The 284392-nt window shown below is 50.7% G+C and overlaps 7 protein-coding genes across 22 annotated transcripts; 2 read left to right on the forward strand and 5 right to left on the reverse strand.

The window, feature by feature from the left end:
- Window positions 1-24356: 24356 nt before the first annotated feature.
- Window positions 24357-38618, reverse strand: LOC146351807 (uncharacterized). 5 transcript variants are annotated; one of them, XM_084847855.1, is made up of 3 exons: window positions 38443-38618; window positions 36940-36981; window positions 24357-27228 (listed from the first exon to the last, which is right to left on the reverse strand). In XM_084847855.1, the coding sequence occupies exon 3, from the start codon at window positions 27225-27227 to the stop codon at window positions 24786-24788; it is 2442 nt and encodes an 813-aa protein (XP_084703981.1). In that variant the 5' UTR covers window position 27228; window positions 36940-36981; window positions 38443-38618; the 3' UTR covers window positions 24357-24785. The 5 variants fall into 5 exon arrangements, with proteins under 5 accessions (XP_084703981.1, XP_084703980.1, XP_084703982.1 ...); XM_084847854.1 differs by having other exon boundaries at window positions 38358-38618; XM_084847856.1 differs by lacking the exon at window positions 38443-38618 and adding an exon at window positions 37479-37698.
- Window positions 38619-40496: 1878 nt separating this feature from the next.
- CPN2 (carboxypeptidase N subunit 2) lies at window positions 40497-45666 on the reverse strand. 2 transcript variants are annotated; one of them, XR_014789682.1, is made up of 2 exons: window positions 41182-44729; window positions 40497-40887 (listed from the first exon to the last, which is right to left on the reverse strand). XR_014789682.1 is itself a non-coding variant. In XM_084847857.1 (2 exons), exons 1-2 carry the CDS (start codon window positions 45305-45307, stop codon window positions 42492-42494), a joined length of 1713 nt encoding a protein of 570 aa, XP_084703983.1. In that variant the 5' UTR covers window positions 45308-45666; the 3' UTR covers window positions 40497-42491. The 2 variants fall into 2 exon arrangements, 1 of the variants encoding a protein (XP_084703983.1); XM_084847857.1 differs by adding an exon at window positions 45275-45666 and having other exon boundaries at window positions 40497-44171.
- Window positions 45306-48047, forward strand: LOC146351809 (uncharacterized). Its single transcript, XM_084845742.1, has 3 exons — window positions 45306-45310; window positions 45365-46637; window positions 47895-48047. Exons 1-2 carry the CDS (start codon window positions 45306-45308, stop codon window positions 46590-46592), a joined length of 1233 nt encoding a protein of 410 aa, XP_084701868.1. The 3' UTR covers window positions 46593-46637; window positions 47895-48047.
- ATP13A3 (ATPase 13A3) lies at window positions 46989-179840 on the reverse strand. 9 transcript variants are annotated; one of them, XM_084847833.1, is made up of 33 exons: window positions 179760-179840; window positions 141960-142051; window positions 135464-135637; window positions 134291-134476; window positions 130924-130994; window positions 130762-130842; window positions 129983-130052; window positions 129023-129157; window positions 126749-126821; window positions 122076-122207; window positions 121779-121958; window positions 113717-113874; window positions 112406-112594; window positions 111137-111198; window positions 109640-109790; window positions 107725-107841; window positions 107319-107336; window positions 107051-107204; window positions 106844-106964; window positions 105625-105749; window positions 103624-103802; window positions 101933-102055; window positions 100603-100682; window positions 98135-98177; window positions 97931-98040; window positions 95868-95964; window positions 95324-95396; window positions 94571-94748; window positions 93443-93630; window positions 92737-92825; window positions 91890-91970; window positions 60180-60305; window positions 46989-47288 (listed from the first exon to the last, which is right to left on the reverse strand). In XM_084847833.1, the coding sequence occupies exons 2-33, from the start codon at window positions 142005-142007 to the stop codon at window positions 47001-47003; spliced, it is 3900 nt and encodes a 1299-aa protein (XP_084703959.1). In that variant the 5' UTR covers window positions 142008-142051; window positions 179760-179840; the 3' UTR covers window positions 46989-47000. The 9 variants fall into 9 exon arrangements, 7 of the variants coding, with proteins under 7 accessions (XP_084703959.1, XP_084703954.1, XP_084703957.1 ...); XR_014789680.1 differs by lacking the exons at window positions 46989-47288; window positions 60180-60305 and adding exons at window positions 85577-89369; window positions 90463-90564 and having other exon boundaries at window positions 94571-94656; XM_084847828.1 differs by lacking the exons at window positions 46989-47288; window positions 60180-60305 and adding exons at window positions 85577-89369; window positions 90463-90564.
- On the reverse strand, window positions 47902-50954 carry LOC146351811 (uncharacterized). Its single transcript, XM_084847858.1, has one exon. The coding sequence runs from the start codon at window positions 50952-50954 to the stop codon at window positions 49191-49193; it is 1764 nt and encodes a 587-aa protein (XP_084703984.1). The 3' UTR covers window positions 47902-49190.
- A 42586-nt stretch (window positions 179841-222426) lies between the features above and the next one.
- On the reverse strand, window positions 222427-243143 carry LSG1 (large 60S subunit nuclear export GTPase 1). 3 transcript variants are annotated; one of them, XM_084847878.1, is made up of 14 exons: window positions 242591-243143; window positions 241601-241756; window positions 241393-241513; window positions 238043-238129; window positions 237477-237563; window positions 237034-237094; window positions 235579-235755; window positions 234559-234969; window positions 233420-233521; window positions 232829-232972; window positions 227313-227436; window positions 226894-226973; window positions 226028-226201; window positions 222427-223215 (listed from the first exon to the last, which is right to left on the reverse strand). In XM_084847878.1, the coding sequence occupies exons 1-14, from the start codon at window positions 243126-243128 to the stop codon at window positions 223030-223032; spliced, it is 2448 nt and encodes an 815-aa protein (XP_084704004.1). In that variant the 5' UTR covers window positions 243129-243143; the 3' UTR covers window positions 222427-223029. The 3 variants fall into 3 exon arrangements, with proteins under 3 accessions (XP_084704004.1, XP_084704006.1, XP_084704005.1); XM_084847880.1 differs by having other exon boundaries at window positions 241601-241727; window positions 242591-242701; XM_084847879.1 differs by lacking the exon at window positions 234559-234969.
- Window positions 243144-250200: 7057 nt separating this feature from the next.
- FAM43A (family with sequence similarity 43 member A) lies at window positions 250201-255492 on the forward strand. The gene has a single exon (XM_084847891.1). The coding sequence runs from the start codon at window positions 250252-250254 to the stop codon at window positions 251497-251499; it is 1248 nt and encodes a 415-aa protein (XP_084704017.1). The 5' UTR covers window positions 250201-250251; the 3' UTR covers window positions 251500-255492.
- The last annotated feature ends 28900 nt before the right edge of the window (window positions 255493-284392 follow it).

The raw sequence follows: 284392 nt of genomic DNA on the forward strand, positions 1-284392 counted from the left end.
TCGGTGATAATGACATCCAACTCTGTCTCTCCTTTCCATCCAAATCCAAGGACATTTTTGTAGTTCTAAATTGGTGTCTGATGCTGGAAATGGGCTGGATGAGGGTGAACAAATTGAAGGTGAATCCAGACAAGGCAGAGGTGCTCCTGGCCCGTCAAAAGGCAGATTGGGGAACAAGGATTCAACCTGTGCTGGAGGGGGCTGCCCTCCCCCTCGAGACTCAGGCTTGCAGTCTGGGTGTACTTCTGGACTCGGCCCTGAGTCTGGATGCCCAGGTCTTGGCGGTGGCCAGGAGCGCACTTGCGCACCCGTCCCTAGAGACGTCTGATCTGGCCATCGTCACCCATGCCTTAGTTGCATCCCATTTGGGCTACTGTAATGTGCTCTACATGGGCTGCCTTTGAAAACTATTTGGAATGCCTGTCGACTGGGGCCAGTTATTTGGAATGCCTGTCGACTATTTGGAATGCCTGTCGACTGGGGCCAGTTACACAGAACGTGTGACTCCTTTGTTACAGCAGCTTCACTGGCTACCGGTCTGTTTCCAGGCAGAATTCAAAGTGCTGGTTATCACCTGTAGAGCTCTATATGGCTTGGGACGTGGCTACCTGAAAGACCGCCTTCTCCCTTAAGATCTCCGGGAGAGGCCCGTCTTTCGAGACTGCCACCTTCAGAGGCATTTTTGGGGGGAACACAAAAGAGGGCCTTCTCAGTGGCCACTCCCTGGCTGTGGAACTCCCTCCCAAGCAGGGCTGGCCCTACCGTGACGCAGGGTCATGCACCCACATCAGGCGGCGGAGCGGGAAGACTGGCGAGTTGCGCTGCTCTCCCCACCCAAAGGGTTCCCCTTTGCTGCCGCTGCACCTCCCTCCTATTTGCCAGCCAGCTGGCCAGGCAGCGGCCACGCCCACAGCGGAGGCCCCTGTTTATTGACACTCTCAAAGAACTTGGAAGGCGCAATCCTATCGGGATAGGCCCTCCCCTGAACTCCGGGGCAACCACCTATCCAACGAAGGGCAGGAGAAGCATGGAGGGGATCGTCTCCTCTGCGCTTCAGCCACCCTGCCTTTACAGCTAGACAGCCGATTTCAGCCCTGGGACCTCAGAGCACAGGAAGCGGCAATCGGAGGACATGTAGGATGTGTCATGCTGGCATTCCCGACTTCCCTGCCCCAACATGCCCCCAGGAACACGCCATTTTTGCCACCCCGCACTCCTCTTCCAAGCGTGGGGCTGTTCTGCACTGCCTACAAGGCAGCGTGGCAGGGGGTGGAAGTCAGTTCTCAGGGAACCGACCTATCCTATGGCTGTCTAGCTGCTGACTAGAGGCCATAGGATTGCACCTTAAAAGGTTAGTGAGACAGGCGTCACCTTTGTGGAAGCCGTGTTGATTCTTTTTCAGCAAGGCTTGTCCTATATGCTTACTAATGTTATCTTGAATAACGCCTTCAGCCAATTTACCCGGAACAGACATTAAGCTAACCAGACTGTAATTTCCCGGATCCCCCTGGATCCCCTTTTGAAAATTGGTGTTAGACTGGCCATCTTCTAGTCCTCTGGTATAGAGGCTGATCATAGAATCATAGAATCATAGAATAGTAGGGTTGGAAGGGGCCTACAAGGCCATCGAGTCCAACCCCCTGCTCAATGCAGGAATCCAAGTCAGAGCATCCCTGACAAATGGCTGTCCAGCCTCGTCTTGAAGGCCTCCAGTGTGGGAGAGCCCACCACCTCCCCAGGTAATTGGTTCCATTGCCGTATTGCTCTGACACTCAGGAAGTTTTTCCTGATGTTCAGTCGGAATCTGGCTTCCTGTAACTTGAGCCCATTATTCCGTGTCCTGCACTCTGGGATGATCAAGAAGAGATCCTGGCCTTCTTCTCTGTGACAACCTTTCAAGTACTTGAAGAGCGCTATCATATCTCCCCTCAGTCTTCTCTTCTCAAGGCTAAACATGCCCAGTTCTTTCAGTCTCTCTTCATAGGGCTTTGTTTCCAGTCCCCTGATCATCTTTGTTGCCCTCCTTGGAACCCTCTCCAGCTTGTCTGCATCCTTCTTAAAGTGTGGTGCCCAGAACTGGACACAGTACTCCAGATGAGGCCGAACCAGTGCTGAGTAGAGGGGAACTAGTACTTCCCGGGATTTGGAAGCGATGCTTCTATGAATGCAGCCCAAAAGAGCATTTGCCTTTTTTGCAGCCACATCACATTGTTGGCTCATATTCAGCTTGTGATCGACGACAATTCCAAGATCCTTCTCGCTCGTAGTGTGGTTGAGCCATGTATCCCCCATCTTGTAACTGTGCATTTGGTTTCTTTTTCCTAGGTGCAGAACTTGGCATTTGTCCCTATTAAATGCCATTCTGTTGTTTTCTGCCCAGCACTCCAGTCTATCCAGATCACTTTGAATTTTGTTTCTGTCTTCCAAAGTATTAGCTATCCCGCCCAATTTTGTGTCATCTGCAAATTTGATCAGCATTCCCTGCACCTCCTCCTCCAAGTCATTCATAACAATGTTGAAGAGCCCTGGGCCCAGGACTGAGCCCTGCGGTACCCCACTCGTTACCTCTCCCCAGCTTGAGAAGGTCCCATTGATAAGCACTCTTTGAGTCCGATTCTGTAGCCAACTGTGGATCCACCGGATCGTTGTTTCATCTAGCCCACTTTGAGCTAGTTTGCTCATCAGGAGATCATGGGGCACTTTGTTGAAAGCTTTGCTGAAGTTGAGGTATATGATGTCCACAGCATTCCCACGGTCTACAAGGGAGGTTACTTGATCAAAAAATGAGATCAGATTTGTCTGGCAGGACTTGTTCTTGACAAATCCATGTTGGCTTCGAGTAATCACGGCATTGTTGTCAAGGTGCTTCCAGATGGATTGCTTTATCATCTGCTCCAGAATTTTCCCAGGGATTGATGTCAGACTGACTGGTCTGTAGCTCCCAGGTTCCTCCTTTTTACCCTTTTTGAAGAGAGGGACAACGTTAGCCCTCCTCCAGTCATCTGGCACTTCCCCCGTCCTCCATGATTTCTCAAAGACAATAGACAGCGGTTCTGAGAGTTCTTCTGCCAGTTCCTTTATGACTCTAGGATGCAGTTCATCTGGCCCTGGAGATCTGAACTCATTCCAAGTAATGAGGTGTTCCTTGACCATATGCCTGTCGATCTCAAGCTGCATTCCTGCCCCTTCAGCCTGTACTTCGCCTTTGCCAGGGGGGTCATAGACCCTCTTTTGGGAGAAGACTGAGCCAAAGTAGGAATTGAGCACCTCTGCCTTTTCTTTGTCATCTGTCATCGTTTTGCCATCCTTATTTAATAGCTGAACCACCATTTCTTTCCTCTGCCTTTTACGATGCACGTAGCTGAAGAAAGCCTTTTTGTTGTTTTTAACATCCCTTGCTAACCTCAGCTCATTCTCAGCTTTAGCCTTCCTGACGCCATCCCTGCAATTCTGTGCTATCTGCCTGTACTCTTCCTTTGTTACTTGGCCTTCTTTCCACTTCCTAGATGTGTCCTTTTCTGTTTTCAGGTCATCCCTAAGCTTTTTGTGAAGCCACATTGGCTTCTTCTGTTGTCTTCCACCTTTTCTTCTTGTTGGAATTGCTTGTGATTGTGTATTGAGAATTTCCTTTTTTAAAAGCTCCCACCCATCGTGGACTCCTTTTCTCGCTAGCATCGCTTGCCATGGGACCTTACTGGTCATTGTTCTGAGTTTATTAAAATCAGCTTTCCTAAAATCCAGGGTATGCGTTTGACTACACTCAGCTTTTGCTTCCCTTAGAACCAAGAACTCAAGTGCAACATGGTCGCTTTCCCCCAGAGTTCCTGTAACTGCTACTTTATCCACTAAGTCATCTCTGTTGGTTAGGATCAAGTCAAGGATAGCCGATCCTCTAGTTCCTTCCTCTACTTTCTGTAGGAGGAAGTTATCTGCCACACAAGTCAGGAATTTCCTGGAGGGGCCATGTTTTGCAGAATTTGTCTCCCAACAAATATCGGGGAAATTGAAGTCCCCCATTACTACTACATCATGCTTCCTTGAAACATTGGCTATTTGCTTTTCAAAAGTTTCATCCTTGTCTTCTCCTTGATTGGGTGGCCGGTAGTAGACTCCAACCACCAGGTTCCTTTTATTCTTTGCTCCATTTATTTCAACCCAGATGCTCTCGATGGGGCTACCAAGCTCCTCCTCCTGTATTTCTGTGCAGAGATATGTATTTTTCACATACAGTGCAACCCCACCTCCCTTTCTGTTCCTCCTGTTCTTTTGGAACAAGTTATATCCTTCCATTGCTGTATTCCAGTCATGAGAGTCATCCCACCAAGTCTCAGTTATACCTATCAGGTCATAATTTCCCTCTTGTATTAAGAGTTCAAGTTCGTTCTGTTTGTTTCCCACACTCTGGGCATTAGTATATAGACATCGAAGACCATGTGCTTCATAGTCTGGCTTTCTTCCTACATGTGTCTGAAGACTATTATTGGGCGCTATCAGCGCTGTTCTCTCCATTGCAGTGCATGCGCCTACGTCCATTGTTACCCCCAACATTACATCTCCCTTCCCCGTAGGATTCAGTTTAAAGCCCTCCTGATGAAGTTCTTCATGCTGTGGCCAAACACATTCTTCCCAGCCTTTGTGAGGTGCAACCCATCCCTAGCCAACAGCCCATCTTCCAGGAAGTATAGCCCGTGGTCCCAGAATCCAAATCTCTCTCGTCGGCACCACCTTCGTAGCCAGTCATTCACCCGGAGTATTTTTCGTTCCCTTTGTATCCCTCTTCTAACTACTGGAAGGATGGATGAGAAAACTATCTGGGCCCCAAAGTTCTTGAGTTTCCTTCCCAAAGCTTCAAAGTCTGACGTGATCTCTTCGTAGCTCCGCTTGGCGGTATCATTTGTTCCCACATGGATGAGAAGAAAGGGATACCTGTCAGTGGGCTTGATGAGTGCAGGCAACCTTTCAGTCACGTCTCTAATCTGTCTTCTGGGAGAAGTGCCTTGAATGCTTGCTCCGAGGGTGGTGGCTTTGTTCTGGGGAATGCTCACTGATTTGTTTTGGGGGGTTATTGAGTTGCAGATTGGTGGTTGATGAATAGCAACTGCAATGAAGAAACAGCTGGAAGAAATATAACCTTGTGCTTTGTCCACGTGTTTTGGATCATGTGTGTTTTAATGCTTGTATTAGTTGGTACCATTCCATCTCTTATAGGAGAAGCTGTTATTTTGGTTGTCTTATTCATTTGTTTTTAGCAGTCTGGAGTCCAGACCTTGTCAGAAGGTGAAATAGTGTTGGGGTCAGTCTGAATGACCCCTCAGGGATCCCTTATAGCCCAGAGCCTCTGATTATGAAGTGAGGTAGGATCCCTTCCAAGCCTTTCCTTCCATCTCAAGACTGTGATCATGCAGACACCATGACATTACAGGAACTCTGGGGGAAAGCAACCATGTTGCACTTGAGTTCTTGGTTCTAAGGGAAGCAAAAGCCGAGGGTAGTCAAACGCGTAGCCTGGATTTTAGGAAAGCTGATTTTCATAAACTCAGGACAATGATCAGTAAGGTCCCATGGCAAGCGATGCTAGCGAGAAAAGGAGTCCAAGATGGGTGGGAGCTTTTAAAAAAGGAAATTCTCAAGGCTTTTCCAAGCTTTGCTGAAGTCGAGGTATATTATGTCCACAGCATTCCCACAGTCCACAAGGGAGGTGACCTAATCCAAAAATGAGATCAGATTCGTCTGGCAGGACTTGTTTTTGACAAATCCATGTTGGCTTCGAGTAATCACGGCATTGTTGTCAAGGTGCTTCCAGATGGATTGCTTTGTCATCTGCTCCAGAATTTTCCCAGGGATTGATGTCAGACTGACTGGTCTGTAGTTCCCAGGTTCCTCCTTTTTACCCTTTTTGAAGAGAGGGACAACATTAGCCCCCCTTCAGTCATCTGGCACTTCCCCCGTCCTCCATGATTTCTCAAAGAGAATAGACAGCGGTTCTGAGAGTTCTTCTGCGAGTTCCTTTATTACTCTAGGATGCAGTTCATCTCGCCCTGGAGATTTGAACCCATTCCAAGTAATGAAGTGTTCCTTGACCATATGCCTGTCGATCTCAAGCTGCAATCCTGCCCCTTCAGCCTGCACTTCACCTTTGCCAGGGGCCTCATAGACCCTCTTTTGGGAGAAGACTGAGCCAAAGTAGGAATTGAGCACCTCTGCCTTTTCTTTGTCATCTGTTATCGTTTTGCCATCCTGATTTAATAGCTGAACCACCATTTCTTTCCTCTGCCTTCTACTATGCACGTAGCTGAAGAAAGCCTTTTTGTTGTTTTTCGCATCCCTCGCTAACCTCAGCTCGTTCTCAGCTTTAGCCTTCCTGACGCCATCCCTGCAATTCTGTGCTACCTGCCTGTGCTCTTCCTTTGTTACTTGGCCTTCTTTCCACTTCCTATATGTGTCCTTTTTTGTTTCCAGGTCATCTCGTAGCTTTTTGTGAAGCCACATTGGCTTCTTCTGTTGTCTTCGACCTTTTCTTCTTGTTGGAATTGTTTGTAAATGTGCCTTTAGCATTTCCTTTTTTAAAAGCTCCCACCCATCTTGAACTCCTTTTCTCATTAGAGTCACTTGCCATGGGACCTTACTGATCATTGTTCTGAGTTTATTAAAATCAGCTTTCCTAAAATCCAGGGTACATGTTTGACTACACTCAGCTTTTGCTTCCTTTAGAACCAAGAACTCTAGTATAACATGGTCGCTTTCCCCCAGAATTTCCGTGACTGCTACTTTATCCACTAAGTCATCTCAGTGTCAGGAGCGCCCTGGCGGCCTCTTTCAGTAGACTCCAATAGCCAACTCAAGACACAGACGAAAGGATTCTTTTCAAAGCTTTAATCTTTTTACAACTTAATGACTCTTTTAGATGCTAATCACCAGCGACTAAAGCAAGGAACAGCAGAGTGGCCTAAGCTTCGAATAGGCAGTTGATCCTCATTTGAAGGAGAATCACTTGAAGACTCGGAACTTATGGGCTAGGGAGAGCTCCTCCCTCTTTCCCTTGGGTCCATGGGAGGCGGCTGTTGCTTGCGCGCCAAATGGGCACTACGCCTCCTTTCCGCGCCCTCCATCGCTCGTCGCTCTCTGTGTCTGCGTCGAGCATCTAGCAAGCCTCGTTCCTGCACTTTCTCACTGCTAGGATCATTATCTAACTCAGGAATGCTGGCAGGAGGAATCTCTTCCAGCTGCTGTGCCTGTGTGCTGTCTCCTCTCCCACGGATTGCTGTTCCTCCTCAGAATCAGAACTGCTCTGGGGCTCTATGGGCTCAGTTTCCACCCTGACACTTGGTTAGGATCAAGTCAAGGATAGCCGATCCCCTAGTTCCTTCCTCTACTTTCTGTAGGAGGAATTATCAGCAACACAAGTCAGGAATCTCTTGGAGGGGCCATGTTTTGCAGAATTTGTCTCCCAACAAATATTGGGGAAGTTGACATCCCCCATTACTACTACATCTTGCTTCCTTGAAACACTGGCTATTTGCTTTTCAAAAGTTTTGCCCTCGTCTTCTCCTTGATTGGGTGGCCGGTAGTAGACTCCGATCACCATGTTCCTTTTATTCTTTGCTCCATTTATTTTAACCCAGATGCTCTCGATGGGGCTACCAAGCTCATCCTCCTGTCTCCCCTCTGAGCAGGGAGCTGCTGATCCGCACTGGTTCTAGAAGGGGCCTTTGACAGGGCCGTATTTTGTGTCTTTAAATTCACAGCAGTGCAGGAGATGTTTTACCCAGCGGGGACATAAAAGCAGTGGGAAACGTCTGCGTTTTTAGGCTGCTGCTAAAGGCACAGGAGCAGAACCAGTGAAAAGGTTAGTGACTCTAATGTGGAGCAAAAGGACAATACTCTTGTTATGTGGCCTATAAACAAGAGGTTTGGCTTTGGAATAAGTTGCTCTTAATTATATTTTTAAAAACTTGCCATTTGAAAATGTATTTCTGAAGAAGGATACTGAAATTTCTGTTGAAGGGGGACAAGTAATTTCCTCTATTAAATCCCTCATCTTTCCACTGGGAGGCGCTGCTGCCTAATTAAAGCCCCCTGGCAGAGCAGGACGCAGAACTAATCTGAGAGAACAAAAAGTTATGGCTTCTTTGCAGGGGTGCTTTTTCCGGGGGGGGGGGGCGGGGGGGAGCCCCAATCTTCCTTTTCTGTGTATTGTGTATTTCTGTGTATTGTGTATTGTGTATTTCTGTGTATTGTGGGTTGCACCCCATCTCAAAAAAATCAGAACCACAGCAAATGCCATTAGAATGCATGGCTCTCCCCCTTCCAGTTTAACCTGGAATCGAATCAAGCCCAGCAGGCCTTTCCACCTAATTAATTAATTAATTAATTAAATTTATTACTCTCCCATCTGGCTGGTCACCCAGCCACTCTGGGCGATGTACAAAGCATATAATAAAACAGTTTAAAACAATAAAACTCTACAATAAAAACATTTTCTAAAATACCCTAACCCACCCCAAATGCCTGCCTGAACAACCACGTTTTTAATGCACGGTGGAAGCTTATTAAAGTGCGAATCTTGGTGCGAATCAAGTTCCACCTGCTGAAACCTCCTGGCCGCTTCTGCTTTGCTGGGCAGCACTGCATTCCAGGGCTGCCTACCAACTGTCCCTGGCCCCAGGGAGGCCAAGCTTTCAAAGGGAGAGGCCACAGCAGCGGCAAGAACGCGGAGTAAAACTGCTCACCTTCCAGGTCAAGACCACCCTGGCCTTGTGCTCTCCAGATGTGTTGGACTGCAAGTGCCATCATGCACAGCCAGCATGGCCCACTGCCCTATTCAGGTGGCTGGGGGCACATCACACAGCATCCGAAAGCTCACATCAAGTATTCTGTTAGCAGCCATGGCGGAATCCATCTCCCATGAATCCCAGTCTAAATGAGGCCCGTTGGCTGCGCAGCTTTTCCCACTGCACAGGCCCAGCTGCTAGCCCAGCTACAAAAGGCCCAGGAACCCCCCCAGCCACAGCTGGTCAAGGACAAGGTGTGGCATCGTTCACATCAGCCTCAGCTGGGTGTTCCCCAGCAAGAAAGGCTCTTGCAGGGTTTGCCCCGGGAGAAGCAAGCAGGCTGCCAGACGCAGGGCCTCCGAATGGGTCAGGCGCACCAGTTGCCCTGTGGAGCGCGCTCCGGAACTGGGGGGCCACTGGTGAATCGCCAAGGAGGCCAAAGGGGGCCAAGCGTTTGCATGAAACTTGCATGTGCTGATTTGTATGTATAGATGCATATGTAGAAATTCTTATAGTAATTGAAATGGAAATAAAGTGCATCTCCCCATAGTGTGGCAGACTGTGATCAGGACCTCGTCTCCACAACAATGGAAGAGAAGCAAATGGAGGAGTACCGGATTTGTTTAAAGGAATCAGCTTTACTGCCATTTGGTCCATGCAGGGCTCCATGAGGGAGCGCTCCTTACCAGTAAAAACTGCTTCACAGAACATACTTCCTGGTGGGGCTGGGGGCTGGAGTGAACGGCCTCTGGCTGGCAGGGGCTGCTCAACCGATAAGAGAGGCTTCCCCCTCCTCTCCCCCTTTCTCCTTTCTCCTGAAGGTCCAGATGCACCTGCATTTCAGGAGCAGGCATCACTGAGCACAATAGGTGTTACTTCTGAGTAGACACACATATGCTTGTGCTGGGAAAGGGAGGGGGGGGACAGGGATGGGAAACCAGCCCCCTTTCTAACCAAACCGATACTGTGCAGGATCTCTATAACCAAGCTGTGAATTAGTTACTCCCTAAGGCAATAAGCCAAACAACGGAGAATCGGAGCAATGGAGAATCGGAGCCTCGAGATCACACTTTAGAGCATTTAATAGAATCATAGGATTGGAAGGGGCCTACAAGACCATCGAGTCCAACCCCCTGCTCAATGCAGGAAGCCATTTAGGGAATGTGCTTCAACCTGTGCCATTTCAATTAAGGGGGATCTCTGTACATTCTGATGTGGGCATTCAGGGGACAAGCCTCATTGAGCACAATGGGAGTTACTTCTGAGTAGACATTACTTGGTTTGTGCTGGGAAACACAGGGGCAGGAAACACCCTTTCACCGGGGTCACGGTGAAAGGCACACTCCTGGGCAGGGCTCGCATACACCCGAGGTCCATGCGAGGGCTGGGGCACACGGCAACAATACCGCGGAGAACCTGACTTAAGGAAAAGAATCGGACTTATCCGTTTTTCCCCTGATTAGCTCCAGGTGGCTGCTGGACGGCCATGATGTCGTGTATCCCTAATGACCTCAACACGCAGCCGGCTCGGAGTACATCGCTGGTGGAGACACCTCCTGAGTGACCAGGGCGTCTTGCTCAGTCTGTTGTCCAGGTGCTGCTGATGAGCAACGTCTCCCCCCCCCCCGCTGCTCTCTCTTCGAAGGGTTCTTGACCTTGGACTGGACTTGGACCGGACAAAGGGAGGCTGGCTTCAAAACACAGGATGGTTCTCTGGCAGCCCTCAAAGAGAGGACTGTCCTCTGTGAAAGGACACCCTGTCCAGTAACACCATTGAGGCCCCAGTAATCCCAGGCACATTTCCTTGGGGGCAAATCCCATTGAGCTCAGCAGGACCAACGTCTGAGTAAGCAGGTGTGGGGTGGGCCTTCAGAGCAGCAACTCTCTGCACAGTGAGTTTATTTATTTATTACATTTCTATCCCACCTTTTTTCCTCCTTAAGGAACTCAAGGTGGCGTACATAATCCTCCTCCTCCTCCATTTTATCCTCACAACAACAACCCTGTGAGGTGGGCTGGGCTGAGCGTCTGTGACTGGCCCAAAGTCACCCAGTGAGCTTCCATGGCCGAGTGGGGACTAGAACCTGGATCTTCCGGCTCCCAGTCCAGCACTCTCGCCACCACACCACACTGGCTCTTTGGGCTGGGGACATGGCCCACTTAATCGGGGAATTTAGCGCCAGCATAACTGGTGGGGGGGACTCTTTTGCCAGCCCCTGCAGTTGAGCCTCCAACACAGGAAATCCAGCTCACCTGGGGACCTCGTCCGGCCCCCCAGGACTCCCCCTTCCCCCATCCACCAATCGTTGGGTGGCTTCCCGGCTTTCGTGCAGTTGCTGAGCCACCCTCAGAGGCCAAACTGCCTCTCCTCCCAGGCACAGCTGCAGGCGGGAAGAGCGGGAAGCCGGGTAGCCTGGCACTTGGGGTATTTTGCCCGCCCCTCTTGCCTTTAGCTCCGCCCACCGCTGGAAAGCACCCCCCCCCCCGCTTCTCCACAATGGGGTTCTGCCCTGGGGCTGAGAGGGCCTGGTGTCCCTGCTCGCACGCCAGCTGCCTGCGTGGACTTGAGCAAGCCATGCGCACGTTTATCTCCAGGCCCTGAAGGGTTTTCCTGCCTGGTGTGTGCAAACCACGCCACCGCTGCTCAAGGCTCAGTTGCTGCCGATGCTGCCTCCTTTCTAGTTCACTGGCATCCCCAGCAGCACATCGGACTGGGGCAGTTCATGTGGACACTGGAAAGGGTCCAGAGGAGGGCAACAAAGATGATCAGGGGACTGGAAACAAAGCCCGATGAGGAGAGACTGAAAGAACTGGGCATGTTTAGCCTTGAGAAGAGAAGACTGAGGGGAGATAGGATAGCGCTCTTCCAGTACTTGAAAGGCTGTCACAGAGAGGAAGGCCAGGATCTCTTCTTGATCATCCCAGAGTGCAGGACACGGAATCACGGGCTCAAGTTACAGGAAGCCAGATTTCGGCTGAACATCAGGAGAAACTTCCTGACTGTTAGAGCAATACGACAATGGAACCCATGACCTAGGGAGGCGGTGGGCTCTGCCACACTGGAGGCCTTCAAGACGAGGCTGGACAGCCATCTGTCAGGGATGCTCTGACTTGGATTCCTGCATTGAGCAGGGGGTTGGACTCGATGGCCTTGCAGGCCCCTTCCAACCCTACTATTCTATGATTCTATGTCCTCCGGATGACAGCTGGGCTAGCCAGACTCATCTCAGAGAGGCTTCTGATGTGCGTATGCTGTTACCATCCCTGAACCCACAGAAAGGGGTGGGCTAGAGGTTGGGAATAGAAACAACCATCAAAAATGAATTCATTCTCATTAGTTATTTTTCCTCATGCCCTCACCAGGCAAGGGGGGTGTCATCTTTGACCAGCCCCCCCCCCCGGCTTTTAAAACTAGGGTGGCCAGTTCCACATCATGTAGAAAGAGGACAAAAGCTGCATAAAAACTGCACACGCTCAGTTATGTGCATTGTGACAAATCTGCCCTTGCCCAGGGACTCTTGGAGACGGAATTCCAGTATTTAGCTGGCCCTAGACCACCAGAAAACCGCTCCCACTCAAGTTTCCCCACCACAAAGTGTCATCCTGGATTTGTGCGGGTGCAATTTAATCCTGATCATAGACACAGAGATATCATTTTGCAGGAACAACTCTCTGAAACCAAGCTTTTGTGCTTTTTGTCTTTTATTTATTTCAAATATCTCTCTATTGCAGAATAAAAGCTAACAATACAAGGCTGATACATGCATAGATCAAAACATCAAATACATTTCTAAGAACAAGGCCCATGAAGAGCAAACTTCAATGCTAACCAAGGGCACAATCCTATCCAAATGCCCGTCAGCCTCCAAGCGCGGAGGCTGACGGGAATCCTGTGCAGAGCGGGAGCAGCACAGAGGCGATCACCGCCTCCACACTCCTCCCACTCTGCTTTTTCGCTAGATGGGCAATTTTGCCCATTTAGCTGGGCCTCTGCGGAGCAGGAGGGAAGGAGGCTGGGGTGGCCAGAGGATGCATCGTAAGCCAGCTGCCCTGGTCTCTTCCATGCCCCACCCTCAGAACTGCCCCGTTTCCCTGGCAGCTTCGGAGAGGCATCCGGTGCAGTTCTTTCAATGCAGGCTGCATGCGGGAAGGGGAGCCCGGACTCCTGGGTCTGAGGTCGGAATGGTGTCATAGAATCACAGAATCATAGAATAGTAGGGTTGGAAGGGGCCTACAAGGCCATCGAGTCCAACCCCCTGCTCAATGCAGGAATCCAGGTCAGAGCATCCCTGACAAATGGCTGTCCAGCCTCGTCTTGAAGGCCTCCAGTGTGGGAGAGCCCTCCACCTCCCCAGGTAATTGGTTCCATTGTCGTATTGCTCTTACAGTCAGGAAGGTTTTCCTGATGTTCAGCCGGAATCTGGCTTCCTGGAGCTTGAGCCCATTATTCCATGTCCTGCACTCTGAGATGATCAAGAAGAGATCCTGTCCTTCCTCTCTGTGACAACCTTTCAAGTACTTGAAGAGCGCTATCATATCTCCCCTCAGTCTTCTCTTCTCAAGGCTAAACAGGCCCAGTTCTTTCAGTCTCTCTTCATAGTGCTTTGTTTCCAGTCCCCCGATCATCTTTGTTACCCTCCTCTGAACCCTCTCCAGTTTGTCTGCATCCTTCTTAAAGTGTGGTGCCCAGAACTCGGATCCAGAAATCTGAAGTGTCCTATGCCCCCCAGACTCTGTATAGGGGGCCATAGGATTGCTCTCCCTGGCTTCTTACCAGTATTCCCAAGTCAAGCAAAGAAAATAAGTTCTTTTATGGAGAATTGAAATCTATGACTACCGGACTGCCTTTTATACACGTGAAACGTCTTTACAAGGTGACAAATTTGTCCTTGTTTAGGAATTTTATGAGATGAGAGTTTAATAGTTAGGTGGTTGTGAACCAGCAGGTAATCCCCCTCATTCAATTTCCCAAGAACTAAGTGTCACCAGGAATACAGGTATACTGACTTCTGGTCTTAACACAGTGAGATTTTTTAGACAGGGTTCTGAGAACAGGTGTGCCTTTTCATTTTTTACCTCAACATTTTAAGCTGCTTTTACATTTTTCAAAATATAATATAAGGGCATTTGAACATTTATTTAAAAAATACAAAGTTGTTAGACAAAAACACAATTTTAAAAGCATTCTAAGCTTAGTTTTAGGAGCATGCCTTCTTTAAGAAGAGTAAAGTATCTTACCCAAATGACATTTCTGTGCGGAACCAAAAAGGAGTAGAGAAGCTTGAAATGAGGACAGGTGTTATTGTCCTAACTTTCCTCAGCTCTAGCTCTCATATTTATATGATCTCTTATGAACTGCTTATGTATGTTTTACAAAGTACAGAACTCAGTTCATAACAATGAGGCATTATTTTTCCTGAATTCCCAGCCAAGATCTAGAAGTAATATATGTACTTCATATCCTTGTCACCACTACTGAGCCACATTTCCTTAAATTCCCCAGACAGGATACCATCTGCTTTCCCAGGTCTATTGTTTTGCAATTTTAAATATGAAGTGTTTGTTAGTTCTCTTTACTTCTCACAATATCTTATGTCATCTTTACTCTTTTGCATCATAAGCACAACCTATGAACAATACTACAGGTAAGCAATTATACGTCCTTCCTTCTTATCTAATGCACACATTGCTTCTTCCTGAGTTCAGATGGGGAAATGGTTCCACCTTATCTTTCCCATCTTACTTTAACAATAGCAGGCTCCTAGGTCAGTGAAAAGTTCAGTGACAAGTCACAGCATGTCAGCATAAATGCTTCTGATGCAATCATAGAATCATAGAATCATAGAATAGTAGGGTTGGAAGGGGCCTACAAGGCCATCGAGTCCAACCCCCTCCTCAATGCAGGAATCCAAGTCAGAGCATCCCTGACAAATGGCTGTCCAGCCTCGTCTTGAAGGCCTCCAGTGTGGGAGAGCCCACCACCTCCCCAGGTAATTGGTTCCATGGTCGTATTGCTCTAACAGTCAGGAAGGTTTTCCTGATGTTCAGCCGGAATCTGGCTTCCTGTCACTTGAGCCCATGATTCCGTGTCCTGCACTCTGGGATGATCAAGAAGAGATCCTGGCCTTCTTCTCTGTGACAACCTTTCAAGTACTTGAAGAGTGCTATCCTATCTCCCCTCAGTCTTCTCCTCTCAAGGCTAAACATGCCCAGTTCTTTCAGTCTCTTTTCATAGTGCTTTGTTTCCAGTCCCCTGATCATCTTTGTTGCCCTCCTCTGAACCCTCTCCAGTTTGTCTGCATCCTTCTTAAAGTGTGGTGCCCAGAACTGGACACAGTACTCCAGATGAGGCCTAACCAGTGCAGAGTAGAGGGGAACTAGTCCTTCCCGGGATTTGGAAGCGATGCTTCTATGAATGCAGCCCAAAAGAGCATTGGCCTTTTTTGCAGCCACATCACATTGTTGGCTCATATTCAGCTTGTGATCGACAACAATCCCAAGATCCTTCTCGCTTGTAGTGTGGTTGAGCCACGTTTCCCCCATCTTGTAACTGTGCATTTGGTTTCTTTGTCCTAGGTGCAGAACTTGGCATTTATCCCTATTAAATGTCATTCTGTTGTTTTCTGCCCAGCGCTCCAGTCTATCCAGATCACTTTGAATTTTGTTTCTGTCTTCCAAAGTATTAGCTATCCCGCCCAATTTTGTGTCATCTGCAAATTTGATCAGCATTCCCTGCACCTCCTCCTCCAAGTCATTCATAAAAATGTTGAAGAGCCCTGGGCCCAGGACTGAGCCCTGCGGTACCCCACTCCTTACCTCTCCCCAGTTTGAGAAGGTCCCATTGAGAAGCACTCTTTGAGTCCGATTCTGTAGCCAACTGTGGATCCACCGGATCGTTGTTTCATCTAGCCCACTTTGAGCTAGTTTGCTCATCAGGAGATCATGGGGCACTTTGTCGAAAGCTTTGCTGAAGTTGAGGTATATGATGTCTACAGCATTCCCACGGTCTACAAGGGAGGTTACTTGATCAAAAAATGAGATCAGATTCGTCTGGCAGGACTTGTTTTTGACAAATCCATGTTGGCTTTGAGTAATCACGGCATTGTTGTCAAGGTGCTTCCAGATGGATTGCTTTATGATCTGCTCCAGAATTTTCCCAGGGATTGATGTCAGACTGACTGGTGTGTAGTTCCCAGGTTCCTCCTTTTTACCTTTTTTGAACATAGGGACAACGTTAGCCCTCCTCCAGTCATCCGGCACTTCACCTGTCCTCCATGATTGCTCAAAGAGAATAGACAGTGGTTCTGAGAGTTCTTCTGCCAGTTCCTTTATTACTCTAGGATGCAGTTCATCTGGCCCTGGAGATTTGAACTCATTCAAAGTCATTAGGTGTTCCTTGACCATATGCCTATCGATCTCAAGCTGCAATCCTGCCCCTTCAGCCTGTACTTTGCCAGGGGGGTCATAGACCCTCTTTTGGGAGAAGACTGAGCCAAAGTAGGAATTGAGCATCTCTGCCTTTTCTTTGCCATCTGTTTTCGTTTTGCCATCCTTATTTTGTAGTAGCAATGTAGAGGGTCAGACTAAGTAGCCTCATGCCTCATGTTTTTGCTGAGCTCTTTCTCCTTCAAATACATTTTGCAAGCTGAAAAGATGCAAGAATTTCTTATCTTGTCAACAAGGCTAAGGTCAGAGTTATCAAGTTCTCTGCTTATCATGTCCTATAACCCATTTCCTGTGCGATAAACAATGGTGCTAGAAGAGGAAATGCTGAATACTGAAAAACCACATGGAGGGGGGCGGAGGAGCTTTTTCATATGTGCCATAATGTCTATAAAAACAATTTGCTGATGTACTTCGTGGCTTTTGGCACTTTGGAAGTTATTCCGGCCATAAAGCCCACGCATTAAATAAAGAAAAACTCTTTTTCCTTCACTCCGTGGTCTCTCTGACTCTGATTTCTGCAACATAAATGGTGCCATGACTCGGATTGTGGCAGGCACTGAGACAGAGAGGTGACAGTTGCCTGCTCTTAATTGCCGCACCGGGAGGGAGTGCTCGGCGCACACCTCCCTTTCTTGGCGCCACTGACCTTTTTGTCGGGTGAACGGGTGAAAGCCTGCACCGAGCCTGCCCGAACGGCTGTGCGTGTCAAGAGAACCTCGAGAAGCGGAGAAAGGAACTTGAGCCCTGTCCATATTGCAGCTGCAATTGAGTTGAAGCCAACATTAAAGCCTTCAGGAGAAAGGCAAGTATATGATGTTGAAAGTGGGCCCCACCTTTAGGAGAAAGGCAAGTGTATGTATACAAGGGGAACCCACCCAGTTGGGGTGGAAGGGGGACTTGATCACTCCCCGAGCAAGCCCTAGTACTCAGCAAGGGGCTGAGGAAACTGCTTCGCTCTAGTGGAAAAAGTGGGATAGTGGGAGGCAGGAACGTATAAATGAAGTGATAAAAGATTGTGTGAGTGGCTACTGCGGTTTCTGTCGCATACCGTTGATCGTCCGGGTGCCCAGGCCAGTAGCGAAGTGCGTGGTGTAAAAATTCCTCTTGTGTCGGTCAGTGAGACCCCTTACTCGCTGACCAATTCCCTTTCCTCTTTGTGTCTGTCTTCCTTTTAAAGGGGAGGTCATGGGAGGTGGGGGAAGCAAGACTTGCACCCCCTTGGGATGTATGTTAAAAAAAAATTTCAAAAGGATTCAGTGGAGATTATGGTGACCCTCCCATGGACCCCCAGCAGCTGCGAACATTGTGTGAGGTAGAATGGCCTTCCTTTGGTGTAGGATGGCCTAGTGAGGGTTCTTTAAAGCTCGGTAAAATTAGCCGTGTATATTCTGTAGTAATTGGAGAGCCTAGACACCCTGATCAGTTTCCCTATATAGACTCGTAGGATTCTGTAGTCCGAACCTCTCCCCCATGGCTAAAGAAAGACCTAGAACTCTTTGCGTGTGTGGGTATGCCCGTCCCTTGATTTTGATGGGCCCTGAGCATGCAGCCAAAAGAGCAGTATGATTGCTGGATCTGCTCCATCATGCCCTACCATGCAAGAAGTGTTTTCCAGTCACTGTATTAAATTGCAAAGAAAGTTTGTTGTGTATATTTTATGATTTCTTAGATATCATAAAATATATGTGATATTTGCAGATGTTTTTACTGTTAGTTGCAACTCCAAATGATACTGAGTGTGATTCCCAATGGTTGACAGGGGCAAAGACAGAGACAAGTAGAGAAAGACAGAGAGATAGAGAAAGTGGCAGACAGATAGAGAAGGGGAAAAAGAGGCTATCCCAAATGTGTGTCATTGGGACTAGTGTAGGGCAGAAAAGTTTAAGTAAGTGAGTTTAACTTGCAGAGAAGACAAGTGAAAAGACAAGGCTGGTGCATAGAGCAGAGAGTCTTATGTAGAAGGTTTGAAACATAATCTGCAATACAAGCAGATCAGCAAGAAAGAGAAGCAGCATGCAAGACCTCTAGCATAGTTATTGCTGACAGCTTTAGGAGCTGTCAGGCAGAAGGATTCAGAACGGAGAGAGGAAACAGCAAAAAGCTCGAGGCCGAGCTGAGAAAAGAACAAGATCTGAGGCTGTTAATTAGAAAAATGTTGCAGGACAGCCTGGCTTTTAACGAAGCATGGGAGTGTGAAGCCAAAGAAGTAGCCGCTAGCCTAGTGCGCCAAGAGAGGGGGCAGGAAAATTGCCCACAACGTTCTGAGTTGTGCAACAGCATCACCTCGCCTAATTGAGATGAAATCCCTAAGAAATAGAAACTGAAAATGAAGACCCAGATGATGAAGGTGCAAAATGGAGTAAAGGTGAAGAATCAGCCCCCAGGGCACAGGCTAGACCCCTCTTCGAGAAAGTGCGCCATAGGACGGTCCCAAGGCAGAATGGAGCGGAAAGACCATGTTGAAGATCTCTGTCAAGGTAACCATGTTTAGCTTTGAACTGTCCTAGAATTTCATAGAGCCTGTAGATACTGACCATCAGCTATATGATTTCTGAAGAGCGTAACCGTTAAGCTTTTGCCGTGGGATTCCCTGCAATGAAGAAATCTCACTGATTTGAGTGTCCAGTGTTAGACTGCCTGAGTGTGTGTGCTGAAGAGACCGAGAAACCAGACAGCATGTTCCTGGCCAAGCCAAAATCACGCTACTACCATGCTCCTGGAAGCTGCAATAAACTGTGTAAGCTGGGAGACCCAACCTGATTGAGAAGAAGATATTGGAGTAACTGTCTTAAAAAACAGTGAGATCTGTGTAGCTGGCTGGCTGACACTGTCAGTGATGTTACAACTTTAAATTAAGACTGTTTTCCTGTTTGAGACCCCAGCGAAAAAAGCTGTCCTGAGTTAGCTGAGTTAGCAGCCAAAGCAAAGATTTGGCTGCCCTGTACCTCACCGTGTCCTGTTTTGAGCTTGGGATTTACAAATACAAACAGAGAAGCTTGCCTCTGAAGTCCTGCAAATCACCCCACCGCCTCACCGAAGATTAATGGCTGCCTAAAAAATGCAAGTATAAGGCGATGCCCATCACCCCCAGCGTCCTGAGTTTCGGCACTTTGCTTTCGTGCACCAGGCTGAGGGAAAAGAGAAGAAAAGAGGTGTGTGTGTGTGTGTGTGATATTATAAATCCCTGGCTAGCTTGTCTAGTGATAGATAGCCCCAAGAGCTTTTCCCCTGACTTAGCCATGCAGTTTAAAACTGCCTTGTAGCTTTAAGTTTATCTTTGCAAAAGAGAGGGGATAGTCAATTAGCTCCTTCTCTCCTTGCAAAAGAGAAAGTTTTGTTGTTTTTAATGTTTTTAAAATAGCTTAAATTAAAATTTCTATGTCGACCCATTGAAAACTCAGAAGCACTGGCAATGTGTTTACAAGCTCCCTAGTTCAGACAGTCACTTCCCCTCTGCAATCTCTGAGCAACTGAGCCAAGACAGATGGAGAAGGGAGAAAAAGAAGGAGGAGGAGGCAGGAGGCAAAGAGAAAGAACATTTGTAGGGAGTCTGGCAAGAATGCCGGCCCTGACAAAAATACACCCTCCTCGAAAAGACGAGGATCCAGACCCGCCTGTTGCCCACCAGTTGAGAAGTACTGACAGTGGAGCCCAAACCTTGCTCCCCTTGAGACAGATAACCCAGTTAGTGGCCAATCCAGATCTAAGTGTGGAAGAACGCTATGTACCTGTTCAGGCTTACACATACGCACCTTTTACTACTTCTGATTTACTGAATTAGAAAACCCATTATGCCTCATATACGGAGAAGCCCCATGAGCTAGTAGAGCTATGCTCCAGTATCATGGCATTGCATATGCCAAATTGGCAAGATTGCCAACAGTTGCTATTAACTTTGTTTACCACTGAAGAGAGGCACCAGATCCTTCAGCAGGCAAAGCGGATTGCCTTAGAAAGAGCTCCCAAGACTTATGTAAATGCACAAGAATAGATGAGAGTGCCCCTAGAAAATCCTCGCTGGGATCCCAAAACACAAACGGGGCTGGAGCGCCTCACCCAGTATCAAACCCTGCTGTTAGAAGCCATGAGGGCAGGCATGAAAAAGTCAGTTAATATGACTAAAGTGTCTGAAGTGCTGCAAGATGCCACTGAGGCCCCCGGAGCGTACTTAGAACGCCTTTTAGATGCTTATCGCCAGTATACCCCCCTCGACCCAGAGGCCCCAGATAGAAGCTCGATGGCTTTGCAGGAAAGAATCTGACGGAATTATTGAAAGTAGCTCAGAAGGTATACATGAATGGGGATCAAAAAAGAAAGAAGAGAAAAAGAAAGATAGAAGAATGGCCAAAAAGGCAGAATTGCTCGCTGCAGCGTTAGTGGAGCAGCGTGGTAGAAGACGAAAAATAAGTAGAGGACCAAAAGGATGTAGACGAGGGAATGAGAGAGGACCTGGCAGAGGCAGGGGATTCCTAAAAAGGAACCAGTGTGCCCAGTGCGGACAAGATGGACATTGGTGGTGTGAATGCCCAAATGGAATGAATCAAATACACAAAGGAGAGAACCAAAGAGGCCAGAACGGGCGAGGGAGGGGATGGCTTGGTTGGCCACTAAACTGGCAATAGCGGGGGTCTGTAGGAATGTATAAAGAAGCCCCTTCATTAAAATGGCAAAAGCCGAAAGTCTTAAATAAGACAGACCGGGCCCACCTAATCTCAGCCTCGGGGAGCCCCTAGTCACCGCCACTGTGAGGGGCCGTGACATTAACTTCATGACTGACACTAGAGCGGCATCAAGAGCAAGCAAACGTTAGACTTAGACAAGAAGTCCAAGCACTAGGCAAAGTTCTTCAAGCCCAGCGTCACTTTGTCTTAGAAAATAGGCCCCCAATTCCCATCACAGAAGTTCATCCTTTCCAATCAGGAGATGAAGCATAAATTAAAGAGTAGAAAAATAACCCTTTAACTCCCAGGTAGAGAAGACCAAAAACTGTCATGCTTTCCACCCCCACAGCCGTGAAAGTAGCTAGAATTAAACCCTGGATACATTAAACACGAGTCAAGAAAGAAAAGGGGGGGGGGGACTGTAGCTGAAAATCCTTTAAAAGTCATTCTGAAGAAACAGTAAGAAAACTCAGGTTAGACCCTACTGTGGGCGCACCTGGAGACCACCCACCTGGCGTACGGTCAGACCTGCAACTAGAGAGAATTGAAGAAGGGGACTAGACCCTACTGCAGCTAGCCAGGCAATAGCTGCCCGGCGTACGGTCAGATCCCAAAGACAACCAAACACTTTGATCAGCACTGGCTGATGGTATAAAAAGTTTTGTATTGTGCTTCGCAGACTATTATGAGCATTCGCTTATCAGAAATGCTATAACTGTAATGAAATTATGCATTTAAGGGGGGAAATGTAATAGCAATGTAGAGGGTCAGACTAAGTAGCCTCATGCCTCATGTTTTTGCTGAGCTCTTTCTCCTTCAAATACATTTTGCAAGCTGAAACGATGCAAGAATTTCTTATCTTGTCAACAAGGCTAAGGTCAGAGTTATCAAGTTCTCTGCTTATCATGTCCTATAACCCATTTCCTGTGCGATAAACAATGGTGCTAGAAGAGGAAATGCTGAATACTGAAAAACCACACGGAGGGGGGCGGAGGAGCTTTTTCATATGTGTCATAATGTCTATAAAAACAATTTGCTGATGTACTTCGTGGCTTTTGGCACTTTGGAAGTTATTCCGGCCATAAAGCCCGCGCGTTAAATAAAGAAAAACTCTTTTTCCTTCACTCCGTGGTCTCTCTAATTCTGATTTCTGCAACAATTTAATAGCTGAACCACCATTTCTTTCCTCTGCCTTTTACTATGCACGTAGCTGAAGAAAGCCTTTTTGTTGTTTTTAGCACCCCTCGCTAACCTCAGCTCGTTCTCAGCTTTAGCCTTCCTGACGCCATCCCTGCAATTCTGTGCTACCTGCCTGTACTCTTCCTTTGTTATTTGGCCTTCTTTCCACTTCCTAGATGTGTCCTTTTTTGTTTTCAGGTCATCCCTAAGCTTTTTGTGAAGCCACATTGGCTTCTTCTGTTGTCTTCCACCTTTTCTTCTTGTTGGAACTGCTTGTGATTGTGCCTTGAGAATTTCCTTTTTTAAAAGCTCCCACCCATCTTGGACTCCTTTTCTCGCTAGCATCGCTTGCCATGGGACCTTCCTGATCATTGTTCTGAGTTTATGAAAATCAGCTTTCCTAAAATCCAGGGTATGCGTTTGACTACACTCGGCTTTTGCTTCCCTTAGAACCAAGAACTCAAGTACAACATGGTCGCTTTCCCCCAGAGTTCCTGTGACTGCTACTTTATCCACTAAGTCATCTCTGTTGGTTAGGATCAAGTCAAGGATAGCCGATCCTCTAGTTCCTTCCTCTACTTTCTGTAGGAGGAAGTTATCCGCCACACAAGTCAGGAATTTCCTGGAGGGGCCATGTTTTGCAGAATTTGTCTCCCAACAAATATCAGGGAAATTGAAGTCCCCCATTACTACTACATCAGGCTTCCTTAAAACACTGGCTATTTGCTTTTCAAAAGTTTCATCCTTGTCTTCTCCTTGGTTGGGTGGCCGGTAGTAGACTCCGACCACCAGGTTCCTTTTATTCTTTGCTCCATTTATTTCAACCCAGATGCTCTCGATGGGGCTACCAAGCTCCTCCTCCTGTATTTCTGTGCAGAGATATGTATTTTTCACATACAGTGCAACCCCACCTCCCTTTCTGTTCCTCCTGTTCTTTTGGAACAAGTTATATCCTTCCATTGCTGTATTCCAGTCAAGAGAGTCATCCCACCAAGTCTCAGTTATACCTATCAGGTCATAATTTCCCTCTTGTATTAAGAGTTCAAGTTTGTTCTGTTTGTTTCCCACACTCTGGGCATTAGTATATAGACATCGAAGACCATGTGCTTCATAGTCTGGCTTTCTTCCTACATGTGTCTGAAGACACATTGGGCACTATCAGAGCTGTTCTCTCCACTGCAGTGCATGCGCCTATGTCCATTGTTACCCCCAACTTTACATCTCCCTTCTCCGAAGGATTCAGTTTAAAGCCCTCCTGATGAAGTTCTGCATGCTGTGGCCAAACACATTCTTCCCAGCCTTTGTGAGGTGCAACCCATCCCTAGCCAACAGCCCATCTTCCAGGAAGTAGAGCCCGTGGTCCCAGAATCCAAATCTCTCTCGTCGGCACCACCTTCGTAGCCAGTCATTCACCCGGAGTATTTTTCGTTCCCTTTCTATCCCTCTTCTAACTACTGGAAGGATGGATGAGAAAACTATCTGGGCCCCAAAGTTCTTGAGTTTCCTTCCCAAAGCTTCAAAGTCTGACGTGATCTCTTCGTAGCTCCGCTTGGCGGTATCATTTGTTCCCACATGGATGAGAAGAAAGGGATACCTGTCAGTGGGCTTGATGAGTGCAGGCAACCTTTCAGTCACGTCTCTAATCTGTTCTCCCGGGAGACAACATACCTGGCGAGTCCATGGGTCTTTGCGACATACTGATTGAAATTAAATATAGGAATACATTCTAATATTTTATATGCTTTTTAATTACAATTGTAGCTTAGGAGTGTAGAGACTACTATCTCCATTTAAGATTAATATTTGCAAGGTAACCTATTATGCAGGTTGGATATTTGCAAGGTAACCTATTATGTTTCCTCTTAATACCATGAAAATACAAAAACATTATCTAAATCAAAATCTCTTTGTAGATAAATCTATGCCTCCAAGTCTCAAAACAGGATTTCTACCTACAAAAACATGCCTATTAAAAATCTGTGAGTATTGTAACATGCGTTAGTTATGTCAGTGACTAATGAATTCATTACCTTAAAATAATTCTATTTGTGTCTAAGCCTGGTAGACCCATGTGTCCAATTTCAAGCATCCCTTCCTAGTTGATAATATCCCCAGTGCGTGGCTGTTATCATGTATGACTTAATGCCCTTGTGACCCTCTGGATTTACACTGCCCTGTTTTGACCTAAGAACCTGTACCGTCAGCTATTTGCCACTATACATCCGGGCACAGATGTTTCCCAGAATGTTAAGGATCAGAACTAGGTTTGGATGTTCAGAGATATTTGCCACAGTATAGATGCAATGTTGGAAATAATGACTTTAATTTGAAATAGAAATCCAGCACATCTCAGCCTAGTGGGGAAGACATCTGCTGCCCAGGGGCTGCTAACTGTGGGTGGGCTGCTTCGAGGCCTCCTCTGCCCTCTGTTCTTCTTATGGTTCTTTATCTTTGAACCGAACATGGACCCCCTGCAGATAGAGGTGTGTAGACAATCCCAAGGCCCTAGGCAGACCAAGCATCTGACTTGGTCCAAGGCAGCTTCCTAGTTCCTTCTTCTCCTGGATGCTCTTGGCTCTGGCTCAGTTCAGCAATGGTGAGGAGAGCAGCAGCCCAGAGAACTCCATTTGATGCAGAGTCCTGGCAGATGCCTGCAGATGCCACCCACGGATGCCAGACAGTCCTGCTGGGGAGACTGAGGACTGGCTTTCCTGCTGCCCAAGCACCCTCAGAGCTTCTCTTTCCTGCGCTTCACATCCACCAGCTTCACGGGCCCAGACGGCATGTCTAGAGAGTGCGTGGCTTTGTAAAGCGCGTACGCAAACCTTGCCAAGGCAGTTGTACAGCAGATTTCAACACAAAGCATGGACAGATACATCAGGAGAGACAGCTTGCAGTACCGGTAGTTGGAACTTAGTGAGAAACCCCAGGCCAGGGGCTGGGATAGGAGTGAAGGAACGCTAATTGGGTGGCTGGTCCCAGAACTTTCGGGTGATGTCCTCGCCGCACTGATGGCTGATGAGCAGAATGTGCTGGTGGCTGCAGCTTGAGGGGTTGCACCTGTACCAGCAACAGACATCAGTGTCTGTGTCATGGTAGAAGTGGAAGCTGTGGGTGACCTAGAGGGTGTCGTGACTTCTTGCTTGGTTGTTGGTTCTGCAGTAGAGGAGCCAGGGTTACATTCGCCCAGAGCGCTGGTGATGTAGAGGCCCTTCACAGTGCTTGCTGGGGGGGCAGATGCCCCCAAGGAAGACAGCTTCTCTGCAGGGACGATCTCAAGCGTTGGGGATGGTGTTGCGAGGCATGTTTTGCTGGCTGTGGTGCTGATTGCGTGTGCTGGGCCGGACGTTCCCAGGCTGCTTGTGGGTGTATCAGAAGCTGCTGTGGATGTCTCAATAGTGGTGAAGATTTGAGTGGTTGTGGCTGAGCTGACACCAGACATAGAGGTGAGAGATATCTCAGTGGTGATGTCGGGGGTAGTAGCGGCAGTCCTGGTACTGGTGAATTCAGAGGCTGTTGTTTGAAAACTCATGGCTGTAGTGATTTGGGAGGTCGTGGATGGAATCTCAGTGGAGGTCAGGTCTATTTGGGGGGTTGCGGTTGTGATAGATTTAGAGGACGTGCTTGAAATCGTGGTGGTGGTTTCAGCACTTGGCCTTGTGGTCTGGGGGCTTGTAATTGGAGTCTTAGTGGTGGTGGGAGCTCGCAAGGATGTCTTGCTGCTGCTCATGATCTTCAAGGCTTTGGTGGGACCCTCAGTGCTGCTGGTGATTTTGAAGGCTGGGGCTGTAATCCTAGTAGCGATGGGCTCATGGGTGGTGGTGGTTGTAACATCAGCAGTGGTGAACATTTCACTGGCTGAGGGAAGTGTTGTGGTTATTCTTCCTGTGACAGCAGATGGAAAAGTGGACATGGGCAGCTGTGTGCTTTCAAAGGTGGCTGAAATGGGTGTGGTTGTTAAGCAGATCAATTGGTCTTCTGTCAGCGATCTGACCACTTTCCCAGCCAGACCAACAGGGCTTCTACATTTTACCTTAGTGTCATCCTTCACTCTTTTGGAATTAACTTTCATCCACTGGTGAAGATAGAGAAGACGACAGTCACACCGCCATGGATTATCACCAAGATATACCAAGGAGAGATTTCCATAGGTGTCGAACAGACCCACAGGGATGCTCTCTAGTTGGTTCCCCTGGAGTTTCAGGGTTGTCAGTTTTGGAAAAGAATGCAGCACCAGGCTCTTCAGCGAAGACAGCTTGTTCTTGCTCAGGTCCAGCTCTTGGAGCTGAGGCATCTCTGCCAACAGCTGGCCAGGGAGCACTTTCAGCTGGTTGGAAGCCAGCTCTAGATGCTTCATTTTCCTCAGGCCATGGAATATCTTATCTGGGAGAGCCTCAATCAGGTTATTGCCTAGAAAAAGCTTCTCCAGGCTGGTCAGATTCCGTAGCAAATTGAGTGGCAGGGTTCGGATCCTGTTCTTCCTGAGGTTGAGCTCTGTCAGGTCTTGCTGGCTGTCTAGACTCCCCTCTGCGAGGCTGCTGATCTCGTTCTGATACAACCGAAGAGTTTTCAGCTGAGTCACTTGCTTGAAGACCTCCTTCGAGATGCCTGAAATCTTGTTTTCGGCCAGGTGTAACAAGGTCAGTTTGGGAAGTCCATCAAAGACACCTTCAGGAAGAGCAGGGATTCTATTCAAATGTAGATAAAGCTCCTTCAAGTTCCCAAGACTGTTGAAGAGTCCTTTCTCGATGCCTTTGATACCAGAACCCCGCAAGTTCAGTTTGCACAAATGAGACAGACTCCGGAAGCTGCCCACAGGGAGGCTGCTTAACTCTGCGCTCGATATTTCCAGCTCCTCCAGATTCCCTAAGCTATCAAATGCTCCCGCCTCAATGGTTCTGATCTTGTTGTTAATGAAATCAATTTTCACCAGTTGGGGCATGTTTTGGAAGGCCCTCTCTTTGATTTCAACAAGGCTGGTTTCCACAAAGAACATTTCAGTAATGATGGGATCTACTGACTTTGGAATCTCTGTGACATCTCTGGTTTTTGTGTAGACATCCTGGTAGGGCTTGGGGCAGTCGGGACCCCCTGTGCTGCTGCAGGACTTCTCCCCTTTGCCACTTTCAAAGAGAAGGACGAGGAGGAGGACAGCACTGCTGGGCAACATGCTGGAAGAAACCAACCACAGTCACTTAGCCTTCGCCCAAACAGTGCCTGCACAGAATAAACCACTCTGCAGCTGGGGCAGCAGCAGCACTGCTATGCTCAGTGTCTATCCTGTTGGTTAATTTATTTCCTTGCTGGTCTTTTACTTTTACTTTTAAAGCATCCAGTACCCAAAATTCTCTGGGCAGCGTACAGCACATCAAAAACATAAAATACAAACAGTAAAATGAAAAATAAAAACAGCACAGAATAAAACCAGCAGCAAAGAACAAAACCTTCCAGCACATAGGCCAAATGAAAACCAGCAGCAGAATAAAGTACTAAAGGCACTAAAAACAGTTCTTAAAATGCCTGGGAGAATAAAAAGAACTTCACCTAGCACCGGAAAGACCATATTGCAGGCGCTAGGCGAGCCTCTTGGGGGTGAGTATTCCACAGGTGGGGTACCACCATGGCAAAGAGCCTCTCCTTAGTAGCCATCTGGCTCACCTCATTTGTGGGGGGTACCTGGAGGAAGGTCTCTTAATGTCTGGGTGCGTAAATATCAGACGCGTCGTTCATTTGTGCTTCCTCTCAATCGACTGTTTTTGTCCATTCTGGACAAATGTGGCATGACAGCACATCATCCACATATCTCAGGCTGCAGCCCTTTGCACCCTGACCTTGGAGATGGCTACACTGAACACAGTAGGGCTTACTTCAGAGTAAACACGCATAGGGTTGCAGCTATCAGTCTGTAAATGCCACATGATTTCCTCTGGATCTTTGTTGTTGTTTATTCGGTCAGTCGCTTCCGACTCTTTGTGACTTCATGGACCAGCCCACGCCAGAGCTTCCACTCGGCCGTCGCCACCCCCAGCTCCCCCAAGGTCGAGTCCGTCACCTCCGGAATATCATCCATCCACCTTGCCCTTGGTCAGCCTCTCGTCCTTTGGCCTTCCACTTTCCCCAGCATCAGCATCTTCTCCAGGGTCTCCTGTCTTCTCATGATGTGGCCAAAGTACTTCAGTTTTGCCTTTCATATCCTTCCCTCCAGTGAGCAGTCTGGCTTGATTTCCTGGAGTATGGACTGGTTTGATCTTCTTGCAGTCCAAGGCACTCTCAGAATTTTCCTCCAGCACCACAGTTCAAAAGCATCAATCTTCTCTCGCTCAGCCTTCCTTATGGTCCAGCTCTCGCAGCCATAGGTTACTACGGGGAATACCATTGCCTTAACTATGCGGACCTTTGTTGTCAGTGTGATGTCTCTGCTCTTAACTATTTTATCAAGATTGGTCATTGCTCTCCTCCCAAGAAGTAAATGTCTTCTGATTTCCTGGCTGCAGTCAGCGTCTGCAGTCATCTTTGCGCCTAGAAAGACAAAGTCTGTCACTGCCTCCACGTTTTCTCCCTCTGGTTTGCCAGTTATCAATCAACCTGGTTGCCATAATCTTGGTTTTTTTGAGGTTTAACTGCAACCCAGATTTTGCACTTTCTTCTTTCACCTTCGTCATGAGGTTCCTCAGCTCCTCCTCGCTTTGAGCCATCAAAGTGAAAGCAATCTGCATAGCGGAGATTGTTAATGTTTCTTCCAGCAATTTTAACTCCAGCCTTGGCTTCATCAAGCCCAGCACGTGGCATGATGTGTTCTGCGTACAGGTTGAATAGTAGGGTGAGAGTATACAACCCTGCCGTACTCCTTTCCCCATCTTAAACCAGTCCGTTGTTCCGTGGTCTGTTCTCACCGTTGCTACTTGGTCGTTATACAGATTCCTCAGGAGGCAGACAAGATGACTTGGTATCCCCATACCACCAAGAACTTGCCACAATTTGTGATGATCCACACAGTCAAAGGCTTTAGAATAGTCAATAAAACAGAAATAGATGTTTTTCTGAAACTCCCTGGCTTTCTCCATTATCCAGCAGATATTGGCAATTTGGTCTCTAGTTCCTCCGCCTTTTCGAAACCCAGCTTGTACATCTGGCAATTCTCGTTCCATGAATTGCTGGAGTCTACCTTGCAAGATCTTGAGCATTACCTTACTGGCATGTGAAATAAGTGCCACTGTTCGATAGTTTGAACATTCTTTGGTGCTTCCCTTTTTTGGTATGGGGATATAAATTGATTTTTCCCAATCTGTTGGCCATTCTTATGTTTTCCAAATTTGCTGGCATATGGCATGTATCACCTTGACAGCATCATCTTGCAGGATTTTAAACAGTTCAGCTGGGATACCGTCGTCTCCTGCTGCCTTGTTATTAGCAATGCTTCTTAAGGCCCATTCAACCTCCTTCTTCAGGATGTCTGGCTCTATCTGACTGACCACACTGTCAAATCTATCCCCAATATTATTATCCTTCCTATACAGATCTTCCGTATATTCTTGCCACCTTTTCTTGATTTCTTCTGCTTCTGTTAGGTCCTTGCCATCTTTGTTTTTGATCATACCCATTTTTGCCTGGAATTTACCGATGTTTCTAATTTTCTGGAAGAGGTCTCTTGTCCTTCCTATTCTATTATCTTCTTCCGCTTCCGCGCATTGCTTGTTTAAAAATAATTCCTTATCTCTTCTGGCTCACCTCTGGAATTTTGCATTTAGTTGGGCATATCTCCCCCTATCACTGTTGCCTTTTGCTTTCCTTCTTTCTTGAGCTACTTCCAGCGTCTCAGCAGACAGCCATCTTGCCTTCTTGGTTTTCTTTTTCTTTGGGACGTTTTTTGTTGCCGCCTCCTGAACAATGTTGCGAACTTCTGTCCACAGTTCTTCCGGGACCCTAGCTACTAAATCTAGTCCCATAAATCTATTCTTCACCTCCACTGCATATTCATGAGGAATATTAGTGAGCTCATATCTAACTGATCTGTGGGTCTTCCCTATTCTCTTTAGTCTGATTCTAAATTGTGCAATAAGAAGTTTGTGATCTGAGCTACAATCAGCTCCAGGTCTTATTTTTACTGACTGCACAGATGTCCGCCACCTTTGGCTACAAAGGATGTAGTCAATCTGATTTCCGTGTCGACCATCTGGTGAAGTCCATGTATAAAGTCGTCTCTTAGGTTGTTGGAATAGAGTGTTTGTTATGCACAGTGAGTTGTCTTGGCAAAATTCTATCAGCCTATGTCCTGCTTCATTTTGTTCTCCCAGACCATGCTGCCTGTAATTCCAGGTGTCGTTTGACTACCCACCTTAGCATTCCAGTCTCCTGTAATGAAAGTAACATTTTTTGGGGGCTATGATCAGCGTGTTCTCTTGGAAAACTCGATTAGCCTTTGTCCTGCTTCATTTTGTACACCATTTTGTACACCATTTTGTACATTTTGTACACCATTTTGTACATTTTTGTACACCAAGGCCATGCTTGCCTGTTATCCCGGTGATTTCTTGACTTCCTACTTTAGCATTCCAATCCCCTATGATGAAAAGGACATCTTCTTTTGGTGTTAGTTCTAGAAGGTGTTGTAGGTCTTCATAAAACTGATCAACCTCAGGTTCTTGGGCCTCAGTAGTTGGGGCATAGACTTATAGAATCATAGAATCATAGAATAGTAGGGTTGGAAGGGGCCTACAAGGCCTTCAAGTCCAACCCCCTGCTCAATGCAGGAATCCAAGTCAGAGCATCCCTGACAGATGGCTGTCCAGCCTCGTCTTGAAGGCCTCCAGTGTGGGAGAGCCCACCACCTCCCCAGGTAATTGGTTCCATTGTCGTATTGCTCTGACACTCAGGAAGTTTTTCCTGATGTTCAGCTGGAATCTGGCTTCCTGTCACTTGAGCCCATTATTTCGTGTCCTGCACTCTGGGATGATCAAGAAGAGATCCTGGCCTTCCTCTCTGGGACAACCTTTCAAGGACTTGAAGAGTGCTATCATATCTCCCCTCAGTCTTCTCTTCTCAAGGCTAAACATGCCCAGTTCTTTCAGTCTCTCTTCATAGGGCTTTGTTTCCAGTCCCCTGATCATCTTTCTTGCCCTCCTCTGAACCCTCTCCAGTTTGTCTGCATCCTTCTTAAAGTGTGGTGCCTAGAACTGGACACAGTACTCCAGATGAGGCCTAACCAGTGCTGAGTAGAGGGGAACTAGTCCTTCCCGGGATTTGGAAGCTATGCTTCTATTAATGCAACCCAAAATAGCATTTGCCTTTTTTGCAGCCACATCACATTGTTGGCTCATATTCAGCTTGTGATCGACAACAATTCCAAGATCCTTCTTTTTTTGGCGTGCTATCCAGTAGGTGCTGCAGATCCTCATAGAACTGATCTACTTCTGCTTCTTCAGCATCTGTAGTTGGGGCATATATTTGGATCACTGTGATGTAAAATGGCTTACCCTGAATTCGAATTGAGATCATTCTGTCATTTTTTGGATTGTATCCAAGCACTGCTTTAGCCACTTTATTATTAATTATGAAGGCTACTCCATTTCTTCTGTGGTCCTCTTGTCCACAGTAGTAGATCTGGTGGTCATTTGATGTGAAGTGGCCCATTCCAGTCCATTTCAGTTCACTGACACCCAAAATGTCTATATTTAATCTTGACATCTCCCCAATAACCACATCCAGTTTGCCCTGGCTCATAGATCTTGCATTCCTGGTTTCTATGGTGTATTGATCTTTAGAACATCGGATTCATCATTTACCACCAGCACCATCAGCTGCTAGCCATCTTTTCGGCTTTGAGCTAGCTGCATCATCACATCTGGGGCTAGTTGAACTTATCCTCTGTTCCTCCCCAGTAGACTTTTGACCATCTTCCGACCTGGGAGTCCCATCTTCTGATGGTATACCGACATATCTCTGGTTGTACTGATCCATTTAGTTTTCATGGCAAGAATACTGGGGTGGGTTGCCGTTTCCTTCCCCAGGGATCGTATTTAGTCTGACCTCTCTGCCATGACCTTCCTGTCTTGGGTGTCCCTTCATGGTTTAGCTCATGACGTCATTGAGGTGCTCAAGCTCCAGCACCACAACAAGGTAACGATCTCCTTTGCTGAGGTAACAATCTCCTTTGGATCTTTAACTCATATTTTATTACTGATTTATTAATTTTTATGTTCTTTAAAAGGTTAGCATTTGTAGAGGAGTGCAGTGCTATGCGACCACAAAGACTACATAGTTAAGACTCTGTGACAACCTTGAAAGGTTGTCACAGAGAGGAAGGCCAGGATCTCTTCTTGATCATCCCAGAGTGCAGGACACGGAATAATGGGCTCAAGTTGCAGGAGGCCAGATTCCGGCTGAACATCAGGAAAAATATCCTGACTGTCAGAGCAATACGACAATGGAACCAATGACCTGGGGAGGTGGTGGGCTCTCCCACACTGGAGGCATTCAAGACGAGGCTGGACAGCCACCTGTCGGGGATGCTCTGACTTGGATTCCTGAATTGAGCAGGGGGCTGGACTTGATGGCCTTGTAGGTCCCTTCCACGCTACTATTCTATGATTCTATGACCCATAAATGTAAAAACATACTTTGGGAAGGTATATATATACACACACACACACACGCACACTTGTTCCTTGTAACCATCCTATAATCCCTTTTTCTAATGTAACTCTTGTTCCCATGTTGTTCTCTCAAGAACATTGGAGGGCATACGCCTGAGGTGAACTGTGGGGAAGGATTCAATACCTTGCTGGGAACCCGTTCATGTGAGGGAAATAACCATTAGCCAGTGTTTAGTTACTTACATGAGATCTATGCTAGATGAAAGAGACACTCATTGCCTAGTACCAGGCAGGGAGCACTCTGCACATGTTCAGGGGTATTCTTTGCACCTTTACAGACTTGGCTTTGAAAGCAAGGCCTACCTTTGGCTCACCTTTCCTTAGATCTCACCAAAGCCTTTAATTTTACTGTACTGACAGAGAAGTTCTAGGATTTAAGGACTCTCCTTTTTCAGTCCTTTAAACTTAATCTTAGATCAGGGGTCTCCGACTTTTGGGGGTCATTGGGCATATTTGACAATGGTTAAAAATGTCATGGGTATGACCACAAAATGCCTGCTCTGTGTGCATGAGGACTTGGCTACTCACAAAATGGCTGCCATGGGGTGTGGCCAGTCACCAAATATTGGGAGTGCCAACACACTTTCCCCCTATCCCTGTGCATGTTTTCAGATACCCAGGGAGAGAAAAGGCACTTCCATAAAACAGAAAAGGAGAGAAACATGCAGAAAGAGGGAGCACAGGGAGAGGGAGAGTGCCCCCCGCCCGCAAATCGATGAATTGCTCCATTCACTTGCATGGGGGACAGCAAGAGGTTGGGGGGCGCCCTGGCATGTCGCCCCGGGGCAAAGTGGCGCGTGTGGGGGCTGTGTGGGGAAACCAGTCTTAGATGCTGGGGGATACGGTAAGGACAGAGGCTGGAGAGTGATTATTCCTTGGCATGTGCTGAGGGGCTCCTGGGCCTTCATGGAACTGCGCTGAAGCACTCTCGCTCGCAGCGGCTGGTGGGAAACAGAGTCCTCCTCCTGGCCTTGACGACAGTTGGACTAGGGTCAGGCATTTCCCCAGTCAGCCACAAAGCTCGCAGGGCGACCCTGGTCCAGCCACTCTCTCTCAGCCTAACCTACCTCATAGGGGTGTCGTGAGATTTACGGGGGGGGGGGGCTTCCTTATGTGGAGGACAGGTGGGATAAAAATGGAGCTGGAGTTTCATGTTTCAAAATGAAGCCACCAACCTTCAAATTCCCCAGTGCAAACAGAATCATAGAATCATAGAATAGTAGGTTTGGAAGGGGCCTACAAGGCCATCGAGTCCAACCCCCTGCTCAATGCAGGAATCCAAGTCAGAGCATCCCTGGCAGGTGGCTGTCCAGCCTCGTCTTGAACGCCTCCAGTGTGGGACAGCCCACTACTTATGTAGAGTTTTTATTGGAATACTTGTAAAAATTTAAAGATAATAGCATGTAGTTCTCTTACATTGTTTAAATTTAACGGGGGGGGGGGACAAGGTACTGAAAACTGTTGATACACTAATTTATTTTAGCAACCCTAAGAACTGTGCTTGGATACAATCCAAAAAACCATAGAATGATCTCAATTCAAATTCAGGCTAAGACATTTAACATCACAGTGATCCAAATATACGCCCCAACCACAGATGCTGAAGAAGCAGAAGTAGATCAGTTCTATGAGAATCTGCAGCACCTACTGGATAGTACGCCCCCCAAAAATGTTACTTTCATTACAGGAGACTGGAATGCTAAGGTGGGTAGTCAAACGACACCTGGAATTACAGGCAAGCATGGTCTGGGAGAACAAAATGAAGCAGGACACAGGCTGATAGAATTTTGCCAAGACAACTCACTGTGCATAACAAACACTCTCTCCCAACAACCTAAGAGACGACTTTATACCTGGACTTCACCAGATGGTCGACACCGAAATCAGATTGACTACATCCTTTGTAGCCAAAGGTGGCGGACATCTGTGCAGTTGGTAAAAACAAGACCTGGAGCTGATTGTAGTTCAGATCACAAACTTCTTATTGCACAATTTAGAATCAGACTAAAGAGAATAGGGAAGACCCACAGATCAGTTAGATATGAGCTCACTAATATTCCTCATGAATATGCAGTGGAGGTGAAGAATAGATTTATGGGACTAGATTTAGTAGATAGGGTCCTGGAAGAACTATGGACAGAAGTTCGCAACATTGTTCAGGAGGCGGCAACAAAAAACGTCCCAAAGAAAAAGAAAACCAAGAAGGCAAGATGGCTGTCTGCTGAGACGCTGGAAGTAGCTCAAGAAAGAAGGAAAGCAAAAGGCAACAGCGATAGGGGGAGAAATGCCCAACTAAATGCAAAATTCCAGAGGTTAGCCAGAAGAGATAAGGAATTAATTTTAAACAAGCAATGCGTGGAAGCGGAAGAAGATAATAGAATAGGAAGGACAAGAGACCTCTTCCAGAAAATTAGAAACATCGGTAAATTCCAGGCAAAAATGGGTATGATCAAAAACAAAGATGGCAAGGACCTAACAGAAGCAGAAGAGATCAAGAAAAGGTGGCAAGAATATACGGAAGATCTGTATAGGAAGGATAATAATATTGGGGATAGATTTGACAGTGTGGTCAGTCAGATAGAGCCAGACATCCTGAAGAAGGAGGTTGAATGGGCCTTAAGAAGCATTGCTAATAACAAGGCAGCAGGAGACGACGGTATCCCAGCTGAACTGTTTAAAATCTTGCAAGATGATGCTGTCAAGGTGATGCATGTCATATGCCAGCAAATTTGGAGAACACAAGAATGGCCACCAGATTGGCAAAAATCAACTTATATCCCCATACCAAAAAAGGGAAACACTAAAGAATGTTCAAAGTATCGAACAGTGGCACTTATTTCACATGCCAGTAAGGTAATGCTCAAGATCTTGCAAGGTAGACTCCAGCAATTCATGGAACGGGAATTGCCAGATGTACAAGCTGGGTTTCGAAAAGGCAGAGGAACTAGAGACCAAATTGCCAATACCTGCTGGATAATGGAGAAAGCCAGGGAGTTTCAGAAAAACATCTATTTCTTTTTTATTGACTACTCTAAAGCCTTTGACTGTGTGGATCATAACAAATTGTGGCAAGTTCTTGGTGGTATGGGGATACCAAATCATCTTGTCTGCCTCCTGAGGAATCTGTATAACGACCAAGTAGCAACGGTGGGAACAGACCACGGAACAACGGACTGGTTTAAGATGGGGAAAGGAGTACGGCAGGGTTGTATACTCTCACCCTACTATTCAACCTGTACGCAAAACACATTATGCCACATGCTGGGCTTGATGAAGCCAAGGCTGGAGTTAAAATTGCTGGAAGAAACATTAACAATCTCCGCTATGCAGATCGCTTTCACTTTGATGGCTGAAAGCGAGGAGGAGCTGAGGAACCTTAAGACGAAGGTGAAAGAAGAAAGTGCAAAATCTGGGTTGCAGTTAAACCTCAAAAAAACCAAGATTATGGCAACCAGGTTGATTGATAACTGGCAAACCAGAGGGAGAAAACGTGGAGGCAGTGACAGACTTTGTCTTTCTAGGCGCAAAGATGACTGCAGACGCTGACTGCAGCCAGGAAATCAGAAGACGTTTACTTCTTGGGAGGAGAGCAATGACAAATCTTGATAAAATAGTTAAGAGCAGAGACATCACACTGACAACAAAGGTCCGCATAGTTAAGGCAATGGTATTCCCCGTAGTAACCTATGGCTGCGAGAGCTGGACCATAAGGAAGGCTGAGCGAAGGAAGATTGATGCGTTTGAACTGTGGTGCTGGAGGAAAATTCTGAGAGTGCCTTGGACTGCAAGAAGATCAAACCAGTCCATACTCCAGGAAATCAAGCCAGACTGCTCACTGGAGGGAAGGATATGAAAGGCAAAACTGAAGTACTTTGGCCACATCATGAGAAGACAGGATACCCTGGGGAAGATGCTGATGCCAGGGAAAGTGGAAGGCAAAAGGAAGAGAGGCCGACCAAGGGCAAGATGGATGGATGATATTCTGGAGGTGACAGACTCGACCTTGGGGAGCTGGGGGTGGCAACAGCCGAGTGGAAGCTCTGGCGTGGGCTGGTCCATAAAGTCACGAAGAGTCGGAAGCGACTGAGTGAATAAACAACAACAAGAACTGTGCATGATATGCTGACAACCAGGCTTCTCTTTCCACAGAGTTCAGCACCCTTCCGCTAAGGTTGCTGGGGCACCTTCAGTTTTGCTCTACTAATTAGTTCCATTCACTCTGAGACATACCTGTATTTCAGTGGCAGATAAGTATTCTCTCACGCAGGTTGGCTAGGGGCAATCACCAGAAAAAACATTAATTACAACTTTGAAATGGCCCAGCTGCCTAATGTTGCATTTGCAACCTGCATCCATTCATCGTTACTAACGAACTTGTGAAATGGAAAATAAAGCACTGGACAGTATTCCGGCGCATAGCACTGGAAGCGACGACGCCCCCCCGCCGCCGCTTCAGCTGGCTCCACGTTACCAAATGGGTCGCCCTGAGCGCACAGGCTCCAGCCAAGCTCCTTCCAGCTGGAGCGCCCTCTCCTGACATGCCCCCGACCGGCACAGGGGGCTACGAAGCTCTCAGGTGCCCAGCAAGGAAGCCGACCGGCCGGGGCCTGGCCCTGTTGGTCCTGTGGCCCAGAGAAGGAGCGGGCGTGCCTCTGGGCCACAGACCTGGCCTGGCGACAGCAACGGGCCGATGCGGAGAGGTGTGCTGGAGAAGGAGAGGGCCTGTTTCTGGAAATCCCAGGAAGCCTTTCAGGGTGAGCTTCCCTCACCTGCTCCGTCCCGGCGAGTTTGCTGCACCGGAGGAGCCCAGAGCAGGCTGCCGCAGACCGAGGCGCCTCTCCGGCCTTATCTTCGGGAGGCACCCATGCCTGGGCGGGGGCTGGGAGCCGGCCAGGGAGCTGCCGCGTGCGTGTGCGTCGCCCGGCCCGGCAGGTCTGCCGGGCGAGATAACCGGCGGGTGCGGGGCGCCGCTCCGGCCCAGGCAGGCGCGAGCGCTGAGAAAGGCGGAGCGCTGCAGTCGCCCTGCCCCGCGCGGGCGCCGCGCTTCAAAAGCGGGCTTGGCCCCGTTCTGCCGCGCCGACATGCCCGCCCCGAGCCGTCTGCACGCAGGCCGTGTCCTGCGCTCTCTGCCGGGGCGCCAGTTCTTCACCCGGGAGCTCTCCCACGAGCAGAGCCGAGCCCGGCGCCAAGGACGGCCGCCTGGGCCGGAGAGAGGAGCCCGCTGCACCGGCGGAAGGGCTGCTCAGTGCTCAGCCCGGCGGGGGCACAGCACAGAAGCTCCCCGGATGACGCGGAGCCGGCAGACGGGCCGCGCCTGCCCCTGGAAAGACGGCCAGGGCCCCCAGCCGGGGACTGGGCCTCCCATGCGCCCACGCAGCGGGGGCCACATTCTTCATTTCTTGCGTGGGTTTTAAGCCACCGCTTGGGGCAGATGATCCTCCCACGGGGGGCGGCAGTAGTCAGCAAGGCCACATCCGAAGGTCCCACAAAAGCAACAGCATTAAAATATGAGAAAATAATAAGGTCACACAGAGAAACAAAACAGCCCATCCACCCACAAATCAGATAAGACGACAAGGCGATGAAACCAGCGGCAGCAAATAAGAACTGCGCAATAGCAGCAGCAGATAAAATAAAGCACCACAGACCATTCAGAATCACCATCCCTGAGCATTGGATATGCTGGCTAGGGCTGAGGAGTCCAACCACATCTGGAGGCCACCTGTCACCCACCTCGACATCGTTCCTGGCGCTGGATGTGCCGCCGGTGTTTGTGAGGGGGGAGAGAGAAGAGGGGCGGCACCACCTCAGTGCACAGCCTCAGCCTGCCCCTGTGCGCAGACGCCCCGCCCTTCCGCTTGGGGCTGGTGGCGGAGCCCCGTGCGTGCAGGGGCTCCTCGCTCTGCTTCCTGCAAGGCAAAAGCTCTCACTATTGTGGAGACATTTCCTGGAGGTGGAAAAGAGAGCAACCCCTGTGTGCGGAGGACACCGCTGCCTGCTCTGTGTGTGAATGTGGGGGGGGGGGGAGAAGAAAGTTAGCGCAGCACAGCTTAGACCGGACGCAGCATCCCCAGGCGGCAGAGGGGAGGCGGGGGGTGGCGCAGCGCGGACACTTTGCGCCAAGCGTCCCGCTCCCTCCTCGGCTGTCCTGGGTGGGATGACCTGTCCTGGCAGCCAGCCGCTGGAGTGGGGCTCGGCGACGGGGTCTGCATCTGGAGCTGCCTCGTCGGGTTCTGGGGCGGGCCGCGGGGCCACGCGCTCCAGTGTGTCCCTAGCTGTGTTCTGGGGCCAGGCAGTTCTGCGCAAAGGGCCCTCCCCCCTGCCTCGCCGCACCGGCAGCCCCTTCCGCGGGGCAGACAGGCGGCCAGGCAGGGAGAGCCGCAGGCCACGCCGGAGGCCCAGTGGCGTCCCGCGGCGCAGCGCTTATATCCTGCGCCGCGCCGCTGAGCTGCCTGTGCTCTGTCATGGCCATGCGGGTAAGGCAGCTGTCGACATGGGGGGCTCTTTCTTCATCGCTACCTCTTCCATTGAAGTCAGTGGGAGGGAAATGCTTCGCGCCAAGTCCGGGGCCGACGTAAGGTTGCCCCAACCACGGGGGGGGGGGCTATGGATTGAGCGGGTGCAGCGGGGGGGCGGCATGGCCTGCAGGCCGGATTAGCCCATGCGGCCTCCCCGCCCCTGCCCCCGCCCTGGAGGGAACGGTGAGGGCCAGCTCAGTCGGCTTCCTCGGGGGCGCCGCCGTCCTCACGGCATTTCAGGCGCCTGGGAGCAGAGGTCCCTGGAGGCTCTGCCCTGACGGGGAAGGGAGGGGCACGCCCGAGGCAGCCCCCGCTTCGCGGCTCCTGGGGAGCCTGCCTGGAAGTAGCGCTTCCCAGAGACCCCGCGCGCCCCGGGGGTCTGTGTGGCTCCGCCCACGTTGGTCTCTGGCCGCGCCCACGGCTGGCCCAGGGGGCTTCCCAGGCAGCGATCCTTCCGGCTGAAATGGCCCCTCTTTGGGGCATAGGATAACCAGGGGTTAGTGGGCGCCTCCCCCTTTCGGCCGTCCCACCGGCAGGGGAGCCACGGCCGGCCGGCACTCGGCCCGCGCCTCCCTCGCGGCAGCGGCGTGTCTCCACTTCCACGCGCGGAGCAGGGCTTTCGCCATGCCCTAAAGCAGCTCCGCCAGGGGGATCTCGAGTGCCCCCCGAGAGGCCCCCTCCAGCAGCCTGGGCTTCGTGGCCGTCGAGGCACGCCAAAGAACGGCGCCCTTCCCTCTCAGAGCCGGCACTCTGGAACCGGCTCAGCGTTAGGTCCTTGCCCGGCACGGGGGGGGTCTGTTTCAAAGCCCCCCTCCCCGAAGCTCCTGCTCAGCTCCAGCCTTTCATCAGCCATATTTATTCATTCATTCCATGTTTCAGTTTTCTATCTGGCCCTTCCTCGAAGGAGCAGCGTAGAAAGGAGCGGCAGGGCCGGTTCCTTTGCAACGTTGTCCAACTCCAGGTAAATAAATAGATGCTGTGCATTGTCTAGAGCAGCCCTCCCCTGCCTGGTGCCTCCCAGACATTCCGGACTTCAGCACCCCTCACCTTCTGCCAGCATGGCCAATGGTGAGGAATGCTGGGCATTGTAGTCCAAAACAGCTGGAGGGCACCAGGCTGGGGGAAGGCTGCTCAGTGCACATCTGTTGGCTGAAGGAAATGCAGAGTGCAGCAGGCTGGTGACAGGAGCAATGACAGAGGGAGTGTCACGGTGTATTCCCTAAAATGTTTCGAATGAGATTTAAACTGTGAATGAGGCAAATTCTAATATATTTTTGCAGTATACTTTATTGTCAGTGGACTTTGCCATTGTCTTGGTTGTAGATCTCACATTTTACATTCATTTCTTTAATGTCCTCTGCTTTAAGCCAGGTGCTTTTCATCGTTTTGGGACAGCCCGATGGTGGTGGCGGCTCCACCCCTCAATCTCCTCCAGGAGGTGGCACTCTTGCAACACATCCCCCCCACCCCCAAGCACAGGGATGGGCGGATTCCCTACCTGCCGGTCCATGGGGAATCCGCCCGCAGGAAGGAGGCGATCCATTCCTCCCCCCAGAATCCCCTTCGACTGGCTCCGCTCTGCAGCGATTCTGTGGCGCCGCCGGCTGGGTCTGAAGTGCCAGTGATATGGCTGCCATGCCGTATCGCTGGCTGAAGGGGACTGACTGCGGACGCAAATGGCATCCAGGACGCCATTTGCGTCCCTGTTTTACGTGACAGGCTGTGCAAATATTTGCATAGCCTATCACGTGAATAAAAAGCAGGGCCACAAATGGTGTCCAGGACACCATTTGCGGCCATAACGGTCTTAGTTTACGCTAAATGCAGCCATTTACGGCTGCATTTATCTCAAACTAAGACCTTTACGGCCGCAAATGGCATCCTGGACACCATTTGCGTCTGCAGTCAGTCCCCTTCAGCCAGCATGGCAGCCGTATCACTGGCAATCCGGAGCTGGAGGATCCAGCTGAAGAGGATCCTGCGGGGAGGTGGAGGTAAGTGTCCCATTCCGCCACAGACTCTGGGGGGCTGAATTCTTTAGAATCCGGCCTCATTGGAGTCCATGGAGGAATTCTCCGCCATCCCTACGCAAGCAGCAGCCACATCTGATGCTCTGCAGCACCGCTCAAGTTCCAGGACCTCACTTGGGCCATAAGATGTACGCACTTCTGTATGAGAATGACTATGCTGAGTATGCAGCCTGCTGTATTTATACTATTATTGAGCACCAGCCGATGCCTGAGCGGGCCCTAGAGCGGGGGTTGGCAATCCTTTTTAGTCCAGGGCAGGTCTGGCAATTTGAGAAACTGTCCTGGGCACCACCACCAAATGGCTGCCTTGGGAGGCGTGGCAAAGGACAAACAAGCTGCCTGAAAGAGTGAGTCCAAGGCAGAGGCAAGGTCAGAGCCCCAACACACAAAACAACTTACTTGAACCCCCAGTTTCCAGAAAGCGATTTCACAGCAATCCCAATGGCCGGTAAGAAAATGTATTGCTTTTTTAAAAAAGTGGGCTGAGTAGGGCACCTTGGCGACTGGCAAGAAAGGTGTTGGGGGCCCACCTGCCCCGGCCCTGCAGGAGAGGGTCCAGCAGTGGACAAGACAGGAGCTTCCACACGGACGTGCAGCTTTGCGGTCCCCCTCACCAAGCCATGGGAAACGCAAGGTCTTAGGGTGCCTTTACAATAATCCCCGTATCTGCAGATGCTAAGATTAAGGGGTGCAGAACCAGCACACAGACAGCACCAGTCCACCAGCAATTCCAGGCCAGTCCTCCAAGTTCAGAAACAGCTCTTGGCACAGCCAGAAGCTCTTACTAGCCAGCTTTTTCAGATCCACCCACCCAGCTGGGTCCCACGCATACCGGGGTGGGGAATTAGGCAGCATACTTCGGGGGCTCAGAGCAAAGGGTTTTCTAGCTGCTGCAGCTCACTGTCCACCAAAGACGATTGATTGTTCCACAGGAATGACCAGGCCACAGGAAAGTCTAGATTGGTGAGGGGGGGGGGACAGGGCTTCTCTCCACTTTGCACAAGAGAACAGCGTGCCGACACACAAACTTACAATGCCTTTTGACATGCAACATGCTTTGCAAATCTTTGGTATGTTTGTCCTTACAGCAGCCCTGCGAGGTAGGCCTCCATCATGCTAAGGCTGAGAGAGCATGCCATGCCACCAGGCGCAGCGGAGGTGGGCTGGGGTCAACCTTCTCTCCCTCCGGCATGGGCGCTGCTTGGCCGCTGAAAGCACAGCTTGCTCAGGGGCTTTACTTGGGTGCTGGGGCTGTGGTCACAGGCGGGCCGGCCTCTCCTCCTTGCAGTGGCTCATCATCGGTCTCGATGTCCACAGTTATCCGGACTCGTGCTGCCCCACAGGCGGAGCCCAGGGTCCAGTTCCGGCTGAAGCGTTGCCCTGGCCTGGGCAAGGCCCACCCTCGAGGGAGGCACAGGCTGAGCTGGTGGCAGTCCTCCGAGTCGCACATGAGCTGGATGGCCCCTGCCGGGTCCTCGTAAGTGCACTGGGGCTGGGCGCCCAGCTGTCCCGAGGGATCCTGGGCCTCCGCCCGGCATCGACTGGCTCCGGGCTCCGGGCGGCAGAGGAGCTGCTCTGCCTGGAGGCTGGGCAGGCTCCACCCCTTCAAGTGGGCCGGGCTCCAGCAGAAGGCCTGGGCATTGCCGGGCACCTCCGAGTAGCGGAGCCACTCAGTCAGGTGCGCCAGGTGGCAGTCGCAGGCCCAGGGGTTACCCTGCAGCGCCACGTTGAAGAGGACCTCACAGGAGTCAAAGACCCCCTCCGGCAGGCTCTGCAGCTGGTTGTGCGCAAGGTCCAGGGCTTCCAAGCTGGACAGGTGGGCAAAGGCCTCCCCGGGGAGGGCGCTGAGGTTGTTGTGGCTCAGCTGCAGCCTGCTGAGGGCCGGCAAGCCCCGCAAGAGCCCGGCGGGCAAGCAGTGGAGGCGGTTGTGCGACAGCACCAGGCGGGTCAAGTTGCAGAGGTGGCCAAAGAGCCCCTCCGGGATCGTCTGGAGCTGGTTGTGGGCCGCAGAGAGCTCCAGGAGCTGGGGGGTGCCCCGGAAGAGGCCATCGGGCAGCTCCGCCAGCTGGTTGCCGTCCAGGTTCAGGAAGGCCAAGCTGCGCAGGGCGGCGAAGGCGGAGGGCTGCAGGTGCGCCAAGGCGTTGTGCTGAAGGTGGAGCCGCCTCAAGCGGGGGAGCGGGGAGAAGAGGTCAGCAGGCAGCTCCGCCAAGGCGTTGCCCTCAAGGAAGAGCTCCTCGAGCCTGCCCAGCGACAGGAAGAGGCGGGCCGGGAGGCCGGGCAGGCGGTTGTCGCTCAGCCTCAGCACCCGCAGGAGCTGCAGCGGCTCGAAGACCGTCCCGGGCAGCTCGGAAAGGCGGTTCTGGGCCAAGGAGAGTGCCTCCAAGCGGGCCAGCGGGCGGAACAGGTCGAGGGGCAGTGACTCCAGCCGGTCCCCTTGGAGGTGCAGCGCCGCGAGGCCCGGGGTGTGGGCGAAGAGCCCGGCCTCCAGGCCGCCCAGGGGGCTGAAGTTGACAGAGAGCTTGGCGAGGCTGGCCAAGCCGAGGAGGCTGCCGGCTGTCAGGGCGCTCAGCTGGCTGCCGGAGATCTCCAGCTCCTGCAGGTTTGGCAGCCCCTCGAAGGTGCCCTCGCCCAGGGACAGGAGGGGGCTGCCGAGGAAGAGCAGCCTGCGGAGGGTGCTGCTCTGGGCGAAGGCCCGGCGGGGGATGGCGCCCAGAGACGTCTCCACGAAGAGCAGCTGGGTGGCACTGGGAGGGATCCCCTCGGGGACGTCCTGCAGAGACTCATCGGCGCAGAAGACAGTCGTGTTCCCGAAGCACTGGCACGGCGGCGGGCAGGCCTGGGCCGGGCCGCCCTGCTGGGCCGCGGCAAAGAGGCACAGCAGCAGCAGGCGGTGCCCCCCGGCCGCCCAGCTGCCCTGGGGGAAAGGCATGCGAGTGTCAGCACCGGAGCCCTTTGGCGGCAAGGCGGCGTGGGGCACGCCCCGGGCGGCGCTTCGGGAAACGCACTGGGGCGAGTTTGGCGCAGCCCAAGCTGGCGGTGTGTTGGGGCGGGACCATCTACGGCGGCGCCCTGCTTCCTGCAGCAGCCAGCCAGGTGTCTCTGCGAAGCCCCCCCCCCGCCCCCGCCCGCAGGGCTGGCGGGCAAGAGCTTGCGCTTCTGAGCCTGGAGGTTCCTTTGATCTACCCGGGCTAAAAGCCACTGCTGGGCCGCCCCCCCCCCCCGAATTTGTCAAATCTTTGGCCGTCTCCACATCTTGTGGCAGAGAGTTCCGCAACTTAAGGATGTGCTGCCTTGCGTGAGGAAGTAATTTCTTTTGCCTCCCTACACCTAACTGCGAATCAATTTCATTGGGTGACCCATTCGTATCTTTATAAACCATCGACACCATTCTTCAGCCACAAAGGGGCCACTTGGCTGCCAGGGGGATGAATCCCGCGTGTGCGCGCGTGGACATGAACACGCATGGGGATGCGCCACTGCACTGCTGGCAAAGGCACGGGTGCGGGGGAGAATCCGTTTTTTACAGATTGTCTGGAAAAGCCCTCAGCTGCCATTAGAGATGGGGGACATTTCCACACCACAGAAAAGGCCCCGGAGCTTCCGTTGCGGAAATGTGCCTCAATACTGGGCAGAGAACAATCAAGTGAATGCCCCCCTCCACCCTCGCCTCCCACTGAGCAATGCCCAGGATGACCCCCTTCCAGGAGAGGTGGCAGCCCTCTCCCACTCCCGGCGCCTGGCGCAGCCAGCGCTGACGCACGGAGGGCTTCTCCCTGCGGAGCCCTTGTCTGGATCCCCGCCCCCTGTTCAGAGGGTGCAAGTGCGTAGTCAGCGCGGACGGCCCCGGGGCCCCGTCGCCCTCGCGCAGCCTCCTCGGCCCACCCTCCTTTGTGCCCCAGTGACACGCGTTTCGCGCAGCATGCTACGGGGGGAGCCCGCCTTAAGGATGGCCCGCCCCAGCCCCCGGGGCAGGCGCGGCTCGGCCTCCACGCCCGCTGGGCCCGCCGGGGCGCTTACCCGCTGTGCGGCTGGGCCCCCGAGAGGAGCCATGCTGCGCTCCCCCCGCACGCCGAGAGGCCCCTCGTCCGGAGGTGTTTACTGACCAAGGGCCGGAGTCACTGACCGGCCGAGCTCGACTGACTGGCGGGCCGCGCTTCTGGGAGGCCACGTCCCCGAGGTTCCGGGCGAGGGCGGGGCGGGGCGGGCGCCGGCCCCTCAGCAAGCGAGCTCTGCGCCCCGGCGGGAGGCACGTGCCCTTGCCTCGGGAGGGGAGGCCTGTTGCTGGGGCACCGGCGGGGAGCACGGAAGCCCCAGCGCCGCCCCCCCGGCCGGGCGGGCGGGCAGCAGCGTCTCGCCTCCCGCCGAGGGCGACTCGGCTTCAGCGCGCCTCCCGCTGGCCCTTCGCGGGCGGGGTCTGCGCGCCGGGGGCTGGACTTGGCGCAGCCAGAGCCCTCTGGAGCGCGCTCGCGGCGGCGAGTCCGGCACAGCGGAAGCCGCCTCGGCCGGGGGGGCCTCCCCAGACCCCCGGCGATGCCGCCGGGGACCGAGCCTGGGGCCCTCCGCGTGCCGAGCAGGGGCTCCGCCACGGGCCGCCCCCGTGGCGGCGGGGAGGAGCCCCTTCTCCGGCCTGCTCGGCGCTGCTGCGCCTCCCCCGCTTTCAGGGCGCGACCCCGAGCTCAGCGGCGAAAGAGGCGGGGGAGTCCGGCCCCGCCTTCGCCGCGCCGCTCGCGGCCGCGCGAGCCTCCGCCGGTGTCTTGCTGCGCGCGAGAGCCCCGAGCGCGCCCGGCTGTTCTCCTGGGGGGGCGCTCCGGCCCCGGCCGCGCCGCGCCTCCGCCACTTCGAGAGCCGGCGACGGGGCGGGCACCCAGCACCCGAGGGCGCGCTCGCCCCCGTTTCGCGGGAAGGCGTTAGGGGCGCGGCCGCGTGGTCGTCCGTCCCTTCCCTGACGGCCCGGCGCAGGGAACGGGCGTCTTCGCCGCTGCCGCCCACGGGGCTGGCGTTGCCCTTGAACTCCCCAGCACGAGCCCGAGGGCGCGGGCGGGGCGGGGCGGGGCGGTGTTGCCCCGGGGCGGGCGGCCTGCACCGCCGCCCCGCCCCGCCCTGCCAGCGCCTCACGCCAGCGAGGCCTTGCGCGGCCCCAGCGCCCCCTTGCTGCAGGGGGCGACGCCGCGGACGTCGCCGTGCGCCCCTGCCCCCTCAGCGCGACTGCCCGCGACCCCCGCGGCCTGCCTCTGGCCGAGCAGAGCCGCGGGGCGCGCGCAGCCAAGAGGAAGGGCGGCCGCTGACGGCTCCCGCAGATTTACGGGTCTCGGGACTAAAGCAGCCGCTACTTTAAAAACGGAACGCGCAGCAGGCCCCCGCCGTTTCTTCTGACCTTGAAGTAAGCATGTGGGGCCCTGGTCCGGATTGGGTCCACCCCGCGTGGGCGGTGGAGGCTTAACCCTTTGCAGCCAGCTGCACCCCCCCTAGATTCCTCCTCCTCGCGGGGCTAAAACGGGGGGATCCTCTGTTGGCGCCACTTCCTCGCTCACTTCAAGGTGGAAAGGAGGCGAGGGTCAGCCGCACGCCACATTTTGGCGCCCTGCGTCTGGTTTTAGCCCTTAGAAAACAGAGCCATTTTTCGCCCACGCCTGAGGGCAGGATGGGAAGGGCTGCGTGCCGGGGCGGCCAAGGCTCGCGCTTGGGCTGTTCTTGGGTGGAAGCGGGGGGGGGGGGGCACCGCTACTGGCCTTTCGCGGCTGCACTAACACCCTGAATTTCCTGGCCATGGGCTCAATGGGGGTCCAGAAAGGGCCCCCGGGGGGGAGATCGTGAGGTTAAGAGATAACTGCACCTCCCCCACCCAATTCTCCATAATCATCCCCCACACACACACACACACAAAACACGTGGCTAGAGCTAAGACGGCAGCAACAGGTTTTAATAGGCCCTGGCATTCAAACAACAGAGCAACTTTTGAAGAGACTCCTCCATTTGCAGCCCATTTCCGAGGAAAGTGATCCTCCCGAATGGATCCAAGCGCGTGTTTTTTCTGCAGAGGAAAGCAAAATGTCGAGTGAAGAGCTCGTGTGGCGATGCGAGGCAGGCTGGGAGAAGCCAGGCTCACCCACGGAGGGGGGGGCGGAGGGCCGCCGCCCGCCTGGCAGGTGGAGAGGGCCGGGCACTCCCGCGGGCGACAGCGGGGAACTGCCCAGAAGCCCTTGCCAGCTTTGTGCTACTGGTGTGGCGAGCGGATTGCAAGGCTGCCACGCGCCTTGCACATGAGGGAAGGTCCCGGGGGGGGGGGGGGCACAAGCAAAACCTACATGCCAAGGTTTGTCACCAAAGAAGTAGGGGAAAAACTCAACTTCCAAATTTAGAAACCTACAAATTAGGGCATAATGTGACGGTGAGCCCCCTCCTCCCGCTTTCCACCTCAAGCCTGTAACCCAGGCAAACCCTCCGTGGCTTGAACATCGGCCACTGCCCCCACCCCCGCCGCCTGGCTATTTGCACTGTTCCCCTGATGAAGAGTTCTGGAGAGCGCCAAAGGTTGTCCAGCATTCTGTGGGCTTTGAGTTGACTTAATAGAAGGATTATGGTGATACAGATTTTGGGAATTTTCTTTTGGCCAACATGGCTGCCTTCGCTTTTTCAGATATATCGTATTGCAAAGTTTACTTCTCGGCATGGGGAACTTTTGAAACTGTGTTAACAGCACTGACAGGGCTTGTGTCCAGGAAGGCCGCGTTCACATGTACAATTCCTCCTGTGTAGCAAGCCCCCCCCCCCCGTGACTCTGGCCAGATGCGTAAGTATGCTGAGTGATGCGCTGGCCTGTGCAGAGCCGCCAGTGGGATGAAGCCCAAGCGGCTGGGAGGATTTCAAGCCCCCGCCTGCAAACCCCTAGACCGGGGCTGGAGGGCGGGGCGTGGGGCTCCTCTCAACTTTCCCGCCCCCCTGGACGCCCCCTTGTTCAGGCGCGGGCAGGCCAGCGGGGAAAGGCCCCTCCCAGCACGCCTCTCCAGGCCGCCCGCCCGCAGCAGGGCAGCCGCCTTGCCAGAATGCCAGGCGAGGGGGCAGAAGAGGCTGCTGGGCAGTCATCTCCTCACGCTCCACCGAAGGGCCTTGTGAATAACGCCAAGGGGAGGCTGAGTAGCCCCCCCCCCCGCCAGATGCTCTTGGCCTTGGGCACGCAGGCAAGGCAACGCCCACTGTGCCCGCGATCGGGAGATCCGTGGGCAAAGCCCCCTCCCCAAGGGCCAGCCCCGGGAAGCGCCTCTCACCCAGGCCAGAGGCCGCTACGTAGCCTGGGCGGAGGGGCTCTGGGCCTGCTCTCTAGGGCCCCGTTTGCCTTCCCAGCAGGAGCCTTTGGCTACAAGGAGAATACCCCCCACCCCCCTGCTTCCATCCTGGGCTCCCTCCGGTCTTCTCTGCCTGTGGCCACGCGCCATCTGTGGCACGCAAAGCCCAGGAGCCTCGCCCAGTCTCTGTGACCCCGCCTGTGGCTCGCCTCAGCCGCAGTGGAGTGCCCCACAAAGGGCAGCCACAGGGCCTTCATGTCACAGGAGGGGCACGAGGGCTCCTCAGGCAAGCTGCCTCTCCGCCCCCTTGCCCTTATGCCCCACAAGCAGGCACAGCTCCTGCACAGGCACGCTTCTGGAGGCAACTAGCCTCTGGAAAAGGATGAAGGAGCCCCTGCCCCCCCCCCCCCAGCCTGGGGGACTCCGCTGGAGGCACAGAGAGAGGCACAGCTCCCTGGCAGAGTGTGACCCACATGTGCCTCATGCCAGGAGGAGAGGTGCGGGTGGGAGGCCCGGCAGGTGCCCATAGAATCCTGGAGGCTGCCTTGTGAGGAGGGTGTGGCTGAGAAAGGGGCGCAAAACAGATTTGTCTCCCCGCCCCCCCGCCCTGCCCATGTCTCAGACTGGTGTGCAGCTCTCCTGAGCTCCGTTTATGCTTTGCGGTGAGCTGGGCTCCTCCTCCGGTGGCCGTAGAGGGCCAGCGCAACCAGGGCCAGGAGCAGCAAGGCACAGCCCACCACAATGCAGGTGACCACCACCCCGGTCTGGGTGCGTGTCAGGCCCCAGATCCCCCCCTCTGCGTGGCCAGTTCCAGGGTCCAGAAGGTCGGTGGCTGCCCCCGGGAATTCCTGCGTGGGCTCTGCACTGCCGGGCTCGTTGTCCAGAGGGGGGCGCTGGCCGCGCGTGGGCAGCAGCGTCCCTGGGCGCTGGTCCTGGGCAGGGAGCTCCGTCTGGCCGGAGGTGGCCATCGGCCCATCAGTGGCCTCCGGAGCCTCCAAGCCCAGCTGCCCATCGTCCAGCTCCATGATGGGCTGCCCCTGCACTGCCAGAGGCAGGGTGCACAGGGGCCGGCTGCTGCCCAGGCGGGCCCGGTTCTCCTGCAGCCACCTCTTCAGCGCCAGAAGCCTGGCGTCGCAGCGCCAGGGGTTGTCGTGCAGGCTGACCTCGTGCAGGTGGGGCAGGTGGTTGAGGAGGCCTGCAGGGAGGCTCTCCAGGGAGTTGTTCTGCAGCTGGACAGTCACCAGGCTGGGCGTCTTCTGGAAGAGGCCCACCGGCAAGGCACTGAGCCGGTTGTTCTGCAAGGAGACGTTCTGCAGCTTGGCAAGGCCGTGGAAGGTCTCGCTGTCCAGGGTGTGGAGCTCGTTGGTGTGCAGGGAGATCTCCAGGAGCTCCGCCAGCCCAGCCAAGGCCGAGGGAGAGACGGAGCGCAGCTGGTTCCTGCTCAGGACGAGGAGCTGCAGCTCCGTCAGATTGCCAAAGACCCGGTCGGGCACGGTGGCCAGCTGGTTGTCATAGAGCCACAGTTCCCTCAGCATGGGCATGGGCCCAAAGGTGCCAGGGCGCAGCTCCTGCAGGGCGTTCCCAAAGAGGGACAGCCGAGAGAGCTCAGGCAGGTCGAGCAGGAGGCCTTCCGGCAGAGCCTCCATGCCGTTGTTGGAGAGGTACAGCTTCTGCAGCCTGCGGTTGGCTGAGAAGAGCCCAGCCGGGAGCCGGCGGATCTGGTTCTGGTGCAGGCCCAGTTCCTGCAGCTCGGAGAGGGTGTTGAAGGCTCCGGGCGGCACCTCGGTGAGCCGGTTCTCGTACAGCCGCAGCACCTGGAGGTGACACAGCTGTGCGAAGAGCCGGGGCGGGAGGCGGGAGAGGTGGTTCTTGGCCAGGTTGAGCTTGGCAAGGGCCGCCAGCTGGTCGAAGGCCCCCGGCGGGATGGCCTGCAGGCTGTTGCCGTGGAGCTGGAGCTCCCGGAGGCTGCTCAGCGGGGTGAAGTGGGCTGGATGGATGCGGACGAGCTGGTTGCCCGACAGCAGGAGCGACTCCAGCTTGCCCAGGCCCTGGAAGGCCTCCAGAGGCAGCTCCTGGATCCTGTTGCTGGACATGCTGAGGTAGCGCAGGGAGCCCAGGTGGCGGAAGGCGCCGGGGCTGATGTGGGCCAGGCTGTTCTTCTCCATCCGCAGGGCGATGAGCGTGGAGGCGTTCCCGAAGGCGGCGGCGCCCAGCTCCGTGATGCGCGTGCTGAGGACCTGCAGGCTCATCATGGCGTGGCTGGGCAAGGGGGCCGGCATCTCTGTGATCCTGGGGCCGGAGCACTCCACCTGGGCGGACCTGGGGCAGGAGCACCCCTCTGGGCACTGGCCGCCAGCCAGACCGAGGAGCCAGCCGCACAGGAGTAGGAGGGGAGCACAGCCGCGCAGCGCCATGGGGCCTGCAGGCAAGCAAACAGTGAGCATGAAGCGCAGCAGCAGAAGCCACCGCCGGGCTTCCCCAGGCAGCATCCCAAGGGTGGACACCCCTCCCTCCCGCAGTCATATTGGAGGAGCCTCCCAGGGGGACGTGGAGCCTCAGGCATGCCGGGTTCTCCTGCAGAGGCATGATGCAGAGCGAGAAGGAGAGGGCAGGGATGGCGGGGGGCTGGGCACCAGCAAAGCAGGGCTGTTTCTCCAAACCAGGAGGCCTTAACCCATGCTTGATCCCTGGCCGGGAGAGCAACGCAGCCCCAGGCCCTTCTCTTTGGGGGAGCGGGGGGGCTTCATCCTGCACCAGAAGGGGAAAGCAAAGCAAGAACCCCAGAAAGAAAGCATTGGCACTCAGCCCCTTTCCCTGCTTGAATCTCTACTTTTTGCACTCCCTGCAGCCTTGTATCTAGCATGCGCGCGCACACACACACACAGCCCACCAGGGTGTGGCTGGGGCGCAGCTAGCAGCCCACAAATGCATTGAGGGGGCAGGCCAGCGGCCATGGTCTTCCCTTTTCCGACAGAGGCTCTGTGCCTTCCATTTTTGTGAACCGCCCAGAGAGCTCCAGCTATTGGGCGGTACAGAAATTAAACACACAAACTGGTGCATGGCAGGCAGAAATCAAGTGGAGCAGATTTCATTGACATGAGGCAGTGTCACAGAACAGTTGTGTCTGTTGAGATTCTGCCTGCCACGCCATGCCCCTACCAGAGGAAAAAGCAGCGGCCACCCCCTGCCTTGCTCTCTGAGTTTAGCCCCTCTCCAAAGGCAGACCCCAAAGAAGCTGAGGAGGGGTTTAAGGCCACCCCCACTCCTAAACTTCCCTGAGCTAGCCTTCATTGCCATCCTTCGTGCCTTCTCTCCATGCCTTTGTTCCGTGCGCACGAACACACACACTGTGGCCATATCCACAAGCAGGGCATGAAGGCAGCACCCCCCACTCTTATTTTGCCTGCCTGCCAGCCGCTGCTCTTCAGTGGCCTGCAGCTGCTACTGACCACGGGGCTCCACATCACGCCCTCTCCTCCTCCGTCACAGCCACAAAGGCCTCTAATCCTGTTTGAAACCATCCAAGCTGGTGGCTGTCTCCATATCTTCCTTCAGAGACCCCCGGCCCCTTTCCAGCCCTGGCACAGCCCCCTCGTCCCGGCCTCTTGGCGTGGCATCTGAACCGTGCCCCTGCCACCCCAACCGTCCCGCGAGCTTGGCTGTCTTGGCCACCCCCGAGCAGGCTTTCCAGCTTCCAGGCTGCAGGCTGCCCACACGGGGTGGGGGGTGGGGGGGGCTAATGCCTCTGTCTGAACGCTGCTGCTGCTGACTCCAGCTCGCCGAGCTTTGTGAAATGGGACGCTCAGACCAGCCGCTTTGGGCTGGCAGGCAAGAATTGGGCCCAGCCGGGATGATTAACTCACGAAAACAGCACTGGGCAGGATAGGAAGAAATGGAGGTCCTCAAGCCCAGCCCCGCCCAGCCAGGAAAGAGCCTAAACCTCTGGGGAGCAGGGGGTAAGTCCCGGCTATGGGTCAGGGCCAGAATGCCCCTCTCTAGTGCACTTGCTGTGTAGTGGTGGCCCTCAAGAGGTCTTGTGATGGAAGGAACACAAGCGAGGAGGCAGAAATCCAGGGGAAGTTTCCCTGGGCGGCTTTGAATGGTTCTGGACTCGCACTGGGTCTCCAGGAGGTGATATCACCATGCCCCTGGGTCACTAGAGCACTGGGGCAATGAAGCAAGCTGGATGACGGCTAGCCTAGCATGCAGGTGGCTCCCCGCGGCTACGACCAGGCACATGAAGCAGGGGCCCCTTGTCGCGCCTGCTCTGGGGAGGGGAGGGGAGGGGAGGGAGTCGCTCTTCCTTGGCCTGCCTTGCCTCCTCAGACAGCCTTCCGGCAGAGCGCTGTCAGGTGCTGGAGGGCTATTGCATCTGGACCCCACTTGAACCCTTAAAGACCTGCCGTGACATGTTTGTAGGGCACACTGAAGGTAAAGCTGCTGATATCTGCTCTGACCCAGATGCCAGCATCGATACAGTTCCTGAGGAGGTGTCCAGAGCACCATCTGGGCCAGTTTGGTGGGATCCATATCAGCTGTTGCAGCCTGAAGATGTGGACAAGGTGTTTAGAGAAGTTTGCCCAACCACCTGTACCCTCCTCAGCCCATCTTCTTAATGGAGCCAAAGGGGGCTGGCTGGGCAGGCCCAGGCGGTCCTGAGTGCCTCCTTGACGGAGGAGTCCCAGCCATGTCAAGGGAGACGGGAGGTGCAGGCACTGAGGAGAACCTTCACTGGACCAAGAAGATGGCAACACCTGGCACTGTGCCATAAACATCCCCTTCAGGGGAAACGTGCTCTAGGAGTGTTGATGGCCCAACTCCAGGCGCTTCTCCTGGATGAAATGGATGATCATGCAGACCAGGGTGAGGAACCTGGACTCCTCCAGATGTTGTGGGACTCCAACTCCCATCAGCACCAGCCAGCATGGCCAGTGCTCAGGGACAATGGGGGCTGAGCTGCAGAGAGAATCACCCAGGTTGCAGGCCTTTGGCTCCCAAAGCACACAGAGAGGGAGGCCCATGAGCCATGTGTCCCATTAGTCCCCTGGGGACCATTTCACGCATTACACGGGCGAATCCAGGTTTGCCACGGCATGCACAGCAGCCAATTGCAGCTCTCTGATGCGCGGACATGTGTGATACGCACACTTGTCTCGTGCACACACCCCTTTTTTAGATGAGCACTTAAAACCTCTTAGGTGTATCCCTAAAAAAAATTAATGTGTAAAGTGGCTCTTTGAACTCATAAGTTTAGTGAATGCTTTTGACAGAATCTCGAGCAGATACGCACCCCCACACACACAAATTGCCCCCTCTCATAACTGTGGCTGAGCGCTCTTTTTCATGGGGGCTTCCCCCCTCCCTCTCCCTTCCACAGACAACTTTCCTGTCCATTTCTACTTGATGGCACTTGCAGTGTGCAAAGGGCCATTGTGTTGGCCCTCTTCACGGTCTCAAGCAGCAAGACCTGGTCGCATGGTGCAAACGGGGGCTGGGAGGCCGTAGGGGAGAAATGAACGCATGTGGCGGGAGGCACAGCATGGCAGTTCTCTGCACGTGGTCTTTGAGCCCTTGTAGCTCAGGGTGAGCCTGCCTGCCTGGCTGCCATGGTCATGGCCCCATCACACACTCTCTCTCTCCCCCCCCCTCTCTCTCCCTCTCTCACACTTTTATGACTCCAGCACATTCCTTGTGTAGGCTGAGGTGGGAACCAGCTTCCTCCCTGGGGGCCACATTGGCTAGCAGCTGTGCAGGAAGACGAAGCGCCTGGGCGGAAAGGGTCTGTGCCCCGCTAAGGAAATTCAGGGAGGCAGCAAGAGGAGCTGCTCCCCCCCCCCACCGCTCCAGAGTCCCGAGGGATGCGAGAGGCAAACTGAGCAGGGCCCTTTCCGGATCGGTCCTCCTAATATGTGAGCTGCTGCACAAATCGTTCACTGCCTTAATTTGGTGGGGCCCATTGAAATGTGCTCCTCATTACAGCCTGAGGCCGACGTGTTTCCGCCTCGGAGGAGCTGTGTTGGCTGAGGCCCTGGCATGCTTGAGGGCAGAGCGGATGGAATAATCACTGGTTAGGGTCCTGGTTGGAAACTCTGAGTGAGGCTGGTGGTCAGAGGGCTTTGTGGCCACAGGAATCGCACGTGGCCAGGCCATGCTCTGGATGAGGCCCCCAAGCCCAGGATGCTGGCAAGGACCACCACTGCTGCTGCTGCTGCCATCAGCGGGGCATGCCTGGCCTCTGAGGTAATGGACAGTCCGGGCCAACTGCAGCACCCAGGCAGGGCTCTAAGCATCGTGCCCCACACCTCTGGCTCCCCTTGGATGGAAGAGGGAAGGTCCTTACCGGACACAGTGAGGCCAGGTGTGGTGCAGTCGAGACCACCTGGATGGGGATGTTTTCCCCCATATTCTTTCTTGCATCTGATGAAGTGGACCCCAGTGCATGAAAGCCGATATCATCATTAATAAAACCATAGAATAGTAGGGCTGCAAGGGGCCTACAAGACCATCAATGCAGGAGTCCAAATCAGAGCATCCCTGGCAGGTGGCTGTCCAGCCTCATCTTGAACACCTCCAGTGTGGGAGAGCCCACCGCCTCCCTAGGTCATTGGTTCCATTGTCGCATTCCTCTCACAGTAAGGAAGTTTTTCCTGGTGTTCAGCTGGAATCTGGCTTCCTGTAACTTGAGCCCATTATTCGGTGTCCTGCACTCTGGGATGATGGAGAAGAGATCCTGGCCTTCCTCTCTGTGACAGCCTTTCAAGTCCTTGAAGAGTGCTATCATATCTCCCCTCAGTCTTCTTGTCTCAAGGCTAAACATGCCCAGTTCTTTCCGTCTCTCCTCATAGGGCTTTGTTTCCAGTCCATTGATCATCTTCATTGCCCTCCTCTGAACTTTTTCCAGTTTGTCTGCATCCTTCTGAAAGTGTGGTGCCCAGAACTGGACACAGTACTCCAGATGAGGCCTAACCAGTGCTGAGTAGAGGGGAACTAGTACTTCATGGGATTTGGAAGCTATACTTCTATTAATACAGCACAGAATAGCATTTGCCTTTTTTGCAGCCACATCAGATTGTTAGCTCATATTCAGTTTGTGATAGACAACAATTCCAAGATCCTTCTTGCTTTGGTGCATTTGGTTTCATTTTCCTAGGTGCAGAACTCGGCATTTGTATGTTCACACTTAATGTGCTTCCTCCCTGAACGTGCCACACTGCTCAGCAGCCACCCAAAGAGGCCATGAGTAGACCAGTAGGAAGAACGGACTATGGTGGGAACATTTCCACCCCTCCCCCACCATGGGGTGACCTTGAGTTTCATCTAAAGACAGAGGGCACCAGAACACCCTCTGAGGTGGGCCTCTCCCTTGCCTGGCTCTGGGGGACGCTTCCAGACGGAGCGTGCCCAGCATTGGAAAGCCTTGTGCAGCCATTCCATCTTTTCCCCATTAACAGAATTTCTGCAGTAAGAAAAAAGATGGAAGAAGTGATAGGAAGACACTGGAAGGTTACATGACGAAGACAAGCACGCCTGGATCCCTTTAAAGTTCTGTGTTGTAGGCAGGCTGATGGCATGATAAAAGCCATGTCTGGAAGCAACCCTCGAATGCTCCCAGGCAAGACTTTTATTGTGCAGTTGCCCTGCCTCAAACAGAATTTTACGGGGAGTCCAAAAGTCCTTGTCTTCCATTTGTAACCCTCCTGTGTTTTCGAGGAAAGAAAGGCAGGACAGCTGCAAAGGCCTTTCAAGGGGTGGCATTAGGCCAGTCTGGAAGGGGGCGCTTCCAGGCAGAAGGGCCCTGCATGGAGTCCCTTCTGGGTGATGGCTCCTTGGCCAGAGAGGGCCTTCCTGGAAGGGCATCCTCGGTGCTGGACTTTGCACAGGGGGCTCTCACTCCACAGCTCCTGCGCCTTCAAAGGCCCATCAGTACTACAGCCTGGGTTGGCCCACCAAGTCAGGTGAAGCCCTGCTCTTCTGCGGGAGGTGGGGGGCTGCAACTGGAAAGGCGTTGCTGAGGTGGAGATACAACGTGACTTCCCGCACAGACAACTGGGACTGGGCGGGAGGGGCCATTTTTCCCCACCTCAATAGCTGGGGAATGTCTCCCACAGCCAAGACAATTGGCTTCTATGGGAGAAGGAGAAGCAGGGTTGGAAGGCACGGGGGAAGCTCACCCTTTCCAGGGCCAGCTTAGCCACACACACCCAACACTGTAGTAGGGGAGGTAATGGGTCTCTCCTGTACAGAAGCGGAGGGTGCTCTGCCCCAAAGCCCAGCACGGTCAGTGTTCAGGATAAAATGTGTTGAGGAGGGGGTGGATCCTGCACGGTCTTTTTGCGAGGAGCAGAGGAACCCCCAGGGCCCTCTCAGCTTCACCATGAGATAGGATCCACCCCTTGCATGCTGCTCACCTGCCTTTGCCCCAGAAGACCTGTTCCCCATGATGCATCTCATCAGATGGGCACCAAGAACGGTTGCCAGCTGAACCGGAGCCCCCGAATCTCTGTGTCCTGCAGGATGTGGCAGGACTGCCTCTGGACGCTCCCAGAAGGCCTTCTTGCTGCTGCACTGAGCCTCCCCAGACCTGCCTTTCGGGGCCAGGCTCCTGCATAGAGGGCTTGAGCTCCAGCCCGCTCATTTGGGGATGATGCACAGCCAGCATGCAGCCACAGCTTTGGGCTTCTCCCTGTGGTGGCAGCATCTCCACACACAGACCATTTAAATGCAGCAGGTGGTTGTGTGGGTCTTGCACACTTGGCTGCTCTGGGGCAAACTCTTCTTTTATGCACAGGTGGTGGCTCGGAGAAAACTGTGGGGCTCCACATGGAGCACAAAAGGCTTGGTGCATGGAGTGGCTGCTGCCATGGATGGCATGCAGATGGCCTCCACATGGCTGCCTGATCTGGGACGTTGCCCTCTATGTCTGGGGGAGACAGGCAGACTTCGGCCCCCAAACACCCAGCAGGCAGTCCTCCAGTGCGCCAGTCGCTCCTCTCTGCCCTGAGGCAGCTCAGCCCTCATTGAGGACCAGTAGGCCAGATGAGTGGGGGGGAAATGCAGCTCCAGCGAGGAGCCTCTCCTCCTCTTCTGGACCTAGAGTGTGAAGTTTCCTGACCTGGACATGCCTTCCCCAGGTCTCCACAACCACTGTCATGGACGGGCTTTTGAATGGGTCAGGAGTGGGACATCAGAGAAATCTGCATGGATTCAAATGAGTTTGGATTTCTATGAATCCAACCTGTGGATCCACAGCAGACCAGTTTTTCTGGAGGGGGTGGGGGGTCTCACAAATTCACAGTTGCACCAATTTGCACTTGCGCTAATGTATAGTAGAGGAAAAGTGATTTAGTGCTAGTGCACATTAGCACAAGTAGAACAAAATTCTCATACATCCCTAAAAAAAATCTGTTTCCATGGAGGATGGGTGAAGTGTCAGATGACTGGAGGAGGGCTAATGTCCCTATCTTCAAAAAGGGTAAAAAGGAGGAACCTGAGAACTACAGACCAATCTGACATAAATCCCTGGGAAAATTCTGGAACAGATGATAAAGCAATCCATCTGTAAGCACCTTGAAAACAATGCAGTGATGACTTGACGCCAACATGGATTTGTCAAGAACAAGTCCTGCCAGACGAATCTGATCTCATTTTTTGATCAAGTAACCTCCCTTGTAGACTGTGGGAATGCTGTGGACATAATATACCTTGACTTCAGCAAAGCTTTCGACAAAGTCCCCCATGATCTCCTGATGAGCAAACTAGCTCAAAGTGGGCTAGATGAAACAACGATCCGGTGGATCCATAGTTGGCTACAGAATCGGACTCCAAGAGTGCTTATCAATGGGATCTTCTCAAACTGGGGAGAGGTAACGAGTGGGGTACTGCAGGGGTCAGTCCTGGGCCCGTGGCTCTTCAAGATTGTTATTAATGACTTGGAGGAGGAGGTGCAGGGAATGCTGATCCAATTTGCAGATGACACAAAATTGAGCGGGATAGCTAATACTTTGGAAGACAGAAACAAAATTCAAAGTGATCTGGATAGACTGGCGTGCTGGGCAGAAAACAACAGAATGACACTTAATAGGGATAAAGGCCAAGTTCTGCACCGAGGAAAAACAAACCAAATGCACAGTTACAAGATGGGGGATACATGGCTCAACCACACTACAAGCGAGAAGGATCTTGGGACTGTTGTCGATCACAAGCTGAATCTGAGCCAACAATGTGATGTGGCTGCAAAAAAGGCCAATGCTCTTTTGGGCTGCATTCATAGAAGCATAGCTTCCAAATCCTGGGAAGTACTAGTTCCCCTCTACTCTGCACTGGTTAGGCCTCATCTGGAGTACTGTGTCCAGTTCTGGGCACCACATTTTAAGAAGGATGCAGACAAACTGGAGAGGGTTCAGAGGAGTGCAACAAAGATGATCATGGGACTGGAAACAAAGCCCTATGAAGAGAGACTGAAAGAACTGGGCATGTTTAGCCTTGAGAAGAGAAGACTGAGGGGAGATAGGATAGGGCTCTTCAAGTCCTTGAAAGGTTGCCCCAGAGAGGAAGGCCAGGATCTCTTCTTGATCATCCCAGAGTGCAGGACACAGAATAATGGGCTCAAGTTACAGGAGGCCAGATTTCGGCTGAACACCAGGAAAAACTTCCTGACTGTTAAAGCAACACGACAATGGAACCAACTACTTAGGGAGGCAGTGGGCTCTCCCACGCTGGCAGCGTTCAAGATGAGGCTGGACAGCCATCTGTCAGGGATGCTCTGACTTGGACTCCTGCATTGAGCAGGGGGTTGGACTCGATGGCCTTGTAGGCCCCTTCCAACCCTACTATTCTATGACAAAATGAAAGACGCCTGGTAATCCATGAAACACACATGGAACGGATTTAACAAAATCTGTACATCCCCAGCCAAGAGTCATCTGTCCTGGTGGAATTCCGCAGGTCCCAGGAGTCTGGACTTTTGTTGCAGGCGAAGCTGCCTCTCTGCCAAACCAAACACTCTGCTTCAAGAGGAAAGAATCTGTCCACCACAGCTTTGCCTCGGACATATGGAAGCAGTTTTCTCCTTGCAGAACAGTCTTGTTTACAGCAAAGGGCTTGTAAAGTTGAAAGCTCGGCACTTCAAAAGGCGTCTGATGCTGCCTCTGCCTTTGCGAGAGGATTTTGGAGAGCCCCCTGAGTTGGGTCACAGCTTGTTAGGGACATCTGAAAAAAAATAGCCTCCCCCATTGCCTTGTTTGCAGACAAGAATTTAAGGAGACAGACTATGAATGTGCCAGAATCTCCATGTCACGCTCGCACACGCGCCACCGCCAGCAAAGACAACCGCTGCAACTACACGCGCCCCGTGGCGCCTTCAGCTGCCTTGCTCGCTCTACCCGCCCTTGCCATGGATGTGCGTCCCCGATACTTTGTCGTGTTGCTTGTTTGCATCCCATACGCTTGCCGGACATTGTCTTGCAAATCTAACATGTTCAATCTCCAAACCATTTTTTAAAGGGGGTGGGCTAGGGGGTGGGGGGAATAACATCTGAAGTTGGGATTGAGCCCCCCGCCCCGCCCCGCCCCCGGAGCTGGTTGAGGTGGAAAACCTGAATAGTAGCAGCAGCAATATTATGGATGAAGAGGAGACTTACCAGCCGTGGGAGAGACGGCAGCGGGGAGGCTGCTAGTTCCGCAGGCAGATGCGGAGAAGGAGCCTCTGCGTGGCTTGTTGGGAGTCCAGCGCCGGGGCCGCGCGTTTTGTTCTCACGTTCTCCTCCCTGTATTTAAACCACCCAAACCAATGAATCAGCAAAGGGGAAGAGTCACAGGTTAGTGAAATCACATTCCTGGAACAGAGAAAGAGAGAGGGTGGGGTGGGGAGAATATGTCTTGGGGGTGGTGTCATGGAGGGGAATGCTGCCGGGGGCTGCCCTAAATCCCACCCCTTGCTGGCACTCCATCTTTGGGCTTGACTTCTCAAAGGCCATATGGATGGGAACACAGCAGTGAGGCATGAAACCGTCTCCCACCCGACCAGCTCAAGACCTCTATATGTATGAGAAAAGGGGGGGGGGGAGAGAGACAGAGAAAGAAAGACAGAGAGAGATTGAGCAACCAACTGAGGTCATTACCACATGCCAGCCTAGGGTTCACAGAACATGTTAAGGAAATCTTGAGGGCCAACTCACCCACCCAGACTACTGAGCTGAAAACAAAAAAGGACACATATAGGAAGTGGAAGGAAGGACAAGCGACAAAGCAAGAGTACAGGCAGGTAGCACAGAATTGCAGGGATGGCATCAGGAAGGCTAAAGCTGAGAACGAGCTGAGGTTAGCGAGGGATGCTAAAAACAACAAAAAGGCTTTCTTCAGCTACGTGCATAGTAAAAGGCAGAGGAAAGAAATGGTGGTTCAGCTATTAAATCAGGATGGCAAAACAATAACAGATGACAAAGAAAAGGCAGAGGTGCTCAATTCCTACTTTGGCTCAGTCTTCTCCCAAAAGAGGGTCTATGACCCCCCTGGCAAAGGCGAAGTACAGGCTGAAGGGGCAGGATTGCAGCTTGAGATTGATAGGCATATGGTCAAGGAACACCTCATTACTTTGAATGAGTTCAAATCTCCAGGGCCAGATGAACTGTATCCTAGAGTAATAAAGGAACTGGCAGAAGAAATCTCAGAACCACTGTCCATTATCTTTGAGCAATCATGGAGGAATGGTGAAGTGCCAGCTGACTGGAGGAGGTCTGATGTCCCTATCTTCAAAAAGGGCAAAAAGGAAGAACCTGGGAACTACAGACCAGTCAGTCTGACATCAATCCCAGGGAAAATTCTGGAGCAGATGATAAAGCAATCCATCTGGAAGCACCTTGACAACAATGCCGTGATTACTCAAAGCCAACATGGATTTGTCAAGAACAAATCCTGCCAGACAAATCTGATCTCATTTTTGGATCAAGTAACCTCCCTTGTGGACCGTGGGAATGCTATAGACATCATATACCTCGACTTCAGCAAAGCTTTCGACAAAGTGCCCTATGATATCCTGATAAACAAACTAGCTCAAAGTGGGCTAGATGAAACAACGATCCGGTTTATCCACAGTTGGCTACAGAATTGGACTCCAAGAGTGCTTATCAATGGGATCTTCTCAAACTGGGGAGAGGTAATGAGTTTGGTACCGCAGGGCTCAGTCCTGGGCCCAGTGCTCATCAATATTTTTATTGATAACTTGGAGGAGGAGGTGCAGGGAATGCTGATCAAATCTGCAGATGACACAAAATTGGGCGGGATAGCTAATACTTTGGAAGACAGAAACAAAGTTCTTGGTAGACTGGAGCACTGGGCTGAAAGCAACAGAATGACATTTAATAGGGATAAATGCCATGTTCTGCCCCTAGGACAAAGAAACCAAATGCACAGTTACAAGATGAGGGATACGTGGCTCAACCACACTACAAGCGAGAAGGATCTTGGAATTGTTGTCGATCACAAGCTGAATATGAGCCAACAATGTGATGTGGCTGCAAAAAAGGCCAATGCTCTTTTGGGCTGCATTCATAGAAGCATCGCTTCCAAATCCCAGGAAGTACTAGTTCCCCTCTACTCTGCACTGGTTAGGCCTCATCTGGAGTACCGTGTCCAGTTCTGGGCACCACACTTTAAGAAGGATGCAGACAAGCTGGAGAGGGTTCAGAGGAGGGTAACAAAGATGATCATGGGACTGGAAACAAAGCCCTATGAAGAGAGACTGAAAGAACTGGGCATGTTTAGCCTGGAAAAGAGAAGACCTTGTAGGCCCCTTCCAACCCTACTGTTCTATGATTCTATGAGTCGGAGCACAGTTCAGAGACTTCCTTTCCCGTGAGCTTTTGCTGGTGCCTCCATTATCGTCCAAGGAACGGTGGGCGGGGAAGGCCCGGGGTCGGTGTCTGTATGCAGGAGTGGAAAAGGAGGTTAACAGGTGAGAACTGTAGATAAAATGTGCCTGAAAAAGGGAGTCTAAATCCTATCAGGATGAACCTGTTCTGGTTGCCTCATCTCACAAAGAATATTGCGGAGCAAGAAAAAGGCAGCCAAAATTATCAGTGGGCTGGAGCAATTCCCATAGCAGGAAAGGTCACGATGGTTTTGGGCTTTTTGCTTAGGGAAACATGGGAGTAAGGGGAGAGCTGAGAGAGGTGTGGGGAAAGAAGGAGGGAGCAGTTTTTCTCCCCCTCCGATAAGAGGGGCCACATCTAATGAAGCTGATCGGTGGGAGGTTTAGGGCAGATTTGCCATGAAGCTTGAGCCTATTTCTTAAGGTGATACTCCCCAGCCTATGATCATAAGAACATAAGAAGCGCCTACTGGATCAGACCAAGGGTCCATCCAGTCCAGCATTCATTCTGTTCACACAGTGGCTGACCAGCTGTCGATAGGAAATCCACAAGCAGGACATGAGCACAACAGCACTCTCCCAACCATGTTCCCCAGCATTGGAGCTTCAGCTTCAGTATCTATCCTCCCAATGAGCACTCAGGGTTGATTTCCTTTAGGATGGACTGATTCGACCTCCTTGCAGTCCAGGGGACTCGTAAGAGTCTTCTCCAGCACCACAGTTTGAAAGCATCAATTTTTCAGCGCTCAGCCTTCCTTCTAGTCCAGCTCTCACAGCCATACGTTGCTACTGGGAAAACCATAGCTTTGATTAGACGGACCTTTGTCGGCAAGGTGATGTCTCTGCTTCTTACTATGCTGTCTAGGTTTGCCATAGCTTTCCTCCCAAGGAGCAAGTGTCTTTTAATTGCATGGCTACAGTCACCGTCTGCGGTGATCTTGGAGCCCAAGAAAGTAAAATCTGTCACTGCTTCCATTTCTTCCCCTTCAATATGCCAGGAAGTGATGGGGTCAGATGCCATGATCTTCGTTTTTTTAATGTTGAGTTTCAAACCAGCTTTTGCACTCTCCACTTTCATCCTCAACAAGAGGCTGTTTAGATCCTCTTCGCTTTCTGCCATTAGGGTGGTATCGTCTGCGTATCTGAAGTTGTTGATAATTCTCCCGAATTCTTAATTCCGACCTGTGATTCGTCCAACCTGGCATTTCTCATGATGTACGCTGCATATAAATTAAATAAGCAGGGTGACAATATACAACCTTGTCGTACTCCTTTCCCAATTTTGAACCAATCGGTTGTTCCATGTCCGGTTCTAACTGTTGCTTCTTGACCTTCATACAGGTTTCTCAGGAGACAGGTAAGGTGGTCTGGTACTCCCATCTCTTTCAGAATTTCACAGTTTGTTGTGATCCACACAGTCAAAGGCGTTGGCGTAGTCAATGAAGCAGAAATAGACGTTTTTCTGGAATTCTCTGGCTTTCTCCATGATCCAGCGAATGTTGGCGATTTGATCTCTAGTTCCTCTGCCTCTTCGAAACCCAGCTTGTACTTCTGGTAGTTCTCGGTTCACATGCTGCTGAAGCCTAGCTTGTAGGATTTTGAGCATAACCTTGTTGGCACATGAAATGAGCGCAATTGTATGGTAGTTTGAACACTCTTTGGCATTGTCCTTCTTTGGAATTGGAATGTAAACTGACCTTTTCCAGTCTTGTGGCCACTGTTGAGTGTTCCAAATTTGTTGGCATATTGAGTGCAGCACTTTAACAGCATCATCTTTTAGGATTTTAAATAGCTCAGCTGGAATACTGTCATCTCCGCTAGCTTTGTTGTTAGTAATGCCTCGTAAGGCCCACTTGACTTCACTCTCTAGGATGTCCGGCTTAAGTTCAGTGACCGCACTCTCATGGCTATCAGGGACATTCAGATCTTTCCTGTATAGTTCTTCTGTGTATTCTTTCCATCTCTTCTTAATCTCATCTGCTTTTGCTAGGTCCCTGCCTTCTTTGTCCTTTATCATGCCCGTCTTTGCACAAAACGTTCCCTTGAGATCTCCAATTTTCTTGAAAAGATCTCTAGTGTTTCCCATTCTATTGTTTTCCTCGATTTCTTTGCATTGTTCATTTAAGAAAGCCTTTTTGTCTCTCCTTGCTATCCTCTGGAACTCTGCATTCGGTTGGGTATATCTTCCCCTTTCTCCCTTGCTTTTCGCTTCCCTTCTTTCCTCAGCTACTTGTAAAGCCTCCTCAGACAGCCACTTGGCTTTCTTGCCTTTCTTTTTCTTTGGGATAGATTGAGTTGCTGCCTCCTGAACAATGCTACGGACCTCCGTCCATAGTTCCTCAGGCACTCTATCAGGTCTAATCCCTTAAATCTATTCCTAACCGCCACTGTATATTCATAAGGGATCCGATTTAGGTCATACCCGAATGGTTTAGTGGTTTTCCCTACGTTCTTCAATTGAAGCCGAAATTTTGCAAGAAGCAGCTCATGATCTGAGCCACAGTCAGCTCCAGGTCTTGTTTTTACTGACTGTATAAAGCTTCTCTTTCTTTGGCTACAAAGTACATAATCAATCTGATTTCGATACTGACCATCTGGTGATGTCCATGTGTAGAGTCGCCTCTTGTGCTGTTGGAAAAGAGTGTTTGCTATGATCAGTGTGTTTTCTTGGCAAAACTCTATTAGCCTTTGTTCTGCTTCATTTTGTACACCAAGGCCATGCTTGCCTGTTATCCCGGTGATTTCTTGACTTCCTACTTTAGCATTCCAATCCCCTATGATGAAGAGGACATCTTCTTTTGGTGTTAGTTCTAGAAGGTGTTGTAGGTCTTCATAGAGCCGATCAACCTCAGCTTCTTCAGCATCAGTGGTTGGGGCATAGACTTGAATTACTGTGATGTTGAATGGTTTGCCTTGGATTCGTACTGAGATCATTCTATCATTTTTGAGATTGTACCCCAGTACTGCTTTCCCCACCCTTTTATTGACTATGAATGCTACTCCATTTCTTCTAAGGGATTCTTGCCCACAGTAGTAGATATAATGGTCACCTGAATTAAATTCGCCCATGCCTGTCCATTTTAGTTTGCTGATTCCCAAGATGTCATCTCATGTTTGACCACCTCCAGTTTACCTTGAATCATTGATCTTACATTCCAGGTTCCTAAACAATATTGTTCTTTACAGCATCGGATTTTCTTTTCACCACCAGACACATCCACAGCTGAGTGTCCTTTCGGCTTTGGCCCAGCCACTTTACTCTTTCTGGCGCTACTTGGAAATTCCCTTTGCTCTTCCCCAGTAGTATATTGGAAACCTTCCGACCTGAGGGGCTCATCTTCCGGCGTCATCTCTTTTAGCCTTGTGATACGTTCCATGGGGTTTTCTTGGCAAGAATACTGGAGTGGGTTGCCATTTCCTTCTCCAGTGGGCCACATTTTGTCAGAACTCTCCACCATGACCTGTCCGTCTTGGGTGGCCCTGCACGGCATAGCTTATGGCTTCACTGAGTTACGCAAGCCCCTTTGCCACAACAAGGTGGTGATCCATGAAGGGGGGCCTCTTCACTGCTCACTCCTAATTCCAGATCACTTATGAATAAATTGAAAAGCATTGGTCCCAATACAGATCCCTGTAGGACTCCCCTATTTACTTCCCTCCACTGGGAGAATGTACCATTTATTCCTCCTCTCTGCTTTCTGTTCTTTAACCCGTTACTGATCCATAAGAGGACCTGTGCTCTTATTCCATGACTGCTAAGTTTGCTCAGGAGTGTTTGGTGAAGGACTTTGCCAAAAGCCTTTTCGAAGTCCAAGTAAACAATGTCTACTGGATCGCCCCGTCTACATGTTTATTGACACTCTCAAAGAACTCTAAAAGGTTAGTGAGACAGGACTTACCTTTGCGAAAGCCATGTTGATTCTTTTTCAGCAGGTCTTGTCCTTCTATATACTTACTAATTTTATCTTTAATAATGCCTTCAACCAATTTACCCAGAACAGACATTAAGGTAACTGGCCTGTAATTTTCTGGATCCCCCCTGGATCCCTTTTTGACAATTGTTGTTACATTGGCCATCTTCCAGTCCTCTGGGATAGATGCTGATCTTATGGACATGCTATATATTTTTGTTAGAAGATCAGCATTTTCACATTCGAGTTCTTTAAGGCCTCTAGGGTGTATACCATCTGGGCCCAGTGATTTATTAACTTTCAGTTTGTCAGTAAGGTTGAGAACTTCATCTTTTGTCACCACTATTTGCCTCAGTTCCTCAGACTCCCTTCCTGAAAACATCAGTTCAGGCACAAGTATCTGTCCTATATCTTCTGCAGTGAAGACGGATGAAAAAATTCATTCTGCTTCTCTGCAATTTCCTTGTTGTCCTTCAGTACTCCTTTAACTCCATTGTCATCCAATGGTCCAACTGCCTCCCTAGCTAGTTTCTTGTTTCTGATATATTTAAATAATTCTTCATTGTTGACCTTGATGCTATTAGCGGTATGCGCCTCAAAATCCTTTTCTTGCACCCCTTGTCTGCTTGCATTTCCTTTGTGCAAGTTTGTGTTCCTTTTTGTTCTCCTTTTGGGGGCAAGACTTCCATTTTCTTCAGGAAGCCTTCTTTCCTCTAATTATTAGAGTCTAAAATAGATGGAAAAAATATGGAGGCAGTGACAGACTTTGTATTTCTAGGTGCAAAGATTACTGCAGACACTGACTGCAGCCAGGAAATTAGAAGACATTTACTTCTTGGGAGGACAGCAATGACAAATCTTGATAAAATAGTTAAGAGCAGAGACATCACACTGACAACAAAGGTCTGCATAGGGGGCCGCGGTGGCTTAGTGGTTAAGATGCTGAACTGCAGACCGGAAGGTCGACAGGTCAGCAGTTCGAGACCCGAGTGCCGCGTGATGGAGTGAGCTCCCGTCTTCAGTCCCAGCTCTGCCAACCTAGCAGTTTGAAAGCAAGAAATTGCAAGTAGATAAATAGGTACCGCTTCGGCGGGAAAGGTAACAGCGTTCCATGCACCTCGGTGTTCAGTCATGCCGGCCACATGACCACGGAAGCGTCTTCGGACAGCGCTGGCTCTTCGGCTTAGAAACGGGGATGAGCACCGCACCCTAGAGTCGGACACGACTGGTTGGGGACACCTTTACCTTTACCTTTATTCCCCGTAGTAACCTATGGCTGTGAGAGCTGGACCATAAGGAAGGCTGAGTGAAGGAAGATAGATGCTTTTGAACTGTGGTGCTGGAGGAAAATTCTGAGAGCGCCTTGGACTGCAAGAAGATCAAACCAGTCCATACTCCAGGAAATAAAGCCAGACTGCTCACTGGAGGGAATGATATTAAAGGCAAAACTGAAGTACTTTGGCCACATCATGAGAAGACAGGATACCCTGGAGAAGATGCTGATGCTAGGGAAAGTGGAAGGCAAAAGGAAGAGGTGCCGACCAAGGGCAAGATGGAGGATGATATTCTGGAGGTGATGGACTCGACCTTGGGGGAGCTGGGGGTGGCGACAGCCAACAGGAAGCTCTGGCGTGGGCTGGTCCATGAAGTCATGAGGAGTCGGGAGCAACTGAATGAATAAACAACACCAAAACTTTCCTTGACATTGCTCGTTAACCATGCTGGTGACCTCTTAGAATTGATGGTACCTTTTTTGACCCACGGTTTACATTCTAGCTGAGTTTCTATTACTCTGATTCTGAGTAGCTCACAAGCATTTGGGAGAGATTTAGCCGTATTGACTCCCCTTTCAACTTCCTTTTCATCAGTTCCCTCATTTTAGAGAAGTTTCCTCTTTTGAAGTAAAAAAGAAGTCACAAGCAAGTTTCATTTCATCTTCCCGTGGAGATGGTTAACATGATAGGGTTCAAATAGCATGATGATTTGATAAGAGAAGACCCAAATATCAAAAGACATCAGAGATTGGACAGGCAGATGTATTTACACACATTCATGTCAATACAACTCATCAGCTTGGCTGCTGGAATTTTCAGATCTGGACAATGACAGAACTGCAGCAATCAACCCAAATTCCCTGTTTTCACCCCGAATACTGGCAGCCAGCTCATCCTGCCCCCCGTGAGTGATCTGGAGGAAAGACCCACTTGCTCCTGCTTGGGGTGTCTGTGCCAGATGAGGGTCTCCCGCAACACTGTTCTGCATGGCAAGAGACTGTGAGAACAAGCATGATTCTTCTGGCTGCCAGGTTTTGGTCCTCGAGAGCAGGGAGTTCTGGCTGACTCTTGTGGTGGGTGTGTTCCTATCTACTCTTGGCAGCTGGGAAGAAAGGAGACAGACTCTTAAAGCTGCCATATTCAGATTCACAACAAATCCATTGTGCAGGGTCAAATTTCTTAACTGTCTCAACACACAAACACACTCACACACGCACACGCACACGCACACATCTCTTTTCCTTCCAAAGCACCACCCAGTGACTTATCCATCACAAGAACGGGAACCAAAAATAGAAGCATGTCACGAGCTTCAGTGTGGCTATTCTGGCCTCCTCATTAGCCTGGCGCTTCAGTAAAGGAGGCTGGTGCAGCACTAACTGACATGGCAGCCCACGCAAAAGAGATGAGCAGATGTGGGGCAGCCAAAACTATTAAACGGAGAGGGTGCGTCGAAGAAATGCCTCCTTTCATTCTTTCTTAAGCAGCAGAGGCTTCTTGCAGAAAGGCCAATGACAACTTTGTGGCCTGCGCATGGCTTGCTCCACGCTCATCTTTCAGCACCAATGCAGGGACTTGCAGTCATGTCCTGACAGGAACCCAATCCAGCTTCCTGCTTGTGCCACATTCTGGAATATGGAATTTACTGCTATGAGATATGGTGGTGATGCCACTGGGTGAAATGGCTTCAGAAAGCAGTTAGAGAAATTAGTTAAGGAGGGAAGGTCCGTCAGTCAGCACCGCTCAAGGGAGCTGTCCTCTTCAGGGGTCATGTACTTTGCAGTAGCACCATCAGCATGCAGTGGAGGAGGTATGATGCTTGTGGACTTCCCAGAGGGACCTGGTCAGCCCCTGTGAGAAACAGGATGCTAGCTAGACTGGATGGACCCACCTTTGACCCAGCCAGTCTCCGCTTGTGGGCTGGAAAGCAGAAGCTTCAAGCAGCAGAAAATCCCAGGAATTTGAGCGTCATAGGAATGGTCACTTGGCATGAAGAGCCACAGCATCTCCTTTCTGGTGGCAGAAAACCCCAGGAGGCTGTGGGGGTGGGGAGACGGTGTAGCCCAAAATGACAGTGCTCCTTTGCATGCTTGGGAAGCATCACATGCATGGCCCTCCCCTTTGCCACACCCCTTGCTGTCTCTTTCCGGGAGGAGGGATCCCATGCAACTAAGAGCATCTTTGCCCCACATGGAAGGTCACTCCACTTTAGTCTTGGCAGCCTTCCTCAATCTGGTACCCTCCAGAACATTTGGACTCCAACTCCCATCAGCCCCAGCCAGCATGGCCAATGGTCAGGAATGCTGGGATTTGTACTCAAAAACCTGGAAGGCACCAGGCTGGGGGAGGCTGTTCTAAAGATATTTCCACTCTCCTGCTGATGTCTGCTGTGCGGGCTGCTCACATCCCCCTTGCTCAAGGATCTCCCCCAGGTTCATGGGCAGATGGGCCAGTAAGTCCGTGTTTCTCAAGCGTTCTGATCTCAGGAGGGACTTTCTCCTCTTACTACACACATGCGCGCGTGCACAGACGCGCGCACGCTCTCATACCCCGCCCTCCCCAAACCCAGCACCAGTCATCCAGTCCACCCGTGAAGGTGCTAGAAACCTGAAGGTGCTGGAATCCTCTAAGGACAAAGCAGCAGCTCTTTCTAAAATCCCCAGATCACACCGGGATGACATTGCAGCCAGAGCGACAAAAGGGATGGGCAAGAGAGACGTTGCCCGTTTACTGTAGTTGAGCTCTCTGCTTAGCTCAGCGCTTCAGGAGCCCTTGGCTGCCCGCTGTGGCCCTACAGCAGATAAGAGAACAAAATGTGGTGCGCCCCCAGGAGCGTGGGGGGGGGGGTTTGCAATCCAGGCCTTGCACAGACAGTACAGGATACTTGAATCCACTTTCTTCTTCTAGTGTTACAAATACAACTTTTCAAATAAAACACAGGTACCAAGGGAGTGATCCTGTGGTCCCTAGACAGCATCTGAGGGGCCAAAGGATGCTTCAGATTCCCAGATCCAAGGCTGGAGGCAGCGCTGTGACCTCGGAGGGGGGAGTCTGCGATCCGCCCCCCTCCCCCTCAGAGTCACTGCAGAAAGCACCATGCCAGCTGCCTCCCCGAGGTTGGGAACGCAACCTCAGAGAGGGGAAAGGGGGCATTTCGGTGGGCAGGGAGGGGAGGACACTGGAGAGGCCAGGATATGAGCGATCATGAGGCCTCCCCACCTCCTTCCCTCCCCCTCCAATATGCTTTCACTGGATGGACAGAAAAGCCCATCTAGCAAAGATGCAGTGCGGGGGGGGAGGCAAAGGTCACCTCTGCTGCTCCTCCTGCCCTGCACAGGAAGACTGCAAGCCTCTGAGTTGGGGGGCTTACAGCCATCGGCAGTGTAACCCATAGGATTGTGCCCTAAAGTATCTAAAAGCAACTACAGTTATATTTCCCTAAGCATTTCTTGCTACAAAAGAGAGCATTACTGAGCCCATTTGCTTACCAAGACTTCTCTGTAAGAGTTGTCTGGCAGTACCACAGGCAAGGAACTTCGATATCAAAGAAGCTATCTGACCCCCAAATCAGACCATATTAATACAGTTTCTAAAATATCACCTCCTTGTCAGTTGTTGTTCAGTCGTTCAGTCGTGTCCGACTCTTCGTGACCCCATGGACAACAGCACGCCAGGCTTTCCTGTCCTGCGCTCTCTCCCGGAGCGTGCTCAAGTCCATATTCATTGCGTCGGTGATGCTATCTAGCCATCTCATCCTCTGCCGTCCCCTTCTCCTTTTGCCTCCAGTCTTTCCCAGCATCAGGGTCTTTTCCAGGGAGTTTTCTCTTCGCATTAGGTGGCCAAAATATTGGAGCTTCAGCTTCAGTATCTGTCCTTCCAATGAGCACTCAGGGTTGATTTCCTTCAGGACTGACTGATTTGACCTCCTTGCAGTCCAGGGGACTCGTAAGAGTCTTCTCCAGCACCGCAGTTCGAAAGCATCCATTCTTCGGCGCTCAGCCTTCCTTATAGTCCAGCTCTCACAGCCATACATTACTACTGGGAAAACCATAGCTTTGATTAGACGGATTTTTGTCGGCAAGGTGATGTCTCTGCTTCTTACTATGCTGTCTAGGTTGGCCATAGCTTTCCTCCCAAGGAGCAAGCGTCTTTTAATTGCATGGCTACAGTCACCGTCTGCGGTGATCTTGGAGCCCAAGAAAGTAAAATCTGTCACTGCTTCCATTTCTTCCCCTTCAATATGCCAGGAAGTGATGGGGCCAGATGACATGATCTTAGTTTTTTTAATGTGGAGTTTCAAACCAGCTTTTGCACTCTCCACTTTCATCCTCAGCAAGAGGCTGTTTAGATCCTCTTCGCTTTCTGCCGTTAGGGTGGTATCGTCTGCGTGTCTGAGGTTGTTGATAATTCTCCCGGCAATCTTGATTCCGACCTGTGATTCATCCAACCTGGCATGGGTTTCTTATGATGTACTCTGCATATAAATTAAATAAGCAGGGCGACAATATGCAGCCTTGTCGTACTCCTTTCCCAATTTTGAACCAAGCGGTTGTTCCATGTCTGGTTCTTATTGTTGCTTCTTGACCCTCGTACAGGTTTCTCAGGAGACAGGTAAGGTGGTCTGGTACTCCCATCTCTTTCAGAATTTGCCACAGTTTGTTGTGATCCACACAATCAAAGGCTTTAGCGTAGTCAATGAAGCAGAAATAGATGTTTTTCTGGAATTCTCTTGCTTTCTCCATGATCCAGCGAATGTTGGCGATTTGATCTCTAGTTCCTCTGCCTCTTCGAAACCCAGCTTGTACTTCTGGTAGTTCTCGGTTCACATGCTGCTGAAGCCTAGCTTGTAGGATTTTGAGCATAACCTTGCTGGCATGTGAAATGAGCGCAATTGTGCGGTAGTTTGAACACTCTTTGGCGTTGCCCTTCTTTGGAATTGGAATGTAAACTGACCTTTTCCAGTCTTGTGGCCACTGTTGAGTGTTCCAAATTTGTTGGCATATTGAGTGCAGCACTTTAACAGCATCATCTTTTAGGATTTTAAAAAGCTCAGCTGGAAGACTGTCATCTCCGCTAGCTTTGTTGATACTAATGCTTCCTAAGGCCCTCTTGACTTCACTCTCGAGGATGTCCGGCTCAAGTTCAGTGACCGCACTCTCATGGCTATCAGGGACATTCAGATCTTTCCCGTATAGTTCTTCTGTGTATTCTTTCCACCTCTTCTTAATCTCATCTGCATCTGTTAGGTCCCTGCCTTCTTTGTCCTTTATCATGCCCGTCTTTGCACAAAACGTTCCCTTGAGATCTCCAATTTTCTTGAAAAGATCTCTAGTGTTTCCCATTCTATTGTTTTCCTCGATTTCTTTGCATTGTTCATTTAAGAAGGCCTTCTTGTCTCTCCTTGCTATTCTCTGGAATTCTGCATTCAGTTGGATATATCTTCCCCTTTCTCCCTTGCTTTTTGCTTCGCTTCTTTCCTCAGCTACTTGTAAAGCCTCCTCAGACAGCCACTTGGCTTTCTTGCCTTTCTTTTTCTTTGGGATGGATTGAGTTGCTGCCTCCTGAACAATGTTACGGACCCCCGTCCATAGTTCCTCAGGCACTCTGTCTATCAGGTCTAATCCCTGAAATCTATTTGTCACCTCCACTGTATATTCATAAGGGATATGATTTAGGTCATACCTGCATGTCATTGTCAGTACAAATGGTTATTTCATAAATTGGGCTCACAATATGCCTACATGATTAAAACACACACACACACACACACACACACACACACAACTTAAACACACATCACTCAGTTTAGATACAATAAGGATGCAATCCTATGCAAGTTTAGACAGAAAAAAAGTCCTACGACTCCCAGCCATGCTGGCTGGGGAATGCTGGGAATTGTAGGACCTTTTTCTGTCTAAACCTGCATAGGATTGTACCTTTAATCTTGATATATGCCTTTGACAAAGCAATTTCTTACTCAAACTTTACTAATTAAACCTAAGTGCCCAAATGTTTCTGGACATCAATTTACCAACCTTTTGAATGTTTAAACCTTACATGATTTTTTTTTGCTCATTAATTGATAAGATAAGGGGAAACTTTAAGTACACTTTGATCTTAAATAATATAGTTTGATATCTCTTCATCTCTCCCATAAACCTTTTCCTCTTTAGTGATGAGCTATAATTCAGCATTTTCTCATTGGATATTATCCAAACTGCTTTGGCAGTTACATTTTGACAATAGTTCATTGTGGTGCTCTACAACTGAGGGGCCACCACGGAGAAGGCCCATTCACAAGTAGCCATCCAGCACCCCTCAGAATGTGGGCGTACTCAGAGCAGGGCCTTGGAGGGCTATCTCAGGGCATGGGCAGGAGCATATGGGAAGAAGCGCTCCTTCAGAGACTGTGACCCCAAGCCATGAAGGCACAAGACTGGTGCAGCATGCTCATAACACCTGGCTCCCGTCAGTAATCTTGCTGCCATGTTTTGTATCAACTAAGGCAGTCCCACCGACCATGCACTGCAGTAACCTGCGTGGGAGATTACTAGGACATGGCTCAGTGGAGCCAGGCTGTCTCTGTCCTACGCTGCTCGGAGGTGCCCTGTGCCGTGGGAGAGGCTGTGCCTCCAGGGACGGAGAGGGATCCACATGTGCCCCAAACGACATGCTTCAAACTTCCCCAACGTTGTGCTTTCCAGATGCGTGGGACTACAGTTCCCATCGCCCCCAGCAAAATGGCCACTGACATGCTAGGTGGGGTGGTGGGAGTTGTATTCCAACACATCTAGAGGTAACGAAGTTGGGGAAGGCTGCTCTCGGGGGAGTGCAGCCCCCCGGAACAGGCCAAGTGCCACTGTCCCGGATGGACACTCCACCCACCCAAAGCTCCTCCATCCCATTTTGGGCCTCACTCATTCCACTGCTGCAGGAGGACACTGATTCAGAACACCTCACCAGGTCTGATGAAAAGGGGAGACGGAGCTGCGTGTCACCTGCACAGGGTTGGTGCTGTGCTCTCACCTCTCCAGATGGCCTCACTCAGTGGTTTCATGTAGACACTAAACAGCACGGGGGACAAGATGGGACCTCGTGGGACCCCCAAAGCATAAATGCCAAGGGATCCAGCGGAAATCACTGAGCACCACCTTCTAAAAATGGTGGACCAAGTACAAGCAGAACCACGGCAAAGCCACCCCATCCACGCCCAACTCAGGCAACCTTTCCAGAAGGTGGTGCATGGTGTGGAAAGCTACCAAGAGGCCCAGGAGAATCAACAGAGTTGTGCTCCCCCTGCCTTCCTCCCAGCATAGGTCATCCCGCAGGGTGACAGAGGCAGTTTCAGTGCCAGCACCAGGCCTGTGCCCTGGCTGAAAAGGACCCTCCTTCCAGCACAAGGGAAGCATTTTAAACAAGCACTGCTTGCAAGCCAGACTTGGACTTTCCCCAGGCTTCCTCCTGGCCAGGAGAGGGATCATGTTTATCTCAGCTGCTTCCTTTCCAGGAGGTTCTCTGTGGGAGAATCCACATCTCAGGACATGTGTTATTTGGCAAGAGAATTTCCTGCAGTTCAGTCATTCCGTTGACTTGCTGGCTTCCTCCTCACGTTCCTCGTAAATGAGGAGAGAGGGGGGCCCTGCCCCGGCACTCCCTGCGATGATCTGTCTCTGACTATGTGGAGGGCAGCGAGTTCAGAGGAGAGCTGGGGAACGTCTCTGCTGGCCCACGTGCCTCCTCGCACTCTGCGGGGGCAGTGGGGGGCTGCTATCCAGGCAGGGAGGTTTCTTCCTGGAGGCTCCAGGAAGCTGATAGAAGGAGCCACAGAGCAGCAGCAGCCCCCACCTGCTTGGAGGATTTTGTAGTCCCATCGTGAGGAGGGGGAGAGGAGGAGGAGGGCCATTTCCCACAAGAAGGGAGAACCTGCATATGTGAGAGCGGGGACATCTGCCCCCCGCCCCGAGTGGTAGCAGCACTGGCACGCAAAGGGGTTCCAGTGATGGTTTTGGAGAGGGAAAACATGGAGGAAACCGCAGGGCTGAAGCAACTTGCAGGTGTCAGCCCAGCAGACATCACGGCCAGGCCAGCCTTGGTGGAATACGGCCTCCCCCAGGACATGCCCAGGCACCCCGAGGGAAGAGGGAAGGGGCTGAGCACCTCCTCTCCCCATACCCCTGGCACTGGCTGAGCAGGCCGCTCTCTTCAGGGAACCAGTGGCTACCCATGCTGAATTCCACCCCAGGCCCTGGAGGAATACAGGCACAAATGAGGATGGAGGTCATCGCTCTGCTCCTGGGACTCAACAGAGCAGAACAGAAGCAACAGGGTGAATAAAGGACTTCAGAGGCTGCTCAGTTCCTGCAAGATGGAAGTGGTTTTGGAAATCTCACCTTTTCCACTGTAATTATGTGCCAGAGAGACCGCAACGGCATCTGGAACAGCACTGGCGCCGCCACTACCACCCACCCCATGGGCAGGAAGGGTCTGTCCCTGGGGAATGAGCAAGGCCCGCCTGGTTCCCCGTGGACGGCTTTTGGGCACCATGACATTTTCCCACAGGTATTAGTGCTGCTTCCAGGCAGAGGATTTCTAGTGCAAACAGCCCAAAGACATACTGTGCAGCTATTCTGTCATTTTTTCCTTACGAGATTTTTTTGCAGAAAGACAAAAGATGGGAGAAGCAGTGGGAACACATGGGAGGCGTACACATAGAAGATGACATGGTCTGGACCCTGATCACCTTCTCGGGAGGAGGCAGGGTGATGGCACAAGAAACGCCTCGTCTGGAGGGAGGGGCAGCCCTCCATGGGTGCATGTGATCTGCCAGCCCTTCCAGGCTGGGATCCATGGAGCCGGGGGGGGGGGGATTGGCCAGAAGCACAAGGAACAGCCCCTTCCTCTGCTGCACCCCCCCTTCTCAGTGGGAGTTCATCCACCCCATGCAAAACTGTGGTGCAAGTTGGTGACAAACCATTCAAGGTGGCCCCTGCGTCACAAGCACCATAGAGTGAGGGCCACCTGCTTGGACAGCTTTAAAGGGGGTTGGACTCATGGAGGAGGAGAAGGCTAACCTTGGCTACTAGTCCTCATGCCTCTCTGCTACCTCCAGTATCAGAGGCAGCATGCCTGTGAACACCAGCTGCTGGGGAACATGGGTGGGAGGGTGCTCGTGCACTCGTGTCCTGCTTGTGGGGTTCTGGTTGGCAGCTAGTTGGCAGCTGGTTCCGTAGGCAGTTGGTTCTGTGTGAACAGCATGCTGGACTAGAAAGACCCTTGGTCTGATCCAGCAGGGCTCTTCTGGTATTCATAAGCTGGGCAGAGAGGGCAGGTGCTCCGGTGTCAGCGGAATGGCCAGCTCTGAAGAGATGCCCAGCAGCTGTTTCCAGATTTCAGAATGCCTGCCCTCTCTTGACCCTTGGAGGAATCAGGCGTGAAAGTGGTCCTTTCCCAGAGGACCTTCACGATGCAGGACTGGTGTGTTGTGTATTGTGCTCTGAGCAGGGCTCTGAGGTGGTTTGTTGCTGTGGGTTTGGTCCCTGTGATGTTATGGACTGTTTCATGGTAAGCACTGCTCAGATCAGGTGCCATGCGCAGCTGTAGTTAGCAGTCCTCCATAAGAGCACATGTCCTCCCACCTCCTGTTAGGAGCTGTATCAGCAGAGGAATGGCTTTTACATGCAGCCTGTCCACCCTCTCTGTGCGCGTGCACGCACGCATGCGCACGTGCGCACACGTACACACACACACACATGCAGAGTTACACTTCAGTAGGGAACCCTGCCAAGAGTGCTTGGCATAGCTGGAACACCAGCAGCAACATCTGGAGATACTTAGGGTGGGATAAACATTTTCCGGTGCAAATCTGTTCTTTGTCATGTTGCAAAGCTAATGTCTGACGAAGGAGAAAGCTAGCTTCTCTTTCCAACAACAGACCCTCTTTCAAAGAACTTATTACGAAGGGGTGTCCTTTAACTGTGCAATTTACAGTCAGAAAAGAGAGCAGGTGAGCGAGTGAGAGCGCTTCCTCAGCCTTGGGATCTGCCTCCTTCTGGGGATCAGGAAGCAGCAGGTTCCAAAAGCAGAGCACTCTTGGTAACAGAGCTTTGGATAATATTTTCACCTTCCAAATTACTGGTGGTATTAGTATTTAGAAGGTGAAGCAGCAACCAGGATCCTTCAGGCTAAGTCCATCCCCCAGAACAACTACACCAGCTGATCACTCAGGGCATTTCTACATGAGACTTTTAAGTCACACCTTTACTTAGGCTTCTGCTTCCGTATCCTTTGCAGGATTAAAATCGGCTCTGTTACACCTGTTTTTTCCAGGTTTTTTTTTCCTTTTCATTCTCTGCCTCTGTATATGTTCCATTACACAACTACTAGGTGGCAATGTGGTATAGCAGAATTGCGCAAATACACAAGGCTTCTGGAATCATAGAATCATAGAATAGTAGGGTTGGAAAGGGCCTATATCATATATCATATATCATAACTCCCCTCAGTCTTCTCTTCTCCAGGCTAAACATGCCCAGTTCTTTCAGTCTCTCTTCATACGGCTTTGTTTCCAGTCCCCTGATCATCTTTGTTGCCCTCCTCTGAACCCTCTCCAGTTTGTCTGCATCCTTCTTCAAGTGTGGTACCCAGAACTGGACACAGTACTCCAGATGAGACCTAACCAGTGCTGAGTAGAGGGGAGCTAGTACTTCCCAGGATTTGGAAGCAATGCTTTCTATTAATGCAGCCCCAAATAACATTTGCTTTGTTTGCATTTATGCGAGGCACGGATTCTGATGGATGATCCGGATTTTATATGTAGTGCATCCAAAATCACAGCTGAATCACAAAGCGAGTCCATGTCAGTGGCATGGATCCTATATTTCTCAGATCCAGGATGGCAAGAAAAAAAATGTATTCAAGATATAGTTCCTTATGGGTCCTCTGGATTTGATATAGTGTCCCTACAAATGCACCATTACATCACAGATCACATCTGTGGCCACCGAGCAAAGTTTTAAAATTATTGATCTTGTACTTCATGGAGCAAGCATGATGTAAAAACAAGAATCCATACCAATCACACTCCCATGCTTCACAGAACAACCATGGCATAAAAACATGGATTTGGCATGGGTTCTATGGATTTTTCTTTACAGAAGATTCCACCAAAATAACCAGCTAATCACAGATCATTTCTGTGTCCATGGATTGCATTATGAAAATCATGGATCCACTGATTTGTCATGCTGCCATGCCATAAAACATGGATCTGAGGCATGGATGCTCCTGATTCCCCTGGATTTTTATGGGGATGCCTCCAAAATCACCATCAAATCACAGATCATGTCTGTGTCCAGGGACTGAATCACAGAAATCACTGATCCAGAACTTCATGGTGCAACTATGGTGAAAAGTTTGGGTCTGGGTTCTGGATCCTCATGGATGTTCCAGATTTCTACATGGGATCCCCCACCATCAAATCACAGATCACATCTATGTCTGTGAAGCGCACCATAAAAATCACAGATCTTTCATTTCATGGCTCCTCTATAGCACGAAAGCATGGACACACGTGATTCTCACAGGCTCACATGAATCTCATAGGCTCACAAATTAACCACATCACTGTCGCAAGATCATATTGAAAAAAATTGTGGATAAAATACTTCAGTTAGATGTACAGACTCTTACGATTTTTATACAGAGACCACAAAAATCTTTTCTAAACCATGTCATTTAACTTGTTTATTTGGTCAGTCGCTTCCAACTCTTCGTGACCTCATGGACCAGCCCACGCCAGAGCTTCCTGTCGGCCGTCGCCACCCCCAGCTCCCCCAAGGTCGTGTCTGTCACCTCCAAAATATCATCTCTCCGCCTTGCCCTTGGTCGGCCCCTCTTCCTTTTGCCTTCCACTTTCCCAACATCAGCATCTTCTGCAGGGTATCCTGTCTTCTCATTACGTGGCCAAAGTACTTCAGTTTTGCCTTCAATATCCTTCCCTCAAGTGAGCAGTCTGGCTTGATTTCCTGGAGTATGGACTGGTTTGATCTTCTTGCGGTCCAAGGCACTCTCAGAATTTTCCTCCAACACCACAGTTCAAATGCAACTATCTTCCCTTGCTCAGCCTTCCTTATGGTCCAGTTCTCGCAGCCATAGGTTACTATGGGGAATACCACACAATTTCCAACTCCCACCATTCTCTTCCTTCACTGTCTTCCCATTCCTAAAACCTCTACTCAATTACCACTGCCTTTTTTTTCTATTGCCTAAAGGCCCCTCACGCTTCACAACCATTCCTCTTGCCTGCAGCACGGTGCAGGTTCTATACTATATGCTATGTGATATGCACATCGATGTCTGCCAATGCTAGTGGTTGGGAAACAAGAGTGTGATGCCTTGACTTCAGGACAGGGGATGGGGTGGAATGCCGTGGAAGGCATGCAAAGGCCTATGCCACAGGGATCAGGATACTGACTCCCTTTACATTTCGAGGGTTTATTTTGGTGGCAGCAGTTAAAATATTTTATAGCTGAGGCAGCAGGTGAAGTCTCATTGTAAAAGTTATTACAAATTGTGGCAGAGAGTTCCACAGACCCAAGCTTCACTGTGTAGTAGTAGTAGTAGTAATACATGTTCATTACGGTCATAACTGCATGGTTGAATTGACAAACTGCCTCCGCCTGAGATCCAGAACCAACTTGTCCTAAGTGATACTTTAAAAACGGTCTGTGTAGAACCATAGAACCATAGAATATGTACACAGAAGTCCCGCTGTGTACATACATACTTCTGTGTACATACACAAGAGGGGCTTCTGTGTATGTACACAGAAGCCCCTCTTCTCCATTTTATCCTCACAACAACCCTGTGAGGTAGGTTAGGCTGAGAGTCAGTGACTGGCCCAGAGTCACCAAGTGGGCTTCATGGCTGAGTGGGGACTAGAACCTGGATCTCCTAGGTCCCAACCCAACACTCTAACCACTACACCACACTGTTATCTCTCTATCTCCCCCTCTCTCCAAAATAAGTTAAGGTAGAGAAGGAAAGCTGACTCCATCCTGCTTGGGGATCAGGATAAAGTCTCCAGAAGACACCAGTGTGTGTGTGTGTGTGTGTGTGTGTGAATTTTTCTCTCCTCCATCACCCCCATACAAGGGGGATGCAATCCTATAAGCGTATATAGTATAGTTACCCAGGTCTAAGTCCCATTGAAGTTGATAGGCTTACTTCTGGGTTACATAGGATTGCAATGTAAATAAAAGGGTGCAGGGCTACGATAGTCCAGCCTTCCATGCACTGCCAAAAGAGGGTGTGCAGTGTGGGTGGGATTCATTTTTCTGTCAACCCTCCACCCCCCCAGACACACACAGGTGCTGGTGATTTTTCTGGCTGGAGTGGCTTCGCTTACCTAGCCCCAGCCCCTTCTGACATCCAGTGACACTTGGGGAGAGGGAGATATGGAAAAATATGATGGCATTTTCATTTTTGAAAGACAAATTTGGCTTGATACAAATAGGCTCTTCTGCACACAGCACTTACACCTAGGAAAACATGTCTCATTGATATCAAAGAGACATGCCTATGAGAACTAATTTGGATCAGGATTGTTGCTGGGGAGGAATGGGTTAATCCCCTCCCCATGAACCGTGGAGGGGAGTAGTAAAATAACCACTGTCATTTGCATCCCAAGTACAACAAAATTATTTCCATTTTAACCATTGGTGGTACATTTGCAAAACAAAAGAGAGCTGGTGCATGAGTGTTTGAGCAGTGCACGGTTACCCTCTCTTTCAAAAAGCAATGGAGTACTGATTGAATAAGCACAAGAGGCGACTACACATGGACATCACCAGATGGTCAGTATCAAAATCAGATTGATTATGTCCTTTGCAGCCAAAGATGGAGAAGCTCCATACAGTCAGTAAAAACAAGACCTGGAGCTGACTGTGGCTCAGATCATGAGCTGCTTCTTGCAAAATTTCGGCTTAAATTGAAGAACGTCGGGAAAACCACTAAACCGTTCAGGTATGACCTAAATCATTTCCCTTATGAATATACAGTCCCTGTCAGAGTGGGCCCTGGGCAGGCCAGCGCTATGCTTTGCGATGTTCCGAGTCTGGCATTTTAGAATGGGCGGACTTGATGCAGGAAGGAAGGACTGCATTGCAAAAGGAGCGCCTGGCTGCCATGTTTTCCTCTTTAAAAAAAACAATGGAAACAAATACATGTATATTTACTTCATTTGGAACTCAAGCGAGCATCGCTGGGGTCCCTGGACGGTCTGCCTTCCAGGCACTGACTTGCTTAACTTCAGCAAGGCACTTGTGTACCTTCGGACCGTGTGTGAACCCCAGCACAGGGGGCTGGGTAGCGGGAGGAAGAGCGCACAGCCGGAGAACAAACTAACAAACTGGGGAGGGGATGATGGGAGAAATGTCGCTGAGAGGTTGAGAAAGACTGCTGGGGGACATTGGCGCTGGGGGACGAATTCTCTGTTTTTCATTCTCTGTTTAGATAAGCGCTGTTCCTGGGTGGTACATGGAGAGCCTCAGAGGAAAAGATGCTAAAAAAGTAATGGCTTTGAAATGGCACAAAAATGGAGGCAGAAGGCTGTACCCAATAGGGGCCCATCACATCCATGCCGCAGTCACGTTTGCTATGGAAGCACTTGGGGGGGAGGGGTGCAAGAGAGATCAATTTACTCAGAGCCAATAACCTTCTGCTTCCATGTGGGGAACCTCCATCCACACTTTGAAGTCAACTCTGGAGAAGTCTAACCAGTTCCCAGGCCTGACCAAATGTGGCAGGAACTGTTCGCAAAACGCCTCCCCGCCCCATTTAAGCCATGCACCAATTTCACGGGAGACGATTTTTCAGCAGCTGAGATACCACAGGCATTGTCTGTTCAGCGACTACACCACTGGACCGTCCGGCGCTGCATGTGGCCTTCAGGGCAAAAAGGGTCACCCATCCCTGGTTTTATCACTCTGCTAAGCTGCTTCCAGCAAACCTTATGGTGACTTCGTATTTTCAGTAATTTCCATCACAAGCCAAGTTCTTTCCTGGGGAGTTGCTGCCAAATCAGTCCCCATCAGTGGTGTTGCGAATCAGAGAGCAGGGTGTACACACACACCCATCGTTGGTGGCTCATAAGTAATGGAACAACCCAACATCATTTCAAACTTTATCGCCTTTAATACCTAGATGAAAATCCTTTGCAGTCAATGACTGCCTGAAGTCTGGAGCCCATGGACAAGACCAAATGCTGAGTTTCCTCCCTCGAGATGCTTTGCCGGGCCTTTCCTGCAGCTGCCTTCAGCTGCTGCTTGTTTGTGGGTCTTTCTGCCTTCAGTCTTGTCTTCAGTAAGTGAGAAGCATGCTCTATGGGGTTGAGATCAGGTGACTGACTTGGCCATTGAAGAACATCCCACTTCTTTGCCTTGAGAAACTCTTGGGTAGCTTTTGCTGTACGTTTTGGGTCTTTATCCATCTGCAATATGAAGCGGCGTCCTAACAGTTTGGCAGCATTCGGCTGAATCTGAGCAGAAATTATAGCCCTATACACTTCAGAATTCATCCTGCTGCTTTTATCAGCAGTCAGGTCATCAATAAACACCAGTGACCCGGTTCCATTGGCAGTCATACGTGCCCAGGCCATAACACTGCCTCCACCATGTTTGACAGATGATGTGGCATGCTTTGGATCATGAGCTGTTCCTTTCCTTCTCCACACTTTTCTCTTCCCATCATTCTGGTACAAGTTAATCTGGGTTTCATCAGTCCAAAGAATCTTATTTCAGAACTGGGCCGGCTTTTTTAGGTGTTTGCTGGCAAAGGCTAATGGCCTGTCCTTGCGCGTTACCAGTGGTTTGCACCTTGTTGTGAAGCCTCTGTATTTACATTCATAAAGCCATCTCTTGACTGTAGATGTTGACAATGACATGCCCACCTCCACAAGAGCGTTCTTGACCTGGCGAGATGTTGTGAAAGGGTTCCTCTTCACCACGAGCAGAATTCTGCAGTCATCCCCTTTAGTTGTCTTCCATGGTCTTCAAGGCCTTTTGCTGTTGCTGAGCTTGCCAGTTGATTCCTTCTTTTTCACTATGTCCCAAAATGTTGTTTTGGCCACTCCCAGTGTTTTTGTGATCTCTCTGATGGGCTTATTTTGTTTCCTCAGCCTAATGATGGCCTCCTTCACTCGCAGGGACACCTCTTTGGACCTCATGCTGGGGGTTCCAGTGAACAGCTACCAAATGCAAATGTAACACTCAGAACCACCTCCAGGCCTTTTACCTGCTTGATTGGTCATGGGGCACCCAGGAAACAGGCCACACCTGGCCATGCAGCTGCTTGTCAGCCATTCGTTCCATTACTTATGAGCCACCAACGATGGGGGGGGGGGTGTATGCCACTGGCTGTACTTCCTGAATGGTTGCCCCACTTTTGTCGAACCCCTTGAATTACAGCTGGAAGTCCTGACTTCACTCCCATCTGGGTGTGTTTTCTTTCAACTTCAATGTGGTGGTGTACAGAGGCCAACTGCCCAAACAGTTATCCTTGCTCCAGTACTTCTGGCCCTTACTGTATTTGTCCCCGTGTGTGCCTCATTTGACCCTTTCTGGCAGTGGATTTCATCTGCTCTTCTTCCATTCCCTTTCAATCAAGTCTAGGGAGATCCTTGGGGAGCCCTGCACTTATTGTTTCAGATTCTGTTGTCCTGAATGATTTGGTGATACAAATAAACCTGGATACATGAATGTGCTTTTCTTACCCTCATTTTTATTATCAGAGTGCCTCAAGTGTTAGTCTGCAAAAAGGCAGGATGCAAGTTTTCCAAACAAACAGCGAGTATGGAAGTCATGTGTGGACCAGGACAATTGGCACCAGCCCTTCTACTGATCAGACTTGCACACGATCGCAAGTCTGCCTGCCCGCTATGTAGCCCCACAGAGGCATATTCCCCTCTTGTAAATGTCTGTCAGTTTCATCCTCTCTCCACAGTCCTTCCTTCAGCCCAGCAGAGCCCTATTCTGTACCTGTCAATTTCATCCCGGGCTTTGGCACTTCCGGAGCAAAAGGTGGGGGGGAACTGATAAATTCTTTGACAAATAGAAATATTTTTTTAAAATTATGACACTATTTTTGCAAATTTCAAGACCCCCCCCATTTCACAAATTACCACCATTAAAAAAAAAGCAATCCACATATGGGCTCGGCATGCTACAGATTGAGTTGACACCAGTTGGAGCGGGGGGGAACAGAACAAAATCCGCAGGGTTGAACCAGAAAAAATCTGTTGAGTTTTCACCCCCCAAACAGAATTCTCATACATCCCTACATGTGGCTGCATATTTGGAAACTTCAGCTGGTCCAGAGTGCTGCAGCCAGACTGTTGACCAGAGCTGGTTACAGTGAGCACGATTCCCATGATACAATAGCTTCACTGGTTACCAGTCTGTTTCTGGGCACAGGTCAGAGGGCTGGTCATGACCTGTAAAGCCCTGCACGGCTGGGGACCGGGCTCCCGGAAAGCCCACCTTCTCCTGTACAAACCCGCCTGGGTTTAACATCTGCTGGGGAGGCCCTTCTCTGGGTCCCGCCACCACCGGAGGCATGCTTGGCGGGGACGTGCTTGTCGGCGGCGCTCCCAGGCTCTGGAGCACACTGCCGAGGGAAGCTCGATCGGGCCCCTCTCTGCTGGCAGGCAAAGACGCTCTCATTCAGGCAGGTCTTGGGCTATGAGCTGGTTGGTTGCTGAAGGGGGTTTTAACTGGTCGGCGCGGTCTCTTCCTTTATTTGGAGCATCTGCTGTATTGACTTTAAAACAACCTCAAGGCTTTTTGAAGGGAGAAAACCAAACCTTTAACACATTTTCTCCTGAGAAACTGCTGTTGAAACTATTCCAAATGAGGTAAGCCGCTGGGCCCAGGTTCAGCCTTCCTTGAGCGGAAGGAGGAAATTATAGGGAAACAGAAGAAGTAGAAAGGGCAAGGTAATCACATTTTTATTTCAAATAGCTTGAACAAAAAATAGTTGTACAAGGGTCTTTACTATGTACAATTATACAAAAATGCCTTTATTACAACTGGGTACCATCATAAAAGCAGCAAAACACATTTTGTGTCAGAAGATGAGTCGCTTCTTGGGGTATGATCGAACCATGGCGGGTTTAAACTGAGGAGTCATTGGTGGAGATGCAGAAATTATCCAACAATTTGGACAATCATTGGAAATGGGTTCTCTTAAAGCCTGATATTATATGGCACAAAAGTACTATTTTTGAGCCATTAAGGGAACCTTTTCATCATATATACAAATTTTTAGAATTTGGAATTTTGAGGGATAAAGCCATGAAGCCCTTCTAGAGTCTCAAGACCTGTGATGATCACGGCAGCCATTTAAGAAGAAAAAGAGAGACCTTGCAGCATTACAGAAAAGGAGTCTTCATCTCTTTAATATGAATACTGTATATGCAGACATCTACAGTAGATTAACTCATCCAGTTAGGGTGAACTGACTAGCACAATCTTTATAAACACTTTCCACTAAAAAAATTAAATTAAAAAATGAGTGCAATTTGTTAAAAAGTCCAATTTAAAGATTACAACAAGAAATGAACGTATTTGTTTGGTGGCTACCTTTGCCACTTCCTAATCAAGTGTTATTTGCAGCATATTTTACAGTAGAATTGTAACGCTCCAATGGTCGAAGGGTCCCGTCCACAGGTTCTACCCTGATGGCCGGAGGAGGAATGTGGGCTGACCCACAGTTGGCTGGCGGGGGTGGGGAGGTAGTGGGTGGAAGAACCCACCATGTGCACTTTCCCATAAACAACCGTGAGCAGCCACCCATGCGCAGCCAGCTAGCTCTCCAAAGACTGTGGACTGCGTCTGTTGGCATGGATGGATGGGGAGGGATGTGTCTGTATCCCCATCTTTGCTGCTACAGGCAGACATGGGACAATACCTGAAGATCCTACAGTTATCACTATTTGGGAAGGAAAGAAGAGAAAGGGTTTAATAAAAACAACCCTGAGGGATACATCATTTTAAAATCTGGTTATATATTTTAAAAGATATAATTTAACAAGTGCTCTTTTCTTGAGCAAATGAGTCCTTTAGGTATGTGCATAAATAATAATAAAAAACAAAAATAGAATTTAATTGGCCATATTTACAATCCTAACACACCAAAAGGTAGATTTAGATTTCAGATCTGGCTAACACAAATAATTTAATAAGAAACTCTGAATCCAAGTTATCAATGTGGCACTGGACTGCAGAAACACAGAACAAAAACCTCTCCAGAGCATTGAAGGGGACCCATTAAACAGTTTGTTCACCTGAATTTGCAAGCTTTGCAGCATCGTTCTGAAGAATCAACACAACGCAAAACACACACCAAGTCCCAAGGGCAGGGTTGCCACCCAACATTTGCAAAGACCCTAAAATAAGGCCTAAGCTATCCACAGTACTCCCTCATTTTGCTTTCCAGCAGGGTTTTTTTTAAAAAAAAAAATTGGGGAGTGGGGAGAAAAAAAACAAGCAATGGTGCTTGAAAGACACACCAGACTGTACACCCCCCCTTGCACCTTTCCATAAATTGTACACACACGCGCACGCGCGTGCACACACACAGCCTCTCTCTCTCACACACACATGCACAGGAGTTACTGTACAATTAGATGAGGTGCTTGCAAGTCACAGTTCCCAGGTCAAAGGATGCATAGCTTCATGGATTTCTTTTCTTTTCCCCCCTACTGAAATACACTAATTTTATATTTTACATATTGAGGGGGGATGGTTGCCACAGGCTTCTTCTCTCCTTCCCACACTGAACTGATGTGGAAGCCTGGCAGCTGTCTGCCTGCAGGAGAGGAGACCCACCACACCTGTCCAGAGATGCTGCTTGCGCTCCACGTCTCAACCGTCCTCCAAGCTGTTCAGTGCCACTGTGGAATTGCGACCCTGGCACAGCCAGCCCTGAGCCCAAATGAGCCTACAGCATGCAGGGCAGAGATGCCAGCGGGGCGGATGGGGCTGCCGCTCTGGTGGAGAAGACCCAACCAGACACGGAAGGAGGACTCTACAGCCAGGGGAGCAGCAGTGGCTTGCTCGGCCCAAGGCGTGGCCAATTCGATCTCCTATAAAATGCTCCCAGACGCTCTCCCCCTCTCGCCAACACTCCCGGTCCATGCTCTTGAGGTACAAAGCACGCAAATGTGCAGCACTGCCTTTCTGTAATCATCCAGGGGATGCTGTCACAGCGGGGGTCAGGTGGCAGATAGGCAAACAGCTCTGACCAAGCCAGAGAGCACCACCCCACTGCTTCCTTGGCAGGTCCTGGTAAGGCAACCGCTACCCCAGCGGCAAATCTGGCCGCCTGGGCTCAAGCATTTTTGGCTTGTGTGTGTGCGTGGGGCCTTGTGCCTGCCCGCTGCCATTCAGAGTGTTGCGGTGGTGGGTGCGCAAGTGTGAGGGTGCCTCAAGGAAGGCGGGATGAGCAGGGAACAAGCGTGTGCCACCAAACCGTTTGGCTCCTCCTTGCCGTTAACGGCTCCACTTCCCGGCACTGCCACGCTGCTGCAGCACCCGGATCCTCCCCACGGTGGTCTTACGAAGGTCCTTCCAGCACCGCCCCGCAGCCAAGATGGCCCCCGCACCAGCAGCCAGCGCCTCTTGTCCAGCACCTGCCACTGGGGACGTCTAACGTGGGAGAGGCCTTTTGCCTGCTGGTTCGCATCCGAGTGATGCATGGATAAGACACTGGGAGGCCAGTCCTTGGCGGCTGTCCAGCCCTGGATCCCTGTGAGCTTGGAGCTCTCCATGGGAGGCGCAAGATGGATGCTTCGCCTCTCTTCGCCTCAGCAGCAGCCCTGTGTGCGCCACAGACAGGTCCAAGAGTTGCCCGATGGCGTGGGATTGAGCACCGATCGCAAGCGTGGGCCCTCCGCCCCCTTTGGCCACAGAGTCGGTGACTAGGACCCTTGGTCCCCGCCAGCAGGGAGGGGGATGGCCAGGTCATGGCACTGCAGGAAAGGCAGGTGAAGGGCAGCGACGGCTGCATCCATCCTTCCAGCTGGGAAGACCCTGCAGGGCACTGGAGAGCAGCTGTGGTGCCCAGCCAGAAAGATCTCTGATCAGGTGGGCTGGGGCTGGGCATTTCGCACTTCCTGGTTCACTGCCCCCCGATGTGGGGAAACACCCTTTCTGAACAGAGTGGTGGCAGCGGTGGCTCCCAACCTCGCGGGGACACTTGGAGAGGCCTGCAGCCCACCTCCGGGCAGGAATCTCCTCTGCATCAACCTGGCCGAAGACTTGACTGCCCCGGGCCCAGAGATCCCGGGGGAACCTGGGCACGCCCCAAAGTGTTGCCTGCGCACAGGACTGGCCAACGGGAGGATGGTCTGCGAAACCAGCTGGGAAAACACGGACATGCTGTGTCAGCTGCAAAAGGGCCTCTCCCCGCAAGGCGCTGAAAGAGAGGGAGACACGCGGGGCCAGCCCAGTGGTCCAGCATTCACACGCTCAGCAGGCCGAGGTGTCTCTGGAGATGGTGGCGGAGGCCCACGGCCGCTGGCTGCTACGTGACAGTGATGATTTGGCAGGAGCCACTCCCACGGGCCGAGGCGCTGGCCTCTGTTGTTGTGTGGGGCCGGGGCGGCCATTCGGGGTCCACACGCAGCTCCTGGGCCAAGTGCACATATTTCGCTTTTGGAGGCTTCTTCCGAAAGCTGAGCAGAGCAGGAAGGGCGCATCCTCCCCAGCGATCCAGTGCTTCCTAGAGACAGGGCAGAGGTGTGGTTGAAGCGACATGGCCAAAATCACAGCGAGGGCAATTCTCGTGTCTGCTTCGACTGCTGCTGCTCGGTGCTGCCCTCAGACACAGGAGCAGCTCATGCAGCAATCTCAGGCTGCTCCAGAAATGTGTGCAAGAAGGAACCAGGTGGTGGCGGTCATGGGGAGGCAACGGCATGGAGGATGCTGGCTGCACAGGAAGGAACTGCACCACCTGCCACACCCACATGGTGCTGTCATACCCTCATCGCCACTGTGTCATGGAAACGAGCCATGTGCAGGGCAGGGGGGCTCTGTCATATGGATCAGGTGGCTATCTGTCATTTCTGAGGCTGACAGCTGACCTCTTGCTGATGTGGCTTTAGGAACACATCACCTGCACTTGACTTCATGTCAGTGAAATTTGGCTCTGTAGGAATGTAGCAATAGAAAATATTCTTAGGTTTGGGTTTGGTGGAACTTTCTCGCTTCTGAACCCAGGAGATCTGTCACATGAAGGATACCTGAGGCTACGGTCACCTGCCTGCAATACGCCCCTCTCATTCTCCAGTGGTGGGTCCAGTAAGTTCATTTAATCACAGGATCAACCCCAGGTCCATGTCGGAGTCCTCTGGTGAGGGGGCGCCCCCTGGGAGGCAATCCCTCGTGAGACTGTGGCCACAAGCCAGGGGCTGGGAGAGGGGAGCGTGCCAGTCGACATGGCACAGCAGCCACGGTGTCAACCAGGGCTCAAATGTCTCCCGGGGTGGCCCTGGGCAAGGCCTAGGCGCTCTGTCTACCCTACCTCACAAGGCTGTGAAGACTCACGTATGTACCACCTCACGCTTTCTGGAGGGAGGGCAGGTGCGAGGGAAGCAATCACCAGTGCTCCGACCCTCCTGCCAATGCTGAGGTCTTCAGTGGCCATTACAATTAAACCACTTGAAGCCCATTAAGAAAGGACACCAGGAACACATGGAGGAGAAAAGGATGAGCTCAGTAAAAACCTCCCACCCCACACACAGAACCTTTGGAGTACGGAACAACACAGATTGTTGCATGCTTGAATGATGGACAGTAAAGCACAGAGTTCCAACCTGTGATGGGTGGGAGGAGGAGGAGGAGGAGGCTAGGCGGAACTCCCCTTGCTTGTCTCGATTGAAGACAACTTTCCAAAGGACCATGTCAAGGAGGACATTCTGTGGTATGTTCCAGGGAGCGGGGAGAATCAAGAAGACTGGTGATCATACATGATTAGTGAGCACTTCACAAGCAATAGCAAAGTTGGGGCAAATAACTCAGCGCAGAAAAGAATCACTTAAGCCGGAAGGTTTCATGCAGCAGTATTAATCCATCATGGAGAATGCATTTGCTCAACTTTCTGCTTTTAAAAGGGGCTGGGTAGATTTTGTTTCACACACACCATGGAAACAGCTGCTGCTTCCTTAACAGAAAGCAGATCTCCTGTTTTTTGGCAAACCACAGGACTATCTTAAGGATGCATGGCCAGCGAACTTAAAGACACTTGGATTTAGGACTGTATTATCTTTTGACTTCTATTAAGTTTGATCATCCTGAGGTTTTCCACTAACTGTGCTGAGGGAAATACAACGTAAACAGTCCCCCATGTCATGCTTTAAGCCTCTCATGTTGTGTTATTCCGTGCCACTCTGCATTAGACACTTAAAACGCTCTGAACGGACTGAGGGTGGATCAGCTGACAGATCACAGGGGGAGACTTGGCTACAAGCTCGGGCACAGCCAGAACTGCGCATATACCAAATATTCTGGAAGCACAGAAAAACAACAAGACAGAGCTCCTGCAAACAAAGCACAGGATCCTAAGACTATCAGTCAATTCCCGCAAAATGTGCATTTTCACGCTTTAGCCTATGGGGAAAATGTGCATTTTGGGCCGGTTTTTTTATTGTGCGTTATGTTCCATCTATGAAATTTCTGCAAAATTTGAGCAAGTTAGAAAATTGGTCTGCAAGTCCACGGAATCTGCCTGACAGGGAGCAAGCCAGCCTGCTGCAGAATCCACAGGTCGGATTCATGAAAATCCGAACTCAGTTGTGTTGCGGGTTTCTGCAACAGCCCTGATCTTGGCTGCAAACAGTGTGCGCTGTGGCACTGAAGGAAGCCAGAGAGATGGCCGCTGAGCAGGGTCTGTGGGGGCTTCAAGGGCACTGCTTCCTTGCCCTTCTTCTACAAGTAACAAAAGCTATAGAATCAGGATGAAAACGCGCTCAAGTTGCAGGATCTGCTTTCTCCCCGCCTGTCCCCATGCCAGCCCTGGCCAGAACACTCTCATTTATAAAAGGGGGACAGAACAGACACCACCAGTGCCCAGCTCCCCAGGGCTTTGGCGAGTATGAATAAGGCCTGGAGTACGAAGTACTAAACATACAATTACATTCTGCGAATTAGAACATGGGCCGCTTGACTGACATTTTTAGCAGAAAGCAAGCTGATGCGGCCTCCAAGCTAACCAAAGAACATGTTTTAGGCCCTAATGACTCACCTCCACCAGAACGGAAACAAAGGCATTGACGACAATGATGATGAGAACTGAGATGCGCCATGGGCCGGGCACGCAAACCAGCTGCAAAACACAGCACATGCACACGCGCGTGAGGGGGGTGCGCGGGGGCAGCAGCTGCTACAGCAGGCGCCCATTCACACATCCCGGAAGGCTGTCCCTGTGTTCCAGGGCATGCCTAGAAACTCGGGCAATGGGTTCCTACAACGCTCCCAGTTACCACCTCGAGCCTCAGGTGACTGCGTGGGCCTCAAGTTCAGGCTAACAAGAATCTCCACCCTCACCCTGCACAGACGCCACGTTAAGTCTCTTACCAGGCTCGGCACACCCTTGACTACCGTGTTTAAAGTGTCAGAGAAGTGAGAGACAGAATTGGCACCCATCTTCAATAAATACCCCACCTCACCCCACCTTAGCCCCAGCTGCTTCAAGAACTAGTTTGCTTGCATCACGCTGATTGGGCGAGATGGGAGTTGTAGTCGAACACATCTGGAGGGCACCAGTTTGGGGAAGGCAGCTATACAGCTTCCCGGGTCTTGTCCCCCTTCCTCTGAGTCTGCCACTAGGCTTCTCCCCCTGTTTATAAAATGATGGCAGCAAAAGGCCCTTGAACTGGGACTCCCCTATTCCTTTCTGTTCTGGCCAGATCTGAGACTGAGGGGGAGAAACACGGCCCCTCTGTGCTGGGGTCTGAGTTCCCGCACACAGGTCCCATGCCCTCCAGAGGCCCAGTGTCTTTGGAGGAGGAGCGCGAGTGGAAGCTCTCTTGCATTGGGCCTGGGGGACCCTGAGGGCTGGCAAGGAAGTCCGCAGCGCCTTTCAGTCATACCTCAAGGAACCAATCAATGGGCTTCACTGGATGCAGCATGATGAAAAGTGTGATGGCATAAAGGACCAGTACGGAGATCACAAACAGATCTGCAGAGGGGAGATGGCGCGGGGGGGAGGGGGGACAGGCAGCTTCAAGCAGACCGCTGGCTGCAGCTCCTCCCCACCTAGCTGCCCACCAGGACGGCACAAAGAGGCTCTCCCCCCACGTGCAGCTGCACAAGCCAGCGCTGCCCCTGCGGCAGCCCATGGAGGCACTGAGGGACCGCCGGCAGGGCCGCCCCTCTCCTTCTGGGCTGAGTGCCCTCCCCCGCCCCGCAGCGCCTGCCCAGCTGGAGGCTTCCACAATGGCCGGCTTCCCAGAGAAGAGTCTTCTTGCAGCCCCTTCGGGGGCAACGTGCCAGGGTTTGTGGCGCTCCTTCCCAGACATTCTGCTCCTCAACCCTGTGTGATTTTCTTCAAGCAATTCAGCCAGCAGAGGAGGAGGCCAAACTATGTCTCCAGGCAGCCCGCAGCACCTTGTCTGCAGAGCATTGGGACGCCAGCACACAGGCCGCCTGCCGCCCGCTCCCCACAGGGCCCTCAGGCGGCCAAGCTGCCTTGTCCCACACCACCACCCGCTGCGTTCCTCCCACCCAGCTTCCCCAGAAACATGGCCACGGTTGTGTGGACAAAGCCCAAGGCAACTCTAACAGGGTGATACCTACAGTTTTTGTAGCAAGGCTGCCTGAAGGGCTTTCCTTTGGAAAAGGCAATGGCGACTGTGAGGTACTGGAAGCTGGAGATGAAGAACACAGTTGTATTCTCATAGGTTCTGATATTGTGCTCATCATGACTGGACTCGTTCTTGTGCTGAGAAGTGTTGGCAAAGGTAGTTGTCGATATGTTACATGCACTGAAAAACCCAAGTGGTATCAAAAAGCCCATTGGTATCAAATTAGAAAGGAGAACAGAAGAGTTTGCACTCCACTCGCACGCAGAGGGACGGATCGATGGACCTCTCTCAACTGACCGCCCCCCTCCCGCCCTCCAGAAGTGTCAGCCACGACGTGCTCTCTGTACCCAGCCAGAGGAGAGCCCGTGAGGCCCAGGCTGAAGGGATGGCAGCTCAACCCAGCACTCGCTGGGTATCTTTAGATAACTGGAGCCTGTTCATCTATTATTTTGAGGGCTACAACGTTTAGTAGATCAAGTGGTTAGCTTAACTGATTTAAAAAACTCTTTGAACAATTAAAAAAGATGCCCCAACTAATTGGACAGGTTAATTGATGCCTCTTAAGGAAGTGCCTCTTGCCAGCCGCAGCTTTTGATAAGCAGTAGTAGTAACAAAACAGCGAATGGCGAGACGGTCCCCTCTGGAGTGGAACCTCCACGCCCACAGACAGCGGCCACGCCTCAGCTGAGACCACGCCTCCAAAGACACACCCAAGGAAGGAAGCCCTTTGCTCCAGAAGTATTCTTTTTACACATATGTAAACTTGATTGATCCATAGGCCAACACTCCTACAAGAAAGACACTCAGACGTCCCTTCATCAGTTCCAGCCCAAGTTATATTTTCTCTCATCCTTCCTCCAAGATGTTCATGTCAGCGTACATGGGCTATTTCACTTTATCCTCACAGGAGCCCAGCAAGGACAGCTTGGCCTCAGCAACACACCTGGCAACTGGTGGAAAGAGAAGCAGCAGCCCACGACAGGGTCCTCACTTCTGCACAGTGAAGGATGGACAGCCCTTGGGTTGCAGATCCACCAGCTCCAAATGGCGACCAGTGCCTTTGTACAGGGAAATCCCCCCTGCACGGGCACCATAAGCTTGCCTTCTTTGGGCAACTTACTCTGAGAGTGGGGTCCAGGTCTCGTACCAGGGCTGCTGCCTGACCCACAGAAATCCCAGGGTCTGGAAGCCAAGGCAGATGAGGATCTGAGAAAGGACAGAGCAGAGGAGGGGCCCTGAGATGAGGCCGGAGGATGGCCTTTGTGCTACAAGCTCTTTCCATGCTGGATTCAGACTCACTGCAGAGAAAGGAGAGGGGGGCAAGCAGTGAGTACGGCGGAGATGAAGACATGTCAACAAGGCAAAGTTCTGCACCTTGGAACCGATATAAAATTGGTTAGGCCAATGAAGACATATCTGCTTATAAGGTAACACTGAAAAGCAGTGATGGTAACACTGCACAAGGCACTGCGCTCGACTCTGCCTTCACAGCTGTTTTTCTACTGGAATTGAGTACTCAAATTGGGTATGAGTTGAAATTCTGTGCTTGTCTGGAACCCACAGCAGTCAAACCACCCTCTAGATCCATCTATCTAATGGTGTTCTGGGGACTTAATTGAAGCCACAGGACCAGGGGAGCAAGGAAAAGAGCGAGAGCAAGTGCCTATTCCCAAGATTTTGCCTCTAGCAGCTTCCCACTTGTGCTCCAGAAGCCAACAGGAAACAAGGCAAAGCAAAGCGCAGTGATTTCGGCAGGACTATTCTTCAAGCTTCTAGTGCTGATGAAGGAAGGATGACTGCCAGCCAAAGATGGCCCTTTTAGAACAGGCACCCACAGGAAGGGAGACTGCAAGGAAGCTGGTGCAAGACTCACTGGTGAAGACCACAACCAAAATGATTGCCAGATCAATGAAGAGGAACTGGAAGTCTCCCAAGTTGCTCTGGATCTATAAAGAAACCAGAAATGAGATTTCACATGGTGTCGACATCAGGTTTTATTTGTGCTCTGTCAAACTGCGTTGCTTTGAACCTGGGAGACTCGCATCCCACCTCTGCTGGGGACTTGCCTTCAACAAGTTGCTTTTCCACCCCCCAGTCTCCCAGTTGATTAATATAATTCCATTGCACCGCCTGCTGGGTGGCATTTCTGACTGCAGTGAGGACGGGAAACACAAAGGCTGCACCTACTTCCCACAGAATAAGAGTAATTTTTTTTAAAAAGAGATCGAACTGGATTTCCCCCTTTATTCCTCACTAGCTTAGTGCCTATTGATCTGACAGGCAAGAAGTTGGGGGTCAGAAGCCCCTGTGTCAGAGGCAAAAGCAGGGAGAGAAAAGGGGGCTCTCTGTTGTCCTTACAAATATGCTCAGAATAAACATTTAACACAAATGCAAGGGGCTTTTTGTCAAATACTCACAGAGTAAAGCAGTGTGACACTGACATACTGGATAATACTGTACAAAGCCATGAATTTAAACACGCAGAAAGAAGTTATTAAAGCAGCACGGCCTTCCCTGTGAAAACAAAGACATCCGCTTGACAAAATCCAAGCAAGCCTCTGTTTGATCCCTGGGGGGCAGAGAGCAGCTCACCCAGCACCAGGAAGGGGGAGAGGGAAGGCCTGGGGGGAGGCTCAGCGGGTCTCCTGGCAGAGCTTCCCAAGCACAGAGAGACCGCCACAGGCCATGACAATTCTCCTCCGACTCACAGGAACATAAAGAAAGGTCCCCCCACCCCGCCCGCACGTGCAAGCCACCCGTTAGCAACACACTTTATCATGTTTTCCTCTTCAACAAGGAACTCCACCTGCTGTGATAAGTGAGCATCACTGAGTTTGGGGGGAGTGTTGCAAACGGCAACACATCCTGTACACAGGCAGAGGTGAGACCCTGGCTCTCTTCTGCCCCAGCAGTGTCTTCTCTTGCCCAACACTAATGCGGGAAATCATCCAGAGATTCACACAGCCAGAACGGGAGGTCACTCTCTGGGGCTGCTCTTCACAAGATGCCCTGCACTCCATGCATAGTCATGCCCGGTAGACATCTTTTACGTGCGCACATAAGCTCCATCCTTCCCTTTCAAAATGCTGGCAAGCAGGGGGTAGGGGAAAAGATCAGGCCTCCCCTTGTACAAAACATAGCATTCCCCTTCAGTAATCCATCAGCATCAAACCGAGCACAAAACACCTCAAGGAAACAGCCCTCAGATGTCTGGGACATCTATGTATCTCCCAACTGAATACTAAAAGCTTTGCAAACTGGCCAATTTCCTATGGTACATTAGCCGACAAACTGGTTCTACAATGACCCTGGCGTTATTGCCAGTGAAGTGTGCTGTGTAACTCAAAGGCCTGCATGTACTTGTACATCAACAGAGATTAATTCCAGAGAGGAGACGGTGCAACCCATTTCATATGATCCTAAAATAACCCTCAATGACAGCCAATCACAGGGCATTTATCATGACATATAAATATCTCTCTGATTACTATGCAGGATTTAAAATTACCTCTGTGTTGTAATAAAGAGCTAAATCAGGAGTCCCAAACCTTTGGGGGCCAAAGGGCACATTTGGAATTTTTAGAGAGCACGTGCAGGGGTGGGGGGAGGGCTTGCCCCTTCCCAAAATGGCTGCCATGGTGGGCATGGCCAGTCACAACACACGCATTACCCAGAAGACAACTGGTGAGGCTGAAAGCTAAGAGAAAAGTAACTTGCCCAAGAACAAGTGAAGGAGGGGTCTGAGTTCCAAAACCCAAAGCCAATCTTTTGATCCCACAGTTTTCTGCTCCACCCATTTCACAGAAGGCAAACTGATCAGGTTGAGAGACAAGTAACTTGGTCAAGAAGCTGAATACAAGGCAGATGTGGGGGCTAAATGCCAAATCACCCATTTGCCCTTGCAAAGCATAACAAATCAAAGTAGCGATGCTCAGAGAAAAACACACACATGCATAACTTCCACCCACTCCAAGAAAACCCAACAGCCTGGGCAAAACACATGCGTACCTGCAAAGCCCCAGGCAAGCCTTCCCTGAGCACTGCACAGGGAAAAGGCTGCCCCTTTCTCGGTGCAATCGCTCCATGCCTCTCTGCACAGAGAATGGAGTCAGGGCCCGGGGTTTCTGGCAGGATGAGGTGCCCTGGCCCCAGGGCTGGAATGGTCCCGCCCCCCCTGCTGTAGAATATGGCCCTTCTGTATGTAGAATCTGGGTAGCCCTGATGCCGAATTCACACAGCCCTGCCCTTGGGTTTGTTCGGAGGAAAAATGGTGTATTAATCTCCCATCCATTCTAATGGTGAATGGTTTTCCCATTTCTGCCCAGCTCGCTGGCTCTTCACTGGGCCTCCTTGCCCTTACCCTGGCACTGGCACCTCCGAGGGCGGTTGGTGAAAGGCTATGCCACCTTGTGCCACCTGCTGCGTCAGGTACCTCAGCTGAGCTTAACAGCAATGCGTGCAACATTCTGAGCACCTTTACCTGATCAGGTTTGGCACGCAGGAGATACTGGGTGTCCTGGAGGTGAATGGTGACGCCACGGATGCCTCCAGCTCGGACAGCGAAATGCCACTGTGTGCCCTCTTCAGCGCCTGGGGCAGGGGGAGGGGGGAAAGGGTGACTTCTTCTGCCAGTGTCAATGCAGAATTGAGCAGAATGTTGTGATAACAGAACAAGGGTACTCACGCCACAGTCATTGGCCCCATCGCCACACATGCCCACGTAGTAACTGCAAAAGCACAAAATGAGAGACTGCATCAGGGTCCCGCTGCACTTCAGCCGAAATCCCACCCAACCCAAGCTAGCTTCCTCAGCCTGACACATCGAGAGAGAGGCAACAGCCCTGGTGCTCACAGAAGAAATGGTGCTCAGAGCAGCAACAAGTCAGAGCCAAAATGGTTGAAGGCTCAGGGTGGGCTCTGGCCAAGCTAAGCAGCGCTGTGCTGCAGGGGCACTTTCAGGGTATGATTCCCAGCTGGAAAAGAAATCGAGACCTAGACTCGGGACACACCCAAATTGTTTATCTTTAAATCTACATGCAATGAGCAGGCACGAGGCTTCTGCCCTAATCACCACAGCTGCCTATTGCAATGTGAACACAAAAAGTGTGCTGTTTAACATCTTGTGTGCACGGACATGAACAAGCATAGGGCAAAGGTGGTCCCGAGGATGGGCACAGCGCTGTTTCTGTGTTCTAGAGTGAGAGAGGCCTCTGAACTGGCCGGGCAGCCTGGAAATAAAGAAGCCAAATTGAACAGCAGTAGCTCTGCTGAGGCTCCCACAAAGCAGGGCAGGAACAACTTGGGAGCTCTGGGTGGTTCCACCTCTTTGGCCAACCAAAGGGAGGTGTTTCAGGGTGCGTGCGTGTGTGCGCGAGCACTGCATTCCACATGAAGAGTATCTGCAGAGTGAGAACCCAATGCTGCTATAGCAGTTGGGGGAAAAGAACCAACAACACTGAGTTTATTTGCATACTGCCTTTTGTGTAAGGAGTTGAGCTCAAGGTGGTTTACAAGAAATGGTACAGCAACAACATCACAAGTACAGCAGTATGTCAACAACTTCAATTCATAAAGATGTTGCCTAATGTATTAATAATGCATCCAGTAGGAAACTCAAACGGCCAAACAGCAAGCAGAAGAGCCCTGAAGAGGGGCTGGATCAGCCAGAAGCAAGAACAACTTTGCTGGGCATCAGGCTCCACCCATTGCAGAAAGCTGTCTGGCTTCATTTCAGCCAGCTCCTTCTGATCCACAAAAAGAAACTGGAAGCACTCCCTGCAGCCAAAGCTGGTTAAGTTAATTATGGATGTCCGTGAAAAGGCTGCTCCAGCATAGCTGTGGTTCATCTTCTCCCTCCAGAAGCAGGCAGACTGACTGGCGAACAATGAATTGTGCAGAAGGCAGGTCCCACAGAATCACAGAATCATAGAATAGTGGGGCCTATAAGACCATCGAGTCCAACCCCCTGCTCAATGCAGGAATCCAAGTCAGAGCATCTCTGACAACTGAAAGGTCCCAAGTGACAGACAGGCCATTAGTGCAGGCTGAAGCTTGACCAACTGCTAGGAAAAAATGGAACCACTGGAGAGCTCTCTTACAGAGAGTGGGGGGCACCTGGGGGAGAGATGGTGGGTGTGGTGAGGTAGGATGACGCAGCAGAGGAAAACAGTGACTGTGGGAAGCAGCAGCAGCAATAAGCAGCAGCCCCAAGGGAATCGTCTGTCCACGGATCCACCAGAGGGGAAAAGAACACCCAGGCCGTCTCTCTCACTGCTCAGCTGCAGGGGATGCCTGGCCTGGACTCCCTTCTTCATTCAAACCCCCGTGCCCCCTGACCTGCTACCATGAGGACCCCCAGGACTCCCCCCCCATGAAGCTTGGCAAAGGTGTTCGAGTAGGCCTCCTCAGACATGCTTCCCATCACTGCTGCTGAAATGACTCGTTCTGAAGAGTAGGGGACATATTCCCTCCCTGGCTTGTAAAACCACGGCACTTCAGGTTCTGAGCATGGCGGCACCACGACCTTCCCTTTCCCTGGAAGGAACGCTTACTGCACCCCGGTTGTCAGCCCTGCCATCAAGCCTCGACCTTGCAGGGGTTGTTGCCCTAGTGACCCTCTTCCCACCATGAGGGGACCTAAGAGGGACATACGTTGCCATCTTGAAAGAGCTGTAGCCATCAGCCAAGAGCTCTCTTTCCTCACGTTTTTTTCTTTCACGCAGGAAATGCTATTGTTTCCTGTCCCTGTTCCTATAAGAGAGGATCAAAGTGGGGCCTCCATTCACGGCCCTTCCCTTCCAGAACAGAGGCTGCCTCCAGCTAGACATCAGATCCTGTCTCCTCTGCCCAGAGCACAGACAATGTCCATCTGCTATGTCCCCCCACCTCATCAACGAGAATGTTGTGTGCCTGCCGTTCAAGTCAGCCAGTTACAGCCTGTTGAAAAATGTGTCTATCGAGCAGCATCTCTCAATAGGTGGCACCAGTAGCCAGACTTTCTCTTAAACCTTAGAACTAAAGCTTTAGGCTTGCTAACCGTTTTTCAGGATGCCTAAAAATAACTGGGTTAAAGCAGGGGTCTGCCATTTGCATGCCATAAAGAGAGCAAGCCGACAGGCACACCGGAAGCAGCAGCATCAGACAGATACTTACTCAACGTTTTGCAAAGCCTCCACCAGCTGGGTTTTCTGATCCGGCGCCATGCGAGCAAATACTGTGCCATGCAACACAAGCTGGAAAATATTGATTCTCTTAGCAGTATAATTAAAATGAAGATCAGAGATGGTCATTTCCAGAAATTTTCTATTGTTGCTTTAATTGTTTTAACTTTTTATTTATGTTGTTCTTGTAATTATTTACTGAGTATTTTAATAATGACTTTTAATATTTTAGCATGCAAACCACTTAGACATTTGGTTATATCAAGCAATGTACAAGGACTATTAAGGAATAAATACATTTTGACAGCATGGAGAGAAGTTCAATGGGTCTCCCTTCTCACTCTGGAGAATTTATTATTTAATTCTGGGGGGAAATTCTGCAGGACTTCTTGGAACATCATGCTGCACCACCACAAAAAGGAAATAATTACTCTGGGAAAGGTGCAGAAAAGAGCAACCAAAATGGTCAGGGGGCTGGAGCACCTTCCTTACAAAGAACGGCTGAAGTGCTGAAGAGACATGATAGTATACAAGGTGTGCCGAAAGTGAAGAGAGAGATGTGTCCCCCCGCCCGCCCATCACACTAGAAACTCCAGATAGGAGAGTCAGGAGAGACAAAAGAACCGCCTCACACAGTCCAACATGAACTTATAAATGTGGCTGCCACAGAATAGCCTTGGCTTTTTAAAACAGTAAGCCAAATGCATGAGGGAGGAGGAGGAGAGCTATGAGCCAGGATGGCTACTGGGAACCTCCGGGTGCGTTGTAGGGTTATGCGAGGGGTTGGTTAGCCTCAAATAGCCCCCGCTGGCAAGGTTCGCACAACATGACAACCCCAGTTGGGGGCTGCATGTTCATGATGGTGGCTGGCGCACACCGCAGCGCCTCAAGGGTTAATTAACCCACGATGGGCTGCCATGTTGTGCAAACTGGCCCATTAACTTGGCTAGCATTAACTTTGGTTACCAGGAGTGCTGTTGCAAGAGTACTGAGCTGCAAACTGAGCTGAAATCAGCACTAGCAATCCTAGCAAACAGAATGACGATGCTTTAAAGAAGCACCCAGCGCATGCTCATCCCTGCTCATTCCCTGAGAGGAAACACAACATTTCAATTTTTCCAAAAATATGTCTGTTTTTCCATTTGAGACCAGGAAGGGGGGCAGGAAGCATGGGAAATGCCCCCTCTAGATGCTTTTCCACAGTGACACTGTAGAAGGATATTATAACACACACAAAAATCATTTCTACCCTATTCTTCCGCTTATGTGCTCAGCACAGGTAATGATAAAATCTCCCCAGGAAACCCATTCCAGATACAGACCTTTGGAACAAGATCCTGGAAGTGCTCCTGGATCACCGCAAAGGACTTCCCGTTCATAGCAAAATGGAATTTGGTCACGTGGAGGCCCTCGAGGCTTTCGTGGGCCAATTTAATTGGAATATCCTGTAGCAAAACAGAAGCGGCGTTGCTGAGACCTGGCCATCAATTCCCTTTGGCAAACCCGCAGAATTTCTCGTAACTATTGAAGCACTGCACCTAAGAGAAATGCCTTTCACAAGGATACTGGAAATATAAAGCCAACATTAACAAGACCTAACAAAGAAGGGGGGAAAGCGCTTTACTTACATATGTAAATTCAACACTGAACTTGCAATAAAATGCATCAGACTTTAGAATCATTTCTAATTCTGATCAGAGGAGTCTTGAGGCTTACCAATCTACTTAGTCCAATCTAACATTCTGCTTAGTAGGGAGGCAATCTTTGGTTAACAAATCAGTTTGATTAATGGATTTTAAAGGTGCACTGTTGTTTTTAAGAAACATTAACACCCATTAAAAACTGCAAGTGACAGGCACCCCCTGCCCCCGAGGCCTTCTGCCTTTCTCCTATGCCCAGGGGGGAACGCCCCTTCTAAGGGTGCCTGCTGCTGTGATATGCTTGTGCATAATCTAAGAAACCAGAGACAGCTTTCTCCTCAAAGGTTGTTTTACTCATGTGCAAATGTATGCTGTTACAGTCAATTAATGAAAGATTGCTGGGGGAATGCTAGGAGTTGTAGGACAGCTTCCTGCCTAAACATGCATAGGGTTGCGCCCTACTTTGCCGTTAATTAAGTGACATCCCTACAGAATAGCTGCACTGGTTATTTTATAGCTTTTGTGACATTTACAGATAGGGGCAGAAACGCATGCCATCTTGCGGCAAACCCATGTTCCCAAACCTGCGCTCGCAGAGGGGACCTGTTTGGGGGAGCGACACTGGGCAGAAGGAGTACTCCAGTTTGCCCTCACCCACCACCATTTCTTTCTAAGAGCCCTCTCCCCGAATTACTTCCCGTTTTGGAGCCCTGCTGAGGGGAGCGAGGAGGGTAAAAAGGCAGGCTTGGCTGGCGGGGGTGGAGGAGAGAGAAACATTTCCCTCCAAACGGATACTTCTGCCATAAGCCCCAGGTGAAGAATCAAGGCCTCTTGTTACTCTGCTTGCCGTGCTGGAGAGCAGCTGGCTCTGGCCCTTCGTGCGGCCCTCAGAGTTAGAGGTGAGCAGCAAGGTGGCCACGTTTGCTGGAGACACCAAATTATTCAGGGTGGTTAAAACAAAAGGGGCCGTGAGGAGCTCCCAGAGCACCTCTTCAAACAAGGGGAATGGGCACCCAAACGGCAAATGTGGTTCAGTGGAAGGACATATAAAGCGATGCATGTTGAGGCAAAACCCCCAGCTTCACACATACGCTGACAGGGTGTTGTGTCAGCCACCACCGTGGAAGGCTTCAAAGGGTGACAAGGGCTACTAACCCTGATGGCTCTATGCCACCTCCAGGATCAGAGGCAGTGAGCCTATGTGCACCATTGCTGGGGAACATGGTGGGAGGGGACTGTTGCGCTCATGCCCTGCTTGTGGATTTCCCGTGGGCAGCTGGTGACCGCTGAGAACGCTGGGCTGGAGAGGGCTTTGGTCTGATCAGCTTCGGAGCTCTCCTTATGTATTCTGACTTGGCCAGCTCTGCAGTTACCTCTGGGCTAATGGCTGGTGAGCAATCGGCGCCATTGGCGAGAGCATCTGCATAATGCCAGTTGATCCTGGCTGTTTGCCCGTCCTTTGGAGGTAGCGCTTCAGCAACGATCACCTTGTCCTGAGGCAGGATCATTCCACAGTCCCTGGCCACAGAGATGGCAGTCAGCATGTTGTCGCCTGGGAGGCAAGCACAGCACAGGGCGTTTGGCCAGGCCCCTGCTCCCTTCCAGATCCCTGGCTCCGCTCCGAGGCCAGCAGATGCCTCCTTCCACCACTGCCCACCCTTCTCCTGCTCCCCCTCATTCCCCTTTGCAGCCTGGTCTCTCCACGGAGCCCTCCTCCACCTGGCACCCTCCAGATGAACTGAACTGCAACTCCCAGTCTCCCCAGCCAGTAGGGGTGGCTGCCACAGACTTCCTCACCCCTCAAATAAGTGTTGTTCCAATTACACCACTCCTGAGCTTCTCTGTTTTTCCTTTACTGTTTTTTATTTTGTGCTTGCTAATATTTGGGCTTAAACATCATTATAAGAATGGGTGCAAAAAAGGATTTAAGTTTCAAGGTTGACTGTTTAATTTGGAACCGGACACAAACTTCAAGTTTGTGACTCAGAGACCAGAATATTTTACAAAACCTTCATGAGTTCGTCAAAATCAAGCAGACCTGCAGGCAGTCCTGAAAAGTGAGGCTGCGAAAAACATTGGCAACAGGCTAAGGATGTTTGGGGGGCAAAGTCGCATTTGGACATTAGCTGAAGCCTGAGAGTCTGAACACATCCAGGCGCACGTCCTGCTTACTGAAATATGCTTGAACATTTATACTGCAAGCAAATTAATGGCCCATTTATCTTGTGCTTCCAGTCATGTCCCATCATCCAAAATTCCAAAAGACAGATAGATGAAGCTGCCTTGTATGTTTTGGTCTATCTATCCCAGCACCTTCCACTCTCATGGACATCAGCATTGCAGTTTTCCTATAGTGGAAGGTATTTCCCAGCTCTGCTATCAGATATCCTTTCACCAAATCAACTGTGGTACGTTCTGCAGGCAAATACATCCTCAGCAAGCTACTGGGCCAAGTTCAAGGTGTTGCTGTTGACCTATGAAGCCCTAAACAACTTGGGACCAACTTACCTCAGGGAGCGCCTCACCCCTTCTGCCCCTGCCCGGTCTCTGTGCTCATCAGAGAGGGCCCTTCTGAGGGTGCCCCGTGCCCCGGAGGCCACCTCAGGCACACGTGCAGCAGAGCACCAAGGGCTGCAACGCCCCCCCTCCGGAGGGCTTTGCCAGCTGACCTCAGAGAGGCCCCCACAGGCTTGGCATCCAGATGCCGTCTTAAAACCCGCCCCTACGCAGGCTTTCCCTGAAGTGTGACAGCTGTGGCATGTAGCACACCGTCGGGTGTGCGGTTTTATTGCTCCTTAGTTTGCATTGTCATGTTTTTATTATTACATTTATTGTTGTTGTGATGCCATTGTATTTTGTGTTCACCACTGTGATGCCTCTGTGCTGTATGAGCTTGAATGAATGAAGGAACGAAGGAAGGAATGAACATTCTCCGCCATGGAGCTCTGCATCCTCCCGCTTCACCCTCAGCACGAGCAGGAGCTGCTCTGTTCGTTTCAACTGTGGGCAGCGCACCAGCTCTGGATCAAGGCGACTGTCCTGCCCGGTGGCTGCACAGTCACCCACCTTCTTCACACACACAGTCCCTCCCCCACAGACAGGGACTTGAGGGGAAGGTCCTGAACTGGGCTCCAATTCTGGGAGGGGGGATTTGCAAGGGGGGGCTGGGAAGGAGGTAGCGGGTCATCCCCTTAGTGCGTTCCCAATTTCTTAACCCTGGTAAACACCTGGGAGTGTTTGGCAGCAGAAGACTGCACTGGAATAGCAGATCGTTTGTTTCAAATGCAGATTCCAGCTGCAAAAACACAGCCCCCAGCCTGGGGCAGGATACAGTTACTGGCAGCCAGAAGGTGCCATAAGAATTGCTTACGAACCTGTAACCATAACAGTGCGGATGTTGGCTTTGTGCAAATCTTCAAGTACAGACGGGGTTTCTTGCTTGAGCTTATTCTGCATTATAATGAACCCCATGAAATCCACGTTGCCCTCAATGGCATCTCTACAGATGGACAGAAGAGGAGGGGGAACACGTGCACGCATGCACACGCACACGAACGCGCGTGCGCGCACACACACACACACACACACACACACACACACCATCAGGAAAATGGTAGTAGCTGTTTCACCCAAAAACAAAATTAATCAAGATTTAGCAGCCAGGGGACGGATATGTGGCTGGATTTGTAGGGGCCACATTAGGGTGGCAAAATTCTTCGCAGACTCCGAAGAATTCTAAAGCACTCTGTGCAAACTAGTTGAACAGCAGATGAGAGTTACTGTAAAGCCAGTGCTAAGTGATGCATGTTGGGGCAAAAAGTCTTAACCACACACATGCTGCCTATGGCTGAGGCCCTGGGGCTGTGGAGGATGGCTCCTTGGAAAGATGAACTCAATGTGCTGTGGTAGCCTAAAGAGCAAATTCTGTGTTAGGAATTTCTAGAAAAAGGATTGAAGACAGAATGGGCCATATGTTCAGGCCAGATCCAAGGTGGAACCTCTTTGCACTTGGCTGCATTTTAAAATTAAAATAAATGTCAAAGGTTAGACCAGTGTGGGGAGAACAGCTCCGTCAGTGGCCAGTATAACCAAATACAGGACCTCTGTGGCTGGAGGCAGCCTACGAGTGCCACTAGGGATGAGCAGGAGGGGGAGGGCACTGGCTTGACCCCGCGAGGGCATTCCAATGTGCTCTGTTTCAGCTGCCTTTGCCCAAACCAGCATTTGAACCAGAGTAGCTAAACCAGAGTACCCAATCAATCAGGCTGCCCAAAGTGCATCGTTGTCAGGGATGCTCTGACTTGGATTCCTGCACTGAGCAGGGGGTTGGACTCGATGGCCTTGTAGGCCCCTTCCAACCCTACTCTTCTATCATTCTGTGATTCTATGTTGTCTTGCAGGACTCTGAGCAGACTTCTGGAACCCTCAGGGATCCACGACAAGGTGAGGTGGCAGCATTTCGAATTATGCGCAGTATCCACAGCCCACACTCTGGGGAGCGACATGGGGAAAGGGCCTTATTTGGAGCCTGTGCAAGGCTGCACTATCAAGCTACGTGCTCTGGGATCTCAACAAGACCTCATATCAACTTACCGGCCAACATTCTGGACTTTGTGCCAGGTTAATTTGGATTCCAACCTTCTGTGAGCCAGGGCAATGACCCGGAAGCCCTGCTGGGTGTACTCTTCCAACACCCTTTCAAAATCAATGGGCACTAGTAAAAAATAACACAAACAAATAGAAGGATTAAAACGGTCACATCTGGGCCGCAGTGGAAAAAACAAAGTGCCCTCCCTTTACCAGTCTCTGGCTTGCACAATCCTGCGACCACCTCCGGCGCTCCTTTCACGTAAGCATCCATCCTCTTTTGCCCGAGGGCTCTTGCCACCACACACATCCGTTGCAAATCAGAAGAAAATGGAAACTGCCGCACGATGCCTATTTCGTAACTGACCTAACACCGAGTGACAGGCAGGTGGGAAAAGAGAAGGAGAAGCGGGGTTAGGCCTTCCCATCGCTGCGAGAATGGAGAGAGCATGACCAAGAGAACAAAAGGAAATGCACTCACCGAAAGCTCGAAGAGCTCCTACAAAAAAAAAAAAGGGGGGGGGAGAAAAAATATTACTCTCTCTACATAGTACTCTACAGCCGAAACTCTTTCAGAAATCTGGCAGGCAGCTTAAATTCATCAGCATGTGATAAGCAAGACTGAAACAGCGCAATCAGCATTTCTACACACACTGCAATATTCTCGTTTGGATCAACTTGGGTGATGCATTGGTCACACCCAACGGCATTTCCCACAGACAGACTGGGCCCAGTGCCGCAACTGGTCCAGAGCTGCCCGCAAGGGAGAAAGCAGGCTCCCATGGTTCCCCAGCAGCGGAATGCCTCCTCCTCCAGAAGGAAGCCGACTGTGATGGGAACCAGAGTGCCTGAGACAAGGGGGAAAGAAGAGCTCTGCGTTGATCTACCATTTCTCTGTTGGCTGCCGGTTTGGAGTCTGGAAGAAGTTGTTTGGGTGGGTGGACAACAGTAGGCATAATTCGGTTATGAAGGGCTGTCTCCTCTTCAGTCGCTTCTTCAAGAATCTGAATGAAGCACAGACACACGTGCGTGAACCGGTTATGCCATCGCAGTCCTGGATCAACAGCTGTAGCGGCAGACAAACCTTGCAAGGCTTCTGGCATCTCTTGCAAATGGACAGAGAGCAGAAGCAGCCGCACATGCCGATGCACAGGCCCCACCTGGAACCCACCACACAAAGCCCAAGGCTGCCGGGTTGCTGCCTGCCTGGGTCCGCAAGCCATGGCCTGTCCAGCACCCAGCTGCTCGCGACTGTGGGGGCTGCGGGGTGAAGCACATGCTGGGGGGCTGCCCTGAGCCAAGCCCAGAGCAGAGCAAATGCCCTGGCCACGCTGCCTGAACTGGCTCTCTAGCCCATGGGTCTAGATCTCGGAAGCCAGGAGGCGGCACGGAGCATTTCACTGCGCCACCTTTATCCTACCTTGTGGCCTGATGGGTCTATCACAGCCTTTCCCAACCTGGTGCCCTCCAGATGTTTCGGACTTCAACTCTCATAAGCCCCAGCCACCATGGCCAATGGTCAGGAATGCTGGGAGCTGTAGTCCAAAACTTGCAGAGGGCACCAGATTGGGGAAGGCTGGTCTATAAGGTGGCCTATAACTGTTAACGTCAAAAACTGGAAATCAATACAGTCATAAAATAGAACACAGGGCAACCGTGAAAAGCAAGAGCCAAAATCCAAGGAAGGAGTCCTTGAAATCAAGCGAGCTCCAAAGGCTCTCTCAGAAGGAGGACAACCTTAGCCAACCATCTACAAACCAAGGATGCAGAAGTGCCTCCCCACCCCACTGTGGGGATGGTGTCATTTGAAGGGTGAATATGTACGCACACACTGATTTTTAAAATGCTTAACAACGTAAATGGGAATGCTACTTTTTTTAAAAAAAATTGTTACTTGCCCTGAGCCTAAGGACAGGGTGTGGCAGAAATAAAGATAAAATAATTGTATGCCCTAAATCAGAAATCAAAGTACTCGGCCCCATATCAACTTAGCTAAGAAGCAACATTGCATATGCAAAAATATGTCTGGCAAGCAGTTAAATTAGCTTCATCAATAGTAAGAATAACACTGGCCCTGTCGATTGTACCTAAAAGATCAAAAACTTTTAAAAAGAGCAAAGTAAATGGAACAGGTTCCTGTCTGAAGCCAGTAGCGGCCTCAAAGTCAGAATAACGAAGCCACAGGTACCACAACTGAATAGAAAAAGCCTTGAAGCACAGGCCGTGTATTGTCCATCTGATGTTCATGCCAGCAAGTGCAAAGAACACTGTGACCAGATCTGCACCACCACCACAGCCCGGTGATCAGGTGATCCTGGCGGGTTGCGGTACGCGCCAGCCACCCTTTCGAATATTCCAGTTGCAGTGGGCAGGCGTCATGACTTATTCTGTTATGTGGACCCTGTGTGGATGACTTGAGCAACCCTTGCATAAGCCACCCTTGCCAGGTTTGCAAGATGCAGTAAGCCGCGGTGACCACCCACCACAGCATGACTATTAAAAAAGGGGGTTGACACACACTGCAACCCATCATGGGTTACAGAAGCCACTGCGGACTGCAGCAATCACGTGAACTGGCCCAAAGTACTACACAGTCAGGAATTTCTCTTGTAAACTGCACAGAGCGCTTTGGCAAGCAGGCAGTATAGAAATGTGATTAATTAATTCATTAATTACACCGTTCTTTGAATCCTGCTTTTAAGGATCAGTCAATTCATTCCTTGGCATTCTGAACACCTGCCTGCCCGCCTGCCCCCCTCCTTCCTTCCCTCCCTCCTTCGCAGGACAGGCACTGCTTCTTACCCATCCAGTGGCTTCAAACATCTTCAAATCCAGGGGGTCGCCTGAAAGTACGCCTTCAATTTTTGTAAGGGAATGACAGGTTGCCATGCAAGCAACGAAGGGAGATTTAACCAACCCCTCACTGCGAACCTTGCCTTCTGGCAAAAGGAAACTGAAAAGAGAAGCGGAAGTTTGCTATGGCAAAACTGAGCAGGCTCCGGAACGTGACTCTCCTTCTACAGCCAAACGCCCCATAGATCCCAAGTCCACATTTCACAGGAAATCCAAATGCCACTCAGCCAAAATACTGGATGAATTCATGAATCATAGAATAGTAGGGTTGGAAGGGGCCTACAAGGCCATCGAGTCCAACCCCCTGCTCAGTGCAGGAATCCAAGTCAAAGCATCTCTGACAGGTGGCTGTCCAGCCTCGTCTTGAACGCCTCCAGTGTGGGAGAGCCCACCGCCTCCCCAGGTAATTGGTTCCATTGTCGTATTGCTCTAACAGTCAGGAAGTTTTTCCTGATATTCAGCCGGAATCTGGCTTTCTGTAACTTGAGCCCATTATTCCATGTCCTGCACTTTGGCATGATCGAGAAGAGATCCTGGCCAATTCTACCCTCCGATTAATGGGAAGCAGTAAAGCAGGGGTGGGGAACCCCTACCCCATGGGCCAGATCTGCCCAAAGGCGTTACACCTCCAGCCAGGGGGCAGCGTCTTCAGCAGGCCCTGTGCCTTCTCCCTCCAAGGCCTGAGCTGATTACCAGCTGGACGGAAGTTCTGGGATTCCCCTGCTCAGGGCTGAAGACAGTCAGCCTTACTTCAGTGCTATGCTCCCCACTGTTATCTCTGGTCCAGTGATAGGAGATAAGAGGGTATTTAGAAGCATTTAAACTTTAAATACCTTGCTCTTTCAGTACCTTTACATTTTGGAGAGCCAGGTATTTCAACTTCCAAGCAGACATGAACAGAACTGAGCTGCGCTTGTTGCACTGGGGCTTCCTCCTGAGCAGACATGCACGCAGCTGAGGTGTGCTCTGTATGCTTGGTGGGAAAATGTCCAAACGGGCAAGAATGACATCTGGCTCCACCCACCTCCTCTGTCCTTGGCCCCACCCTGTGCTCTTAGCCCTGCCCACTGCTGGAATGCAGCCCTCGAGACCCTTCCCAAATCAGAATCCAGCCCCTGGGCCAAAAACGATTCCCCACCCTTACTGTGCACGGAGCTTTATAAGGACCCAAAATGGATTCGGGCAACCCAGTATTTGGAGAGGAAAGATTTGGTTAACGTAATTTCAAATGTATTTTTAGGGGTGACCACAAGACCCTTGGGACAGGGGCTCCCAAATGAAAACAGAGCTCCATTTGCATCACCTGAGCAAGAGCCTGGGGTGGAAAAGTGTTTACAATCTCTTCTGTTTGGGCTCACGGACTATTTCAGGGGTGGGAAAAGCCAGGGACTTGCCTACACTTGACAGCAACAATGGTCACACCTGCCGTTCTACTCCATTACTTACCAAGCATTTTCCGTTCTTTGGATCCCCCAAAGATCCAGGCCATCTTCGGTAAGAGTGCCCGTCTGTTGATGAGTGGGGGGGAAAATGAAATGTAAAAGCAGGGTCTGAGGTAGCAAGGGAACCCTTGAGCCCTGGGCTCAGATATTTATCAATGTGTTGACTATGTTTCTTTTATACCGCAAGGCATCTTGCAGCATAAAACATCCTCCACCCTTGCCATCCCTAACCTCATCCTCCCCCAACTTGGCACCCTCCAACTATTTTGGACTACAACTCCCAGCACTCCTGACCATTGTCCATGTTGGCTGAGGCTGATGGAGGTTGAAGTCCAAAGCATCCAGAGGACACCAGGTGGGGGAAGGCTGCTCTATCAATTTCAATATAACAAATTCATAAAATCAAAATAAATTTTAAAATACAGTCTGACGCAAACCAAACCCAAAAATATAACTAACCTACAGAAGGAGCAAAATGTACAACAGAATCATAGAATCACAGAATAGTAGAGTGTGGGAGGGGCCTACAAGGCCATCAAGTCCAACCCCCTGCTCAATGCAGGAATCCAAGTCAAAGCATCCCTGACAGATGGCTGTCCAGCCTCGTCTTGAATGCCTCCAGTGTGGGAGAGCCCACCGCCTCCCTAGGTAACTGGTTCCATTGTTGTATTGCTCTAAAACAAGTACATTTTTAAAAGCCCTCTTAAAAGCGACTTATATGCACTATTTCAAATGTGCCCCACAAAACGGTCTAAGGGCCCACATCTGCTCCTGAAATGAAGCAGGCCTGGCCCTGCAAGCTGCCTGAATGGTGGAGCACCAAGGGGCAACTAGATGACCACCCTCTAACCCAGGTGAAAGCAGAAATCGGGGGAGAAATACGACTAGAGAGCCCTTTGGCCTCATGAATTCTCCCATCCCTGACATTTACTGAAAAAGAGATTTACACACCTGTCCTGTCAGACAACAGAGAAGAGCTTTAGACTAAGCCCAACCCAACAAGTGTGTGTTATCTCTGTCATCTGTTACCTCTTCATGGATTGTGTCATGCCCAAAGGCTCCAGGATGGGGCAGCCTAGAACACAGCATAAGGAGAAGATGCTGGGACCTATCCTTGGCCATTCCCTACCCCTGCTCAGCATAATCACCCACTGGGTGCAGAAGGAAAGGGTGCGCTGACCGCAACAAGGCCACTCTTGAAGCACAGCTACAGGATGGTTGCAGAAGCCTCATCCTTAACACAGCAAAAGAAGGTTTAACAAACAAGCTGAACCTTGTCAAAGCACACGAGATTCAGCTGGCCGCAAATGTTTATCCTTTGAGGGCTGATACAGAAGATTCCAATTTTCTTCAGCCGCCTCTGGGCATAAACAATCCCAGCAGTCAACGCAGCAGGAAGAGCTGGGGGAACAGTGATGGTGATGATGTCCAGAGACTCAATTATGATGATGTCGACTGAAACCTGTAACAGAAGTACAGCATACAACAAATAAAAATAAAAGAGGTCACCACTGCAAGCTGGAATCCCCAAGGTACAGAGAGCCACTAAACTGAGTCCAGCACCCAGCTGATCCAGTCTTCCAAGCGCTGGCCCTTGAAGAAACACCGTGTGTGCAGGGGAATGTGCCACATCTGCCATCGGAGGCATTTTCTGAGAAATGTTTGTAGCATCATCTTTGGATGTGTGCAGCTGGCTGGTCTAGCGCAGGCAACCTGTGGTGCTCCAGATGTTGTTGTACTGCAACTGCCATCATCCCTCACCATTGGCTATGTTGGCGGAGGCTGACAGGAGTTGCAGTCCAGGAACATCTGGAGGGCCACAAGTTGCCCACTCCTTGTCCAGTGGCACAATTCTTGCTATAAGAGAGAGGTCCTGGGTTCAAATCCTAGACACAGCCTTGCACCAGAAGAATGAAGGGGCCACACCTGTAGAACCTGGGGGGAGGGACCACAGCTCAGAGGCAGCGCATGCAGAAGGTCCTGAGCTCTCTCCAGTTAAAGGGACCAGGCAGCAGCTGTTGTGAAACGCCTCTTGCTGCTGGAGACCCTGGAGAGCCATGCAGCCAGAGCAGACATGCCTCGGCTGGGCAGACAAATGGTCTAGCCTGGGATGAGGCACCTTCCTTGTTTCTGTGATGCAGATCATGCAGTGATGCTTTGACTGGGTGAAATGCTCATCGCATGTCGGATCACAGCACCTACACTTGAGTTTGGATGTTTCTAAAGTAAACTCCAGTAAAACTGACAATCTCTTCCATACTAAAGATAGCAAACTGGGAACTACATAAATAGGTGATTTCCTCAGACAGCTCTCCTCCTCCCCTTGCTGAGGTGGCCAGGAAGGAACAGGACATGTGTGCGGGCGGGGGGTGGCCTCCTCCCCATCTGTCCGTCAGGCAAGGGAAGGGGGCCACAGCACATCCACATTCATTTGGAGTTTGCACAGATACATTCCCATGTGAAGGAGAAGGTGAAGGAGAAGAGAGATTGGAAGAGACCATCCACCAACATGGCTCTGGTCTGCAGAATGCTATGGCTAACTTCTGGGCATCAGAGAAGGAGACCAAAGGGCTGGAAACCATACCTCATGAAGGATGCTGATGACGATCGTGTACAGAAATCCAACACCTGCCACCCCCACAAGGCAGAGCAAGAACAAGTAGGCATCTCTGTAGAGCTTAAAGTCTGTTGGCTTTGGGTATAAGATGGAACGGACTAGCTGCCCTTTTGAAGTGCTGAAGCCTATAAGGAAGGAGATTTTTGGAGAACGTATCATAAATGCAAGCCCTACCCAAAGTCCCACTGGTTAGAAAGCCATGCAAACATGCGATTAAGGCAGCACAAATACCTAACACAACAGAACAATGTTTCTCGGATGAGAAGGCTATCAATGGCTCCTAGTCACAGTGGCTATCTATTGGCTCCAGCATTGGAGGCAGGGTGCCTCTGTATGTAGGTCACAGGGGAGCACGAGCAGGAGGGTGGTATTGTGCTCGTGTCCTGCTTGTGGTTTCCTGGTCAACAGCTGGTTGGCCACTGTGGGAACAGAATGCTGGGCGAGATGGACCTTTGGTCTGATCCAGCATGGCTTTTATGTTCTTAAGCAGGGGCAGCGGGGGGAGGTAAGCAGCTGAGCCATACTGTGCACACTCTCTCTAGGAAAGTTCTCCTATAAAAGGATGAACAAAGTTTCATCGTTGAGAACAAGCAAGTTATTCTTCACAACACTAGAAGAGCTCCACTGGATCAGACCAGAGGCCTCTCTAGTCCAGCGCTCTGTTCTCACAGTGGTCAACCAGATGCCCCAGTGAGAAGTCCACAAGCAGAACACAAGCACAATACCACCCTCCTGTTCGTGCTCCCCTGTGACCGACATAAAGAGGCACCCTGCTACCAATGCTGGTGCCAACAGATAGCTACCATGACTAGGAGCCATTGATAGCCTTCTCCTCCATGGCTTTGTCTAACCCCCTCTTAAAGCCATCCAAGTTGGTTGCTATCACAACTTCTCGTGGTAGTGAATTCCCATACTCTAACTATGCATCATGTGAGGACGTTGTTCCTTTGATCTGTCCTGAAACTCTCACCATTCAGCTTCACTGGATGACCCCACTGAGTTCTAGTAGGTTCTAATATTAAGAGTTCAAGTTCGAAACAATGAGAACGAACTTGAACTCTTAATACAGGAGGGAAATTAAGACTTGATAGGTGTAATTGAAACTTGGCGAGATGACTCTCTTGATTGGAATACAGCAATTGAAAGATATAATTTGTTCAAAAAGAACAGGAGGAACAAAAAGGGAGGTGGGGTTGCACTATATGTGAAAAATACATATCTCTGCACAGAAATACAGGAGGAGGAGCTTGGTAGCCCCATCGAGAGCATCTGGATCAAAATAAATGGAGCAAAGAATAAAAGGAACCTAGTGGTTGGAAACTACTACCGGCCACCCAATCAAGGAGAAGATGAGAATGAAACTTCTGAAAAAGTTGCCAATGTGTCAAGGAAGCAAGATGCAGTAGTAATGGGGGACTTCAATTTCCCCGATATTTGTTGGGAGACAAATTCTGCAAAACATGGCCCCTCCAAGAGATTCCTGACTTGTGTTGCAGATAACTTCCTCCTACAGAAAGTAGAGGAAGGAACTAGAGGATCGGCTATCCTTGACTTGATCCTAACCAACAGAGATGACTTAGTGGATTAAGTAGAGGTTACAGGAACTCTGGGGGAAGTGACCATGTTGTACTTGAGTTCTTGGTTCTAAGGGAAGCAAAAGTCGAGTGTAGCCAAACCTGTACCCTGGATTTTAGGAAAGCTGATTTTAATAAACTCAGAACAATGATCAGTAAGGTTCCATGGCAAGCGACACTAACGAGAAAAGGAGTCCAAGATGGGTGGGAGTTTTTAAAAAAGGAAATTCTCACGGCACAATTACAAACAATTCCAACAAGAAGAAAAGGTGAAAGTCAACAGAAGAAGCCAATGTGGCTTCACAAAAAGATTAGAGATGACCTGAAAACCAAAAAGGACACACATAGGAAGTGGAAAGAAGACCAAGTAACAAAGGAAGAGTACAGGCAGATAGCACAGAATTGCAGGGATGGCGTCAGGAAGGCTAAAGCTGAGAACGAGCTGAGGTTAGCGAGGGATGCTAAAAACAACAAAAAGGCTTTCTTCAGCTTCGTGCATAGTAAAAGGCAGAGGAAAGAAATGGTGGTTCAGCTATTAAATCAGGATGGCAGAATGATAACAGATGACAAAGAAAAGGCAGAAGTGCTCAATTCCTACTTTGGCTCAGTTTTCTCCTGAAAGAGGGTCTATGAGGCCCCTGGCAAAGGTGAAGTAAAAGCTGAAGGGGCAGGATTGCAGCTTGAAATTGATAGGCATATGGTCAAAGAACACCTAATGACTTTGAATGAGTTCAAATCTCCAGGGCCAGATGAACTGCATCCTAGAGTAATAAGGGAACTGGCAGAAGAACTCTCAGAACCACTGCCCATTATCTTGGAGAAATCACGGAGGACGGGTGAAGTGCCAGAGGACTGCAGGAGGGCTAATGTTGTCCCTATCTTCAAAAAGGGTAGAAAGGAGGAACCTGGGAACTACAGACCAGTCAGTCTGACATCAATTCCTGGGAAAATTCTGGAGCAGGTGATAAAGCAATCCATCTGTAAGCAGCTTGAAAACAATGCAGCGATTACTCAAAGCCAACACAGATTTGTCAAAAACAAATCCTGCCGGACTAATCTGATCTCATTTTTTGATCAAGTAACTTCCCTTGTGGACCGTGGGAATGCTGTAGACATCATATACCTTGACGTCAGCAAAGCTTTCGATGAAGTGCCCCGTGATATCCTGATGAGCAAACTAGCTCAAAGTGGGCTACATGAAACAACGATCCTGTGGATCCACAGTTGGCTACAGAATTGGACTCAAAGAGTGCTTATCAATGGGATCTTCTCCAACTCGGGAGAGGTAACAAGTGGGGTACCAGGACCGGCATGGTCATTTTAAAAGGTTTTTTCTTTCTTTAAAACAGCATTGCTTTAAACAAATAGTTTACCGCTCAGGCACACCTAAGACAGCCTTCTTTTGGGAAGCCCCTAGGAAGAGGAAGTGTTTTGGCTGAAATTAAACAGAGACAGATCCCCTTCATGGATCACTGCCTTGTTGTGGCGAAGGGGCTTGCGTAACTCAGTGAAGCCATAAGCTATGCCGTGCAGGGCCACCCAAGATGCACAGGTCATGGTGGAGAGTTCTGACAAAATGTGGTCCACTGGAGAAGGAAATGGCAACCCACTTCAGTATTCTTGCCAAGAAAACCCCATGGAACGTATCACAAGGCTAAAAGATACGACGCTGGAAGATGAGCCCCTCAGGCCAGAAGGTGTCCAATATACTACTGGGGAAGAGCAGAGGGAATTTCCAAGTAGCGCCAGAAAGAGTGAAGCCGCTGGGCCAAAGCCGAAAGCTGTGGATGTGTCTGGTGGTGAAAAGAAAGTCTGATGCTGTAAAGAACAATATTGTTTAGGAACCTGGAATGTAATGAATCAAGGTAAGCTGGAGGTGGTCAAACATGAGATGGCAAGATTGAACATCGACATCTTGGGAATCAGCGAACTCAAATGGACAAGCATGGGCGAATTTAATTAAGGTGACCATTATATCTACTACTGTGGGCAAGGATCCCTTAGGAGAAATGGAGTAGCACTCATAGTCAACAAAAGGGTGGGAAAAGCAGTACTGGGCTACAATCTCAAAAACGAAAGAATGATCTCAGTACGAATCCAAGGCAAACCATTCAACATCACAGTAATTCAAGTCTACGCCCCAACCACTGATGCTGAAGAAGCTGAGGTTGATCAGTTCTATGAAGACCTACAACACCTTCTAGAACTAACACCAAAAAAAGATGTCCTTTTCATCATAGGGGATTGGAATGCTGAAGTAGGAAGGCAAGAAATCACCGGGAAAACAGGCAAGCATGGCCTTGGTGTACAAAATGAAGCAGGACAAAGGCTAATAGAGTTTTGCCAAGAGAACACGCTGATCGTAGCAAACACTCTTTTCCAACAGCACAAGAGGCGACTCTACACATGGACATCACCAGATGGTCAATATCGAAACCAGATTGATTATGTCCTTTGCAGCCAACAATGGAGAAGCTCTATACAGTCAGTAAAAATAAGACCTGGAGCTGACTGTGGCTCAGATCATGAGCTGCTTCTTGCAAAATTTCGGCTTCAATTGAAGAACGTAGGGAAAACCACTAAACCATTCAGGTATGACCTAAATCATATCCCTTATGAATATACAGTGGAGGTGACGAATAGATTTAAGGGATAAAACCTGATAGAGTGCCTGAGGAACTATGGATGGAGGTCCGTAACATTGTTCAGGAGGCAGCAACTCAATCTATCCCAAAGAAAAAGAAAGGCAAGAAAGCCAAGTGGCTGTCTGAGGAGGCTTTACACGTAGCTGAGGAAAGAAGGGAAGCGAAAAGCAAGGGAGAAAGGGGAAGATATATCCAACTGAATGCAGAGTTCCAGAGGATAGCAAGGAGAGACAAGAAGGCCTTCTTAAATGAACAATGCAAAGAAATCGAGGAAAACAAGAGAATGGGAAAGACTAGAGATCTCTTCAAGAAAATCGGAGATCTCAAGGGAACATTTTGTGCAAAGACGGGCATGATAAAGGACAAAGAAGGCAGGGACCTAACAGAAGCAGATGAGATTAAGAAGAGGTGGAAAGAATACACGGGAGAACTATACAGGAAAGATCTGAATGCCCCTGATAGCCATGATAGTGCGGTCACTGAACTGGAGCCGGACATCCTCGAGAGTGAAGTCAAGTGGGCCTTAGGAAGCATTAGTAACAACAAAGCTAGCGGAGAGACAGTATTCCAGCTGAGCTATTTAAAATCCTAAAAGATGAGGCTGTTAAAGTGCTGCACTCAATATGCCAGCAAATTTGGAACACTCAACAGTGTCCACAAGACTGAAAAAGGTCAGTTTACATTCCAATTCCAAAGAAGGGCAATGCCAAAGAGTGTTCAAACTACCGTACAATTGCGCTCATTTCACATGCCAGCAAGGTTATGCTCAACATCCTACAAGCTAGGCTTCAGCAGCATGTGAACCGAGAACTACCGGAAGTACAAGCTCGGTTTTGAAGAGGCAGAGGAACTAGAGATCAAAGCACCAACATTCACTGGATCATGGAGAAAGCAAGAGAATTCCAGAAAAACGTCTATTTCTGCTTCATTGACTACGCTAAAGCCTTTGATTGTGTGGATCACAACAAACTGTGGCAAATTCTGAAAGAGATGGGAGTACCAGACCACCTTACCTGTCTCCTGAGAAACCTGTACGAGGGTCAAGAAGCAACAGTAAGAACCGGATATGGAACAACCGATTGGTTCAAAATTGGGAAAGGAGTACGACAAGGCTGTATATTGTCGCCCTGCTTATTTAATTTATATGCAGAGTACATCATGAGAAACGCCGGGTTGGATGAATCACAGGTCGGAATTGAGATTGTCGGGAGAATTATCAACAACCTCAGATACGCAGACGATACCACCCTAACGGCAGAAAGCTGAGGGTGAAAGTGGAAAGTGTAAAAGCTGGTTTGAAACTCAATATTAAAAAAAAACTAAGATCATGGCATCTGGCCCCATCACTTCCAGGCATATAGAAGGGGAAGAAATGGAAGCAGAGACAGAGTTTATTTTCTTGGGCTCCAAGATTACCGCAGACGGTGACTGTAGTCATGAAATTAAAAGACGCTTGCTCCTTGGGAGGAAAGCTATGGCACACCTAGACAGCGTAGTAAGAAGCAGAGACATCACCTTGCCGACAAAGGTTCGTCTAATCAATGCTATGGCTTTCTCAGTAGCAACGTATGGCTGTGAGAGCTGGACTATAAGGAAGGCTGAGCGCCGAAGAATCAATGCTTTCAAACTGTGGTGCTGGAGAAGACTCTTACGAGTCCCCTGGACTGCAAGGAGGTCAGATCAGTCCATCCTAAAGGAAATCAACCCTGACTGCTCCTTGGAAGGAAAGAGACTGAAGCTGAAGCTCAAATATTTTGGCCACCTAATGCGAAGAGAAAACTCCCTGGAAAAGATTGAATGCTGGGAAAGATTGAAGGCAAAAGGAGAAGGGGACGGCAGAGAATGAGATGGCTAGATAGCATCACCGATGCAATGAATATGAACTTGAGCACACTCTGGGAGAGAGCGGAGGACAGGAAGGCCTGGCATGCTATGGTCCATGGGGTCACGAAGAGTTGGACACGACTTAACAACTGAACAATAAAATGGAGACGGAGGATTTCAATTAAAAAAAAAAGTAAATATTTACGAAAAACAGCGATTCTTATGGAAGTTATGCAGACTCACGGACACGGCTGGGCACCGGAATTACAGTTGTTGGTATGGATTTATCTTCATAACTTTCGGAAGCGGAAAAAAAGAGGAGAATTCCGGGGGCTTGTGAACGGCGGAACGGAGCACTGGCCGCAAACTGCGGAAGTCAAGCATCACGGAAGGTACACAATTCATACATCCCTAGTTGAGGGGCTTCTGGCAGCAAGTCAAAGGAGCCCCTCTGCCCAGATGCACAACAGAGCTGCCAGCACTGAACAAGCCTGGACACCAGCACTTGCCATGAGCCATGGTGGAGGGAGGAGGAGGAAAAGAAACCCCAAATCAGTCCTAGGGGAAGCTGGAACATTCATGCTCATGATCTATCCTACGCAAGGCATCAGTTTCAACACATCTGGGCCGACTGCAGAGACCACGGCTGCTGGAGAAATCCGCAATGGAATCAAATGAGTTTGGAGTTTTATGAGTCCAACGTATGGATTCTGCACTGGGTCGCCTTCTCCTCAGTCAGGCAGATTCCACAGACTTGCGGACCTATTTTCTAACTTTCTGGAATTTTCCACAAATTTAGTAAAACAAAAATACACACAATTTTTAAAAATGGCTGAAAATGCACATTTGCCCCCTAGGCTAAAGTGTGAAAATGCTCGGGGGGGGGGGTAAAATTTGAGCAAATTCAGAAACTTAAAAATAATCTGATTCCGTTGATGAGTGGACAATGGAATAAAAGGCACCTGACAATCTGCAAAATGCAGACAGAATGGATTTTACACAATCTGTACATCCCTAGCTGAGATTAAAAACTTGTCATCCTCGTCAAACGATGGGCGACAGCTAATGAAACAAGAAAGAGAGGATCCACAGGTAGAATTCAACAAAAACACACAAGATACAAGGAACTTTATAGAACTGGCTGCCTATTCGCCACCAGGCCAGGTTTAAGGTTTGGTTGCTGTTGTTCAGTCGTTAAGTCATGTCCGACTCTTCGTGACCCCATGGACTAGAGCACGCCAGGCCTTCCTGTCCTCCGCTATCTCCCAGAGTGTGCTCAAGTCCATATTCATTGCATCAGTGATGCTATCTAGCCATCTCATCCTCTGCTGTCCCCTTCTCCTTTTGCCTTCAATCTTTCCCAGCATCAGGGTCTTTTCCAGAGAGTTTTCTCTTCGCATTAGGTGGCCAAAATATTTGAGCTTCAGCTTCAGTCTCTGTCCTTCCAATGAGCAGTCAGGGTTGATTTCCTTTAGGATTTGACCTCCTTGCAGTCCAGGGGACTACTAGTGTACAAAGCCCTAAACAACTTGGGACCAGGATACCTGAGAGCGCGCCTTCTCCCTTACCAACCTGCCCAGTCACTGAGGTCATCAGAGGGCATGCTCCTGGTGGTTCCAGATGGACCCATAGCCCGACTGGAGTCCACTCGGAGAAGAGCCTTCACTGTGGTGGCTCCCTTCCTATGGAACTCCCTGCCTCTGGAGGCCAGGCAGGCGCCAACACTGCATTGTTTTCAGCACCTCCTGAAAACAACTCTTTCCCAGGAAGCCTTCCTTAGTTAACCAGCCTTGGGTTTATTGGTGTTCTGTTTTTTAAAGAATAATCTTAATATAATGTTTCATTCTTTTTATTTTTTGTTCATTTTATCTCTTGCTGTTCACTGCTCCAGAATTTGTTTAGATGTGGAGTGGTATACAAATGTGGAAATAAATAAATAAACTGCAAACTACAGTCAAGCCAACAGGGTGGTCCTAACAGATCTACCTGTCCTAACAACGATGGCTTTGACAAGCTCTCCAGCGTAGAAGCGGGTCTGAATGACGGTTGTGCCACAGAACAAAGTGTGCCTCCTGTGCCCTTCTGGACTGTATACTTCACCCTCCACGGCTTGGGGGTCCTCAGTGGGATTGGGTAGGTTGGTCTTGGTTACAGGAACACTTTCACCTTAAATAAAAAGGAAGCCTGAGTGACTGAAGCATGGATGCTCCCAAACACTGCCACAGGTGCAATTCAGTTCCCAGCTCTGGATCAAGGACCTGTCAGACAAGTCTTTGGTGTTACCTGTCAACATGCTTTCATTTACGATGCATGTCCCACTAATGAGCACCGCGTCGCAAGGCATGATCATCCCATTCAATGGGACCACAAGTACATCTCCGGGAACAAGATCTGTGGACAGGATCTCTTCTATGCCTAAACGTTAGAAATAGGTTTGTAAATAACTACATGCATCAAAGAGTCACAGCTTCTGGCTATTTTTGTTGTTGTTAGGTGCATAGCCCAGCATGGCTAGTTATGTCTCTTCACGGGAACTAGTTGTTGGGGGAATGTCCTCCAACACAAGGTGAAACCATCCAGCTAGTGGAGAGGGAAGGGGCTATGTGTGTATGGCTGGGTTCAGACAACACGATAATCCACGCTCAGGGATTGATTATGGGTTGAGTGTGGGTTGTCACTGAACCATTAGTTATCACGTTGTCTGAGCCAGCCTCGATAACAAACCACAGTTCACAACCCAACAACAAACCATGAGTTCTCTTCATGGGTTGTTTAGAATCACAGAACCATAGAATAGTAGGGTTGGAAGGGGCCTATGAGACCATCAAGTCGAACCCCCTGCTCCATGGAGGAATCCAAGTCAGAGCATCCCTGACAGGTGGCTGTCCAGCCTCATCTTGAATGCCTCCAGTATAGGAGAGCCCACCACCTCCCAAGGTCATTGGTTCCATTGTCGTATTGCTCTAACAGTCAGGAGGTTTCTTCTGATGTTCAGCCAGAATCTGGCTTCCTGTAACTGGAGCCCATGATCCTGTGTCCTGTACTCTGGGATGATCAAGAAGAAATGCTGGCCTTCCTCTCTGTGACAGCCTTTCAAGTACTTGAACAGCGCTATCATATCTCCCCTCAGTCTTCTCTTCTCCAGGCTAAACAGGCCCAGTTCTTTCAGTCTCTCCTCATAGGGCTTTGTTTCCAGTCCCCTGATCATCTTTGTTGCCCTCCTCTGAACCCTCTCCAGTTTGTCTGCATCCTTCTTAAAGTGTGGTGCCCAGAACAGGACACAGTACTCCAGGTGAGGCCTAACCACTGCTGAGTAAGGCAACTAGTACTTCCCGGGATTTGGAAGCTATACTTCTATTAATGCAGCCCAAAATAGCATTTGCCTTTTTTGCAGCCATATCACATTGTTGGCTCATATTTAGCCTGTGATCTAGAATCACAGAATCATAGAATAGTAGGGTTGGAAGGGGCCTACAAGGCCATCGAGTCCAACCCCCTGCTCAATGCAGGAATCCAAGTGAGAGCACCCCTGACAGATGGCTGTCCAGCCTCGTCTTGAATGCCTCCGGTGTGGGAGAGCCCACCACCTCTCTAGGTAATTGTGGTTACCTAGTTTGTGGTTACTATAGTTTGCTAGCACGCTGGGTTCATACAGCACAATAACCCACTTTTCAACAACAACCCACACTCAACCCATACTTAACCTTTGGGTGTGGATTATTGTGTTGTTTGAACCCAGTCAATGAGTATGCTCGCATGTGTGTATGCTTGTGAGATTGAGAGGGGGGGGGGGGGAGGATTGCATGTCATCCTAAGCCACCTTGTGAATAAGCCAAGGTGGACTGGTTGTTCATGGAACAACCCACGGTATGCCCTAGAGGCGATCAGCCTTGCCGTGGCTTGTTCTCCCCCTCTTTTCCCCTCAGTCCTCCAGCCAGCTCTGGCACGTATCCAGGGGACTTTGCAGCAAAACCTGTCTTGTCTCCCCTTCCCACTTTGATCGCTACCCCTTTACATTCCCCACCTCTTTTAAAATGTTTTTTTATTTTTTAGTGGCTCAAAAATGGCCAACTGGGGTTGCTCTGATCACTACCACTTTTTGTTCCCCTACATTTTTTTTGGTGCTTCAAAAATGTGCAATTGGGGTTGTAATTGTTTTTAAGTTATTATTATTTTCCTGGTCTTTCACAAGTGTCCACTTATGGCTGTCCAATATGTGTAGTCTTGCCTGGTTAATTACCTTTTCTGTTTCAGCTGTCCAGGGGAGTGGAGTAGGTTACATACAAGAAACTGACAAGATGAGATTGCATATAGGCTAATTAGCACATAGTTGTGAAGGACCGGGCCAAGGGGGTGGGTGGGCGAAGGGAGAGAAATAATACTAAGGGAAAAGTGGGACCTGGTAGTGCAATTCAGAAGCATTGGAAATGGGGGGGTGCAAAGGAATATATGCACCAAACGTGGGGGGGGGGGGTAATCTCTCCCTTTTGGCGATGTGATTATTCTCTCTTTTAAATGTTGAACTGACACTTCTCAGTGTCCCCCGCTTTTTCACCACTTCCCCAATGGTCCAGGTGCTTCTGAATTGCACTACTGGGTCCCTCCTTTCCCTTAGTATTATTTCTCTCTGCCCCCCCCCCCACGGTCCTTCGCAACTGTGTGCAAATTAGCCTATACCCAACCTCATCTTGACAGTTTCCTTGTATGTTACCTACTCCCTTTTGCTGCTCCCTTTGACAGCTGAAACAGACAAGGAAATTGACCGGGTAAGACTACACATATCAGACAGCCATAAGAGCGTACTCGTGTGTTTGCAAAAGACCGACAATAATAACAGCAGCAGCAGCAACAATCAATGTACAATCCCAAATGCACATTTTTGAGATACCGGGGTTTTTTTTAAAGCCAGGGAACAAGTGACAGTCCTTCCAAAGTCCGTTTTGGTATTGGTGGATGGGCAGTCACTGGCAAAACTGTGAAAAGTGAGTGGCATGGACTTTTTTGCCGCTCTCGCCAAGCGGCTCTGAAGCTGATTGCCACAACCCATGATAAAATCAGTCTCCCAGGTTCAGATGACACAACAACCCACTGAGGGAAAGAACAACCCTACAAGCCATGGGTTCTCACCATGGTGTCAGGAGCACCCTAGCTGCCTCTTGCAGTCCCCTCCAATAGCCAACTCAGGACACAGACGACGAGGATTCTTTCCGAGGTTTTATTCCTTTATTACTTTATGACTCTTTCAGATACTAATCACTAGCGACTAAGCAAGGAACAGCACTGGGGAAAGATAGCAGAGTAGCCTAAATTCCAGGTAAGGCAGTTGGTCCTCGTCTGAAGGGGAACCACAGGAAGACTCTGAACTTATGGGCTAGGGAGAGATCCTCCCTCTTTCCCTTGGGTCCTCGGGACGCAACCATTGTTTGAGCGCCAAACGAGCGCTACGCCTCCTTTCTGCGCCCTCCATCGCTCGTCGCTCCCTGCGTCGAGCATCTAGCAAGCCCCCCTTCAGCACTCTCTCACTGCCAGGACCACTATCTATCCCAGGAATGCTGGCAGGAGGAATCTCTGCCAGCTGCTGTGCCTGTGAGAGATGAGCGCGCTCCTCTCCCACGGATTGCTGTTCCTCCTCAGAATCAGAACTGCTCTGGGGTTCTATGGGCTCAGTTTCCACCCTGACACATGGCTCGTTCCCCCCAAATAAGCCACCCCACAGAAAACTCTCCAGGCTCGGATGACAGGACAACCATCCACGCCTGGTTGCCCACGGTGGGTTGCCCACGGTGGGTTGTCATGTCATGCAAACCCAGTCAGTGTGTGGGGGTGGGAGGGGAAGGAGGGGGAACGACTTCACAGTTTGGAAGAGGCAGAGAGAAATTTGCTGAAGGCTGGAAGTCCAGTGGGAGTGCAGGTCCTCTCTCTTAAGAGCTACGGTGGTGCACAGCACTGCTGCCTTGTAGGACCGCACACTGTAGGCACCCACAGGCACTACTGGTATATTTGTAAACTAAGTCCCAAAACATCACACGCCTCCAGGACTCTCTCCTTGGAAAGGAAAAACCCAAGCCCAGGTAGCCCCACCTGGGACTTCCCATCATTTCATGGGGAGAGCACAACACCCCACTGAAGCTTTTTAGGCTGAAACACTGTACTTACCTGGGAGTAAGGCCCATTGATATCAATGGGAATTACCTCTGAGCAAACATATATAGGATTCACAGTGTGATACTAAATGGTCTTTTGACCTTAGGATCAAATTTTTGGTTTACAGATCTCTAGTACAGAAGACTGCACACTTCTTCTCTGTAAGGAAGCGTGCACTTGAAATGAACTGATCCTCTCACTCTCAGAAGTGAGGTACCAAGTGGCAGCTCCAACACAGGAATCAAGGGAAGACTATGGAACAGCGAAGACCTGTTCTTCCAGAAACGTTTCCCAATACAGAGCTGTTTTTCGGTTTGAGGTGTCACCCATTTTCCCCATGTGGCAAAGACCTCACTGCTCACACCTCATCCTAAGGGCGCCACCCTCAGGAACACACGCTTCAGCATCTGCACACACTAAGTGTCCAACACTTGTTCTTCTGTCCCAGTTCCATGACTGAAAGGTGAAGGAGGAAGCAGCATCCACCGGGCCCAAGGAAGAGCTGCAGAGGAGCCACAGGCCAGCACCATGCAGAAATGCTTCCTGCAGACTCCTCTCTGCCCCCCGCCACCACCATCCACCAGCCTGACCACACAGCCCTTGCCACCCCCTCCCCCTAGCCCAGTCAAGGCACTCCCCTGAGCTGAGCTGGGGCAGAAGCCAGGGGACTGCTCAGCCCTTCCCTGAGGGAAGCCCCCACTCGCAGCCGGACAATCAGGGGTTTAGGCAGGCATGGACGCCTGCATCACCACCTCTTACTTTCCCCTCCACATTAACTGCCTGCCGCCCACCCATTCGGCCATCCATCCTACCTTGATTTGCTCTGCTGACTGACACCCTGATGATGCTATGGGCTGCCACCATGTCATGGAGCATCGTGTATTGCTGAAGAGAGAAGGAAAAGGCATCACTGATCTGAAGCACAACCATCGGACCTGTCACAATGATCCTTCCTGCCCAACTCTGATGAGGCAGCGGAGTCCCTGAACAGACAGTGGAGCCAGTCACAGGGCCAATAAACGGAAGGTCCATCAAGTGAGAGGGAGAGGGAGAGAGAGGGAGGGAGACTGATGGCTGGCAAACCGGTCCAGCAAGCAATAGGTGGCCAACTTGTTCTGAACGGGATCAGAGTTTGGCAGTCTAGGGGCCCCTCTGGCACTCAGGTGGAAACTGTGCAAAGGAGTGTCTTGCTGCACCCTTTCCTACGCAGGGAAGACCTGGCCCCCAACGTTCATGCCCTGGCCTCTTCCAGGGAGATTATTACTGCCAGGTGCACTATTGTGGGGCCGTCTTTGACAACGGTTCAGCACCTGCAGCTGTTCCAGAATGCAGCAGGCAGATTCAGGGCAGTGACTGGGCCAAGAGTCCATGTTACAGCTGTCCTTCAAGGGCAGCACAGCAGGTGGCCAGCTGATCTCGCAGCACAGCTCAAGGCGATGATTTTGGCCTTCGAAGTCCAAGCCTCCTTGGCTCTAGTTTCCTGAGGGAGGGCCCTGACCCATACACCCCCCTGCTTCTTCAGGGGTGGTTTCCTCCCGCACATGAAATGCAAGGAGTAGGAAACTGCAGACCTGTGATTTTCAGGGTGGTTTTTTGGATTATGATTTATTTTTAAAGGATTTTAAACTGGATTGATGGAATTGCATATGCTGTTCAATCCTTCATGAAGGCCAGGCCTGCTGTCAGCACCTGGCATGGTCAGGCAAATACTGGGCCCTGGGGGCCCACTGGGGCAGGGCTGCTTTCCTGCATTCTTTCTTTCTTTTTTAATTTAAAGGTAACAGAGCAGTAGCACTCAGCCCAAGGCTGTGTGAAAAGAAGCACTGGTCGAGACACCAGAGCTGTCATCTTCACCTTCCCAGAATGCTTCTGAGCCCTAAGGCTTTTTGGGAAAATGACGACGATGGCGGCAGCTGTAGTCACTGTGCTTGGTGCTTCCCTTCCCAGCCCTCAGCGGTGTGCAGTTGCCTGCCCCTGTCTGCCCCCCGATCTGGTAAGCTTACTGGGGGTGGACAGCAGTGAAAACGGGAGATGCTCAGCCTGGGAAGATGAGAAAAGAAGCGCCATGCAAAACTTAATTCCCGGATAGCAGGGGCTGGCAAGGGATACCCCAGGGGGCACTTTGCTCAGGGCCCCCTCAAATCTGGCACTGGCCCAGATAAAGGTAACTCAAGAGTATTGCCAGGAAGCATGGTAGGAATTGAATAAAACAGTATCATAGTATAATGATCTGAGTTTTAAAATAACACCGTTATACACACGTATGCAAACACATAGTTACAGAGACACAAGAACATTTTCAATGCAAACAATTCACTCTCTCAATATTCCAGTCTGGGTTTGGGCCTTGAAATATGGTTGCCAGGAAAGGTTAGAGATCAGTCTGAGCACAAGGAATTTACTCTTAGCATATCTTGCTGAAGAACTGGGCAGACTTTTTCTCCAAATGGCACTCAGCAGCTGCTAATCAAAACACACTTGCAGATAAAGGCCAAATATCATTTGGAAAATAAAGTGGACTTTGCCATGCTGCATCCGCTCAACAGATCCTCTAGCTCAGCGTGGCCACTTCTGGCAGCGGCCTTTCCAACACCCCTGGGGAGGCTGGGGGGAAAACTGGGGCTGGCAACCGGCCTGTCTTTTGTTGACCACCTCCAGTTCAGTCAGAGGCGAGTGCTCTTTCCGAACGGGAAGTGGCACTTCAATCCCGGCTAGTTGCTGCATGCAGATGTTACAACAATGCCGCAGTGATTTCAAGCCGTGCCGTGCCAACTTTCCAAGCTGCTAAGCATTCCCAAAACTGCCCTTCAGAAACATGTTTGGAAGTTCAAACACTATTTCCGCCAGGAGCGCTTTGCATGGTGGCAGAAGGCCCCGCGCAATCTTCCGGTCAAGCAGACAGCTGGGAGGGAAGAGAGTCAGCGTTCTACATTCCCTAGGGTCACGTGACACACAGGCAGAGCTGTGCCCAAAGCTCGAAAAGCTACAGAACTGAACATCCACAACAGGGTTGCCAGGCGCAGGGGAACACAAACATTTCAGCTGCAGCAGCCAGGCACTCACTCAGGGGCACCATCTGAACCTACCTTCCGGATGGTGTACAGTGAGCTAACAATGGATATCAGAGACATGAATACAATTGCTGCCGCATAGTAGTAATATTCATCCGTGCTCCACAATATCACACTGAACAGCTGGAAAATGTAAAAAGGATTGAGAACCTGCCGAGGGGAGGGGGCAGGAAGGGAGGGAGAGAAAAACCAAACAGAACACCACGTTATGTCCTTTCCTCAGTCACCTCTCCGGAGTGCTGAATGTTAAGAATTTCATGACCACATATTAAATAAAATTTTAAAACTCGGAGACATCCTTATCTGCTCGGGGGAAAAGAGCGAGTGAGACTGTGCCAGAGCGACATCATCTGAAGGGGGGAGGGAAAGTACCCCCGTGCCCCAGCCACAGAGCTTGCATGGGAGTGGTCTAGGCAAGGAGCAGAAAGCTCTGGCCCGGGCTGCCGCCTCCTGCTCCTCCTGTCTCCCCGAGGAAGCTTCCACCTGAGCCAAAACAAGGTGAGTCCAGCGCTTCCCAGTCCCACAAGCTGCTCCAGGTCTCCCCAGGCCCTGAGGACTGCAGGCTACACGCCAGGTGATTAGGAAGCCACCCTCTGAAAAGTCCCAGTGCAACAGCCTAGCACAGTCTTAGCCCCTTGGAGCAGAACACATTTGCCACCAGCTTGGCTTAATTTAAGAGATTTATGGCTCAGGTGGATATGGTCCTTGCAAGTTGAAAAGGAAAGGACCAAATAAGCCATAGATACAAACAATTCCCACAACCTGCCATGCTTGCTCCAAACCAGCCCATAATATTCAGAGCTGCACATAACCAGGAGGAAAATCCCAGCCACTTTTCTTCCTGAAGCTTCAGCCTTCTTGTACAAAGTCATTTCCATGCGAGACCCCCAGTACTTGCCAAACAACATACCAGAAAGCAGCACAGCCCCCCTGCACGTGCACACGCACAGTCCTTCTCACACAAACAATCCTTACCTCCTTAATCAAAAGTTTAAAAACGGAAGGCACCTTCACGGCAATTTCATTTACTCCATAGAATAATTTTCTGTGTCAAAAGGTAATGAGAAACAAAAGCATTTACATTTTGCTTGCTAGTACTAAGCTATGGCTACAATAATATTAAAATGAAGAGCATTATGAATTAGTAACAAGGAGACGACAAGTGATGTGAAGGTGGGCAGAGGAGAAGGCAGAGAGAGGAAACAGTGCACTTTGCAATGGCTTATATCAGGGTGGGCAACTTGTAATGCTCCAGACATGTTGGTCTACAACTCCCATCAGCCCTAGCCAGCATAGTCAGTGGTGACGACTGATGGGAGTTGTACGCCAAAACAATGGGAGGGCCACAAATTGCCCACCCCAACTTATATGAACACAACTGGTGCTCTTGGGGCCACAGCTAGGATGGCAAGGAGCACCAGAGGGGGCGGGGAGGGGGGGGAAGAGAAAGAGAGAATGAACAAGCATGGTGCTGGTGGGGGGAGCTACAGATATGGATGAGGAAGGCCTAAGGTCAATGCATCCAACAGCCTTAGGAGTTGATCATCAAGCCAACCTAAAATGCTCAGCAAGTCAACTGTAGCGTTGACTTTTTAAAAAGAAGACTTCAGTCTCAAACTACGTAGACACAGAACACACATACACACTACCTTTGTTGAGAACCACGTCACAATTATCACATGTGAATAAAGAGCCACGGATGCTTTGGCCCAGTTGCCCAGAGGGAAGTACATCACCTTTCAGTTAAATTGTACCTGTAATCCTGCATCACCTTTGTCAGCCCTGTGCTGTGCTCATTATGAATTGAAGAACAGGAAGTGGATTCATCCAGAGCCCTAAAGGAAATGGAGATGATTAAATGGAACACGCAAACCCTGGTTAGCAAAGGACCCCTTTCATTCATGACAGCCTCTTACTTTATCGAGCCAAAGTTTTGGGTCACCTCATTCCAGAAATACTTCATGCTGTGGTGGGTGAAATAACGGATCTGGAAGGCACATAGATAATTACAATTAGGCAGTCAAAGATTGCGAATTGTCAGATATTTCTAATAAAAGCAAACTGAGCTATTGCTGGTTTTGTTCCTACATGCCCTTCTTCACACTGACATATAATTTCCATGTATACATGCATAACAACCAATGCAGGTCTACAGGGGCCTTGAACCAGAGGTGTGATGCACACACAGCAGACTTATGCACTATGTTCTTAGTCAAATGGGGAACAGCTACTCCTGAAATGCAGAAATTAGCTCAAATACTCATTCAACATCCAAAAAGATGAACTTCATTTTTATAGATTTTTGTTCTCAAAATCGCATGCCTATTCATTAGAAAGGAAAAAATTAGCTTGGCTAGTATACCCACCCCCTGGCACATGGGTCAGTGTACCTGTCCCAATAGGCCTAACTAGCAAAAATATAGAGAAGACAAAGACTGGGGAACTTAGCATTTACCAGATAAGGAGATTGGGGAACTTAGCCTTTACCAGATGGTTCACATCCCCTTCCTGGGCCAGGTGCTTGAGCGGATGGTTGCAGGACAACTCCAGGCATTCTTGAATGGAACGGATTATTTAGATCCGCCTCAGTTGGGCTTCAGGCCTGGGTTTGGAACAAAAACTGCCTTGGTTGCCCTATGGGATGACCTTTGCCGGGACAGGGTCACAGGGAGTGCAACCCTGCTGATTCTCTTGGACCTCTCAGTGGCTTTCGATGCCATCGACCATGGTATCCTTCTGGATAGGTTGTCTGAGCTGGGAGTTGGAGGTACTGCGCTGCACTGGTTCCACTCCTACTTGGATGGCCAATTGCAGAAGGTGGTGCCTCAGGATTATCACTCTGTGCCTTGGCAACTATGCCATGGGGTTCCACAATCCCCCATGCTGTTCAACGACTACATGAAACCACTGGGGGAGGTTACCTGGAGGTGTGGGCTGAGTTGTCAGCAATATGCAGATGACACCCAGCTCTACCTGTCTTTTTCATCAAATCCAGGTGAGGCAGTGGCTGTTCTGAATCAGTGCCTGGCCACAGTAATGGATTGGATGAGGGCAAATAAACTGATACTCAGTCCAGACACGACAGCAGTACTGTTCGTGGGTGGTTTGTCTGCCTGGCTAGGTGATGTTCACCCTGTTCTGGAGGAGGCTGCGCTCCCCCTAAAGGATCAGGTTCAGAGTTTGGGGGGTTCTGGGACCCAGAACTCTCATTTGAGGCGCAAGTGGACTCGGTGGCAGCTTTTATCAGCTTAGGCTGGTTTACCAACTACGCCCTTATCTGGACAGAGATAGGCTAGCCACAGTTATCCATGTTCTGATAACCTCTCACCTGGACTACTGCAATGTGTTACACGTGGGGCTGCCTTTGAAAACAGTCCAGAAACTTCAACTGACCCAAAACAGGGCGGCAAGATTGTAAAGGGGACTGGCCAAAGAGATCACATTATGCCAGTACTTTTCCAGCTGCACTGGCTGCCAGTCCATGTCTAGGCCTTATTCAAAGTATTAACATTCAAAGCCCTCAGTGGCTTGGGACCAGGTTATCTGAAGGATCATCTCCTCCCATATGTACCTGCCTGGACCCCAAGATCATCTTCTGGGGTTGTTGTCCAGGAGGCCCTGCCAAGGAAAGTGAGGCGGGTGGCTACCAGGAAGAGGGCCTTTTCTGTTGTGGCACCCAGGTTGTGGAATGAGCTTCTTAGAGAGGTAGCCTGGAGCCTACAGTGTACTCCTTTCAGCGCCAGGTGAAGACCTTTTTATTTTCCCAGCATTTTAGGGTTTTTTAGCTCTGCTGTTTTAAATCTGTATTTTAAATTGTGCTAGGAAAGAGTCACAAAGAACAATATCAAAGGACAATTGGACCCTGGGTTATTCTCAGAGCTGAACCACACCAGTGTGAGGGATGCCCCCGCAGAAAACATGAATATCGACTGCCTGAACTCCCAAGGCAGTTATAGCGTTCAAAACAAAGAGAGGAAAGAGCTCAGTTGCTTAGAGGCTGGGCCCAGGATGGTTTAAAACAAAAGGAACAATAGTGTAGTTCTGGCAAGCGAAGAGTAGGCTCAGGGCAGTTCCTTGCCTCTTGATTCATTTTCCATTGAGCCTGCTAGACAGAGTGGTGAAGCACAATCTTCAGAAGAAAGTAGTGTTGTTAAAGATGCTCAGGTAGTGCTTGCCCTGGGTGGGAGGTGGGGACGCTTCAGGACTGGACTATTTTTCTTTCCAGGGCATTTCAAAGGTACCCTTGTGGATTACTTGCCTGGGTAGTGGCATGGCAGTCAGGCAAGCATTTGCATTTTTTTCCCTGGGACATGGAGCAACCTTCTCTAATTTCATCAAGGGGGAAACCAACAGGACCAACTACCTAGGGAGGTGGTGGGCCCTCCTACACTGGAGGCGTTCAAGACAAGGCTGGATAGCCACCTGTCAGGGATGCTCTGACTTGGATCCCTGCATGGAGGAGGGGGTTGGACTCGATGGTCTTGTAGGCCCCTTCCAACCCTACTATTCTATGATTCTATGAAACAAGTATACTCTATGGCTCCTTTGCCTCTGTGGTGGTTCCAGAGCCTTAACAGCATTCCTGGCAGCAACCTGGCTATGCCTTCCAGAACAAAGTGGATTCTTGAGCCAAAATGTCAGGGTAATGTTCAATAAATCCATAATGTGCAATACATGTATCAGGGAGCCAGCATCCCTGGGGCTCCTGTGTAACAATTTTGAAAGCCAAATATAAAATTGCTGTAGCCCTGCCTGCTTTGGCTGGCTTAATTCTCTAATTTGAACTACTATATAGTTAAGCCAGAAAGGCAAAGGCTGGGCTCGTTCTAACGAGGTCCTTGCCTGCTTCACCATCCTGTGCCCCAACGTGTCTGCCTGCAGCCTCAGCAGTTCATGTGTTTCACTCACAGCTTTTTGTTGGCTGCTTCCTAGTGCTCTATGCTCCCTGCTGGGCTAAGTCCCCGCTGTGGACTCAGTGTCCAAAGGGTGGGATTGCAACATGTGGGCAAGGCTGATGTGCCATTCTAAGTGCTCACATGATAGTGCAAAAATATTTTGGGATCAGTACCCAACTGGTGAGGTCTAGCTGAGAAGGAGAAGAAGTATGGGTAGGGATGCCTCATTGTCTTCTTACACAGAAAGGACCCCACTCTCTTCCCGAGGAGACTCCTCTTGTGGAAAGATGTCGACCCCAAGTTATCACCAGACAGAAGCCAGCATGCTTAAATTCTGCTGCATTTGGAGGACTGCTGTGAAGGCAACAATTTCAGAAGTCATTGGTACCTCCTGCAGGTGAGCCTGGGGACACCTCTTCAAGTCATTTTCATTCTCTTCAGAGGGGTTTATGCATAAATGGCGACTGCAACCATTTGTCATCTTCTCTGACACATATTTTGGAGTCTGCAACGGATGGGGTCCCAAAGAAAGCACAATGCGAACCTTTGCACAAAACCAGATTTGGAATTCATCCTTTAAAAAAAGTTTTCAAAAGACAAAAAAAAAAAAAATGATGCATAATGAGTTTCCACAAAAAGATGCATAAACATTCCTGGCAATTCAGTCTCTGAGAAAATGCCAACCCCATAATGCTGGATGGGGTGCCACAGCCCCACCAAGGGACTTCCACCCAGACACCTGTGGGCAGAGTGACCTCAGAAGAGCCCTGAAGCTGGGTTAACCGAAGGCCCTTCTAACCCAGCTTCCTGTTTCCCCAGGTGCCCAAATGAGATGCCCACAAACAAGACATAAATAGCACCCTCCCGCTCGCGTCTCCCAGCAACTGGCATTCAGACACATTGTGCCTCCAGTCCTGTATCAGTAGTCATGTATAGCCTTATCCTCCATGATTTTTCCTATTGGGTACTAGTATTATGAGAGAGGGAGAAAATCATATCTCTATTCACTTTCTCCACACCATGCAACGCTGAATTCAGCTCTGCCATGTCCCCCCTTACCTGCCTTTCTTTCTAAGCTAAAAAGATGCAAATACTATAACATTTCCTCATAGCGGAGTTGCTCCAGCCCCTTCAGCCCTTTGGCTGCCCTTTTCCAGCTCAGCTACGCTATTGGGGCTGCTTCATAAGTTATTGCTTCCTGCACTGAGAAGATCTAAGCCTAGGAAAGACCGGATGCACAGTCATGTGTGAAGAACGAGGCCCAAGTGATGCGATTGTTTTGGCATGGGCTGCCAAAGCTCTAAGCGACATGCCTTGAGAACTGCTCCTTCAAAGCAGCCTTACGAGCAGGCACATTTGACAGACTGAAAGCTTCCAGAAACAGGATTAATGAGTTCCTGCAGTAAACAAAGGGGCGGTAGGTGGGGAAAGAGATTGCCCTATGGACAAGAAGCCTCTACCGTCATGTAATAACATTGATGTGAAAAGGCTGTCCATATATTAGTCTATGGGCATCTCTCTTGCCAAACGGGGCACTTCAAGACTGAGAGTACAAACTTACCGTTGTTCTCAGCAGCACCACTTTGCAACCTCTAAGCGGAGTCCTTCTGCATGTTGCTTTCACCCGCCACTCAGGCATCCAATAGAGGAGGAGGAGGAGGAAGCCACCAGTGCACAGCACCCCCACAGCCACCAAAACCAGCTTCCATCGGCAAGGATTATAACCATAAATCTTCTGCAGGGAAACAAATCAGACAGAGAAACAATGACATCCTGACAGCTTTGGCAGAACAGCTCAGAATTAACCTGTTACTGTGAGAAAAGATCCCTTTGGGTCTTAAGTGTGAACTGCCCAGAGAGCCTTGGCTATTGGGCGGTACAGAAATGAAATTATTATTATTATTATTAATTGTAATACTGCTACTACTAATGGTGATTCTGGTGCCTGCGCTCTCCCCTGCCACCCATCTTTCCTGCAGCAGCAGCAGCAACAGGGGAATTCCTGCAGTGGGAGCCACTCCTTTAGACAGTTATTTGGCCTGGATGCAGCAAACCAGATTCCACGCACAAAAAAGTATCAAGAGGACAGATAAATGCAACTTGCTGCAAGAGCAGTTGGTCCTATCAGCCTCCCATCCAGCTGGAGGCTGGTTCACGCTTGGACAGTAGGAAGAGGCAAGTCACCCTATTCTGCAATTTAACAGGTAGCACACTAAGGACAACACAGAGAGTCAGAGGAGGGTAGAAAACAGAAGGGGATGAACGCTGCCACCTTTTTAAAAATCAAAAGATAAAGTCAATAACTTTTTCCCCAGTTCGTTCTCTCTGTCCCGGACGTAATGTGTAATCCAGTTATGGGGTGGAAGTGGGGCAAACAACACATTTTGGAGAAATCACTCCCGGCAAGGGAAGAGAGTTTCCTTTTGTTCCCTATTCTGCAAATTCCAAATGCCTAAGACAATAGAAGACAGGGACGTGTCTCCTCCCGCTGTGTCTGCAAAAACGCAGCTCAACCTGAGCATCTCGCAGCTGAACAGACTGCCAGCTCATGGGGCCTCTGCAATGATGGGGTTTGCCGACTATTTCATGTTATGACACCAGTCCAGTGAAATACTTTGCACATGATACACAGAAGACAAATGCTAAAAACTAAGACATAGGGAGTAACTGTCACACCACGTCACCACAACAGCGTTCCAGCATGAAGCAAACCCTGTTTTGCCCTGCTGTCTCTCCAGAAGTGCCACTGCTATCAGAGGCCATGTGTACAGTGGAGAGAAGGCGGCATGGCATAGTTCGGCTGGGACACTCAGCATCATCCCCATCCAGAAAACTGGGGAACAGAATAGCAGCAGCCACAGCAGCTTTTTTTCCAGTGCGTGCCCACTTAAAAATTACAAAGCAGACCAAACTGGGGATGAAACAAACAACCAGAGACAAAAGAACCCAGAACAAGAATATATGATACAAATACATCTAAGCAGCGCTATTTATTCAACAGAAACAGAAACGCACCGGAGACCCCAAAGAGCAGCTACAGCCAGGAAAACTGCTGGCTGTGACCTGGACCGTAGAGAGCAGGTCTATCTGCTGTCTATTCTCTTCGAGCAATCATGGAGGACGGGGGAAGTGCCAGAGGACTGGAGGGGGGCTCATGTTGTCCCTCTCTTCAAAAAGGGTAAAAAGGAGGAACCTGGGAACTACAGACCCGTCAGTCTCACATCAATCCCTGGGGAAATTCTGGAGCAGATGATAAAGCAATCCATCTGAAAACACCTTGAAAACAACGCAGTGATGACTCGAAGCCAAAATGGATTTGTCAAGAACAAACCCTGATCTCATTTTTTGATCAAGTCACCTCCCTCGTGGACCGTGGGAATGCTGCAGACATCATATACCTCGACTTCAGCAAAGCTTTCGACAAAGTGCCCCATGATATCCTGATGAGCAAACTAGCTCAAAGTGGGCTAGATGAAACAACGATCCAGTGGATCCACAGTTGGCTACAGAATCGGACTCAAAGAGTGCTTATCAATGGGATCGTCTCAAACTGGGGAGAGGTAATGAGCGGGGTACCACAGGGCTCAGTCCTGGGCCCAGTGCTCTTCAACATTGTTATTAATGACTTGGAGGAGGTGGTGCAGGGAATGCTGATCAGATTCGCAGATGACACAAAATTGGGTGGGATAGCTAATACTTTGGAAGACAGAAACAAAATTCAAAGTGATCTTGATAGAGTGGAGCGCTGGGCAGAAAACAACAGAATGACATTTAATAGGGATTAATGCCAAGTTCTGCACCAAGGAAAAAGAAACCAAATGCACAGTTACAAGATGGGGGATATGTGGCTCAACAACACTACACGCGAGAAAGATCTTGGAATTGTTGCTGATCACAAGCTGAATATGAGCCAACAATGTGATGTGGCTGCAAAAAAGGCCAATGCCATTTTGGGCTGCATTAATAGAAGCATAGCTTCCAAATCCCGGGAAGTACTAGTTCCCCTCTCCTCAGCACTGGTTAGGCCTCACCTGGAGTACTGTGTCCAGTTCTGGGCACCACACTTTCAGAAGGATGCAGACAAACTGGAGAGGGTTCAGAGGAGGGCAACAAAGATGATCAGGGGACTGGAAATAAAGCCCTATGAGGAGGGATTGAAAGAACTGGGCATATTTAGCCTTAAGAAGAGAAGACTGAGGGGAGATAGGATAGCACTCTTCAAGTACTTGAAAGGTTGTCACAGAGAGGAAGCCAGGATCCCTTCTCGATCATCCCAGAGTGCAGGACATGGAATAATGGGCTCAAGTTACAGGAAGCCAGATTCTGGCTGAATGTCAGGAAAAACGTCCTGACTGTTAGAGCAATACGACAATGGAACCAATTCCCTAGGGAGGCGGTGGGCTCTCCCACAGTGGAGGCCTTCAAGACGAGGCTGGACAGCCATCTGTCAGGGATGCTCTGACTTGGATTCCTGCATTGAGCAGGGAGTTGGACTCGATGGCCTTGTAGGCCCCTTCCAACCCTACTATTCTATGATTCAAGCATCCTGGCCATGGAGGGCATAAAGCAATCCCAGCCTCTCTCTTGGGTCAGGCAGATGCCATCACATTGCAAACAGAAGCTCATAACTGTCCGCCCAGCAGGGTTGCCTCCTACTGGTTACACTCATGCTCTCTTTTCCCTCCAAAGAGCTTAGCGTTCCCAGGCGGTCTCCCCCGTAGGCAGTGCTCAGTGCCAGGCCTATTCCGCTTAGTGGCAGAACTGCCATGTGCTGCCATCAGGCAAAGAAACATAAGAAGAGCCCTGCTGGATCAGACCACAGGCTCGTCTGGCACAGCATTCTGCTCCCACCGTGGCCAGTCAGGTGCCCCACTGGGAAGCCCAGACCAGGATGGGAAGCTCACAAGCAGGACACACGCACAACAGCACCCTCCCGCCCAAGTTTCCCAGCAACTGGTATATCGAGGCCGACTGCCCTGATACTGGAGGTAATATATGGCCATCAGGATTAATAGCCATGGATTGATAGCCTTCTCCTCCTCTATGAATTTGCCTCATCCCCTTCTAAGGCCATCCAGTTTAATGGCCCTCAGTCCATCTTGGGCTCCCCAATTCCATAGTTTAAACATGCACTATGTGAAGAAGTCCTTCCTTTGATCTGTCCTGAATCTTCCACCACTCGGCTTCATTCTAGTATGATTAGAAGGAGAAAAACCTCTCCCTATCCGCTTTCTCAACACCGCGCATGATTCTGCATAATTCTATAAATCTCTACTGTGTGTCCCCCTTACTCACTTTTCTAAACTAAAGAACCCTAAACACTGTAACCGTTCCTCATATGGGAGCATTTTGGTTGCCCTTTTCCACCTCTATAATAACCTTTCTAAAGTACATTGACAAGAACTATACACAGCATTCCAAGTGTAGTTGCATCATACATTTTTCTAAGGGCAGTATGATACTTGCAGTTTTATTTTCTGATTCCTTTCCAATGGTCCCCAACATGGAATTTGCCCTTTTCACAGCAGCTTCACACTGGGTCAACATTTTCACTGAGCTATGCACCATGGCCCCAAGATTCCTTCCCGGGCCAGTCACAGCCATCTCAGACTACATCAGCATACATGTGAAGTTGGGCTTTTTTGCCCCAGTGTGCATCACATTACACTTGTTTACACTGAATGGCATTTGCCATTTTAACACCTGTTCTTTCAGTTTGAAGCGATCCATTTGGAGCTCTTCACAATTCCATTTGGTTTTTACTACCATGAGTAATTTGGTATCATCCGCAAATGTGGCCACCATGTTACTCAACCTTAACACCAGATAATTTATGAACAAGTTAAAAAGTATCTTTCCGAGCACAGATTCTTGGGGGACCTACACTTTTCCCCACTGTGAGAACTGTCTATTTATTCCTACTATCTGCTTCATTAACCACGTATTGATTCATAAGAGGACTTGCCCTCTTATCCCATGACTAAGGAATCTAAGTTTGCTAAGGAACCTAAGTGTTTTGAAGATCCAGGTACACAATGACCCTATCAGCGCCCTCCCTTCCCCAGCCCCCAAGATCTGATTCTGGTCAGTCACGGCCAGCTCATATCTCATCAGTTTCTGAAATTAATATGAAATTAATATGTTTTGCTCCATTTGCATCACTTTTCAGTAGCTTACACTGAACACATCACCTGACAGCCATTCCATCAAGCTGTAGCAGAGGGAGAAAACAATGCAGTGATCACTCGAAGCCAACATGGATTTGTCAAGAACAAATCCTGCCAGACAAACCTGATCTCATTTTTTGATCAAGTAACCTCCCTTGTAGACTGTGGGAATGCTGTAGACATCATATACCTCGACTTCAGCAAAGCTTTTGACAAAGTGCCCCATGATCTCCTGATGAGCAAACTAGCTCAAAGTGGGCTACATGAAACAACCATCTGATGGATCCACAGTTGGCTACAGAATCGGACTCTAAGAGTGCTTATCAATGGGATCTTCTGCAGATGACACAAAATTGGGCAGGATAGCTAATACTTTGGAAAACAGAAACAAAATTCAAAGTGATCTTGATAGACTGGAGCACTGGGCAGAAAACAACAGAATGACATTTAACAGGGATAAATGCCAAGTTCTGCATCTAGGAAAAAGAAACCAAATGCACAGTTACAAGATGGAGGACACATGGCTCAACAATACTACAAGCGGGAAGGATCTTGGAATTGTTGTAGGTCACAAGCTGAATATGAGCCAACAATGTGATGGGGACTGGAAACAAAGCCCTATGAAGAGAGACTGAAATAAATGGGTATGTTTAGCCTTGAGAAGACTGAGGGGAGATAGGATAGCACTCTTCAAGTACTTGAAAGGTTGTCACAGAGAGGAAGGCCAGGATCTCTTCTCAATCATCCCAGAGTGCAGGACACAGAATGGTGGGCTCTCCCACACTGGAGGCCTTCAAGACGAGGCTGGACAGCCATCTGTCAGGGATGCTCTGACTTGGATTCCTGCATTGAGCAGGGGGTTGGACTCGATGGCCTTGTAGGCCCCTTCCAACCCTACTATTCTATGATATGATTCTATGATAAGTTACAGGAAGCCAGATTCCAGCTGAACATCAGGAAAAAATGCCTGACTGTTAGAGCAATTTGACAATGGAACCAATTACCTAGGGAGGTGGTGGGCTCTCCCACACTGGAGGCATTCAAGATGAGGCTTGACAGCCATCTGTCAGGGATGCTCTGACTTGGATTCCTGCGTTGAGCAAGGGGGTGGACTCGATGGTCTTGTAGGCCCCTTCCAACCCTACCGTTCTATGATTCTATGAGAAGGGTCCATTAGCTTTGCTGGAAAACCGGCTCCATCAGAGCCCTCCTCAGCCTGGACTGTTTCCAGATGGTCATCATAAGTACTACAATTTAACTTTACAAACTGGTGCCTTGGTTTGTTTTTTCCTCTTTCCTCCCCACCCATTTTTCCTTTTGTGCCAACTCTTCTTAGTTCATGAGACTTGCAGGCAGAGACGATCTTGTTTTCACTGATTACATGTAAGCTGCTTTGGGTGTCTTTTGGGGCAAACATGCTTCAAACAAACAAACAAACAAACAAACATTTATCTTTTGTGGCCCATTCACCCAAGTTTGGAGAGGTCCTTCTGAAACTCTCCTTTGGACTAAAAGCAAAGAGCTGAATGCCCCCAACCACGGCACAGACTGTTGCTGATGAGAGGCAGAGGCCAAGGAAAAGCTGTGAGGACAAGTCCATGGCAATGGCACAGACACCAGATCCTCGGACGCAACCTGTGAGGAGGGAACAGAAACTCCCAGGCTCAGCTGAGCAGCTGCTGTCCCAGACAAAACTTTGCTTCACCTCTTCAGTGAAGGAGTGTCTAGAAAGAATACAAGCATTTCTGTCCTAAAACCAGCATTTGTTTACAGAAAGTCCCACAAAGATTGTTCAGTATTATTAATCTCAGTTTTAACCATTTCCTCCAGCTCCAGATAGCAAACAAAGGTCTTTTAAAGATTAAGTAACTAGACCATAAAACCAATTACCATCTCATCTTCGTCACCTTTGTTGACCACCTTTTCCTCATTTTCCATGTTCACCGTGATGTTGAGCTTCTCAGTGTCAGACACAGGAAGATCTGTAGTGAGGAAGAGAGGAAAAACAAGCTTTTAAGAAACATTTTACAAAGATTTGCTCATTCTGCCGCTGTTGCATATACTTTCTCCAGGTATTCCCCAGTACCATACCATACACATCCAATTTGTGTTAACATGCATAAAAATAATATTCTCCCTAAATTTCAGCTTCACCACAAATAGCCAACAGCAGCATGCACACATAAGAAACATCATTGGAGCTGGACATTTGGTTCATGGCTAGATCTAAATAAAATGGATATAGTAAAATTTTGGTGTGAAACTCTTGACATACACTGAATTGTGTGTGTTTTTCTAAAACTTGAATTGCATTTTCAATTTTTTTTTTAATATACAGAAGATAAAAAGGATTTCCAGGTACGTACTAACAAATACTGTCAACCAGGCAAACCAGCTCAAACCTACAACACTGGAACTCCTTCTTGGGGTATTTTCTGCTCCCATTCGGTAAGTATTTCCTCCACTGCTCCCAAAAGTGGTCAGTGTGTTCCTTCTCTACCTGCATGTGCCCTGATACAGTTAAGTTATCACAACATTCCATATTTTCCTACATTAATCTTCAGTTGATTGGTATCATAGGATATTACCCATTTTTTGCCACCATAGATTTTGTACCCACCAACAAATTCACCAAAAGCAACTCATTAAATATTACCACCTGTGAAAAACATCTTCCATAAGATCTTGAATTTGGACATCTATCCAAAAGCTTTGTATAATTTTACCACCACACAAGCCATCTTCTTTATGGAAACACTAACTTGCGGCTGTGTGCTACATTTTTAAAAAATTATCACTCCCATATCATACTCTTGGAATAAAGCTTCCCTTCATTGCTATATTTGGCGAAATTGTTGGGCACATCCTACAAACAATTTCCCACAGGGCCTTCACTATACCTTCTCCTAAACCTTATATCATAGCCTCTGATATGACCTAGGGAGGTGGTGGGCTCTCCCACACTGGAGGCCTTCAAGACGAGGCTGGACAGCCATCTGTCAGGGATGCTCTGACTTGGATTCCTGCACTGAGCAGGGGGGTTGGACTCGATGGCCTTGTAGGCCCCTTCCAACCCTACTATTCTATGATTCTATGATATTTCCAGACAATAGCAAGTTCAGCAAAATATACCTTTTAACAAGATGCCCATTATATGTTTTTATATTAACAAAGTATGTGCAAACATAATAAAAGTGTGCATTACTTTGCATTCACTCTGTATCCTCCAGATTAAGTTCTTAATCTGAAAATATTGAAACCATGTGGTGGGAGGCTGACTGTACATTTTGGAAGAGGAGGAGTTATGTGTCACAAATCTCTCACCCCTGTGCAACGCATAAAGATCCAAGTCAGATTTGCTCTCTTCCAAAATTTAAATTAAAGCAAAATATTTTCAGTCTATTTTACTTAATTTTTAGTGTTATCATGTTAGGCAGGATATTTTATTACTCATATTGCTGTCTCGTTGTTGTTGGACTCTATTGTTGTTTTTATGGCAATTATTATAAATCCTACTGTATATTGTGTTTTAGTATGTTGGAAGCCGCCTTATGAGGGTGTGGTCCTAAAAATATTCTTCACAGACAGACAGAGTTCTTAATTGCTCTTCCTCCCAGAAAAACTTTATGGGAGATGGATCTGATGCTAGATCCTTTTGACATTTACCACCTGCATTTAGAATGTCAGGATAGATCTTGCACTCACCATCACTCCATCTTTGCCGTAATATGTTACAGGGATATTTTGCCTTTTAAATGTGTTCAGTAAAGTCGCTCTGCCACCACTGAATCAATACTGGTTGAGCCCCTAACAGTGAGTATTTAAAATACAAAGATGAAGACTCAAAGTCTTACAAGTGTGAATCAAACAATACAGATGAGCAGTCCAAGCAATACCTGCCAATACTTCAGCCAATATTAAGCCTAGTTTGGGCAGGCCTCCCATGTGCTTTGGGTTCAAGGGGCGCCCAGAAATTCAGGTGGGAGCTATGCTAAGTCACTAGATTTATTTATAAAATTTATTTTCATTATAAAATAAATCCAAGGTACAATACCAACAAAATTTAAATTCCTACAAATACACAATAAAAAGGCTGGTGTCTGGATGAGCCCCTTCCTAAAAAGAGCAATGCTGACAGCTAATGCAAGAAGTAACAGAGAGGAGAATCATGAGCCACGTAAGGAAGGTGGAACCGGCATCACTCAGATTTGCTCTCTTCCAGTCACCAACTCCCCTCAGTAACTTCTTCTCACTAAGGGTCCCCTAAAAGGAACTAGGAGAGGTGCAGAGTCCCTGATGACCACTTCTGCTTCATAGGCATACAATGTCTTTGGTCACTTCCCAGTGTGAAATATGTTCAGTTACCTTCCCATAAGGGCAGGAAGAGGTTCCCAGCCTGTAGGCAGGGCCTGATATAGTTTGAAGTTGTGTACCCCTCTGGAAGTAGTGATTTTAGGTGCTTTATACATAATAAAATGTAAAGATACCCATTGCAATGATGGTTTTTAATGTTAACATTTTCTCCCATGCCGTAGGTGTTGATTTTAAACCTGTGATTTTTGGTCATATTAGGTAAGCCTTTTATTGTTTACAGGAGTCTTATCTTGTTCTGCTATGGGCTTTGGACTCCAGCAATACTTCTTGTATCCATCATTGCAAGGGGCGCTGCACATGCTCCTCCTGTGAAGGTGCAGGGTGGCTGTTCTCCAATGTGCCATGCAGAACGCTGGAGGATCAGTGGAGGCTGCACACGGGAGCCGCGGGTTGTGGTGATGATCAGCAGGTCACACTGAATCAGCATGAGAGCTGCGGCAACTGCCATGCAGTCGTTTTGGCAACAGGACACAAGATGCGTGTTTAATACATGCTGGGTTTTGATGCTGCTCTGCGAAACATGCAGGCAAACCCCTGCTACCCTCCCACCTCCAGAACTACCACAGAGTTCAGCTGGGTCCCACACATGCATGGGGCTGCAGGGGGAGGGGGGGGCTTCTCTCAGTTTTAGCACAGTACATGCTGCATCTAAGCCTCCCAAATGTATCAAATTGATCGTGGCTGGAGCAACCACATAACAGCTGTGCTGGATCAGACCAAAGGCCTATCTCGTCCAGCATTCTCTTTGTACAGTGGCCAACCAGACGCCTCTGGGAAACCCACAAACCAAGCACGAGTACCGCTAGGTGTTCAAAATGGGGAGAGAATGGAGGGGGTTTGAATGTGGTGCAAGTGTTCTCCGCACATACCCTGCCCCCTTTTTAGCCCCTCCGCTGGTGGATCTTCCTTCCCCAGTGGAGCAGATCTGCCAGCAGATCATAAGATGAGCCGTGCTGGATCAGACCAAGGGTCCATCTAGTCCACCGTTCTGTTCACACAGTGGCCAACAAGCTGCCCACAGGAAACCCACAAGCAGGACATGAACGCAACGGCACCGTCCCGCCCATGTTCCCCAGCAACAGGCACTGAGAGATATCCTGCCTCCGATACTGAAGATAATACAGAGTGATGGAGACCAGTAGTCATTGATAGCCTTATCCTCTATGAAATGCTCAGAAATCCTTGGGATCACCACACTAGCAAACCAGTCTCAGAATCTCTCCTGAGATTATCAGAAGTCCTCCACAGTTGAATTTTGGACCCTAAAACAAACCACCCCCTAGCCCTGTTAAGACATCCATTTTCAGAAGTTATTCTGGTGTGGCATTTAAGCATATATAGATGGCTAAAAATGCCTCCATGGGAAAAATACATTTCCTGTGCTTACCTGTGGTGGTTGTTTAAAAATTTATTTCACCAGGCTCTGATCCTTTGAAGAAAGCCTCTAGAGTTTAACGTTTGGCTTGAAAATGTTATTTTAAGCAGGGGGATATGTTGTATGGATCATATCTTTAAAACAGTGAAGATTTAGTACTGCAACCAGGTAGTACATTGGAAATGCATTATCTCGTGGTCATATCTCCCCAACCCCAGATTAAAGAGCTCAACTTTAACTGGGGAGAGAGAGAAATAGGCCAAATATCTTGTTAATGGCCCTAAATTTATTAAAGGCTTTCAACAGGATGCACAAGAGGATGCCCTTTCGGCTCAAACTGCCAGGCAAAGATCTTTGTACGCACAGACAAACCCTTCCATCAGCTCTGCAAATCAAAGGCTTGAGATGCCAAATGAATTAGGAGTTACATCGAAGTTTAGGATCATGCATGAGGGAAAAATGGTCCATTAAACAGACCAGAACTAATTCATTCCATCCTTGGAGATATTTTCATGGCCAACTCTGCTTTCTTGGCCACACCCCATTAACTGCATCCATACGACTTGCTAGGGGGAAATCGCTTGTGTGACTGCTGAGCATAATTATTCCAGTCCACAAACTGCCCACATTACTTCTCACAGATCTCACAGAATCATAGGGTTGGAAGGGGCCTACAAGACCATCGAGTCCAACCCCCTGCTCAGTGCAGGAAGCCTGATTCCCAGGCCATCTTCCATCCAAGTACTAGCCAGGGCTGACCCTGCTTAGCTTACGAGATCAGAACATCCCTGCTGCTCCTTCCCACCCTCAGAAACTAGTCAAGCAGGGCAAAGGTGAAGGTAAGGCCTCCAAAGGGACACCATCCCGAAGGATGCTGATCCAGAGAACACAAAATACTGTTGCTGCAGTGTTAGTGTAGCGTTCAGCAACCAACTACTCTGTAAACAACTATAGATCAGCTGCTAAGGGAAAGACACAATGCCACTTGATCTGTGGGGAGGAGGAAGAAAAGCTTTTGAGACAGAGGAATGCAACAAGCCCAAGGCAGCTCTTGACATCTCATGCTGCTGTGAGAAGCTCAGTGTCTGGCAATACTCAAGAGGGGCAACATCCGTTCACCAGCACTAATAATACAAATGACAGCAGGCACCCTCATCAACCGTTAGAGGCCAGAATCCTGCTCTAGTCCCCTTAGAACACTGCAGGGACAACCCCAAAGCCATCAAGAGAGAAGCAAGTGAACTCCATGGAGTAAGAAGGCTCCAATCTACATAAAAGATTCAGAAACAGCGGTGCTAGCAGAACAAAACAGAAAACAAAGAGTCTTCGCTAACCCGACCCTCAACAGGGAAGAACTAGACAAGTGAAGGCAAAGCATCACAAAACACACGCATGCACATACACAACTGCTGTATAGCACGCTCCCCAGGACACGGTGGCAAAACAGCCCAAAAAGGACTTATCATGCTCAGTGCCAATAGAATGCTAATTGACCGGGGGGGGGGGGTGGAAAACCAGGTGGGAGGGAAAATGGAATGGAGTATCTGAAATGAGAGCCTGGCTGACTGGCTGACTGGAACAGTGAACAGGATCACTCCAACCTGCAACATTTCGTCACTTCTTTCTAAAATGATCAGAACCCCCAGCTCCACTCATACAGGTAAGAGCGCTATCAACTACACATCAGGACATATAAAAAATCAACACCCAACAGAGAAAGGAGAAAACACTTTCTAATAAGTATACAGCTTGTCAATGAGTAACATTATTTTATAATCACAACATGGTTTCACTATTAGGCATTCTTAAAAAGCATACCCAACTTTGGACATATAAGTTTGGAAGGTTGAGGGGAAAAAGTAAAACTACGTTTTCCAGTAACTTTGAACTCTGAAAGTAAACATGGACAGCCCAAAAAACAACCAGAATCCCATCCACTGGACCTCTGCAACATCACTTCTTGAATGTCATTGTTGGCCAAATTAGAGGTACTTTATCTGCACGGCAAGATATTCAAGGATCACAGAATTATGTGAGACACTAAGGGTTTAAGAAAACACCACCGGGTCCCTGCTCCTTGTTCACTATCTCCTATGTCCTCCGCTCCTTTCTAAGCTAGAGCTTGAGCCCTTGAGCACAGCAACTCAGTGTCTCTACTATCACTGATACAGTCTCATGAGAATCCACGCGGCACCATCAACAGCACCAGGAAAGCACCTGTCCTGAGGAGAGCAGATGAAAGGCGACTTAAGGCGGCAGGCAGGCAGGCAGGCGGGCAGGCGCTCCTCTCCCCAGCAGCTCCCACAGGCAGTCCGCCTCCCCTGCTTTTATTACTCAGACTTGCGTGAAGCAGCTCCCAACAGCCAGCACTCTATCTGCAAGGGAAGTCCCGCCAATGAACTATTTTGTCTAAACTCTTAAAAAAGAGCGTCTCCAAAGGCAGCTTATCAGGAGAGCATTTGGCATCGCTTGCCTTGCAGGGTCTGTGGGTGTTTTTAAACCACCCCAAAAACAACAATGGGAAGCTTGAATGGGCTGGGACAGAGGATGTGAGCACAGCCCCCAGACTGCTGGTGCAGCGCACTCTATTCAAAGTGTGCCAGTGGGCCACTAGGGGCTGAGGCCCCAGCCCCATGTGCATGCTAAGCCCTGATGTTATCTCCAGAACAAAAAGCATTTAGGATATTATGCTGCCGACCAAACCCTTCCTTGCCTGTACAATGGGTAGCTTTGTGCTCAGACCTGGAGCAAACACACAATGCAAGACACAAAAATGGTGAGGCAGGCGCCAGCACTTCACAGATGAAGTAAGTTTACTGTCCGTTATCATTTTCTCCATGGAATAAATCTTAAGGCAAGAATAGGCATAGCCAGCAAGCACCAACCAAGCTGGTCTAGACGTCTCTCAGAGCTGGACAAACACCCAAGAGTTGCTGAACCCAAGGACTCAGGACTTGTTTCCCCCTGCCCAAGAAACAACAGAAACATCCACCAGAAGTTTAAGACTGGCTTCCTGGAGAGAACTCGCCCACTTGATTGTGTACCCAAGGAAGAGCTGCCAGGGAATGAGAAGCGAGCGAGCGGGGGGGGGGGGGGGAGTCCCCATCCCTGAGATATGCCAGCCAATTTGCACGCACATTCTGTACAGTGGTTAGGTGACTTTTTTGAAAGAAAGCTGGGAAGCTACATGTACTTCATTGCCACTCATTGCCACAGACCATGAAGCACATTACCACGTGCTTCATGGTCTGGCTTTCTTCCTACATGTGTCTGAAGACTATGATGGGGCACTATTAGAGCTGTTCTCTCGGCTGCGGTGCATGAGACTTCGTCCATGTCTCTAATCCGTCCTCCCGGGAGACAACATACCTGGCGAGTCCACAGGTCCTCGCGACATACTTGGGCCTCGATCCCATGCAGCAAGGAGTCTCCCACTACTACTACTCTTCTCTTCTTGTTGTAGGCCTGGGTTTCATCGCCTCTGTTTGACTGGCCTTTAGCCTCTTGCTCACTCTCGTGTAGGTTCCCCTGTGATTCTTCCTCTGCAGGCTGTCCTCCAGTGTCATCCGCAAGTACCTGGAATCAGTTCCACAGCTCCACTGCTTCCACTGGTGCAGAGTGGCATCTAGTTCTGCTTCTCCTAACTGTCACCCTTTTCCAAGGAGTATCCTCTACTCCATTTTTCTTTACCTCAGCATTTCCCACTTCTGCCTCAGCTTGCTGTTGCTCTTCAAGCTTCTGGTCTTCACTTTGCTGCTGTAGTTCCACCCTTCTGTCCAAGAACTATTTGTGTTCTCTTATTCCCCGGAGGGTCGACAGTCACGGCTCCGGTCCTCTTACTTTTTCTTCCAGCAGCGTGATCAACTTGCACTTGTTGCAGGTGTAGGCCATGTTGTTCTCAGGCAAGAAAACAAACATGGCACATGCCTTGCAGGTCACCACCACTGGAGAGTCTTGTCCTTCCACTGCCTCTTTTCCCTTTTGTGTCTAGCTTTGTGATTGTTCTAGACTAGCCTGTGCCTGCTCCTCTACTCAGTAGAGGTTAAAAGCAGAGTCCCACTGGTGTGGAAGTGTGTGTTACAAGACAAATCAATGGAAAAAGTTAGTTAAAAATAAAATAAAATAAAAATGAAAAAAAAATGCTAGGGGCCTCCCCCTTGACCTCCCCTGCCGAACTCCCCCGGCCAACTCCTGTTTGCTCCCCCTGTTCGCTCCCTCTGGTTGCTCGCTCTTTGGGAGCTTGCTTGCTTCTGTAGTCCCTGGAGCAGCTTCCTCTGCTCTGCTCAGCTGGGAGGCGGGAAACACACTAATGTTTGTGAAGAGCTTTCTTAAAGTTTCAACCATGAACTTAACCATAAAAGGACAGAGAAATCGTTATCTACCACAAACAAAATATAGAAGCAACAGAACAGAAAGCTGAGATTAGGAATAAATGGTCAATTCTCCCAATGGAGGGATGTAAACAGCGGGGTGCTACAGGGATCTGTATTGGGACCAATGCTTTTCAATTTATTTATATACGATCTGGATTTAGGAGTGACCAGTGGGGTGGCGAGGTTTGCTGATGACACCAGTTTAGGGTGGTTAAAACAAAAAGGAGCCGTGAAGAGCTCCAAAAGGATCTCTCCAAACTGGGAGAACAAGCGACAAAATGGCAAATGGGGTTCAATGCCAGCAAGTGTAAAGTGATGCATATTGGGGTAAAAAATCCCAATCATATATAAACTAACAGGACATGAGCATGCGGTGCCTGACTAAGAGAGAGATCTTGGGGTTGTCATGGACAGATGGAAGAAAATGGTGACCTTGTGTGTGTGGCTGCTGTGAAAATCGCAAATTCCATGTTAGGCACAAGTAAGAAAGGAATCAAAAATAACACTACCAATATCATACTGCCCTTCTACAAACATATAGTCTGACCACACTTGAAATAACGTGTACAGTTCTGGTTACCGCACCTAAGAAAGTATATTGTAGAGTTGGGAAAAGTGCAGAAAAGGGCAACCAAAATGATCAAGGGGCTGGAGCAGTTCCCCTACAAGGAAATCTTACAACATCTGGAACTGTTTAGCTTAGAGAAAAGGCAAGTGAGGGGAGACATGACAGAGGTGTACAGAATTATGCCTAGTGTGAAAAAAGTGGAGAGGGAGGCATTTTCCTCCACCTCTCATAATACCAATGGGGTTATCCCATGAAGCTGGCTGGTGGAAGATTCAGGACTGACCAAAGGAACCCCTCCTTCATACAGCGCAGAGTTAAACTATAGAAGTCACTACTGCAAGATGCAGTGATGGCCAGCAATTTGGATGGCTTTAAAAAGGAATCAGCCAAATTAATGGCAAAGAAGGTTATCAATAGCATATAGCCATCAGGACTAGTAGCCACCATCAGTATGCTGGGGAACATGACTGGGAAGGTACTATTTTATATTACATGCCTTTGGTCTGTAAGTGGGCCTGTTGGTTTGGATGCTGTTTTTATTCTGTAATTGTTATGTTTTTATTGTATTTTAATGTGTTTAATTTTTTAACTATTTTTAAAAATTGTAAGCCCCCTTGAGTGCCATTTTTTGGTAGAATCATAGAATAGTAGGGTTGGAAGGGGCCTACAAGACCATCGAGTCCAACCTCCTGCTCAATGCAGGAGTCCAAGTCAGGGCATCCCTGACAGATGCCTGTCCAGCCTCGTCTTGAATGCGTCCAGTGTGGGAGAGCCCACCACCTCCCCAGGTAATTGGTTCCATTGTCGTATTGCTCTAACAGTCAGGATGTTTTTCCTGATGTTCAACCGGAATCTGGCTTCCTGTAACTTGAGCCCATTATTCCGTGTCCTGCACTCTGGGATAATCAAGAAGATTTTTGCAGTGATTACTCAAAGCCAACACGGATTGCAGTGATTACTCGAAGCCAACATGGATTTGTCAAGAACAAATCCTGCCAGATGAATCTGATCTCGTTTTTGGATCAAGTAACCCTTGTGGACCATGAGAACGCTGTACACATAATATACCTCGACTTCAGCAAAGCTTTCAACAAAGTGCCCCATGATATCCTGATGAGCAAACTAGCTCAAAGTGGGCTAGATGAAACAACAATCTGGTGGATCCACAGTTGGGTACAGAATCGGACTCAAAGACTGCTTATCAATGGGACCTTCTCAACCTGGGGAGAGGTAACGAGTGGGGTACCGCAGGGCTCAGTCCTGGGCCCAGGGCTCTTCAACATCGTTATGACTTGGAGGAGGAGGTGCAGGGAATGCTGATCAAATCTGCAGATGACACAAAATTGGGCAGGATAGCTAATAACTTGGAGGACAGAAACAAAATTCAAAGTGATCTTGATAGAGTGAAGCGCTGGGCAGAAAACAACAGAATGACATTTAATAGGGATAAATGCAAGTTCTGCATTGAGGAAAAAGAAACCAAATGCAGTTACAAGATGGGGGATACGTGGCTCAACCACACTACAGGTGAGAAGGATCTTGGAATTGTTGTCAATCACAAGCTGAATCTGAGCCAACAATGTGATGTGGCTGCAAAAAAGGCAAATGCTCTTTTGGGCTGCATTCATAGAAGCATTGCTTCCAAATCCCGGGAAATACTAGTTCCCCTCTACTCAGCACTGGTTAGGCCTCACCTGGAGTACTGTGTCCAGTTCTGGGCACCACATTTTAAGAAGGATGCAGACAAACTGGAGAGGGTTCAGAGGAGGGCAACGAAGATGAACAGGGGACTGGAAACAAAGCCCTATGAGGAGAGACTGAAAGAACTGGGCATGTTTAGCCTTGAGAAGAGAAGACTGAGGGGAGATAGGATAGCGCTCTTCAAGTACCTTGAAAGGTTGTCACAGACAGGAAGGCCAGGATCTTTTCTCCATCATCCCAGTGTTCAAGACACAGAATAATGGGCTCAAGTTACAGGAAGCCAGATTCTGGCTGAACATCAGGAAAAATGTCCTGTCTGTTAGAGCAACATGACAGTGGAACCAATTCCCTAGGGAGGTAATGGGCTCTCCCACACTGGAGGCCTTCAAGACAAGGCTGGACAGCCACCTGTCAGGGATGCTCTGACTTGGATTCCTGCATTGAGCAGGGGGTTGAACTCGATGGCCTTGTAGGCCCCTTCCAACCCTACTATTCTATGATTCTATAAGAGATCCAATAAATTAATAAACAAACAAACACACTCATGTCCTGCTTGTGGATTTCCCACAGGCAGCTGGTTGGCAACAGTGTGAACAGAATGCTGGACTAGACGGACCTTTGGCCTGACGCAGCATGGCTCTTCTTATATTCTGAGGTCAATGGAGCCAAGTCCTGCATTTCTCAGCAAACAGGCCTACGACTGGCCTTTGCCAAGAGGTTGACAAAATGCTGTTTTATGCACTGAATTATATGAGCCCCCCGTGCCTTCTTCAGGGAGAGCGAGCAAGCAGATGAAGTACAACTTCACTTCATTTATGCTTTTAAGGTGTTCAAAGCATTTCACATGTATCTCAGTGATCCTTATATCAACCCTCTACCATTTTTATTATTATTAACCCCACTGTTTGTCTGATGGCTAGAGAAGCCTACCACAATCCGGAAATGTAGTCCAGTATTACTCCCCATTGCAGGCACGGGGTGGGGTGGTCCTTGGGTGGAGCAAGAGGGATCGATGGCAACTCTTCCATCCCGTGGCAGGCAGGCCCTGGCCCTCTTGCCACGGGACACACACACTGGTGGGGGTTCGAAACCAACCAAGAAGGTGGCGAGCTTGCGCTGCTGTATGCTCTCTCTAGCTTCTCCATTCAACCAGGGGGGCGGGGTGGGGGGGTAGCTAATGTTGCAAACAAAGCCAGAAAAACACAGCCGCCCCACCTTTGCTTGAGGACAGCGAGCTCAGCTGTGCCTGTGTTTGCACAAGCAAGGCAGGGCCCAGGGGAGGCGGCCTGACTGAGCCGATGGAAGGGGCCTCAGTAAGAGGGCCTGACTGCTGGACGAGGCCAATGGCCTGTCTGGCTAGCCTCCTGCTGCCATCCCATGCCGCTCAACCAGATGCCCCCCAAGCAGCCAACAAGCAGGACACGAAGGCAATGGCCTTCAGCCGGAGTTGCTCCACAGCAGCTGCCAATTCTGCCATTCCCAGGCTTAAATTTCAATAAAAACCGCATCTAAAAAGCAATTTTAAGCCCCACCACATCCTTGACTCCTCCTCCTTCTTCAGCATACAGCAACAGTCATTCATGCTCCTATATATCTTAGATTATTTATTTTGTGGAAAACCAACAAAGAGTCTCGTGGCAGCTTCAAGACTGACCAATTGATTATGGCACAGGCTTCCATGGGCTAGAGTCTGCTTCATCAGATGCATGAAGGGAATCAGGATTACAATTATTTTTTGCCTGTGATAATTATGCCGGGGCAGCTGTGTCATCGCCACGCTGCCTTGTCAAATGTCGCTGCAACTATGTTGCTTTTATGTGATTGCCGCAGTCTGTCCTTTTTGCATTTCGTTTCCCTCTGACTTCGTACCTCTCCCCTCACCACCCCAGGAATACCCTGCAGGCATCTGATGAACATAAGAACATAAGGAAAGCCCAAAAGCCGGATCAGAACAAAGGCCCACCCAGTCCAGCATTCTGTTCACACAGTGACCAACTAGATGCCTCTAGGAAGCCCACAAGCAGGACATGAGCACAAGGGCGCCCTCCCACTCAGAATTGGCCCTGGCCACAAAAGCCCCTGCCACCATGCATTTGCTGGTCTTTACAGTGCCACAGGAGTCTTCCTTGGTTTTGCGCCAGGAGACGAACATGCCTGCTGCAACTGCCCTGGAGGATACTGTGGACGTTCCTGACCAATCCATGGCTAACATCTTCCAAAGCGTAGGAGCAGCCAGGTCAGTCTGCAGAAAACCACAGGGTCTTAAAGCACTTAAAGAGTAACACATTTATTTTGGCAGAAGCTTTTGTCCACTTCATCAGATGCATGAAACATTAGCCTCAACTGCCAGGTAGTCACAGATGGATGGGGGGCAGGGATTGTAAATGGAGGAGTTTAGCTGGCAATGAACTGCAAAAAGTCCAGTCCATGACCATTCCGCTGCATCTTTTCAGACCCAAAGAGTCTCAAACGCCCACTTATAATCATCCCCCTTTGCTGATGAACTTGACAAAGCGCTTTTAGCCACTACCATGGCAAGATGAGTTCCCCAACCCTCTGATAACCTTAGTATCACTTCTTCACCCTTTCTTGCATTCCACTCCTTTCCACGTAGCATGACCCACAGTGTTTTATAGTATGTTTTATCCTGCTCCTCAGCTTAAAAAACGCTCCCAAAGCAGCTTGCAAACCAACCAGTAAAATAAGACAGTCCCTGCCCACAGGCTTACAATCTAAAAAGACACAACACAAAAGGAAAAGGGGATGGAGAGGGAAAAGGAAAAAAATTAAGTAGATCTTCAGCAGGGATGGTGGAATGGCGTTCACACCACGCAGACAGCAAGTCTGCACACAGCAGGTCTCAGTGGCTATTTGCTGACTTTAATGGCCCCAGGAGCGTAACCAAGTTACCTGTAGTTTTAGAGGGGCCTAGAGATCCATAATGTTTTGCTTAGGTTCATTACTAGTGCAATTCCCTTGCTAGTGGGCCTCTGAGCATGTCAAATGAATCAAAGGTCAATAGCGCGGCCTCAGCGCATTCCATGCTAACAAAGGCTAGTATCTTATCAGGGCCTAGTATGTGCCTGAGACCCCTTCATGGATCACTGCCTTGTTGTGGCGAAGGGGCTTGCGTAACTCAGTGAAGCCATAAGCTATGCCATGCAGGGCCACCCAAGACGGACAGGTCATGGTGGAGAGTTCTGACAAAATGTGGTCCACTGGAGAAGGAAATGGCAACCCACTCCAGTATTCTTGCCAAGAAAACCCCATGGAATGTATCACAAGGCTAAAAGATATGACGCCGGAAGATGAGCCCCTCAGGTTGGAAGGTGTCCAATATGCTACTGGGGAAGAGCAGAGGGTATTTCCAAGTAGCGCCAGAAAGAGTGAAGCGGCTGGGCCAAAGCCGAAAGGACACTCAGCTGTGGATGTGTCTGGTGGTGAAAAGAAAATCCGATGCTGTAAAGAACAATATTGTTTAGGAACCTGGAATGTCAGATCAATGAATCAAGGTAAGCTGGAGGTGGTCAAACATGAGATGGCAAGATTGAACATCGACATCTTGGGAATCAGTGAACTAAAATGGACAGGCATGGGCGAATTTAATTCAGGTGACCATCGTATCTACTATTGTGGGCAAGAATCCCTTAGAAGAAATGGAGTAGCACTCATAGTCAACAAAAGGGTGGGAAAAGCAGTACTGGGGTACAATCTTAAAAATGATAGAATGATCTCAGTACGAATCCAAGGCAAACCATTCAACATCACAGTAATTCAAGTCTATGCCCCAACCACTGAGGCCAAAGAAGCTGAGGTTGATCGGTTCTATGAAGACCTACAACACCTTCTAGAACTAACACCAAAAAAAGATGTCCTCTGCATCATAGGGGATTGGAATGCTAAAGTAGGAAGTCAAGAAATCACCGGGATAACAGGCAGGCATGGCCTTGGTGTACAAAATGAAGCAGGACAAAAGCTAATAGAGTTTTGCCAAGAGAACATGCTGATCATAGCAAACACTCTTTTCCAAAAGCACAAGAGGCAACTCTACACATGGACGTCACCAGATGGTCAATATCGAAATCAGATTGATTATGTCCTTTGCAGCCAAAGATGGAGAAGCTCCATACAGTCAGTAAAAACAAGACCTGGAGCTGACTGTGGCTCAGATCATGAGCTGCTTCTTGCAAAATTTCGGCTTCAATTGAAGAATGTCGGGAAAACCACTAAACCGTTCAGGTATGACCTAAATCATATCCCTGATGAATATACAGTGGAGGTGAGGAATAGATTTCAGGGATTAGACCTGAGAGACAGAGTGCCTGAGGAACTATGGACGGAGGTCCGTAACATTGTTCAGGAGGCAGCAACGAAATCCATCCCAAAGAAAAAGAAATGCAAGAAAGCAAAGTGGCTGTCTGATGAGGCTTTACAAGTAGCTCACGAAAGAAGGGAAGCGAAAAGCAAGGGAGAAAGGGGAAGATATACCCAACTGAATGCAGAGTTCCAGAGAATAGAAAGGAGAGACAAGAAGGCCTTCTTAAATGAACAATGCAAAGAAATCGAGGAAAACAACAGAATGGGAAAGACTAGAGATCTCTTCAAGAAAATTGGAGATCTCAAGGGAACGTTTTGTGCAAAGACGGGCATGATAAAGGACAAAGAAGGCAGGGACCTAACAGAAGCAAATGAGATTAAGAAGAGGTGGAAAGAATACACAGAAGAACTATACAGGAAAGATCTGAATGTCCCTGATAGCCATGATAGTGCGGTCACTGAACTTGAGCCGGACATCCTCGAGAGTGAAGTCAAGTGGGCCTTAGGAAGCATTAGTAACAACAAAGCTAGCGGAGATGACAGTATTCCAGCCGAGCTATTTAAAATCCTAAAAGATGATGCTGTTAAAGTGCTGCATTCAATATGCCAACAAATCTGGAACACTCAACAGTGGCCACAAGACTGGAAAAGGTCAGTTTACATTCCAATTCCAAAGAAGGGCAACGCCAAAGAGTGTTCAAACTACCGCACAATTGCGCTCATTTCACATGCCAGCAAGGTGATGCTCAAAATCCTACAAGCTAGGCTTCAGCAGTATGCGAACCGAGAACTACCGGAAGTACAAGCTGGGTTTCGAAGAGGCAGAGGAACTAGAGATCAAATCGCCAACATTCGCTGCATCATGGAGAAAGCCAGAGAATTCCAGAAAAACGTCTATTTCTGCTTCATTGACTACGCTAAAGCCTTTGACTGTGTGGATCACAACAAACTGTGGCAAATTCTGAAAGTGATGGTACACCTTACCTGTCTCCTGACAGAAACCTGTCCTGAGAAACCTGTACGAGGGTCAAGAAGCAACAGTCAGAACCAGACATGGAACAACCGATTGGTTCAAAATTGGGAAAGGAGTACGACAAGGCTGCATATTGTCACCCTGCTTATTTAACTTATATGCAGAGTACATCATGAGAAATGCCGGGTTGGATGAATCAGAGGTCGGAATTAAGATTGCTGGGAGAATTATCAACAACCTCCGATATGCAGACGATACCACCCTAATGGCAGAAAGCGAAGAGGATCTCAAGAGCCTCTTGTTGAGGGTGAAAGAGGAGAGTGCAAAAGCTGGTTTGAAACTCAACATTAAAAAAACGAAGATCATGGCATCTGGCCCCATCACTTCCTGGCATATAGAAGGGGAAGAAATGGAAGGAGTGACAGATTTTACTTTCTTGGGCTCCAAGATCACCGCAGACGGTGACTGTAGCCATGAAATTAAAAGACGCTTGCTCCTTGGGAGGAAAGCTATGGCCAACCTAGACAGCATAGTAAGAAGCAGAGACATCATCTTGCCGACAAAGGTCCGTCTAATCAAAGCTATGGTTTTCCCAGTAGTAACGTATGGCTGTGAGAGCTGGACTATAAGGAAGGCTGAGCGCCGAAGAATTGATGCTTTCGAACTGTGGTGCTGGAGAAGACTCTTACGAGTCCCCTGGACTGCAAGGAGGTCAAATCAGTCCATCCTAAAGGAAATCAACCCTGAGTGCTCATTGGAATGACAGATAATGAAGCTGAAGCTCCAATATTTTGGCCACCTAATGCGAAGAGAAAACTCCCTGGAAAAGACCCTGATGCTGGGAAAGACTGAAGGCAAAAGGAGAAGGGGACGGCAGAGGATGAGATGGCTAGATAGCATCACGGATGCAATGAATATGAACTTGAGCACGCTCCGGGAGAGAGCGCAGGACAGGAAGGCCTGGCGTGCTATGGTCCATGGGGTCACGAAGAGTCGGACACGACTGAACGACTGAACAACAACAACAACATGTGCCTGAGAAGTGAGGCTATGTTTATGCTAAGCTACAGGTTCTGCGCTGGGAAAGTTCTGATTGTTTTCCTTCTAAACAAGCACTGTTATCCTATCCTGGAGAAGTTGCAGATGAACACTAATTAATGCTTGCTGCTGTCATGCTGCCTCACTGCTAACATGTAGGAGGGTTCAGAGGAGGGCAACAAAGATGATCAGGGGACTGGAAACAAAGCCCTATGAGGAGAGACTGAAAGAACTGGGCATGTTTAGCCTGGAGAAGACTGAGGGGAGATAGGATAGCGCTCTTCAAGTACTTGAAAGGATGTCACAGAGAGGAAGGCCGGGATCTCTTCTTGATCATCCCAGAGCGCAGGACACGGAATAATGGGCTGAAGTTACAGGAAGCCAGATTCCGGCTGAACATCAGGAAAAGCTTCCTGACTGTTAAAGCAACATGACAATGGAACCCATGACCTAGAGAGGCGGTGCGCTCTCCCACACTGGAGGCCTTCAAGACGAGGCTGGACAGCCATCTGTCAGGGATGCTCTGACTTGGATTCCTGCACTGAGCAGGGGGTTGGACTGGATGGCCTTGTAGGCCTCTTCCAACCCTACTATTCTATGACTCTATGTATGGTATAAAACCCATTTTACCCCATGGCTCTGGGTTCAGAGAAGCTGTCTGATCCAACCACTGGGTACGCCTATGTGCTGTTTGTACTCAATATAGTACTCCTTGTAAGTAAACCTGGATCTGATTTATCACTATCTTGGCACCTCTAAATTAAGAGGCCTACTGTAGGGGAAATACACTGACTGACCAGGGAGGCAAGGGCAGGAGAGCAAGAAAAGCCCCACAGGGAACCACATCTGCCTTGACAGAGCTTCCGGCTGCAAGCCTCAACACCCTGATTTGCAAGCCTGAGCGGTTTCACTGGGTGACTCAGAGCACTTTCCCAAGCGACACTGGAACCACTCTAGTGCCTCACACGCTTTGTGACCACCCATAACCTTTTCTGTGTTCGTTGGAGGGCTAGTGGGGAAACACATCTTTAATTATACCATCTTAGTTAGCAAAGTAACATTAACACGCGGGAAATGCTATGGCCTAGGGCAGAGATCATCTTTTTCAACCTAAGCCACACACCCCCGCCCCGCCCCCGCTGTCCCATCTGCATTTGCCTATTATCTGCTCAAGAAGCTACATTCTATCAAGACATCCTGCAAGTTCTCTACGAGATGGAGCCCGGCAAACACTAGCCCCAAAGGAACTTCAGGGTTGATTCCCGCCTCCAAGTCGAGACATGGGAGTCCCCCAAGCTCAGCCTCGCACCTGCTGGGACAAGGACTGCAGCACAGCGCTGCACCACCCGCCTTTCCTGCAGGTGCACTCAGCCTGGCAACCCATTAGATGCCGACTATTTACGGCGGGGTGGGCAACGTCAGAAGATCCAGGGGCCATTTTGCCCCCACCCCAGGGCACTCCTGCCGCCACCACTCCAAGAAACCTGATGGCGGTGGTGACGGCAGAAACAACCACTGATTTGCAGCGGTGTGCTGCAATGGCCAAATTTAACCTTGTTGGCAATCAGTGGCAAATCAGGGGGGGTTGGCGCCACTGCAAATTCCAGCGGGGTGGCAGTGGGCTGAAGGCACAGGGGCCACCCCTGGTTCTGGACATGGGGGTTTAAATGTTATCTTCATCTGCTCTTTGCTTTATTGCCTCCAGGGTTTGGCTTTACAACTGCCAACTTGGCATCAAGCCTTCTAACTCTTCAGACAGGATACACAGCTATTGCCATTTCTTGCCAACGCTCCACGCTCCAAGAAGGCACTGCTCGGCCAGCAGAAGCCATGCAGTGCCTGCCAAGAGGGCTTAACACTACAGCGGGGACAGGCCATATGACGCCCCTGGCCCCAGTGCACACCAGACGCCTTCCCTGCTGCCCACTGAGGTGCCCGACCCCTCGCACCGTTTCTTTTAATGTTAACAATATTCTTACCAACAGCTGGGATCACTTCGAAGCAAAGTACAGCCCTGCAGCCGCTGCTCTCTGAATTGCCCATGAATGCCTCTGAGCCATGTGTGGGGCTCAAAGACAGTCCTAGGAAATGAAGATGGTGGGCAGCTGTGGGCCAACCCTTCCCCCTGCACCCAGCCACCAGGAAAAAGAGAGGGAAAGAAAAGGGCCCCTTGTCCCTTCTGGCTGCACTTGGCTAAGGAGAGGCAAGGGGGGCTAGAGAGAGCAGCGGCACATCAGCTGGGGGACTGGAGAAGCCAACCAGAAGACGGGGGGCGGGAGAGCAGCAGGAAGTCAGTGGGAGCTGGGGAAGCCACCACAGGTGGCTGGGGGGTGTTGGATGTTTGTATGCCTGAATGAATGAATGAATGAATGAATGGGGACTGCATGTGTAGGAGAGTTTGGGGGGGGTGGAGGGATCTTGACAAAAGTGTGATGTTCTATGTGCTTGCAGTGAGAAGCAGGACATTTATGCAGGCATGATGGATATATGGGGTGCTTGTATGTGCGTGAATGGATGGAGGATGTGTGACTGGGGACATGGTGTGTGTCTGTGTGTGCATGCGAGAGAAAGTGTTTCTATGGGTGGGGAGCCAGGGTGACAGAGTGTACGGATGGTGATCCGGAATGAGAGACAGAAAGAGACTGCCTTCTGTGGAATACCTTTCTGTTGGTGCTGAAAACTGTAGGTTCAAAAGAGTTGTTTAGTGTCTCAGTCTTTGGGGCAAGTTACTTGTCTTTTGTGACTAGCCACAGCTCCCATTTTGGGGTGGTGCCCAGTAGTTTCTCAAACTGTCAAATGTTCCCACAGGCCCAAAAACATTGCCTACCCCTGCTTTTCTCCATCCCATAACACCTGTCACATGCTCTTCCTCCTTTACTCTGTCTATACTTCTCAACACTAGTTGATGGTCCATAAAGCTTTGTCAATATCTCCACCCCCTCTTTCTCAAACCCAAGAAGGGCCCTTAGAATGCTGCAAGAAAGAAGGAAACAGTCTTGGAAATGTGTGATCATGATGATGATCTCTCACGGTGATCTCTCTGAGTTCCAGTTCATCTGCCCAACTCACCAGGAGCCTTCTGGTACAGACTGTAAGGGGAATGCAGTGACAGAACAAATATATCCAATTAAGAGATCACACGGCCAACTTAAGATGCTGCCATTCAAAATCTTTGCTTTTCCTGACAAACAGCTTCAAGTGTCAAATATTTATCCTGCATTGGCATGTAACGGTGGCAAATCCTGGGTTACCGAACACAATTTGCCATGGTGCATACCCAGTGAATGCCTCTACCACTTTGCATAATCAACCTCTGATTGGCCCGATCAGATTTGTGACTTGTGAACCCAGACACTATGGGTTCATCATGGGTTAAACAACTCACAGTTAACTAAAGAATTAACCGTAGGTTAAGAGAGCTTCGGCTATTGGGCGGTATAGAAATGAAATGAAATAATAGAAATGAAATAATAATAAATAGGTTAACTGTAGGTTGTTTAACCCAGAATTAACACATAGTGTCAGTAAAACATCATGAATTAACCTCTGATCGGGCCAATGGGAGGGTGATTGCTATGCAAAGTGGAAGAGGCATTCACTGGGCATGCACTGTGGCAAATTGTGAGTTAATTAACCCAGGATTTGCCACTGTTATGTGCCAACAGGGCCACTGTGTTTGGATGACATCGTTATGTGTGAACCAGGTCATTTTGGAAGGTTAGGATTTGTACGTGCAAAGAAAACTTAATTTCAATTATTCTTCCACATGATTTCCTTCCATGTACAGATGTGGCAAAGCGGCGGTTCTTGGCAGGTTACTCCCCACTGACCTGGACATTCAGCACCTTTGAATCCTTCACTATAGCTGGGTCAGCAGATCTGGAAATGCTGCTTCTCCCATGGGAGGCTTCCAGCCCCCCTCCCTTCTTTTAAAATATCTCCCTCTCTGGGCACTGACAAGCCCCTCCGAGGAGCTTCACAGTCGAAGTAGCTCAGCTGCTGAATGGCAAATGAAGCTTCTCACTTTACTCCACTAACAAGCATGGCACAATAAGCCTGACATCATCGCTGAATGAATACCTGGAAATTGTACAAGTATACCAGCTACTTTTTAACAAAGCTCTCTTCTCAATGCCTATTTTATCACTTCCCATCTTGGGTTTTCTGGTATAATGCAAGCTTTTGTTTGAGAGTTTAGGCTTAGGGAAGACCATTGTATCTTGCAAGCATCAAACCAGAGGTATTTACATTTGTAAAATGTGCACTCTTTATTTAATTATATGTTTTGTGAACTGCAAAAAATACACACCACATTCAGTTCAGAAAGGTAGGTTTAACATCAAGGATCGCCACTATGGCTAGGATTGCTGATGACTACATTAGCGATCAACTGTCGCACATATTGGCTACCATACAATATACCCTTGAGAGTCAGCCCTTACTTCCAAATAAACATGTGCACAGAATCAGGCTGCACATTTTTCAAGGACATACTCAAGGAAGGAACTGCTAATGTGGAGAGCAAATGTACTGTGCGAAGTCACCCTTTGCCTACCGTTACAAGCACGGACTGATTATGTCCCAATGGACACCTGAAGTCTAGTGGGCTTGTTCCGAACATGTATTCCCACATAAATTATTTTAATTATTGCATTACTTCCAGGTCTACTAATGCACTAAAAAGAGATGGAAAACCCCTTTTCACCATATGCCAGTGCTTCATGATACACACTCATTTGCCATCCAGCCCATACTGGGCAGAACAGCCATGCTGGGCAGAACCAGGAGGCCCATCCAGCCCAACATTCAGACTCCAGCAGCAGCCAGGCAGGTGCTCCTGGAAGATACCAGGACAATGCTAGTCTCCAGCACCCAACCACCAGGGGCAGATTGCCACTGAGCAATGGAGACTCCACCCGGCTAACTGTCATGGCTAATACCCAGCAATGGACCCATCTTCTTCTAGGAGTTTCTCTACCCCTTTTTCAGAAGTCCCTAACCATCTGCTCCCATCAGTAGTTCATGCCCTGGTCTCCTCTCGTCTAGACTACTGTAATGCACTCTACATGGGGTTACCCTTGAAGACGGTTCGGAAGTTGCAGCTGGTGCAGAACACAGCGGCCCGCCTGATTAAAGGCAGCCACCGGCGAGACCACATCACTCCAGTGCACTGGTGCACTGGAGTTGCACTGGTTACCAGTTGTTTTCCGCGGCCAAGTCAAGGTGCTGACATTGACCTTTAAAACCCTATATGGTTCTGGCACAGTCTATCTTAAGGAGCAACACCAAGGACGCCACTCAACAAGATCAGCCTCGGAAGGCCTTCTGTGTGTCCCATCAGACAAGATAGATAGGCTGGTGAGGACTAGCAACAAGGCCTTTTCTGTGGTGGCCCCCACTCTGTAGAATTCCCTCCCTAGTTACTTCCGCCATGCCCCCTCTTTGATGAGCTTCCACTGGGCTTTGAAAACCTCTGGTCAGGTGGGCATTTGGGGTGCGTTAGGGTTTTTTAGAGCAACGTTGTTTTGTTCACTTATTATGTAAATTTGTTGTATTTTGTGTTATTTGTACTGTACGCTGCCTAGAGTATCCGGGTAGCTGGCCAGATGGGCGGCTAATAGATAGATAGACAGACAGACAGACAGACAGACAGTTTTAAGTTCTGGTGTGTGAAAGTACCCAACAGAGAGTGCTCTGTACAAAGGCAACCCTGCACTCTACCCTCAGTCAGCAGCATCATTCCTAGGTAAGTTCAAGCAGCACTTAGTCCTTATAACTCAGAGAAATCTACTAAACTTTTATCAGCTTTAAAAGTTATTTACTAACGTAGCCTTCACCTCAAAACCATCAGTTTAAAACGGGGGGGGGGGGAGTTCTTGCAGAGCCTTAATGGAATGCTCACATATTTCATAGCCTCTTCCACACTGTGCAATTCCCTTGTAAATTTCACTTCTGTAATGAGGAAAACCTCCAGACAGCCTGGCAAGGATATGCAACAAGTCATGCAAGTTGGATGGCTGCCCAGCGGTTGGCCCTAACAAGCACATCTAATTGTTGTCAGTGTATTGTGGCCAAAACCTAAGAAAAAAAGAAGGGGTCTGCATTCATTACTCTGTGGGTGCATGTGCAAGCGCATGCACTGTGAAGGGGAAAAAACTCCAAGTGGCTCTTGGAGATGCAGAATGAGAGCTGGGGCTCAAGAGGCCATCTAGTCCGGCTATGTGCCCAAAACACAATTCCCCAAACCCTTAAGCATCTCCAGCTGACGTCTCCGAGACCGTGACCTCAAAAATGCCAAGAGAGATCTCAAAATCTCTTTGGGCAGCGATTTCCACTGTAGTGCTGACTGGCACTGATTATTCTGGTGCTGAGAATTAACCACACAACTTGGGATTCTGCTGTGGTGAGGCATTCGGGTCTTCCATCCAAACCACACCTAGATTACAAAACTTTGTGGGTGAAGTTGCGCTTGGGACGCCACAGTTGTGGCAGAAGAGGTGATGGATGTACATGTACCACTAGGGAACATTTTGGAACAAGTCAGGCCTGTACAAAAAGGATAAGATTATATATATTGCCACTATATATAATTACAGTAGTTATAGCCATTCCCCTTTTCTTTGCACTCACTCCTGAGGAATATACTTTCCCAGACCCAAATACTCCAGGTATCCTTCCTTCCCTTGCTTAATGAGTTTCATGCAACAACATAAGGCCTGCCCTTTCTCTCCTTAACTGACTCACTTAAAACTATCATGTTAGTTTTAAGTTACCAGATCCCAAAGTAATTTAGTATCAAGGACATGCTATTATCTCCCAACCAAAAATGCTCAGGGTGCTCTTAAGATGGAGAATGAAATCAGAGAGGCATCCAAAGGAACAAAGGTTTTAGCAATGGGGGGCTTTAATCACCCTCACATAGACTGGACAAATATAGGTTCCAATCACGACAGAGAGGCAACATTTCTAGATACACTAAACGATTGTGCTCAAGAACAGAGGGGAAGCAATCCTGGACATAGTTCTAAGTCATAGAATAGTAAGGTTGGAAGGGGCCTACAAGGCCATCGAGTCCAACCCCCAAGTGTTGCCCTGGACCTAGTGCGAGATGTGAGTTGTTGCTGAACCAACTGGAAACAGTGACCACAGTGCTTTCCATTTGTATGTAAGTGGTGAATTGCCATGGAAATCCAACAGAGTCACATTTTACTTCAGAAGAAGAAACTTCTCTAAAATGAGGGGACTGGAAAAAAGAAGAAGTTCAAAGGAAATGTCAGGAGATTCATAACACTCCAGAAAAATAGAACATAAGCCACAAAAGAACACAAAAATAAAACATAAGATTACGCTGAATCATAGAATAGTAGGGTTGGAAGGGGCTTACTGCGTTGTTTTCAAGGTGCTTACAGATGGATTGCTTTATCATCTGCTCCAGAATTTCCCAGGGATTGATGTCAGACTCACTGGTCTGTAGTTCCCAGGTTCCTCCTTTTTACCCTTTTTGAAGAGAGGAACAACATTCGCCCTCCTCCAGTCATGTGGCACTTCCCCCGTCCTCCATGATTGCTCAAACAGAACAGACAGCGGTTCTGAGAGTTCTTCTACCAGTTCCTTTATTACTCTAGGATGCAGTTCATCTGGCCCTGGAGATTTGAACTCATTCAAAGCAATGAGGTGTTCCTTGACCATATGCCTATCGATCTCAAGCTGCAATCCTGCCCCTTCAGCCTGCACTTCGCCTTTGCCAGGGGGGTCATAGACCCTCTTTTGGGAGAAGACTGAGCCAAAGTAGGAATTGAGCACTTCTGCCTTTTCTTTGTCATCTGTCATCATTTTGCCATCCTTATTTAATAGCTGAACCACCATTTCTTTCCCCTGTCTTTTAATATGCACGTAGCTGAAGAAAGCTTTTTTGTTGCTTTTAGCCTCCCTCGTTAACCTCAGCTCATTCTCAGCTTTACCCTTCCTGACGCCATCCCTGCCATTCTGTGCTACCTCCCTGTACTCTTCCTTGTAGCTTGGCCTTCCTTCCTCTTCCTATATGTGTCCTTTTTTATTTTCAGGTCATCTCTAAGCTTTTTGTGAAGCCAAATTGGCTTCTTCTGTTGTCTTCCACCTTTTCTTCTTGTTGGAATTGTTTGAAATTGAACCTTCAGAATTTCCTTTTTTAAAAGCCCCCACCCATCTTGGAGTCCTTTTCTCATCAGTCGCTTGCCATGGGACCTTACTTATCATTGTTCTGAGTTTATTAAAATCAGCTTTCCTAAAATCCAGGGTACAAGTTTGGCTACACTCGGCTTTTGCTTCCTTTAGAACCATGAACTCAAATATAATGTGGTTGCTTTCCCCCAGAGTTCCCGTAACTGTTACTTTATCCACAAAGTCATCTCTGTTCGTTAGGATCAAGTCAAGGGTAGCCGGTCCTCCATTTTCTTCCTCTACTTTCTGTAGGAGGAAATTATCAGCAACACAAATCAGGAATCAGAACAAGGGTCCATCAAGTCCATCATTCTGTTCCCACAGGGGCCAACCAGCTGAATGTGGGAAGCCCAGAGCAGGACAGGATTTCAACAGCACCTTCTCACCCACGTTCCCCAGCAACTGATGTACATTGGCATGACATCTATGATACCAGAGGCAGCATATAGCCATCAGGACTAGTAGCCATTGATAGCCTTATCCTCCATGAATTTGTCCAATCCCCTTTTAAAGCCAACCAAATTGTTGGCCATCACTCCATTGTGATAGCAAATTTCATAGTCTAATTATGCACTATGTGAAGAAGTCCTTCCTTTTATCTGTTCTGAGTCTCCCATCAATCATCTCCATGGGATGACCCTATTATGAGAGGAAGAAAAAAAAATTACCATATCCACTTTCTCTACACCAGACATAATTTTGTACACCTCTACCATGTCTGCAAGAACTTGCCTCTTTTCTAAGCTAAGCAGCACCTGCCGTAGCAAAAATTCTTTTTGGTTGCCATTTTCTGCAGCTTTTCCAACTATACACTATCCTTTTTGAGGAGCAGTGACCAGAGCTGTACACAGTATTCTAAATGTGGTTGCACCATAGATTTACACAAGGGCAGTATGATATTGGCAGTTTTGTTCTAAATTCCTTTCCAAGTTAGGTCTACCATGGAATTTGCCTTTTCACAGAATCATAGAATACTAGGGTTGGAAGGGGCCTATGAGGCCATCAAGTCCAACCCCCTGCTCAGTGCAGGAATCCAAGTCAGAACATCCCTGATAGATGGCTGTCCAGCCTCGTCTTGAAGGCCTCCAGTGTGGGAGAGTCCACCACCTCCCTAGGGAATGGGTTCCATTGTCGTACGGCTCCAACAGACAGGACGTTTTTCTTAATTTCAGCCAGAATCTGGCTTCCTGTCACCTGAGCCCATTATTCCGTGTCCTGCACTCTGGGATGATCGAGAAGAGATGCTGTCCTTCCTCTCTGTGACAACCTTTCAAGTACGTGAAGAGCACTATCATATCTCCTCTCAGTCTTCTCTTCTCAAGGCTAAACATGCCCAGTTCTTTCAGTCTCTCTTCATAAGGCTTTGTTTCCAGTCCCCTGATCATGTTTGTTGCCCTCCTCTGAACCCTCTCCAGTTTGTCTGTACCCTTCTTAAAATGTGGTGCCCAGAACTGGACACAGTACTCCAGATGAGGCCTAACCAGTGCTGAGTAGAGGGGAACTAGTATTTCCCAGGATTTGGAAGCGATGCTTCTATTAATGCAGCCCAAAAGAGCATTGCCCTTTTTTGCAGCCACATCAAATTGTTGGTTCATATTCAGCTTGTGATCGACAACAATTCCAAGATCCTTCCTGCTTGTACTGTTGTTGAGCCACGTATCCCCCATCTTGTAACTGTGCATTTGGTTTCTTTGTCCTAGGTATGCCAAATAACTTGGCATTTATGCATATTAAATGTCACTCTGTTGTTTTCTGCCCAGCGCTCCAGTCTATCCAGATCGCTTTGAATTTTGTTTCTGTCTTCCAAAGTATTAGCTATCCCGCCCAATTTTGTGTCATCTGCAAATTTGATCAGCATTTCCTGCACCTCCTCCTCCAAGTCATTCATAACAACGTTGAAGAGCACTGGGCCCAGGACTGAGCCCTGCGGTACCCCGCTCGTTACCTCTCCCCAGGTTGAGAAGGTCCCATTGATAAGCACTCTTGGAGTCCGATTCTGTAGCCAACTGTGGATCCACCGGATCATTGGTTTATCTAGCCCACTTTGAGCTAGTTTGCTCATCAGGAGATCATAGGGCGCTTTGTCGAAAGCTTTGCTGAAGATGAAATATATTATGTGCACAGCATTCCCACAGTCCACAAGGGAGGTTCCCTGATCAAAAAATGAGATCAGATTCATCTGGCAGGATTTGTTCATGACAAATCCATTTTGGCTTTGAGTGATCACTGCATTGTTTTCAAGGTGCTTCCAGATGGATTGCTTTATCATCTGCTCCAGAATTTCCCAGGGATTGATATCAGACTGACTGGTCTGTAGTTCCCAGGTTCCTCCTTTTTGCCCTTTTTGAAGATAGGGACAACATTAGCCCTCCTGCAATCATCTGGCACTTCACCCGTCCTCCATGATTTCTCAAAGAGAATAGACAGTGGTTCTGAGAGTTCTTCTGCCAATTCCTTTATTACTCTAGGATGCAGTTCATCTGGCCCTGGAGATTTGAACTCATTCAAAATAATGAGGTGTTCCTTGACCATATGCCTATCGATCTCAAGTTGCAGTCCTGCCCCTTCAGCCTGTACTTCGCCTTTGCCAGGTGAGGTCACAGACCCTCTTTGGGAGAAGACTGAGCCAAAGTAGGGATTTGGCAGAAAACAACAGAATGACATTTTCGCTGGGCAGAAAACAACAGAATGACATTTAATAGGGACAAATGCCAAGTTCTGCACCTAGGAAAAAGAAACCAAATGCACAGTTACAAGATGGGGGATACGTGGCTCAACAACACTACAAGCGAGAAGGATCTTGGAATTGTTGTCTATCACAAGCTGAATATAAGCCAACAATGTGATGTGGCTGCAAAAAAAAGCAAATGCTATTTTGGGCTGCATTCATAGAAGCATCGCTTCCAAATCCCGGGAAGTACTAGTTCCCCTCTCCTCAGCACTGGTTAGGCCTCATCTGGAATACTGTGTCCAGTTCTGGGCACCACATTTTAAGAAGGATGCAGACAAACTGGAGAGGGTTCAGAGGAGGGCAACAAAGATGATAAGGGGACTGGAAACAAAGCCCTATGAAGAGAGACTGAAAGAACTGGGCATGTTTAGCCTTGAGAAGAGAAGACTGAGGGGAGATATGATAGCACTCTTCAAGTACTTGAAAGGTTGTCACAGAGAAGAAGGCCAGGATCTCTTCTTGATCATCCCAGAGTGCAGGACACGGAATAATGGGCTCAAGTTACAGGAAGCCAGATTCCAGCTGAATATCAGGAAAAACTTCCTGACTGTAAGAGCAATACGACAATGGAACCAATTACCTGGGGAGGTGGTGGGCTCTCCCACACTGGGGGCCTTCAAGACGAGGCTGGACAGCCATTTGTTAGGGATGCTCTGACTTGGATTCCTGCATTGAGCAAGGGGTTGGACTCGATGGCCTTGTAGGCCCCTTCCAACCCTACTATTCTATGATTCTATAATTGAGCACTTCTGCCTTTTCTTTGTCATCTATCATCATTTTGCCATCCTTATTTAATAGCTGAACAACCATTTCTTTCCTCTGTCTTTTACTACGCACATATCTGAAGAAAGCTTTTTTGTGGCTTTTAGCCTCCGTTAACCTCAGCTCATTCTCAGCTTTAGCCTTCCTGACGCCATCCCTGCAATTCTGTGCTACTTGCCTGTACTCTTCCTTTGTAGCTTGGCCTTCTTTCCACTTCCTATATGTGTCTTTTTTTGTTTTCAGTTCATCCCTAAGCTTCTTGTGAAGCCACATTGGCTTCTTCTGTTGTCTTCCAGCTTTTCTTCTTGTTGGAATTGTTTGTGATTGTGCCTTGAGAATTTCCTTTTTTAAAAGCTCCCACGCAACTTGGACTCCTTTTCTCGTTAGCGTCGCTTGCCACGGGACCTTACTGATCATTGTTCTGAGTTTATGAAAATCAGCTTTCCTAAAATCCAGGATACGCGTTTGACTACACTCGGCTTTTGCTTCCCTTAGAACCAAGAACTCAAGTGCAACATGGTCGCTTTCCCCCAGAGTTCCTGTAACTGCTACTTTATCCACTAAGTCATCTCTGTTGGTTAGGATCAAGTCAAGGATAGCCAATCCTCTAGTTCCTTCCTCTACTTTCTGTAGGAGGAAGTGATCCACCACACAAGTCAGGAATTTCCTGGAAGGGCCATGTTTTGCAGAATTTGTATCCCAACAAATATTGGGGAAATTGAAGTCCCCCATTACTACATCATGCTTCCTTAAAACATTGGCTATTTGCTTTTCAAAACTTTCATCCTCGTCTTCTCCTTGGTTGGGTGGCCGGTAGTAGACTCCGACCACCAGCTTCCTTTTATTCTTTGTTCCATTTATTTTGATCCAGATGCTCTCGATGGGGCTACCAAGCTCATCTTCCTGTATTTCTGTGCAGAGATATGTATTTTTCACATACAGTGCAACCCCACCTCCCTTTCTGTTCCTCCTGTTCTTTTTTGAACAAGGTATATCCTTTTTCACAGCAGCCGCACACTGGGTCAACATTTTCATCAGGCTGTGAACCACAACCCCAAGATCTCTTTCTTGGTCCGTCAGTGCTAGCTCAGATCCCTTCAGCGTAAATGTGAAGTTGGGAATTTTTGCCCCAATGTACATCACTTTACACTTACTTAGGTTGAAGCGCATTTGCCATCTTGATACCCATTCTCCCAGTTTGGAGATCTTCGCAATCCCTTTTTTTTTTACCTGCCCTAAATAATCTGGTGTCATCCGAAAACCTGGCCACCTCACTGCTCACTAATCTAGTAATGGAATCAAAAATAAAACCACCAAATCATATTGCCTTTATAAGAACATAAGAAGAGCCATGTTGGATCAGACCAAGGGTCCATCTAGTCCAGCTGTACACACAGGGGCTGCCCAGCTGCCCACGGGAAACCGACAAGCAGAACAAGAGTGCAACAGCACCCTAAAAGGGGATTAGAGAAATTCATGGAGTATAAGGCTTAACAATGGCTTCTAGTCATGGTGGCTATATATTATCTCCAGTATCAGAGGCAACTCAATACCAGTTGCTGGAGAACGTGGGTGGGAGGGTGCTGTTGCACTCATGTCCTGCTGTAGCCTTCCTATGGGCATTTTTGGCTGGCCACTGTGGGAACAGAATCCTAGACTAGACAGGTCTGATCCAGCACGGCTTTTATGTTCATACATCCTTTTTTTTTTTTTTTTTTTTACTCCTATGCAATTTTTTTAAAGGGTAAGCACACATTTAGCCCAGACTTGGGCAACTTAAGTCACAATGGCCAATGGCCAGGGAAAGAAGGGCAGAGGGCTGGTCCAAAATGAAAGCTTCATCACCTCCAAATTCTGCTTCACAAGACTATAGTCAGAGGATTGTGTGTGGATATTCTGAGCCACTGGGTAGTGAGACCCAGTGCTTTGCAATGCCCATTCATGGAAACTATGCACAAAAGGCACACAGCAACACAGCTGGTGTATCCAGTGCAGGAGTAGGCAACCTGGTGCCCTCCAGATTATTTGGACAAAAGCTCCCATGAGCACTAGCCAGCATGGCCAATGGTCAGGGATTATGGTAGTCCAAATCATCTGGAAGGCACCAGGTTGCCTATCCCTGGAACACTGCAACAGAGAGCAATGCTTGATGGTCCTCTGTCTTAGGTATCACAACTCTTCTTAACCATCCCAGCCCAAACAGCACTTTAGTCTTTTACTTTTTTTTATTAGAAGGAAATGAAAAGCTCTCCATTTTTCTACGTAGCCTTACAACTTCTGAACTCCCAGAAATGACAACACTGCGTTATTCATGCTGAAATGTAACATATAAAGTTAAACATATAACAAGTACCTATTAAAGCAAAGCAAAATGAATGTTTAAGAGACACTGCTGGATTTTACGATGCAGTTAAATACATTGTTAGGCTGCCTTGGGAGATTATATGGGGTCAGGCTATCCATTTCAGGCTGCCAATTGTTTGGAAGCAGCAGCTGTCTTCTGACTTTACTTCAGGCTATTTCTGTGCCTACTTACAGATGTTGAGTAGTCAGATACTACTAATATCCAAACAGTTGGGCCACTTTCTTCCTCCATAACTGAAGTTGGAACAGTTCAAGGGCACTGCATAGCTTTGGGGTGGTGGGAAAGAAGATGACAACACTTTCAGAGAGACAAGCGATAGTAGTAATGGGGAATTTCAACTAAACCCCTGACATCTGCTGGAATTCTAACTCTGCAAAGAATGGAACATCCAATAAGTTTGTTTTGCTAGCCTTGCTGACGTCATGTCTTGGAAGGTGGAAAAAGGCACAAGGGGATGAGCTGTTCTGGACTTAATCCTGACCAACAGGGAAGAAATGGAAGATGAAGTGAAAGTGGCAGGAATGTTAGGGGAAAGTGACCAAGAAAGCTGAACCTAGTCAGACGCATACCTTGGACTTTAGGAAAGCCAATTTTTTAAACATCCAGAGAAAAGTTGGGTGGGATTCCATGGCTAGAAATCCTGAAGAAAAAGAGAGTTCAAGAGGAATGGGAGATCCTAAAAACTGTAATATGGAGCCACAATCACAAACTGTTCCCATGAGATGGAAAAACAGGGGACAGTTAAAGAAGCCTGTGTCAGGGAGCTCTCAGATGACCTGAAACTCAAAAGTGACATGTATAGGAGGTGGAAGGAGGGATCTATTACTAAGTTGAAGCATGACAGTTTTCCAAACCTGTCAGGATGGTGTCAAGAAGGTGAAAGCCCAAAATGAGCTGAGGCTGGCGAGGGTTGCTAAGGACAAAAGGGGCTTCTTTGGCTATGTTAGGAGCAAGAGGACCAAGGAAGGGGGAGATCCGTTGCTTAGGGAAGATGGTGATGGTTAACAGGTGACAGAGAGAAGGCAAATGACTCATCTCCTATTTTAGAATCATAGAATAGTAGGGTTGGAAGGGGCCTACAAGGCCATCGAGTCCAACCCCCTGCTCAATGCAGGAATCCAAGTCAGAGCATCCCTGACACATGGCTATCCAGCCTTGTCTTGAAGGCCTCCAGTGTGGGAGAGCCCACCACCTCCCCAGGTCATTGGTTCCATTGTCATATTGCTCTTACAGTCAGGAAGTTTTTCCTGATGTTCAGCCGGAATCTGGATTCCTGGTACTTGAGCCCATTATTCCGTGTCCTGCACTCTGGGATGATGGAGAAGAGATCCTGGCCTTCTTCTCTGTGACAACCTTTCAAGTACTTGAAGAGTGCTATCTTATCTCCCCTCAGTCTTCTCTTCTCAAGGCTAAACATGCCCAGGTCTTTCAGTCTCTCTTCACAGGGCTTTGTTTCCAGTCCTCTGATCATCTTTGTTGCCTTCCTCTGAACCCTCTCCAGTTTGTCTGCATCCTTCTAAAAGTGTGGTGCCCAGAACTGGACACAGTACTCCAGGTGAGGCCTAACCAGTGCTGAGGAGAGGGGAACTAGTACTTCCCGGGATTTGGAAGCGATGCTTCTATTAATGCAGCCCAAAAGAGCATTTGCCATTTTTGCAGCCACATCACATTGTTGGCTCATATTCAGCTTCTGATCGACAACAATTCCAAGATCTTTCTCGCTTGTAGTGTTGTTGAGCCACGTATCCCCCATCTTGTAACTGTGCATTTGGTTTCTTTTTCCTAGGTGCAGAACTTGGCATTTATCCCTATTAAAGGTCATTCTGTTGTTTTCTGCCCAGCGCTCCAGTCTATCCAGATCACTTTGAATTTTGTTTCTGTCTTCCAAAGTATTACCTCTCCCTCCCAATTTTGTGTCATCTGCAAATCTGATCAGCATTCCCTGCACCTCCTCCTCCAAGTCATTAATAACAACGTTGAAGCGCACTGGGCCCATTTTGGGCCCAGTGCTCTTCAACAACATTTTGTCTTCAACAACATTTTGTCTCAATCTTCTCCCACAATTGGAGTTATGTTCAACCTGGAACAAGTAGAACAAATTATATATGAAGGAATTTGCAGCCCAGAATAAGTAAGGATGGTTAGAGAACACTTGTTGTTGTTCAGTCGTGTCCGACTCTTCGTGACCCCATGGACCACAGCACGCCAGGCCTTCCTGTCCTGCGTTCTCTCCCGGAGCGTGCTCAAGTCCATATTCATTGCATCGGTGATGCTACCTAGCCATCTCATCCTCTGCCATCCCCTTCTCCTTTTGCCTTCAGTCTTTCCCAGCATCAAGGTCTTTTCCAGAGAGTTTTCTCTTCACATTAGGTGGCCAAAATATTTGAGCTTCAGCTTCAGTATGTGTCCTTCCAATGAGTAGTCAGGGTTGATTTCCTTTAGGATTGACTGATTTGACCTCCTTGCAGTCCAGGAGACTCGTAAGAGTTTTTAGAGAACACTAAGCTACTTTAAATAAGTTCAGCTCTCAAGGGCCAGATGAATTCCATTCCTGGGTGCTGAAGAAGCATGCAGACATTATTTCAAAGTGGCTGCCTTTAACCTTTGAGAGCTCCTGGAGAACAGATGAGGTGCCAAAAGACTGGAGACAGGCAAATGTTGCCCCATATTGAAGAAAAGGAAAAAGGTAGATCCAGGAAACTACAGACTAGTCAGCCTGACGTCAATACCACACAAAATTCTCAAACAGATGATTAAGTGGTCACTCTGTGAGTATCTAGAAAATAATGCAGCATCATGGCTTTGTCAAGTATAACTCAGCCAGACCAAACATATCTCCTTTTTTGATGGCGTTACTAGTTTGGTAGATCAGGGGAATGCTGTGGACATAGCGTATCTCAATCTCAGCAGAGCGTTTGACAACGTTTCCCATGATATCCTTGTTGACAAGGTAGTAAAGTATGGGTTGAACAATACTACAGTTAGGTGGATCCATAGCTGGTTGAGCAACGGTACTCAGCAAGAGCTAATGGCTCAGCATCCTCCTGGAGGGAAGTCTCAAGTGAGTACCACAGGGCTCTGTCCTAGGTCCTGGGCTGTTCAACATTTTTATAAATGACTTGGACGAGGGTGTAGAGGGGTTGCTTTTCAAATTTGCAGATGCCATGAAGCAAGGAGGGATAGCCAATGCCATAGAAGATAGGGTCGAGATTTGAAAGGATCTTGATCCTATCTTCAATGGCTCCCGCTTCTCTAGGTCCAAATGAAGTGGCAAAAGCCAAGGCTACAAGCAGGCGCTTGGGTGGGTCATCATGTAGGCTGCCAGGCCATGTGGCCACATGCTACACCAAGGTGCCCTAAACTGTGTGACCTGCGTATGTTGTGTCCATTTGCACAATGTCTTCTGCTGGTCAAACATGCAAACACAGTTCCAAGCCTCCTCCACTTGGTACAGTGCCTACCTTCTACATATACCAGTCTGAGGGGAGGCAGGTTCTACCCCTGGCATTTCCAGGTAGGGGTGGGAAAGACTCCAGTCTGAATCCAGTCTGTGCAAAGTATAGGCTGAAGGGGCAGGATTGCAGCTTGAGATTGATAGGCATATGGTCAAGGAACACCTAATGACTTTGAATGAGTTCAAATCTCCAGGGCCAGATGAACTGCATCCGAGAGTAATCAAGGAACTGGCAGAAGAACTCTCAGAACCACTGTCTATTCTCTTTGAGAAATCATGGAGGAATGGTGAAGTGCCAGCTGACTGGAGGAGGGCTAATGTTGTCCCTATCTTCAAAAAGGGCAAAAAGGAGGAAGCTGGGAACTACAGACCAGTCAGTCTGACATCAATCCCTGGGAAAATTTGGGAGCAGATGATAAAGCAATCCAACTGGAAGCACCTCGAAAACAATGCCGTGATTACTCGAAGCCAACATGGATTTGTCAAAAACAAGTCCTGCCAGACAAATCTGATCTCATTTTTTGATCAAGTAACCTCCCTTGTGGACTGTGGGAATGCTGTAGACATCATATACCTCGACTTCGGCAAAGCTTTCGACAAAATGCCCCATGATCTCCTGATGAGCAAACTAGCCCAAAGTGGGCTAGATGAAACAATGATCCGGTGGATCCACAGTTCGCTACAGAAGTGGACTCCAAGAGTGCTTATCAATGGGACCTTCTCAAATTGGGGAGAGGTAACGAGTGGGGTACTGCAGGGCTCAGTCCTGGGCCCAGTGCTCTTCAACATTGTTATGAATGACTTGGAGGAGGAGGTGCAGGGAATGCTGATCATAGTTGCAGACGACACAAAATTGGGCGGGATAGCTAATACTTTGGAAGACAGAAACAAAATTCAAAGTGATTTGGATAGACTGGAGCGCTGGGCAGAAAACAACAGAATGACCTTTAATAGGGATAAATGCCAAGTTCTGCACCTAGGAAAAAGAAACCAAATGCACAGTTACAAGATGGGGGATACGTGGCTCAACAACACTACAAGCGAGAAGGATCTTGGAACTGTTGACGATCACAAGCTGAATACGAGCCAACAATGTGATGTGGCTGCAAAAACGGCAAATGCTCTTTTGGGCTGCATTAATAGAAGCATCGCTTCCAAATCCCGGGAAGTACTAGTTCCCCTCTACTCAGCACTGGTTAGGCCTCATCTGGAGTACTGTGTCCAGTTCTGGGCACCACACTTTCAGAAGGATGCAGACAAACTGGAGAGGGTTCAGAGGAGGGCAACAAAGATGATCAGGGGACTGGAAACAAAGCCCTATGAAGAGAGACTGAAAGAACTGGGCATGTTTAGCCTTGAGAAAAGAAGACTGAGGGGAGATATGATAGCGCTCTTCCAGTACTTGAAAGGTTGTCACAGAGAGGAAGGCCAGGATCTCTTCTCCATCACCCCGGAGTGCAGGATGCGGAATAATGGGCTCAAGTTACAGGAAGCCAGATTCCGACTGAACATCAGGAAAAACATCCTGACTGTTAGAGCAATACGACAATGGAACCCATGACCTAGGGAGGTGGTGGGCTCTCCCACACTGGAGGCATTCAAGCTGAGGCTGGACAGCCATCTGTCGGGGATGCTCTGACTTGGATTCCTGCATTGAGCAGGGGGTTGGACTCGACGGCCTTGTAGGCCCCTTCCAACCCTACTATTCTATGGTTCTATAATCCCCGGAAAGCCAATGCTGCCAGTCAGAACAGACAATACCAAGGTAGGTGGACCAGGGTTCTCACTCGGGATACGGCACCTTCAAGTGTTCAGACAAGCAATACTGCACTTGCTTACATCCTTTGCTGCAACAACATAGGAACAGCAGAAGCTGCTTTATACCAAGTCAAACCATGGGTCCATCTAGCCCAGTATTGTCAACACTGACTGGCAACAAAGGCTCTCCAGGCTTTCAGGCAGGATTCCTTCCTAGCCCTCCTTGGAGATGCTGCTGGGGATTGAACCTGGGACCTTTTGCATGCAAAGCAGGGGCTCTGCCACTGCATTATGCCCACCGCCCTCCCCTTGAACAACTATGAGTCATAATTCCAACCTCCACCCCAAATCACCGTGAAACTCCACCACCAGGGTTCACTCCAGACGCTCCCTTGCCAGGGCCTAGACAATATCCAGGGACATAAAAGGCCAAGTCGTTGCTGGTTTTTAAGAAGGCCTGAAAACATACTGTTTTACTCTGGCTTTTGCCTGATACATTTGCTGTTGTTGCTGTTTTGATTGCTGTTTTAACACCATATCAGTTTTTATTGTGTGTTTTATTGCTGTTTGCTGCCTTGGATCCTGCCCTGAAAGGTGGCTAAGAATATTTTAAATCATCCTCATCTGTCTGGCGTGGACTTTGGCAAGGACTTTCACCCTCACCTTTTATATGCCTGCATCCTTGGACTGGCAAGTGCAGAAAGATGAGATTATTCCAGCAACAGGTGAGCTCGAGTGAACCCCTGGTCAATTAATATGCTTGTGTGGCAGGGGAGTGACAGTCCTGATGTGTGGTAAAGGCTGCCCCACAACTGCAAATCTCATTTCACCCTCCTTGGCAGTTTTCAAAGGAGAGTTTGGCAGGCATCTATCAGAGATGCCTCCATCAGGACTGGCCAAGACGTGTTACCACAGAATCCTGGAGTTAGAGGGGCCCATTTGGGAATCCGGCCGAAAGCACTCCTGACAGGGGGCTGCCCAGCCTGCGCGCCAACGCCTCCCGGCGCGCGGCGCCCGCCACCTCCTCGGGGCGTCGCATCCACGGCCGGGCCGTGAGGGAGCTTCCCCGGACGCTCAGCCGAAACCCGCCTTCCTGGGACGAAGCCGCGTGTCCGGCGGTCTGCGGTCTGGGATGGCAGCCGACGGACCGCGGCCTCTCCTGAGCGGCGCCCCCGGAGGGGCGCGAAGAGCGCCCTCACCCCCGCCTCTGCTCGCGGCCGCCCCGCCCGCCTCGGCCTTGGTTCCGAGTCCCCGAGGCTCCGCGGCCGTCCGGAGGGCGGCGCTCGCCCCGTTGGCTTCCGCGCCAAGGGCCGCGGCGACTCGCGGAGGCGTCGGGGCGCTCGGCGGGCCGGGCCGGGGGCCGCGGCGCTCGGCCGGGGCGACTTCCGCCTCGCGAGCGGCGGCGCCAGGCGTGCCGCCCTGGCCTGCGAGCCCGGCGGGGGCACCTCTGCGGGCCTGGCCGGGGAGGGGAGCGCGCCCCGCCGCCGCAGAGGCGAGGCCAGGCGAGGCGAGGCGAGGCGGGCCGGCTCAGGCCCGCGGCACGCCGCCCTTCCGGGCGCGGGGCCTCGGGGCAGGGACGCGCGGCGGCCGCGGGCCGGGCCGGGCCGGGAGGGCGCCGCTGCGGCTGCTGCTGCTGCGCGGCGGCACAGCCCGGGCCTCCGCCGAGAGGGCGCGCAGGGCCCGGAGCGCCGCCTCCGCTCACCTGCCGCCGTCGGCCGGGTCCTCGCTCTCGTGCGCGCGGGCGGCGGCGGGTCGTCCGGCGGCGCGCGCCCAACCGGCTCCGGCGCGCCTCCTCCCTCGCTCGCCGGCTCTCCGGGCAGGATGTGACGTCAGGCGCCGGCCCTGGGCGGGGCCGCTCGCGCCCGGCCCGGCCCGGCCCGGCCCGGCGCGGCGCCCTCGCCTCGCGCTCCTGCCCGCCGCGGGCCCGCGCGTGAGAGGCCGAGCGCCCCCGCGCCGCGCCTGGCGCGCCTCCCGGCACTGGGGGAGCGCCGCCCGCGCGGGGCCGCGCGGCGCTCCCGGCGGCGCGAGCCGGGCGGCTCCTCGGCACAGGCCGCGCGCGGGCCCTCCGCCCTGGCCGCCGAGGCCTTGCCCGCGCCCGGAGGCGGAGCCCGCGGAAGGCCCGGGACGGCCGCTGCCCGCCAGGAGCGCCGCGCGGGGGGCCCGGGCGGTCGCTCTGCGCGCAGCCGCCACGCCCGGCCCCGCCCGGGCCGCCGGGTGCCGCCGGGCAGCCGCCTTGCCGCAGGCGGCGGGGGCCCTCGGAGCCGCCGGGCCCGGCCCCGTCCGGAGGCCGTTCCGGGGGAGAGTGCGGCGCGGAGAGCGGGGCCACCGAGCCCCGTTGCTGCGGTCCGCCCCGGGTCGCCCCCGGCGGCTGCGTGGCCGGCGTCGCGCAGAGCTCGGGAAGGTTCGGGAGCTGGCGGCGGCCCTAGCAGCGCGTGGGCGCGCTTGCGACGCTTGGGGCGCAGCCCGGCTGACGCGTGCAGTGCTGTGCAGACCGTGTTTGAGCACCGGCTGCATTGCGTGTATGCATTTTAAGTGGCGGGCGGGTCACGCGGCGCTTGCTTTGTCCTGAGCAATCCTCGGGAGCGTCCGGGCGCAACCTGAAGCCGCCTCTGCACCTAGGCAAACCTGCCTTGAACATCGGCAGCCTCCTCCCAGTCTCCATCTCGAGACTAACCAAATGCAGACCCCCATGGCTTCAACCTCAGCCACGTTTTCTTCCCCACGCCTGTTTTTGCTTTGTTTACCATCCTGCCTCATGCGTTCTGGAGAGCTCAAAAGCTTGCCCAGTATTTTGTGACCTAATAAAGATGTTATAGCGATAAGGAAATTTTGGAAATTGTTCTTGGGCACCTACTGTAATCGTTGCCCACAACAGAGAACCCATCATATTATCCATCTGTTCTCACTTCTATTAAAGGTAGTTGGTATCCCAGAAACATTGTTCTTCCCCACATTATTTTGTATTGTTTTTTTCGATACAACCATAGTATTTCTGACTTAGGAGGAGGAGTGCGTGAGGCTATGATACTTCATATAAACAATATGAATTAATTAAAAGCTTCCTTGCTAGTGCTGGAGAGAACTGGACATTCTGCATGATTTCTCTGCTTTGCTGCATTTTCCTGCGTATCAGATTGCTTCCTTGAGGCTTGATTACAGAAACTTTCCTTCTGGACAGCAAAGTATAAGGTCTGTAATTCTTTGGGAACCCTTCTGCCTCTATCACCACAATTCCATTCAGAGTTTAATCTCTGGGCAGGCGCCCTTCCTCTTTGCAAGTGTGAGAGTCACTTTTTTGTTGCGTGTAATAATATACAGTCAGGGCCAGAAATATTGGAACGAGGTTAACTGTTTTGGCAGTTGGCCTCTGTACACCACCACACTGAAGTTGAAAGGAAACACACCCAGATGGGAGCGAAGTCAGGACTTTCAGCTGTAATTCAAGGGGCTTCACAAAAGTGGGGCACTAACCATTCAGGAAGTACAGCCAGTGGCATGCCCACACCCCCATCGTTGGTGGCTCATAAGTAATGGAATGAATGGCTGACAAAACAGCTGCGTGGCCAGGTGTGGCCTGTTTCCTGGGTACCTCCTGACCAATCAAGCAGATAAAAGGCCTGGAGGTGGTTCTGAGTGGTTCTACCATTTGCATTTGGTAGCTATTCACTGGAACTCCCAACATGAGGTCCAAAGAGGTGTCCCTGCGAGTGAAGGAGGCCATCATTAGGCTGAGGAAACAAAATAAACCCATCAGAGAGATCGCAAAAACAGTGGGAGTGGCCAACACAACAGTTTGGAACATCCTGGAAAAGAAGGAATTAACTGGCAAGCTCAGCAACAGCAAAAGGCCTGGAAGATCACGGAAGACAACTAAAGGGGATGACCGCAGAATGCTGCTCATGGTGCAGAGGAACCCTTTCATAACATCTCGCCAGGTCAAGAATGCTCTTACGGAGGTGGGCATGTCATTGTCAACATCTACAGTCAAGAGACGGCTTTATGAATGTAAATACAGAGGCTTCACAACAAGGTGCAAACCACTGGTAACGCTCAAAGACAGAAAGGCCAGATTAGCCTTTGCCAGCAAACATCTAAAAAAGCCTGCCCAGTTCTGGAATAAGATTCTTTGGACTGATGAAATCCAGATTAACTTGTACCAGAATGATGGGAAGAGAAAAATATGGAGAAGGAAAGGAACAGCTCATGATCCAAAGCATACCACATCATCTGTCAAACATGGAGGAGGCAGTGTTATGGCATGGGCATGTATGGCTGCCAATGGAACTGGGTCACTGGTGTTTGATGACCTGACTGCTGATAAAAGCAGCAGGATGAATTCTGAAGTGTATAGGGCTATACTTTCTGCTCAGATTCAGCCGAATGCTGCCAATCTGATAGGACGCCACTTCATATTGCAGATGGATAATGACCCCAAGCATACAGCAAAAGCTACCCAAGAGTTTCTCAAGGCAAAGAAGTGGGATGTTCTTCAGTGGCCAAGTCAGTCAACTGATCTCCACCCCATAGAGCATGCTTTTCACTTACTGAAGACAAGACTGAAGGCAGAAAGACCCACAAACAAGCAGCAGCTGAAGGCAGCTGCAGTGAAGGCCTGGCAAAGCAAGGAAAAATGAAGTAGAGGATATTCCTTGGAAAAGGGTGACAGGAGCACAACAACTAGAAGCCACTCTGCACCAGTGGAACTATGGAACTGTTTTCAGATACTTGAGGATGAGACTGGATGACAGCCTGAAGACGAAGATTACAGGGGAACCTGCATGAGAGCAAGCAAGAGGCTGAATGTCAGTAAATCAGAGGCAATGAAACTAAAGCCTACAACAAGAAGAGTAGTAGTAGAGGGAGACTCCTTGCTGCATGGGATCAAAACCCACGTATGTCGCAAAGACCAGTGGACTCACCAGGTATGCTGTCCCCAGGAGGATGGATTAGAGACGTGATGGAAGGGTTGCCTACACTCATAAAGCCCACTGACAGGTATCCCTTTCTTCTCATCCATGTGGGAACAAATGATACCACCAAGCGGAGCTACGAAGAAATCACGTCAGTCTTTGAAGCTTTGGGAAGGAAACTCAAGAAGCCCAGATAGTTTACTCATCCATCCTTCCAGTAGTTAGAAGAGGAATAGAAAGGGAAGGAAAAATACTCCGGGTGAATGACTGGCTACGAAGGTGGGGCTGACGAGAGAGATTTGGATTCTGGAACTATGGGCTATATTTCCTGGAAGATGGCCTGTTGGCAAGGGATGGGTTGCACTTCACAAAGGGTGGGAAAAATGTGTTTGGCCACAGCATGACGAACCATCAGAAGGGCTTTAAATTGAATCCAATGGGGAAGGGAGACGTAAAGCTGGGGGTAACAATGGATGAAGGCTCATGTATCACAATGACAAGAACAGCTCTAATAGTGCCCAATAATAGTCTTCAGAAACATGTAGGAAGAAAGCCAGACTATAAAGCACATTGTCTTCAATGTCTAGCTACTAATGACCAGAATATGGGAAACGAGCCAACAACGGGATGTGGCTGCAAAAAAGGCAAATGCAATTTTGGGCTGAATTAATAGAAGCATAGCTTCCAAATCCCGGGAAGTACTAGTTCCCCACTACTCAGCACTGGTTAGTCCTCACCTGGAGTACTGTGTCCAGTTTTGGGCACCACACTTTCAGAAGGATGCAGATAAACTGGAGAGGGTTCAGAGGAGGGCAACAAAGATGATCAAGGGATGGGAAACAAAGCCCTATGAGGAGAGACTGAAAGAACTGGGCAAGTTTATGCCTATCAATCTCAAGCTGCAGTCCTACCCTTTCAGCCTGTAGTTCGCCTTTGCCTGTGGGTTCATAGACCCTCTTTTGGGAGAAGACTGAGATGATCAGGGGATTGGAAACAAAGCCCTTTGAGGAGAGACTGAAAGAACTGGGCATGTTTAGCCTTGAGAAGAGAAGATTGAGGGGAGATAGTGGGCTCTCCCACACTGGAGGCATTCAGGATGAGACTGGACAGCCACCTGCCAGGGATGCTCTGACTTGGATTCCTGCATTGAGCAGGCGATTGGACTTGATGGTCTTATAGGCCCCTTCCAACCCTACTATTCTATGATTCTATGAGGTGGGCAGGTTAGCTCAGCTTGCTGCTGGCTGTGGGACTGAGTTCCCTGGGAAAGGAAGCATCTGATCTTCACCTGTTGCCATCCGAGATCTTGTTTCATAGGTTAATCTCAAATGACACAGCAGCAGCAGCAACTACAAAGGGAAGGTTTCTTTCCAGTCCTTAATGTGAGGTGGACCGTGAGGACGGTATACTTTGTGTCTGCCCATGGAATTCACTTGCTGAACCACCAACTACTTTCACAGAACTGGGCATGACTTGCCTATCTCAGGAGCGTTTGGAAAGAAAGGGAGTCTTTGTTGGCTTCCATGCCGTCCTGACACCAGCACAAAGGACATCTGTGAAACTAGATATAGCAGCCATTCAGCAGGCAATACTCTGCTTTCACTCAATGCCTGAAGGTGTGAGGGACGTACCTGCCACCATTACAGGTACGCTTCTTCCTCCAAGGGTAGCTGCTGCTACAACCACCATTCTCATTCTAAACTTATTGGGACAGGCCATTATCTGACTCAAGAAGTCTGAGCATTTCCCCGTGGAACCCACCCACCTGAAAATGTGATGGAGCCTTTTCCTGAAGACATGATAGATTTTGGCTGTGTGGGGGGGGGGCAGACCAAGGTGAGAGTAGGTGGAAGATCTTTTTGGGGGGGGGACTTTGTACATTGGTGGCCTTGGGACAGGTTGCCTGGGGATGTGGGGCAATCAGATTGGACTTATTTTTGAGATGTATATCCTGCCTCATGGAGGCCCTGAGTGATACCAGGCTGAACTGACCTTTAGTTGGATTGGCTTAGGTGGCAGCAGGCGCAGTGACATCAGGGGAGGGCAACCTGCGGCCCACAGCATTTCCCAATGGGGCCTGTGGAGCGTTGAGCACCCTCCACAGTCTCTGCTGCTTGACCTGGGGAGAGGAAATCCCATGTCTTCTCAGATCATGGGACCAGGGCTTGAAGAACCGAGTTCTGGAAACCCTGGGCAAGTCTTTTCCTGGGACACCATTAGGTTGGGAAGGAGGCACTCTGCTTAGCTGGTGCTTGCAGGAGCTGGCACCTGCAAGCACCAGCTGAGTTGGTTTCTCTGTGCACAGAGAGCACGGAGCACTGTGCCTATCCCTGCACTGAGAAAAAAGTGGGTACGGCAGGACGATATCACGGGAAGGGTCGGGGTTGAGGCGGAGACCGTCCCCTGCAAAGCTATCCAGTCCACTGACTTGGTCCAGGAGAGCAATCCAGCCCCTGGCCAAAAATACGTTGCCTGCCCCTGAGCTAGAAGATCCCTCCGGATCCAAGGCTGCCCATCACTAAAGTCAGGTAAACTTATTTCCCTCTGCATAACTATGAAGCGGAGAAGATTGCTGTAGGTGGGAGGGCACCGGTTCGACTCAATGACTCATAGGCTGGCTTATTCCGTGATTCTGTGGATTGTGGTTACTGTTGTGTCAGCAAGAAAACAACACATGGCTTGTTTTTATCTGGAAGATAACACTGCTTATGTAAGGACCTGCTCACATGACCTGCTTAATAAAAGCATCACCCTGCTGGGTGAGGCCAAGGTGAGGCCCCGCATCCTGCTCTGACAGCCCTCTCCCCACTGGTTTCCAAATGTACCCCAGATGCTGCTCATGTACTTCCAGATTTCAAGGACACAAGAATCAGACCAAGGTGGGCCCGTTCAGTTTGGTCCAGCACACCCAGGGAGCCAATAACCAGGCCAGGGACCAACAACACTCACCCAACAGGCCACTGCAAGCAGGATCAGGGGCACACGGACTCCAAACACAGAGGATCCATTTAACTATCATGGCTAGGAGCCACTATTTATTTATAAAAACATTTCTCTATCACGTTTCGGTGCTAACAAGGGCCCTCAAGTGGTTTGCAAAACAAAATACCACAAAGCCAATGTTAAAAACAGCAGAACTAGAACAGACTATTAACACCACTAAAAGCAGAACCCTTCTTGTCCGGGAGTGTTTCCACTCCCCCTTCAAAGCCAAAGACCATCCGCATATCTTGGGCAGCCTATTTCTCAAGTTTTGCCTCCTTGGCCTTGGGAGCGGTCCCAAGCACTCCGGCACTGGGCCTGCTGATGTGCTAGCACCCCAAGCACAGCCGAAGCACCAAGAAAGCCAAAATTACACACGGAGAACATTCCGTGATGGAGAGGTGCACCTTTCAGAGGCCGTGAAGACGTCTCCCCAGTCAGAATACTTGGCTGGGGAAGGTGTCCATGTGCCCTTCATTCTTCTCTTTATTTTAGGGGTGTACGAAACCCCGCTTACCTGGCTCCGCCGGGTTCCGCAGGTGGGAGGAGGCGCTCTGTGCCTCCCCCTGGAATCCTGGCCGGCCGGCTCTCCTCCGTGGCCAAGCCACGGAGCCGCTGGCCGGCTCCAGCCTCCCGCAGCCGGACATCCGGCCGCTGGGCAGCCCTGCAGGGATGCAAATGGCGGCTGTCATAGCTGCTGTCATTTGCGTCCCTGTAGTGAGCCATGATAGGCTACGTAAATATTTACGTAGCCTATCACGGCAGGGGGGGAAAACCCCAGTGTACGCAAATGGCAGCTGCTACTGCCATTTGCCTACGCTGAGCCCCCCCCCGTGATAAGCTACGTAAATACTTACGTAGCCTATCATGGCCTCTACAGGGATGCAAATGGTGTCCTTGCATTAGCCGTGATAGGCTACATAAGTATTTATGTAGCCTATCACGGCTGAAGGAGGAAGCGAATGGCAGCTGCAGGATGGCCGCCATTCGCACAGCAGCGCGGATGGGAGCAGGTAAGTGCTCCGTTTCGTGTGCCTTTCGTGGGGTGGGGGCGGCGGGCACTTTGTCGAGGGCTCCTTGGAGGCCTCTCTCAGTCTAATCCAGTAGCCAAGTCCAGACATGGACAAAGGGATTCCTTTCAAAGCTTTATTCTTCTTTTACAACTTAACAACTCTATCGTTTGCAACTAGATCTGAGCAGCACAGTACCTATGCCCTAAGTTGGAACAGTTGGTCCCCGTTTGGAAGGGAATTACTGGCAGACCCCTGAACTTAAGGACTAGGGAGAGTCCCTCCCCTTTTCCCTTGGATCCTCTGGACACAGCCGTTGTTTGCGCGCCAACCAGGCACTATGCCTCCTTTCCGTGCCCTCCATTTGGCGCCGCTCTCGGCGTCGCGCGTCCATCCAGTCTGCTTCCTGTGCTCTGTCACTCCCTGGACTGCTATCTAAGCTAGGAATGCTGGTGGGAGGAATCTCTGTCAGCTGTTGGCCCTGGGAAAGAGGAGCGCGCTCCTCTCCCAGGAGCGACTGCTCTTCCTCAGAATCAGAACTACTCTGGGATTCTATGGGCTCAGTGTCCACCCTGACAGGTGCTCACCTTCTATAGTTTTCAGAAATACTTCTATTAAAAATAATATATGTATATATGTATTGCCTGATTACTTGCGGCAACTTTATAGTCAATTATACATTGTTGTTGTTCAGTCGTTAAGTCGTGTCCGACTCTTCATGACCCCATGGACCATAGCACGCCAGGCCTTCCTGTCCTGCGCTCTCTCCCGGAGCGTGCTCAAGTCCATATTCATTGCATCGGTGATGCTATCTAGCCATCTCATCCTCTGCCGTCCCCTTCTCCTTTTGCCTTCAGTCTTTCCCAGCATCAGGGTCTTTTCCAGGGAGTTTTCTCTTCGCATTAGGTGGCCAAAATATTGGAGCTTCAGCTTCAGTATCTGTCCTTCCAATGAGCACTCAGGGTTGATTTCCTTTAGGATGGACTGATTTGACCTCCTTGCAGTCCAGGGGACTCGTAAGAGTCTTCTCCAGCACCACAGTTCGAAAGCATCAATTCTTCGGCGCTCAGCCTTCCTTATAGTCCAGCTCTCACAGCCATACGTTACTACTGGGAAAACCATAGCGTTGATTAGAACCTTTGTCGGCAAGGTGATGTCTCTGCTTCTTACTATGCTGTCTAGGTTGGCCATAGCTTTCCTCCCAAGGAGCAAGCGTCTTTTAATTTCATGGCTACAGTCACCGTCTGCGGTGATCTTGGAGCCCAAGAAAGTAAAATCTGTCACTCCTTCCATTTCTTCCCCTTCTATATGCCAGGAAGTGATGGGGCCAGATGCCATGATCTTAGTTTTTTTAATGTTGAGTTTCAAACCAGCTTTTGCACTCTCCTCTTTCACCCTCAACAAGAGGCTCTTGAGATCCTCTTCGCTTTCTGCCATTAGGGTGGTATCGTCTGCATATCGGAGGTTGTTGATAATTCTCCCAGCAATCTTAATTCCGACCTCTGATTCATCCAGCCCGGCATTTCTCATGATGTACTCTGCATATAAGTTAAATAAGCAGGGTGACAATATGCAGCCTTGTCGTACTCCTTTCCCAATTTTGAACCAATCGGTTGTTCCATGTCTGGTTCTGACTGTTGCTTCTTGACCCTCGTACAGGTTTCTCAGGAGACAGGTAAGGTGTACCATCACTTTAAGAATTTGCCACAGTTTGTTGTGATCCACACAGTCAAAGGCTTTAGCGTAGTCAATGAAGCAGAAATAGACGTTTTTCTGGAATTCTCTGGCTTTCTCCATGATGCAGCGAATGTTGGCGATTTGATCTCTAGTTCCTCTGCCTCTTCAAAACCCAGCTTGTACTTCCGGTAGTTCTCGGTTCGCATACTGCTGAAGCCTAGCTTGTAGGATTTTGAGCATCACCTTGCTGGCATGTGAAATGAGCGCAATGGTGCGGTAGTTTGAACACTCTTTGGCGTTGCCCTTCTTTGGAATTGGAATGTAAACTGACCTTTTCCAGTCTTGTGGCCTCTGTTGAGTGTTCCAGATTTGTTGGCATATTGAATGCAGCACTTTAACAGCATCATCTTTTAGGATTTTAAATAGCTCGGCTGGAATACTGTCATCTCCGCTAGCTTTGTTGTTACTAATGCTTCCTAAGGCCCACTTGACTTCACTCTCGAGGATGTCCGGCTCAAGTTCAGTGACCGCACTATCATGGCTATCAGGGACATTCAGATCTTTCCTGTATAGTTCTTCTGTGTATTCTTTCCACCTCTTCTTAATCTCATCTGCTTCTGTTAGGTCCCTGCCTTCTTTGTCCTTTATCATGCCCGTCTTTGCACAAAACGTTCCCTTGAGATCTCCAATTTTCTTGAAGAGATCTCTAGTCTTTCCCATTCTGTTGTTTTCCTCGATTTCTTTGCATTGTTCATTTAAGAAGGCCTTCTTGTCTCTCCTTGCTATTCTCTGGAACTCTGCATTCAGTTGGGTATATCTTCCCCTTTCTCCCTTGCTTTTCGCTTCCCTTCTTTCGTGAGCTACTTGTAAAGCCTCATCAGACAGCCACTTTGCTTTCTTGCATTTCTTTTTCTTTGGGATGGATTTCGTTGCTGCCTCCTGAACAATGTTACGGACCTCCGTCCATAGTTCCTCAGGCACTCTGTCTCTCAGGTCTAGTCCCTGAAATCTATTCCTCACCTCCACTGTATATTCATCAGGGATATGATTTAGGTCATACCTGAACGGTTTAGTGGTTTTCCCAACGTTCTTCAATTTAAGCCGAAATTTTGCAAGAAGCAGCTCATGATCTGAGCCACAGTCAGCTCCAGGTCTTGTTTTTACTGACTGTATGGAGCTTCTCCATCTTTGGCTGCAAAGGACATAATCAACCTGATTTCGATATTGACCATCTGGTGACGTCCATGTGTAGAGTCGCCTCTTGTGCTGTTGGAAAAGAGTGTTTGCTATGATCAGCGTGTTCTCTTGACAAAACTCTATTAGCTTTTGTCCTGCTTCATTTTGTACACCAAGGCCATGCTTGCCTGTTATCCCAGTGATTTCTTGACTTCCTACTTTAGCATTCCAATCCCCTATGATGCAGAGGACATCTTTTTTTGGTGTTAGTTCTAGAAGGTGTTGTAGGTCTTCATAGAACCGATCAACCTCAGCTTCTTCGGCCTCAGTGGTTGGGGCATAGACTTGAATTACTGTGATGTTGAATGGTTTGCCTTGGATTCATACTGAGATCATTCTATCATTTTTAAGATTGTACCCCAGTACTGCTTTTCCCACCCTTTTATTGACTATGAATGCTACTCCATTTCTTCTAAGGGATTCTTGCCAACAATAGTAGATACGATGGTCACCTGAATTAAATTCACCCATGCCTGTCCATTTTAGTTCGCTGATTCCCAAGATGTCGATGTTCAATCTTGCCATCTCATGTTTGACCACCTCCAGCTTACCTTGATTCATTGATCTGACATTCCAGGTTCCTAAACAATATTGTTCTTTACAGCATCGGATTTTCTTTTCACCACCAGACACATCCACAGCTGAGTGTCCTTTCGGCTTTGGCCCAGCTGCTTCACTCTTTCTGGCGCTACTTGGAAATACCCTCTGCTCTTCCCCAGTAGCATATTGGACACCTTCCGACCTGAGGGGCTCATCTTCCGGCGTCATATCTTTTAGCCTTGTGATACGTTCCATGGGGTTTTCTTGGCAAGAATACTGGAGTGGGTTGCCATTTCCTTCTCCAGTGGACCACATTTTGTCAGAACTCTCTGCCATGACCTGTCCGTCTTGGGTGGCCCTGCATGGCATAGCTTATGGCTTCACTGAGTTACGCAAGCCCCTTCGCCACAACAAGGCAGTGATCCATGAAGGGGACAAGGGAGGTTACTTGATCCAAAAATGAGATCAGATTTGTCTGGCAGGATTTGTTCTTGACAAATTCATGGTGGCTTCGAGTAATCACGGCATTGTTGTCAAGGTGCTTCCAGATGGATTGCTTTATCATCTGCTCCAGAATTTTCCCAGGGATTGATGTCAGACTGACTGGTCTGTAGTTCCCAGGTTCCTCCTTCTTACCCTTTTTGAAGATAGGGACAACATTAGCCCTCCTGCAGTCCTCTGGCACTTCCCCCGTTCTCCATGATTTCTCAAAGAGAATAGACAGTGGTTCTGAGAGTTCTTCTGCCAGTTCCTTTATTACTCTAGGATGCAGTTCATCTGGCCCTGGAGATTTGAACTCATTCAAAGTCATTAGGTGTTCCTTGACCATATGCCTATCAATCTCAAGCTGCAATCCTGCCCCTTCAGCCCGTACTTCGCCTTTGCCAGGGGGGCCATAGACCCTCTTTTGGGAGAAGACTGAGCCAAAGTAGGAATTGAGCACCTCTGCCTGTTCTTTGTCATCTGTTATCATTTTGCCATCCTGATTTAATAGCTGAACCACCATTTCTTTCCTCTGCCTTTTACTATGCACGTAGCTGAAGAAAGCCTTTTTGTTGTTTTTAGCATCCCTCGCTAATCTCAGCTCGTTCTCAGCTTTAGCCTTCCTGACGCCAACCCTGCAATTCTGTGCTACCTGCCTGTACTCTTCCTTTGTTACTTGGCCTTCTCTCCACTTCCTGTATGTGTACTTTTTTGTTTTCAGGTCATCCCTAAGCTTTTTGTGAAGCCACATTGGCTTCTTCTGTGGTCTTCCAGCTTTTCTTCTTGTTGGAATTGTTTGTGATTGTGCCTTGAGAATTTCCTTTTTTAAAAGCACCCACCCATCTTGGACTCCTTTTCTCGTTAGAGTCGCTTGCCATGGGAAAATCCAGGGTACGCGTTTGACTACACTCGGCTTTTGCTTCCCTTAGAACCAAGAACTCAAGAACAACATGGTCGCTTTCCCCCAGTGTTCCTGTAAATGCTGCTTTTCCACTAAGTCATCTCTGTTGGTTAGGATCAAGTCAAGTAGAATGAGACTGGAGGACAGCCTGCAGAGGAAGAATCACAGGGGAACCTACACGAGAGTGAGCAAGAGGCTGAGGGGCAGTCAAACGGAGGCGATGAAACCCAGGCGTACAACAAGAAGAAGAGTGGTAGTAGTGGGAGACTCCTTGCTGCGTGGGATCGAGACCCAAGTATGTCTAGGAACTAGAGGATCAGCTAGCCGATCCTCTAGTTCCTACCTCTACTTTCTGTAGGAGGAAGTTATCAGCCACACAAGTCAGGAATTTCCTGGAGTGGCCATGTTTTGCAGAAAGTATCTCCCAACCAATATCGGGGAAATTGAAGTCCCCGATTACTTCTACATCATGCTTCCTTAAAACATTGGCTATTGGCTTTTCAAAAGTTTCATCCTCGTTTTCTCCTTGATTGGGTGGCCGGTAGTAGACTCTGACCACCAGGTTCCTTTTATTCTTTGCTCCGTTTATTTTGATCCAGATGCTCTCGATGGGGCTGCCAAGCTCATCCTCCTGTATTTCTGTGCAGAGATATGTATTTTTCACATACAGTGCAACCCCACCTCCCTTTCTGTTCTTCCTGTTCTTTTTGAACAAGTTATATCCTTCCATTGCTGTATTCCAGTCATGGGAGTCATCCCACCAAGTCTCAGTTATACCTATCAAGTCATAATTTCCCTCCTGCATTAAGAGTTCAAGTTCGTTCTGTTTCCCATACTCTGGGCATTGAAGACCATATGGTTCATAGTCTGGCTTTCTTCCTACGTGAGTCTGAAGGCTATTACTGGGCACTATTAGAGCTCTTCTCTCTGTTGCAGTGCATGAGCCTTCATCCATTGTTATGCCCAACTTTATGTCTCCCTTCCCCATAGGATTCAGTTTAAAGCCCTGATGAAGTTATCCATGTTGTGGCCAAACACATTCTTCCCATCCTTTGTGAGGTGCAACCCGTCCCTTGCCAACAGCCCATCTTCCAGGAAGTAGAGCCCGTGGTCCCAGAATCCAAATCTCTCTCGTCGGCACCACCTTCGTAGCCAGTCATTCACCTGGAGTATTTTTCGTTTCCTTTCTATCCCTCTTCTAACTACTGGAAGGATAGATGAGAAAACTATCTGGGCCCCAAAGTTCTTGAGTTTCCTTCCCAAAGCTTCAAAGTCTGACGTGATCTCTTCGTACCTCCGCTTGGCGGTATCATTTGTTCCCACATGGATGAGAAGAAAGGGATGCCTGTCAGTGGGCTTGATGAGTGCAGGCAACCTTTCAGTCACGTCTCTAATCCGTCCTCCCGGGAGACAACATACCTGGCGAGTCCACGGGTCTTCGCGACATACTTGGGTCTCGATCCCACGCAGCAAGGAGTCTCCCACTACTACCACTCTTCTCTTCTTCTTGTTGTACGCCTGGGTTTCATCGCCTCTGTTTGACTGACCTTCAGCCTCTTGCTCACTCTCATGCAGGTTCCCCTGTGATTCTTCCTCTGCAGGCTGTCCTCCAGTCTCATCCGCAAGTACCTGCAATCGGTTCCACAGCTCCATTGCTTCCACTGGTGCAGAGTGGCATCTAGTTCTTCTCCCTTCACCCTTTTCCAAGACATATCTTCTACTGCATTTTTCTTCTCCTCAGCATTTCCCACTTCTGCTGTTGCTCTTCAAGCTTCTGGTCTTCACTGTGCTGCTGTAGTTCCACCCTTCTGTCCAAGAACGATTTGTGTTCTCTTATTCCCCGGAGGGTCCACAGTCGCCGCTCCAGTCCTCTTGCCTTTTCTTCCGGCAGCGTGATCAACTTGCACTTGTGGCAGGTGTAGGCCATGTTGTTCTCAGGCAAGAAAACAAACATGGCACATGCCTTGCAGGTCACCACCAGTGGAGAGTCTTGTCCTTCCACTGCCTCTTTTCCCTTTTTGTGTCTAGCTTTGTGATTGTTCTAGACTAGCCTGTGCCTGCTCCTCTACTCAGTAGAGGTTAAAAGCAGAGTCCCACTGGTGTGGAAGTGTGTGTTACAAGACAAATAAATGGGGAAAAAAACTTTGTTAAAAAAGAAAAAAATGTTAGGGCCCTCCCCCTTGACCTCCCCTGGCCAACTCCTGTTTGCTCCCCCTGGTCGCTCGCTCTCTGGGAGCTTGCTGCTTCTGTAGTCCCTGGAGCAGCTTGCTCTGCTCTGCTCAGCTGGGAGGAGGGAAAACTGCTGCCAGTCAACACCGACTGGCAGCAGCTCTTCAGAGTTTCAGCCAGGGGTCCTTCCCAGCCCTACCTGGAGATGCCAGAGATGCCCACCCTGCCCTAAGAGATCAATTTATGATTCTCTCCCATTTGTCTATAGCAGGGGAGCACAACCTATCACCTTGCAGGGATGCCCTGATTCCCTGCCACCAAATCCCCCCCCCCCTGCTAATTTCCCTGCTGGCTATACTCTCTGCTCCCTCCCACAAAGATCCTAATATAGATCACTTTTTCTCTGCCACTGCTAGCAGTGAAGAAAGAGCAGTCTAGATCAGGATCATTGGAGTCCTGCATTGAGCAGGGGGTTGGACTCGATGGCCTTGTAGGCCCCTTCCAACCCTACTGTTCTATGATTCTATGACATCAGTTCCAAATTACAGAACAGCCATAGGAAACAGAACACCAGCAGCAATGTTGCCTTTGACTTCCCCCTCTTTCGGTTTTGTCTTTCTGTCTGTCAACCTGTCTTCAGCACTCATCTCTCGCATTGCCTTCTTTTATGGAAATGGACACCATCAGATTTTTGGGTCCCCTCTGTTGTTCAGAAGGGCTACAGAATCGAGTTCAACTACCTACCTCCAGGCAGTACTATCCTTCCACCGTGCTACTGGAAGATGTGGACTACCTCCTGATGAAGGGAGCAATAGAGTGGGTCCCAAAGAAATTACATCATGATAGGTTCTACTCCCGTTATTTCACCATTCCAAAGTGGGATGGCGGCCTTCAACCGTTTCTTGATTTATAGAATCATAGAATAGTAGGGTTGGAAGGGGCCTACAAGGCCATCAAGTCCAACCCCCTGCTCAATGCCGGAGTCCAAGTCAGAGCATCCCTGACAGATGGCTGTCCAGCCTCGTCTCGAAGGCCTCCAGTGTGGGAGAGCCCACCACCTCCCTAGGAAATTGGTTCCATTGTTGTATTGCTCTAACAGTTGGGAAGTTTTTCCTGATGTTCAGCCGGAATCTGGCTTCCTGTAACTTGAGCCCATTATTCCGTGTCCTGCACTCTGGGATGTTGCAGAAGAGATCCTGGCCTTCCTCTCTGTGACAACCTTTCAAGTACTTGAAGAGCGCTATCACATCTCCCCCCAGACTTCTCCAGGCTAAACATGCCCAGTTCTTTCAGTCTCTCCTCATAGGGCTTTGTTTCCAGTCCCCTGATCATCTTTGTTGTCCTCTTCTCAACCCTCTCCTGTTTATCTACATCCTTCTTAAAGTGTAGTGCCCAGAACTGGACACAGTACTCCAGATGAGGCCTAACCAGTGCTGAGTAGAGGGGAACTAGTACTTCCTGAGATTTGGAACATTCATGCTTCTATGAATGCAGCCCAAAAGAGCATTGGCCTTTTTTGCAGCCACATCACATTGTTGGCTCATATTCAGCATGTGATCGACAACAATTCCAAGATCCTTCTCGCTTGTAGTGTTGTTGAGCCACGTATCCCCCATCTTGTAACTGTGCATTTGGTTTCTTTGTCCTAGGTGCAGAACTTGGCATTTATCCCTATTAAAGTTCATTCTGCTGTTTTCTGCCCAGCGCTCCAGTCTATCCAGATCACTTTGAATTTTGTGTCTGTCTTCCAAAGTATTAGCTATCCCGCCCAATTTGGTGTCATCTCCAAATCTGATCAGCATTCCCTGCACCTCCTCCTATAAGTCATAATACAAATGTTGAAGAGCACTGGGCCCAGGACTGAGCCCTTCACTACCCCACTCGTTACCTCTCCCCAGTTTGAGAAGGTCCCATTGATAAGCACTCTTTGAGTCCGATTCCATAGCCAACTGTGGATCCACCGGATCGTTGTTTCATCTAGCCCACTTCGAGCTACTTTGCTCATCAGGATATCATGGGGCACTTTGTCAAAAGCTTTGCTGAAGTCGAGGTATATGATGACTACAGCGTTCCCACGGTCTACAAGGGAGGTTACGTGATCAAATTTATTTATTTATTTATTTATTTCTATACCGCCCAATAGCCGGAGCTCTCTGAAAATTTCAAAGAAATTTGAATTTCAAAGAATTTGAAAATCAAAGAAAATTTCTATAAAATTAGATAGATGGATGGATGGATGTGCGTGCTTGCATGCGTGGTATTATACACCAGCCAGGATCTTTTAGATTTATTGACGCATACCAATTCCTTTCTCGGAACAGAGGAAGGATGGATGCAAGCATAACCATCTGGAAGCACCTGGGGATGACTTCAGGGGGGTAAACTCATACATCATCCCCAGGTGCTTCCAGATGGTTATGCTTGCATCCATCCTTCCTCTGTTCCGAGAAAGGAATTGGTTTGCGTCAATAAATCTAAAAGACACGTATTTCCACATCTCAATCAACGAAAGTCACAGACACTTCCTTTTTTTTTGCAATAGGTACCAAGGCATACCAATCCTAAGTGTTGTCCTTTGGTCTCACTACATAGCTGAGGGTCTTCAACAAGTGTATGGCTGTGGTCGTGGTGCACCTTTGCACTGGGGGGGGGGGTTTGATTACAATGCCACCATATATAGTTCCTCTACCACTACACCTCCAGCACCTATCTCTTACTGCTGGGAACGTCCTCGAGATCCTGGCTGGTGTATAATACCACACACGCACACACTATCTATCTATCTATCTATCTATCTATCTAATTTTATAGAAATTTTCTCTCAAAATCACATCTAGTGCATTCATACAGATCTTTGATCAAGCATAATTCCATTGCTTCTCCAAGACTGTTATGTTAAATTATCTTTCCTGCTTCTGTTTAGTTACCTCTGTTCCTTTATCATATATATCAATGTTTTATGTACTTTGGACATTAAGACTTTCTGTATATTTGAGCTCAATAACATCTCAAAAGAAGTAGGAAGTCTGGCCATGTCTATTCCCCTAGTTGCTTCAAATATCACTTCTAATTTGGAAGTAGTGGAAAAGGGGAAGGTGCAGATCAACATCTCTATCTGCCAGTTGATCATATGAAAAAACTCCCTCAAAAATATAAACCTTGAATGTTTCCTACTTGCTCACAAATTACACAGAGTAATCCCCCAGTTCTCTTGCTGTCTTAAACTCAAAACTATTAAGTACTCGAGTAAGGGGGGGGAATACCGGGTGCCAAACTCTGTCTCAAATTTTGAAAATTGCACCTCTGATTCTGTGTGTCTACATCTTCCCTTTCTCCTGTCCTGTATACCACTTCTGTTCCCCTAAGGATATATTTCCTTCTGAGCGGCTGTGAGCTCACCAGGTGCTCCTGAGAGCTCCAATTGAATTGAGGGGGTGTGGCCTGAGTACTCCCAGCAGCTCTGTGGGCAGGAAGCTTCAGTCTGTTTCCCGCCTCCCAGCAGAGCAGAGGAAGCTGCCCCAGCTCCCAGCAAGCAAGCAAGCTCCCAGAGAGCGAGCGACCAGAGCGAGCGGACAGGGGGAACAAAGAGGAGTTGGCCAGGGGAGGTCAAGGGGAAGGCCCCTAACATTTTTTTAAAACAAACTTTTTTACTTTATTTTTCTTGTAACACACATTTCCTCACCAGTGGGACTCTGTTTTTAACCTCCAGTGAGTAGAGGACCAGGCACAGGCTAGTCTAGAACAATCACAAAGCTAGACACAAAAGGGAAAAGAGGCTATGGAAGGACAAGACTCTCCAGTGGTGGTGACCTGCAAGGCATGTGCCATGTTTGTTTTCTTGCCTGAGAACAACACGGCCTACACCTGCCACAAGTGCAAGTTGATCACGCTGCTGGAGGAAAAAGTAAGTGGACTGGAGCGGCGACTGTGGACCCTCCGGGGAATAAGAGAACACGAAGAGTTCTTGGACAGAATGGGGGAACTACAGCAGCAAAGTGAAGACCAGAAGCTTGAAGAGCAACAGCAAGCTGAGGCAGAAGTGGGAAGTGCTGAGGTGAGGAAAAATGCAGTAGAGGATACGTCTTGGAAAAGGGTGTCAGGAGAAGAAGAACTAGACGCCATTCTGCACCAATGGAAGCAGTGGAGCTGTGGAACTGATTCCAGGTACTTGCGGATGAGACTGGAGGACAGCCTGCAGAGGAAGAATCACAGGGGAACCTGCATGAGAGTGAACAAGAGGCTGAAGGTCAGTCAAACAGAGGTGATGAAACCCAGGCCTACAACAACAAGAAGAGAAGAGTAGTAGTAGTGGGAGACTCCTTGCTGCGTGGGATCGAAACCCAAGTATGTTGTGAAGACCCGTGGACTCGCCAGGTATGTTGTCTCCTGGGAGGATGGATTAGAGACATGACTGAAGGGTTGCCTGCACTCATCAAGCCCACTGACAGGTATCCCTTTCTTCTCATCCATGTGGGAACAAATGATACCGCCAAGCGGAGCTACGAAGAGATCACGTCAGACTTGGAAGCTCTGGGAAGGAAACTCAAGAACTTTAGGACCCAGATAATTTTCTCATCCATCCTTCCAGTAGTTAGAAGAGGGATAGAAAGGGAAAGAAAAATACTCGGGGTGAATGACTGGCTATGAAGGTGGTGCCGACGAGAGAGATTTGGATTCTGGGACCACGGGCTCTACTTCCTGGAAGATGGGCTGTTGGCAAGGGACAGGTTGCACCTCACAAAGGCTGGGAAGAATGTGTTTGGCCACAGCATGAAGAACTTCATCAGGAGGGCTTTAAACTGAATCCTATGGGGGAGGGAGTCATAAAGTTGGGGGTAACAATGGACGTAGGCGCATGCACTGTAACGGAGAGAACAGCTCTGATAGCACCCAATAATAGTCTTCAGAAACATGTAGGAAGAAAGCCAGACCATGAAGCACATGGTCTTTGATGTCTATATACTAATGCACAGAGTATGGGAAACAAACAGAACGAACTTGAACTCTTAATACAGGAGGGAAATTATGACTTGGTGGGATCATGACTCTCAGGGCTGGAATACAGCAACTGAAAGATATAACTTGTTCAAAAAGAACAGGAGGAACAGAAATGGAGGTGGGGTTGCACTGTATGTGAAAAATAATTATCTCTGCACAGAAATACAGGAGGAGGAGCTTGGTAGCATCATCGAGAGCATCTGGGTTAAAAGAAATTGAGAGCATCTGGGTTAAAAGCTTAGGGATGACCTGAAAACAAAAAAGGACACATATAGGAAGTGGAAAGAAGGCCAAGTAACAAAGGAAGAGTACAGGCAGATAGCACAGAATTGCAGGGATGGCATCAGGAAGGCTAAAGCTGAGAATGAGCTGAGGTTAGCAAGGGATGTTAAAAACAACAAAAAGGCTTTCTTCAGCTACGTGCATAGTAAAAGGCAGAGGAAAGAAATGGTGGTTCAGCTATTAAATCAGGATGGCAAAACGATAACAGATGACAAAGAAAAGGCAGAGGTGCTCAATTCCTACTTTGGCTCAGTCTTCTCCCAAAAGAGGGTCTATGACCCCCCTGGCAAAGGCGAAGTACAGGCTGAAGGGGCAGGATTGCAGCTTGAGATCGACAGGCATATGGTCAAGGAACACCTAATGACTTTGAATGAGTTCAAATCTCCAGGGCCAGATGAACTGCATCCTAGAGTCATAAAGGAACTTGCAGAAGAACTCTTAGAACCGCTGTCTATTCTCTTTGAGAAATCATGGAGGACGGGGGAAGTGCCAGATGACTGGAGGAGGGCTAACGTTGTCCCTATCTTCAAAAAGGGTAAAAAGGAGGAACCTGGGAACTACAGACCAGTCAGTCTGACATCAATCCCTGGGAAAATTCTGGAGCAGATCATAAAGCAATCCATCTGGAAGCACCTTGACAACAATGCCATGATTACTCGAAGCCAACATGGACTTGTCAAAAACAAGTCCTGCCAGACAAATCTGATCTCATTTTTGGATCAAGTAACCTCCCTTGTGGACCGTGGGAATGCTGTAGACATCATATACCTCGACTTCAGCAAAGCTTTCGACAAAGTGCCCCATGATATCCTGATGAGCAAACTAGCTCAAAGTGGGCTAGATGAAACAACGATCCGGTGGATCCACAGTTGGCTACAGAATCGGACTCAAAGAGTGCTTATCAATGGGACCTTCTCAAACTGGGGAGAGGTAACGAGTGGGGTACCGCAGGGCTCAGTCCTGGGCCCAGGGCTCTTCAACATTGTTATGAATGACTTGGAGGAATAGGTGCAGGGAATGCTGCTCAGATTTGCAGATGACACAAAATTGGGCGGGATAGCTAATACTTTGGAAGACAGAAACAGAATTCAAAGTGATCTGGATAGACTGGAGCGCTGGGCAGAAAACAACAGAATGTCATTTAATAGGGATAAATGCCAAGTTCTGCACCGAGGAAAAAGAAACCAAATGCACAGTTACAAGATGGGGGATACGTGGCTCAACCACACTACAAGCGAGAAGGATCTTGGAATTGTTGTTGATCACAAGCTGAATATGAGCCAACAATGTGATGTGGCTGCAAAAAAGGCCAATGCTCTTTTGGGCTGCATTCATAGAAGCATGAATGTTCCAAATCTCAGGAAGTACTAGTTCCCCTCTACTCAGCACTGGTTAGGCCTCATCTGGAGTACTGTGTCCAGTTCTGGGCACCACACTTTAAGAAGGATGCAGACAAGCTAGGGAGGGTTCAGAGGAGGGCAACAAAGATGATCATGGGACTGGAAACAAAGCCCTATGAAGAGAGACTGAAAGAACTGGGCATGTTTAGCCTTGAGAAGAGAAGACTGAAGGGAGATATGGTAGCGCTCTTCCAGTACTCGAAAGGTTGTCACAGAGGGGAAGGCCAGGATCTCTTCTCGATCATCCCAGAGTGCAGGACACGGAATCATGGGCTTGAGTTCCAGGAAGCCAGATTCCGGCTGAAATCAGGAAAAACGTCCTGACTGTTAGAGCAATATGACAGTGGAACCAATTACGTAGGGAGGTAGTGGACTCTCCTACACTGGGAGCATTCAAGGTGAGGCTGGACAACCATCTGTCAGGGATGCTCTGAGTTGGATTCCTGCACTGAGCATGGGGTTGGTCTTATAGGCCCCGGCCAACCCTACTATGCTATAGTTCTGTGATATCTATTCCTACTTGTTCCCCAGTCCACGGTGGAGGACTTTAAATTGTTGGCTCCACTGTGCTATTGCTACTGATACAGCTGCTTGGTAATAATATGCAATAGTAGTGACTGAAAGTTGTCATCTAGCTCTCTCCTGTTGCAATATTTATGATGATTGTGGCCCTTTTCTGGAAGCCCCCTCAGACAGCAGCAACAACAAGGGAGAGGGCCTTCTCAGTAGTGGGCCCCCATTTATGGAATCATAGAATCATAGAATAGTAGGGTTGGAAGGGGCCTACAAGGCCATCATGTCCAACCCCCTGCTCAATGCAGGAATCCAAGTCAGAGCATCCCTGACAGATGGCTGCCCAGCCTCGTCTTGAACGCCTCCAGTGTGGGAGAGCCCACCACCTCCCTGGGTAATTGGTTCCTTCAGGGAATGGTCTCCCTGAAGAGGCCCACCTGGTGCCAACGTTGTCATCTTTTTGGCGCCATGTTAAAACTGCCATCTTCTCTCAGACATTTGGCAGCGTATAATTAGTCTCTTGATTTTCTCTGGCTTATGGTTTTAAATTGTTTTAGATATATCCAGGGATGCTCTGACTTGGATTCCTGCATTGAGCAGGGGGTTGGACTCAATGGCCTTGTAGGCCCCTTCCAACCCTACTATTCTATGATTCTATTATTCTGTTTTGTGTGCTATTTGTTTTATGTCATTATATGAAATGTTTTATACTTTATATAATGTATTTTAATGTGTTTTGTTTTTAATTTTTGTGAACCACCCAGTGAGTTTTGGCTATGGGGAGGTATAGAAATGTAATAAATGGAATGAAATCTAACCCTTGGCTTTTTAAAGTTCCATATATAGTGAATGACAGCCATAATTCTCTCTTCGGGAATTTAAAAATACTTTTAATTCCATTTTGTTTTTTTAAAAAGGGTGGCCATTCACGCTGCACTCATTGATACTGTTACAGGTATGGGAGGGGAGTAGATCTTCCCAGCAGGAGGACCTCTTCTTTACAATGGTTCCCTGCCCTCAGAATGAGTGATAATCATGCTACCACCAGCTAATTCCCACCTGAACCTCTAACCTGTCCACCCTTCCCTTCAGACAAGCTCCAAGAAAAAAATAAAAGGAAAAGCACTTTGGATTTCTTTTTCCAAAGCCCAGAAGGCACAGCACTTAAATATTGTTAAAATCCTAAGAATACAAGTAGTTTAGTGACCATGCAATGCTATACATGGGAAAGGCTTCAGTGAATAATCTTTTTAAACAATACAGCCAAATGTTCAGATATGAAAAGGAAGTTCAGAGGCAGGGGGTAAAATGGGAGAAGGGAAGGCAAAAATCACAGAATTGCAAATAAAATCAATAAAGACAATCTTTTTGAGCTAGTTATATGTTACCTACTTGAGTAGACCCTTGGGTTTGAGAAGATATGCAGAGTTCCATGCAGGGAAGATGGAATGAGAGAGAACAACTTTGGCCTCCTGATTAGATACTAAGTCTTACATATTTATGGGAATCTAAGATCAGTGAATGCAATGAATATGGACTTGAGCACGCTCCGGGAGAGAGCACAGGACAGGAAGGCCTGGCGTGCTGTGGTCCATGGGGTCACGAAGAGTCAGACACGACTGAACGACTGAACAACAACAACAAGATCAGTGAAAGCCAGCCTCTTAGCAAAGACTTAGTTATTTTGTCCAATGGGGTAATAAGCTCCATTTCTGGCATCAGTAGTCTGAGCATCAGTCAGAAATGTATGTTAAGGCGAGCTCTACCTGCTTAACTACTGTGCCCTTAACATGTCTAAAGAGTTGGCCCGCTCCAGCTGAACAAAAGCACTGAAAAACAGATGCACGTTTTCAAAGCATATTCAGAGACACAGCTCAGCAGGGGGCCAACTCACCAGGTGCTTTAGGCGGCGCTGTTGAGCCACATCAGGATTGTATCCCAAATAAACACAAATCTATATGGTCTAAAAAAAACCCTCGCCAATAGCCATGTGTATTTCTCTACTTACAAAGCACTATAATGTATATGCTGGTATTTACTAGAAGAGTCCCATTTCTTTTCTTCAGCCGGCCAAATCAAAATCTATTATAGCCATATTGTTCTGCAGTGCAGATGTGGGAAGGAATTCTTGCCCCATTCCTAGGTAGCGGGGGGAGGGGGGGCTTCACAGTGGGCAACCTGGTTGCTTTTTCTTCAAATGCAATGTATTGCAGGCAAATCAGGGTTACGCGCGTTTGACCAAGCATTTTCTTCCCACCCCAATTTGTTTCGGTTTAAGGCAAGGCCGATGCTGGGGCTTGACGTTCTGCAGTCTGATCTGGCCAACGCATCTGCAGCCATTCCATGGGAGTGGGCCCACCCCCTGCCCCTCTGCTGCTCGCAAGCTTCCTTTTTGGGCTGTGACCCAAGATCTGGCCCTGACCCCCCCAGGGATCACTGGTTCAGGCAGCAGCCCTGCCCAGCCCACACCTGCCATGCAGCCAGCACAGGGCAAAAGGACTCGGCGCTGATTCATGGACTGCGGGGGGGGTGGCGGCATTGTCTCCATGGAAAAGATTATCGGGCTCCCAGGCCACTATCTTATCAGAAGGGAAGCAAGGCGCACATGATCTGGGCAAATGGACGGCCGCAAGCATGTGACTTCTTGGCAGCTTGCCAGTCAAGCCCCAGCAGCTATTGTCCTGGGCCATGCACATCCCGTCCCCTGGGCAGAAGCCCTGTGTGCTGGCCTGAGTGCAGCAGGGACAGGTCAGAGAGTGCAGGCCAGGGGGCCCGCCCTTGGCTCTCTCTGCCACATTGTCTTGGGCTGAGCTGGGCTGGCAGACACAATGGCCTGAGGCCGGCAGCAGCAGGAAGAATGGCCAGCCGGCTCTGGGCCCTGGGGGATCACCAGCTTAGCAGAGCTGATAAGGCCCCATCCAGTTGGAACTGGGTGCTGCCGCAATGAGAGATGCTATCAATCCTTCCTGGCACCAAAAAAGCCCACCCTAAATATGGAAGGGGGAAGTGGAGCTCCCTCTGCTGCCCCCCTCCGCAAGTTGGACACCGTGAGCTTCTCCCCAAACACACACACACACACACACACAGCTGGACAGCCCAGCAGCTCCTGCAAGGGGCAGAAATGAAGCTCAGGGGTGCTGCTGGCTGAGGGAAGCCTGGAAAAAAATGCTTCAGGGCTTGGATCAGAGACAGCAGTCCACTTCCTCCAGGCTTGATTTGTGTGGGGATTGATTTGTGTGCAATCGATACAATGTCATTCAAATCCATAAAGTACATTTTCCCAAACAAATTATGCTTAAAGTAAAGCAACCTTTAATAGAAGCCCCCAAACAGCAGTTTTTTTAAAATCTCTAATACTGATCACATATAATTATTCCGCCACTCATATAATTACTATGAGGCAAAGTTAATCCAAAAATACATCTTGAATTGCTGGAAGTGTCAGAACTCCTCTCTCCCAGATCATGTGTTGACTATACTTGGCTGAAAAGAAAGGTACCTACCTGTGAGCATGTGCACAGCGCCTTCCCCTCACTACTGAGGAGGACGATTATGGCTCCCAGGCGTGAATGGGTCCCAGCAGCTCCCCTTTCACGGACAAAGTCCCCAAAGCGGCTCTCCGGCGTTACTTGTCCCAGGCAGCTGCGGCAGTAGCTCTCATCAGGATGCAAGGGCTTCACAGCTTCTGCACTGGCATTTATTGATCCTGCTGCACAGTGGCAGAGTGACAGGGAAACTCAGCCAGCCCACTGCCAAACCTCATGAGGACTGAAACCAAGCCAGGCCTCTTCTAATTTTCTTACACTTTGTTTTAGAAAACAGAAAATGGATGAATAAATAAAACAGCCCATGGGTTATTTGAGAGTTGCTTCCCCCCTAACAAGCCATGGCACTCGGGCTCAGACAACACAGCAAACCACACCGGCAAGGATAATTAGGGAAATCCAGCCAGCACACACAGCAGGGTTAACATGCCACCATGGCTTGTTAAACACACCGCAATCATGCAAACCAGGTCAATGAGAGACAAAGCTGGAAAAGAATCAGCATGGCTTCTGCAAAGGGAAGTCCCATCTCACTCACCTTTTAGAATTAGAATCATAGAATAGTGGGGTTCGAAGGGGCCTACAAGGCCATCGAGTCCAACCCCCTGCTCAAGGCAGGAATACAAGTCAGAGCACCCCTGACAGATGGCTGTCCAGCCTCGTCTTGAAGGCCTCCAGTGTGGGAGAGCCCACCACCTCCTAGGGAATGGGTTCCATTGTTGCATTGCTCTAACAGTCAGGAGGTTTCTCCTGATGTTCAGCCGGAATCTGGCCTCCTGTAACTTGAGCCCATGATTCCGTGTCTTGCACTCTGGGATGATGGAGAAGAGATCCTGGCCTTCCTCTCTGTGACAACCTTTCAAGTACTTGCAGAGCGATATCATATCTCCCCCCAGTCTTCTCTTCTCCAGGCTAAACATGCCCAGTTCTTACAGTCTCTCCTCATAGGGCTTTGTTTCCAGTCCCCTGATCATCTTCGTTGCCCTCCTCTGAACCCTCTCCAGTTTGTCTGCATCCTTCTTAAAATGTGGTGCCCAGAACTGGACACAGTACTCCAGGTGAGGCCTAACCAGTGCCTAACTAGTTCTTTGAGAATGTCAGTAAACATGTGGGCAGGGGTGATCCAGTAGACATTGTTTACTTGGGGGGAGTCTACATGGAGCCAGAATGAGAAGCACTTCCCGTGTTATCTGGATTTCCATGAAATCACTTTTGGTCTGCCTCAGGCACACAAAGCAAAAAATGTGTAGTAAACACAACATTAAAACCTGCTTTTCACAGGTCAACCTGCACTTTAATCCACCTTACTTTGCGGTGGGATGGGCAGAGTCCTGCTCATAGAAGTGACCGTTGTCAGCCTCCTAGATGCTGCTCAGCCCATGAGAGAGGCCTGCTCCCGCCCTGCTCCATGCTCCTTGGCTCATAGAACTTTAACGGAAGAGAGAAGTGATGCCAGAGAGCTTACCGTACCCCTCTCCCCCTCCTCGCATCCACCTGGGCTAGGGCCCCAGAACTTTTGAACTGTGCCCCAGATCATTTGAGCTGTCCTAATAGCCTTTTTTTTTTTACATTTTCCCATTGACTTGCATTGAAAAACAAAAATGACCATACATTTTTAGACATCACCTTGCCAACAAAGGTCCGTCTAACCAAAGCTATGGTTTTCCCAGTAGTAACGTATGGCTGTGAGAGCTGGACTATAAGGAAGGCTGAGCGCCGAAGAATTGATGCTTTCGAACTGTGGTGCTGGAGAAGACTCTTACGAGTCCCCTGGACTGCAAGGCGGTCAAATCAGTCAGTCCTGAAGGAAATCAACCCTGACTGCTCCTTGGAAGGACAGAGACTGAAGCTGAAGCTCAAATATTTTGCCCACCTAATGCAAAGAGAAAACTCCCTGGAAAAGACCCTGATGCTGGGAAAGACTGGAGGCAAAAGGAGAAGGGGACGGCAGAGGATGAGATGGCTAGATAGCATCACCGATGCAATGAATATGGACTTGAGCACGCTCCGGGAGAGAGCGCAGGACAGGAAGGCCTGGCGTGCTATGGTCCATGGGGTCACGAAGAGTCGGACACGACTGAACGACTGAACAACAACAAATAGTAATTCATGAAATTTGGAGGATTGGTAGCCCCCATGGAGCTGATGGAACCTGCCAAATTTCAGACAGTTATGTCCAGTGATTTTTGTGCTAGTCACAGGCAAAGTTTGCTATTTTCAAAAAAGTGTATCAAAGCAAAGAGCTATATATTTTTTTGTGCTTCCACATACATGCATGGAATTTGGGGAACTAGCAGGCCCTATGGAGCTGACTGAACCTACCAAATTTCAGACAGTTAGGTCCAGTGGCTTTTTTGCTAGCCATGCGTAAAATTTCCTTTTCTCATAGTCTAAACTAAAAAGTAAAAACTGCCAAGTCACCCAGGTGATTAGAGAGAAGGTATTTAAGGTGACCATTAGGAGGTCACTATCCCTAATCTCTGGTGCAGGTTTTTTGTTGAGGTGCAAAAAAACTATCTCTCTGTACTTTTCTGCTCTTACATTGCCACTGTTGGGAGCCTGCTTGCAATGAAATTTTGAAGCAGGAGAAGAAAGGGAAGAAATTGCTCCATGTGAAATACTGGTATTTCACACAGCATCTGATTTTACTGCCCCAAACTGGAACCTTTGGCTTCTGCAGAAGTTTAGTAGCTTCAGTACAATCATAGAATCATAGAACAGTAGGGTTGGAAAGGGCCTACAAGGCCATCGAGTCCAACAACCTACTCAATGCAGGAATTTTTCTAAGGGAAGCAAAAGCCGAGGGTAGTCAAACGCGTACCCTGGATTTTAGGAAAGCTGATTTTCATAAACTCAGAACAATGATCAGTAAGGTCCCATGGCAAGCGACGCTGATGAGAAAAGGAGTCCAAGATGGGTGGGAGCTTTTAAAAAAAGAAATTCTCAAGGCACAATCACAAACAATTCCAACAAGAAGAAAAGCTGGAAGACAACAGAAGAAGCCAATGTGGCTTCACAAAAAGCTTAGGGATGACCTGAAAACAAAAAAGGACACATATAGGAAGTGGAAAGAAGGCCAAGCAACAAAGGAAGAGTACAGGCAGGTGGCACAGAATTGCAGGGATGGCGTCAGGAAGGCTAAAGCTGAGAACGAGCTGAGGTTAGCGAGGGATGCTAAAAACAACAAAAAGGCTTTCTTCAGCTACGTGCATAGTAAAAGGCAGAGGAAAGAAATGGTGGTTCAGCTATTAAATCAGGATGGCAAAACGATAACAGATGACAAAGAAAAGGCAGAGGTGTTCAATTCCTACTTTGGCTCAGTCTTCCCCCAAAAGAGGGTCTATGACCCCCCTGGCAAAGGCAAAGTGCAGGCTGAAGGGGCAGGATTGCAGCTTGAGATCAATAGGCATATGGTCAAGGAACACCTAATGACTTTGAATGAGTTAAAATCTCCAGGGCCAGATGAACTGCATCCTAGAGTCATAAAGGAACTGGCAGAAGAACTCTCAGAACCGCTGTCTATTCTCTTTGAGCAATCATGGAGGACGGGGGAAGTGCCAGATGACTGGAGGAGGGCTCATGTTGTCCCTATCTTCAAAAAGGGTAAGGAGGAGGAACCTGGGAACTACAGACCAGTCAGTCTGACATCAATCCCTGGGAAAATTCTGGAGCAGATGATAAAGCAATCCATCTGGAAGCACCTTGACAACAATGCCGTGATTACTCCAAGCCAACATGGATTTGTCAAAAACAAGTCCTGCCAGACAAATCTGGTCTCATTTTTTGATCAAGTCACCTCCCTTGTAGACCGTGGGAATGCTGTAGACATGATATACCTCGACTTCAGCAAAGCTTTCGACAAAGTGCCCCATGATCTCCTGATGAGCAAGATGATCAGGGGACTGGAAACAAAGCCCTATGAAGAGAGACTGAAAGAACTGGGCATGTTTAGCCTTGAGAAGAGAAGACTGAGGGGAGATAGGATAGCGCTCTTCAAGTACTTGAAAGGTTGTCACAGAGAAGGCCATAATCTCTTCTTGATCATCCCAGAGTGCAGGACACGGAATAATGGGCTCAAGTTCCAGGAAGCCAGATTCCAGCTGAACATCAGGAAAAACTTCCTGACTGTAAGAGCAATATGACAATGGAACTGGGGAGGTGGTGGGCTCTCCCACACCGGAGGCCTTCAAGACGAGGCTGGACAGCCATTTGTCAGGGATGCTCTGACTTGGACTCCTGCACTGAGCAGGGGGTTGGACTTGATGGCCTTGTAGGCCAATTCCAACCCTACTATTCTATGATTCTATTATAAACAAGAGGGCTGGCTTTTCTCCTTCTCCTCAAGCCTTTGAGAAAAGTGGGTTCACGTGGTTGCAGAGAAACTAGTCTGGGGCTGTTTTGTTTGTCGGTTGCCATCATCCAGCAATAGGAAGGGCTGTAGCTCAGTGATGGAGCACATGCTTGGCATGCAGACGGTCCCAGCTTCAATCCCCAGCATGTCCAGGTAGGGCTACGAAAGAATCCTGCCTGAAGCTTTGGAGAGCTGCTGCTGCCAGTTAGTGTCAACAATTCTGGGCTAGATGGACGCAGGGCCTGACTCAGTATAGTCACTATGAACAGAAAGCTTTAATTAAAAAAATAGGAGTTTGGGGTTTGTTTTTTAAGTGAAGGGGAGATAAATATTGCTCATTTGTACAAGCTTATGTACGCCTACTGAAGCCCCATTATGTTTAATGAGGCTCACCCTCAGGAAAGTGGGCATAGGATTCCCGCACAAGCTACTTTTGCAGGGAGGTTTGCACCCTGATGTTCTGCATGTTTACTCAGAAATAAGTCCTGAGTTCTGAGCATGGTACTGCAGGCTTAATACAATGCCTACCCAATTCCATCTAATGAATTGACTACCCTTTCACCTCAGTCCTACGCATGTTTTGTCATTTGTGGGTTTGGGGATAGTGTTTTGTTTTTTATTTTTTTGCATGAACTCTAGCTTCAGTGGTGAGGGAAAGGCACTTAGTACATGCTCAGAGTTTCTCCATAACTTAGCCCTAGTTTTGAAAACAGGCTCATTGGCTGAATCCTGGTGAATCATAGAATAGCAGAGTTGGGAGGGGCCTGTGAGGCCATCGAGTCCAGCCCCCTGCTCCGTGCAGGAGTCCAAGTCGGGGCATCCTGGCAGGTGGCTGAGGTGTTCTGGGGCAATAGCTGAGCTGCCCCAGAACACCTCCCGCCCCCCCGTGCCTCTCCCCTGTGGTGCGTCCCATGGAGCCACAGCCGTGCACACCGTCGCGCTGGAGGGGGGCTGTTGCTGGATGGCACACTACTTTATCTCAGTAGGAAAAGCCAATGCAGGAGGAGAACTTCCTCCCCTCAGGGCTCCCGGCTTCTCCATTGTCTGCTGCTTAGCTTGCTCATTAGGGTGCTCTAGATGAGCAACCCGTCTCCTGGCTTGAGCGGCAGAACAGCAGAGGCCACTTGGCAGGCCTGCCTCATGGGCAAATCCCACGCGAACAAGCCCCCAACTCGAAAACCGTTGCGGAGGTAGAAAGCCAGCCATGGAGTGGAGGTGCACAGAGTGCCACATGTAGGACGCCGGACTGCCTGCCTGCCCAGCAGGGGTTGCGGCTGTGTGCTCACGGCCATGAGCTCCATGCTTCAGGGAGTGAGTTTGTTGCCTTGCGGCCAAGGTAGCTGAACTGGAGAAGGTGAGAGAGGCAGAGAGGGTGATGGGCCAGGCCTCCGGAGATCTGACAGAAGCATTCCAGTCCCTGGCTGACAGCTCCTCTGCAGCCACAGGGAATGGGAGGCTCAGGGAAGGAGGGTGCCACTCCGAGGAAGAGGGAAACGGTCCCTTGGCAGGGACCCATTCCTGGGAGATACTCTCCTGGCAGCTTGGGGCGCACTTATTAGAAACAGAGGGAGCTGGATTTCTGACAGGCCTGTCCGCAGCGCGACAACTCACTTGCCTGGTGCAAAGCTAGGGGATGTCACGCCTCACCTTAAAAGGGCGGTAATCGTGCTGGGGAGGAGTCGGTGGCAATGGTGCCCGAAAGCATGCGTGATGTGGAGGAACATCGTTTCGCAGTCCTGAAATAAACACAAATTAGGGTGCTAGGTAGGAAGTTGAAATCTAGGACCACTAAGGGAGTTTCTCTGAGACGCTGCCTATTTGGCACGCAAGACCAGCTGCACAGATGGAGCCGAGCAGTCTCGAGGTGTGGATTGCCAGAAGGGCTGTGCTGGCCATGCCAAGGCCACTCTAGTGCACAGCATCCCGTTTCCCCCGTGGCCGGCCAGATGCCCCAAAGGGAAGCACATAAGCAGCACAAAGAGTGCAACTGCACCCTCCCACCCATGTTCCCCAGCAGCCGGTGCACAGAGGCACGCCACCTCTGATACTGGAGATAGCACACAGCCATCAGGACTAGTAGCCTTTGACAGCCTTATCCTTCATGAATTTGTCTAACCCCCTTTTAGAGCCATCCAAATCGGCAGCCATTACTGTCTTGTGGTACCAAATGCCATAGCTGTGTAAAAAAAAAGTCTTTCTTTTTACCTGTCCTGAATCTCCCACTAATCAGCTTCATGAGATGACCCCATTGGGTTCCAATATTATGAGAGGGGAAAAAATGTCTTCCTATCCACTTCCTCCATAAGATGCATAATTTTGTAGACCTCTATCATGTTTCCCCTTATTCACCTCTTTTCTAAGCAAAACAGCCCCAATTGTTGTAAGCTTTCCTCATAGGGGAGTTGCTCCAGTCCCTCAATCTTATTTTAGTTGACCTTTTCTGCATTTTGTCCAATTCTACAATATCCTTTTTTTGGTGTGGTGACCAGAACTGTGCACAGTATTCCATGTGTGGTCGCACCATAGATTTGTATAAGGGGAGTATGATCTTGGCAGTTCTGTTTTCAGTTCCTTTCCTAATTTGGCCTCACAGGGAACTTGCCTTTTTCACAGCAGCCACATGCTGGGTCAACATTTTCATTGTGCTATCCACCACAACCCCAAGATCTCTCTCTCGGTCAGTCACTGCTAACTCACATCCCATCAGCATATGTGTGAAGTTGAGATTTTTTGCCCCAACATGCATCACTTTGCACTTGCTTACATTGAATCACATTTGCCATTTTGTTGCCCAGTTTGGCGAGATCTTTTTGGAGCTCTTAGAATCATGGAATAGTAGGGTTGGAAGGGGCCTATAAGACCATCCAGTCGAACCCCCTGCTCAATGCAGGAATCCAAGTCAGAGCATCCCTGACAGATGGCTGTCCAGCCTCATCTTGAACACCTCCAGTGTGGGAGAGCCCACCGCCTCCCTAGGGAATGGGTTCCATTGTCGTATTGCTCTAACAGTCAGGAAGTTTTTCCTGATGTTCAGCCGGAATCTGGCTTCCTGTAACTTGAGCCTGTTATTATTCCATGCCAAGTTCTGCACCGAGGAGAAAGAAACCAAATGCACAGTTACAAGATGGGGGATACGTGGCTCAACAACACTACAAGCTAGAAGGATCTTGGAGTTGTTGTCTATCACAAGGTGAATATGAGCCAACAATGTGATGTGGCTGCAGAAAAGGCAAATGCTAGCAGTGAAGAAAGAGCGGTCTAGATCAGGATCATTGGAGTCCTGACTCCTGCAGTGAGCAGAGGGTTGGACTCAATGGTCTTATAAGCCCCTTCCAACCCTACTATTCTATGATGCTATGAGTGCATCCGTGAGTGTGATGGAGAAGAGATCCTGGCCTTCCTCTCTGTGACAACCTTTCAAGTACTTGAAAAGCGCTATCCTATCTCCCCTCGGTCTTCTCTTCTCAAGGCTAAACGTGCCCAATTCTTTCAGTCTCTCTGCATAGGGGTTTGTTTCCAGTCCCCTGATCATCTTTGTTGCCCTCCTCTGAACCCTCTCCAGTTTGTCTGCATCCTTTTTAAAGTGCGGTGCCCAGAATTGGACACAATACTCAAAATGAGGCCTAGCCAGTGCTGAGTAGAGGGGAAATCGCCCCCTCTTCACAATCCTTTGTGAAATCCTTTGTGAGATCTTCACAATCCTTTGTTTTGACCACCCTAAATAATTTGGTGTCATTTGCAAACTTGGCCACTTCACTGCTCACTCCTAACTCCAGATCACTTATAAATTGAAAAGCATTGGTCCCAATACAGATCCCTGTGGGATCCCACTATTTACATCCCACCATTGGGAGAATTTACTATTTATTCCTACTCTCTGCTTTCTGTTCTTTAACCAGTTACCAATACATAAAAGGACTTCTCTTACTTTATGGCTGCTAAGCTTGCTCAGGGGTCTTTGGTGAGGGACCTTGTCAATAGCCTTTTGGAAGTCCAAGTAAACAATGTTCTTCTTGATCACTCTTGTCCACACATTTATTGACACTATCAAAGAATTATAAAAGTTTCATGAGACAGGACTTACCTTTGTGGAAGCCCTGTTGATTCTTTTTTCAGCAGGGCTTGTCCTCCTGTATGCTAATTTTATCTTTACTAATGCCTTCAACCTACCTACCAGGAATAAAGTAACTGGCCTGTAATTTCCAAGATTCCCCCCTGGATCCCTTTTAAAAACTGGCATTATATTGGCCACTGATCTTAGGAACATGTTACATATTTTTGTTAAAAGATCTACAATTTGAGTTCTTTGAGAACTCTCGGGTGGGTACCATCTGGGCCTGGTGATTTAACTTTCAGTTTGTCAATAAGGTTGAGAACTTCATCTTTTGTCACCACTATTTGCCTCAATCAGGGTCTTCTCTTCTCAAGGCTAAACATGCCCAGTTCTTTCAGTCTCTCTTCATAGGGCTTTGTTTCCAGTCCCCTGATCATCTTTGTTGCCCTCCTCTGAACCCTCTCCAGTTTGTCTGCATCCTTCTTAAAGTGTGGTGCCCAAAACTGGACACAGTACTTCAGGTGAGGCCTAACCAGGGCTGAGGAGAGGGGAACTAGTACTTCCCAGGATTTGGAAGCGATGCTTCTATTAATGCAGCCCCAAAGAGCATTGGCCTTTTTTGCAGCCACATCACATTGTTGGCTCATATCCAGCTTGTGATCGACAACAATTCCAAGATCCTTCTCGCTTGTAGTGTGGTTGAGCCACGTATCCCCCATCTTGGAACTGTGCATTTGGTTTCTTTTTCCTAGGTGCAGAACTTGGCATTTGTCCCTATTAAATGTCATTCTGCTGTTTTCTGCCCAGCGCTCCAGTCTATCCAGATCACTTTGAATTTTGTTTCTGTCTTCCAAAGTATTAGCTATCCCGCCCAATTTTGTGTCATCTGCAGATTTGATCAGCATTCCCTGCACCTCCTCCTCCAAGTCATTAATACAAATGTGGAAGAGCACTGGGCCCAGGACTGAGCCCTGCGGTACCCCACTCGTTACCTCTCCCCAGTTTGAGAAGGTCCCATTGATAAGCACTCTTTGAGTCCGATTCTGTAGCCAACTGTGGATCCACCAGATTGTTGTTTCATCTAGCCCACTTCGAGCTAGTTTGCTCATCAGGAGATCATGGGGCACTTTGTCGAAAGCTTTGCTGAAGTCGAGGTATATTATGTGCACAGCATTCTCACGGTCTACAAGGGAGGTGACCTGATCCAAAAATGAGATCAGATTTGTCTGGCAGGACTTGTTTTTGACAAATCCATGTTGGCTTCAAGTAATCACGGCATTGTTGTCAAGGTGCTTCCAGATGGATTGCTTTATCATCTGCTCCAGAATTTTCCCAGGGACTGATGTCAGACTGACTGGTCTGTAGTTCCCAGGTTCCTCCTTTTTATCCTTTTTGAAGATAGGGACAACATTTGCCCTCCTCCAGTCATCTGGCACTTCCCCTGTCCTCCATGATTGCTCAAAGAGAATAGACAGCGGTTCTGAGAGTTCTTCTGCCAGTTCCTTGATTATTCTCGGATGCAGTTCATCTGGCCCTGGAGATTTGAACTCATTCAAAGTCATTAGGTGTTCCTTGACCATATGCCTATCGATCTCAAGCTGCAATCCTGCCCCTTCAGCCTGCACTTTGCCTTTGCCAGGGGGGTCATAGACCCTCTTTTGGGAGAAGACTGAGCCAAAGTAGGAATTGAACACCTCTGCCTTTTCTTTGTCATCTGTTATCGTTTTGCCATCCTGATTTAATAGCTGAACCACCATTTCTTTCCTCTGCCTTTTACTATGCACGTAGCTGAAGAAAGCCTTTTTGTTGTTTTTAGCATCCCTCGCTAACCTCAGCTCGTTCTCAGCTTTAGCCTTCCTGACGCCAACCCTGCAATTCTGTGCTACCTGCCTGTACTCCTCCTTTGTTACTTGGTCTTCTTTCCACTTCCTATATGTGTCCTTTTTTGTTTTCAGGTCATCCCTAAGCTTTTTGTGAAGCCACATTGGCTTCTTCTGTTGTCTTCCAGCTTTTCTTCTTGTTGGAATTGTTTGTGATTGTGCCTCATACTTTTCTATGATAATTCATTCATCTTCTATGCAGTCTCCTTGTCTTCCCTTAGGACTCCTTTAGCTCCATTGTCAGCCCACGGTCCAACTGCCTCCCTAGCTGGTTTCCTGCTTCTCATATATTCAAAGAATTGCTATTGTTGGCTTTGATGTTCTTAGTGATATGCCCCTCAAAATGCTTTGTCGGCCTCAGCACCTCCCCACTGCACTGTGCAAGCCACGTCTCCAACAGAGGCCTGCACCCCCCCCTGCCGACAGCCCACTGTGGAATAATTGGGTGGCCCTTCCCACTAGTACACCCCACCTATGCTGCTCCTCTAAGCTTGTCCTTAAGAAAGGATGCTGGGGAGGCCTTGTGCCACCCAGGGCATTTGCCCCTTCCCCTGGCTCTCGTACCCCAGTCACCTTTGCACAAGATTCAACCAACACTTTCACCCCCGGGGAGTGGGCTTTAACAGTGGTAATGGGTGAGGGGTCTGGAAATGCCCTATCAAGTCCATGAAAGACAAAGCTGCCATCTTGTTATTCCAGGTTAAATACAGAAGGAACAGAACAATTACCCCGGAGACTGACTCGTGTATAAAGGCAGGGCAAATAATACAATTTAGAGAGGGCAAGTTTACACATGTCCTCATTCAGTAATGAGGCTCGGAATCTCTGCTGTTCTCTGGGAAACAAGAAGCAAACCTTCGCGGCAGTCCCCCTGGTGGGCCGGCGGGTCCACCTGAGGGGCTTCAGCTTCCAAACCTCAGGTATGCCGCTCAGCTCCGCACATGACGAATTCACCTTCCCTGACAGTCACTCGCTGGCACGGAAAGGCTTTGCTTGCGCGCACGGAGAAGCCATTCCATCATTGCCCAAGCAAACAATCCGTGGCCAGACTTGGGAAGGCTAGACCTTTACTGCCCTCTCCTGGCGCAGAACATCAGGACATCAGCAGAGCCTGACTGGAGCAGCCCCAAGGCCTCTCCAGTCCAGCGGTGTTTGCAAAGTGGCCAACGAAGTGCCCCAACGGGAAGCCCACGAGCAGAACCTGAGCTCAGCTGCACCTCGCTGCTGGCATTCCCCAGCAGCTGGCACTGAGAGGCATCCTGCCTCCCATGCTGGAGGCAGTATGTGCTTATCATGACTAGTGTCGCCTTCTCCTCCATGAATCTGTCAATCCCCTTGTAAAGCCCTCCAAATCGGGGGCCAGCATTCCACCTTGTGGATGTGAATTCCACAGTTTAACTCTGCGCTGTGTGAAGAAGCATGTCCGTCTGTCTGTCCTGAATCTCCCACCAATCAGCTTCATGGGAGGACCCCTTTGGGGTTCTAGTATTAAGAGGAGAAAAAACTTCTCCCCATCTACTTTCTCCACACCATGCATAACTGTATACACCTCTATCACCTCCCTCCTTACTCATCCATTTCCTAAGCTAAGAAGCCCCAAACATTGTAACCTTTCCTCGTAGGGCAGCGGCTCCAGCCCTTTGATCATTTGGGTTGACCAAGGTGTCTGTCTCTTGACCCAAACCAGTAAGTCTTGTCTGCCTGTTGATCTGAAGCTGCTAGTCCTCAAGGACCCCTGGCAAAACATTAAAAACATCCATTTATATGAAGAGAGCTTGAAGTTTTGCCATGAAACCAGGCAGGCCCAGAAGGTGGCAGGCCCGCACTCCCTGACTCGGCCCCTTTGGCAGATAGGGTGCAGAGCCTGCACCTCCCTTGTGGCCAGCCCCAAGGTCATACTAGAGGCGGGGGGTGGAAGCGGTCTGCATCCCAAAGGCCCCCACCCTCACTGGGAGGGCAGCTTCCCCTTCTAGGGACAGTGTAGGGGGCAGGCTGTTCCTGCTGGGGGGCAGCGCTCACGCCTGCTTGCAGAAGGCCCCCATTTGATCCCCAGCAACTCCCCTTAAAATGCCATCTCAGGGCGGGCAAGTCGCTGCCGGACAGAAAAGGCAACCCCGGAGCCAGACACATCATCACAACTCCACAGCAGAAAACCGAGGCGTGGTGGTCGCATTCCTGAAATAGCCACCTGAAAGACTGCAATTAATGGCACAGGATCTGTGACAGGAAAACCATTCGAAAATTCGAAAACCACTCGACCAAGCCGCTCCAGGGACTACAAGCTCCCAGAGAGCGAGTGACCAGAGCGAGCAAACAGGGGGAGCAAACAGGAGTTGGCCAGGGGAGTTCGGCAGGGGAGGTCAAGGGGGAGCCCCCAGCATTTTTTTTTCATTTTTATTTTATTTTTAACTTTTTTCCATTGATTTGTCTCGTAACACACACTTCCACACCAGTGGGACTCTGCTTTTAACCTCTGCTGAGTAGAGGAGCAGGCACAGGCTAGTCTAGAACAATCACAAAGCTAGACACAAAAAGGGAAAAGAGGCTATGGAAGGACAAGACTCTCCAGTGGTGGTGACCTGCAAGGTGTGTGCAATGTTTGTTTTCTTGCCTGAGAACAACACGGCCTACACCTGCCACAAGTGCAAGTTGATCACGCTGCTGGAGGAAAAAGTAAGTGGACTGGAGCGGCGACTGTGGACCCTCCGGGGAATAAGAGAACACAAAGAGTTCTTGGACAGAATGGGGGAACTACAGCAGCAAAGGGAAGACCAGAAGCTTGAAGAGCAACAGCAAGAAGAGGCAGTGGGAAATGCTGAGGTGAAGAAAAATGGAATAGAGGATACTCCTTGGAAAAGGGTGACAGGAGAAGAAGAGCTAGACGCCACTCTGCACCAGTGGAAGCAGTGGAGCTGTGGAACCGATTCCAGGTACTTGCGGATGAGACTGGAGGGCAGCCTGCAGAGGAAGAATCACAGGGGAACCTGCATGAGAGCGAGCAAGAGGCTGAAGGTCAGTCAAACAAGCGATGAAACCCAGGCCTACAACAACAAGAAGAGTGGTAGTAGTGGGAGACTCCTTGCTGCGTGGGATCGAGACCCAAGTATGTCACGAAGACCCGTGGAATCGCCAGGTATGTTGTCTCCTGGGAAGATGGATTAGAGACATGACTGAAGGGTTGCCTGCACTCATCAAGCCCCCTGACAGGTATCCCTTTCTTCTCATCCATGTGGGAACAAATGATACCGCCAAGCGGAGCTACGAAGAGATCACGTCAGACTTTGAAGCTTTGGGAAGGAAACTCAAGAACTTTGGGGCCTGGATAGTTTTCTCATCCAACATTCCAGTAGTCAGAAGAGGGATAGAAAGGAAACGAAAAATACTCCAGGTGAATGACTGGCTACGAAGGTGGTGCCGACAAGAGAGATTTGGATTCTGGGACCACGGGCTCTACTTCCTGGAAGATGGGCTGTTGGCTAGGGATGGGTTGCACCTCACAAAGGGTGGGAAGAATGCGTTTGGCCACAGCATGAAGAACTTCATCAGGAGGGCTTTAAACGGAATCCTACGGGGAAGGGAGATGTAATGTTGGGGGTAACAATGGACGTAGGCGCATGCACTGCAACGGAGAGAACAGCTCTGATAGCGCCCAATAACAGTCTTCAGACACATGTAGGAAGAAAGCCAGACTGTGAAGCACATGGTCTTCGATGTCTATATACTAATGCCCAGAGTATGGGAAACAAACAGAACGAACTTGAACTGTTAATACAGGAGGGAAATTATGACTTGGTGGGATCATGACTCTCAGGACTGGAATACAGCCATTGAAGGATATAACTTGTTCCAAAAGAACAGGAGGAACAGAAAGGGTGGTGGGGTTGCGCTGTATGTGAAAAATACATATCTCTGCACAGAAATACAGGAGGAGGAGCTTGGTAGCCCCATCGAGAGCATCTGGATCAAAATAAATGGAGCAAAGAATAAAAGGAAGCTGGTGGTCGGAGTCTACTACCGGCCACCCAACCAAGGAGAAGACGAGGATGAAACTTCTGAAAAGCAAATAGCCAATGTTTTAAGGAAGCATGATGTAGTAGTAATGGGGGACTTCAATTTCCCCGATATTTGTTGGGAGACAAATTCTGCAAAACATGGCCCCTCCAGGAAATTCCTGACTTGTGTGGCGGATAACTTCCTCCTACAGAAAGTAGAAGAAGGAACTAGAGGATCGGCTATCCTTGACTTGATCCTAACCAACAGAGAAGACTTAGTGGATGAAAGCGACCATGTTGCACTTGAGTTCTTGGTTCTAAGGGAAGCAAAAGCCGAGGGTAGCCAAACGCGTACCCTGGATTTTAGGAAAGCTGACTTTAATAAACTCAGAACAATGATCAGTAAGGTCCCATGGCAAGCGATGCTAACGAGAAAAGGAGTCCAAGATGGGTGGGAGCTTTTAAAAAAGGAAATTCTCAAGGCACAATCACAAACAATTCCAACAAGAAGAAAAGCTGGAAGACCACAGACTATGGGGGATACGTGGCTCAACAACACTACAAGCGAGAAGGATCTTGGAATTGTTGTCAATCACAAGCTGAATATGAGCCAACGTGATGTGGCTGCAAAAAAGGCAAATGCTCTTTTGGGCTGCATTCATAGAAGCAAAGCTTCCAAATCCCGGGAAGTACTAGTTCCCCTCTACTCAGCACTGGTTAGGCCTCATCTGGAGTACTGTGTCCAGTTCTGGGCACCACACTTTCAGAAGGATGCAGACAAACTGGAGAGGGTTCAGAGGAGGGCAACAAAGATGATCAGGGGACTGGAACAAAGCCCTATGAAGAGAGACGGAAAGAACTGAGCATGTTTAGCCTTGAGAAGACTGAGGGGAGATATAATAGCGCTCTTCAAGTACTTGAAAGGTTGTCACAGAGAGGAAGGCCAGGATCTCTTCTTGATCATCCCAGAGTGCAGGACACGGAATAATGGGCTCAAGTTCCAGGAAGCCAGATTCCGGCTGAACATCAGGAAAAACTTCCTGAGTGTCAGAGCAATACGACAATGGAACCAATTACCTGGGGAGGAGGTGGGCTCTCCCACACTGGAGGCCTTCAAGACGAGGCTGGACAGCCATCTGTCAGGGATGCTTGGATTCCTGCATTGAGCATGTGGTTGGACTCGATGGCCTTGTAGGCCCCTTCCAACCCTACTATTCTATGAGTCTATGATTCATTCCAAAAAATGAATTCCAAGGTAGGGCAGGGGAGAAATGAGACACCAGGAGTCTTGGGGAGGGGGGAGTCCTGAGCCACAGAGCATGCCCACGCGGGGGCTGTCCAGCCGCTGCTTGAATACCTCCAGCGAGAGGCAGAGCCCATCACCAGGGAACTGCTGGCCTTCAGGTGGCTCCTTTATGAATGCTAGTTTTTTTTCTTTACAAGCATGCCCCCTCCGCCCTCACAAATATCTATGCCCACGCCATTGTTTCTAGAGTAAAATCTAAGTGACCTCTCCAGGCTGAAAGCCATGCAGAGTGAAGCTCCCCCTCTGAACAGCCACAGCCCTCTTGCAGGACTGGCTAATGGAGCTTTGTTTCTCCTGGAACGCAAACCCTTGCCACCAAACCTCTGTCTCCAGATCACCACCAATGCCGGAACTTCAGATGGCCCAGGAAGCAGATCTGGAAGGTGCCTTTTAAAAAACCCAGAGGAGAAAAGTACAGGAGAGCAAGAGGAACTAAGCTGCCTTTTACCAAGTCAGACCCATGGCCCATCTAGCCCAGTATTGTTGACACTGACTGGCAGCAGCTCTCCAGGGTTTCAGGCAGTTTTTCCAGCCCTGCCTGGATATTAAAACAGGGACCTTCTGCATGCAAATCAGGGGCTCCACCACTGAGCTACAGCCTCTAAATTTTGGTTAAACATTGCCTAAATACTGGCTCTGCTGGCCAGGCCGATAGGAGTTGTAGAGGGCCGCAAGTTACCCACCTCTGTTCTATAGGCTTGATTTCATCTTTAATAACCCTTCATACCAACTTAGCCAGGCATTCAGCTAACTGGCCTGTTATTTTTGGGATCTCCTCCAGGACCCCCATTACACTGGTCATTTTTCAGTCCTCTGCATAGGCTGATAGCAGGAATATGTTGCAAATTTTTGTCAGATCAAGAGTTTCAGATTTGCACACTTTTAAGAACTCTCAGATGGATACCATCTCAACTCAGTAAATTTCATTTCTGTCATCATCATTTGCCTTAGCTCTTCAGACTCCCTTTCTCCTTATCTTCCATTAATACTCCTTGAACTCCCTTGTCGGCCAACAGTCCAGCTGCCTCCCTAGTCATGTAATGTTGGTCTTAATGCTACTAGCAATGTGTTCCTTAAAATCCATTTGTGCCTCCTTCACCTGCTTGCGTTCCTTTTGTGCAACTTCCTTTTGTTCTCTACATTTGGACAAGGCTCCCATTTTCTGAAGGAAGCCTTTGCTTTCATAGCTTCCTTGATGCAGTCCAGACCTCCTGGACTGGGTGCTACCTTCCCTCATCTGTGATATACCTTCCAGCTGAGCTTTTATTATTGTGGTTTTGAGTAAATCCAAAGCATCCTGGAGAGATTTGATCCTCTTTACTTTCCCTCTCAACTTCCTTTTTACCAGTCCCCTTATTTTAGAGAAGTTTCCTCTTCTGAAGTCAAATGTTACCATGTTGGGCTTCCAGGGCAATGTTCCACTTACATACAATTTGACAGCACTGTGGTCACGGTTTCCAATTGATCCAACAACACTCACATCTTGCACTACATCCTGGGCACCACTTAGAACTATGTTCAGGATTGCCTCCCCTCTGTTCTAGGCCACAGTTGTTTAGGGCATCTAGAAATTTAACCTCCTTGCCGTGGCCAGATCCAGCTTATGTGAGAGCCATGGAAGTCACCCATTACTACAAGCCTTTCTCCTTTGGATGCCTCCCCTATCTCATTCTCCATCTCAAAACCACTCTGAACAGTTTTGACTAGGGGAGGGTAGCATGTCCCCAGTAGTAAATTACAGCTGGGGGCCTGCTATTGGTACTCGCAACGATTCTGTGGAGGAGCCTCCCCCTTTTCAGCTTTCCAGTTTGACACAGAGCCCCCGTCAGCTACAGAGCAATGCTGCCCCTCTACACTCTTTCCTATCCTTCCTACAGAGTTAGTATCCAGCGAGAACCACATCCCACAGGTTCTCCCTGTTCCGCCAGGTTTCTGCCACAGCTCCCTGGGCGATGTTCTCTCACAGCCAAGCTCTCCAGCCCTCCCCGCTTGGCTTGGAGGCTTCTGACACTGACACAAGAGCACCTGTTTGCGGAGTCCTTTGCCGCCTGTCCCTGGTGTGTGCATTTCTTCCGGTGGTCCTTTGGCCTCTTTGGTGAATGGCTAAAATAAGGAAATTGACTATGCCAACTAAAGTTAGTCGGAGTTTAAAGGCTTGGAAAGTTTATACATTGCAGAATGAACATGGACTTCAGGAGAATGGATGCTCAGTTATTGGGGGGGAAAACCCTTATGCAGGGAGGAGATCCAGGTGACAGGGCCCATTGCTAGGAGCTCAGCACATCCCGTGGTTGGACGGAGGGCCCTGCAACAGAGCTCAACAGAAAAAGCTGCCCAAGGAAAGGACTTAGTTTGGCTGCCACATTTACAGAAAGACAGTGATTAAAAATGTAAGAAATTTTATTCCCAGAGTGGAAAGCAGCTCCTGCTCTGGCTGCTGCTTCTCTTGAACTGGGTTTGGATCCCAAGCCACAGTGGCCACTGAGCAGCTCCTGCTCCACCACTTGCCAGGAAAGCCTCCATGCGCCTGAGGCTCTCTTCGAGGAGCAGCCAAGAGCAGCCCCAAGGCTGGGGCTTGGAGGGCTCTGGCACTGGCGCACAGAGGGCTGCCTGGGTGGTCTGCGTGGCCCTTTGACTTGGCTGCTGCCAAAAGCGCCCCTGTCTCTGCTCTCCGCTTGCTGGGACACGTGCCACCCCCCGGCCCATCCAGAGAGGGCCAGAGAGCCCTGTCAGGGAGCCCCCGTTAAGCCTCCAAATGCTTGGTGATGCGGCGGATTTTCTCCTTCTTGTTCCTGTTGCCGTGCTTCTTCCAAGGCTTTCCTGGGCTGTCCTTCAAGTTGGACGCTGGATGACAGAGGGTGTTGGGACCAGGGCCGGCTCTGTAGCCCATCACAGACTGGCTGCCTCTGGTCAGGGCACGAACGTTCTCCTGAAAGAGAGGCGCAGGCTGTATAAATCAAGGACTCTCGAGACACAATCCAAAGACAGGCAGCAAAGTCCAGTGAGGCAGAGCCCAGGTGGGCCAGAGGGCAACGGATGCCTCCAGAAGGCCTAGAATCCAAAGCGGGGCTGGCGGGCAGGGTGAGGCAAGGCAGCGCGTCTTCTCTTCTGTTCCCGTGATGGAAAATGGGGCTGCCGGGGGAAAGCATCTGCTGCTGCCCCAGCCCCAGGAGCAGCATAGCCCTGTCACCTGCCGAAGGGAGTCTTACAGAGGCAAGAGCCAGGCCTGCCTGTGAAAGACCTGGAAGCCGGGCTCAGAGGCAGTCAACACTCTGCCTGGCGGCCACCCCCAAGATCAGCCTTTCCCACCTGCACCTGCAACCCCAGACCCTCCCCACTGGAGACAGGGGGTTGCACCTGGAACCCTGCGCACGCAAAGCAGGTGCTTGGGCGCCCCTCTTCCAAGAGGCACAGAGCACATGCCCCAAACCAACACATCATCCTTGCACAGGGGCCACGTTCATCTTCCACGCTGAGAACAAGTGTCACAGCAAGCACAGAGGGCAGGGGATGGGGTGGGGGTCCCATTCCTGCAAATTCTTGTGCTCCAGCCGGCCTGCCTTGCCTCGGAAGCCCCCAAGGGAGGGGGACGCGCAGCCTCCCCTGCCTGCCCGCCCTTGGGATGGGGGCTTCCTCTGTCCTCCACGCACAAAAGGAACGGCAGGTGCTCCTGCTCTTCCCCAGTTTGGCGGATGCCAGAAATGTCGGAACACGGGTAACTGGGCAGCTGGCCTCTGCACACCACCACATTGAAGCTGAAAGGAAAGGGAACACACCCAGACGGGAGCGAAGTCAGGACTTCCAGCTGTAATGCAAGGGGTTTGACAAAAGTGGGGCACTAACCATCCAGGAAGGACAGCCGGTGGCATACACACCCCCCATCGTTGGTGGCTCATAAGTAATGGAACGAACGGCTGACAAGCAGCTGCATGGCCAGGTGTGGCCTGTTTCCTGGGTGCCCCATGACCAATCAAGCAGATAAAAGGCCTGGAGGTGGTTCTGAGTGTTACATTTGCACTTGGTAGCTGTTCACTGGAACCCCCAACATAAGGTCCAAAGAGGTGTCCCTGCGAGTGAAGGAGGCCATCATTAGGCTGAGAAAACAAAATAAACCCATCAGAGAGATCGCAAAAACACTGGGAGTGGCCAACACAACAGTTAGGAACATCCTGGAAAAGAAGGAATTAACTGGCAAGATCAGCAACAGCAAAAGGCCTGGAAGACCACGGAAGACAACTAAAGGGGAAGACCACAGAATTCTGCCCATGGTGAAGAGGAACCCTTTCACAACATCTCGCCAAGTCAAGAACGCTCTTGCGGAGGTAGGCATGTCATTGTCAACATCTGCATTCAAGAGACGGCTTTATGAATGTAAATACAGAGGCTTCACAACAAGGTGCAAACCACTGGTAATGCTCAAGAACAGACAGGCCAGATTAGCCTTTGCCAGCAAACATCTAAAAAAGCCTGCCCAGTTCTAGAATAAGATTCTTTGGACTGATGAAACCAAGATTAACTTGTACCAGAATGATGGGAAGAGAAAAGTATGGAGAAGGAAAGGAACAGCTCATGATCCAAAGCATGCCACATCATCTGTCAAACATGGAGGAGGCAGTGTTATGGCCTGGGCACGTATGGCTGCCAATGGAACTGGGTCACTGGTGTTTATTGATGACCTGACTGCTGATAAAAGCAGCAGGATGAATTCTGAAGTGTATAGGGCTATACTTTCTGCTCAGATTCAGCTGAATGCTGCCAAACTGTTAGGACGCCGCTTCATATTGCAGATGGATAATGACCCCAAACATAAAGCAAAAGCTACCCAAGAGTTTCTCAAGGCAGAAAAAGAAGTGGGATGTTCTTCAATGGCCAAGTCAGTCACCTGATCTCAACCCCATAGAGCATGCTTCTCACTTACTGAAGACAAGACTGAAGGCAGAAAGACCCACAAACAAGCAGCAGCTGAAGGCAGCTGCAGTATAGGCCTGGCAAAGCATCTCGAGGGAGGAAACCTGGCATTTGGCCATGTCCATGGGCTCCAGACTTCAGGCAGTCATTGACTGCAAAGGATTTTCATCCAGGTATTAAAGGCGATCGTTAAGTTTGAAATGATGTTGGTTTTCCCTTACTTATGAGCCCACAACGATGGGGGGGGGGGATGCCACTGGCTGTCCTTCCTGAATGGTTAGTGCCCCACTTTTGCCAAACCCCTTGAATTACAGCTGAAAGTCCTGAGTTCGCTCCCATCTGCGTGTGTTTCCTTTCAACTTCAATGTGGTGGTGTACAGAGGCCAACTGCCAAAACAGTTATCCTTGTTCCAATATTTCTGGCCCTGCCTGTATGTCCAGCAAGAATGTTTAAGGGGCCTGATCAAGCCTGCATTTATGAAGAAATGCCAAGAATTTGTTGTACTTTGCTACAGGACAGAGGAGAAGCAAAAACACTGCTCCTTGTGGATCCAGCTACTGCAAAACATGTTTTTGTTGAATGGGGTTGGGCAGAGAGAGAACTTCTGTGAGAGGAGCACAGAAATGCAGGGAAGCTGAATATTGGAACACTGAAACCATCTGAGCAAACTGAGCTGCATTATTCCCCTTTGACCAAAACATTTTGCCACAAATGCCGCTAAACCTCCATACAATTGCAGTGAGGTGTGCCTAACAGTAGGAGCTGCTCTTCACAGGAGGAGCAGAGTGGAGTCCAGCATGTATCTCCTGAGCATGCACAAACCACCACTTACCTGATGGAAAAAGGCGGCATCCACTGTGTTTTCAATCTGCTTTGTCTTCAGGTTCCTTCCAGGCTGCGTTTCGGCATCGCACGGTGCGGTCTTGCTTGGCATGTGCCTTTCCTGCCAGAGCTGGAAGTCTCGGGGGTCGAGTCCCGGAGGCGAGTGGCAATAAAGCAGTTTGCCCTAGAGGCAGGGGGTGGGGTGAGGAGAGTCCAAAGGGATTAATCTCACCACTAGCTTGTGTACCTTGGCTCTCTGCACATCTTTGGAGCAGTAACTGAACCCTGGCCATTGGTCTAAGCTTTCTTTTAATAAGAGCAAGAAGATTAATGCTATTAGTAAAGCAAAGAGTCCAATAAACACCAATATTCTATGTGGGCCCCACTGCAAAGTGGGGGGTGATCACACAAGAAGAGGAGGAGGTTTGAATACTGTAGTGCAGGAAGTAGATTTCCAAACGCTTTGGGCATCAGCTCCCAGCATTCCTGACCACTGACCATGACGGTAGAGGCTTATGGGAGTTGAAGTCCAAAACATCTGGAGTTCTACCTTCTGCCCCCCCATCCCCAAATAAAAGGAATTTGAATCCATGCTCATTTCTAGGATCTACAAACCAGACTGTAGTTTTAAAATGACAAAGCATTTTGAAAGGAAATGAGAAACAAGTATTTTTCAGAAAGCTACTATTGAGATATTCCTTTAAAATGTTCCTCCTCCCAAGTTGCCATTTCCCCCAGTTCTCTCTCTCCCAATGATATGTTCATGTCCTGAATCTCCAGCATGCCCCCCTCCAGTGCTTGGGCCAGCTTCTAACACAATGGCACATGAGCTCCATGCCCCAGCCTGGCTTGCGCTCAACAGTCCGCAGAACATACAGTGACGTAGTCCTGCAGCACGTAGCGGGCAGAGCGGGGCTGATCCGGCTGCCCGTGACCCGTCATGAAGCCTCTCGCATCTGTGCAGGGTGGAGAGGGGAGGGGCAGGAAGAGAGAGATGGAGAGGTTACAACGCAGCTGCTGCAAGGAGCAAGACCAGCTCAGCGAGGCAAGCGCTCTTCCGGGATGAGAGTCACCTGGGCTAAGAGGACACCAAAGGATAAAGGGAGGCCTTCCCTAACCTCAGGGGCCATGAAGGCCTCTCACAGGGAGGCAAGGCAGGCTGGCTGGCAGCAGCACTTGGCTGCACCCTGCTCCAGAACCCGTGAGGACAGCGTGTGCACATGCAGCCATGCCCAAGAGGAAGCTAGAGATGCTGACAGCCAGCATGCCACAGCCACCGCGGGGCCGGCACTCACATCCATAAGCGGTTAACAGCTCCTCTGCTGTCGGCTGCCAATCAAGCGCCTCGTCCTCTCGAGGCCGGATGATGTTGATTCCATAGGCTGCCTCCAAGATGGGCCGTGGGATGCGCTGGCAGACGTGAGCGAGTGAAGGAAACGCAACCGGGGGGCGGGCGCAGTTGTGTGTCTGCAGGCAGACTCCCCAGCACAAGACCCACTCACCCTCCTCCCTCCACAGCCTCTTTGCGCCTGTCCCCAGAATATCCAGTTGATGAAGATGAGTGTCGGAACTTAGTTCGTGCATTGCAGCACAGGTAAGCAGAGGGAAACACACGCACAGTGCAACAGGGCACCAGCGCTTCCTAAAAACATCTTCTGGGCTGGAAAGCCACCATCATGATTTGACTTTCTCGGCCTTATTATTTATTACATTTCTATACCAGCCCACAGCTGAAGCTCTCTGGGCGGTTTACAGAAGTTAAAACAATAAAATACAATATAAAACATTTAAAAGCCATTTACACAAAAGCGCACAAACAACATATAACTAAAAGAACTTTGAACTGTCGGTCATAACTAAAGACACATCCAGGACCGATTAAAACTCATCATGTGCTGCCAAATGCCCGGGGAAAGAGATAGGTCTTAACGTGGCACTGAAAAGATAACAATGTTGGCGTCAGGCGGGCCTCATTGGGGAGCTCGTTCCACAGATGGGGGGCCACCACTGACAAGGCCCTCTCCTTCATTGCCGCCTTCCAAGATTCCCTTGGAGGAGGCTCCCGGAGGAGGGCCTTAGATACAGAGCATCGTGTACTGGTCTGTTCATTTTGGGAGAGGTGTGCTTTCAGGTACTGTGGTCCCAAGCTGTGTAGGGCTTTATAGATCAAAATCAGCACTCTGTATTGGGCTCGGAAGCATATAGGCAGCCAGTGCAAGCAGGCCAGAATTGGCCTTGTATGTTCAGACCTTCTGGTCCCCATTATCAGCCTGGCTGCCATATTTTGCACAAGTTGCAGATTCTGAATCGACTTCAATGGCAGCCCCACGTAGAGCAGTTTGCAATAATCTAACTTGGAGGTTGCCAGAGCATAGGTTATCTCTGTCCAGATAGGGGCGTAGCTGGGCCAGCAACTGAAGTTGGTAGAAGACACTCCGTGCCAATGAGGCTACTTGAGCCTCAAGTGACAAAGATGGCTCCAGGAGGACTCCCAAGCTACAGACCTGCTCCTTCCAGGGGAGTGCAACCCCATCCAGAACAGGTTGAACACCCTCCATCCGGTCAGCAGAACCACCCACCCGCAGCATCTCAGTCTTGTCTGGATTGTGCTTCAGCTTATTAACTCTCATCCAGTCCGTTGTTGCACCTAGGCACTGATTCAGCACATCCAGAGCCTTACCTGAAGATGAAAAGGGGAAATAGAGCTGTGTGTCATCAGCAAACTGATGCTAGCACGCTCCAAAACTCCGGATGACCACGCTCAACGGTTTCATGTAGATGTTGAACAGCATGGGGGACAACACTGACCCCTGTGGAAACCCATATTGGGGAATCTACAGGGCTGAGCAGTGTTCCCCAAGCACCACCTTCTGTAGCTGACCCTCCAAGTAGGAGCGAAAACACTGCAATGCAGTGCCTCCCACTCCCAGCTCAGAGAGCCATCCCAGAAGGATACCATGGTCAATGGTATCAAAAGCCACCGAGAGGTCAAGGAGAATCAACAGGGTCACACTCCCCGTCGTTCTCCCGACATAGGTCATCATACAGGGTGACCAAGGCTGTTTCTGTGCCAAAACCTGGCCTGAACCCCAATTGAAATGGATCCAGATAATCGGTCTCATCCAAGAGTACATCAGTTGCTGGGGACCATGGGCGGGAGGGTGCTGTTGCACTCATGCTCTGCTTGCGGATTCCTGGTCAACAGCTGGCTGGCCACTGTGTGAACAGAGTGCTGGACTAGAGGGACCCTTGGTCTGATCCAGCAGGGCCCTTATGTTCTTAAAAGCATCTGGAGCTGGTTGGCAACCACTCGCTCAAGGACCTTGCCCAGGAATGGAACATTTTCAACTGGCCTATAATTATTAGGGTTTTCCAGGTCTAGGGAGGATTTCTTCAGGAGTGGCCTCACCACCGCCTCTTTCAGGCAGCCTGGGAGCAATCCCTCTAGCAAGGAGGCATTAATCACCTCCCTAGCCCAGCCAGCTGTACCCCTCTGCTGGTTTTTATCAGCCAAGGGGGGCAAGAATCCAATATGGAAGTGGCTGCACGAACCTGTCCAAGCACCTTGTCCATGTCCACAAGCTGTACCAACTGAAACTCATCCAAGAAAGCTGCTCAAGACTGTGTTCTGGATACCTCACCATATTCACCTGCAGTAATACTGAAGTCTAACTCCCCAGGGATGCAAGAGATTTTATTCCAGAAGTGCCTAGCCAGTGCATTACAGTGGGTCTCAGATGGTTCCATAGTGTCCTTGGGGCCAAAATGCAAAAGGCCCTGGACAACCCTAAAAAGCTCCGCTAGGCGGTACATCAACAATTGATTAGAGGCAGTGAAATTTTTTTTTCCTTGCCGCTCTCACTGCCTCTGAATATGCCTGGCTATAGGCACACACCAGGATTCAACTGCCTCCACTAGGATTTTTTTCTCCACCTGCCCTCAAGCCGTCTCCTATTTTGTTTCATCGCTCGTACAAGCTCTACTCCAGAGAGGGCAATCGGGAGCGATCGCGTCATCCGCCCGGGTCATTTCTGCATTCCACAGCTCAACCAGGGCTTCGACAGGAGCGCCAGCCATATCGGCTTGAAACCTGCCCAGAGCCCTCTAGAAACCATCTGGATCCATTAGCCTCTGGGGCAGACCATCTTAATAGGTCCCCCACCCTTGCAGAGGGGAAAAGCTGCTGTAAGTCTAACCCTCAGCAGGCAGAGATCTGACCATGACAAAGAGACTGATGCGAAGTCCCCCACCTTCAGATCACCATCTCCATGTCCAGTGGAGAAAACCAGATCTAGAGTTATGTGCCACTACATGCGTTGGGCCGATGACATGTTGGGACAGTCCCATGGCTGCCATGGAGACCACGAAATCCTGAGCTGCCCCAGACAAGGTGTTCTCAGTGTGAAAATTGACATCCCCCAGAACCAACAGTTTGTGGGATCTCAGCAGCACACCCAAGACCACCTCCATCAGCTCACCTAGGGAGTCTGTTGAGCAGCAGGGTGAGCGCTTATGTCAGTCCTCAACTGCTCCTAGACATTTTTGGACCCATGGGCACATTTTGGAATTTGAGAAACTGCTGTGGGTACCACCACAAAACACCTAATCAGTGCATCGCCGCTTTGCCATCCACCTGTCATGTCTATGGATCTTAGCCTGTGTCTTATGCAGCAAAACCTTTTGTTTCATGTCTACTGGACACCACAGCATCTCTTTAATAAGGGATTGTCTAATTTGGCTAATTGTTGGTGGTGTAATGCAGCTAATGCTTCTTTTAAACATATGTTTTGGCAACGTCTAGTAATTGCTTCTTTTCGGGAGGAGGTGGTACACAGATAAATTTTGTACTGGAACAGTCTTTAATTTGCACTGATTCACTGACAACCTTTGTTGTTCAGTTGTTCAGTCGTGTCCGACTCTTCGTGACCCCATGGACCATAGCACTCCAGGCCTTCCTGTCCTGCGCACTCTCCCGGAGTGAACAGGTGGTGTATATATATATATATATGCCACCTTCGAAAGGATACTTATTTGAATATTTGCTCCACTTTTGTTGAAGCCTATCTATTATTGCTAGAAAGTTGCATGCATTTTGTATGTATTCAGTGCTACGATATATACAAATCCATGCACATGTATTAAAAAAAATGGAAAACGTGTTTTGCAGGTGCAGTGGTGGGGACCCCTGCCCTTGACTCCCCCCTGCCAGCACTCTACATTTGCAGGGGCATTGTTCTAAAATGCCAACAAATCAAAGACTCCGCATATGCAGGTCACGGGCCCACTGCATCTTGCCCTGCTCCCTCTGAACGGCTGTCAGCAGCCACTTTGGCAAGGCTGCATGGCAGAAACCGTTGAAGCTAGGATGGGTTGAAAGCACTGCAAACGCTCCGCTCTCTGCGACCCTTACGGCTCCCCAGTACGGCTCTCTCCACATGGCCAATCAGGAGCGGGGGGTGAGGCTGAGAGAACAGTCACATGGAGGGCCTCTGGCAGGCCAAAAGGGCAGATTCCAGAGGTAAGGAAGAAGCCAGCAAACTCCTGGCAAAGGCGCCTCCCAGCTCACCGCTCCTAGTCATGGTGCCAATGCTACAGCCCCTTGCCAAAGACAGATCAGCTGCACAAACTGGGCCACCAGAAGACCTTTTCGTTTGCTCAGGAATTCCAGCACGTGACCTAGCTTTTTTCACCTGTTGCTGCAATGGATGTTACTGGCTCTGCTGCTCTGACCTGCTTCTATTGTTCTGCCGAGTTCAGTTTATGTATTATTGTTTTACTTGTTGTTTTCAGCTGCCCTGGAAGTTTTGTAAGCTGAAAGGCAGCACGTAAATGCCTCCCCAAAATACATAAAATGAAAACTGCCTTTTCCATCCGAACCTTCAGGCACTCTGATCTTCCTGCCTCCCAGAAGTACGATTTCTGGGTTCTTCCCCCACCCCCTCCTTCAGCCAACTCCCGCCATTCTCCTTTTCTCAGCACCTCCAAGATCCATCCGTAACTTTCAGCATCAGCCACCCCAAATCCTCAACCCTTGTCCCCCACTGGGAAGCACAGGAAGCGGCCTTACAGCGAGTCAGACCACAGGCCATCTAGCCCAGTGCGGTTGGCACGGCCAGCAGCAGTGGCTCTCCAGGCACCTTTCCCAGCCCAGACGCTGCCAGGGACTGTGCCAGGGACCTTCTGCGCACCAGCAGGGTCTCCACCGCCAAGCTCCACCCCGCCTCTGCTGGGACTGCCACAACTACATCCGTGCTCGGCGTTCCTCACGCCCTTTGGCCAGCAATGAATCCCCCCTGATGGTGCCATGTGGCTGATCAACGCCTGAAATTAAGGGATGCTCCCCCTCCTGGAGCACCTGTCCTGCTCGACTCCCTCCCTCACACCAGGCTGGCTTCCAACTTCAAGGCTCTCCAAACCTCTCCCCCCGTTTGGCTCTCCACAGCTCTGCACGAGCATCCCTCCCGTCTCATCTCTCTCCCTGGCTCTCTATGCTGCCCTTCCGTACATGAAGCGCACCCCCCCCGCCCCTTGGCCAAGCTGCAGCCTTTGCCAAATCCTTCTCAGGCAAAGCCTCCCCGCATTTGCACCCCCTCCCCCCCCGTACAAACCCTCTTCCCTCCCCCCTGTCCTGCTCATGTCCTCCTTGGACCACAGATCCACAGGACACAACCACGTGGTCTCCAGCCTGCTCCTGGCAGCACACGGGCTGGCCCTGAGTTGCCCACTGGACAGAGCACAGGCCCAAACGCAGCGCCTGTTCTCGCTCACCCCTCACCCCATCGGCGCAGAGATGCATCCAGGAAAAGGATATCAGAGAGATGGGGGGAATGTGGTCCCTCATCTGGTCTATGGGCAAGATCCCACTGCAAATCATTTCAGCCTTCGTGGAGACAAAGGAGGGCATCACCAGGCCGGGGCAGTCGCAGAGGCAGAGGGCCGGCTCCACATACAGCGTCTGCATGGCAGAAACAAACAGGGCTCAGCCAGGACTCCCCCTGGGCACGCTCCGCCCTCTGCCCGAGCTGCCTCTGCAGGCAGGGTGAGGAGGAGAGGGGGGCCGGCTGACCAAGGCAGGCAGCCCAGAGGGGTCCAGCTCCAGGCAGAGCCACGAGCCCACAGCTGGCTGAGGAGAACAAACACTTCCTGCATTCAAGTTCTCCACACTGCTCCAATCTTTACATGTTTCTGCCATAGCTCTCCTTCACGTTCCCCTGTTCAACTGTTTTTTCTTTCTTAAGCTAAAACAAGACGGTGCCTCCCTTTTAGCCTCCCAGGCACTCAATGAAGAGCAAGGCAAAACAGCACTCCAGCCCTTCTCTGGAAGGGCGGTGGGCAACCTGTGTAGAAACTGGCATGCCCTTGCCTGTCAGTCTAGCAACATTCTAACTGCTTCTGGCAGTACCTGGAAATGCTTTGTGTGACCTGGCGTAGCAGATACAGACACCTTTTTCTTTCCAAGGACGGCGTTGATAGTCGAGCTCTTGCCAACATTGGGGTAACCCACCTAGGAAGGAAGGAATCATAGAATCATGGAACAGCAGGGTTGGGAGGGGCCTACGAGGCCATCGAGTCCGACCCCCTGCTCAGTGCAGGGATCTAGGAAGGAAGCCGCTGGCAGCTGGGAAGGCCTGGCGCAGCCACTGTGGCATCTGCTGCACCAGAAAGGGCCACTAGGATGGGGCGAGGCTAGCTAAAGCTTGTGGTCTCCATCTGGGGGGGAAACGTCAGGGCTGTCCCAGCTTCCAAGTGGGAGCTGTGCTGGATTAATCCAAGCCCAAAGTCACATCCTGGGGGGAAAAGGTTAGGGTTGCAAGGAGGAAGGTGAGAGCATTTTAAGGGAAGACTGGAAGTCTCTGAGAAGGCTAGAGGGAAGAGCAAGCTGACAAAGAACTGAAGCTGCCCTACATGCGCGGAGAGAGAGAGAAGTTGGATGCAGGGTTCTTAAGCATACACAAGGCACGAGTCGTGTGCGGAAGAGAGGAGCACCGTGAAAGAGCCGTCATACGGGGGCTCCCAGGCGATGCTCATGAGATGCTGCAAGGGCGTGCAGGGCCAACCCCCCACCCCAAGGAATTACCACCTTCGCTGCATGATTTCCAAAGCCTGCCTGGGACACAGCCATCTCCCCACCTCTTGGCCCAGAAGCGCCCCTCCCTAAAGCCCAGTGGCACCTGGCCACAACAATTCAGTACTGAGGAATGAATCCTCTGCCTATGCTCAGAGGTGCCCTGCTCTACTCAATGGCTGAGCCCTGGCATTCAAAACCAACCCCAAACCTGAGCGCTGGCTACACAGCCCAAACCTCTCCCTGAGACCAGCTAGGAGAACTTGGTCTTTGGCCGTGCCAACCTGTGATGCAGGCAGGCACTCCAGCTTGCTTCTTGGGCCCTCATCTGTGCGACTCCCTGCTGGAAGTGCTGGCAGCCCTGCCCAGTGGCTGATCAGCGCTCTGCTGAGTGCCCTGCCTAACGGTCCCAAGGAGAGGCAGCCCTGCGGGGTAGTGCTTGGCCTGTTCCAACCGAGGCAGGGCCACCAACTCACCAGTCCAACAGTGACCTCGCCCTCTCTGATCTTCTGCTTCCCAGCGTGAACCATTTTAAATATCTCCAGGAGTTCCTCTCTTTGTACTAAGTGGCTGCTGTTTCTGACGGGCCGGTTCCGGTGGGGCCCTGGCCTCTGGATCTCAGCGGCATCAGTCCTGTTCTCCCCCAAGGGACCAACCGTAAGTTGGGCTCCACTCTCCTCATCTTCAGAGCAGGTCAGCCAGGCCTCCTCCTCCTCTTCCTCCTCACAGTCCTCATACACATCACTGTCTTCCTCTTGGCTGTTCTCCTGCTCTTTGCTCCCAGGAGGTCCTGAGTGAGAGCCCAGCCCACTTTCTAGGCTGCGGCTGCCAGAGGCCTGGCGGGAACGCTCCTCATCCAAGCCCGGCAGCTCTGCTGTTTCTGTCTCCTGAGCAAAGGAAGCAGAACATGCAGCACAAGATGCCCTCTCCATCCGCAGAAGCTGAGGAAGGGAGCTGAGAGACACACAACTGCCACGAGGCTTCCAACAACCCTGACGGGCCACATTTTCATCAAGCATGCATAAGACTGCAGCTCTTGCAACTTTGCAAGAGGTTAGTTGTCTGAATTAAAAAATCAGAATGTACGGCACTGGCCCCAGGTTTCGTTTGGTCTGTTAGCCAGGCCACCCCCCTTTGCAGGTTGGGGACCAAAGGAAAGACCAGGGGCACAGAAAGGCTACATTCCAAGTCAGCCCAACAGGGCAGACCGCAGAACACATTTACTGCTTAGAGGGCACGGAGATTATCTTACAACAAATTCTATGGTCTTTTGGTGCATATATACCCTTGTAAGAGCCTTAACCCATCTCTTAAACAGAAAGGATTTTGATCCTAGAATTTTTTGTGTGGAAACTGTCCTGGCAGGAGGGTGCTGCGGAAAAATAACCACTCTGAAGTCCAATCACTGCTCATGGAAGGCGCGGGGCAGTAGCCATAAGGAAGCGCCCACCGCCACCGCTCCTGCCTGGCCCGACTCAGCCGGTTCTCAGAGCTACCTCAGAGCTAGCCGCCAGCCGCCGCCCCTCCGCCAGAGCTGACCAGAACACCGCTTGAACACCTTCCTCCTCAAAGAACCGTGCCCAGGCAGAGCGCTGTTCCTCACTCAGCAGGTCAGCCTTGTTGAGCAGAATGAGGTTCTCCTTCTCAGGGCTGATTTCTTTTGCATAACATTCCTGCAAGATGCAAACAAAACAAAACAGAAGTAAAACCATCCAGTTCACACAGAAAACACATGCAGGAGGTCGTCCCTGAGAATCCTCTACTAATCCATCATCTGAAATGGGGCCTTTCCCCCATGAAAAAGGAGAAGCACCCCAGAGCGCTCCAGCACACTCCGTCCCTCAGAAAGACAATGCCCCCATGCCCCAGCCAGCTCCTGCGGCCTGCCACTGGGGGGGCTGCAGCCAGTTTGGGCCAGAAGGCCCCCTCCCCCGTGGGGTCTGACCCAGCTGAGCCACCTGGACGACCTCCAGGCTCCTCATTACAGAACAGCACACTCTCACACACCCAGGCAGGCTGTGCTCCCCCCCCGCCTACAATTGCAGGTCTTGTCTCAGCAGAGCCCAGGCCCTGGCAGACGCGGACCAGCGCCTCACGGAAGGAACTTCTGCAAGATCCTGGCTTGGCTGCTCAGTCTGGAAACTGTGTTTGCCACCTCTGAATAAGACATCAACAGAGCCAAAGGCCTCCTGTCAGCAGCCCTCGGTGCACTGAGCTGAGCCTGAGGACTGGCACAGAATCCAGGGGACTACAGCCTTTGTGTCTGAAAAGGCCGGGAGTCCTCGGTATCCCGGATGGGCTTGGAGGCAAGGCGGCCGTGTCACTCAAAGACTCCTTGATGAACTGCAGCTCTCAAGTTATGACCACCTGCCATTCTCTAGCGCTTGTCCAAACCACACCCCCTTTCGCCTCTCCACTGCCTTTTGAAAAACCTTTTAGAGAAAAAAGCAAATCTGAGAAAAGCTTATACAGCTGGGTCGAAATAAAGAGTGCTACATATTTACAGAACGAGCATGACTTGCGTAATTGATCCAGAGAGCAGAATCTGGGTGGAGTTTCAGAACCTTCTCCCTGCCTAAATGCAGAAGCATCCCTGCCATAGCACCCCTAAGGAATTGCTGCATTCCCACAGCCATTTCTGAATTTTTTATAGCTATGTGCTCCACTTTCATTCAAGAATGTGAGTGAATGGCAGTCTCTTGATTCAGATTCCTTTTAAAGAGCAAGAATAATGTAACAACTGTGATTACTAAAAAAATTAACACCTGCCCATTATAACATCATCATACTTTTTAGCAGGAAGTCAGAGGCGGTGGTATTTTAGGCAGCATCTGAGTTTGCTTGGGACAGAACACGGACCCTTTGTAGCGGGCCCCACAACCAGCATCGTCTTTTGCACAGGACGGGTGGAGCAGCTGGCACAGACAGCCAACTCAGGGCATCTCACTTACCAAATCCTGACATCTGAACAGGAGGGGATTCCTGGCATCCACTATCTGAACCACGACGTCACTACGAAAGGAAAGGTGCGGTTTTCACTCGCTGGCTCGCTCACCTGTGCTAATCACCCACCTCCCGTGAAGAGAAGGGCCGTTGGCATGTGTCAGCTGAGCGGCACACGGTGGCACAAGGCACTGCCAGGCCTGGGGGCAGGTCCTAGCTGCCCCATGGCTCCACAGATCAGGACGCCCTTCCCACCAGCCCCTTCCCACCGCTCTCTCTGCCAGCAGATGCCCCTGCAAGTCGGGGCCTCCTCACGGCCTCCACATCATAGCCTCTGGGAACGGACGTAAGCTCCTCACCGCAGGGCAGTGACTTGCGACTGCAATTACTGCAGCACCAGCAGCCTCACAGGGGGCAACAGCTGTGTGCAGAGAGCAGCCTGTCGGTTTACCTTCTTTCGAGGACTCGCCACAGCTGACGCCAAAAATCCAAATTTCGTTCAAACGGGGTCAAAAGGAGTTTCTGTTCTTCCTCCAGTCTTGAAGGTTCAGGGAGGAAAAACAACACTGCATGTTTAAGAAGCTGTGATTATACCACAAATTCAAGACTTCTTATCCGTACAACGGGTTTCTAACAATCCTAGAGGTATTAACTCCTCCGGGGAGGGGGGCGTACATTACAAAGAGCGCAAACAGCATTAACTCACTGTGGGTCAGAATAGCTCTTAACCCAGCAGTGCCAGACACACACCCCTGCACCCTTCAGGGCTGTCACTAGCAGCCCAGCTCTCACATCATATGGTTTTTCTCCTCCATAGAGGAATACAAACGGTGGTCAATTAATGGTACATAAGCTCACATGAAAACATATGTGAGCTCAAGCCTTGTTCCCTGCGTACTCTGCCACATGGCTCCACCCTGCAGAACCCAGAGCGTTTGCATTCTGAGTTGACCAGGACAGAAGTCCAGTTGCAGGCCCTGGCAGGATACCAGAGGCCAACAGGGAGGGAGCACTCACCGAGCGAGCTGCCGCCGCCACTCCAAGAAGCTTTCTCTTTCTGCCTGATGCAGCGTTTCAGGGCTGGTTTGCTTGTCCCAGTGTGGCCTGGAGAAACCCATCACAACATGAGACATAAAGCCGATCAGAAAAGGCACATGGATCTTGAAGCTGCAACAGGCACATCCAACGTGAAGTCGAGAGGCAGCTTTGCTCCAACACAGCAAACGACCAGTCAGCAATCCAGGGAGATGCTGACAAACTGGGTTGTCTTGAAAACGGTAAAGGACCTAGACGAAGAACTAGCATGAGGAGAGCTTGAAAGAACTGGGCACAGAGGTCAAAAGGGAGGGGGAAGCACACAGGAACAGTTTCCAAATATTTCAAGGATGTCCAAAGCTCAGGAGAGGACCCTGATCAGTCAGTCATCCACTGAGGGTGGGGGAAGGAAGGAAAGGTCGGCACCGCACAAAAGCAGAACAAGAGAGAAAGTCCCAGCTAACAAGAACAGTCCAGCACTGGTGTCAGTTGTGGAATCTCCTTCCTTGGTGGGTGTAGAAAAAGAAAAGGCCCAACAAGCAGAACCAAAGGTGTCCCCCCGGGACCTGGCTCAGCTCTCACTGCACTACAGAATGCAGGAACCTTAACAAAGCTATCCTCCTCCTGTAATAGATGCAGCAACTGAGAGTTACGGCTCCAATTGCAGGAGAATAATTTCTGATACAGCAGAATTGAAACATACAGCAGGGGCAGGCAACCTGGTGGCCTCCAGTTGTTTTGGACTAAAGCTCCTATAATCCCTGACTACTGGCCATCCTGACTGGGGGCTGATGGGAGTTGTAGTCCAAAACATCTGGAGGGCATCAGGTTGCCTACCCCTGACATAACCTTTTGGTTGCAAAAGCCTGTTTTGAAGTCAGAGATGCATACAGAATTGCTGGTGTAATCAACGTTGCATGCTCCCTGGTCCTGGGGCCCCCACACTCTGGCTTTTACATGGCTGTTCCAACAAACACCTTACATGCTACTAAGAACAGAAAGCCCAGAGGCTGAATCAGACACAAGGCCTCTCTAGCCTAGCATTCTGTTCACACAGTGGCCAACCAGATGCCCCAAACGGAAGCCCACAAGCAGGACAGAACACCGTTGCCCTCTCCCCATTTTCCCCCAGCAACTTGTGTTCACAGGCACCCTGCCTCGAAACGTGGCGGTGGTGTAGCAGCCATATCAGGGGTCAGACTAAGTAGCCTCATGCAGTCTCATGCTTCATGTTCTTGCTGAGCTCTTTCTCCCTTGAATATATTGTTGTAAGCTGACGAGACACAGGAATTCCTTATCTTGTCAAAGGTCATACAGTCGTATATCTTGTTCTCTGCTGTTCTCTCCTTATCATGGCTACCCTATAACCCAGTTCTTGTATTATAAACAATGGTGCTAGGAGAAGAAATGTTGAGGACTGCAACCCCACGCGGGAGGGGGAGGAGGAGCCGTTTCATATGTGTCACAATGTCTATAAAACTAATGTGCTGATGTATTTTGGGGCTTCTGGCTCTTTGGAAATGATTCCAGCCTTAAGCCCGCGCGTTAAATAAAGAATCTCTTTTTCCTTCACTCCGTGGTCTCTCTGACTCTGGGTTCTGCAACAGTGGCATATAGCCATCATGACTAGTAGCCACTGGCAGCCTCATTCTCTGTGAACCTGCCTAACCCCCTCTCCCCAGCCACCTCATCCCATCATGCCTTCCTCAGAGCAAGGCCTTGGGGTGAGCAATCAGCCCCTTGGAGGGACTTCCAGAGTCGTGCCAGCCACTTGGGCAAAGGACCAAATACATCTTAAAGTAAAACCAGTAAACAATGCTTGCCACCCCTTTAAATCAGTGGTGCTGCTCCTAGGCAGCAGCCCGTGGCAGCCACGTCACAGGCAGCCAAACACACACAGCCAAGGCCTCAGCCTTCTCTTGGCAGGACCCAGGGGTGGCCAGGCAGCATGGGAAGTAAACCAGCCATGGCAAGGGGAACAAGGAGACCAACAGCAGCCAGGCAACCATGGGAGGAGGGGGGCACCAGTGGCAGCTGGTCCTGGGGACCAGTAAGTGTGTGGGTGGGCAGTGATCTGCTGCTCCTGCCAATTTGTTGCCTGAGCCAAGAGTCTCACCTTGACTTACGGAAGGGCCAGCACCTTGAACTGGGTACAGAAGTGAATAGGGATCCAATGTAATTCTTTTAGGATTAGCATAATGCTGCTCTAACTAGGTAAATTGGTCAGATTCCATTAGCAGTCATTAACAGCCAATAAGGATAGGAATCTCTACCCAACGGCTATACATGGCACCGATTACAACCAAGAACTCTTGCACCAATGGCTAGAGAGCTCAATATCCTAGATTCCCTTTCATCACCTTTGTGCTGGTAATAACCCTCCCTCAACTAAAACAGGTTCTCTCATCAGGAAGAGCTGGGATTTCGTTAGGCTTCACTTTGCTCAGCCTTCTACCTGCAGTTAGTTCTGATCCCGCTTTCCTCCTACCCTTAGTTTCCTTCTCCACTTTTGTGTTTGTTCTTTTAGTCAGGGTTCCAAGGAAATACACAGGCTCATGCTTCCCCTACAAGTTTTCCAACAAAAAGCCTTAGAATGTGCAAAGGTTACAGGGATGTGCAACAGCCACGTAAGCCCCCAGCCCCCATCACAGAACGTCGACCCCTCAACCCAGAACAGAGACCTATAACATCCCGGACTAATATCTGCCGCTCTCTCCCTATGGAATAGGCAAATGTCCGTGCTCTCATCTCTCCCGTTTTCCAATTTTCCTCTATCATCTCTCCACTCTTCCCCTCTCACTGGCCAACTCTGTGTCACTATATCTCAAGTCTGTCCCACTGTATCGAGGCTTCCAACACCTGCCAAATTCCTAGTGCCCCCTTCATTCCCTTAGGTGGCAACCTTCACCTCTGTCTCTCTCTTTCTCCATCTACCTCCTATTTGTGATAGATGCCAATTCAAGATTAATCTAACAAACTTCTCCGCTTGCTGACAGAGCAATGTATTTTAGTAAACTCGTATACTTTGTAATAAAGCTTATATTTTTTTATTCAAGTCTTCATCTGTGTTTAACAGATCTCCCCTGGTATACGTATCCAGTTCATCCCCTAGGCTCAATACTCCACATGCTGGATGGTTGCTTACACATGCACTCTTGCATACTGGGCTGCATGTGTGACCAAGGACATGCCATGCCAGTACTGAACTAGCAACATCCTAAAGTCGGTCAGTGCATTGATCTTAAAGATGTAAAAAAGCCAGGCACAGAATACAGGGGATGTAAGCAGAGAATGTGAAACATCAACAGGACCCGGAGCCACAATACACTCACCTTCTTGGGATGCACAAGAACTGCTTGTTCTGTTCATGCAGCTTTTGGATCATTTTAGTTTCTTCTGCTGTCAGCAGATCAGTCCAAGCCTCAGCAGGGACGATTTTGATATTCAGCTTCTCTGCAGAACAACAGAAATCATCAGTAGGACCACAAGAGTAAGGATTAGGAATGCAGCTGTTCAAGAACATCCTTGCAAATAACTTACCTGCCACAAATTCAGTTCCTGCTAGTTCTGCTGTGGCCAGGAACTCCTCTAGCGAGTTCGGTTCAGTGACTGACTGAAGATTGAGGTGCCCCCAGTCATACCCATCGTTTAGTTCACTTGTGTGGAGCTGTGAAGAAAGGGCCTGGGAGTGCACATCTGCTCAACAAAACCAACCAACAGACCCACTCAGCTCAAGAGCCGCTACTTTTATTTTTACCCCGTGCGCAGAAAAGGATGGCCACTCCATGCCAACGCCCCCACCCGGCGCATGGCCCATGACTGACGCATCCTACAGGCGCAGGGCCAGTCCCGAGCACAGGAGAGCACAGCGGGCCACGCTTCCACGCTGCTGCTTCAGGGCCGGTTACCGCCCCTTCCGGGCAACGCTTCCCGGGCCTTGACAGCTGCAGCGCTGGCAGAAGCCCAGCGCCGCTGCTTCTCCAGAGGGGCAAGAGCGCGCCCGTGACGCTCCGCCATCAGGCGGCCGCGGGGAATCCGCCGCGGAACAGACGGCAGCCGCCCATCGCGCCCCGGCTCGCCGCTTTAATACGCGACCGGGCTTCGGGGCCAGCTCCGGAGCCCGCCTCGCCCAGCGCCGATGGCGCGCGGCCAGACGACTCCGAGGCTCTCCGGGCCTGGCCGGGGCGGGCGGAGAGGCCCCTCGGGCCCCTCCCGCGGCGGCCACGCTCGGGGCGGCGGCGCAGGCGCGCGCCCGAGGCCCGCGTCCTCCCGCGCGGACGCCCGCTGGCCCCCCGGGCTGCGCGGCGGGCGCGGAGAGGCGGCGGCGCGAGGGCGCGGGGCGGCGCGCTTCCTCGGGGCGGGCGCGCGGCGGAGGCGCGCCGGGCCTCCTCGGCCCCGCGGCGCGTCGGGGGAGCCTCCGCTCCGCTGCTGCTGCTGCTGCGCCGGGCGCCGCGCGCGGCCTCCGCGCCGACACGGCAGCCCGGCGGAGGGCCGGGGCTCGCCCGCCCGCCCGCCGGCCGGCTGGCTTACCCGCCCGGCTCCGGCGCGGCGCGCCCCGCGGCCCCGGCCGCGCGGCCGCAGCAGGGCGCGGCCCAGCCCCGCCGCGTTCTTCTTGCCCATGGCGCCGCCGCCGCCGGCCGGAAGGGGCCGCGGCTCGCAGGACACGTCCGGTCACGCGGCGGCGCGCAGCGAATCGAGGCTCGCGGCGCCGCGCGTCGGCGACCCCGCCCGCCAGGGGCCGCCACCCTGCCTGCCCTGCCGGGCCCGGCCGGCGGGGCGGCGGCGCCGGGCGAGAGGCCCTCCCGGGACCGAGGGAGCGGGCCGCGCAGGGCCGAGCGCCGGCGGGGGGAGGCGGCCGCTTCCGTGTCGGCGTCTCGGGGCATCTGGCCGCTGGCGACGGGGCCCAGGCGAGGGCAGCTTCACGGCCCGAGCCGGCCGCTTGGATCGGCAGCGAGCCCACCCGGGGGCCCTCCGGCTGCGACCCCCGAGGCTGAGGCTGGCCGCGGCGTGCCGAGCGGGCCCCCCTGAGCTGCTCGAAGGCGGCGCCCCGAGGCGCCGTTGGAAGCATCTAAGCGAGGGGGAACGAAGGCCAGGCCCCCGCCCCGCCCGCCCCCAGCACCAGGCACTTTGCCGCCAACGATGGGGAAGCTCCTTCCCGTGGCAAAAACGAGACCTGGAGCTGGCTGTGGCTCAGATCACGAGCTGCTTCTTGCAAAACTTCAGCTTTGTACAAAATGAAGCAGGACAAAGGCTAATCGAGTTTTGCCAAGAGAACACGCTGATCGTAGCAAACACTCTTTTCCAACAGCACAAGAGGCGACTCTACACATGGACGTCACCAGATGGTCAATATCGAAATCAGACTGATTATGTCCTTTGCAGCCAAAGATGGAGAAGCTCCATACAGTCAGTAAAAACAAGACCTGGAGCTGACTGTGGCTCAGATCATGAGCTGCTTCTTGCAAAATTTCGGCTTAAATTGAAGAACGTCGGGAAAGCCACTAAACCGTTCAGGTATGACCTAAATCATATCCCTGATGAATATACAGTGGAGGTGAGGAATAGATTTCAGGGATTAGACCTGATAGACAGAGTGCCTGAGGAACTATGGACGGAGGTCCGTAACATTGTTCAGGAGGCAGCAACGAAATCCGTCCCAAAAAAAAAGAAATGCAAGAAAGCCAAGTGGCTGTCTGATGAGGCTTTACAAGTAGCTCACGAAAGAAGGGAAGCGAAAAGCAAGGGAGAAAGGGGAAGATATACCCAACTGAATGCAGAGTTCCAGAGAATAGCAAGGAGAGACAAGAAGGCCTTCTTAAATGAACAATGCAAAGAAATTGAGGAAAACAACAGAATGGGAAAGACTAGAGATCTCTTCAAGAAAATCAGAGATCTCAAGGGAACGTTTTGTGCAAAGACGGGCATGATAAAGGACAAAGAAGGCAGGGACCTAACAGAAGCAAATGTGATTAACAAGAGGTGGAAAGAAGACACAGAAGAACTATACAGGAAAGTTCTGAATGCCCCTGATAGCCATGATACTGCGGTCACTGAACTTGAGCCGGACGTCCTCGAGAGTGAAGTCAAGTGGGCCTTAGGAAGCATTAGTAACAACAAAGCTAGCGGAGATGACAGTCTTCCAGCTGAGATATTTAAGATCCTAAAAGATGATGCTGTTAAAGTGCTGCACTCAATATGCCAACACATTTGGAACACTCAACAGTGGCCACAAGACTGGAAAAGGTCAGTTTACGTTCCAATTCCAAAGAAGGGCAATGCCAAAGAGTGTTCAAACTACCGCACAATTCATAGAATCATAGAATAGTAGGGTTGGAAGGGGCCTACAAGGCCATCGAGTCCAACCCCCTGCTCAATGCAGGAATCCAAGTCAGAGCATCCCCGACAAATGGCTGTCCAGCCTCGTCTTGAAGGCCTCCAGTGTGGGAGAGCACACCACCTCCCCAGGTAATTGGTTCCATTGTTGTATTGCTCTGACACTCAGGACGTTTTTCCTGATGTTCAGCCGGAATCTGGCTTCCTGTAACTTGAGCCCATTATTCCGTGTCCTGCACTCTGGGATGATCAAGAAGAGATCCTGGGCCTTCTTCTCTGTGACAACCTTTCAAGTACTTGAAGAGTGCTATCCTATCTCCCCTCAGTCTTCTCAAAGCTAAACATGCCCAGTTCTTTCAGTCTCTCTTCATAGGGCTTTGTTTCCAGTCCCCTGATCATCCTTGTTGCCCTCCTCTGAACCCTCTCCAGTTTGTCTGCATCCTTCTTAAAGTGTGGTGCCCAGAACTAGACACAGTACTCCAGATGAGGCCTAACCAGTGCTGAGTAGAGGGGAACTAGTACTTCCCGGGATTTGGAAGCAATGCTTCTATGAATGCAGCCCAAAATAGCATTTGCCTTTTTTGCAGCCACATCACATTGTTGGCTCATCTTCAGCTTGTGATCGACAACAATTCCAACATCCTTCTCGCTCGTAGTGTGGTTGAGCCACGTATCCCCCATCTTGTAACTGTGCATTTGGTTTCTTTTTCCTCGGTGCAGAACTTGGCATTTGTCCCTATTAAATGCCATTCTGTTGTTTTCTGCCCAGCGCTCCAGTCTATCCAGATCACTTTGAATTTTGTTTCTGTCTTCCAAAGTATTAGCTATTCCCTCCCAATTTTGTGTCATCTGCAAATTTGATCAGCATTCCCTGCACCTCCTCCTCCAAGTCATTAATACAAATGTTGAAGAGCACTGGGCCCAGGACTGAGCCCTGCGGTACCCCACTCGTTACCTCTCCCCAGCTTGGGAAGGTCCCATTGATAAGCACTCTTTGAGTCCGATTCTGTAGCCAACTGTGGATCCACTGGATCATTGTTTCATCTAGCCCACTTCGAGCTAGTTTGCTCATCAGGATATCATGGGGCACTTTGTCGAAAGCTTTGCTGAAGTCGAGGTATATGATGTCTGCAGCATTCCCACGGTCTACAAGGGAGGTTACTTGATCAAAAAATGAGATCAGATTTGTCTGGCAGGACTTGTTTTTGACAAATCCAATTGCACTCATTTCACATACAAGCAAGGTGACGCTCAAAATCCTACAAGCTAGGCTTCAGCAGTATGTGAACCGAGAACTACCGGAAGTACAAGCTGGGTTTCGAAGAGGCAGAGGAACTAGAGATCAAATCACCAACATTCGCTGGATCATGGGGAAAGCAAGAGAATCTCAAAACAACGTCTATTTTTGCTTCATTGACTACACTAAAGCCTTTGATTGTGGGAATCACAACAAACTCTGGCAAATTCTTAAAGAGATGGGAGTACCAAACCACCTTACCGGTCTCCCAAGAAACCTGTACGAGGGTCAAGAAGCAACAGTAAGAACCGGATATGGAACAACTGATTGGTTCAAAATTGGGAAAGGAGTACGACAAGGCTGTATATTGTCGCCTTGCTTATTTAATTTATATGCAGAGTACATCATGAGAAACGCCGGGTTGGATGAATCACAGGTCGGAATTAAGATTGCCGGGAGAATTATCAACAACCTCAGATACGCAGACGATACCACCCTAATGGCAGAAAGCGAAGAGGATCTAAAGAGCCTCTTGTTGAGGGTGAAAGTGGAGAGTGCAAAAGCTGGTTTGAAACTCAAAATTAAAAAAATGAAGATCATGGCATCTGGCCCCATCACTTCCTGGCATATGGAAGGGGAAGAAATGGAAGCAGTGACAGATTTTACTTTCTTGGGCTCCAAGATCACCGCAGACGGTGACTGTAGCCATGAAATTAAAAGACGCTTGCTCCTTGGGAGGAAAGCTATGGCAAACCTAGACAGCATAGTCAGAAGCAGAGACATCACCTTGCCGACAAAGGTCCATCTAATCAAAGCTATGCTTTTCCCAGTAGCAATGTATGGCTGTGAGAGCTGGACTATAAGGAAGGCCGAATGCCGAAGAATTGATGCCTTCGAACTGTGGTGCTGGAGAAGACTCTTACAAGTCCCCTGGACTGCAAGGAGGTCAAATCAGTCAATCCTAAAAGAAATCAACCCTGAGTGCTCATTGGAAGGAGAGAGACTGAAGCTGAAGCTCAAATATTTTGGCCACCTAATGCGAAGAGAAAACTCCCTGGAAAAGACCCTGATGCTGGGAAAGATTGAAGGCAAAAGGAGAAGGGGACGGCAGAGGATGAGATGGCTCGATAGCATCACCGATGCAATGAATATGAACTTGAGCACACTCCAGGAGAGAGCCGGGGAGAGGAAGGCCTGGTGTGCTATGGTCCATGGGGTCACGAAGGGTCGGACACAACTTAATGACTGAACAACAAGTGTTGTTGTTGTTGTGTCTGACTCTTCGTGATCCCATGGACCATAGCACACCAGGCCTTCCTGTCCTCTGCTCACTGTCTCTGAATACTGGGGTTCATTTTAGTGATCCTGGCTAATTGGCACTGATAGGCCTTCCTTCAAAGAAGGTGTAACAGCCAGTGGAAAAGAAGGCTGGAGCATCCTCTCCATGGACTGCTGCAAAAGTCTAGGTGGTGATCTGGAGACTGAACTTTGCCCACCATCTGAGTCTCCTTCTTGAATAAAAAAACAAGAAAAGCCCTGCTGGATTGAGCCAAAGCCTGTCCTGTTTCCTACAGCGGCCAACCAGATGCCCCAGTGGGAAGCCCACAAGCAGAACATGAGCACTATCACATCCTCCAGCTTTTATTCCCCATAAACAGGCCTGCAGATACATCCTGCCAATGACCCTGGAGGTAGTATGCAGCCATCATGCTTCGTGGCCATTGATAGCCTTGCCTTCCATAAGTGTATCTAACCTCCATTTCAAGCCATCCAAGTTGGTGGCCATCACTCCATCTTGTGGCAGATAATTCTATAGCTTGATTATGTGCTGTGCGAAGAAGTGCTTTCTTTTATCTGTCCTAAATCTCCCACCTTCATTGGATGACCTTGGATCTAGCATTATGAAATGGGGGGACGACTTCTCCCTATCCATTTTCTTCACACCATTCATCCTTTTTATCATGTCCCCCCTCACTTGCCTTTTTTCTAAGCTAAACAGCCGCAGCCATTGTACCTTTCCTCATAGGCGAGTTGCTGCAGCCCCTTGATCATTTCAGGGCACAATTCTATGCATGATTAGACAGAAAAAAAGTCCTACCATGTCCAGCATGCCCCGGCCAGCATGGCTGGCTAGGGAATGCTGAGTGTTGTAGGACTTTTTCTTGTGTAAACATGCATAGGAGTGCGCCTTTAGCCGCCCTTTTCAGCACCTTCTCCAGCTCTACTGTATCATTTTTGAGATGTGATGACCACAGCAGTACACGGTATTCCAAGTGTGGTTGCACCACTGATTTGTCTCAGGACATTGTGAGATTTCCTAATGATCCCTAATGATCCGTTTTGACCCTTGAATCCAGAGGAAGCCTGGCTTCCAATACATATGGGGCCCCATGGTTATCATGGGGGGATGCTGGAAGGTCTCTGTGCTGTCCGCATTCAATCTGATGCAGCCATGTTCCCATTTCATCAGTGTGAACTCCCTGTCAGCCACCATCTAGATGAAAAATTCCCTAGGCCTCGATGATGGACAGAGGCTTGTAGAACGTAGAGGCAAACCATCAAAGATGAGGTGGGTGAGCGGGAGTGTCCAGTGCTAAACAGGGACAGGGGCATAGCAACCACAGTGGAAACCTGGTGGAATTAAGGGAATGAGGGGTTAACCTGGACATAAAATCTGTAGAAAGGAGAGAGGACATGTTGGGGGTGTTGTTGCCAAAGAAGGCAGAGAGTCCTGTAAACATTCAAACTGGCCAAGCAGACACCTAGAAGTATAGGAAGAGCCCTGCTGGATCAGACTAAAGGCCCAGCTAGTCCAGCATTCTGTCCCCAGAGTGTCCAACCAGTTGCCCATGTCCTGCTTGTGGATTTTCTATTGGGGCAGTATAGCACCCTCCTTATGGTCCCCAGCAACGCCATACAGCCTTTCTGACTAGAAGCCCTCGATAGCCGCCACGAATTTGTCTGATCCCCTTTTAAAGCTGTCCAGGTTAGTAGCGAATTCCATAGCGAAACCGTGCGCTGTGTGTAGGGATGTACGAAAGGCACCTTTCGCGGATTATGTTGATGGTGGGGGGGGAGGCGCTCCGTCCCTCCCCCCGCCTGGAATCCTGGCCAGCGGGTTGTGCTCCGCAGGGATTCTGCAGAGCCGCCAGCCGGCTCCGCCAGCAGCCGGACATCCGGCCGCTGGCTAGCAGGGACACAGCCGCCGTTTGCGTCCCTGCAGTCAGCCGTGATAGGCTACGTAAATGTTTATATAGCCTATCACGGCTGACTTAACAACAACAACAACAACGCGTGTATGCAAATGGCGACGGCCACGGCCGCCGCCATTTGCGTTCCTTATTTTGGCACGTCTTAGTCTACATTAAGATTTACGTAGACTAAGACGGCGAAAATTAGGGGAACGCAAATAGCGTAGCGTAGGGTTTTTTTTAAAAAAACTTAGCCGTGATAGGCTACGTAAATCTTTACGTAGCCTATCACGGGTTTTTTTTTTTTAAACTGGAAATGGCGGCAGCAGCCGGTCGGAAGACCAGCCGCCCTCGCCGCCGCCACCAGGAAGATCTGCCCCAGGTAAGTCTCGTCCTGGGGGGGGAGGGTGCGGAGGGGCTGGCATTCGGCCTCCCCGAGATCTGTGGCGGAATTTTCTGACATCCCTAGCTGTGTGAAGAAGCACTTCCTTTGATCTGTCCTGAATCTCCCACCATTCAGCTGCATGGTACAAGTCCGCTGGGTTCTAGCAGTATGACAGCAGGAGAAAAATATCTCCCTCTCCACATTCTCCACACCAGGCATAATTTTGAACCCCTTTCTCGGGGCTCCTCGTCTTCTCCAAGTTAAACGGCCCCGGCTGTTGCAGCCTCCCCTCACAGGGGAGATGCTCCAGCCCGTTGAACACTGACGTTGCCCTTTTCGGCACCTTTTCGAAGAGTCCGAACCCCGCTCGCGCGAGGCGGCCAGAACTCCTCCTCAGTCTTGCGAGCGCGGTCGCGCCGCGGGCTTGTGCAGGGGCGCGCCGGTCTTGGCCGTCTCAGCGTTGAGTCCTCGCCCCGCTGTCCCCAACGTGCGGCGCGCCCCCTTCACGCAGCCGCGGACGGGGGAGGCTCCGGAGCGGCCCCCCCGGGGAGCGCGCGAAGCTGGGGCGGCGCTCCGGAGGAGGCGCCTCGCTGCCCTGCACGGCGGGAGAGCGCGGAGCGGGCGGGCGCTTGGGGGCTTCCGCTCCGCTCGGCCGCCCCTGGCCGGGTCCCCCTCCTCGCCGCCGGCCCGCTCGGGCCCGTCCCGGGGGAGCGGGGGCGGCGCAGGCAGCGGGGCGTCTGCGCTGCCGCGGCGGCTCCTCCCCCTCCTCCGCCCGGCGCTCGGCCCTCCCTCGCCAGTCGTCACCGCCGTCGTCGTGGGCGCCGCCTCCCGGCCCTGCTGCTTCGCACCGGCCTATATTTAGCGGCGCTGCCCGCGCGGCCGCAGACAGCCGGCGGCGGCGGCGGCGGCGGCCGGGATGTGAAGCGCGCGGCGGTGGCGGTGGCGATGGCGCCGGGACGGCTGCGGAGGACGCGGAGCGCGCGCGCGCAGATGCGGAGGCGGGCGGGGGGGCGCTGCCCGGCCGTGCCTGTCCGGCGCCCCCGGGATGCGCGGGCGGCCGGGGCTGCGGCGGGCGCCTCCGGCTGAGGAGCAGCATCTCCCCGGGCTGGCCGCGCCGTCGGGTGGCGGCGACGCGATGCTGCCCTGGAAGAGGCACAAGTTCGAGCTGCTGGCCGTCGACGAGGAGCAGCCGCACCGGCCGCGGCAGCAGCGCCCGGGCCCGCCGCCGTCGGGGAAGGCCAAGGGCTACTGCCAGGCGGGCGCCGGGAGCCTGCCCTGCTCGGCGGCGCTGGGCTCGCTGGCGCGCGCGTGCCCGGCCGAGGGCGCCCTCAGCAAGGTGGGCGGCCTGTTCCGCTCCAAGCGCAAGACGCTCCGCGTGAGCAGCGAGGCGCCCACCTACACGGTGCTGTACCTGGGCAACGCCACCACGCTGCAGGCCAAGGGCGACGGCTGCACCGACGCGGCCGTGGGCAAGATCTGGGCCAAGAGCGAGGCCGGCCGCCACGGCACCAAGATGCGGCTGACCATCGGGCCGCAGGGCATCCGCCTGGCGCCCGCCGCCGACGCCGCCCGTCCGGGCCACCTCTACCTGCTGCACCGCGTCACCTACTGCGTGGCTGACCCGCGCCTGCCGCGCCTCTTCGCCTGGATCTACCGGCACGAGGTGAAGCACAAGGCCGTGCTGCTCCGCTGCCACGCCGCGCTGGTCTCCAAGGCCGAGAAGGCCCGCGCCATGGCGCTGCTCCTGTACCAGACGTCGGCGGCGGCGCTGGCCGAGTTCCGCCGCCTCAAGAAGCGCGCCGACGCGCGGCACCAGCAGCTGCAGCACGCGGGCCCGGCGGCCGGCGGCGCCGTCCCGCTGGTGCCGCTGCGCAAGCTGCTCCTGCGCGGGCCCGGCTGCTGCTACAAGCCGCCCGTGGAGCGCAGCCGTAGCGCGCCCAAGCTGGGCGCCATCACCGAGGACTCGCTGGGCGAGGAGCTGGAGGCGCGCGCCGCCGGGCTGGGCGGCGGCGGCGCGGACGAGGGCGGCGGCGCGGGCGACGAGGACGAGGACGAGCTGCTGGCGCCGCTGGCTGACGACGTCGACGGGGACGCGGCGGCCAGCCTGGGGCAGCTCATCAGCGGCCTGGGCGAGCTGGCCGTCGGCAACGACGTGGCGCTCCTGCGCGCCGACCTGCGCGTCACGCGGCTGCTCTCGGGCGAGAGCACGGGCAGCGAGTCCTCCATCGAGAGCAGCGGCCGGGAGGGGGGCTCGCCGCCGCCCGGCGACGGCCCCGACCCCGACTGCGGCTGAGCCGCCGGCCCGGCTGCCCGGTCGGTCGGAGCGAGAGCGCCCGCGGGAGCCGCCCTTCGTCGCGGCCGCGCAGGATGCTTGCGGAGGGGTCCCCGGGGGCGGCGCGGAGTGGCGGACGAGGAGCGCTCGCGGCGAGCCCGAGATGGGCCCCCGCTCGCCCCAGCCCGGGTGAGCCGCGGAGGCCGCCTCAAGCGCCCGAGCAGCGGCGAGGGCCGGGCCTCCTTCCCCGAGACTTTTCTCCCGCGCCGCGACTGGAAACGCCTCGGCGCGCCGGTCCCTTCCCCGGCTCCCTGGCCCTCCGCCTGCCTGTGCCGCCGAGGAGGAGCCCGCTGCGGCCCTGGAATGCCCGGGTGCCCCGGCGGGCTCGCGGCCCCTGCCGGGCCGGAGCCGCCCAACGCTTTCCATACCCCTCGGGGTGGGGGAGGGGCGCGTTTGTTTACAGTTCCAGGATCGGGAGCCCCCCCCCCGCGCCCCTTCCCGAGAACGGTCTCCGGCGATGGCGCGTCCCATGCCATCTGCGTCGGAGATCTTTGCACTGTGGTGAAGACTGTGGAAACCTTTCTCTTTTCGTTTTTTAAATTATGATGGCGGTGACCCATCCACCTCCTCCAGTCTCAGTGTCTCCTATATATCTTTTGCTGTGCAAAAGGAAACGGTAAATGTGGCTGTTCACGTAAATGTGCAGAAAACACAAATGTATATTGAATTCTTTTTTTGAGGACATCCAGGGATCAGGATCTTTGTTTTCTTGGTTTGTTTTGCACACAGTTGGAGATAATAAAAAGGGAGGTCAAGGGAGAGGCACTCTTGTTGGCTTGGTGTGTTTGCTTGCTCTCTGCATGTCATGGGCGAAACAGGGAAGCAGCCCAAGACCAGACTGGCTCAGCTGTGGCGCCGCCCCCATGAGGGGTTCTGGTGGTCTCTGGCATCGGCCAGAGGGCTGGGTGAGGAGAGCCCCAGTGACTCGAGGGTGGAGCCTGGGCATCCTCTGGCCAAGGCTGTTGTTTCTGCTCCCAGCCTCTCCAGCAGAGCCTAGTCTTCTGGGCCAAACTGTAGCTGGACCACCCTGCGTCTTGCGTCTTCACATAAAGAGCACCTCTGTGTGTGTGAACTGGATCAGAGTAGCAGTGCTGGGGCGGGCAAACCCCCCCCCGCCGCCGCCCAGCTGCTCTTGCCCCTGCTGGAGACCGAAGGAGCAGTCCCCGCCTTTTACTGGTCTTATTTTTTTCTGCTGAGGCTAGAGCAGTTCTGTGGGAAAATGGTCTGGGGAGGATTTTTAAAAAATCCTCAGCAGTGCTGCTGCCTGGCCCCACGTACAAACATGTGCCCAGCTGCATTTATGCAAAGAGGACGGCGTGGGGCTGAGAGCGGCCGAGTCCAAAGGGTCACAGGTGTTCTTCTGTTGGCGGGAGGGGGCGGCACACGCGCCGTGTTCCTTCAGTCTCTGGAACAGATCCTCTGCTGCGTGCCTGGCCTGCCCAAGACCCTCTCGCAACACCATTGAGCACCTTGAGAAGCCACATTCCTGAGCCTGTACAGAGAGCCCGACCCCGTGGAGGACACAGCAACAGGCGAGGTCTTCACTGTGCAGGGGTGGCGTGCATGATCCTGCCCCCTTTGTCTGGTCATTCCTCTGCCTGTGATCCCCTCCCTGTAAGGTGCATCCCAGAGCTCTCCCGAACCTAGCAAGGCCACCTAGGGTGCCCCTCTTGGGTCCTGCACTGCTTCCTTGGCCCCCTTGGGAATGTTGCCACTCCAAGCACCAGACTAGGTTGCTTGGGCAGCCATGCTGCCTCTGGCCTCACAGGTTCCTCTGCCTGGCCTTCGGATTTGACAGGGTTGGTAGTTCTGGCTTGTTAGTGCATTTATTTCTAAGTGAAGGTTATTCCAAAGCTTTCAGTGAGTCATGGGAAGCAGCTTAGACCCATCCATTCAGGATCTTTTTATCCCACCTTCCTCCTCCAAGGAGGCACACATGGCCTTCGCATCTCCACTGGTGCCCTAGAGGGCTGGACAACCTAAGAGGCTGAAGTTCTACACAGGTCGGTTTCCATCAAACCTGAAGAGAAATATTCCAACTGGAAGAGCAGTTGGGTGGATGATGGAGCTAATGCCCTGTGGGGCGGGGCGGCCCTCCTGAACCTGGCAGGAGGTCTTCAAGCAGAGGCTTGTACAGCCATCGGCTGGGGATGCTCTGGCTCCCATGTGGAGCAGGGTCTGGCCTGCAAGCCCCCCCAGTCCTGTGAGCAAGAGCGCCCCCCCCCCAGGCAGCAGCATGGGCGGCTAAGTGAGCAGCACGGCTTTGACCCAGGGCTCCTCCCCACCTCAGGCCCAGCTGCCTCTTCTTGCCTCCAGGTTGAGGGCTTGCGGTGAGAGGCAGAGAGCTGCCGCCATGCTTTGGGCTGGCTAGCAGCAGGGTCCGACAGTGGCCCTGAGCTTTCCAGTTTCTTTGGAGTTACCTTCGGAAAGCCATCTGACCCAAGAAAGGCCCCCTTTGCAGGGAACAGCTCCAGTGACGGAAGGCCATGATTAATTCACACTCCCAGTCCAACCGGATTGCAGCCACCCACTCAAGGCTCTTGCCATGGCAGGCGAGAAGGGGGCAGAGGGGGTGGGCTACCCCTAGGCCAGCTGGCCTGTTTTCTTGTGCAATGGCCCTGGCTTGCTGGACGGAGCCCCAGCAGGAGGCCGGGCTGTGGGTAGGAACAGGCTGCGCTCATGGGGCTGCCTCCCTCTTCTCCCCCAGATGCACGCCCTCCTCTCCCAGATAGCAGGCTGTCGAGGCAGGGATCACCCCTCCCTCCCCTGTCCTCATTTCCTCTCCTTAACCGCTGAAACATTCCAGGCAGAGGGACGCAGCTGTCTGGACCTGACGGGGGGGGGGGGCTGCTGTGTCTGTGGCAGGAACACCACACAGAACCCCCCCAGCCTGGGACATGGGCAGCAGAGCCCCCCTCTCCCTGCCTGCACAAAAGGCCGAGACGCTGCTCTTCCCCTGCCATCAGCTCTCAGCACCGAAAGCAGTCCTGGGGCTGCTCGCCATGCACTGGAGCCCTGCTAGACAAAACCACTGGAAGCGATGACTTCTCGTGGCGGGGCAGCGGGCAGAAAGGCGGCACTCTCTCTGCCACCCGAATGCTTGCTTCCGGCTTGCTTTTCTGCCCCTTCACCAACAGATGCACTGGTGGGCATTAGGGCATCTCGGTACAGACAAATACATTAAACAGCCATGAGCCTCTTGGCGGAATAAGACACGCGACCAGCATCCTCCCTCTGTACCGACGTGCCCGGATCCGGGGGCATGCTGTGCATGGCCTTTGGCCGGGGATATTCGCACCCCACACAGGTTTTGCCAAGCCCATTCCACAATTGGCCTGCGTGTGGCAGGGAGTCTTGCAAGCCCGGGATGTGTTGTGGGTCTTCTCACGAACAGGGCACAAGGCTGGGTATGGGGGACTCCTCTGCCTTTCTCAGCACTATCTCCAGCCCCTGCCTCCCATGGGCCCACCAGAGAGTCCTGTGTTAAGGGACCTCTAGGCCCTTTTCTGGACATAAACTCCGGAATCAACCCAGATTTAACAAGTGGAATAGTGGCTGATTCAGCCAGCGTATGGACATTCTCTGATTGCTCTATTCCTATAGCAAATTCCAGGTTTGAAATTTGGGTAGTTCAGCAAAGGATATTGCACACAGTTGCTCTGGTTGTGAAAGGCTTGTCTGACAACAGTGGCTGGATCTGGGCCTTTCATTGCGCACTTGCGCACTCTCCAGAAAGGTGGAAGGGAATTTTGTAGCCCATGGGAATTATCTGGGGGTCAAATGCAGCAACAGGTCTTGATGGTCTTACAGGGCCCTGTGGGATGTGGCGAACCCCCCGCTGTGCACCTGGAGGGCAGAGAAAGAAGAGGAATTTGAGGTCTTCTCCCAGCCCTGCGGCCACTTGCCCAAAGCCACCTGCAAGTTTCTGGCCAAGTGAGCCTTTGAGCATGCCCCCGCCCCAGGGACAAATCCAAGTTCTCCACTGCACTGTACTGGATTTTCCTGGTGCAACTTGCGAGGCGGGGGGAGGGGAGGCACTACCCTGCCAGCCTGTTGTGAGAGGGAGTCACAATGCACAATTTCCCTGGGAAAATTCTGGAGCAGATGATAAAGCAATCCATCTGGAAGCACCTTGAAAACAATACCGTGATTACTCGAAGCCAACATGGATTTGTCAAAAACAAGTCCTGCCAGACAAATCTGATCTCATTTTTGGATCAAGTCACCTGACCTCCCTTGTGGACCATGGGAATGCTGTAGACATCATATACCTCGACTTCAGCAAAGCTTTGGACAAAGTGCCCCATGATCTCCTGATGAGCAAACTAGCTCAAAGTGGGCTAGATGAAACAACGATCCGGTGCATCCACAGTTGGCTACAGAATCGGACTCAAAGAGTGCTTATCAATGGGACCTTCTCAAACTGGGGAGAGGTAATGAGTGGGGTACCGCAGGGCTCAGTCCTGGGCCCAGGGCTCTTCAACATTTGTATTAATGACTTGGAGGAGGAGGTGCAGGGAATGCTGATCAAATTTGCAGATGACACCAAATTGGGCAGGATAGCTAATACTTTGGAAGACAGAAACAAAATTCAAAGTGATCTGGATAGACTGGAGCGCTGGGCAGAAAACAACAGAATGACATTTAATAGGGATAAATGCCAAGTTCTGCACCGAGGAAAAAGAAACCAAATGCACAGTTCCAAGATGGGGGATATGTGGCTCAGCAACACTACAAGCGAGAAGGATCTTGGGATTGTTGTCAATCACAAGCTGAATATGAGCCAACAATGTGATGTGGCTGCAAAAAAGGCAAATGCTCTTTTGGGCTGCATTCATAGAAGCATCGCTTCCAAATCCTGGGAAGTACTAGTTCCCCTCTACTCAGCACTGGTTAGGCCTCATCTGGACTACTGTGTCCAGTTCTGGGCACCACACTTTCAGAAGGATGCAGACAAACTGGAGAGGGTTCAGAGGAGGGCAACAAAGATGATCAGGGGACTGGAAACAAAGCCCTATGAAGAGAGATTGAAAGAACTGGGCATGTTTAGCCTTGAGAAGAGAAGATTGAGGGAAGATATGATAGCGCTCTTCAAGTCCTTGAAAAGTTGTCACAGAGAGGAAGGCCAGGATCTCTTCTCCATCATCCCAGAGTGCAGGACACGGAAGAATGGGCTCAAGTGACAGGAAGCCAGATTCCTGCTGAACATCAGGAAAAACGTCCTGACTGTTAGAGCAATATGACAATGGAACCCATTCCCTAGGGAGGCGGTGGGCTCTCGCACACTGGAGGCATTCAAGTCGAGGCTGGACAGCCATTTGTCAGGGATGCTCTGACTTGGATTCCTGCCTTGAGCAGGGGGTTGGACTCGGCCTTGTAGGCCCCTTCCAACCCTACTTTTCTATGATTCTATGAGTCCTGTGGCATCTTCAAGACTAGCGCATGTATGATGGCATGAGCACCTGTGGAGTAGAATCCATGCCATCAGAGCTTCTGTTTTGACAAGTGTCCTCTCTTCAAGGTGCCACAAGGCCTTGTGGATTTGCCCCAAATGTCTCCACCAGTGAATTGCTGCTGCTTCCTCAGCCTAATCCCCCAAATGTGGGAGGGGTAGATGGACTCCCACCACCACCACCTTCTCTTCCCTGTGAGCCAAAGTGCCCCCTGCTTGGCCTCTTCCACAGTCCATTTCGGCGGCCAGCTGAGCAAGGGCAGCTGCTTGCCCGACACCTTGAGCCCTCTCTGGGCCCCAGCAAGCTCCTGGTGGTGCCAGCAGCCCCCACTGGGGAACAGCTCCTCAGCCTTGGGCCCTGGACTCTGCAAGTCAAGAACCCACGAAGGCACCGCCAGATGAGCCTCACGGCAAGGAGATGCAAGGGGCAGCCGTAGCCAAGGCCCCTGGCTGTGCCTGCTGCTGGCATCCCCTACAGTCTGTGTTAGCAACGACTCTGTCAGCCAGCTGTGGATAACATCTCTGAGCATGTGCAGAGTGTTAAACCTTCCCTCATAGATGGCCTCCACATTAGGAACAGGGGAAGGACTGAGCCCCCCCCCCAATCTTGCAAGCTCAACCATTGGACTCCCCTCCGCCCCCCCGGCGAGAGGTGTCTCTTCCAACAGGCTCCAGTGAGCAATACAGGGAACCTGACCCGCTGCGCTGGAGTGGAGGCGAATCCTCATGTCCCGGTGAAGGGAAGGGGGGCTTCTGTGTCCTCCATGCCTCAAGCAGACGTCGTCGGCGACACCCAGGGACCGGGCCTTTGCTGCCCCCTCCCCCCTGCCTGGCTGGTGAACACCAGAGCTGCCTGGCCTTGTCCTGCCAACCTGCCCCTCCCTCCGAGAACTGGGAGGCAGCGCATGAAGAGTTGCAGGCAGGCTGACTCCTGCCCTCACTCCTAGCCCCCCGCCCAGGCCATGGGGGGAGAGGCGAAGATCAGGCCCACTGGGGGTGGGGCTCTCAGCTCAGCATTCTGTTCACACAGTGGCCACCCAGATGCCCCCACGGGAAGCTCACACACTGGTCACGGGGGCGGAGTGGCTGTGGTCTCCCTGGCTGCTCCTGGCTGCTCAGCCTGGCTTGCATCAGCATCTCCAGTCTCCACTGAAGCTGGGCTATGCATTGCCTGCTCCCGTGACTCATCCCAGGGCAAAAGGCACTCCACAGGTTAGCTGCAGGTTGGGCTGGCCAGCCCTCAAAACACCACCCACCTGCCTGCTGTCTGCTAAGGGCACAGGAATTGCCCAGCATCCCCTATATTGACACCTAGCAGGCAGAAGCCTCTGGGACTGTCACAATCAGGGGAGGTGGTGGGGGGGAGGCACATCCCTTCCGCCTGTCCCCAGGAAGGGCCAAGCAAGGTGAGAGCCACCACGGTAGCTAGCTGGGCCCAGAGGTTCCCAGGGAACAGGTCTTCCAGCCACAGTGCAGCCATGGGCTCCCAGGAGTATTGTGTGTGTGTGGGAGAGATGGGGGGGTATATCTGGTCAGTGCCACTTGAGCTCAGCACCTGTTTTGCTGGGTTGGAATTCTTCTCGCAGAGCCTACAGCCTTGCAGGGGTGACCGAGGCAGTGGCCTTTTTGCCACTCGGTACAGAGGGAGCAAGGAGGCAATGGGCGGATTGGGTCTTCAGGGCTGGCTCCATAAAGCAATCCACACACGCCAGCTCCAGAGCCCAGAGTGGCACGTGCCCTGTGATGGGCCTCTGGCATTCCCCTGCCCCAGCGACGACCTCCATCCTTCCTTCCTGCCTTTGGCACCTGGGACGCCCAAGGCGTGCAGGGAAAGGGCAGACCTGCTGTACTGGCATGGAGTCAGGCGTCCAAAGGAGATGACGTCCAGCAACCAACCCTGGCCATAAATCTCTGCTTTGCTCAATTATCTCGTGCTCAGCTCTCTGGGCCAGCCCCGCCCCGCCCCGCCCCCGCTTTGCCACAATGGCGTGCCTCTCTCGCACCAGCTTAATTTGGTTCCACCTTCCTCTCGTTCCGCCTTTCCTTGGTAGATGAGATGCTTTGTGCCCATGGTGTTGAAAGGCGGGCAAGCAAGAATGCTGCCTACGCCCCCCCGCCCACATTTCTCTGGTCTAGGATCCAGGAGGCTCGGGTTCAGGTCCCCTGGCGACCTTGGGCAGTCACCCTCTCCGGTCGTGGTGGGGATGGATGCGGGTGGACCCAGAACGCTGCCTGGCGCTCCTTGGAGGAAGCCGGTCATGAGCGAACTGAATAAATGCGTGCGCTGCTGCAAGGCCGCCTCCTTGCGCAGGGCCTCCCCACACGAGCGCCGGCCCAGCCCCTCAGCAGAGCGCAGGCCTCCCGCGCGGAGGGTTGAGACCAGCCGTGCCCGTTTGCGAACGCCGGGCAGCAGGAAACGGGACGGCCTGTCCCGGAGGCGGAGGCCCAGCAGCCTGGCTCAGCAAGAGGCGGCGGCAGGACGCTCCCCCAGCTCCCCATCTGGCCTTCCCGGGCCTTGGTGCTGGGCGACGTCTCTTCTTCGGCGGCAGGCAGCGAGCGCAGCCGTCCCTCTCGGCGTCCTTCTCTCCAGGCTGGATCTGTCCAGGACCCCAGCCCGCGAAGACATCCAGACTTCCCCGGGCTGCAGCCCCGGCCTGCCTGGGAGAGAGGCGGGGGACGAAGCAGCTGGGGAGGGGGCGCATTTCCCCCTCCTGGCCGCTGCCTCCCAGCGCAGTTGGCCCCGGGGGCCGCGCGGCTGCTGCTGCGTGCGCATGCGCCCCCGGTCGCCCCAGGCCTCCCCCACGGGGCCCCTCCCGCCCCTTGGCACGCGTGCGTGATGCGGCCTCAGCACCCGCAGGGCAGCACCCTGCCCGTTGCGGGAGGGCATCCCGGGGCCGTTTGCCCCTCATCGAGCCCTGCGCGGTGCCCCCCCCGTTGGGCACCGGTCCAGGGCTGCTCAGTCGCTGGCGAGGAACAGACAGGGCGCCAAAGCATCGCTGCCCGTGTCCCGGAGGAGCAGACGCCAAAACAAAGGCGGCGCCCGCGAGCAAGCGGGCTACAACCGCGGGCAGAGCGGCCTTGGCAGGGAGCGGCGCGCGCTCCTCCTGGGCAGCCGCCCTCCGTCGGGGCTGCTGGGGCTGCACCCAGCCTCGCCGACCGATCCTGCCCCGAGTGGGGTGGGACTTGGTGACCTCCCGGGTCCCTTCTCCAGGATGCGATGAACGCGCGCCCTCCGCCAGGGGAAGGGCCGCTTTTCGCCGGGTGCCGAGCAGCCTTTGCCTGGGAACGCGGCGCCCCCAAAGCATTCGTGGGGCCCTACCGGGGGGGGTCGGCTGGACCCCGTCCCCCCTCCCGCGACGAACGCTCACGAGGCCCTGTCCGCGCTCGGGCCCCGGCTATGCCGGGAGCCCCGCCCTCCTGGGCTTGGGGGCAGAGGCCCTTTCCCAGGCTCCTCCCAGCCCCCGACTCCGGCCTGCTCAGCCAGCTCTCCCTGACCGGCCGGGCCCGGGCCCGAGGCTGTCCCGCTGCCCGTCCCCCCGTACCTGGCTCTGTGGCGGTACATGCCCGGAGAGCATTTGCAGCCCTCCCGCGGGGACAGCGTCGCAAACAAACGCGGGCCAGGAGCGTGGGGTGTGTGGCCGCGGAGAGGGAGGCGGCCCAGAGGAGTCCCGGCTCCTGGATCACCCAAAGGGGTCCGCTGGGAAGCACCGCGTGCTGTTTGCAGCCAGCGCCCCTTCCAGAGCGGGGGTCCAGCGCCTGGGAGCTCGGCTGGCTCTCTGGAACGCCGCTCCGGCCTGGCGCGGGGGCGGGCGGGCAGGCCGCTCGCCTTGGCACTGGCGCGGGGAGGCGGCCCCACGCCCTGGGTCATTCCGCGCGGCCCCGGGGCCAAGAACAACCTCTGCAGGGGCCAAGGCGCAGCGCTCCACGGAGAGGAGCCACCCCAGAAACGCAGCCAGGTCCATCCCGCCCCTGCGCTCCGCCCGACGCGCCGCTCCCGTGCGTTTGTCCAGCGCACACAAGCCAGCGCCAGCCTTACGGGCAACCGAACGTCGCCGGGCTGGGGCGGGGGGCAGAGAAACAGGCGCTTGCCTAGGGCTGCTCCAGGGAGCGCTCCGCCGGAAGGTGCCTCCAGCCGCAGTTCAAATGAGGGCGGCCTTTCAAGGAGACCAGCACACCACGCGTCACTGCGTCTCGAGGCGCGGAAGAGCGGAACCCCAGGAGGCAGCCCGCTTACCAGCCCCACTCCCTCCTCCTGCCCGAGTGAAGGGGTGTCCCGGGGAGCCGCTCTCTTTTGGGCAGCGCGGGGGAGCTCATAGACACACGTCAAGCATGGCTGGGGTGCCACAGCAAGAAGCTGGCAATGGGCCACTCCGAAGGCAGAACCCCCGGAGGAGGGGCCGCAGCTTCTCACGGGGCCCAGAGACGCCAGGCTGCCTTGGGCCAGACCCCCGCTGCATCTCAGCAGCATTTCCGAATCCAGAGATCGTGGCTTTTCATGGGACTGGGGCGGCCTTGGGGAGCTGCAGTTCTGCTTCCATTCCCCGGGCCGCACCAGGATCCCTGGCCAAATCAGTCTCGCTGGTCTCTTCAGCACTTCCAGAGGTCAGGCTGAGGAAGAGCTGAAGCGTGACGGCCCCAGCCGCATGAGCAGCACTTCTGCCGCTGAGGCGCCGCCGTGTCAGCGCGGCTGTTGCGGATACTTATTGGATCGTGCCCGTGATGAGTAAGTCGCGATGTCCGGAGCAGTTTCGGAACTGTTTCTAAAGAGAGGCAGCCCTCGCGTCAGTCTGCGGCAGCACCAACAACCGCGAGTCCTACGGCAGCTGAACGGCTGGCGCGGCGGCGAAGAACGTCCGAGGGGCCTGGAACGGGATCACAGCAAGGCCCGCCCCGCCCGGCAGTCTGTTCACTCCGCGGCCCACGAGCTGCCCGGGCAAGCCCCAGGCAGGACTCGAGTGCAGCAGCACCCTCTTGCCGCAGGCTTTGTGGACACCACATCGTGCATGTGATACGGTGGACGGTGCGCATGAAAGCATGTGCCAGACTAAGCGGGCTGGTCTTCAAGGTGCCACAAGACTCTTGGTTCTTTCTGAAGAGTTAGTTCTGCCTTTAGTCCGGACATGGAAGGATTGGTGTTGCATGCTCACTTCTGCGCAGGAGTGCTCAGGGAGCTGCTCACAAAAACATTCAGCACAGGGCTCCCCCTGCCTCTCCACAAGACCCCCCCGCCACCGCCCGCCTTTCACCACAATTGCTCTTTTCTTCCTCACTGTGGACTTGCACAGGGCTAAGGAATGAAGAGAAGACGGACAGGCTTCCCACCACCAGAACCCGCCCCCCGCTTGCAGGGCTCCTGATTCCCTGGAGAGAAGGGGGGGGGCTTTAAAAGGGGATTTGACCAAGTCACGGCACAGGAGAAGGCTGCCAAGGGCTGCCACTCATATGCCCCCCGTTACGCCTCTCAGCCTCGGTTGCTGGGGACACGAGCGGGCAAGTACTCTTGAATTCACGTCCTGCTTGTCGTGGGCTCCCCATAGCAGCATCTAGTTGGCCGCGTGGGAGCAGATGTCGGGCAAGATGGGCCTTTGGTGTGATCCAGCCTTGGGGCTCTTTATGAGCAGAGCAGAGCAGAGCAGAGCAGAGCGCTGCGTCAGGGCTTCCCTTCAGCCCCGGGTCCCACCCTGGCCGTTCCCGCATCCTTCCCGACATCCACGGCAGCGGCGTCGAAGGCAGAGACAGGCTCTTCCGGCCCAGCCAGTGTCTCAGGACGAGGGCCAGGCGGCGACTGGCGCGACGACGAGCAGAGCGAGAGTCCCCTGAAGGCGGCCAGCGCTGCTGCAGGCACCTTCGGCCACCACCCAGCCCGAGAGCAGATCTGGAGCTGTGCAGAGCCCTCTTCGAGCATGAACGGGCGGCGAGAGGAGCGCTCCAGCCCTGCCGCTCCGTTGCCCTGGGTGCGTCTTGGCGGCAGTCTGAGGAGGGCCCTCTGAGCCCCGCTATTCCCGGGGTTCTGAACCGCGGGCGCGCCTCCTCCGCGGCGCGCGCCCCTCCCCAGCCCAGCGCCCAGCGCGCATCCGAGGCGAGAGATGCGATGCGGAGGGGGCGGGGGCTCCTCTCCTCACGCCTCCTTCCAACACGGAAGAACGCACGGAAAGGGCTCGGGGTGATCCTGGCACGAGGATCTGGTGCCCACGGGCTGGCCCTGCTCTCAGGCAGAGCGAGGCAGCCCCTCAGGCGGCAGGTGCTGGGAGGTAGCGGCGAAGTGCGGGCGGAGAGAGCCTGGGCCATGCGGCCGGCCTTGCATTCGCTGAGCCAGCCAGCCTGCAGGCTTCCGGTGTGGGGGAGAACGCGGCCCATTGTCGTTGCTGGGAGATTATGCCGGTGGTCGTCCTGTAGGTGGACTGGGGAGGCGGCGGCACCTTGTCCTCTGCCTCCGGCAGCAACGTGTCTTGGGCCCCGACGCAGAGTGTCTGTGATCCATGGTTTCAACAGCTGTTCTGTCTTTTTTTCCTTAACCGATTTTTTGCATTAAGGAAAAAGGCGGAAGAAGCAGTAAGAAAACTCGGGAGGGTCGCAAGGAGACGGCAACGTCATCCGGACCCCCCCCCCCCCAACATCCGTGAATGAGGCGGGGAGATGTTGCCATAAAAGCCTGGTCTGGAAACAGCCATAGTACGAAAGGCTGCGCTCACTGCAAAGTCTTCGGCCGCGTTGCAGAGCCTGTCGGGTTCCACGAGCGAGACGACAGACGCGCCGCCAGCAAAGTCGGACATTGGCTCAGCAGGCAGACTCGCCCGCCCCTCATGCTGACACGCGAGCTGCCTCGCCTCTCAACAAGCTATCTCGAAGCGCCGTAGGCGCGCGCTTGTCGATTCGTTTGCCGCAATATTGATTTTTCTAAAAGGGGACTCAATTTTTAGGCACAAAGACTGCGGGGGGGGGGTCCGGGTTCGACATGGAGGCCAGCCAATCAGCGCTGTGCACAACCGATCTCTGCCCCGTATTTGCCCAACCACCTTTGTCAGAGCTCGATCCCGGGGCAGAGAAAACGGGTGTGCCCGGACGGGTCGCGGCGGAAGCCCCTCAACGCCGCGGCGGCGCTCTGGGATCGCCGCGGCCGCCTGCCTGCGCGCCCGCCACCGATCGCCTGCCGGCAAGGCCCGCCTCTCCGGGGCGCGAAGCGCTCACTCGCGCGCGCCCCGCGGGCTGTCCTCTCCCGCCGGCCTCCTCCCGGCTGCCCTCGCTTCCCGCAGCCCCTGCCGGCCTTCCAGCAAGAGCCCGGGGGCCCAGCACGCCAGGAGCGGGCCAGCGGGCGGCCGGGCCGGCTGCTCCCTGCCGTCGGAGCTGATGCAGCGTGATGCGATGGGCCGGGCGCCCGGGAGGGGCGGGGGGAGCGGCAGCGGGCGGCCTGCGAGCGGGCAAGGGGTCGTCGTTCTCCAGCCGACTGGGTGGGGCCTGGCGCCCCCCGCCCCTCGGGGCTCTCGGGGCAGAGCGGCAGGCCGCGCTGGCGGGGGCCGCCGGCCGCTTGTCGCTGGGTCGCCCGGGCGACCCTGGGGAGCTTCGGGCCGCTTCCGGGAAGCGCCGGGATCGGCCGGGCTGAGAGCCCTCCGGCGCGTGCGCAGCGCCCAGCCCTCCCTTTGAAACCCAGACCAGGGGCCCTTGCAGCCGGGCATGCAGCCGGCGCGGAAGGCGGGCGCGCGAGCGGGGCCAGCCTGCGAGGGGCGAGGGGCGAGGGGCGGGCGAGGCCAAGGCGCTGACGGGCCGGCAGCGGCCTGCTGAGAGGAGGCCCCTCCGGAGGCGAGCGGGAAGCGCAGGCCGCGCCGCGCGGAAAGCAGAGGCGCGGGAGAAGCATCCTCCGCGGCTCACCAGGCCTGTGATCGTTCCTCCGGCCGACGCCGCAGGAGAGCAGGGCACCTCCGGGCCGTCGCTGCTGCGGCAGACCGTTGCTCTGTTCCGCTGGAACGCTGCTGCTGCCGCCATTTCTATGCTGCCCTGCAACATGAAGCTCTCTGGGTGACTTAAAATAAATATAAATGCAATTTAAATGCAAAATAAGATATAAAACCAGAAAACCAAAAACAGCATAAATACAGCAACAGAGAACAAAACTCACAGCAACCCCAGAGTCAAAACCACGAAGCTCACCGAGTGCCTTTGGGCCAGTCACTGACTCTCAGGCTAACCTACCTTGCCGGGCTGTTGTGAGGATAAATGGAGAGAAGGATTGCGTAAGCTACCTTGGGTTCCTTGGAGGAAAAGGGGTGAGATATAAAGGTAATAGTAAATAAAATAACACAGATTTTAAAACTGGGAGGCCCAGAACACATGAGCTGTTTAAATGGCCTCGGCGAAGAAAAAGCTCTTCAGCTGGCACCAAAAGCGTCACAAAGACGGTGCCAGGCCGGTCTCTCTGGGCAGGCCGCCCCAGGTCCAGGGTGTCATTGCCAAGAGGCCTGCTCCCCGGTGGCTACCTGCCTTGCTTCATTTGGTGGGGCCACCCGAAGCAGGCCTCTGAAGATGATCTCAAGGCACAGGGAGGCAGGCGTGCAGGTGTGAAGAGGCAGCCCTTCAGGTTACCTGGCCCCAAGCCATGCAGGGCTTTCAAGGTTGCAACCAGCACTTTAGTTTGGGCTTGGAACCAGGCTGGGAGCCAGTGCAGCTGGCAAAGCACAGGTGTGATATGGACAAAAGGCCCAGGCCCTTGTGATCCTGCTCTGGGCAAACTGCAGTGTCCAGGCCATTTCTAGAGACAGCCCCACATATAACACATTGCAGTAGCCTAACCGGGGGGGGGGGGGGAGTTCTTCGCATCATGGGGCATTCCGGCATTCCTGCTTGGCCAAAGTGGCCATCTTGAAAATGCCAAAGTGGGTTGGAGGAGGCGTTACATACACAAAGAGCAGGATCGTGTGGAAGCCCCTTTTCCTCAGACTGGAGGCTGAAGCTGCTCCCCCACCCCGCCCAGTTCCTGGGCTCCCTTCTGGTCTCTCCTTGCAGGGCGCTTGCTCTTGCCTGGGCTGGATGATGCTCGGCTGTGGATGGAGTATGGATGTAAATGCCACCATAGCTGGGGGTGAACGTGGAGTGATCCCCTGAAACCAAATACTGGTCCTGAGCTGACCCCTGGGTCCTCAGTTCCATAAGTTTCCTGTCATCATGTCTGTCCCATGCAGGGTGATTTGAGTGGGTGCTGACTCCAGTGGGCTCCATAGAGTGTTCTGTGCTAGGCAGGATGTGGCCTCCAGTTGCAAGCATGTTCCAAAGCTGAGAAAGAGAAGAACCTGGAAGTTTTCCAGAGTCTTTATTTCACTGAAGCACTAATCCAGTTTAATAATTCATGAGTTTATTTCTTTAGAAGGCTGGACAGCCATCTGTCAGGGATGCTCTGACTTGGATTCCTGCATTGAGCAGGGGGTTGGACTCGATGGCCTTGTAGGCCCCTTCCAACCCTACTATTCTATGATTCTATGATTCTAGAACATTTATCTCCACTTTCCAAAGAAGTGTTGAAGGCAGCTCTCAAAAATGAAAACAGAAAAATGCAGTATTTTAAAAATCCAGAACACAACAAAACAAAAGAGCACGAGAAAAAAAAAATACCAGCAACAAAGAGAGGATTCACAAAAAGGCCCAGGAGGAGAAAGCACTTGTCTTTATGTGGCATCTAAAAGTGAGGATGATACCTGAACATCCCTGGGCAAAGTGTTCCAAATGCGGATTGCCACCACCAAGAAGGCCCTGTCTCTAGTCACCACCCATGCAACCTCTGCAAGGAAGCAGGAGGCACCTGGTGCAGGGCCTCTGGCCGACATGTCAGAGAGCGAGCCGATTCCTACAGGGGAAGATGGTGGTCCTTCGGGGCCCGTGCTTCCAAGTGGTGCAGGGCTTGAAAATCAAAGCTGACACATTTCTCCAGCACTTTTTGGCATGCAAAGTGCTTCCGCGTTCTTCTCTTGTTTTATCTTCACAAGCAACTTTTGAAATGGCAGCATTTGTCCGCCCAGGGAGGCCCTCCAGTGGAGTGGGGATTTCAGCCTGGCACTCCTCTGCCCCAAACCGCCATATCTGCCAAATTGCCCCACAGTGCCTTTTGCTGGGCATGACCTGACAAAGGGAGAAGGCACTCTGCAGCTATTCCATCGTATCTCCCGTAACAGATTTTCTGTGGTAAGAAAAAAGGGAGAAGCAGTGACAGGGAAATATGGGATCTACGCATAGGTAGTCCTCAAGACTCAAGTGATCCATGAAGATCCCCTTCATGGATCACTGCCTTGTTGTGGCAAAGGGGCTTGCGTAACTCAGTGAAGCCATAAGCTATGTTGTGCAGGGCCACCCAAGACGGACAGGTCATGGCAGAGAGTTCTGACAAAATGTGGTCCACTGGAGAAGGAAATGGCAACCCACTCCAGTATTCTTGCCAAGAAAACCCCATGGAAAAGGCTAAAAGAGGCTAAAAGAGATGACGCCAGAAGATAAGCCCCTCAGGTCGGAAGGTGTCCAATATACTACTGGAGAAGAGCAGAGGGAATTTCCAAGTAGCGCCAGAAAGAGTGAAGCGGCTGGGCCAAAGCCCAAAGGACACTCAGCTGTGGATGTGTCTGGTGGTGAAAAGAAAATCCGATGCTGTAAAGAACAATATTGTTTAGGAACCTGGAATGTAAGATCAATGAATCAAAGTAAGCTGGAGGTGGTCAAACATGAGATGGCAAGATTGAACATCGACATCTTGGGAATCGGCAAACTAAAATGGACAAGCATGGGCGAATTTAATTCAGGTGACCATCATATGTCTGAAAACAAAAAAGGACACATATAGGAAGTGGGAAAAAGGCCAAGTAACAAAGGAAGAATACAGGCAGGTAGCACAGAATTGCAGGGATGGCGTCAGGAAGACTAAAGCTGAGAATGAGCTGAGGTTAGCGAGGGAGGATAAAAGCAACAAACAGGCTTTCTTCAGCTACGTCTATAGTAAAAGGCAGAGGAAAGAAATGGTTGTTCAGCTATTAAATAAGGATGGCAAAACGATAACAGATGACAAAGAAAAGGCAGAGGTGCTCAATTCCTACTTTGGCTCAGTCTTCTCCCAAAAGGGGGTCTATGACCCCCTTGGCAAAGGTGAAGAACAGGTTGAAGGGGCAGGATTGCAGCTTGAAATTGATAGGCATATGATCAAGGAACACCTCATTACTCTGAATGCGTTCAAATCTCCAGGGCTAGATGAACTGCATCCTAGAGTCATAAAGGAACTGGCAGAAGAACTCTCAGAACCGCTGTCTATTCTCTTAGAGAAATCATGGAGGACGGGGGAAATGCCAGATGACTGGAGGAAGGCGAATGTTGTCCCTCTCTTCAAAAAGGGTAAAAAGGAGGAACCTGGGAACTACAGACCAGTCAGTCTGACATCAATCCCTGGGAAAATTCTGGAGCAGATGATAAGCAATCCATCTGGAAGCACCTTGAAAACAATGCCGTGATTACTCGAAGCCAACATGGATTTGTCAAAAACAAGTCCTGCCAGACGAACCTGATCTCATTTCTGGATCAAGTAACCTCCCTTGTGGACCGTGGGAATGCTGTAGACATCATATGGAGAGCCTGTGTGGTGTAGTGGCAAGAGTGTTGGACTAGGAGCTGGGAGATCCGGGTTCTAGTCCCCACTCAGCCATGGAAGCTCACCGGGTGACTTTGGGCCAGTCACAGACTCTCAGCCCAACTCACCTCACAGGGTTGTTGTTGTGAGGATAAAATGGAGAGGAGAAGGAGAATGTAAGCCGCCTTGGGTTCCTTGCAAGAGGAAAAAAGGCGGGGTATAAATGTAATAAATAAATAAATAAATAAAATATACCTCGACTGCAGCAAAGCTTTCGACAAAGTGCCCCATGATCTCCTGATGAGCAAACTAGCTCAAAGTGGGCTAGATGAAACAACGATCCAGTGGATCCACAGTTGGCTACAGAATCGGACTCCAAGAGTGCTTCTCAGTGGGACCTTCTCAAGCTGGGGAGAGGTAACGAGGGGGGTACCGCAGGGCTCAGTCCTGGGCCCAGGGCTCTTCAACATTTGTATGAATGACTTGGAGGAGGAGGTGCAGGAAATGCTGATCAAATTTGCAGATGACACAAAATTGGGCGGGATAGCTAATACTTTGGAAGACAGAAACAAAATTCAAAGTGATCTGGAAAGACTGGAGCGCTGGGCAGAAAACAACAGAATGACATTTAATAGGGATAAATGCCAAGTTCTGCACCGAGGAAAAAGAAACCAAATGCATAGTTCCAAGATGGGGGATACGTGGCTCAACAACACTACAAGTGAGAAAGATCTTGGAATTGTTGTTGATCACAAGCTGAATATGAGCCAACAATGTGATGTGGCTGCAAAAAAGGCAAATGCTCTTTTGGGCTGCATTCATAGAAGCATCGCTTCCAAATCCCGGGAAGTACTAGTTCCCCTCTACTCAGCACTGGTTAGGCCTCATCTGGACTACTGTGTCCAGTTCTGGGTACCACACTTTCAGAAGGATGCAGACAAACTGGAGAGGGTTCAGAGGAGGGCAACAAAGATGATCAGGGGACTGGAAACAAAGCCCTATGAAGAGAGACTGAAAGAACTTGGGCATGTTTAGCCTGGAGAAGAGAAGACTGAGGGGAGATAGGATAGCGCTCTTCCAGTACTTGAAAGGCTGTCACAGAGAGGAAGGCCAGGATCTCTTCTCCATCATCCCAGAGTGCAGGACACGGAATAATGGGCTCAAGTTCCAGGAAGCCAGATTCCGGCTGAACATCAGGAAAAACTTCCTGACTGTAAGAGCTATACGACAATGGAACCAATTATCTAGGGAGGTGGTGGGCTCTCCCACACTGGAGGGTTCAAGACGAGGTTGGACAGCCATTTGTCAGGGATGCTCTGACTTGGATTCCTGCACTGAGCAGGGGGTTGGACTCAATGACCTTGTAGGCCCCTTCCAACCCTACTACTACTACTATATCTGCTACTGTGGGCAAGAATCCCTTAGAAGAAATGGAGTAGCACTCATAGTCAACGAAGGGGCGGGAAAAGCAGTACTGGGGTACAATCTTAAAAATGATAGAATGTTCTCAGTACGAATCCAAGGCAAACCATTCAACATCACAGTAATACAAGTCTATGCCCCAACCACTGATGCCAAAGAAGCTGAGGTTGATCGGTTCTATGAAGACTTACAACACCTTCTAGAACTAACACCAAAAAAAGATGTCCTCTTCATCGTAGGGGATTGGAATGCTAAAGTAGGAAGTCAAGAAATCACCGGGATAACAGGCAGGCATGGCCTTGGTGTACAAAATGAAGCAGGACAAAAGCTAATAGAGTTTTGCCAAGAGAACAAGCTGATCATAGCAAACACTCTTTTCCAACAGCACAAGAGGCGACTCTACACATGGACATCACCAGATGGTCAATATTGAAATCAGATTGATTATTTCCTTTGCAGCCAAAGATGGAGAAGCTCTATACAGTCAGTAAAAACAAGACCTGGAGCTGACTGTGGCTCAGATCATGAGCTGCTTGTTGCAAAATTTTGGCTTAAATTGAAGAACGTAGGGAAAACCACTAAACCATTCAGGTATGACCTAAATCATTTCCCTTATGAATATACAGTGGAGGTGAGGAATAGATTTCAGGGATTAGACCTGATAGACAGAGTGCCTGAGGAACTATGGACGGAGGTCCGTAACATTGTTCAGGAGGCAGCAACTCAATCCATCCCAAAGAAAAAGAAAGGCAAGAAAGCCAAGTGGCTGTCTGAGGAGGCTTTACAAGTAGCTGAGGAAAGAAGGGAAGCGAAAAGCAAGGGAGAAAGGGGAAGATACATCCAAGTGTTGGTGCTTCCAGAAGAGGCTTTTATCACGCCTCACCCTGCCTCATTCGCGGGGTCCAGATATCTTCCCTTTGTAGGTCCTCCCCCCGCCCCGCGCCCCGCAACCGCCCTGTGTTTTCCTGCTGCTTCTTCCATCGCTCCCTTCACTGCATGAAACACATCGGGGGGGGGGGGGGGAGGCGGAAGAGCTGCGCGAGGGGCCCGGGGACCATCAGGCCGAGACGCGTCTCCCGGGCTGTCCTGGTGGGCCGCGGAGGAGGCGCGGAGCCGGGTCCTGCGAGCGGCAATGCTGGCGGCGGCGGGCGCCGCCCGGCCAAGCAGCCTCCTCGCCGGGCCGGGCCGGGCCGGGCCGCGAGCCTCCCTGTCTCGCAGCGAAGGGCCTGGCCCGGCAGCGGCTCCTCCCTGCGCCAGACGGAGCGCTGCCGCCCAGACGAGGCCCGCGCAGCTGGCCTGGCCTGCTCGGCCTGCCCTCCACCCCGAGCAGCCGGGCGGCCCTTCCCGCCGGCCCCGCGCCGCGCCGCGCCGCGCCGCCCAGCAGGGCACCTCCGCGGAAGGCCGGCGGCGCGCGCGGCGATGACAGGGCGCCGCGCCAGACCGGCGGCCGCCGCCCCCGCCGGGAGGACGCGGCCGCAGCCTCTCCGGCTCCCCGCCCGCGGCTCCGCGGCAAGAGCCTCCCGGCCGCCCGAGGGCGCCGGCCCCGCGCCGCGCAGCGTGCGGGCGTCTCGCCGCCGGCGCTGCCTGGGGCCCGGGGCCGGGGCCGGGGCGGAGCCCCCGCCGCCCAGCCCTGCTGCCGCAGGAACGCGCCCGGCCTCCCGGGACCGCGCGACTCCTCGCGCCCCGTCGGGCCGGCGAGGATCGCCGGGCGGCTCTCGGCCGGGCCTTCCAGCCCGGGGCTGCCCGCTCGGGGAGCCCGGAATGCGGGCAGCGGGTGAGCCGGGGGCCCGCTCGGCCCAGGCGGTCGCCGCGGCCACCTCGTGACAAGCGGCGAGGCCCATCCTGCCGGACGGGGACAGTTCTGCAGAAGGGGCACGACTGAGCGGCCGTCCGACGGCAGGGCGCAGAACCGGGGAAGAGCGGGAAGGCAGCTCTCGCAGCCCGCCCAGCGTTCCCGCCCTCACTCCGGAAGGCAGGTTTGGGGGCCACTCCCCCCCCGACACCCTCGCCTCTGCAAGGGGAATCATTCTCTGGAAACAGCTGGGGCTGCCCGAGGGGCAGGGGAGATGCCTTATCTTCGTTCTCCTTCCCCATCCCAAACATGACACGGGAAACCTGATCCTGCTGCAGGACGGAGAGCCGCTGCTGAGAGGGGGACGGGCCCGCGGAGCGAATGGACTAGTTCGTTCCAGAAACTCCACAGGGGTGGAATTTACGGTGGTTCCCTTTTAGAATTGGGTCAGATATGCAGGTACAAGAACTAGTTTAGGCAGGGGGGAGTGAAATAAATTCACAGTGGAGACAAGGGGAGGGAGTTCTTTCTGTAGGCCAACTGTACTAAGGGACAGATAGGGAAAAGTTTCTTGTGACTGGGGGTGGGATATGAAATCATGCTGGGGCATCTGTAATAACTGAGAAATGCAGAACAAAAGAGGCAATACTCTTGTCTGGCTGAAACTATTTTAAACATCTGTGGCAAGCTTTTGAGTCACACAGAACTGTTTCACATTCCTGCCATCATAACACACACACACCACACACCACCCCACCCTGAGTAAGGCAGGCCTGGCATTCAAGTTCCCCAGCCCAAGCCATAGGAGCAGCTCATCTCAGCTAGGAGCTCTTGGCCAGTGCCACTGCTTCCCAGCAGCCCTTCTAAGGTTTGGCTGGCCCCATGCAAAAGCCCGCCAGACTCAACGGGGGCCAAGTCTCCACCTCGGGGAGCACCCGTTGGGCGGTGTGTCGCATCCTCTCCTGCCACACGTAGCTCAACTCCAGACTTCCAGAAAGGCCTCGAAAGCGATTCAGCTGCCTCAGTTCTGTTGCTAGCTTTGCCTGCCAAGCATCCCCTCACCCACCCACCTACCCACACCCACACCCACACATTTCCATAGCACATGCCTGTGATGTGTTCACAGTTGGACATGCTCCCACAGGAAGGGGAGGGATTGTGCCCCCTCTGGGTACCAAATTCCATGAGCAAGGCGGGGAAGGTTCCAACATCGCCTCCCCTGTGCAACAAAATGCAGCCCCACAGCCACCGGGCCCCTGCACGGAGCCCCCCACACTCCTGCTGCTGCTGCACATTGGTGGCTGGGCTCCTTGGGAAGAGACTGAGCATGAGCTGCAATCAGCCACGGGGACCGGGTGACACGAGGCAGGCAGGCAGGCGGCCAAGGGGCAGGGCAGAGGTGCTTCCAGACAGAGGGCTCTGAGGGCTGGCCATCCAGAGGCCCTGGGCAGCTATCCTGCCCTGTCCTGTTGGGCAGATTTCTCTGTGGTAAGAAAAAAGTCAGAAGGAGTGGGGGGGGGAGCACGGGAGGAGTCTGGTCCTGGCTGTCATGCCTGATCCAGAGTCCACCAAGGCCACAGCCCTGTGCCATCCCAACAGTGGCACCCTGGCACCTCCAGGGAAGCGACGCCAGGCCCGAGGCAGTGGTGGCCTCCGAGAAAGCCCTGGATGGGACTCCTGGGGAGCCTGCGCCCCACAGAGCACCTGCTTGGCCCCAGAGCGACAGGGGCAGAGGCAGGTGCCAGCGAGTGGCAGCACCCGGGGCACAGCATGGCCTTAAGAACCACAGCAAGTGGGCTCTTCAGGGGTAAAGGACTCTTCCGGATGTGGACCCTTCCCATGAGGAGGACTTCTTCTACAAGGCTGAGACAGGATGCAGCTGAGTCCTCTGGTGGTGGGGGCTCTGGATGTTCCAGCAAGGAAGCCTTCCGTTTGGACCTACTTGCTGCTGGAAACAGCCCCTGGTGCCTAGTACCCCTGGCCTGGCTCCGTGACTGCTGGCCTCTGGGGCCCAGCCTGCCTCTACTCTTGGGACCGCTCACCTGTGCTTTGGCCGTGGCCAGGCCTCAGGCCTGGCAGCTCTTGCAACTCTCCTCCTTGACAGGCAATGCTGCCTCTGTGCCATTTTTCTGGGTAGAAAGGTGGGGTCCAAATCCAATCCTGTCAGTCAATAACACTGTGCTCTTGACCTCTGCCTGCTAACTGACAACTCTGGCTTAAAGCTGGACCTCTGGTGGGACAAAGACCTCTGGGCTGGACCTTCCGCCTGTTCATTGTCTTGCCACTGGGTTTGCCCCTCAACTGTCGCAACACTGAGTCTGACCCAGCTGAAGCAGGACAGCAGGTTATGAGTGGGAGACACTGTCATCTAGAAACCACCCACCCACACCCACCGGCCACCCCCAGTAAAATTTAGCAGATGAGGCAGGGCGATGGCATGATAAAAGGCTCATCTGGAAGCCCCCTAAGAAGGCTCACCCAAAAGTGCGAGGATGCCGGTAGCAGCCTGTTTCTTCTGTGGGTGGAAGGTTTGTTTTAAGGTCATGGCAGAGAGGTCAGACTAAATATGATCCCTGGGGAAGGAAACGGCAATCCACCCCAGTATTCTTGCCATGAAAACTAAATGGATCAGTACAACCAGAGATATGTCAGTATACCATCGGAAGAAGAAAGCCCAAGAAAGAAGGAAAGCAAAGGCTACAGTGATAGGGGGAGATATGCCCAATTAAATGCAAAATTCCAGAGGTTAGCCAGAAAAGAGAAGGAATTATTTTTAAACAAGCAATGTGCGGAAGCGGAAGAAGATAATAGAATAGGAAGGACAAGAGACCTCTTCCAGAAAATTAGAAACATCGGAGGTAAATTCCAGGCAAAAACGGGTATGATCAAAAACAAAGATGGCAAGGACCTAACAGAAGCAGAAGAGATCAAGAAAAGGTGGCAAGAATATACGGAAGATCTGTATAGGAAGGATAATAATATCGGGGATAGATTTGACGGTGTGGTCAGTGAGCTAGCCAGACATCCTGAAGAGTGAGGCTGAATGGACCTTAAGAAGCATTGCTAATAACAAGGCAGCAGATGACCATATCCCAGCTGAAATGTTTAAAATCTTGCAAGATGATGCTGTCAGGGTGATGCATGCCATATGCCAGCAAATTTGGAAAACACAAGAATGGCCAACAGATTGGAAAAGATCAATTTATATCCCCATACCAAAAAAGGGAAGCACCAAAGAATGTTCAAACTATCAAACAGTGGCACTTATTTCACATGCCAGTAAGGTAATGCTCAAGATCTTGCAAGGTAGACTCCAGCAATTCATGGAATGAGAATTGCCAGATGTACAAGCTGGGTTTCGAAAAGGCAGAGGAACTAGAAACCAAATTGCCAATATCTGCTGGATAACGGAGAAAGCCAGGGAGTTTCAGAAAAACATCTACTTCTGTTTTATTGACTATTCTAAAGCCTTTGACTGTGTGGATCATCACAAATTGTGGCAAGTTCTTGGTGGTATGGGGATACCAAGTCATCTTGTCTGCCTCCTGAGGAATCTGTATAACGACCAAGTAGCAACGGTGAGAACAGACCACGGAACAACGGACTGGTTTAAGATGGGGAAAGGAGTACGGCAGGGTTGTATACTCTCACCCTACCTATTCAACCTGTACGCAGAACACATCATGCCATGTGCTGGGCTTGATGAAGCCAAGGCTGGAGTTAAAATTGCTGGAAGAAACATTAACAATCTCCGATACGCAGATCGCTTTCACTTTGATGGCTGAAAGCGAGGAGGAGCTGAGGAACCTCATGACGAAGGTGAAAGAAGAAAGTGCAAAATCTGGGTTGCAGTTAAACCTCAAAAAAACCAAGATGATGGCAACCAGGTTGATTGATAACTGGCAAACAGAGGGAGAAAACGTGGAGGCAGTGACAGACTTTGTCTTTCTAGGCGCAAAGATGACTGCAGACGCTGACTGCAGCCAGGAAATCAGAAGATGTTTACTTCTTGGGAGGAGAGCAATGACAAATCTTGATAAAATAGTTAAGAGCAGAGACATCACGCTGACAACAAAGGTCCGCATAGTTAAAGCAATGGTATTCCCCGTAGTAACCTATGGCTGCGAGAGCTGGACCATACGGAAGGCTGAGCGAAGGAAGATAGATGCGTTTGAACTGTGGTGCTGGAGGAAAATTCTGAGAGTGCCTTGGACTGCAAGAAGATCAAACCAGTCCATACTCCAGGATATAAAGCCAGACTGCTCACTTGAGGGAAGGATATGAAAGGCAAAACTGAAGTACTTTGGCCACATAATGAGAAGACAGGATACTCTGGAGAAGATGCTGCTGCTAGGGAAAGTGGAAGGCAAAAGGAAGAGGGGCCGACCAAGGCCAAGATGGAAGGATGATATTCTGGAGGTGACGGGCTTGACCTTGGGGGAGTGGCGACGGCTGACAGGAAGCTCTGGCGTGGGCTGGTCCATGAAGTCAGGAAGAGTTGGAAGCGACCAACTGAATAAACAACAAAAAGAGAGCATGTGCCAGCCAGCAGGAGAGGTTTCTAACAGAAACAGAAGATCTGCACCCAAAGAAGCCTTTGTTATATCTTTTACCATTCCTGAATATTCTGATTTTCCCCCTTGAGGCTCATTTGTTCATTTATCTTCTCTGCTTGGACTGGCCATTTGATTACTTCTGGGCTCCACTGTTACATTTTCCAGTTACAAAGGCAGGACAGTAAGGGAGAAACATATTGGCTTCCTTTGGAACAGCCATGAATAAGGCCTACAGGATGTCTTTTGCAGTATTTGTGCTTCAGACTGACCTTCCAAGGAGGAGAACAGATAAAGCAGAACAACCTTGTCAAAGCTGAAGATCTGAGGCTGAGAGCTGTTTCTGAGAGAGAGAGAGAGAGAGAGTGAGTCGGCGCTTTCAGATCAGCGCAATGAAACTTTGGTGAGACCTTTTAAGCGTGCATGGTGGTCTCTCCTTGGCTACTGAAAGGGCCTGATGGCTGCTGCAGAGGCAGCCCCTCCTTTCCTCCAGAGGCCAGTGCATGGCCCTAGATGGCTCAGTCTCACCCCATGCCATTTCTGACCTCAGCCAGGCGGCTCAGTGGCTCTCCCCAGGCAGATCGACTTGGACAGCTAAGGGCAGAGAGGAGGTGGGGGTAGGGGAGCCCCTCGTGTGATCCCAGAGTGGCCCTGCCCTGCCCTGCCCTGCCCTGCGCACGGCACCCCGCACCTCACCACTGCCCCCAGCAGCTTGAACCCCCCCGCTCTGCTGCGGCAGCAGCATCAGGCTGGCAGAGAGCAGATGGGGATTTCCAAGCAAGACAAAAGGTGGATAAAGATGAGATAAAAATAGGAACAAAGCTGTGGAGACGGAAATAGAGGTGGCAGCTGCTGCCAGGGAGGAGTTGTGCGGGGTCACCAGGGTGTCAGCACTCAGAGATGGGGGGATCCCCAGCTTGGCTGGCAGCGGCAGCAGCACAACCGCCTGGCTGGCACTGCATCCCAGAAGAACAGGAGCACTGCCGGGGGGCATCTCCACACAGTGCAGAGCTGAACTGTGGAATTCGCCACCACAAGACTTGGACGGGTTTAAAGGGGGACTGGACAGACTCATGGTGGATGCAGACCACTTGGCTGCTGCAAACCGTTCCCCAGCTGCTCCAGCTCTCATTGTTGCTGTGAAGCGGGGTTTTGGACACAGGGACAGCAGCACCAGCTTTGGATGGAGTCACTCCCGTCTCGCTCCATCCAGCCCAGAACTGTCGACTCTGCCTGGCAACCAAGGCTCTCCCTCCCTCCATCAGGCAGGCATCTTTCCTGCCCTACCTGGGCCCCATCTGCATGGGGCTTTTACTCCTGCTGTACTCAACTCTGCAATCGATAGTGTCAGATGACACATGCTGCTCTCCGTAGCTAGCCCAGCGTTTCTTGCTCTAAATCCAGGTGTTTTTTTCCAAACTCATTTTGTGTCAGATTTTTCTGTCATGGCAGCTTCAGTGCTGTTTGGGAGTCATAGAATCATAGAATCATAGAACAGCAGGGTTGGAGGGGGCCTACAAGGCCATTGAGACCAACCCCCTGCTCAGTGCAGGAATCCAAGTCGGAGCATCCCTGACAGATGGCTGTCCAGCCTCGCCTTGAACGCCTCCAGTGTGGGAGAGCCCACCACCTCCCTAGGTCATGGGTTCCATTGTCGTATTGCTCTAACAGTCAGGAGGTTTTTCCTGATGTTCAGCCGGAATCTGGCTTCCTGTAACTTGAGCCCATTATTCCATGTCCTGCACTCCAGGATGATTGAGAAGAGATCCTGGCCTTCCTCTCTGTGGCAACCTTTCAAGTACTGGAAGAGCGCTATCCTATCTCCCCTCAGTCTTCTCCTCTCAAGGCTAAAACATGCCCAGTTCTTTCAGTGTCTCCTCATAGGGCTTTGTTTCCAGTCCCCTGATCATCTTCATTGCCCTCCTCTGAACCCTCACCAGTTTGTCTGCATCCTTCTGAAAGTGTGGTGCCCAGAACTGGACACAGTACTCCAGATGAGACCTAACCAGCGCTGAGTAGAGGGGAACTAGTACTTCCCGGGATTTGGAAGCTATGCTTCTATTAATGGAGCCAAAAAGAGCATTTGCCGTTTTTGCAGCCACATCACATTGTTGGCTCACATTCAGCTTGTGATCGACAACAGTTCCAAGATCCTTCTCGCTTGTTGTGTGGTTGAGCCACGTATCCCCCATCTTGGAACTGTGCATTTGGTTTCTTTTTCCCAGGTGCAGAACTTGGCATTTATCCCTATTAAATGTCATTCTGTTGTTTTCTGCCCAGGGCTCCACTCTATCAAGATCACTTTGAATTTTGTTTCTGTCTTCCAAAGTATTGGAAGCTATCCCACCCAATTTTGTGTCATCAGCAAATTTGACCAGCATTCCCTGCACCTCCTCCTCCAAGTCATTCATACAAATGTGGAAGAGCCCTGGGCCCAGGATTGAGCCCTGCGGTACCCCACTCGTTACCTCTCCCCAGGTTGAGAAGGTCCCATTGATAAGCACTCTTTGAGTCCGATTCTGTAGCCAACTGTGGATCCAGCGGATCATTGTTTCATCTAGCCCACTTCGAGCTAGTTTGCTCATCGGGATATCATGGGGCACTTTGTCGAAAGCTTTGCTGAAGTCGAGGTATATCATGTCTACAGCATTCCCACGGTCTCCAAGGGAGGTGACTTGATCAAAAAATGAGATCAGATTCGTCTGGCAGGACTTGTTTTTGACAAATCCATGTTGGCTTGGAGTAATCACGGCATTGTTGTCAAGGTGCTTCCAGATGGATTTCTTTATCATCTGCTCCAGAATTTTCCCTGGGATTGATGTCAGACTGACTGGTCTGTAGTTCCCAGGTTCCTCCTTTTTACCCTTTTTGAAGAGAGGGACAACATTAGCCCTCCTCCAGTCATCTGGCACTTCCCCCGTCCTCCATGATTGCTCAAAGAGAATAGACAGAGGTTCTGAGAGTTCTTCCGCCAGTTCTTTTATTCCTCTAGGATGCAGTTCATCTGGCCCTGGAGATTTGAACTCATTCAAAGTAATGAGGTGTTCCTTGACCATATGCCTGTCGATCTCAAGCTGCAATCCTGCCCCTTCAGCCTGCACTTTGCCTTTGCCAGGGGGGTCATAGACCCTCTTTTGGGAGAAGACTGAGCCAAAGTAGGAATTGAGCACCTCTGCCTTTTCTTTGTCATCTGTTATCGTTTTGCCATCCTTATTTAACAGCTGAACCACCATTTCTTTCCTCTGCCTTTTACTATAGACGTAGCTGAAGAAAGCCTCCCTCGCTAACCTCAGCTCATTCTCAGGTTTAGCCTTCCTGACGCCATCCCTGCCATTCTGTGCTACCTGCCTGTACTCTTCCTTTGTTACTTGGTCTTCTTTCCACTTCCTGTATGTGTCCTTTTTTGTTTTCAGGTCATCTCTAAGCTTTTTGTGAAGCCACATTGGGTTCTTCTGTTGTCTTCCACCTTTTCTCCTTGTTGGAATTGTTTGTAATTGTGCCTTGAGAATTTCCTTTTTTAAAAGCCCCCACCCATCTTGGACTCCTTTTCTCGCTAGCGTCGCTTGCCATGGGACCTTACTGGTCATTGTTCTGAGTTTATGAAAATCAGCTTTCCTAAAATCCAGGGTACGCGTTTGACTACACTCGGCTTTTGCTTCCCTTAGAACCAAGAACTCAAGTGCAACATGGTCGCTTTCCCCCAGAGTTCCTGTAACTGCTACTTTATCCACTAAGTCATCTCTGTTGGTTAGGATCAAGTCAAGGATAGCCGATCCTCTAGTTCCTTCCTCTTCTTTCTGTAGGAGGAAGTTATCCGCCATACAAGTGAGGAATTTCCTGGAGGGGCCATCTTTTGCAGAACCTCTCTCCCAACAAATATCAGGGAAACTGAAATCCCCCATTACTACTACATCTTGCTTCTTTGAAACATTGGCTATTTGCTTTTCAAAAGTTTCATCCTTGTCTTCTCCTTGATTGGGTGACCACCAGGTTCCTTTTATTCTTTGCTCCGTTTATTTTGATCCAGATGCTCTCAATGGGGCTACCCAGCTCATCCTCCTGTATTTCTGTGCAGAGGTATGTATTTTTCACATACAGTGCAGCCCCACCTCCCTTTCTGTTCCTCCTGTTCTTTTTGAACAAGTTATATCTTTCAGTTGCTGTATTCCAGTCATGAGAGTCATCCCACCAGGTCTCAGTTACACCTATCAAGTCATAATTTCCCTCCTGTATTAAGAGTTCAAGTTCGTTCTGTTTCCCATACTCTGGGCATTAGTATATAGACATCGAAGACCATATGCTTCATGGTCTGGCTTTCTTCCTACATGTTTCTGAAGACTATGATTGGGCGCTATTACAGCTGTTCTCCTCGTTGCGGTGCATGAGCCTTCGTCCATTGTTACCCCCAACTTTACATCTCCCTTCCCCGAAGGATTCAGTTTAAAGCCCTCCTGATGAAGTTCTTCATGCTGTGGCCAAACGCATTCTTCCCAGCCTTTGTGAGGTGCAACCCATCCCTAGCCAACAGCCCATCTTCCAGGAAGTAGAGCCCGTGGTCCCAGAATCCAAATCTCTCTCGTCGGCACCACCTTCATAGCCAGTCATTCACCGGGAGTATTTTTCGTTCCCTTTCTATCCCTCTTCTGACTACTGGAATGTTGGATGAGAAAACTATCCAGGCCCCAAAGTTCTTGAGTTTCCTTCCCAAAGCTTCAAAGTCTGATGTGATCTCTTCGTACCTCCGCTTGGCGGTATCATTTGTTCCCACATGGATGAGAAGAAAGGGATACCTGTCAGTGGGCTTGATGAGTGCAGGCAACCCTTCAGTCATGTCTCTAATCCATCTTCCCAGGAGACAACATACCTGGTGAGTCCACGGGTCTTTGCGACATACTTGGGTCTCGATCCCACGCAGCAAGGACTCTCCCACTACTACCACTCTTCTCTTCTTCTTGTTGTACGCCTGGGTTTCATCACCTCTGTTTGACTGACCTTCAGCCTCTTGCTCACTCTCATGCAGGTTCCCCTGTGATTCTTCCTCTGCAGGCTGTCCTCCAGTCTCATCCGCAAGTACCTGGAATCGGTTCCACAGCTCCACTGCTTCCACTGGTGCAGAGTGGCGTCTAGCTCTTCTTCTCCTGTCACCCTTTTCCAAGGAGTATCCTCTACTCCATTTTTCTTCACCTCAGCATTTCCCACTGCATCTTGCTGTTGCTCTTCAAGCTTCTGGTCTGCCCTTTGCTGCTGTAGTTCCCCCATTCTGTCCAAGAACTCTTCGTGTTCTCTTATTCCCCGGAGGGTCCACAGTTGCCGCTCCAGTCCACTTACTTTTTCCTCCAGCAGCGTGATCAACTTGCACTTGTTGCAGGTGTAGGCCATGTTGTTCTCAGGCAAGAAAACAAACACTGCACACACCTTGCAGGTCACCACCACTGGAGAGTCCTGTCCTTCCACTGCCTCTTTTCCCTTTTTGTGTCTAGCTTTGTGATTGTTCTAGACTAGCCTGTGCCTGCTCCTCCACTCAGTAGAGGTTAAAAGCAGAGTCCCACTGGTGTGGAAGTGTGTGTTGCAAGAAGACTGTGCTCAGTGCCTCCTGCACGCCTGCTCAGTCTGCTCAGTCTCCGGGCGGCACTGGCTGCCTGCTTGCCAGCCCGCCTCATGTATGTGTGGGTGTGGGTGTGCGGACATCGACTCCTCAGCAAGTCCTCCACGGCACTTCATTGAACACGTGGGGGGGGGCAGGCCTCTGCTCATGGGCTGCCTGAGACCTACGCAACTGCTGATGTTCATTTTTACTTGTGGTGGGACTCGCCCACCCCACCCCAATGAATGCGGCTTCAGTTCCCATATACACCACACAAGCGGAGGAATACAGCACTGTATATACTGTGGAAAGAGCTAATTCGATTCTGTGAAAATGCGGATTTTGCCCAAATCGCTTCACGAAGTGTTTCTGTTTATATTGGCTCCTGGAGATGCTCCCAGGGACTGAACTGGAACCTTCTGCGTGCAGAGCAGGGGCTCTGCCGCCATACATGTGCAGCAGCATCTGTTATACCAGAGACACCAGTGGGATGAAAGGAACTGGCCTGTCCTCCACAGGAGGCCATCGCAGCACCCACTGACCATGTATCCTTCCGTCGGATCATACACTGTGACATCCCAGGCAGGAGGCTTTCCTAGCCCTACCTGAGACGCCAGGAATCAAATCTGGGACCTTCTCCATACAAAGCATGTGCTGAACTACCTGCTTCAACCTCCCCCCACAGAGGAGCGTAACTGGGCCAGCAGGACTGCAGAGACCACCGCCTGGCCTGGCCGCTGCCCCCTTTGTTAAGGGAAGTGCAGGTGAAATTATGGAAATTGCAGCTGGTGATGAGAGGTTGCTGACAAGGCCTTGCGTGGGAGCAGAGCAGGGGAAATGGGGCAGGCGAGATTCCAGCTCTGGAGTGTGCCACACAAGACTGGATGGGAGTTGCTTTTTGGCCTGTGTGCAAAGCTACTTTCCCTCCTCACAGAGTGACCACTGACAGCCCCCGGCCACCTGGGGGGAGAGGAAGGCCTTGCAGGCAGCCCTCAGAGTTCCCCACTTCTGGGTCCTGCCCCCAGATCGGCCCCAGGAGGCAGGGAAGCAGCAAGGGCTGCCTGACGTACATTGGGTGGGGCCGACCAGAGGCGTTGAGCCTCTTCTGATATAGCAGTTATCCTGCACAGAAATTCGCCACAGAGACACGTCCTCAGAAAACATTGCACCGGAATATTGGAAAGCCACAGGGATGCCTAACGGCAACAGCTCCCTTGAAGCTCCAGCCTGCAAATCCATCCTGCAACGCCCACGTTTTTTGAAAAGTCCAAAATGCTATTTGGCACTTCCTCCTGGCCATCCAATGGAGGAAAAACATGACGGGAGAACCAGCCCTAAAATACTGGCTGGAGTCCAAGGGCTGCCATGGCGGGCGGAAATAAAGGCGCCTGGATGGAGACAGGCCAGGCCACCTGCTCCCATGACGTGACCAATGCCTGACTGGCAGGCAGGTAGGTGCCACCTTTGGCTCTGAGGCAGGGACGCCTCCTCGACCCAGTCGCCCTGAGAGTTCAGCAGAGGCAGCTGAGCACTTTTGGACTCGGAGAAAGGCATATTAGGGTGCATTCGCCTCTCTGGCCATGGAGGGCCTTTCATCCTCGGATCTTCTTCTCCACTCTGGAGATTGTGTCTGTCTTTCCACGACAATGGAAGCAGAAGCTAATGGAGGAGTACCGGATTTTTTAAAAGGAATCAGCTCTGCTGTGAGCAGGGCTCCACGAGCAGGTTCTCTGGACCAGTAAAAACCACTTCACAGAACATACTTCCTGGTGGGGGTGGGGGCTGGAGTGAACGGCCTCTGGCTGGCAAGGGCTGCTCAACCGATAAGAGAGGCTTCCCCCTCCCCCCTTTCTCCTTTCCCCTGAAGGTCCAGATGTGCCTGCATTTCAGGAGCAGGCGTCACTGAGCACAATGGGCGTTGCTTCCGAGTAGACACACATATGCTTGTGCTGGGTCTTGTACCAGGCTGTTTGCCATGACTGGTAATTAATAAGCAGTCAAAGCCTCCGCTGCCTGAACTTGACAAGAGCCTGACGAAGCAGCACTGAGAGTTTTGGAGCTTGGGCTGCTGCTGGGGGGGGGGGAGCGGGGCTGTGGAGGGTTGGACTCAATGGCCTTGGACTCAATGGCCCTTCCAACCCTACTATTCTGTGAAGCCTGCCTGCCTGCCTGCCTGCCTGCCTGCCGCTAGCCTGTAGACTTCTGGATAAACAGAGACACTCGAAAATATCCTGATGGCGAAAATACATGGCTACAACACAGGAGGTCCACGACTGGATCTCCAAAATCTTTTTTTTAAAGGGGTGTGTGTGTGGGGGGGGGGCTGGATGGTGCGGGAGAGAAAATCAGCTCATTGCAGCAACGTGTGCCCCACAACCTTTTCCCACTTGAAACTAACCCCTGTATGGAACCTGCCTTTTTCTGCAAAGAGGTTATTAGAACTGTTGGGGCTGCAATTTCA

This window comes from Heloderma suspectum, chromosome 3, assembly GCF_057233095.1.
Source record: "Heloderma suspectum isolate Gila_16-S chromosome 3, 16-S_ref, whole genome shotgun sequence".
NCBI lineage: Eukaryota > Metazoa > Chordata > Lepidosauria > Squamata > Helodermatidae > Heloderma > Heloderma suspectum.

Coding starts and splice junctions, on each gene's coding strand:
- LOC146351807 (XM_084847852.1), bottom strand. CDS start 38,383: ATGCTCAGGGATGGTGATTCTGAATG. Junction 27,229..38,357: donor AGGGATGGTGATTCTGAATG/GTCTGTGGTGCT, acceptor GGTTTCTTCCAG/CATGTTGCCCAGCAGTGCTG.
- CPN2 (XM_084847857.1), bottom strand. CDS start 45,307: ATGGCTCCTCTCGGGGGCCCAGCCGCACAGCGG. Junction 44,172..45,274: donor GGGGCCCAGCCGCACAGCGG/GTAAGCGCCCCG, acceptor CCTTTCCCCCAG/GGCAGCTGGGCGGCCGGGGG.
- LOC146351811 (XM_084847858.1), bottom strand. CDS start 50,954: ATGGCGCTGCGCGGCTGTGCTCCCCTCCTACTCCTGTGCGGCTGGCTC.
- ATP13A3 (XM_084847833.1), bottom strand. CDS start 142,007: ATGGAAAATGAGGAAAAGGTGGTCAACAAAGGTGACGAAGATGAGATG. Junction 130,843..130,923: donor CAAAACTTTGGCTCGATAAA/GTAAGAGGCTGT, acceptor CATTTCCTTTAG/GGCTCTGGATGAATCCACTT. Junction 95,965..97,930: donor TGCGTGCCAAACCTGATCAG/GTAAAGGTGCTC, acceptor TTGTTTTCACAG/GGAAGGCCGTGCTGCTTTAA.
- LSG1 (XM_084847878.1), bottom strand. CDS start 243,128: ATGCTTCCAACGGCGCCTCGGGGCGCCGCCTTCGAGCAGCTCAGGGGG. Junction 237,095..237,476: donor TGGCGAGTCCTCGAAAGAAG/GTAAACCGACAG, acceptor TTCCTTTCGTAG/TGACGTCGTGGTTCAGATAG. Junction 234,970..235,578: donor GGCTGGCGGCTAGCTCTGAG/GTAGCTCTGAGA, acceptor TCCTTTGCTCAG/GAGACAGAAACAGCAGAGCT.
- FAM43A (XM_084847891.1), top strand. CDS start 250,252: ATGCGCGGGCGGCCGGGGCTGCGGCGGGCGCCTCCGGCTGAGGAGCAG.